The following is a 204,384-nucleotide window of genomic DNA, read 5'->3' on the forward strand; positions in this document are numbered from 1 at the left end:
ACACACACACACACACAGCGCCATGGATGTCTGTTGGTCCACCGCTGCCTTGCTTAGGGACGAAGGGGCTGGGCGGGAGATTTCCCTCACCCAACCTCCCGCCGCCGCCGCCCCCCAGCTCCGGGATATTGACAAAAAGGCAGCGGGGGAAGGGGGTGTTGGCAATTTATTTCCTCGCACTTGGGAGGATTCCACCAACAGCTGTTGTTTGAAAAAAAAAATCAACTCTTTTTTGAAGTCCGTTTACTTTGAGGTTGTTCTCCCTCCCCCTTCCTACACACTCAAGACGACTTCCAACTCTTTGGGGTAGGTCTTCAGGCAGGGCTGAAGGGAGACTTTGATCACTCAGTCCTAAACCAGTTGCAAATCCGGGGGGATCAGTTACCTACCCAAAAAAGAAAAAAAAATAAGTTTGGAATTATTTTTCACTTCTATCCACTTTAATTTTTTTTTTTTTTTAATCTTCATTTATCAAACAGTGATGTGTTCATTTTATTTCCGAGTCTCTTTCCTGAAAGCACTTTGATCTCTGCCTTGTCCAGCCACTACTGGAACACTTAGAGAAGGGGGTGCGCAAAAATTAAATTAGAATCTGCTATTAGATCTCAACCCTCAGTGCTCACTGGAAGGACAGATCCTGAAGCTGAGGCTCCAATACTTTGGCCATCTGTGAGAAGACTCCCTGGAAAAGACCCTGATGTTGGGAAAGTGTGAAGGCAAGAGGAGAAGGGGACGACAGAGGACGAGATGGTTGGACAGTGTCATCGAAGCGACCAAAATGAATTTGACCCAACTCCTGGAGGCAGTGGAAGACAGGAGGGCCTGGCGTGCTCTGGTCCATGGGGTCATGAAGAGTCGGACATGACTAAACGACAACAATTAGATCTCTGGGTGTTTTGAATAGATTATGACTCTCAATAGTTTCTGGACAAGAACAACAAAATTACTTTTCAAAATGTGGCCACCTATAAGCCCGTGGAATAAGCAGGAATGGATTTCTGTATGAAAACATATGAGTTCAGGTCCATTTGGGAAATAAATTCAGAATATATTTTAAAATGACTACTTTTTCAATGCTAAATATGCTGTTGATACTTAGCTTTTAACTAGTGGAGTTTGGTCCTAAGTAGACTGAACAAGCCTGATGTCTCCTTCTTCAAAAAAAACATTCTGTGTGCTGTCATATCATTTCCAACATATATGGTGATCCTAGAAATTAATGTCCTTTAAATCCTGTCATTACCTGTGGTGCTCAGGTATTACAAACTGATGGCCGTGGCTTCCAATCCATTTCAAGTTTTTATTTTCCTACTGATTTCAGTTTTTCATAGCATTATTGTCTTCACCGACTTTTGTCTTCTCATGATGTGCCCAAAGTATACAAGTAGTAACTTGATTTCTCTTTCTAGTGATCCATGGTATCCATAAAGTTCACCTTTAGCAAGTAAGTTAATTTCCCCCATCAACTTTTTCCTTACCTATATTTCAGATAATAATTAGAATACTATAATATGGATGGTCTTCACCTTGGTCTCCAGAGATAAAAATATGTATACTTTAGGTTCTTTTCTTGTTCCTTTATGTCTGTTTTCAACCATCTGCTTTACTGACTGCAGTTTCCATTTGGGTCGATGACTGAGTTAAGGTTATAGAAAACCTTTGAAATAGTTCATGTCTTCATTGTCAACATTGAAACTTATATAACTTTTCTGTAGGGTTGTTTTTCTTAATATTCAGCTGATTACAGCTGAACATCTGAAAAATGGTCACATGTTTTGGAACAAGTAGTTGCCCCCTTCAGATATGGTTCAAACAAACACCATCTGATCTGCATTATTTTCCCAAAATATTTCAGTTGCTCCCGCATTGAGAGTGGAGATTTTTGGAAATCCTCTTATTCTAGTTCTCCAAGAAAAAGTAGTAAATTTAACCATTCAGGTTGTAAACTGGTCTGTCTTCATGTAGCTGCAACTTATTTGGAAATAAATAAATAAATGATAATACTAGCATGGTTTGGAATTTTGTGGCTTCCCAGCAAGCTTCAGTTGTGCTTTTTAAAAAGCTGCTTTTGAAACTAAACTGTCGTCTTGAGGTAGAGTCCAGTATTACTCAAAACACAGGGAAAAACACACTTTCTGCTGGCTTTGAACTCCTCAGGGAAATAACTAACCAGTTGTCTGTCCTCCACATGGTGGAAAAAAAAACCACTCTCAGATAATATGCTTTCAAACCACAACAGCAGCTGTGGACAATCTCAGTGATTTAAAGGCACAGAGCCCTACTTTTGCCAATACGGGATATGTTTTATTGGGTCAAAGCCATCAAGAAATGCTAGTAAAATACAGACAGGATGCTCAGTTTTCCTATTTTGTTTTATTTGTTACATTTATACCCTGCTTTTTCTCTATAGAGGTCAAGGCAGCATATATGGCTCTGAATTTTTCCATTTATTTTCACAAAATCTTTCTCCAGTAGGTCAGGTAGAGAGAGGGAGGGAGAAAGTGCTATTTACTAACCTTAATCCCTCCACCATGCTTTCCCTATTTTATTTTAATGTTTTTATGGAAATCATTTTCATTTTGTGTATCCTGTATTGGTTATTTTGTCTTATTGTTTATTTTGGTGTATTGTTTTGCTTTATATTGTATTGTTTCAGTGTATTGTGGCCTGGGTTGCCAGATGGGTGGGAGATAGATAGATAGATAGATAGATAGATAGATAGATAGATAGATAGAGAGAGAGAGAGAGAGAGAGAGAGAGAGAGAGAGAGAGAGAGAGAGAGAGAGAGAGAGTGCAACTGTCTCAGGATCACACTGGGACCTCTCAAAGTTTTGTCAGGATCTGAACCTGCATCTCCCAATCCCCCCAGTCCAGCAGCCCAACCACCGCACCGGCCTGGCTTTCTGCTGTTTGTTGCAAATCAGATTTCGCATTAGAAACCAGCCTTAAAAATGCTTCTCTTGAGCCACAGTTAAAAGATTTCGCTGCTCCGGGCAGGATTGGTTGCACAGCCCTCCCTTCCAACCCCATAGCCCTATTTCCCAGCCACATTTTCTGACTCAACTCACAGGTACTCTCATTCCCTCTTTAACTGTCCTTTGCCAAATACTATCAAGGTGGCCAGATACAAAAGAGGACAGGAGTTTCCCTGCATTTAATCCTATAGTAGAAGAGGGAATTTCAGCAGCTAAAGGATGCAGGTCCCAAAATTCTCTCTGCTGCACAGGTATTAAACTTACAGGAGCCCTGTCCTCCTTTGGCAATCCAAGCAGCTACAGTAAAGAGCCAGAAAGCATCCAATGGGGAAAGGAAGCCAGTACAGTTTATAGATCTCAAGCCATTTTACCCAGACCTGAGGTAAAAAATCCTATGTTTACCTAGAATCACAAAATGTGGAGGAAAGATTGTCAAGCATTGAACATGCCGCAGTATGCAGCTGCCAAATTGTATTTAGTTTGGTCGTTTCTAACTTTGCACAAGACTGGGCCAAGGTTTCAAGCTTGAACATGAAAACCCCCCGTTGAAAATGCCCGCTCGACTGTGCGGGCAGCCTGTGGTCCTCCCAGTGTTACTAGGCTACAGTTCCCAACATCTTCCTAGGGCTGAAGGGATCTGGAGTAAAAAATCACCTGAGAAACGCCAGGCTTCCCAGCCCTATTGTAGTAAACACTCTTTTAAGCTCAAGAGGACTGCCAGCTCTTTCCCTCTGAGTTCTGCACTTACATAAACTATAAAGATGATGGTCCTGTGCTACTGAACTTATAGGCTGGTATGATTTATCAAGCAGAATACAGTACAGCCTCCAATATTGTACTCTGTCTATGCTGGCCTATAGCAGCACTTGATCAGCCACTGTTTCTTTTTGTTTGTTTGCTTGCTCTCAGGAACTACAAAAAACAAGGAGCTTAACAGTACATAGAAGGTTGCGATACATGACTGATAGAATACTTTTGGATTGGTGAGTTCAAGGAATCCTATGCAATCTGCCCTCTAAAGTGTAGCCATCGTTTGCCATTAAGAATAGTGGTATAGGAGCCATTTTGGAAAAGCAGGTAGTCCTCATGACTGTAACAAGAGTCCAAAACTACAGGCAGTTGTGTTGATCCCCATGTCTGGGGATCAACACACATCCCAACAAATGTCAGTATACGTACCCAGTCCTTTGGGACCAGCTGGAGACATAACTGGCAAAAGCCAGTGTACTGGTTAAGATGTTGGACTCTAACCTGAGATTGCATGGGAAGCAGAAAGAAGGGATACACCATGTCTCCGGAGACTGTAAAATCACCAACTCTAGAGATGTCCTCCTACAGGACTAGGAGAAAAACTTGCAGACGGCACTTGTGTCACAGCCGCAGAAAACCCTGATTGCAGGGGAATGTACTGTACTGTACTTTGCTTCCAAATTGCCCCTCTCTTTTGTCTCTTTGCCTCCAGTCTTTTTCTCACCAGATAAAATTTCTGGGGTTGGGGAAGCAGAATAGCTACATGGGTACCTTTTAACTGTGAGCAGCCTGACCGTTGGCGCTCCTTAAGTCATCAAACCTGTTCTAGCAGTTTTCATCTCCACAGGAATAGCTTGTTTTGTTTCACAAAGCCAGTGGGTCTTAATTTCCTAGTCATGGCCAAGGCATCTCCAAGAATTCTACATTACAAGAACAGCTCGTAACGATGGGCTGTTACCAGGAAAATTAATTCTGCCACTCTCCCCAGAGTTAACTTGAAGACTACAGCAAAGCTCAGAGAGAACAGGAAGTCTTGAGGAGGGAGCCCAAGGACATCATCCCTGTGCTTCAACCTACTGAGCTCTGGATCCTCTGTGCCACTGTCTATATAAGAGTCATGTTCTTTCTTTATCTAATGCTGGACCTGATTTGGTAATTTATATTTTTCCTGCATCTTATTCTCAGGTTATGGCTCCCTAGTCATGTAACAGGGAAATATCTATACTTAGAGACTCTCAGGTGAATTGCTTCCATAGTGGGGGTCATACTGTAATTGCAAGCAAGTTAAATCCTGGATAGCAGTCACACACTTCCAGTTCCAGAATCAGAGTAGAAACAGATGACGGGATCCTCCCCTTTCCCAAATTTACTAGATAAAACCTCCCAACCACCACCAATCTCATTTCCAATCTCTCCCTCCTCATTACAACTCTTAATTCATCAGATCACACTTCACTCCCATGAAGGAAATGCAGATAGTAGCATGCTGGGTTTGCATGGATCTTCAAAGGCAACTTTTCCTCATTCTTTTCTTTTCTGGGTCTCTTCTAGGGATCAGGGCTGCTGAATGAAATTCCAGCTGGTGTGTGGAATCCTGGCTATTTCCTGTACCCTCTATACATACTTAAAAACCCTTCTAGATCCTGTGCTTTCTAATGCCTCTGTATACTTTGACAACACAGGAAAGACTAGGAAGCAGAGCTGGTGACAAAACATAGGCCTTTTGGATTACTAGGATTTTCTTGTTCTCTTTTCAAGAAAACATTATTTCATTCCTTTTCTTTCACAAGAGCTGAATGAAAACTTCATCATCCCAATACATCTTCAAGACAACATGCTGGCAAAATGGTAAATTCTATGGTGATAGTGACTACCACGTAGTCATGGTTGATTAGAAGTTTCCCCTGCTGGTTGGAAGAAGCTGGTCTGCTTTTTATAATAAACCTAAGAATTCATAACGGAGCATTTGCTCCCTTATATATATTCCTGATTGTGCACAGATGGTATTGGTATTTTTCCTTGTAATCCAGAACAATACAGAGTTTTTAAAAAGTATCAACAGTAACACAGAAAGATAAAACCTTTGAATTTCCGGATTTCTAAAAACCATCTGTACCTAAGGGATGGTTGTTCCTTCTATACTGGGAAGAGATGCAGAGTTCAAAGACTAAAAAAATTCCCAGCTGGAAAACTTTCCGTTTGGTATTAATATAATCATAATGTGCTATCAAGTCAATTATGACTTATGGTGACCTTTTTCGGGGTCTTCCAGGTAGAGAAGAGGTTTGCCACTCCCTTCTGGAGTCATCTCTGGAACTGTGCAGCTTGCCCAAGGCCACAAAGACTGGCTCTACTCCCAGAAGCACAGCAGGGAATCAAAAGCCTCTGGCTCCCTAAGCCACTTAGCTCTCCAGCCAGCTAGTACTAATATACTGAAACAATCATAACAAAAAGCCACATAGACAATTATTTTAAAAATATGCATCTCCTTTTTGAAATACTTTTGAATCATTTAAAAGAGACTGGTTCCTTTAAGAGAAGTGGGATTTGGGGAATAAATGAGGACAGAGACCTTGGCAAGATTCATGCTGGTACAAAAGAGGGGAGGAACAAACACAGTGTCTGGTCATGCTGCTTTGCCTTTTTTCTTTGCTTTCTTCATGCATTTTTTTAAACCTGATCATCCTGCCACCCTTATTCAGAACAGGTGCAGATTGATGTATGCTTCTTGTACCTTAACTTCTATTTCAAGTTAACACTGGCCCATAATCTTAGTTGTTACCCCATTCTCTACATAGCACATCATTAGTGATGTGGAAGAGATGAAATTAAACACGGGCTTTGGTAATGTCAACATCTACAAACAGCTGATCTGCAGCACACAGTTCTATTCAAGTTACATTATCTTTACTAGTCCACCTCTTTCTGTGTTTAGCAGAAAGAAATATTGTTGTGTTTAATGGGCTTAATCCTAGTTAAGTGGAGCCTTTCTTTCTATCTCTTGTCTTTATACAATCAAAGAGTAGAAATCACCTTGTGTTTGCTTGAGGTAGAAGTTAAGACACAAGAAAGCTGGATCCGTACTCCTGCGTTTGAGTGAAACCAGGGTGCCAGCTTTACAGTACCTCCCTTTTTTATTCAAATGGAAACATTTTCTCCCCCCCCCCAAACATCTTCAAGTAAAGTTCTTCTCCCATCTGTTATTTTCATTCCAGTATAATTTTTGATGTTGTTAAAAAGCACTGAGGGCCGGTTCCACCATTAGGCAAAGTGACGTCGTCGCTTCAAGCAGCAGATTGGGATGTCATAAAAGTTCAGCAAATTACTGGGTATCTTGACATGCTATTTTACAGAGAAGAACTGAAATAAGTGTTTCCTGGATTCTTTGTTTTGTGTGCCAAAATTACTTGGCTGGCTTTGAAAACAATCCACCTTAACTTGGGTGGGTGAAGGGCACCATTTGCTGTCCCAACTCAGACAGCAAAATGTTTTTTGCATAAATCCCGAAGGCAACAGAAATGATTATTACTGTGCTTTGTGACACTGGGCCCATTGGGCAGCTCTGTTTCACCAGCGAGGTGTATTAATAGCATTACAGAAAGAGTAGTCAGATGTGGCTGTCAGAATTGTTCAGCTGGGTTCCTGAAGGCCCTAGATCCCATCATCCTCTCTACATCAGAAACATATGGCTCCTGCCACCTTAGTTGGTGTCTCCTAAAGAGGTGCTATGTGACTTCTCCGATAGTAATCCCAGGCCTTACCTTAATACTGGGGCATGGAAATTTGTAGCCTTCTCAAGTGTTCTTAGACCTCAGTGCTCAACAACCCCAGCCAATCATGGAGACAGTGAGAACTGTGGTCCAGCAAGATCTGGAGAGCCACAGAGTTCCCATCTTTGATACTGTATATACAATCCCTAGTTTTCTCTGGAAGGAGGATTATTACAGTCTGCAGTAGGGGTTCTCTTTGATCTGCTGTGATTTAGAGCAATCTGAAGAAAATGCTAGACTGACAACTACAACTGTCTTGCCTCCATATTATGAGTGCATAATAAAATATATTGGAGTAAACAACTCATGAATTTCCAGTTGTGTCAATACATATTTATTATTTAAAAAGTCCAAGCTTTTGATGGCAATATCCTGTGACATCTTCATCAGGGAAAGCAAGATACCAACTAAAGCAAAGCTAACCTTCAAACTCAGTGTGCTGGAGTTTAGATGCTTTCCTGTTCCTCTTGTTTATGACTTGAGTGAAGCAAACATTTCCAAGGATGCAATATAATCTGCACTGGAGTGCATATTTGTATTTTTGGACTCTTGGGATCTCAAGTCCACAAAGACACATTTTACTAATCTGCATTACCAGATATGGTCCAAGGCACAAATACGTAGGTATTAAGTATCAGGTAATAAATTTGGTTTGGTAGGCATTTCGTGAATTCATAAGAAACAATCACAACAACTCATTGAGAATGGACAACTGCACATGTTTTAAAAAAACAACGGATAACACATTAGACATACTCAGAGAGCCACAGACCAATATTTCCATGTGGACCAGGGTAACCTATATTGCTATTTTCTTTTTGCCTTCCAAATAATGTGCCTTGTTGCTTTAAATATTTAATATGTACTTCTGCATTATGAATGCAAGTTGCTGCTGTTTACTAAATTTGGTTGCAATCCTGCATACAGCTGCAGATTGCAACCAAATATACAGTATATAAATATCATCCTTTATTATACCGTAATTGGATTCATTTGTTTATAAGTGTGGATAGGATTGAAATCTCTAATCTGGCCCAGATCCAGATCCAACAGCACATCATCTATTATTAATAGTATCACCATAACTATTATGTTAATTATTTTACCACCCCACAGTTCTGCAGAATATTCAAAGCTATAACCATTAAAAGGTTTATGTATTCCCTAGAGGTCCTCCACACAGTCATGTGCATTGGAGTTACTTTATTTAGATTGTCTGTAGCTCATCCCTCAGGATAGAATAGAATCTTTACTTTTCACTATGAATAGAAAAATAAATTGTGTAGAAATATGGTAAGTAGCCAGGTCACTCAAGAAGCTTCAGGAATAGGCAGACATTTTAAAACAGGTTTCCGGCGTGGATGCCAGCATGAATCAGTCCCCTCAGATAGCAGCAAGGGGTGGGAGGAGAGAGCTGTATGCCATACGGCTTACTCTGTGCCCCATTACTAACCTGCTGGCTTTTCATGATTGAGGACCCTTTTCTGCTGTCAGTATTGAGGGTAAATCCATCCGCAAATTCAGTTTTGTGTGTTGAATGGGAAGGGTGCAATTTTCTTCTTCTGCTCAAGCAGCAAAATGTCTGGGCCCAGCCATGCAAGTCTCTTCGGTCCAAGTACTGTATAACTTAATGAACTTGAAAAGAATTTAACATATAGTTATTTCGTTTGTTACCTTTTACTCTTCTCAACCACTTTTTCAGTAAAAGTACATGGAAAAAGTAGCATTCCACATGATTGTAAAACTATAAAGTGATCTAGTATTCTAAATTAAATATGTATTCAATTATCCGTTTGAGCTGAAGTGGCCATCTCAAACTCCATTTCTAGTCTAATACTCAAGAAACACAATACAGTATATACCCATGCAAACATTCCCCAAATAAAAATACCTAGCATAATACCCATATACATTGTCCTAACATATATAAACCTTAGAACTGCAAACCTGGAAGGGACCCTATGGATCATCCAGTCCCTGTCAAGGAGGTCCCACAGGGAACTGAACTGCCAAACTCTAGCTCTGCCGTCAGAGTCCTAAATCACTGAGTTATCCAGCAGGTTTGATATAAACATTGACAACTCACCACCCTTTAACAAACAAACAAACACACACATAGAGTTGATATCCTGTTGCTTAGCATAGTAAGATGCACTAGAGTAGGCCCACTGAAGCAGTGGAGATTTGGTAAGTCAACCTCTGTAAGGTTACAACGAAGGAGATATTTCTAATCTACCAGCAGCTCCTGGTCTGACTGCCAGCAGGGGTTTATCCTGGCCTACCACTATGAAACACTGGTGCTATTGACTTTATCACAGATAGGAGCAGCTCAAAACCTTCTGGGGTCTGAAGCACAATAAGAATAAACGTGGCTTCCTTCTCCAATCATTAAGAAACGCAATATGCCAGGAAGGTCTACTGTACATGCCTCACTGAACTGCTCTGTTCTTGTGCTGCTTCTGCTAATTCCAAAAGGACTTACTCAGGCTAAAGGCCAATTGCTTGCCAACAACTGCTGTTCTTCCAGTGGTTGGCTGTTTACACACACACACACACACAGGTTCTGGCAGGGCCGGACCAACATCTGGCAGTGCGAATAAACTGCTTCAATCAGCGCATTTGGGATAGCATGGATATAATTAAATTATTAGCTGTTTACTTTTTAAAAAATGGTTGTATATTACTGTCATGGAGGGGGAGAGGCATTTCTGAAACTCGATGTTTATTTAAGTGACAACAGCAGCTTGGCTGTTCTTTGTTACTACAGTCCTTGACACCAGGGGTATGGGGTCCCATTATCTGCTCTGCCTCAGGTGGCAAAGCTTCTTGGGCTGCCCTGTGCAGAGCCCCACTTTGGAGCAGTGGTTCCCAACCTTGGGTCCCAGATGTTGCTGGCGGTGAAGGCTTCTGGGAGTCCAAGGATGTCTGGGGAACCTAAGGTTGGGAACCACTCTAAGTATAGAATTTTGGTAGGAACTCCATCCCTCTTCCTCAGACTGGCTACTATTCAATTCTTCTGAAGTGTCCAGCAGCTCAAATCTGTTTCTGATCTTGCAGCCCTTAATAACACCCAAATTCTAATACGTACAATCAATGGACCCAAAATCTAGTGCTCTCTAGACAGCATCTGGTCCAGCTTTGCCATCAGGAGAAGTGATGTGGTTCCTCATGTAGCACATATTAAGTGCCATGAAAGAACATAAAATTATTTGCTATTTACTTGGTGGTGGTTGCAATCTTACTACCAGGGGTAGGAAGAAGTGCCTGTGGATTTTCTGTGTAAAGTGCCCAAAATAACTTGATTGACTAAGAGTACTATAAAATTAGATGGCGGGGAGGGGAGCAATGGTCGCTGCACTAGGTCAGGCAGCAAAGTGTTTTGAGCAGGCCCTGCTCACAATAGGGCCCCTTGTGTTTGTGACCTCCTAGTAAACGGGTAACTTGTGATCCGATAGTGCTATTCCTAGGCTGCAGAATCTGACAGGGACAAAGTGGTCATAGTACTGGTGGGAGGGATGTACTAAATTGAGGCCAGGGGCTCCCTCCTGGCATAAACATGACCTGGAGGGGCACTTGGCCAAGGCACACCACAAGAAGATCGCTCAAACCCTGGACTAGGCGGACGGAGAAAACAACCAGATGGCAACCCTAAGTTCATGTGCCAGGAAACATTGGGAGGAATGCTTTCATTCTTTCTGAACCTGCAGGTCTCGGGATGCTAAGGAGGGATTTCATGACAATCTAGACACCATCACCTTAAGGCCTCAGATGAAAGAAGGACGTTACTGCAAACTAAGCAGATGCAGTAAAAATGAGGCTTTAAAAAATACAGAGTGAGTTGTGTGGTGGCTTCTAACCTAAAACAAAATATTTTCAAGTAGCTTTGTAATGATTTGCACTTTTTCCTTAGGATGCTACTCAGTTACATTTAGAAAACAGGAATAAAAAGAAAGGCCTTCACAGATGCTCACTAGAGCTACTCCCACCCCAGAACTTTGACTATTTTTATTTATTTATTGAAAAAACATTCTAATTTTTTTTTTACTCCAAATCCCTCCAAATAACCCTAAATATCTCAAAATGCAACTTCAGTTGCACAAGTAAATATTACTTTCAACGTTTTTCTTCCCTGAAACCTGTGTTACTGTTATTTGTTTATTAAATTTATTAAAATTTACTTTAAAATACAAAAATAATCTAAAAGTGCACAAAACAACAGATAAAGCAACATGTTAGGACTAATGAGATTATATTGCTTATTATACTAAAAAGAGACTGTTGACAGTTTTTACATTCTTTTTAAAAATTACATAATTATTCCCTTTTGCTCATCAAGACCTGAATTAGAGGAGAACTGCTGGATAATTCAGTGGTTTGGGTCTCTGCTGCAGAGCCAAAGGTCAGGAGTCTGATTTCCCCATTATACCTCCCTGACAGCTGCTGGACTCCATGATCTATAAAGGTCCCTTCCAGCACTGCAGTTCTAAGATAAGGCGGAAATACTGTTAGTTCAACATATTACTTCTAAGCACGTTTTCCTCCTCATTGCACAGCCAATACAGTATTTAATAGTTAAAAACAGTAAGTATACAGCTATTAATAAATAATTAAACAAGTATCATACTGTATTAAAACGGTAAATAAATTCAATACCATCCAATTTGAAAAACCCCTCTCAGACTGCCAGTTACTGAGGAAAAGCCTTAGAGAAACCTTAGAGAAAGGTCTTATCCAGTTTATGAAAAGACAGCGAAGATGGGGCCAGCCTGGTTTCCCACGGGAGGGAATTTCAGTGTCTGGGAGCAACAACAGAGAAGGTCCCCTCCCACGTCCCCACCAAGCGCACCTGTGAGGGTGGTGGACCGAGAGAAAGGCCTCCCCTGATGATCTTAATCCCCAGGCAGGCTCATAGACGGAGAGGTGGTCTTTTTAGATAGCTTGGACTCAAGCTGTTTAGGGCTTTATAGGTTAAAACCAGCGCTTCGAATTATACCTGGGAACAGATCAGCAGGCAGTTATATGTACCCTGTAACCAGCCCCTGTCAACAACCTGGCTACAGCATTTTGGAGTCTCTGAAGTTTTCAAATACTTTCCAGAGGCAACCCCACATAGAGCACATTACAGTAATCCAGCCAAGATGTAACTAGGGCATGTGTCACTATGGTCAAATCAAGGCTGCATGAAGAGATGTTCTCTTTGTTCCTGTGTGGCAGTAGATTAAAGTTGCATTTAAGGTTCTGGCCCTATTTCTGTCACCCTTACTTTTGGTTCTCATCTGTTGTTAACGATTTTAAGACTTTCATCAGTCATCCATCTAAAGTTTCCCATTCTTTGACTACAGGAACAGTTTTTTTGCATTTGCTCTGATAATATCTTTGGATTCAGTTAGAGATGGGCACAAGCCACCCTGGTTCCCTTGCCCTGCTCCCTCTGGATGCTGCCTCTGAGTCAGCACCCACCAGAGGAGGCAGGGCCGGGAAGAGCTGAACACCTGTTTGGATGAGAAACAAACTGGCATGGTCCTCCAAACCAGAAGTTTGTGCCCATCTCTAGTTTTAATCCACAGTTCTTCTGGCTTGCAATCAATTGACTTTTTTTTTAGTAATGCAAAACTAATGTTCTTTACACGGGCTTTACTTAATCAGAAATGTTATTTAAATTATATGTTGGCCCTACCAGTCTTTTAGTGTTCTTCAATTTTATTGTAATTTGTGATATTAATAATTCATATCTATACCACCGTTTCCCGGTTTTGTTTTGTTAGATAGAATGCACTTTCTCCATTATTATTATTTTTGTCTGATTTGATCTCACTTATGGCTATCCAGTGATGCCCATTTGTACAGTTGCTGTTCAGTGGTCTGAATGCAATGAACAATGTGCTGGCTTAACAGAATTCTCTGAGTCACTCTCTTGCTTCATCTCTAACCCTGAGGTCAAGCCAGCTAAAGGTGCTTGGTTATGCTACATTTCCTACTGCTGTGTTCCAGGCTCCTATGATTATTAGCACACATTCTCATGTATTATCTGTATTATCCTCTTAGACATGTGTAAAAGCTTTCTGTTTCTTCTTCTTCAGCATTTGTCATTGCAGCATAGACTTGAATAATGGTTATATTGCTAGGTTTTCCAAAATTTCTAATTGATGTTAATTGGCCAGACTTTATTATAGCACCCAACTGCTTGTACTATGACTTTCTTTACTAGTAGAGCCACATCATTTTTTTTCTGAGTTTGTCATTTCCAAAAACTTTGCACTGGTCTGATTTGAAATGTTATTTCAGTCCACTTTTGTTCACTATATATGTCAATATTTTCTCCTTCTTGTTCTTTTTGATTTATACTTCAAGTTGACCTTGAGTCATACTTTAATGTCCCGTTCATCCATTTTATTTTTCATGCAGCATTGTATTTTTCTCTTGTCTCTGTGCACATCAGCAACTAAGCATCCTTTTGGGTGTGATCCTGTTACTTAATTAGGAACAGCACTATTAATTCTCACTATTTATTCTAATCTTCCCAGGAACTGACTGAGTGCTTTGGGATGTGGGAGTATACAGTACTTTTCCAGCACTATCTCTTCTTTCAATTTGGATTGTCTCATCACAGGATTTTTAAAATACTCATAAATGGTTTACCTTTGCCGTCTTCTGTGCAGTACTTTAAGGAGCTAGCTTGAGTGTCACTGCCATTATCTATGAAAGACTTTGCACTAGCTTCATCTTACACTACTGTGGCTACCCAACAGATGCCTTTCAGGAGTTTCTCTGCCCCCATCACCATTGGAACTATAATACTTTTTTCGCTGATGTGATCTTTAATATCTGAAGGATGTGGATACATCTTAGTTTGGCATCTTTGCTTTGACCATTCTGTGTGACCCAAGAAACCAGACTTATAACCAAGTCGACCCTCCTCACAGCACTATTCTGTACTTCACTGACACACTCAAACCTCACCATGTATAGGTGTGTCAAGAGGAGGATCACAGCATTGATCTGCCTCATTCACTTAATTTTATAAGGGCTCCAAATTATAATATCCTGCACTTGCAATCCATCTTGCTTTTCTACAACTTCTACTATCTTCTTTCTTCTTGGCATGAAAAAATCTATCAAGGAAAAACATGGAAGAGCTGCATGATGCCTTTTAATTGCTAACACAAGGAAGCCCTCTTTTTTGAAATAAACAGCTGTGACTCTTGTCCCACCCAATCCTCCATGTAACAGCCCTGAGCCACTGTACCCAATACAGTACTTGTACAAAGCACAACATGAGACCTACAGTATTTCTACTTGGTCAACAGTTACTTCTGTATCTTACCTTTCCAAGGTTAGCTGCTCCAGTCAGTTTGTGCATGCCCTCTACAGGGCAGGAAACTGTACTGCACCACAAGTCCAGCATGGCCACAATCATAATTGATGTGTGCCATCAAGTCAATTCTGACTTATGGTGACCTCTTTCAGGGTTTTCCAGGTAGAGAAGATACAGCAGTAGTTTACCATTCCCTTCTTCTGGGGGCTCCCTGGGATACTGCACCTTGCCCAAAGCTACGCAGGTTTGGCTCTTCTCCCAGGAGACACAGTGGGGAATCAAACTCCCAATCTCTGGCTCCACAACTGGATACCTAACTGACAGAGCTAACAGTTTCTCTGCATGAGTATTCAATAATAATGTCTACCACTGAGCTATGTCTTCTATATGAAATATGAGTCCTCCAGATGTTATTAGACTTCAGTGCCAGCCAGCCATAGCCAGCATCCCCAAAGGGGAAAGAATGATGAGGATTCTAGTAGAGTAACATATGGAAAACCACATGTGCCCCATTCTTGGCCTACATTATATGGACATCTTCCTTAAGAACATGACATAAACTACATCTCCACCAACACATCACACGCCGTCTCAATCATCAAACATCCCCAAAGCATTTCCCCATTTAATGCACTTTCTACTGCAGTCACTCAACTGTTCATTTTGTGTTGCCAGCAATGATTTGCTGTGAAATATTGAGACTTACTGACTTCTAAATAAGAGAATACAAAATCTCTGTTTTCCTGCATTGGAAAAAAAAAAACCTCTCTGAAAGTGGTTATGTAATACCATGTGTAAAATACACTAAATGTAATTTAGTCCTTTTCCTGTTAAAAGTAGTGATTCTGCAGAATATGTTAATTACATTCAACTGCAGTATATGAACTCACAACTTTGATATTTTCTAACCGGCACTGATTAATAAATGCCTGTCTCTGCACACTTCTCTTTCACTCACATACCCTGGGATGCACACGGTAAGTCTCAGCATCTCAGCACAAGGTACCTAAAGAGGCAGCCTCAGACCCTGCAAGAACTGGAATAGGAGTATCTGTGCAATACTGAAAAACAATCCCATAAACTCAGCAACAAAATGGTTAAGCGAGCTCCCAGTCATCCTCCTCCCTTTGGGCATTCTTGGCAGGAGAGACTGAGATCATGCACAAGGCGCCGGCTCCAGCTGCCAGGCTTGTGGCCTGCCCTAATTCAATAGCCACTTGTGTAACTAGCCTCTCACATCCTGCTTGTAGCCGTTGTCCCCGAGCCAGGAACAGTGGTGGCATACATTGCAGAGCTGTCTCTCTCTGCACAGCTGGCCGTGTTTCCCAATGGTCTGTACAGGCAGCTTTGCTGAATGGTTACAGCATTGTGGAGGAGTAGCGGACTTAGGATTCTTGAGCTCTCCTAGTCTTTCAGAAGGAAAATTCAGACCGTTTCTGGGAGCTCAGTCCCCACCTATCACCCATCCAGATACACATGGGTGGGCCTTTTTTGCAAGGATCCACTAGCCAAGTTGGCCAACCGCACTCTGCCTCCCTGTGTGACACCTTTGCATCCTGCTGTTCTTCCCTAGATCACAAATCAATATAAACAAACCCACCCACCACAAGGGATTGTCAAAACCCTGTGGAATAGGTCAGCCTGGAGTGTTGGGCTGACCCAAGGTGAATGCTTCATGGTTAAGGAGCAGTTTGAACCCAGATCCCCCTCAAGGCTCAGACTCTAGCAACAAGACCTGCTCTTAGCTGCTCACTCTTGGAGCATGAGCCATCTTGCAGGTTTGTTGTGACAACAAACGGGGGTTGAGGGAATCCATAGATGAGCCGACTGGAAGGAAGCCAGAATCCAAAATAAACAAACAAGATTCCTGCTTCTTCCTGGGAATATCAGGGCAGAATGTGGGTGTGTGTGTGTGTTAGCATTTGCATGTCTAACCAGCTTTTCTGATTATAAAGGAGAAGCAGGCAGTTTCTACTTTCAGTAAAGTACTTCCCCCCCCCCCTAGTATCTACATGGAGGTATTCTATTTTACTTTTGCAAGGACTGCTGACTGTGCTCTTTTTGACTGAGAAGGTAATCTAGGGTAGGAGGGTTATGTTCATGTCTACGATTAACATACATGCAATATGCAACAGTTTGTTGTTGTTTTTTAAAAAAGGAATCAAAGCTGTTTTGTGCAATTCTTGGAACTGCAATGTTTTGAACACGCTTCCATTTGGGTCAACGAGGCTGTGGTGTGCTGAAATAACATGGGACAGGAGCCATTAAAATGAGCTGCATCTGGCAAGTCTCTCTGTAACTCAGAGCAAAGAAAGCTGTTATGTACCAATTTTGTGGTATTCTAAAGACCCCTTTATTCTCCTCTGAGTTATTCCCATCTATAAGCCTACACATAAATGCACTTCTGGCAGTTAATCTGAGCCTTTCAGTTGGCAGTCGGGTTATTCTTTTGCTTTCTATTTTTTCCTCCAATTATTCTGAGTCATATCCTTACAGAGACAGTTTGGATTCCGAAGGGTAGAACACAAGAGCTCAGCCCCATGCACTGAGCCAGACAACATCCCCGGGATTTCAAATCATGTTGAACAGAACTTTGTTTTATTTCCTGGAGCAACTTTTACACATGGATGCAAGACTCAGAAATCTAGCCCAAAGTCAAATGACAGCTAATCTTTCAGAGTTCAAGGAATATGCCTGATTAACTAATTCCGAAATGCATTCTACATGTAATACGGAGCTAGTTTCAAGATTTTGAGAATTCTTAGATTAACATCTATGAATACTATGCCCCATTTAGAGTTCATCCACGCTCTTCATGTCTCCAGGCTCCCAAATTATCATTCTTGATTTCACAGACCTTATGATGTGCATGATTCCAGATCCTCTTTCTCTCATTGCAGATAATCTGGGAGAAGGGTGGTGTATTTCAAGGAACAACAACAATGACAACAAATAAAAGTTAAACAACTAACAGAAAGGGAATATATCAAAATACCGCAGAAAATCTTAAAATCAGTATTAAATGGTGGAAATACAATTAAAGCCATAAACACATGGGCACTTCCACTAATTAGATAACAATCTGGAATAACAGATTGGACCCAAAATTAGAATTGGATTGAAAAACACAGAAGCTAATGAACATGCATCATGCACTACGTCTAAAAAGTGATGTGGACAGATTATATTTACCATGAAAAAATTAGAGGCCATAGAATACTGCAAATATAGCAGGTAGAAAAGGAGGAAAAAAGAAGTCTAAGTGATTATATAAGTACAAGTAGAGAAAAATTACTTAAAGAAAAGAGAATAGAAAATATTTTGAAAAGAACAGAAACAAAGGCTCAGTATAAGAAACAACAATTTGAAAATGAATTAAGCAGTTGGAAAAATAAACCACTACATGGACAATATTGATGGAAAGCATGATAATTTGAGAAATATTGATGGAAAGCATGATTTGACATGGGAATGGCTAAAACTGGGGACTATTAAGAAATAAACTGAAGGCTTGATTTTTGCTGCACAAGAATAAGCACTCCAAACCATTTCCCTTGGAAGGAGGGATGTTGCTTCTCTATAGATACATAAAATTTAATCACATATCAATGAGATCCTGATAATTAATTAGCACACCTACACTTACTGAGAGTGCCAAGTGGCCATTTACTTATTCTCTATAATAAGTAATCATACATGGTATAACTGAATTATTGACCTCTACCAGGTGTGCAGACAGTCTGCACCCTTTTTTAAAACTAATTTAAATATATCAGCAATGAACTCCACATGAAATCTAAGCAACATTGAAAGAATAAATAAGAAGCAGTCAGAATTGTATGGAGTAAAAAGAATTAAAACTTCAATTCTTCACGGAATGTAGAAGTACAGTAATGAGTACAACTGAAGAACTCCCAGCTAGGTGCCCAAGCTCTGATAACGGCATCAACGTAAACGTGAAGCTAGGGTATTTGGACAAAGGTTGTCATTTCATGGTGAACTGTATTTGTTTTATTTTGATGCCCATTGCCAGTGCAGCGATTCTTTTAGAGCCCATTTGTGACTGCTTTTGGCAACTCCCTGAGTTGCCATCTGCAAAGCTCACCATCTCACCTCCCATGCACAGCTCTAGGTCACTAATGAACACCGCTTGTCCAATACAGGTCTTTATCGTTACTCTGTTTACAAAAACTGACCAGTTGTGCCTGATTTCCACTTCCTGCTCTTTATCCATTTACCAAGTCGACCTATTTGCTTAACCCATAGCTCTTAAGACTACTCAGGAGGTCGGATGAGTGCCTTCGAGAAAAGGTTTCAGAAAGGTCAAGTATATATGTTGGAATGACCCATGTAGATCCCTTAAAAGAACTTTAAAAAAACAGGTGAGACAAAACTTACTATATAAAGGGGCAAGAAGCCTGCCAAAGAGCATGAACAACATAGAATAAACACACTTCGTTCATTAACTGCCCTAACCAATATCAAGCAGCAAGTGTCTGAAGGTAATAGGGAGGAGGGGGCAGTCAGTGAGGAAAAGGGTCTTCCTATTGTGGACTGTTTTCCTTTATTTGGAATGATTCCCTGGTAAACAGGCTGCACAGAGTAGCAGTGAAATCTGCATGGAGTGCCTTTGCCAGGCGGGGAGCAGAAAGAAACCCCTCCTTTGATCCAGGCTGGAGATTCTAGAAGAGGGTGAAACTCTTCATTTCACTTTTCATCTTATGAAAACGAATGTAAAAGATCTGCATCTCTGGAATTCTCAACTGTGCAAGTGTTATTTTAGAACGGAATGCTTCTTCTATGACAAAACCCCCTCACTAAACAGGCCTAGGCTGAAGTGGTATCTGTGTAACCCTCAAAAGTAAATACTGTATAGATCTGAAAGGGCAAGCCCTGGGTTTGGGGGAGGATCAAGTGAGGCAGAGAAACAGAGACTGCTTGGACATCATTAGCTAACCAGTAAAATACCGTCATCGAATGAAGAAGGCCAGCAGTGACTCTAATCATTTTAGTCCCAACATGTTCAGCGTCCTGGAGGGATGATTTGTACCACTGTTCTCCCTCTTCTGTCTCCTATTTCTCCCCTTGCCCTGCCTTCTCAGAACTCCACTATTATCTTTCTTCTTCCCTGCACGATAGTGAAATTCATTTCCTTCAACGATTTTAAACAGTTCTCTTTCTAAAACAAGGACAGGCCCTAGTCGCACACCAGATTCCCCATGTTTTGAGGGTCGATAGGAATACTGTACAGCTTTGCAATTCATGTTTCTTTGCGCAGAATCGGTCAAGTATAATTTCCCTCAAGGCAATTTCACCGCACGTCTTGCCGATTTGCATTCATTTGTGCAGATTTGCTATGTCGGGTCGTTACCACCTTAGAGGGATCCTTTTCTGCATTCCAAATCCCGCCGTGTCTATGAGAGCTACGCGGGTGGGGGGGAGGGAGAAATCTCCCTCGCTTACAATTCTGCAAACGAAATTTGACCCTTTGCAGTCTTTGCAAAGCCAAGCCTGCAGATCTGGAGAACCGCGCGACTACTTCCTCGCGTGCAAATTCCAAAACCTGGACCTTTCTGGTACTGTGCAAGGATACAAGGATGCAAACGTTAGCCCGCCTCTCACATCGCCTGCGCATGCAGATTTTTTGTTTCGTCCTCCCCATTCTTTCCCCAGCCCCCAAGACCCTGGGCTTCGTTGCTGCTCCCCCCAAACCCCAAAGCCTCATTCCTGCAACCTCAGCAAACAAAGGGCGGTATTAAGAGAACAGGGGCGGTCCCTACGTCCCGGAAGATGCCGGCACGCACGGAGGGAGCTCCGCCCCCTTCAGGCACGCGCAGGAAACCATGTGTCCTGCCCAGGAAACCCCATGTGTTTGCAGAGACAGAGACTCACTGTCGACCTGGAAGTGGAACTTCTTAACAGGGTAAGAGGTATCGAAGGGGGTGGGTGGATGAAACGCTCATGAAAAGGATACTTTGCAAGGGAGGGCGTTATACCAGTATCATCTGTGGGATGTCAAGGCTTTTCTCAGTTTTTTTTTGAATGCATTTATACAATCAAGTGATAAAGCTACAGATGATGTGGGACTGTAATTCCCATTTACCAGCACTCTGGGCTAAACCAGCTGGGGCTGGTGTGTGTTATAGTCCCCTTTTGCTTCACATGGAGCTGGAAAGTGTCAGTTTTGAATGCTTCCTTGTGAGAGAAACACAGCGCCCCACAGATACATCAATATGCATTGAATGACTGTAATAAGGGAATCTACACTGATGCTTTCCCCTTTATGTACTGATCATGAGAATGTGTTCAAACAGGGTTACATTGTGTGTGTGTGTGTGTGTGTGATAAATTTCTACTTCATTCTGCAGTTTATATCCCCTGACCCTGAGATCTCCTTCTAGGAGGGGCAGGTTTTAGGGGCTTCCTTTGTGCCATTTTTATACACCTCTGAGCATAAATTCTTACTACACTCTTACAAATGATTGATGATGTAGTTTTGGAAGAGGTAGTCATGTTGGTCTGTGCAAGCATATCAGGCAAAATCCAAAGAAACAAGACAAAAAAACCAAGTGGCACCTTAAAAGACTATTACAGTATATTTGAATGTGAGCCTTCATGGACACGTCCACTTCATCAGACATATGGAAACAAAATGAAATGTTGAATGAAATATCAGTTTCATGTTAAATAATAATTGGCTCCTGGGTGTATGTTACATTTGCATTCAGTAATTTATGTTGTTTTAGGGTTTGGTTGTAAAAATTCCCCAGAAGAAAGAAAACGGACACCAGGCCTGAGCAAAGACGATGGGGGGGAGAGAAGAGATAGGAGGAGTGGGTGCGGGTTTGAAGATCAAGAGGGAGAGAAAAAGAGAATATTAAATATGAGGCATTTCTGTTTTTCTCTGTGGAGTTTGTATCTGGTCTGTGACTTGTTTTTCATCAAAAAATTGTATTTTATGTTTTTCTGCTGATATACTCTGGTCTTTGGCTTTAATATTATAAGGGTTAGTAATATTAGTCACATTTCAATCCTTTCTTCTTGTGAGTTGAAGGCTGGAAACATGGCTCTCCTGCTCTAGTCCCACAATAACTATATGAAGTCTTATCAGATTTGAATAGGAATTGGCATCAGATCACACATTATGATTATCTAAATGCTAGTCTCTCTAATTGTTATGCTGGTTCTCAGTAGGTATTTCTTTCCTTCTTTTCCAGGCATTCTTAATCTGAAAAGCAAGTCATTCAGATATATTTTAGTGACCACTGAAGCTGACATTGTGTAGAAACACACATACACAGCCTTGCGTCATGACCCGCAGTAAGTCTCTGCTTAGTTCATTTATCAGATGTCGCCAAGTGCTGTTAAAAAACAAGATGTAAAATGGCAATTGCCGTAACTTTGATTTCTCTCCTCTCCTTCCCTCTTTTAGAGCAGAAGAAGTCTGGAAAGAAACACAAACATAGCAAGGTGAGTAGGCAGTGTCAGTACTAGTTGTTTTCCACTGTTTATAAAGGCTGGAGGGGGTGAGGAGATTTATTGAGCAGATGATGTGGACAAGGGTTGTGTACAGAAAGGGTTGGTCAGCTGCACCAAAAGCAGGAGAGAGGTCAGAAAGTCCAAAGGAGTGACCTCTGGATTTGACAATGAGAAGATAGCCTGTACTTTTGGTGAGGTAATTTTTATGGGAGGTCATGGGGCAGAAGGCAGCTGATGGTAGGTCAAAAGAAGAACTGGAGGTGGCAGGAAGGCAATGTCCAGCATTCTTTTGCAGGGAGTTTGAAAAAAAGCGACTCTTTTGGGCTATAAAAGAGCCCTTTGGCACAGTGGTTAAACTGCAGTACTGCAGCAAGAACTCTGTTCACAACCTGGGTTCAATCTCAGGTTGCTGCCTGAAAGTTCACTCAGCCTTCCATCCTTCCAAGATTGGTAAATTGAGGCTACACACTCAGCTTGCGGTGTGTGTGTGTGTAGCCTGCATAATTAAACTGCAAGCTGCCCACAGAGCGTTTTAAGTGTTATGGGGTGGTATATAAGCAGCACACTTTTGCTTTGGTTTTTTTTTTAAACACTCTCCAGAGTTCCCAGGCAACTTGAGCAGTGGTCATACTGGTGTTAGGAATGCTAATCCCAAAAAGAAACTTCTCAAGCACTTCATGTAAGCATAAGAGGATCAGCTCATCAGGAGAAGGTTGAGAGGTGTCCGTGTTAGTAGATCTGAGAAAGAACAAGGGTCTGTTCCTAGTTGTAAAGAGTAAGGAACTGGGGCAGCTAACTGAAGCTTAGCTTTTTCAGCCAAGTATCTTTTTATTTATGTTGTCTATGAAACTGAGATGAATTTCTGTCATGTGGCTGTACCAATATTTTTCTGTCCCTGAGACAAACACTGTGATTTTAAGACTTAAGAAGGAACCATGTCCTTCCCATGATTTGCATTAGGGGTGAGCAGTGTGTGGCCTTCCAGATGTTGCTGAACTCCAGTTCCTACCTTCCCCAGCTTTAGTAACCAGTGTTGGGAATTGCAGTCTATCATCTGGAAGGCCGCAGGTCCCCCACCCTCAAGACACCCTAGCATCCTGCAAGCCCTTGCAGTGGACATGCTCAGGCCATTCCCTGCCCTGGAAATAACCACTGTGCCAGTGGAGAGGAAACAGCACAAGAAGAGTCATCTCTAGGTCTTTACCTCTTCCTGAGGATCTCACTTCTCTTAGTGAGAACAACTCTGTGACGGACAGATAAAATGTCACTCCTGTCAGTCATGGTAGAGCTCTGGTGTGGGAGCCTATGAGAGGACTGGAGGGGCGGAACCAACGGTACTGAGGGAAGACAGTGGAGACAGTTAAGTTAGTTGGGCAATTGGAGAGTTAGAGAGAAGAAGAGACAGAGATATATAGAGAGATTGAAAGAGTTAAGAGGGATAGTTAGGGAAGGATTGAAAACAAGAACTTGGAAAGTTGGTGTGTTTGATAACTGAAGAAGTAAAAGTAATAAGAATTAAATAAACAGTTTGAATGTTGTAACACCGTGATTAAAGTGAATCCTACATAAGTAAGCATATCTGAAATCCAAAGCGTGTTTAATGAATCAATACTACAAGAACGTCCATGATTTTCTTTATATGTTTCACCTTCGAATCCTTAAATAAATATTGTTATAATTGACAGCATTGATTCAGTATTCATCATTGGTACAGTGAGGAGAATATCCTCTGTTGGCAGCTTAATTAGAAAGAAAAAGAAAAAGTCGTGCCAAAAGGCGAACCTGGGTGTTAGGGAAAGCAAACAGGGGAGCTGGTGTGTGTGTGACCAACTCCTCCGGCAGGGCAGAGGGATCACCAGCATCGTCCTTGCTTTTAAAGGAACCTGGGTGGAGGTGTGGCATGAGAAGAACAAGGAAAGGTGTTATGTATGCAGAAGGTGAACTCCATAATGGTTAAGAGATTCTAGGAGCTGTGGTTGAAAAAATTAACTTCTTCAAGCTCAGCGTGTCTGTCTGTTTGGCAGAGAGCGTTTCTCAGGGCGGGAGAGGGAGAGTACGGCAGTGGAGATGTGTAGCTATCAATCCAACCCTTCCCTCCTGTTACCTTTGGAGAGCATGCGGGCTGGCCAACCCTCTTCTATAGTTTCATATCTGGTGTTAGGCCCAATGCTGTGCCTGTCCTTTCTGCAGAAAAGAGATGCAAAAAGACGGGGAAAGAAGGATCCAGGAGTGCCCCAGTTATCACACTTCAAAGAACATGTGAAAAAGAGGGAGCATGTTAAAAAGGAAGCAGCACTAAAGCAGAAGAAGGTGAGGTGAAGAATTCTAGGAGATGCTTCTGGGGAAATGGTGCTGGGCTTGGCTCTTTGAGATACATTCCCTAGCTACAAATCGGGGGGGGGGGGGGGGTTGGATGCCTAAAGTGGGTTCCAGATCCCATCGCTCAATTCCTGTTGCTTTTTTCCACAAAAGGCACAACATTCAGTTATTCCTGGTTAGCTATTAATGGGTCCTGGCTGGGATTCTTGAGGGATGGGGTTCTGGATTGGCGAGCACTCAAGAATCCAAGCAGGGATTATTGATTTTGAGCCAGGAACGATGGAATGGAATGTCTTGTGTGTAACAAAGCAATAGGATTTCAGCCTATGTTTGGGATAGCCTGAAAAAATATTTTTTGCAAAGGCCTGGAGATGCCCTGGTGGGTTAAGGCTGTGCACCTCTCAACCAGGTTGCAGAACTGAAGGAACGGCAGCGCATGGCCCGGCAACAGGAAGTCAGCAGGTTCCGGAGTCTAGAGGGTCTGCAGAAGGATGCCCTGATGAGGCAAAAGCAATTTGAACAAAAGGTAATTATACTGAGGCTGAGAGATCATTCTCAGCGCTAATGTGCCCCGTCTCCCCCTCCCCAATGGTCTCTCCCTCTGTGCTGGGGGCCCCTTTTTTTTTCTCCTCTCTGCATGTTCATTCCTTCTGCCCCTTCCTCAAGTACCTGCTGGCTACATCATCCCGTATGTCTTCATAGTGTCGCTGTTCTTGCTTCCTCTTCTACACCAAAATGTTTATCCAAGAGGTGGCATATTTGAATGAGGTCCAAATGCAGGCTCAACTCCCATGCAGAAGTGTTTCCTCCCTGAAAAATCTTTTCAGAAGAAGGAGGACATGTTGAATTGGGTGGGCAAAAGTTCAGAGCAGGAGCTGGTGAGGAGAGGGGATATTCTACCCCATTTCACACCAACTTCCAGCCAGTGTAGGAAAGAGGTTTGGGCCCTTCTGAGCTTGTGTACTCTCAGCTACAGCCCCACTCTGCTGACTTCTAAAGCTTTGTCTTTCAAATGTGTATTCCTGAGATGATTGCCTCAAAACAGTTGTGATCATCTTGAAGTTGAATACAGTAGGACCCCACTATCTGCAGGATCAGTATCTACTGATACGCAGATTCACTTATCTACTGTCTGAAAATATTAAATAAAAAACTCAGAAATACATATTTATTTCTATGGCATATTTACTAGACCTGGCCATTAGAGGGAGCCAGAGACCACACTATGTATAGCCTTAGCTATTTCAGCATTTTTCTTCATCGTGAGTGGGTAGTGGGCTTGGAACCAATCCCCACGGATACTATGGTCCCCCTGTACTCCTCTGTATCCTCCTCTGGGCAAGCAACCATGTGTTTCTAGCAGGGAAACAACAAACAAATATTTATTCATTCATTCATATATGTTGCCTTTCTCACCAAAAGGATCCAGGGCAGCTTCCAGTATTAAAAGAAACAATATTAAAGCTAACACAATCAATTGTTACAATATTTTAAAAGAACTAGATAAATAGATTAAAACCAGTAGATAAAAACGGTAATAAAAATGCATTAAAAACACAACCGTCCCATTAAAATTTTTTCTTTCTTCCTCAGTCACGAAGGGAAAGTTGGCTTGAAGAGAAAGGTCTTTGCGTGTTTGTGGAAGGACAGCAAAGATGGGGCCAGTCTGGTGCTAATGCTTTCTAGCTATAACGGGCTTGTCCTGTAATCTACCATGGAGACCCACCCTATCCGTTCTATCTAAGTGCAACTTTCTTTAATTATATGCATATTTAAATGACGTTAAGTTTATATTGCAAATTCGGTTCCAACTTAGGGCAACCCTTTCCAGGTGTTTTTTTTTTAAAGTAAGGTAGTTTTCCCAAGGACATACGTAGGGACACTTCTCCTACAAGGCATAGTGGGGAATCGAACCTCTGGCCCCTGACTCTGCAGCCTGATTCTCCAGCTCACTGAGTGATCCAGCCAGCTCGAAAGGTGTTACATATATACACCTACACTTGTTTTCCCGCAGGAGGTGGATCTGAAGCAACTGGCCAAACATGCCCTGCTGGAGAAAGACAGCTCCTGCAAAGCCTATTATAAGGAGTTCAGGAAGGTTAGTGGGGCTGAAGGGATCTCGCCCTTAGCATGGCTGGGGGGGGGGGACTCTAGGAATTGCATCCTGAAATAACTTCCCCAAGTTCTGGGGGGAAAAGAGGCCTCGGCTGTTAAGGTGATGCTTTGTTGGGTTTCCAATGTGCAAGAGCTCTTCCTTCTGCTGGGCAAGGGCAGGGATCAGATGTACTACCCCTCCCTCCTCCTTAGCCTTCTCTCTCTCTCTCTCTCTCTCTCTTTCCTTAGGTAGTGGAAGCTGCTGATGTGATCCTAGAAGTCCTTGATGCCCGGGATCCTCAAGGTTGCCGCTGCCCCCAAGTTGAACAGGCAGTGGTGCAAGCAGGAGCCAACAAGAGGCTAGTACTGGTGCTGAACAAAATAGGTGAGCATGAAGGGCCGGGCTGCTGGACTCTCTGGAAAAGGAGAGAGGTCTGGCGCAGATAGGCCTGGGCTGTAATCCTCTCTCATGTTATGACTCAGGTGTATGACCCTCTTGTAGCCAAGAATCTTCAGCAAAGATTCACAATATCCTGGGCGGTTCCGTTCCAGATGGGGGCTTCTCTCCCTGAATCCAGATACTCCACCAGACAAGTCTGGAGAATGTTCTCAGAGAAGAAAGCCAAATGACAGTAGGACCCCCTCTATCTGCAGGAGATCAGTTCCAAGCGGAAAAATGCAGATGATAGCAAACTTATAGATAGCATGGTCTCTGACTCCCTCTAGTGGGCAGTTCTAGTAACTTCATCTTTAGAAATCTATGTTTCTTGGATTTTTCTTTTAATATTTTCAAACCATGGATAAGCAAATCAGCGGATACGGAGGTCCTACTGTCCATTTGTTTGGTTTATCTTGCATGAGAAAGTAAAGTAGTTATTTTTAAAGCTTTTTATCAAAGCTTTTCAGGGGCATTTTGACTATAGAACAACTTACTGTTTTAGGGTTCATCTTGTTCATGGCAGCTGCGGGGTATGGCATTGCTGCCTCACCTGCAGAGTATGTGGGAGGTTATAGTTTTTAGCAGAATCCCACAGTTGTAGAGTACTACATGCCTGACAGGCCCTTGGGCCCAAAGAAAACAGGTGGGCCTGATCCATTTCTGGGCCATCTGTGTCCTTCAGGTGTTAGACGACATCTCCCACAATCCCTCACCACTGGCTAAAGTGCCCAGGGCTGGTGAGCATTGCCATCCAATGCCATCCCAAAAGCCATAGGTTTTATGTACATGTGGTATACGAGTTCTGTCTTCCAGCTTAATTCTCCTGTTCTGTTTCTGGACCAGATCTGGTGTCTAAGGATATTGTAGCAAAGTGGCTGAAGTACCTGAGGAATGAATTTCCTACGGTAGCGTTTAAAGCCTCCACTCAGCAGCAGAGCAAAAACCTGGTACGTGGGACCCACAAGGGCTGTGGTGGGGCAAAGAAGCTGCAGGTCTGGTTTCAACAGTTCCCTTTTCCTTGAAGGCCATTTTGAGACAAAGTGTGGGGAGCCCCCAGTCCCCCATCATCTCAGAGCACGCGCTGTTTCTAGAAAACATCACTTTCTTCTCAAACCTTGGAAGGGCCAGATAGTGTTTTTCAGGAGGCCAGATTTACTGAGGAAATCCAGTCACTGATGTCCAAGTGATGAGATCCGGGCTGTCCATTGAGAAGGATGGAAAGCTTCAGCAGAGTTCCCCCTCAGCAGTCGGCGTGTTCTGCCATGTGATCAGACTGCAGTTGCTATTATTTCTTGACAGTCTCTCTTTTTTTTCCCCAGCAACAAAGCCGAGTGCCAGTAACCCAGGCTTCGGGTGACCTGCTCAGCAGTGGCGCCTGTGTCGGGGCAGACTGCCTCATGAAGGTGCTGGCAAACTACTGCCGGAACCAGAATGTCCGGACAACCATCACTGTCGGAGTTGTGGGTGAGTTGAAAAGCCCAGGAAGCTACCTTACACAGAGTCAGACTGCTGATCCACCTGAGCCAGAGTTATTAGCAGTAGCTTTCAGGTGTGGCTAAGGAACAACCTGAGATGATTTCTTTCGTAGCCTACCTAAAGATCCTTGGCCATATGTGGTATATCCCATCCAGTCACTCCTGGGGCTTACTTAGCTAACCTTACTTAGCTTCCAAAATCAGACCTGATCAGTTTGGTCAAGGTAGTAATCGTTTTCCTGAGGGTTTTTCAAGAATCCCGGGATATGTGAATGGCTTCATCTTCTCACTAAACTAGCAGGCAAATGTTTTCAAATATCTTTCATGTCCTTGTTTGCAAATATTGCTTCTGTGCCTCGGAAGTCAAGGGGAGCTTAAAAAGCACGCTTGCTTCTCCTGCCTCCGTTGTTTGGGGTGGGTGGGTCTAAACGTAGCCGCCATCTGCCGAGCACAGGAAGATCTTCCTTTCCTTCTGCCAGTTTTGGGCCTTTGGCCAAATCCTCTGTTCCTTCCAGAGGGGCGTTCAGCCAGAGACAGCTGGTGAACGGAGACTCAGACAAGCCAGGAAGCCCTAGCAGAGGTAGAGGTATTGCTGTAGATAGGAAGTGGGAGAAGAGGCAAGGGAGAGAAGGAGCCATGTATCTCAAGCCCCGCTGGAACCTTCTGACAACTGGGTGGGAAGCTGCAAGCTCAAAAGTAGGCAACGCTGTGCCCAACCCACTGAGACCATGCGTGGGCCTGGGTCAAAGCGGGGCCAGCCTATTGAGTGGCAGGCCTGGTCCAAGACCCTGTGTGTTGCCTGAGGCAAAGGACAGTATGGCACCATTTCACATCCTATACATTCTGTGTATAGGAGCTGGTCGAAATGGCAACGGCCCTTTTGTTTTCAGTCCTGCTGAAGGAAGAGCAGCCTCCCCTATCCCTGAGGAAGCAGGGGTTAGTTTGGAGAGAGACCAGGGCAGGTTGTGGGGGGTGCCACTTGTCCAAATCAGGTTTAAGAGCAGCAGCTGGGAGTCCCTTGCCTTCTGTTCTCCTGCTGCTGGGAGCAGTCGCCTCACTCTACCTCATGACAGGGCCGGCCTTTCTGAGCCTGCCTGGAGGCTGTAGTAGCCTCTCTAGCCACCTTTGTTCTGCTGCCTGTCTGTCTGTCCGTCTGTTAAAAGAGGGAAGGATGCTTAGGCTTCTCTTCTCCTGTGGTGGGCCGGTGATGGCTAACGAGTGTGGAGAGCAGAACCCTGCATGAGGTGCTGAAAAGAGGCTGGATGACTCTCACGGGAGAGCCTTTGCCAAAGGGTGAGGGGGCCATCGGCTGACAGAGGTGCCTTTTTCCTCATTCCCGACTACAGGCTTCCCAAATGTCGGGAAGAGCAGCTTGATCAACAGCTTGAAGAGGAGCCGGGCCTGCAGCGTTGGTGCCACACCTGGCGTCACTAAGTAGGTTGCAGTTTTTCTCTCTCTCTCTTGGTGTGTGTATTGATACATATATATAGCAAACAGGCAAATAGCCTTGGCTGGGGTAAGAGTGGTGAGATTTGGCACCTCAGCACAGGATCTCTTCCCCGTTCCTTCCTGTCTAAAAGGGAAATGGATGCTCTCTGGCTCCCTCTTGCACCAGAGAGAAGAACTACAATGGATGTCGGGTTTCATTAGCAGTTGCGGTAGAGCAGCCACTGCTAAAATTCAGTGGCCCTGTCATCCCTGGTGAATTGGGGTGAGTCCAGTGCAACCCCTTGAATCAGAGGTAGGTCAGCTTAAGCCTTGGTGCTGATTTCTCCCTCCTGTGAGAGGGGGGAAAAAAGGATTGGATGAAGGAGTGCTTGCCCAAGTAGGCCTGGTTGAAATCCACCTGTGGATTCCCTGAACAGTCAGGTGTGGGCCAAGGGGATCAGAACTGTGGACCTTCATGGAACAGAAAGCCTAGGAATGGTGAATAACAATGGGATGAGGTTTTGCAAGGAGGGATGGTCCTTGCCTTTAGGCTTTGACAGAATGTTTTGGATGCCATTGATCAGTAGCAAATTGATGTGCATTTATGTTGTTCATCCACCCCGAAGGAGGAAAAGCATTTCTGAGATTGGGTGCCTCAGATGTCAAAATAAGTAGCCGTATTTTGGATACTCTTCCTCTTAATGAGTGGATGGGTGGCAGTGCCTTTTATTCCTCTCCCTTAGGCAACAAAAATGCCTGCAGTTGTCACTTATTGTCATGTCGGAAGGCGGTCATTGCTCATGCCCTAGCCTTCAAGCCTCGGACTAGGACTCTTCCTTCCTCTGCCCCTAGGAATAGTAAGAACAGAGCTTGCCGTTGGACTGCATCTCCTTGCTTTTTCCACCTCTGGCAGCACTGAGCAGGGCTAATAGGAGTGGCCATCCAGCAACCTCTGGAAGGCTGGAATTTGACTGTCCCTTGGACATAACAGCTTGAGACACAAGATGGTTGTGTCGGCCTTTCAATAGAGACCCGGCTGTAAATCTTAAAGCAGTCACAAGATTGTGGGTGAAGCACTGCTGCTCAGGCTTGTACCTAGAGCTGAAGGAGGTAACTTCAAGGGGAAGGAGAGCAGCCTTATCCCCATCCCCACAATCACAGACAGAAGGTGTGTACCTGGTTTCTGCAAGTGGTAGGAGGGGACAGTGCAGTTCTTTCTTACTTGAAAAGTGTCCACTCCCTATGTGTCAGTGCTCCTAACCTTGAGTCCTACACCTCCCAGAAATCCTGGCCAGGATAGCTAACAGAGAAGGCTTCTGGGAATTGTAGTCCAAGAACATCTGGAGACCTAAAGGTGGGAGCTACTGCTCTGTGTCATGGAATTATGCTGCCAGAAAAACAGCAGGTCTTACTTTACCACTGCCACGATAGTAGCTTATCTGGCAGGAGTGAGATGGGGTGCAAAAGTGTCCCCAGGAGCACATTGCTGCCACCCCTGGAGTTCAGAACATCACCCAGAGAAGTGGAGGGGGGTTTTAGTGGAAGAAGCAACTCTTTCCCTTTGATTGCAAATCCTTTTTCTCACATTCTTAACCCCAATCTTCTAGGTGCCTGCAAGAGGTGCATCTGGACAAACACATCAAACTCCTGGACTGTCCGGGGATTGTCATGGCTTCTCCCACCTCTGATGCTGTCATGATCCTACGAAACTGTGTTAAGATAGAGCGACTGGTCGACCCAGTTAGTCCAGTGGAGGCCATTTTGAAACGGTGCAACAAGCAGCAGGTAGCTCTAGCAGAAATGGGAATGTTGCCTTTTGGTGTTGTTTGTGTGTGTGTTTTTAACTAAAACTCCCAGAATGGGAGTCTGAAGAAAACAGCGTTTCCCATCCATAGTCATGGAATGGTGTCTTGGGCTTTAGCTGTACACAGTTGTGATGGTGATCTAGATAATTATGTCGATGGAGATCAGGAATTCAGGGCTTCTTTCAAAGGCTTATTGTGGGCTTTAGTAGAATTGATCGATCTAAATTAAGTGAGATAGTTGATCTGTTGTTATAAGAAACCCAAGAGAGAAATCCGGATTCCCTCCTTTGTTTCTCTGATTAAATATACTGGTTAATTGTCGAGTCAGTTTTGGACAGTCTTCTTAATTTGGACGGCTTATAAACCTTTTAGTCTTTAAACCGGCACAGGATTATTTGTTGGTTCAGATCCAACCAAGTCCTGTAGTTATACTTTGGGGACCTAAAAATGAATAATAACAGGTGGCCATTGGATCACTCAGCAGCTGCCCCTCATTAATTTCGGACAACAGTCCAAAAAGTGTAGGTGTGTATGACATGCTTTATTTTCATTTGATCTGCATTTATAGTCTACTTTCCCCCAATGAACTTCCTGCCCACTCTGTGTGCACAACAGTCCTGTGAGGTGGGTCAGGTAGGAAGAATGACTGGCCTAGGATGATAACCCACTGAGATGTCTGACTGGCTTGGGTTTTGAATCTGGGTCTTCCAGAGCCCAGTCCAGTGCACCACAGCTCACCACACCATGCCAGATGGCTGAGTCAAGCGTCAGCAGGAGCAGTGTCAGAAGAGGCATTCCTGCTTCTGTCTCGGAGAATAAAGGATGCCTCTTCTTCCAGCAAGATGTGTTTTTTGACAACAGAAAATGTAAATGTGAGATAGTTTCGGCTATCCCAATGCGCTTCTTTTCTTCAAGTACTTTCTTTTTTTTTGGGGGGGGGGACAGTTTAAAAAGTAGAGGAAGAAAAATCTGCTAACGAATTGGCCGAAATATTTTTGAACCAATTCTCAGTATCTGAAACCAAGTCTTAGTTAGTCTAGCGATTCATCAGTAAAACCTATTGAAGTCAAAAGGACTCACTTGCAGGCAAGCGAGAGTTCGAGTGCCGTCTGCCTCAATTAATCAAAGGGGTGCATTTTATTAGTTGATGGTTCAACCTGACTGCACACTAACCACCCTGCTTCAAAAGCTATTAAGTGGTAACTGGTTAGCCTGGAGCGATCGCCCCCCCCCCCCCCCCCGGCTGCATATATTAATAGAGCTGACTGGCTGACAAAACCAATAAAGCAGGATGGGTGATGGACCCACTGAAAGAAAAAAAAAATGTGAGCCAGTTGCTGCCAAGAATGAGAAAGTGGTGTGTGTGTGTGAACTCCCCCAGGAGATGCCATTTAGAATCTCTTTGGGCTCCTCCCTTCCCCAGAACTCAAAACTGGGATTTCTCTTACCAGGTACCCTGCATCTTTCTGTGTAGTCAGAAACACTGTGAATGGCAGTTCTTCAGAAGACATGGTGAAAGTGAACGAAAGACAATACAGTGGTGCCCTGCTTTAATCCATTCCATTAAAATCGCTGTTAAGCAATATTGTCATCAAGAAAAAGAAAAAAACCATTGAAATGCATTGAAAACCGATTCAATGCGTTCCAATGGGCAAAATACCTCATTGTTCAGCGAAGATCCTCCATAGGGGAAGCCATTTTCGGTCGCTGTCTTCTGGAAATAGGTCCAGGAAACAGCGGGCGGCCATTTTGAAAACCCGACAATCAGCTGTTTTTGATTGACGCGAAGTGAAAAATCAGTTCCCGAAACAGGGAACTGATTGTCATGAAGCGAATTTTCCCCATTGAAACATCGTTTTGCGATTGCAAAAACGTCATCGTTAAGCAATTTCGTCATCTACCGGGGTAATCGTCAAGTGGGGCACCACTGTACTTTGTACCGAGTGCAATCCCCCCCATGGCCTTTGGTCCCATTGGTTAGAGATCACTTGGATGCAGATACAAGTTACTAAGCGGTAGTCAAGTGGGTTAAAGATGGTAATCAGCCTCTCTCTCTTCTTCCTTCCACCTCTCTTTTTTAAAAAAAAGATTATGCAGCACTATGGTGTGCCAGATTTCCAAGACACGATGGAGTTCCTGGCTCATTTAGCCAGGCGCCAAGGCAAGCTGAAGAGAGGAGGGATGCCGGACCATGAGAAGGCAGCCAAAGCAGTGCTAAGTGACTGGACAAGGTGAGTGCAGGTTTGCATGTCAAAATCCTCAGAAGGACAAGGGGATCGGAAATGTGTCTCCCTTGCAGAGGCTGATTTTGATGGAGGCCTCCTAACCCTTGTCATTTCTAATCCAGTCAGTCTCAAAAGGGCAGAGAGACACCCGGAAGGATAAAACAGGATCTGAGAGACTCAGATACTTTTAGCTCTGTCTTTGCATAATCTCTGGTTAATTTCAAAGTTTCACTCTCTTTCTGTCTCTGATAGTGGGAAGATCAGCTACTTCACACATCCCCCCGAAACCCACACGCTCCCCACTCACATCAGTGCAGAGATTATGGCAGAGATGGGCAAGGCCTTTGATTTTGAAGCCCTGGAACAGGAGAACGAGAAAGCTTTGGCAAGTAAGTGGCTCAGGAAAGGTGGCAGTGGTGTATCCAAGGTTTTGCTTCTTGGGGGTTGCCAAATGATTCTCTTCACTGCACGCTTATCCCTACATCTCTTCCCTGCAGTGCTTCTTTTATTTTTTTAGCATATATTCATCCTTCCCTTCTTCTCAAAAAGCTGCTGGGGAAGGCAGAGCAGAAGAACAGCTTCCCATGGTAGGGCAGGCAGGTGGCTGGCCATAAGTATTCAGGAAGCTGCAGTCCTCAGGCTTTGCTCCCTGGAAATATTTAGGAAATGCTGGGCAATGTTTCATCTTTTGCAGATTTGCCCTTGGGTCCTGTTGGCATCACCTTGGAGAGCTGTGGCCTCACCAGTGGGACAGAAGCTGAAATGGAGGAGGGAGGAGGACTGTGCAGTCAAGAAGACGAAGAGACCAAGATGGAGGAAGACGGAGGTCAAGAGGTAAGCGAGGACAAACTCTAGGTGGTGTAAATTTGGAACCAACCAGGATGTCAGATAATTCCTCAAGGGACTGCTAGGTATTGCAGAGACGGGCTTGTGAAGCAAGGTTCATGGGCGGGATGGTGGTGGTGGTGGTAACGATCATCAAGACTTGGAACAAACAGGTCTTGAAGAGAACGGCTGGCCTCTGCTGCTTGAAGTCCTGGAGTCCCAGAATTTGTTCAAAGGACGGTTTCTGCAGCCAGGCTTGGCCCCTAGTCTTGTGACTGTCAATTAACCAAATCTGCAAGCCTCTGGATTTACCTTATTGAGAAGTTCTAGGCCGCAAAACAGTCGACTTCTGTTTCGTTTTAGCTACAGAGGGGAGGGCAAACTTGGCAGGCTTGAGCTCTGCCTGGAATGAAAGAAAGAGAGGGACTTCTCCCCCTCATATAAATTAGGGAGGACTTTGGCAGTGGAACACCAGGGACAGGACGAGCACTCTCTGCTGCTAAGAAAAAGCAGGATGTGCCCCTTCTTCCATCTCTCCTTCTGCCTCAGTGTTCTTCTGCAGGCCAGGTGAAGGAGGAAATCCACACCACTACAACAGAATTAGCTCCTTCCAACCCCAAGGATTAAACTAGAGAGGCCATGTCATATAATTGTTAAAGGGCTGGGTTTATAGCAGGAAAAGGGAGTTGGGGGGGCTACGATTAAAGCTCATATACAAGTAATACTGACCAGCTTGCCCTTAGGGTATCGGATAGCAATTCCCATCATGTGGCCACTGTTTTCAGTGGTGGGATGTGATGGGAAGCTGGGGCCCAGCAGGTCCCTTTTGCTGCCTAATCCATGCTTGGAACCTTGGATGCAGGGCAGAGGATGAAAGCTAGCTGCCAAGCCCCATGGCTCCCGACGGCTGGAGGCCAGCATTCAGGTTTTCTTCCTTTAACGGCGAACCGGCTCTAATTTTGGGGCCGAATTAGAGAGGCTGCTCAGCAAAACCATGAACATCTTTCCCAGATAAACTGAGGCCCAGTATGGTAGAGTGGATTGGGTGCCAGACAAGGACAGAGTTCAAATTTCCCCTTGGTGTTGGCGACCAAGCTTTCTTAAGTGATCTCCAGAGAGTTGCTATATGCTATATCTCTGCCTACCACGATCTTGCAGGGTTGTTGCGAGGTTTAAAGGGAAAGAGCAAGGCATGTCAGTGCCTCTGTGAGTTAGGTGTGAATAAAAGGCAGGATGGAAATGTAATAATAAATGCTCCTTGCCAGGGGTGTGAGTGGTGAAAACCTGTGCCAGGGAAATGTGGCATCAGCCTAATTGTATTACGTTTTGCTTAAGTTTCCATCCCTGGTCAGAGAACAGGAGGCACAGTGGGAAATTTGGTCGTGCAGGTGCTCATCATCATCAGCCCTGAAATGCCAGCAGTTGGTTTGGTCCTCACAGGCAAAGGAGGGGCAGATTTTTGATAATACTGCTGGTTCTTCATTGCCTTTTCAAAACCAAGTCCCCTGCAAGCACTTTCCATTACCACAGGGATTGCTGCTGCAATATACCTTTTCTGAGAAAATCGGTTTCTCCCGTACCTGTTGTGAAGATAGTGGGTAAACTCAGAGGGAAACGTGACGCCTGAAGGGTGCGGTGCTTGATGTTATAGTTCCTGCTGCTCAGAAATTCCTGAGGGGCTTTGAGCCTGTCAGCCATGAATGATCTCCACACTAGGCCTTGATGTCCTCACTGCTGGAAATCTCATTTTATAAGCCCAGAAGGAAGTAGCACTTCCTTCCAAGCATTTCTCCACAGCCTTGAGGATTAGAAACTTGCATTTATTTTCCTTATACTATAAAAGCTAGCAGGCAAAAAGATAACTTCACCCAACCTCATGCTCTGTTCTTTCAGATTATAGCATAGGTAACCTTAGGCATGGTGCCGAGGAAAATTTTATTCACTGTTCAGTGTGAAAGGATGCACTGCAGCTACATCCAACATTGTGCTGGAGCTTTGGCCAGCTTGGCTGATTCTTTTGGTCAGGATTCTACTGGAAGGACCTGCTATTCTACCATCCTCCTTCCTGTTCCACCTTTTACCTCTAAAACCCTACAAGGCAGGTTTCTCTTGCTCTCTCCTTAGTTTGGCCCCATGACGATAGAGCTGAAAGCCAAAAACAAGGCCCTCGTGGAAGCAGAGGAGGCTGTGCCTAGGGCTCCTGATCTGGGGGAGATCTCCGCTTTGGACCCTCTGCAGCAGGGCCAGGGTCTGCGGGCAGCAAGCAAGAAGCGCAAGAAACGGCGGAAACGAGCAGGTAATGGTTGACGGAGGGCTACAGATTTTTTTATAGTTTGCAGGCAGAAGTTCTAAACATTCAATTTTGGGCATCTGTAGGGAGGCCAGGAAATGGCTTTTGCTGGGAACACTATGTGGGCAGCTGTCCATTAATGGAAACCACGCTGGGCGAGATGGATGAATGTCTTGCTCAGTCAAAGGCACTTTCCTGTGTCCTTCAATTTACTTCTTCAGCATTGTTTTCCAAGTGACTAAGGGCACACAGCTGGCTTGGGTGATGCTGTGCCCCATGGAGAGGTTTGGGAACAATTCTTAGGTCATGATTCCAGCCACAATCTGCATGCGCTTTCCTCCTCAAGTCAAAAAGCTGGGGGAAATAGCCCAGGGGACCCTGTGATACTTCACTGTAGCTTTTTCTGTTTCATTCATTCACATCTCCCATGGTGAGTGGGAGAACAGTATGCGAGTCTTGTCCTCTCTTGCATCCCAGGGCAGAGCTTAACTCTCCACAACACATTTTTACAGCATCAGCTTCACTTTCTACCACTGCTGTGTCTCCTTTCTTCCATACTTGCCCTCCAGCCTCTGAACTCTTGAGTCGGTAAAGAATTGTAACGGAGAGTTGTAACCCAGCAACATTTGGAGGGCCACACATGGTCTTCCCTTATTGTATAAGTTTTTACCATCCTTTCCCCTCCTACCACCATGTGGTTAAAGGGAACAGGATGACAAAATGGTTGCGTACAGTTCATTTTCCTTTCCACTGTTGGCCCCTTTTTAAAGGGAAGAGGAACTACCTGCAACTCAGAAAGAGGTCCTCCTTTCCACACCATAATATTTCCCACTAGTAGGGTTTGCTTTCCTCATGGCAGCTGCCAAGATCTGCCCAAAATACTCCTCACAGGCCTCTAGTGGCCATGCAAGACCACCTGGTATTCCTTCTCGTACTTTCAGGAGCACGTTTTTTAGAACTGGGACTGAGGTTCTGGCAGATTGTTGTTGTTTAGTCATTAAGTCATGACTGATTCTTCCGTGACCCCATGGACCAGAGCACGCCAGGCCCTCCTGTCTTCCACCGCCTCCTGGAGTTTGGTCAAATTCATGTTAGTAGCTTTGATGAAACTATTTCTCCCCATCTTTCTCACATTTAACAATTCATCTCATGTGAAGACAGTGTACTCTTTTGAATTGGCCCACAAAGATCAGAGTGGAAGAGATATTTTTTCTACCTAATTCCCCATTTGTCTTCTTTTTATCTGCAGAGAAAATCGCCACCAAACTCTCAGCAAGTCTAACAGCAGCCATGAATTTCAGCCTGTCAGATGACTGAGTTCAGGAGAGAAGATGGGCAGTGGGGGCTCCGTTTTACCTACCTCAGAAAGGCCACACCCCACATGGTCATGAGCAGCAGGAGGGGACTCTATGCATCCTACAATCTTCCCACATGTTGGTGGGAACTGGCGACTACATGCCTAGGCAAAAACTAAGAGCTGGTTTGCTGAGAAACGTTTTATTTAATAGGTTAAAAATCAGGAGTGCTTTAAAAATAAAACTGTCATTGCTTTAGCATTGTCTCAGGTTTGACTTCTATTCATTGCCATGGATGGGTTCAAGACAGACAAAACCTCATGTCGGCTTTCACAGCTGTGGCTCCTGGAATGGAGATGCCACATTAAGTTCTGTCCTGAAGGAGAGAGTAAGATCTGGAAAAGGCCTGAGGATCCCTGGGCCGAAATGGTGGCTTATGGAGAAACACCCATGACCTCTAATTTAAAAAGTGTCCAAACTCCACCGAGAAGGGCAGTGACAGAGAAAAACACAGAGATGGGAAACCGAATGCTTATTCCTCTTGCAATTAGACTGCAAACAGCTGAAGATTACTCGTTGCCACCAGGTCTTGCTGTGGAAGAAATTCTTGCTAAGCAGGGAGATGAAAAGGAAGATTAGCTGTGTTTAAAAAGTGTGTGTGTGTCTGAATCACACAGCATATTAAAAGTTGGGCACGACTCTCCCTCCTTCAGGGGATTCAGTGTCTTGAAATCATACCCCTAAGCTCATCTCTTTAGTCCAGCATGTAAAACAAGGTGTTCCACCAAAGCATGTGCTCTCTCCAAAGGAACAACCCCTTCTGAATGGTGGAGAACTGAAAGCAGGAATCCTAGCTCCCCATTTTTGCTCAGTTCCTTCAGTAGAGCTAATTTTTTTTCTACCTTGCTTGCGATGGAGGACTCCTGGATTGCTCAGCCAGAAGCAACTTCCCCTTCCGGCTGTTCGTGCGCACATTGAGAGGAGGGCTCTGGAGTCTTCTCTGCTGCCCTTGGGATTCAGCGAGTTGACCTTTAAGGACTGCCTGGGGAGGAAGGGGCTCCAAGGGATCGCCGCTCGGAAGGTTGTCGCACAGCCTCTGGAACAGGCGAGTGGAGAGTTAGCGTAAAGCAATGGTATGTTTTCAAGCCTCTAATTCTTTGGACGTAAAGGTCTCACTTTGGGACTACGGATCTAAATCTCAAAAATTTCATTACTCTTAGACTCCCCTTCCCACAACAAGCATGACTGGGGGTGGGGGGAGCTGTATGGAAAGTTCAGGCCAAGAAAAAGCCACTTTTCCAAGCACTAACTACTGATTGACTCAAGGAACATCGCTGCAAACATATTGGGAGCAGCAGGGCGCACTGCTTGTCACTCAAAGATCGGCAACCGGCAGCTATTCAGACAACATAGCTCTGGTTTAGGCATCTGGGTGCAGAGCCAGGGGTCCCCACTGTGCCTCCCTCAGAGTGGCTATAAGTTCTGACTTGACAGCGTGCTGTTGGCAATCACAACAAACTCAAATAGTGTAGATAAGCTAAAACCAGACTATCCCAGTTTGTTCCTACTGCAAATATGTTTGTTATTACTGTAGAGTAATAATGTGGAACAAGGGGAGGAAGATGCATGAGGTTTCAGCACCACTTTTTGTACTGGTACCTGTGATGAAGCAGTGGAAGGATTTGTACTGAAAAGAAGCCTGAGCATTCACCAACCTTCAGCTGTTTACACATGATACAGAAGAACTTGCTTTCTTAAAAATGGACTGGATTTCAAACCAGAAGCCAGACACCGTGGTGGGGACTGCAGCAATGCAGTAAATTATCATCCTTTTCCAGCAGTACAGCTGCTTGTACTCTCTCTCTCTCTCTCTCTCTCTCTCTCTCTCTCTCTCTCTTTCTCTCTGTGTGTGTGTGTGTGTGTTGGTTTATTTTCAGAAGTGCTCTTGTACTAATTTACATGCACTGTACTAAACACAAAAGATGAAGGGTGAGAAGCTGAGAAAGATCTGTTTGTTCTCTCCTGAATTCTGCAGTGTGGTAGGCATTATGCAGACAATGACGACAGCAGGGCATGACTCCACAGAACAGTGAAATTACAGTTTTTCATTTCAAGTTTCTAGGTCCTATACGTTTGAGTTCTAGAGCTAATGCATACTGATGTAACAAAAAGATCTGGAGTAAGGGGAGGTGATATTACTGCCTTGCATACCAGAAATTTCTAAGCAAATGATGCTTAGGTGTAACTTGTAAGATTTATATCGGGGTTGTAGCCGTGCTCTTGGTTTAAGACCTAGTGCAGTATTAAATGGAGAGAACTTAAAACTCCAATGGTGAAGGCAGAAATTGGGGTCAGGAGAAGCATGTCCTCAGAGATAAAATGCGCACACACCCCTTGCAAAAGAGTAATGCTTACAATTTCCATTTGTCATGCACCCTTCAAAGCCGGTTCCCTGCCCCTATAAAGGGAGTGAGTGTGTCCTACTTCTGAGCGCCAGGAAGGAAAATGAAGGATTGTTCCAGACCTCAATATTTTCCTTTAAGGATGGAGACTGTCTAGAGCTGTGGTAAAGCACAGCAGGTGTGGCACTACAGATGTTAACCCCCCCTCACATCATTCCTCACAGTTACCTCAGTTGGCTTAGGTAGATGGGGACGGCAGTCCCAACAACAGCTGAAGGGCCACACACTTCCTCAGCCTTGTTTTAGACTTGGGAGGGGGGGAAGGCAACTTCATTGGGTTCATGCAACCGTTCCAACCTGCTGGGACCCACCAAGCACTGCACTACCACTCAAATGCAGGTGCATATGACCAGAGGTTCACTTCCAGTTTTGAATTCCTTTCTTCCCACCCACCAAATACTAAAGGAAAGGGTGGTGCCTTCCTTTACAGGAGAACCAGCACCTCTGAAGGCTTTCATGGGTATCCAGTCAGTGCAAAAACATGCATCTACTGCATGTGGCCCATAGGCCTTGTGTTGCCAAACCCTCAGCCCGTGTACCTTCTTTCCCCCTCTTATTCCTCCCCTCCATATTCTCATCTGAAAACATCCTTGTGTGGCTGTTCTGAGGGTGGTTGGGTGGGTGAGTGGGCTCCCACCAAGAGCAAGTTTATGATTCTACTATGCACAGATGCATATAGCAGTACATGCGGTGCACTGGAATTCTGCCAAGATACCACTGCACAAGCCCCGTTTCCCTGAGGGGGAAAAAATCCTGCATATATTCTTGCATTAACAGGTGGGAGAATTACTTGACTAAAATAATCACTGGTGGAAGGAAAGAGTAATTGCAGGTCCTGGTGCTGAGTTAAGAGCATGAGAGCAAAGGGAAGAGGGGAGCCTTACTGTTACTTTCACCACGTAAGTAACGTGTTGTGATATGTCCTACTGTCGCTGGCAGGCCAGAACAATCCATACTCTCTAGTTCCCTCTAGCAGCCAGTTTCAATAACAAACTTGGTTAATATTTACAAGAATAATATAATATACGCTTTCAAGTCGATTCTGACCTTCAACAGCCCTTTTTCAGGGATTCCAGGTAGAGAGTACTGTACAGAAGTGCTTTACCATTCCTTTCTTCTGGGGATGCCATGGGACTGTGCAGGTTGCCCAAAGGCCACACAGGCTGGCTCTACTTTACAGGAGGCCCAGCGGGGCGTCGAACTCCCAATCTCTGGCTCCACAGCCAGATAACTAAACCAGTGAGCTATCCCGCCAGCCTCTTTTACAAGACTACCAAAGGCAAAACCAAATATAGTAATATTTCTTTCACCACCTAGGACTGATAAAGGATTGATTCAAAGCCTGCAAAATTGCTGCTCAAATGCTTGTAAAACGCTTTGGGTGTTTAGAAAGTACTGTAACTTTGAAAGTGACTACACAATGTGATTCATTGCGCCTTAAAATAAGTTTGTAACTTTACTTGTTACATTGCTTTTACTGTGACTTTATAACTCTTTGTTACATAAATCATTTCCCAAGAAGTAATTAAGTACAAGTTAATCATGTTACATGTAACTAGTTGCTTCCAAGCTGTGAGAGAGAGTTTAGGAGAAACATCTTCTGAAGCTCCTTCCTACTGCAGTTTTTAGAAACATTTCTCAAACCCTCTCCCTTGTCCCACAGATGATCGGGCATGTTTTTCACTTCATGAATCTAAGCACTCCCCTTATCACAAGCCATAGACTTACATCCTCTAGAAATACAGGGATTTCCAGTGGCTGGACAGCAATCCTCTGGGTCTTACTGCGCTTGCGGGACGGTGAGCGGTGGACGCGGGAACGTGAGCGCCCTTGGGACCGTGAGCGCCTTCGGGATGGTGAGCGCCCTCTCTGCTTTGGGCTACTAGTCCAGATTTCCTCCTCTAAAGGAAAAAAATGTGCTGGATTGTTGGTTGCTTTAGAAGATGGCCACAATACCAGCATTTCCATTCAAGCAAATTTTAACCCAGGCTGCCCCTCACCTCCCCAAGCATGGATCCTGGACTGTTTCATAGAAGCCGCATTGAAAGCCCCCCCCCCCAGCACAACGATCAAACTACTAAGAACAATGACAACACACTGAGGCAGATAATTAACTGAACCGTTGTAGTCACCCAACAAAGGAAACCTTTCTAAATTTTCCAGTTTTTGCCAGCTACATAGAATTCCATGAGTCTGACCAAATAAGCCACCCACCCTGGAGCAGAGAGAGTGTTTTTTGTATCTGCTTTTCCCTGCATTAAAATATCAATTTCAATATTTCTCAGTGAACTGTTAATTAACAGTTTGCTGCCGCATTTCACAGCTATCTTTCTTGTGTCTGCTCTTTCGCTTTCCACTTTTCCCCTCAAAATCCCAGGGAGTCTCTCTCTTAGGCCGGCCTTCTAAAGGAAAGGAAAATTCATCACAAACAAGGGACAAGAGGAGTCAAAACCGGGCTTCTCTCTCTCTGCCACCGACAGTGCTTTGGACAGCAGGTCGAACGGGGCAATACAGGGGAACCTATGCGGGTAAACGGAGTCTGAAAACAGACTGGGAACCATAGCCCCCACTTCCAAAAAGGACTGGGACCCTCTTTTTCCAAACCCCTCTTGTAAATGAGGTCTTCCCAAAGATTGTTTGTGGCACCCAGAGAGAGAGAGAGAGGGGTTGTTTTTTTTTGACAGCATCACCAACAACACTGAAAGGTCTACACAGACAAACACATCAATTTCCACTCCTCAGTGGTTTGGTCACTTCTCTACTCACAACAAAGCCACTGCATTCCCACAAATCAGTCTGGGGGCGAGATTAAAATGGATCTCCGAGAGAGCCTTTGCTGTAGCGCAGGGGTGGCTGCGAAAAACACAGCAAGAGGCAGCCTCCCGAGTTGTCGCATTTGCGGTTTGCTGTTGTCCCGGAAGAGTTCAGAACGGATTTTTAAGCATCACACACCAATCCTGCTCATGAGGTTAGCCTGGCATGGATTTGCCCAGGTGGGAGTTTAGAACAGGATTTTAACAAAGCCTATCTGCTCCAAAACCGGGGTTCTGACAGCTATGAACCACAACCGCTCTCTGTCATCATAGCACTCACGCTTCTGTTTGTTAGTTCTGTACTCTGAACAGGACGGCGGCTCCGGGAATCCTGAGTCAGTGAATTCTTCATTTTCTGCATTCAGTAGAGTTTCTTGAAGAAAGAGCTCTGGTTTATTAGGCAATAGCATTTCTAGTGTGTGGGGGGGGAAGAGACAAAGACTGCACACCTCCCACAGATACAAACTCCAAGGTCTAGCAAGCAATAAGGCAGGCTTTGCATTAAGACTGCACTCGCTCTGGGAAATGATAGCACAGCCCAGGGATCAAGGGCTTATCACAGGACCCATCTTACTTCCTGCAACCCTCTTCCTCAACTGGCACATCACCACCATTACCAGGTACCAGTTTCTGCACCCATCCTGTGCCCTTCCCTATTTCTCAGCTCCCCTCAAAGAAGGAAAGGATGTTGTTAATAATCCCTTCATTGTCTTTTCTACAAGGCAATAACTTGTGATCCCTGCGCTTCGCACTATGAAAATCCAGGGTGTGGTTGTTGTGGATTTTTCGGGCTCCTTTGTTTCTTTATCTTATTTATAGGCCACCTGTCTCCCAATAAGGGGACTCAAGGCAGCTCACAGCATTAAAAAAGTAGAATTAAAAACACAATGAATTCTACATTTAAAAACATTCATTAAACTAAGTACTTGAAATACTCTGAATACAATTCAAATGCATTGAATGAGTAAAAACATATAAAACTTTCAAAAGTCAAGTAAAAATGGCATTCAGGGACTTGGTTATGACCATTAAAAGCCTGCCTGAAGAGATGGGTTGTCAGTTGTCAGAGGAAGGGTAAAAGGGAGGAGGCCAAGCTGATCTCCTGAGGGAAAGCCTTCCACAACCTGGGAGCTGCCTCCCAGAGAAGGCCCTCTTGGGCTTCCCCATCAGGCATGCCTAGGATGGCGACAGGACCGAGAGGAAGGCCTCCTGTGCGGATCTTAAGAGCCGTGAAGGCTCAGATGAGGAGATACTTTCATCAAGTCTGTCCCATCCCTCTTACCTGTTTCTTGAAGAAGTCTCCTAATCTCCGTCCGGGTCTCCTGTAGGCTTTGCAGCACCTGCTGGCTCTGCTTGGTTGGGTCTTTGTAGGTCCAGATAAAATAAGTGGTTATCGCAAGGCCCAGACCTGCGAAACCACGGCGGGACAGGCCTACCCAGAAGGAGATGTTCTCCTAAGGTGAGCAGAGACAAATCAAGGCAAGCAAGACAAGACCTGTATCAACATGGAGGATCTTGAGGCTAACAAGAGCTGAGCTTCAAGCATAGAAACAGTGCCTTTAAGAAGACTTCCTGTTCAGATCTCAGGGTGGCCCCTACCCAGAGCCTAGAAGGCTTACATTTAGACTAGAAATCACTTTCCTTTACCTCAGGCTGAGAAATGTCTTGGCCTGGCCCAGCAATTCAACTTCAAGATCCGAAACATTAAACATGTTTGCTCTACATAGTAACTCAGTCTTACAGAAGGTGTTTCTGCACAGCCAGAATGTTCATTTTCTCCCCTCTGTTGAAATTACATACTGGAAAGAAGCTGATTCATTGTCTGCAGAACTCTGCCTGCAGCAATTCCTTGTAAAAACAGAATTTGGTAAGAGATGCAGGATCTCAATACAGATAAAGCCCCCACAAGATAACAACTGTATTATTGTTTCCTCACCTGCCACTCCATTTCACTAGCAGATGTGCTGCTGACATAAAAACAAGCTTCTAGCCCATATGACACCAAAGGTATACCTGGAAATGCCAAAGTAACACTTGGCAAAGACTCAGAAGCCAGACAGTGCCTCAAACAGGGCCTTAAAGCATATGCAGAAGCAAAATCAGGATTAAACTGTCAGTTGGAAGCCCTCTTTATTACCCCTTAATTCTTATCTAGGTATTCAGCTGCTTGTCTCTTGCAGAAGTGTTGCTCCTTCACATTCCCCTCTCTGCAAACCTCCAGGAGAAACTTGCTGCAGTGCAGACACCTTCCCTTTGGAAAGGCAAGCATGACACGAAAGTGCTGTGGGGAAAGGGGTGGGGGAATGAGCCGAATCTCACATCTATCCCTACCTACATGTGAAAAGCGAGACAGCACCTCGGCAGAGATCAGCATCACTCTCCAGACACAGCTGATTTGGGGTCAAAGCTTGAAAAAAATAATTTTTTAGACCACCAATCCCAAAATTCCTGACCATGGTGGTGAGTGAACCTCCAAGCTGTAGTCCAAGTCAGTTTTAAAGATCTGTTTTATTGCAGGACAAAAGACCTTACCATCAGGTCATCGCCATCGTCCTGGTGATCCATGAGAAAGCTGCAGATGACACGTTCTAGGTAAATATTAATGCCCACTAAGGTGAGCAAAATAAACCTGGAGATAAGAAAGGGGAGGAGAACATTACCAGTAGGAAGTACTCTAGGAAGCCAATATTTTATTTTCTACAGGTTTACTGTTTGTGGCCTACAGAAAGATGGAAGAATCTCTGCTGCATGGACTTCTGAGAATCTGTCCTTTGTATTGCTTTTTAAAGACAGCTGGTCTTTAGCTCTTGTGATTGTAAGGAAAATGAATTCTGAAATGGGAAGAGTCAATATATGAACCTCCACCAGCCCCAAGGGCGGTTGCCGAGGGCTGCCAGAGTCATGAGGGAATAGGGAAGACAGTCACGACTCATGAGGGAATTTTAGGCAACATTCAGGATGAGACACTCTTTGGGACATGTATGTAGACTTATAGAACATGTATTTAGATTTATATATACTGACATCACTATACAAATACACATCCCTTCTGTTTCTTCCCATGGTTTTATTCTCATCTGCACATGATGCCCTTTCTCCACGCAACAAGATGCTGTGAAAAGCCTGAATTTCAGAAACATACAGTGTCAGTGCAGATCTAGGAAAGTTTCTTGGACTAGCATCAAATCACATCTCGGGTAGTTATTTAGAATCATGGGATTTCAGTAAAACTGAACCGCTCATCTACAGCCCCTCTGTTTTCTCACCGTGCTCCTGCAGTCCGTTGGCAAGAGGTCAACACCAGGCTGACGGCCCCACTCAGGAGATGGAAAAAGACAGAGTACAGAGCACTCGATTCCCCCACTATGAAGTTGTGCAGGAAAGCCACCCGGTTGAAGATCTCTGCAAAGGCCACTCGCTGCTCGCTGGCGGAGTACTGCAGTTCTTGGAAGGCTTGGCGCACCCCTGCAGAGAGGAGAGGTGAACAAAAAGGCATGTCATGCGGTGGAATCAGCCAGGTTCTAGACTGGGCCTTTAGAAGAAAAGCAAAACGAATCACCCTTATTGCCCCTTCCTGTCTCCGGGAGGAAGTTTTCCATTTGACTTTTATTCTTTTAAAAAGGGCCCTGCCCTAATATAATCCACTTAAAATAATTCCACCCCCTGCCCCCCCATTCTTGGCCCCTCCATGGAGCTAAGGAAGGATTTACTTTGCAAATATATTGAAGTGCAGTGTCTTCTTAAGCCACTTCACCATACTGGCAAATCAAGAGTGGGCTGGTGAGGACCAACTAGGTTTGTTTGAGATCCAAGTCCCATTTGGATGCAAGGATGGCACCCAATGGCATTCTGGACCTCCTAGTGACCATCTAGCCCAGTGGTGTCGAACTGTGGCCCTCCAGATGTTCTTGGCCTTCAACTCCCAGAAATCCTGGCCAGCAGAGGTGGTGATGAAGGCTTCTGGGAGTTGAAGTCCAAGAACATCTGGAGGGCCACAGTTCGACACCACTGATCTAGCCCATACCATCCTGCTCCAGCCAAGCCATATAGCCAAGCCGTAACACTGTCATGTTGCGCCTACCAGTAAATTGGATTCCACACCTACGTGTGCTCACATATGGGGATGTTTTCTCAGCTAATGTAACAAATAGCCCTACCTGTACCTCTTGCCTCCGAATTAATTTTTCTAAGGTAAAATGTCTCAACCTATAATGATTTACATTTTATCAAAAACTACTGAGAAAGGAACACTGCAATATACCAGATACAGGGTTGCTTTTGGATCAGAGGATGTGGGGCTCAAATCTCCAAGCAGCAATGAAATTTCCTGAGTGACTCTCTGGACTGGTCACTTATTTTTCAAACTCATGGGTCTCCAGTGTGGACGGAATCACCGCTCTGAACAGCGATGGAGGAAGATCTGGATGGAAATGTTATCCATATGTATGAATGTGAGTTAGTATCTACCCTGTTTCCCCTGAAAATAAGACCTAACCTGAAAATAAGTCCTGGTATGATTTTTCAGGATGCTCGTAATATAAGCCCTACCCCCAAAATAAGCCCCATTTAACTGAAACCCTGCCCTCCACCATTGTGCAGCAACCAGAAGAAGGTGACAAGACTGTACTGTATTTGAATGGATGTAGATTGTTATACAAGAAAAAAATAAAACATCCCCTAAAAATAAGCCTTAATGCATTTTGGAGCAAAAAAATAATATAAGACCCTGTCTTCTTTTCAGGGAAACAGAGTATTTCTGTGGCATCAATACCATTGTATATCATGGATGTTCTTTTAACTACTAACCCAATTTATTTATGTTCTTATTTCACTATTTTTACTAGCTTTTTAAAATTTCAGTTGTACTGCATCCATGGGAGGGGCTGAGTTAGGAAGGCTTACAGCAGATCAAGAGTGGTGCTTATGGCTGGCCAGGGGGCAGGATATGTATCTGTTATGCTAGCTTTGACTGTTACTGGATTTTTAGATGGCTGCAATTAGTATGAGAGGCCTAGATCTGGCAAAATTACTTTTTTTGGGCTATAACTCCCAGTATCCCTAAGCCAGCATGGCCAGCACAGCACCTGACCACACTCGCTAAGGATTCTGGGAAATGTAGTACAAAACTGACTTTTTCCAAACTCTGGGCAGACCCTAACTCCCAAGAATACAGCATAAACTGTGTTTCACATTCATAATTATTATATTATTTATTACTTTATTTATTCAGTTTGTATCCCGCTCCCATTGGTGTCACAGCACTACTCTGGGCAGGTTACAACTCATTAAATAGAAAACAAAAAATAGAAATATTACAACCAATAGCAATATTTGGGACTGCAGTTTTCTTTTGATTCACAATATCCCCAAATCATCATCTCAGGCATCTCCAGTTGAACTAGATCCCTCAAGATTATGTTGGACTCTGACCCACAGCAATCCTATCAGTCAACCACTGAGGATGCTGGGGGTTGTAATGCAACATCTGGAGAACCACAGATACAGTATGTGGAGTCACACAGTGCCTGAGACCTTTAAGACTTCTGCATGATCGATCATGCTAGAATAGGGTTTTTTCTTTTCTTAAAGGTCTACAGCCAGGATGAGTAATGTGTGATCTTCCCAATGAAGGACTTCAGCTCCCAGAAGCCCCTGTCAACATAGCCAAGGGAGAGGAATTATGGGAGAGGAAGTCCAAAACATCAGGGAGGGCCAATTCTTTTCCACTCTGGGCTAGATGGACCCATAGTCTGGGTCCATATAATTGACTTTCCTAGCTCCCTATAGGTACCTGCTAGAATATTGTTTTACTGGTTGGACCATACTATTATGTACTGGGAATAATGGCTAGCAGGCAGCCAAGCCTATCAAACCCCAGCCAAGCACAACAGTATTCAGCCCAGCCCCAAGTTGGTGATGTACAAACAGGCATTGGAAGCTTTAGCCCAGTCATCTGGTGAATCTGAGAAATCAGGTATGCATAGAGGCATACACATTATCTTGTGAACATTAACATTTCAGGATAATATTTGGTTGGGGAAGAGAAGCACCGCAGCTACACTTTCCTATAACAGCAACAAATGATACCATCCACATTCCTGTTCATGCATAGTCTCTTTCAAATCACTGCCTGTGTGGAATGAGGCAAGACAAGACACCACCATTCAAACGTCCAAAAACTACCTATGTATTTGGGACTGCAGGTTTTGTTTTGATTTTTTTTAACACATAACAGAGTATGGGGGAGGAATATTATGGGTTGGGGTATCTGCAAAGGTGTCTCTTTTAATGCCTGGCACACCACTGAACACTGGGGTGAACAATGTGTGATCCTCTAGATGCTGTTGGACTGCAGCAACTCTGAGCCGTAACCAGCATGGCCAAGGGCAAAGGACCATGGACTGGAAGTCCAGCAACACCCAGATACCTGTTTTGCACACCCTTAACAAGGGCACAACACCTGCATGCTTGCTCATTCATGATCCGTGCTCAAGACCCGATGCTACCTCGGGAGGAGTCATGGAGTGTCTGCCGTAGCAGCTCTCCATCTTGCAGGATCTGCTCCTGAGAGCGCAAGGTAGCGTTCTGTGCCAGGGCGATCTTTTCGGCAAGCCGATTGGTGGATTCCAGTTGGCGGGCTACAGTCTCAGAAGACGATGTCAGCCTGGAATGTAGAGCGGAAGCAAGAACCAATTTTAATTACTGATTCAGGAAGGAAGCAATTGGAGGGAATGACTTGGTTTCACTTGTCTTTATTCTAATGCACAGAACAGGGGAAGCAAATGCGATAAACTTGAAATATTAACATTGGGGCAAATACCATTTTGTTGGCATTACTGAAATTTGGTGGGATGAGAGTCATGATTGAAATTAAGGGTATATTTAAAAAAAAAAATAACAAGTAGGAAAGGTGTTGGCGGAATAGCATTATATGTAAAGAATATGGATATATATAAGGAGAACCATGACTTGGAGCATGGAAGGCTGGTGGAAAGCCTTTGTGTAAAATAAAAACAACAGTGAGCCTGTAACAGATCTCCAAGTTAGGCTGACCACTTACACAGTGTCTTCTTTAATCAGATTATTAAGCACAAGCTGAAATCCTGTTGCACTGTTACACAATAGATGTAACTTATGGCGAGGAATAGCCTCAAATTCAGAAATCTCTATAGACATTATCTGTCTATAAAGAGTTCTCTCTATAGAAAGTCATGATGGCAGCAGCCCAAATAATCGGATCTCCCTTATTTGCATGCTCTTTTCTCAGTTATGTAAGCCTCAAAGTGTAAAGAGTGCTCGGGGCCTTCTGAGCAAACCCAGGGGACTGGGAAGCCACTTCCTTGGCAGATCGGCATTGTGGGGAAAGCCAACAACAAGGCAGGGCCTCTCAAGTGGAGAACATCCACCACATCCTCCTCATGATGGTAAGCGCTAGTTAAGCTCCAAACTGCAGCACAGTAGCTTGGCTATCCCCCCCCCCCTTGTTCTACTTTTCCACTCAGTGTCAGCCAGACAAACATTGATGTTAAGCAAAGCTGAAGGGCCACGCTTCCCAAATTAGACTTCGCTGTCACAATTAAGCTAGCCTGCTCCAGGAAATGCTGGAATTAGGGTGTCACTCTAAGTCAGTACCCCTCCTCCTGATACAGAAGAAGCGCCCTACTTTGGGTGCTGTCAGTTCCACGTGCACAGGCAAAAATCTCTGGTTTCACTCAGCGGAAGGCAAAAGGGAGAACTGGATCTACTGGGAGATCTCTGGGAGAGCCACAGTAAATCATCAAAGATTTCTGCCTGCCAATTGTTTACCGATAGCACCAAATACAACAGCAACATGAAATCCCATTTGCCAACATTATACTGTTGAACTTAAGAAAGCTTGAAGTGACAAAGGACTGTGAGCTATGGTCAGTTCTGGCATTTCACATACATTCTGGGTTTCAGAATTTGTTAATCCTCAACACATGCCTAATTAATTAGGCTCAAATTAGATCTTGGGGCTAAAAGCAACGAACAAATAAGGCCTTACCACCTGAGATCTGGACACCCCCAGTTCATCTTCTGTCTTGGGTAGAAAAAAGGTAGCCAATGACCTACACGGAAGAGACTCCTGGCCTTTTGTGCAACTCTGCCTGGGGTTTATTCATCTGTTTAAAATATATTTACACTGCCTTTCTCCTTAAACAGACTCAAGACGGTTGTTGTGGGTTTTTCATGCTCTTTGGCCATGTTCTGAAGGTTGTTCTTCCTGACATTTCGCCAGTTACACAACCTACAAACAGTATTCAGACCCACCACAAAAATACAACAAATGTTACGGTCAACAAAGGACTGACCCCCTCACCACTGCAGGAGTATACCAGATACCTTGCAGTTGTGGACAGGTATATATTGGAACCATAAAACACAGCATTACATCAGAATCAAAAAACATGAGAGAGACTGCAGACTAAAACAACCAGAAAAATCTGCAGTAGCTGAACATGCCCTAAAACAAAATGGACATGAAATTCTATTTCTAAATACTGAAGTACTGGACAACACAAGCAAACATTATGTTAGACTGCACAGGGAAGCCGTTGAAATCCATAAACACCAACAGAGCTTCAACAAAAAAGAGGAAAGTCTAAAACTCAACAAAGCCTGGCTCCCAGCACTGGAAAATACAGTCTGCAAAAGGTCAACGAACTCTACCCAGCCACAAAGACCAGGGATCATTGCACAAAAAAGACCAGCTAAAAACACCCATCAATCACAGTGACAGATAATCTCTCCCTCTTATTACAACAATACATCCACAACAAAAACACGCTGATCACCATCATCACCCTATCTCCTGAATAGGACAAAAGCTGTTCCCACAGCTATAAATACCCAACTATCCAACAAACAGCAACAGAGCATGGACTGTGTTCCTACTCCAGTCCTCTGAAGATGCCGGCCACAGAGACTGGTGAAATGTCAGGAAGAACAACCTTCAGAACATGGTGAAAGAGCCCGAAAAACCCACAACAACCATCAGATCCCAGCCGTGAAAGCCTTTGAGAATACATTAGGCTCAAGATGGCTTACATCATTAAAAGACAACATTATTTTATTTTTTATTTATTTATTCAATTTATATGCCGCCCACACTACCCAGAGGTCTCTGGGCGGCTAAAACTAAAAGCAGTAAGCCTACAAATATTATAAAGGATCCAACAAATACCATACTAAAAAAGACAAACAATAGCCACACCAAAAAGACATTCCAAGTAGTAATGCACAACCGACCATTAAAAAACCCCATTCAGGCAGCCAGTCACTAAGGGAAAGCTTGCCGAAGAAAAAGGTCTTTGTCTGCTTGCAGGAGGACAGTAAAGATGGGGCAAGCCAAACCTCCTGTGGGAGGGAGTTAGAGTCTGGGAACAGCAACAGAGAAGGCCTTCTCCCGTTTTCCCCACCAAATGCACCTGTGAAGGTGTTAAGACTGAGATAAAGGCCTTGTCTGATGACCATAACACCCAGGCAGGCTCATAAAGGGAGACATGGTCCTTGAGATAGCTTGGGCCCAAGCCATTTAGGGCTTTATAAGTTAAAACCAGCAGTTTGAGAATTTTGCCCAGAAATGGATGGGCAGCCAGTGGAGCTGCCATAACGCAGAAGAGGTGGAAGGAATATGTGATCTACAGCTCCAGTTAATATGGCTGCAGCATTTTGGACTCTACTGTCTGGAAGTATCCTGCTAGTGTGTTCTGCTGGAAACTAAATGCACACTTCGCTTGCAACCTGCTTTCCAGCAGAATGCTTGGGATTTCAGCAGTAGTAGTGCTTCTTTTCAGCAATGACGTATCTGCAATAGCAACAAGGAAAGGACATGGCCTGAAAGGTTCCAAAGCAGATAAATCTAACCCTTGGAATATTGTCCTTTATGCTGTTCTGCTTACCTGCTATGGCATTCTTAATAAAAGGGACTACACTAGGAGCCAAACTCAACAAAGACTGGCTCCCAGCACTGAAAAATACAGCCTGCAAAAGGTCAACAAACTCTACCTAGCCACAAGGACTGGTGATCACTGCACACAAGACCAGCTAAGGACACCCATCAATCAAAGTGACAGATCATCTCTCCCCTTTATCACTACAATACACCCACAACAACAAACACACTAATCACCATAATCATCCAATCTCCTGAAAAGGACAAAAGCTGATCCCACAGCTATAAATACTCAATTATCCCACAAAACTGCACCAGAACACAGACAAAGTTCTGACTCTTGTCCTCTGAAGATGCCGGCCACAGAGACTGGTGACACGTTAGGAAGAACAACCTTCAGAACACAGCCAAACAGCCCAAAAAACCTACTACAACAATAAGAAGCACAGTTAGAAGTTCTTTTTAACCATGACATTCCTATATGGAGTAACTGCAGTCGGAGAGCAACTATGGAGAGCATCCTGCAGAGGATCCTTTGAGACTGTGGAACTATCACTATGTCAGGATGTTAATTTGTAAAATAATTTGACGGCAATTTCCATGCAGTCAATAAATGAACTACACAACATTGGCCAAGGCAAGCATCCTGGCTCCTGCAACTCTAGCCAGAGAAGGACTAGAAGTTTTCTTCTTCCTCCAATGCCATGAAAAAGAATTCTGTCCTAACCTTTACTTGCCTTTGGTGGCAGGTAAAATGCTCAGGTCTTGATCAGATGAAGAAGGGGCAATGATCATGTACCTTTTGTCTTTTATACGAACACCATGGTGTAGCAAAGAGAAGCTTAGTCCCAAACAGATGATGATGCTTTCTTACAGATTAGTACTTCTGTGATTATTAAACTGATTTCCAACTTCCACCTTTTTCTTCAACCCTCTTCCCTTATCTGTTTTGTTATTTTAATATGTCAGACTCAAGTTAGGCCCCCGCCTCTCTCTCTCTCCTCCCCTCTTCCTTGTATCAGTGGGAATTACTTTGAGAATACTGATCTGAAACACCCAGTAGAAATAAATGATAAACAAAGAAAACTACTTTGATAGCACACTATGCACATCTGTACTGGAAAAGGATCTCTGTGCCCTAAAATGGGAGTACTATCAATCTTTTATTTTCATATCCCCGCCCTTTTCCCTTAGATTAGAATTGTAAGTAGCAACAGAGAAAAAGGAGAAATAGGAAGCTATTTGCAAAACAAGCAAATAAATTAGTCATTTGCAGAAAAATACAAATGTTCCCAATGGTTGTTTGAAAAGAAGCTTATAGAAAGATGGAGCTCTTTGTTCTTTCTTGGAATGACAGAATTGGTATTTCCTCTTTATTTCATTTGATCTGACTATGGATGTTAGTATGTTAATCTTTTTATTACTTAAATTGAAGGGGGAAACAGTTTGGTTTCCAATTTTCCACCAGTTTTCATCTCTGGTCGCACTTACTACTGGTTTATTCCCTGCCCATGACCAGCATGCAGCTACTCAACAGATTACATCTAAAAGAAGGCAGCCCTCCACAAAATAGAAATATACATATACCTACATAATATATTTTTTTCCTCCTGCTTCTCTAAAGGAAGAAAAGATACTTATCCTGACCTGTGCACAGTATCTTGAGCTCGCTGTTGCCAGGCCTCATTGTGCAGGAAATAGCAGATACTGTGAGCATGGGTGAAAAACTCTGTGTACACCCCAAATGCCACAGGGTCCATGTGTTGTGTGCAGTCACGGATGGAGCTGTGAGGCTCGCATGGTGGAAAACTCCTCCCAGACCTGACAGAAGACCAAATATATGAACTAAGCTGTAGCAAGCAGAATCTCACTGGTAAAAAGAGAAGGAATGGGAGCATGAGCACAGAAATAAATGGGGGCCCAAAACTTTATCCTCCATGTGCGTACACACACATATGGGGGGCAGTTCCTATTTGCTGAAGGGATAGGAGGAGCAATGTGTCACTGTCCCTCTCATTGCTGAAATGTAGATTGCCATCTCTCTGGACCAAAGCATAAGAGTTTGTAGTTCTGGAATGGTTTATTATTTTTATTTATTATTAGACTTTTACCCCACTTTTACCCCGCCCCCTAGTCAATGTCTACTATTATTATATACCAAATATTAGCTCTATCCAAAGGATGTGAAAACACACCCAACCAACAGGTAAAACAATTCCTCCAACATAATCCCATTAGTTAGCTTCTCTCTTCTAGGGTTTCTGACTTGCTCCTTATCTTATTAGGAAGCCCCATTTGCAATTCCCATGGAGTTCCACTGTTCACTTATCACACCAACAACTGTCTCTGTGCAGTTGATTTCTCCCATTCCTGTTTCAGTCCCTTGCACCCTGCAATCAATTCTATAGGCATCATGCTACAACTTACCCTTTTGTCCTACATCTTATTTCACACTCAGACAAATAAGTGATCTGAAAACAATAGCAAATAAGGTTTTTCCTGTTTCTCCCCTCACTCCCACCTGGAATTTCCCAAAGTAAGGTTAGTTGGTAAGTGAAGTCACAGGCGAAAACATCCCATTGGATGCCTTCTTATCACACTGCTGTTAATGTGACAATGCTCAAACACTGTGACATCCCATTTCCCCTTTTTGATTTGAGAAAACTTCCACCGTCACCCACCATGCTTTGATCCAAAATTAAAATCATTATTTAGAATTGCAAATAAACAGAACCATTTTTAAAAGAAAATAACATTAAAAAGCACAAACTTTTTCTGGATAAACCTTGAGATCTAATAACAGTACCTGTTCCAGAAATGTGTTTAAGCTAGTAAAAACTTATTGCTTCATAAAATTTTCAGTCTCATTCCCTCCTCCACCCCATATTCCTTTGTGCGCGTGCACACACAGAGTAGAATCTCCCCTTAGTTTGGGAACCAGAGTGCTACAGCATTTGGAACCTCCACCAAAACAAATTATAAGAAGCTACCTTATTCTTCCCCTAGGTTTCAGCCCCTGGCTACACTTTTTTGGGACTCAACCCAGAGCTCTTGCCTCTTTCTGTTCCCCCGGCTTCTCCACCACACTCTCCCCTCCCACCCAAGAGACTTAACCCACCTTTGAAGATGGCAATGGGCAAAGGCAAGTGCAATGCGGCTTTGCTGCTCTTCATCCAACTCCCTACACCCAATGTCCAACAGGCTCAAGGCCCTTGTCCAACAGGCACCATAGCGAGGGTGCCGAGCCAACTCACGGGCTTGTTGCCACTGAGCCTTTCCTTGAGAGAGAAGTCCCGGATCTGGAGAAACCAAAGACCAGACCCTGGAGCAGAAAGAACACATCAGAAGAGCAGTTGGGTAACCCAGGAGGATCATCTTTGGCACAGGAATGGCTGAGGCAAGACAAAACAGCTGGAGGCAGAGCCAGCTGATAAAAGGTTTGGGTGATAAGGCTAACTTTGTAGGTGGAGCCATAGGTAATAGGAAAGGCAGGGCTTATTCTGACTGTTTAATTTAATTGGGTACACTGTTTGCAAAGTGGAATTTCATTTATTAAACAATAGTTTCACCCTTGAACCCAACTGTTGCCAAATGGAAGTCCAATAGCATTTTGCTAATAATGCTTTCAAGCAGCAAGACTCCTGAGCATATTTACATGCTCTACAGCAGAGTTTCTGGGGGAAGTGGGAGCCCTCTAGATCTTGTTGGGGTTCATTTTCCACCCTCCTCAGCCAGTATGGCTAGTAGTGAGGATGGATGGTACTACCAGTTCAGCAACAACCAGAGGGCTTGTTCCTTGCTAAAGAGTGGCTGTTACTTTTTTGGTTGTAGTCAGAAAAGATGTTTGGGATTGCATACCCGTGTGGTGTAGTGAATAGAGTGGTGGACTAGAACTCTGGAGAACAGGGTTCAAATCCCCATTTGGCCATGGAAATCACTGGTAAAGCCACTTCTTTAATATCTCACCTTGAAAGCCCTATTAGGGTTGTTACATGTCGGTTCTGACTTGATGGCACAAACCACACACACATTGCATCTTACCCTTCATCTCTTTTTTTGAGGATGTCAAAGTGGAATCCTACATATGTCTTCTTTGTCTACATATAATGATGTGTGTCTCTGCTGATGATGGATTTCAGACTAATATCAGATTTAAACAGGCACATAGAATTTTGTGTTATCTTGAAGATAAATGTTATTTTATGCGCATAATTGGGAGTAGCTCCCACTGAACTCAATGACTTTTATTTCCAAATAACAACAGATAGGTTTGGACTGTGGAGCTAGAATCTGAAACCTATCTACTGAACCCCATTTAGAAAGAGTGGTTGTTTCTTTTGTTTATAGAAATGTTGATTCCTTAGGGCATTCACATAATCATCAGCCCACTTTTTTTTTTTTTTTTTTTTTTTTTGCTGCAAATAAGTAATACTTATAACTAAGTCACAAAGACTTGTTGTATGTTGTTGTACTTGGCCTCACAGGTTAAAATGGTTCCACCTCTGGAAGTGGTCACTTTAAAAACAAAGGCTTTGCAGAGTTTTGGTGGCCTGACCTAAAGGGTGAAATTCTGTTGCTTAGTGTAGTAAGTTGCACTAGAGTTGGTGAGTCACTTTCTCCATAGGTGCCACAAGTAATATACAAGTCTTCTGAAAGTTCAGCTTATTCAAATAGACCTACTCTAGCTGCAGCTTAGCCTGCTACAGTTAGCCACAACTAGAGTAGGCCAATTTGAATCAGGGAGACCTACAGAGGAGTTGATTCACCAAATTCCCATTAATTAAATGAACCTCCTCTAGCACAACTTACTATACTAAGAAACCGCATTTCAGCCATCAAGTCCCTGTTCTACCTTATACAAAACTCCTTGCTGTCCTGCAAACCACTCAAGGTTACAGATGAATCTACCAGATTTCTTTTTTTGGCAGTCTCTCTGCTTTTATTCCAATCAGTAACCTGATATAACAAACCCACATAGGTAATATTTTCTCTAGCATGGAAATCAAGGCACAGGAGGAAAGGGGGTGGGGGGGACTCATTGTTAACTTTCTGTGTGAATAAATGGGCATTGAAAATATTTCTAAGCTGCCAGGATCCAAGACTTCCTGAAGTTATCTTTGTGCCAGAGGTTTAGAATGCTAGGGCCAAATATGATGGTGAAAAGGCTGTGGCCAACCGGGGAATCCCAGGGTGCCAAAGTCAGCCCCAGAAGGGCAGGGTGCAACCCCAGCACATGATGTTTCAGTTACGTCTCTGCTGCATTAGGTCTTTCTCCTCTGCATGAACTCCTATTTCACCTTGTGTCACCCAAGGCAGGAATCTGCTGGCACATCAGTTCACTGAAGCCAACTTTCTATTGTGCATAATGATAATGAGGAAGAATGGCTATACAGTAACTCAGAAGAGGTGCCAGCTAGTGTTTTGTTGGTTATAGTTCTTGTCCTTTTCTTGATCAAACAGCAACATCAAGTTAAACTCTTTTTTTAAAAAAAATCCATATCCCACCTTAGCAAAAACACTTAAATCAGCTTCTAAATCAGGAAAGCCACAGGTAAAACTGGCCTTCGACATCAATGTTGATCAATGTACAGGCAGGATGGGGTATTCTGTGTATCTGAATTAACACATTAAAAATCACAGGCAAAATTGCAATTTAAATATACTGCTGGAAATAATTTGGGGCATTAATATTTATTCAAAACAAAGATGGACAAGTCTTGGCTGTTGGGTCTGTGCCTCCTATGATAACTCATCATTAGCTCTGTTGGCTTCTGTTGATGGAACCTACAATCCAACAATATATTTATTGATTTAGAAGCTCCTTTAAGCTTTTTGGATAAGGTGCTAACCCCATTACAGCTCAAGCAAAGGCCTCCGCTTGGTCCCATCAAGTTCAAAAGCATGTACAGTGAGGACTTGAGAGAGGGCCCAAGGGTAGGAAACTCCTTCTCAGGAGGTGTGTCTGTGCCTTTCCCTCCTTTCCTTATACTAGCAGCTGAAAACATACCTTTTTAGAGAATGTCTTAGGAAGTCAGCTGGCACCTGACATACTAAGGTCTTTTGAAATCTAATGTAAAGTTTTCAACCCATGTTTTAAAATAATTGTATATTCTAGTTTTAAATTTCATTTGGTTTGCTTTAATTAATTGTTGGTTTTAATTTTTAAATATTCTGTGTAACCAAATTAATACACTAAAATACCACCGTACGTTCCAACTAGGAGAGAACGCTTGATAAAAATCAGATAGGATAGGCTGCTATGGTTCTTCAGAAACTGTTGGACTGCAACTCTCATAATCCTTAACCTTATACTAGTAAAAACTAGAAGACAGTTGCAATGCCAGAATGTCTGGAAGACTACAGCTGCATGATTACCTCAATTTATAACATCCAATACAAACCTAGACTTTATTGAATAGAAAGCTCCAAGACTGGTAAGAAAGTAATTCACACTCCGGATTCCTTAATTTGTGTCATTTACACCAAGTCCCTCTTCAAAAGGCTGATTCACCGGTGAGCTACTTTACTTTTCCAACTAATAGTATGCATACAGATTCACAAGCTCTTGCTCACTTGACACTATAGTTTTTGCATACAGGTGCTTGACAGCAGGCAAAAATTGTGGGCTGCTGGCTGACATAACAGTACTAATTCAAATGCATTTTGTTTGCGATTGGTTGCCTGTTTCAAGTGGTGTCTGTCGCCTTCTGCTGGCTGAAGCTGAGAAGCCAGGTCTTCTTCTCCCTTGACAACAGAGAGCCAAAGAGGACCGGCTTTCACCAGCAACAAAAGCAACTGGTAGCTTGTACGTAATTAGAGTGGGAAGCATATAAATGTTGCAGAGAGGGGATCTCAACACAGTTTCAATTTTGTGAGACCAGATTTCAAAGGGTTGGGAAAATTTTGGTGCTTTTAGAACATCAACACCCAGAAGCAACTGCTGACATAGCCAACAGTACATTTGCGAGAGTGCTAGTCCAGAGTTTCTGGAGGGTCTAAGGTTTTCCATCTGTGACACACACAAGTAGGAGAACATGGGAGCTGTAATGCAATTTCTACTGCGTTGATTCTAGCCTGCATATCAGGAAAGGCTGTGAAAGTAAGCCTGTCCTTTCCAGCATCATGGCATGTTCTCTCTTTTGTTTTAGATCAGATATCTCACAATTTTTTTTTACATGGGATGAGTACTGTCCTAAAACAATCAAGGCAGAACTCTCTGCACATTTCTTTGAGGGAAAAGGCTATTCAGCATAGAATTTATTCCAAATAAATATTTCATTTATTGACTAGATATATTTATATTCTTCCTCTCCTCCAGTGAGGCCAAGGCAACATATATTGCTTGCTCCTCTAAATTTGATCTTCAGAACAGCAACCTTGTGAGGCCGAAAGAGAATAAGAAGTCTGAAGAGAGCCAGTGAACTTCATGACCCAGTTGAGGGTTGAGCCTGAATCTCTTAGTCCAAAATATGCAGAAGGTCAGGCTACTCATACCTCTGTATAGTGATACTATGGCTGAAATTCTGTTGGAATCACCAAATGTTAAACTAAATAAATCTGTTAATATTTCAAAAGAGGCTCAGTCATCATTTCCTGCCAAAAGAGAAGAACTGAGCTTGGCGGTGGACAACAATGGCAATTACAGTGGTGCCTCGACTTATGAACTTAATTGGCTCAGGAAGATGGCTGTAAGTCGAAATGGTCGTAAGTTGGAATGCATTGAAATGCTATTAATCCGTTCCGGCCGAGGGAAAAAAATCACAAAAAAATCACTGAAAGACCGATCAGAAATGCGATTAATCCCTCCCAGCCAAAGGGGGGAAAAAGAAAACCAATCAACCGTGCAAGACCCATTGGAAATGCAAACAAGAGAAGGCAAAAAGCAATCAAACATGGAAAACCTAATACAAAGAAAAAAACACAAAAAAACAACAATCAACCGTGCAAGACCCACTGCGAATGCAAACAAGAGAAAGCAAAAAGTAAGCAAGCATGGAAGATCTAAAGCAAAAAAACACATCCCAAACCAAAAACCAATCAACCGTGCAAGACCCATTGCAAATGCAAAAAAGAGAAAGCAAAAAGCAATCAAGCAGATCGTGCAAAATTGGAAATGGGGGGGAACTAAAAAGCAAACAACCAAGACCCATCGGAAATGGGGGGGAAAATCCAAAAAGCAACCAAACTCCCCAAGATCGATCAGAAATGGGGAAAAACAAAAAACAAACAGCTGCCCAAATAGTCGTAGGTAAGGGCGTTCATAAGTCGAGGCACCACTGTATAGGTCACTCGCCAGTGTTTCTTTCCTTGGCAAGGTAGTTGAGAGGGTGGTGGCCAATCAGCTCTAGGCCCTCTTGGATGAAACCGACACCCTGCATCCATTTCGGTTGGGCTTCAGGCCACACCACGGCATGGAAACGGCATTGGTTGCCCTGCTCGATGACCTACTTAGGGAGGCTGGCAGGTGCAAAATGTCCTTGCTCGTCCTCCTTGATATCTCAGCCGCCTTTGGTATTGTAGACCACAATATCCTCCTGGGGAGGTTCTACAAGTTGGGGATTGGTGGCCTTGCCCTCACTTGGCTCTGGTCCTTCTTGGATAGGGTTGCCAGATACATGGGTACCAAAAGTAGGACATCGAAAGACAAAAAAGAGGACAGAGAAGGATGTATTGAATGTTTTATTTAACAAACAGGAAGGGGGCCTACCAAGAAACACGAGCTTCCAATTGGGAGCAAAGCAAATAAACCTGAATCTACCCTGGCCCAGCTACGGGATCCCCCAGCCACTCACACTCTGCACAGGCTCAGAGGCAACCTTGCTAATCTGAACACCCAAAGAAGGCTCTGGCACAGGCTGGGGGAAAGCAGCTCCGGGAAAGCCAAACAAGGCAGCCTCCCCTCCCCCGAGGGTCATACGGTACGTTCAAGGCTGGAGAGTGTGGGAGTTGGAGTCCCCAAAAGGGACTCTGAACACAAACAGTCCGGGTGCTCGCCTTCCCATCGATGCGCTCAGGCACTGCTTGCTCCTGCCTGGCTTGGCGGTCGTGCTGCCTTTCTGGGCTCCATGTGGGCTGGGCGGGCATGGCGGATCGCCGTGCAGCTGTGGCAGGAGGAGGTGAGGTCTGTTTTCTGGCGGCAGGTAACGGTGGGCGGGCGGGCGGGGAAAGACGGGGGGAGGGGGTCTTTCAACCTCTCCCCCTCCCATCCAAAATTATAATATAAAATATACAAAAGCTGGACACTTTAAAGGTTTTTATCTTTGCCTGCCAGACAGAGAACATTAGGCTAAAAAGGGGAACATGTCCTCCTTTTGCTGGACGTCTGGCAACCCTATTCTTGGAGAACCTTCTTCAGAGAGTCCAGCTTGGGGAGAATGCTTCAGCCCCGTGGTCCCTCAATGGTGGGGTCCCGCAGGGTTCGATCATCTCCCCAATGCTGTTTAACATCTATATGAGGCTGCTGGGGGTGGGGGTCATCCGGGGATGTGGAGCTTTGTGTCACCAATATGCGAATGATACCCAGCTCTACATCTCCTTTTTGCCATCTGCAGTGTAAGCTGTTCCGTCCCTTGGGCCCTGCCTGGAGACCATCCTACATTGGATGCAGTTGCATGGACTGAGGTTGAACCCGGACAAGACAGAGGTCTTGCGGGTGGGCAGCCCCGATGTCAGTGGTTTGGGAAACTCCCTCTCTTTTGGGAGGTTCACTCTCACCACGAATAATTTGGTTTACAGTCTGGGAGTCCATCTTGACCCTTACCATGGAGACCCAGGTAGCGTCTGGCTGAGTCCCTATCTAGACGCGGGGGGCTCTCACCACGCCGGTCCATGCGCTCGTAGTATCAAGAATGGACTACTATAATGCTCTCTATGTGGGGCTTCCTTTGAGACTGATGTGGAAGCTTCAGATGGTCCAGAACACGACAGCCAGGTTATTAACAGGGATGAAAAGACTTCATATTTTCCCCACCCTGGCTGCCTTACACTGCTTACCTATCCGAGTCTGCATCGATTTCAAGGTGTTAACTATTAGATATAAAGTCCTAAGTGGTTTAGGCCCTTGATACCCAGCAGAGCACCTTCTTCTGCCTAGTTCTACCCCATCACCCATTCCAGTCAGGCTGGGCGGCTGAGGGGCCGAACACCAAGAGAGGTCCGAAGGGAAAAAACTTAAAATCGGGCCTTCTCGGCAGTGGTTCCTGTCTCTGGAATAACTTACTTACCTGCAGAAATCCACCTGGCCCCCTTCCTAAGGGCCTTCAAGACCAACCTGAAGACATGGCTATACAGGCAAGCCTTCCCTACAGCCATCACCTAGCCTATTTATTTCCTTTTACCTCTTTTTCTTTTTCCATCTTGGACTCTGTGATTAATTCGGATTTTACCTTTAGTTTATTTTTTATGTTTTATGTAATCCGCCCAGAGTAGACACGTTCTAGATGGGCAGTATATAAGTTTAATAAATAAATAAATAAATAAATAAATAAATAAATAAGCAAGCAAGCAAGCAAGCAAGCAAGCAAGCAAGCAAGCAAGCAAGCAAGCAAGCAAGCGGAACCTCCTTAAAAAACGTGCAGAAAACCATGCATAGGACTGAGGAGTTTCAGAGGATGTATTCAGTCGCCTTTTGACCAGAGTTACAGTATGCTCTGATAGGTGGTTTATCAGTGTAGTTTTCCCTGGGTGAAATTCTCAGGGTGGTCAGGGCTAAAATTGTTTAAAAGATTAAGGATTACAAACGACAACATAGTGGTGAGAACATTTCATCAAGATTTGAGGAATCTAGGACCTGGTCCATTGAGCAGCATGAAATCATGGTGTAACAAAAAAATGGACAGAGAGCCTTAAACCATCTTGAAATGCCTGGGGGGAAAAAGGTAACAAATAAATGTAAACAACAAATGAATTAAACAACACCTAGCCTCTTTTAAAAAGAATATATGGTTCTCCCCATTCCAGATTTTTACCAACTAGCTCGATGAAGAATTTTAAATAACTAATATATATTTTGGGAAATTACGGAGGATCCTAATAAAATGCATGTGCGGGTTTTGAACATTGCGCTATCCCTATGGCTAAGCCCAGCATCATATTCTTTTTAGTTAATAAAGGCTGAACAAAGGGGGAGACAGGATGTCGCACTTTATTAAGATTCTGTGGTTAGTAAGTGTGCAGTTTGTGTACTCAAAGGACGGTACAACGATGGGGCCTAAGAGACGAGACGCCTCCTCCACCACCATCGGGCGAGAGGCGATGACAAGCTGCGACACCCTTCCCCGAGAGTTCAGCCTACTTCCCGCGAGACTGCACGACCCAACGCCTCACCCAACCCAGAAAGCAGCCTTTCTACAGGGCGCGTGCGTTCATTCCCCTCCCCTCGTGCCCAAAATGGCTGAATAGTCGAGCCTGTTCCCCCACTCAGCAACGCCGGGCTGCCCAGGGCGCGCGAGACTTTGCAAGCGCCGCCTTTTCTTTTCGCAGCTTGTCGCTGCCCGAAGAGAACCGCGTGACGTCAGCCTCAGTTCCCGCGAAATTTCGTGGCCCCGTTGCTCCCTTTAGGGTTAAAGCAGCCACTTCTCGCCATTTCGCGCCTAGGCCTACGGATTCTCGCGAGAGTTTGTCCTACGTATTATTACTAGCGTTACCTTCCGTCTGATCCTATATTACACTTGCAGACATTTTTAATAGGAGTTCAGCAGTTACAGGTAATGGAAGACTCCTCATATTATTCACCCCTTTAAATCTCATGAAAGGGATAATATAAATCCCAATTAGTCCAAAGAACCGTGACTTAAGTTTTCGCGTTTCTTTGTTTTTGTTCCTCGCAATTACCGCGATACACTGTCTTATTAACTAGACACTTTATGGATATAATAGGGTTGCGTTTCCGGATGACTACGGCGAACCGCCTTTCCTTCCCACTGCCCCATTTCGAGGGGTGGAGGGGAAAAAAAAAATCACCGCCGCGGTGACGTCACCTAAATCTCGCGCGACTCCCCCTAATTTCCATCTTTCATGTCTCGCGGGACGTTCTTTCCTCCGCCGATATCTCGCGAGATTTCTCTCTCGACCTCACTCGTTTCGCCCTCCCTCTTGAATTCTCGTCGGGTCTTTCCACAGTTATCGCGTCGCTTCTTCATCCCCTACCCGGTGGTAAGGTCTCGCGCGATTTGACTAGGGCTGAGGCTCAGGGCTGCTATTAAGATGGCGGTGGCGGGAGGCAACGGGGTACGGCACTGACACCCCCTCCATTTCTTTCCCGAAGCAGGTACTTGTGCGGTGGGGAGCGAGGGCCCCCCCACGCCGGTAGAGAAAGGGACCCGCCGGGGCGAAGACCGGCAGCGGGTGGGTGTATGGAAGCTTCGGTGGTATGGGCCGAGGGGTGGGTGTTGGGGCGGGACAATGGGGCCTCACTTTTCCCCCATGGGCGAAGGGTAGCGTTCGTTGAAGTGACGGAGCGGTTTTACCTCGGCCTTCCCGTTTAAAGGGCCCTCGAAATCGAGGGGGGCTTCTTCCGCTTTCGTACTTGGAAGCACTTCTCAAATCTCTGTCTTCCAACCCCAGCGTAAAGAGGCACGTGAGCCCAAGGCAGTGGAAGGATCTCTTTTTCCCTGTCGCCCTTTTCCCCATTCTGGTCGGTGCTCCCAAACAGGGTTTCGTTTCCTTTCCTTTTGGTAGACATCTTTGTCCTGTTTCCGCCCCTAAAGCAGCTCTTTTCAAGGCGGAGAGAGTTGTTTTCTGGTGTGTGGGACCTCTAAGCCAGGAGACCAGTTGCCATGTTTGCTTCATATTACAGTGGGTTTATAGGGAGCTGCTTCTAAGTGAGTTTACCTAAGGTAGCAGATTTTAGCTTTCAGACTATTAGTTCATGCCTGTTTTCATATTCTCATAGAAAAGTAGCTTTTATTGTTCTTGTGTCTCCCCCAAAGGTATAACTGTTTAATTTTCCTTCTTGGAATAAAGAAGCTTCTAGTATAAATCTTAACTGCTTTTGTAACAACATTATGCAAAAACTGTTTCTGTACTCTGCAGATCTCCATTTATATTGGATGTTTTTTTTTCAGGAGAGATTATGCAGAGTGCTAGTCTTCTCCCAAAAACGATTTATTTTTTATCCCATTATCTGGAATGTCAAGATCCTGAATGCTTTGTGTTTTATCCATGTATAGTTTCTGCAACCCTTGAGGAAAAACAAGGATTTGAGCATAGGTTCTATAGAAGCAAGGGAAGCAATTGACATATCAGTATTGAAATAAAAAGAACAAGCATGGTAATATGCTTTCTGTATAGATCTTTCCACATCTGTCTGTATAGATCTTTCTTATTAAAGATCTAAATCCTTTTCAAAACTATACAGTAGTTGATTTTTTCCCTTTGATTTTGGAGGTGAAAAATGTTTTCACAGAAAGCAGTAAACAATGAACAGGTTACATTTTGTCCCAAATTGAAGTACTTTAACAAAATTGTAGCTAATGTGGAAAGGAAATGTAGCAGCATTGCACTTTTTGCTTTTTTAGTAATACAGTATTGGCTATTGGTATTATTCCAAGGCTCCTTAAGCATTTAAGTATCTATAACTGTAAGCATATCATTAGTTCATAGAGCATTGTTGCCAGTAGAATTTCACAATTGGAGTATCTTGGTCTTCAATAATAAAGGGTATTGGGAGCAAGCAAGATAAATCAGTGATGAGAACTATAATAAATTGCTTAATTAGTGTTTTTGTAGATGTAGAAGACATGACTATATGTCTCAAAACTTTTCCTCAAGACGTACAAGCCGACCTAATCTAGAAAAGAGGTGTTTGGGGGAATCACGTTTAATGTAAAGCAACAGCTCATCAATTTAATATTTTTGGAAGTAATATGTTACAAAGTGTGAAACTGCAAAGTTAGCTTCTGGAATTTTGTCAAGTCTTTGGTGTATAAAAAGAGTTTCCTAGATGCTGAAAATGACAATGCAATTTGTTGAGTGTGCACTGTTCATGAGTTCTGCCCTTCTTGTGTCTGACTAGAGAAATCTTCACTCATTCCTTTTTGCATCTGATTATGGAAATGAAGACACTATATTTTGGTGTGTCTAGAACAACAAAATGGGCTACCTGCTAGTGAATTGGATAGTCCCTTACATGCATTCTGATACCTCTTTACATTGTTTAGACAGGAGGAGCTGTTAACAAAGTACAGAGTCAGCAAAGTCCTCAGCTGAATGGCTTGTTCAGAAAACGCCACTCACATTTTTGAGTAGCCCATGCTTGAAGTCCAGTATTAACATGTATGTTTTTGTTGCAGGCCCTAAAATAGTCTGGCATAAGTGGATTAGAGTGACTGAGAGACTAGAAGGCGTTACCTTTGGCTGGCTAGAGTGAGGCAAAGGTGCCAGAAAAGTGACTTGGATAGCCAGGCCAAGCATGGATTGGCTGTGATTCCAGGTTTGTACTAATTCCTTTTTGTTAAATCCTATTTTCTGTACAAACATGCACTTGTCACAATAGACATCATGTGACTTCAAAACTATGTTGCTTGCTTAGGTGCCTCAAAGCTTCTATCTGCTTTGAATAGAGATGTGGCTGTTCTGTGTAGGGTGGATGGTCTCTTGTAGCATAATCTTTTGATTATATATAAACATGATGAATAGGTATGATGAGTGTGTGTCTCCTTATGTGTTACTGGACCAAGCCTTCTATAATCTCTGACAGTTGGTCATGTTGACTGGGATAGGTGTCCAACATCTTGAAGGCTATAGACTCCTTGCTTCTGTGTGGATAGGCTAGCTCTGCTTGTCATGTGAGGACTACTGCCGCTGTATTAGTCCATACTCGCATCTCTGCATTATGTTGGAGAGAGACCTGGTCACCTTGTGAACATTGTATGATAGTTCTAGCTCAGCAGTGGCTATTTGAGTCTCAGATAGTGCCAGAAAGAGATGTTGTCTAGTGCAGTGGTTCTTAACCTTTGTTACTCGGATGCTTTTGAACTGCAACTCCCAGAAACCCCAGTCAGGACAGCTGGTGGTGAAGGCTTCTGGGAGTTGCAGTCCAAAACTCCTGAGTAACCCAAGGTTAAGAACCAGTGGTCTAGAGCAAAAACAAATTTCAGTTTCTGCATTCCAAAATCCTGAAAGCAGGCCTCTGTTTCTTGACTGAAAGGTTTGAGTACAAAAGGTTAGCATTTGAGGATAGTATGTTGGCTTATGCTCTATTTCCACAGGGATCATTGGAATGGAAGTGCAAAAAAGTCACTTTTCTTGAAAGAGTTTAGTTAACTCTTGATATCTCGTTTAGTTTACCCTTGCTATCTCTGTGAAATGATTTTGTTTTCTGCTAATGTGTAGATATATAGAGAATATTGGGCACCATAATGCAATGGTAACAGCTTTTCTTTTGTCCTCTACCCCTGCTTTTCACTAACTTTCCCACAATCTGTGTTATCTCAGTGTATAGATATGCGACTGAAGGCTAGTGAAGAGCAGAAGTGTTAATAGGTTAAGAATATAATTGCTTTCTGAGCAGAGACCAGGGCCCATTGTTTAGTGTTATTTTGAATGGAGCTTGGCTAGGTGCCTATGAAAGCTTGCAAGCATCATATGAGAGCAGTGGCCTCTTGTTTATCCTAACATCTGTTACTCAATTGTGTATTGCCTTTCTAGGTGGAAGTTCAATTAATTGTCACAATTAATATTTCTACCAATAGGTATCTTCCATGAAGTATTCCTAGTTGACATTTTAGAAGGATGAATTCTGTTTTTATTTTGCATCACTACCTTATTTTGCAATAAGGTGTCTTAGTTACTATTCAGCAATGGCACAGATAATAGTGCTTGTGTGGCACTATTGATTGTTCATAGCGCTCTGTGTATGAAATTGTTGCAGCAGGCAGATGAAGAACTTTTCCAGTGCTGTTAAGAATGAGAACATACTGTATAGCTTTCTGTCAGCCTTCTTGTGAATCCATAGCAGAAGCAAGATTCAGACTAAGGTATTTCTAACTCATAGGTCACTCTCTTTCCCACTGCATTGTTTTGATAAAGAATGTTTTCAGTAAAAGGAGATTTTGTCTCCCCATTGTTCTTAAAATGAGCAAGATCAACTAGTATGATTCTAAAGAGCTTGGCAGTTCACACAATTCGTTATCTCCAGTGGTATTTATAACATCTCACAGCCCAAAATCTGCAATGAAATTATAGTTAAAGCGGCACATGTTAGAGTCATTGAGTTAAGACATCTTTGTGCAGGAAAAGATCTTCAATCCATCTAATATAAAATTGGAACATGTACAATAGGATAAAGTTTAAGGTATTCTGTCAGTGTGTTACAAATATACTGAAGCAATTGAGTCCTTGTTGCTTTTGTAGGCAAAAAACGGACTAGATAGCATTTAATTTTATAACAATCCATGGTGTGTTCTCTGCTTCATATATTGGAATAGGCACTTTTGGTAAAAAGCTTTCTCTAGTTTTGAGAAGGGAAGAAGCGTTTGGAATCCAGACTCCTGAATGCTCATGTTCAATATATCTTACATTGCTCATCAAATTGCCGTGTTTATCAAATTCAACTTGGAATAATGCCACCTCAGTATAGCATGTCTGAAGAGCACTTAGAGTTTGTATATTGCTCATTCATAAGCATGAAGGCAAACCTGTTTGTTCTCAAGAGTCCAACCGTCCTGCATCTATCACCGTGTGTGGACAGACTGGATATGTGACCTGAAGGCATTTACATGGTGCAGGAATGTTTAAGTAGCAGGATGTTTACCTTCTTTATGGGGTGCATTCCATGTGCAATTTGAAGATACTAAAAATATGTGCTATCCTGTATTTTTAATTGATGCTGTTTAGGGATTTTGGCACAAGTTAGTTGTTTTTCTTATTTATAGGCTGCCTTTCTTCTGATGAGGGAACTCAAGGTGGCTCGCAGTGTTTAAAAATAGAATTAAAACATTCTGTTATACATTGAAAACAAACTATAATAGTAATTAGAAATATATGGAATTTTAAAACCATTTATAACTTTAAAACTTGCTCAGCTAAAAACCAGCATTCAGATTTAGTTATGGTTAAGTCTCTTCAATTATAAAATGGTTTCTATATGGATGATTAACCTGCAGACCTACTTGTTAATTTTGGTACTCAGATGAGTAAATACTCCAGCCTTTCAAGTTTGTCTGCAAGTATCAGCCACCTTAATTTAGTCTTGCATTGATAAACTGAGAATTTGTTATGGAGGTGAGAGGGTGTGGTCAGCAGCTTTCGGAAATATCCTGTGATCCCCCTAAGATGGTGTCTTGACTTGCTTGTGTCTGCAAAAATATATGCTGAAACATAGTAAGCACTCTTCTCCCACTTGGTGCATGCCTCTCAGTGTTGCCTTGTGAGGAGGAGCCAAAGTGGCTGGGCAGCATTTCATGCTGGAAAGTCTACACAAATGTAAACATTGGCCCTAGCGGAATAAAACAACTTTGTGTTCTCTGTGAGTGCATTGGATAGCTACTTTTACCCCAAGTTCTTACTGATTATAAATAGCTGCCTGATTTAGTAGTTACAGTATCACTGTCAGAGCCCGGTTTGTCCTTTGATTGTGAGACTCCTTAATTTGATGTGTCATTAAAGCAGTGTTGCTAAAACCTGATATACTTGTTGACCAGCTTGGCACATCTGGCTGCTAGGGTGATTTGCAAACCCATAAACAAATGTTCAAAGTGAGGAGATTATCTCAGTCTTCTCTTTGTAGTTATTATTCTTGCACATAAGTTTCCATTGTTACATTATTTTAGAATTACCTGAGTTTACTGCCCATATTTTAAAAAATCAGATGAACTTCTGAACATACCTTGGAGTTCCTGTGCTAATCTATACAGCCAAAGGAGGTCAGTATAAATCTTTATTTCAGACTTCATTTTTTGGAAGTCTAGGTGAGTACAGGACTGTTGAGAAGAGGTAGAAATTTGTAATACATTCGTGTATGTATTGAAGTACTCCATGATTATATGTGTGTGGCATAGTGGCTCCCCTACCTTAAGCGAGGAAAGATCACTTTCATTTTTGTTCAGAAACAGAAAAGTAGTGGGGATAGTTTCCTGCATGTTTTTAAATTAATTAATTAAGCTAGCTTCTGGACCACCTGACTTAGTGAGAACACTACTTGGAACAGTTTACATAATTAAGCAAAGCATGCAACCGACTAAATAAAAAAGAAATCAGAAAAATAACATCACAAACTAAAACAGAAAAGGCTACCTAAGATTGACACCTGATAATTAAATCAAACCAAATTACATGAGCCATAACATAATAAATTGAATATACACTAGGATAATAAAAGTAATCAATAGCTATAATTATAAATATAGCATATGGGTCTCATATAGTAGCCTAAGATTTTGCCAAAGGCCTCCTTAAGCAGTTCAGTCTTCAATAATCTTCTAAAGATCTGTCGGGAGGCAGCCTGTCTAATTTTTGATGGATGTTTGTTCCACAGTGAGGGTACCACTGCTGAAAAAGTCTGATTCCTAGTAGTATTTTTCTTTATTTGCCTCTGGGTATGCAACCTCAGTAATGCAGCCTGAGAGGAGTGGCTTGAGCATGTAGATGTTCTTGGAGAGAGTTTCTCTGTTAGGAAACAAGGTCCAAAATGTTTAGGGCTTTATAGGTTATAACTAACACCTTAAATCTGACACAGAAACCAACAGGAAGCCAGTGCAGTTGAGCTAGGATTGGGGAAATATATCAAACCTCCTAGCTTCTGAAATTAACCTGGCTGCTGCATTCTAGATTCTTTAAGGTAAGGCTCATATAGAGAGGATTATAGTAGTTAGTTCTCAAGATTACCAATGCACGGATCAAGATCTTCAGGCATCTCTTACCCAGATTGAGGTGCAACTGGACAATCTGCCTAACATGAAAAAGGGTGGTCTTGGTCATGGCTGAGATTTGGTGTTCCAGAAATACAGTAATGCCAGATCCAGAATAATGCCCAGATTGCAAACCTGGTCTTTTAGGGGGTGAGTAACCCCACTCCATACTAAATTATTCCCTAATCTGGTAAAATGACCCCCCCCCCAAGCAACAAGATTATCTCATCAGGATTCATTTTCAGCTCATTTGTTCTCATCCTGTCCATTATCGAGGACAGGCCGCATTCCAGGAGCTGAATGGCATTTATTGCAGATGTGGTGAATGAGAGATGGATGTCATCAGCATATTGATGACAGGGCACCTCAGATCTCTGAATGACTTCTCCCAGTGGCTTTATATAGATGTTAAACAGCATAGGAGAAACGATCAAGCCCCGGGGGACTCTAGAACATAGAGTCCAAGTGGTCAATAGAACCTCTCCGAGCTGAATTTTCTGGACCTAGCCATCAAGAAAGCATTGCAACCGCTGATGAACCAGGCCTCTGATCTCTAGCCCCAGTAGCCAGTCCAGTAGGTCATCAGTATCAAAAGCAACTGAGGGATCTAGGAGAACCAACAGGGTTACACTCCCCCTGTCAGATTCCTTCAAGAAATCATCTTCAATAGTGACTAGTGCCCCAGTTCAGTCCATTGGCACCTGAACATGTTTTTCATTTAGTCTGTGCTTATAGTTTAATTGTGTATACTAGCAGACTTGAAATGGGAAGATTGGGATTCAGATCTCTAGTGTAAAGCTGAGTGATATTTTAAAAACGAAATTATCTCAGACTTTTAGTTTCTTTATAATTAATTGGGCTAACTCTTAATGTGTCCTGTAGCCTTTAATGCAGTGGTCCCCAACCTTGGGCCTCCAGATGTTCTTGGACTTCAACTCCCAGAAATCCTGACCAGTAGAGGTAATGGTGAAGCCTTCTGGGAGTTGTAGTCAAAGAACATCTGGAGGCCCAAGGTTGGGGACTACTGCTTTAATGTAAGGGTGTGATTTTGATAGTTCTTGCTGCAGCATAGGCTTTCATCAGATAGTGCTTCATGGACATGTGGAAGATGAATAACCATCTGAGAACCATGTATCGAAGAACTTGGCACTGTCTGTCATACTGTAAAGTGCTTAGCTCCCGAGTGTATGCCAGCTGAAATGTTGAATGCTAGTTGTAGTACAGTACTATAATTCTTTTCTAGGATGCTCATATTTTGTTAATGGTGTGCCTGTTAAATACTTTGAGATACTGTATGTCATATTAGCTATAAGCTATTAAAGTACTTTCTTAGAGGGATGCAGGAAGTCAATGATTAGTTTTCACATCCTCACCTTCTCCATCTGTGTCTTATGTCTTTGCTGTCCTCTTCTAAATTTTTCTGAGCCCAAATGTGCTGCCAAAAACCCCTACAGCAGTGTTTTACCAGATGAATAGCTCGGCCATACAGTATTTGTGTTCTAGTAAACTCTTGTTCTGTGTGTGGGCTGCTTTTGAACACTGGTCAAATTGCAGTTAATCCAGAATGCAGCTGTTAGGTAACTAACCAAGAACAGTTACTAGGAGGCCATCTCATTATACCTAAAAGAGCTGCAGTAGCTCCTGGGCTACTTTTTAGTGCATCTGAAAGGAATTAACTCTTAGGTAGGTATGGGTTCAAATTTCCACTCAGCCATGGAAGCTTGCTGGGATGTGTGGAATTGGCAAAATCACTCCTTAAATATCAAACTTATCTTAAAAGGCAGCCTTCTTAGGGTCACTGTAAGTTGGTTACAACTTGATGGCACATAAATGAGTACAGGACTGCAGCTAGAGATGGGGGTATTCGTATACGAATATCCCCACACAGGTGGAAATAACGAGGGTCTGGCCCCATGGACTGTCCACTCATGATTTCACTGCTGGGTTGCCTTTTAAGATATCTAATCTTAATTGCAACCCACATCGATTACCTGGTCCTGGCAGGAGGCGGGATGACAAGTCTCTCTGCTAGGTTGAACAGTGGCTAATCCATTGCAGAGAACAGCGTGATAGGAAGCCGCTGCAGAGCCGGCGGCAGTGGCAAAATCGTGAGTGGATAGTCCTGCCCCATGGGGCCAGACCCTCGTTATTTCCACCTGTGTGTGGGATATTCGTATACGAATACCCCCATCTCTGATTGCAACCCGCTAGCCAAAAATGAATTTCTAGGTGTGTTAACCTGATGGTTGTGGAAACATTGAACCCTGCCACTCTTTGTTCTGGTATTGTCTTTAGTTTATTAACTCTAGCAGTCATGGATAGAACATGCACATCTAAATTCATTTAGATTTCTCACATAACATATTGGGCAATTCATTGTGTCACACCTGCATTAAACACTTAACTACAGGTTGCATTAGATAAATGAATTATAGAAAAATGCGAATATATTCAAGAGTGTTTAGATAGAAATTTTAACTGTTAAACTTTCAAATAAGAAAAGACCATCGATCACTTCCAGGAGGATTACTAAATTAAGTACTTTAAGTCTGGGGTTTTTCCCCTTCCAAGGAACCCCAGGTTCAAAGAGAAGGCAGTAAAATTGGGCAGACTTCCTGAAGGACAGCTTGTCTTTCTGCTGTTGCTCTTACCTTTTATTGCAGAACTACGGCTGTTGTGTGTTCTGCTTTGCTTATTAACATGGGACAGTAGTGATGTTCAACAAGTCTGGCAAGTGCGTCACGTGATGAAAATGTACACTCTGGAATATGTTACAAAATTTTCCAGAAAATTTAAGCTGTTTATTCTATTTATTGCTTGGGAGATAACCAAATGTAGTCTAGTTTCCCTAGAAAAAGAAACACTTGAAAACAACAGCTATTCAGTACTTCCAATGGTCTGTTTAGAACTTGTGACTCACTGTTATAATACTGAACCTTTCTTATTCTTTGAATAAGGGGACACCTCCATGGACTACGAAAAGATTGAATTAGAATTTTAAAAATCTTGAGTCTAAATCAAAATTAACTGTTGACATGGAGAAGTATCTAGTTGTGTTGAATGTGCTAACTGCACAATGAGGAATTAACATGAAAGGTTATGTTTTAAAAGAAATTCAGCTTTCATACAGTCCAATTTTGAGATGTGCATGGGTTTTTGTTACCCTTGGAAACCTTAAAAGACTAATAATTTCTGTACTAATCATATTTTGCTTATGAACTGTTACATTAGCTGGTGAGCTGTTAGTGTTGGGATCTTACAGATTTTCATAGCTTGTTGGTGAAGTTTTTTAAGGAAGAGGTTGCTTCTTGGATTAATGGTTGCTATAGTTTATATAGAGTTGGATTGTACGAGCTTTCTTTTTGAAGCATAATGCTTCCAGATCTCTATAGATATTGCTGCTCTTGCTTCTGTGTCTAAGCATAATGAGTCACAGTAGACAAGATGCAAAGAAGGAGAGTACTGAAGTTCTGTCACTCTGGAACACTCTCTGTCTTGCAGTTCTGGCTTTGATGCCTATCATACAGTTATTTATAGGGGGATTCGGTGTGTTCCAGAAATGAAATTTAAAGTCTAAATTAAATTGTTACAGTGACTAAGCAGGTGTGTTATAGGCCTCACGGGAGTCTAAGAGGAAATCTGGCAAGACACACTGATCTTCTGGGATTTCCAGCATGTGTGCTGTGGTTGGCCTCTTGGGTTTCTGATCATTCTTATCTGGCTAACTTTGACTCTTCAAACGCAAATGATGGACTTGCTTCTGTTTCATTTAGACTGCCTTTTTTTTTTTAAAGCTCTGCTTAATTGCTTCAAACATGAAGGAAAAATTGTACTGTATTTCTCTTAGGAGCGTATCATGTAAAAGGCCCAGGGGCAGGGGAACACTCTACTGTATCTCTGAATGTTTCTCCATTCTCCTTGTTCATGTAGCGTATACCAGGAATAATGTCTTTGCTTAGTTTTCTCTCATCTTGAAGTTTCTTTACTTTGAGGGAGCATTTAAGTGTGATTTACAATGCATGCGTGTGAATACACACCCTCTTCACATTTCAAGTGGCACAGTCCTAGCAATAATTTGTCACCTGCTTTTCTTCACACTTTGAAATAGCTCTTAGATTTAATCTTCAAATGAGATTGGAATCTTATAGGTGGAATATGGTTACACTGGGCAGAATCCAAAATACAACTGCTTGGGAAAGGGGGACCTGGTTCAATATAGGACTTATGTTTTACACGCAGTAGATGATGTATTCATTTCTCAGAACTGAAAATGAACTGGGAACTGGACTGTGAGGTGCTGTCTGAGGTCTTGGAGTACCACTGCCAGTTGGAGGAACCATATTATTCTACTAGTAATATAATGACCTGACTTGTCACAACAGTTTTATATGCATCTTGCTAAGAATTTGAAGGCTGGCTGGATAGCTCAGTGACTCAGGTATCTGGCTGTAGAGTTGGAGGTTGGAAGTTCAATTTCCCACTGTACATCCCAAAAAAGCCGGCCTGTATGCTCTTTGGCATGCCGCACAGTTTCAAGATGACTCCAGAAGAAGGGAATGTCAAACCAGTTCTGAATACTTTCTAACTAGCAAATCCTGGAAAGAGTCTCCATAAGGTAGCTTACAACATTAAAAGACAATATTTAAAATGAGTATTAGACTTTAGACCTGGAAGCTTGGATGGACACTGGCTCCTCTGAGTAAGTTATTAAGTGGGAACTATTTAGATATTTTTTGCTCTCAGCGAAGAATATGGTCTTAGCAAAGACCAAAGTCCAACTGAAATGCATGGGGGACTTCCTATTCGCTGATGATGCAGCCATTGTTCCCCACTCTGCTGAAGACCTCCAACAACACATGAATCATTTTAGCAAGGCCTGCCAAGCTTTTGGACTAACAATCAGCCTGAAGAAAACACATGTCATGGGCCAGGGTGTGGACTCACCTCCCTCTATTACTATCACCACACAAGAATTGGAGGTTGTTCATGACTTTGTGTACCTTGACTCAACGATCTCTGACACTCTCTCCCTAGATGTTGAGCTGGATAAACACATTGGGAAAACAGCTACCATGTTCTCTAGATTCACAAAGAGAGTATGGCTTAATAAGAAGCTGATGGCATACACCAAAATCCAGGTCTATAGAGCCTGTGTCCTGAGTACGCTCCTGTACTGCAGCGAGTCCTGGACCCTTTGTGCACGGCAGGAGAGGAAGCTGAACACCTTCCTCATGCGTTGTCTCCGATGCATTTTCGGTATCACTTGGCAGGACAAAGTTCCAAATAGAGTAGTCCTAGAATGAGCTGGAATTTTTAGCATGTATACATTACTGAAACAGCACAGTCTGCATTGGCTTGGGCATGTCATGAGAATGGCTGATGGTCAGATTTCAAAAGATCTCCTGTATGGAGAATTAGTGCAGGTAAATCGCCCCAGAGGGAGACCACAGCTGCGATACAAGGACATCTGCAAGCGGGATCTGAAGGCCTTAGGAATAGACCTCAACTGATGGGAAACTTTGACGTCTGAGTGTTCAGCCTGGAGGCAGGCAGTGCATCACGGCCTCTCCCAATTTGAAAAGACACTTGTAGAGCAGGCCAAGGCAAAGAGGCAGTCCCGAAACAAGCGAAACCAGGGAGCTGGACAGGGGACAAGATTGTATTTGTCTCCAGGGTGGAAAGGACTCTCGAATTGGCCTTCTCAGCCACACCAGACATTGTTCCAAGTCCTCCGTACAGAGCACGATACCATAGTCTCTCGAGACTGAAGGATGCCTACAACAACTTAGATATTCTGATTTAGGAATGGGGAGTGTGTAACTTTTCAGATGTTTTGGTCTGCCACTCTCAGGAGGCCTCTTCAGCATGGCCAATGCAAAGGAGTTGAGAGAGTTCTGCTCCAGAATAAGCTACAGATTTCTCACCCCCAATTGCAGGATGACTTACAGACTTGTGGAAAAATTAATAATCTTCATGATAATGATTTCCCTCATTGCAGGAGTATTATTTCAAAAATAAACACCTATATATAAGGAATAGTTTGTGTCTATAAGTGGTGAAGTTTTCTGTGAAACAATTTCCTCCCTTGTAGCATTCCCGTGTTGTCTGTTCGTAAGAAATCTACTCATGCGCAAATAGGTTCTAGGGCAGTTTTAATAAATTGGTTATGAGCCTGCCTGTGGACACATGCTCAAGTAGTCATAATGTAAGATTCTCTGGAAAGACAAGACTTAAGTGTTTGGCTTGTGCAGTCAGGATTTTTTATTTCAGAGTTTTATCGTTAACCAGTGATGTGACTAGATCAGATCCACCCATTCAAGTTCTAGCAAGACTTTTTGTTTTGTCTGTCCCATTCTTGTTTCACACAGGTGTAGTTATATTTGATGACTAGCATTGTTGGCACACTGGCCCTATGCAGCCATAATGTTTTACTCTGCTGGTTCATAGTCAGGAGTAATGATCAGTTTAAACCATGGTGAGAGATTTGCTGCAAATCTAGATATGATGCTGTAGTTTTGCATTAACTATTGGTAAATGATGTCTGCATGTGTCAGCCCATGGTTAAAATGTTTTAGCCATCTCTTGCCTGAAAATGATTAAAAAATCTGAGTATGTATCTATTGAATGTCTTAAGAATATGGAGAGAAGGCCCGGCTTAGTATTTACTCACACAGTCTAGAAATAGTTGGTACATTTGGATCTTAACCAGAGTAAGAAATCACAGTCTTGACCAAACTTGATTAAGCATTTTTATTGCAGTTTGGTATTGAATGCTTTGATAACAAAAACCTTTTATTTGTAAATTGAAGTATTTACAACTTCTTATATTTGTAGTTGTTATGCTCCACTAAATTCACAGTATTTGTAGTAAAAATTGGAGGGCACACCTTTTCCATGTCATTATTTATCTGTTAATCTCTTCCCAACAATTAGTATTCAGGACATATAGTGATGGATTATCAGTATAGGAAATATCATGGGTATTTCTGAGATGCTTTTCTCCTATGTTTCTGATGGGGTTCTTGCTTTTCTTTTCTAGCCAAATCTTTTAGAAATATTTGCCTTTCAAAGTGATGATGAAAGAAAGAAATCAGGACAGTGCAGCAATATGTTTCAATTTTCACAGCTTGATAACTTCTTGTTGGGGATTTTTGTGTGTGTGTGTGTGTGTGTGTGTGTGTGTGTGTGTATATATATATACTTAAAATGTAAAGGTTCCCCTTGACATTTAGTCCAGTCGGGTCCGACTCTAGGGCACAGTGTTCATCCCTGTTTCCAAGCCATAGAGCCAATGTTTGTCCGAAGACAGTTTCCATGGTCACGTGGCCAGCGTGACTGGACATGGAACGCCGTTACCTTCCCACTATGGTGGTACCTATTTATCTATTCACATTTTTACATGCTTTCAAAGTGCTAGGTTGGCAGGAGTTGGAACAAGTGACGGGAGCTCACTCCTTCGCGTGGATTAGATCTTACGACTGTTGGTCTTCTGACCTTGCAGCACAGAGGCTTCTGCGGTTTAACCCGCAGTGCCTTCACGTCCCCTGTGTGTGTACTTAGTACATACATAATACACACATTATACATATGGGCCATTTCAAAGGAGAAAAATGGGATAAAATGTTTTAAATAATAAAATAATTAGGTGAAAGTGCAGGGAATGTATTTTAGTTTTTTTAAAAATTGATTTTCCAATAATAATACATACTGACCCCTTTTATTCAGGTACCACCTCAACACTGGCTTCTCAGTATTGACCCATGTATGTTTTGCATGGCTTCCAGATGATATTTTATCTAAAGTAAACCTCTTGTAACTGGGACTGTCATGTAGCAAAGCTTTTTGCTCTTGCTTATTGTGGAGATTAATGTGAAGAAGGAGGCATTTACCTAGTTAGTACAGTGGTGCCTTGCTTAGCGAGGTTAATCCGTTCTGGATTAACCCTCGCTCAGCGAATCCATCGTTAAGTGAAATAAAAAAGCCCATAGGAATGTATTAAAACTGATTTAATACGTTCCTATGGGCTTAAAACTCACCGTTCTGCGAGTTTCCTCCATTGCAGCGGCCATTTTGGATGCCTCGTTAGCGAGGTAAAACAGCGGTCGCCGTTTTGTTTTAGCGGCGGCCATTTTGGAACCGCCGATCAGCTGTTCGCTATGCTTTGATCGCGTCTGCACAATCATCGCATAGCGAAAAAAGCCCATAGGGGCCATCGCTGAGCGAACGCTCCAGCGATGGCCCGGGACCCCTCGTTGTGCAGTTTCATCGCATAGCGAAGCGCTCGCTATGTGAGGCACCACTGTATTTGCAGTACAACGTGAAGTGTTAGTGGAGGTTATGATTTGAGAGTTTGTAAACTCATTTATGCCATTGTAGGGACCAAGACCACCTTTTTACATTGTGTTCAGCCAGTGGCAGAAAGCTGGTATAGATGAGCAGTGGAATTAGAGTCATTAGGTGTATTGCTTTAGGAATGAGGTGTATCTCCATATTTTGTATAGTCTGCATGGTCTCCAGCCTCTGAATAGTTAAGCAGGCCTGTTTTCCGACTGGCTGCCCCAAGGCTACTATTGTGCAGGTTATAAATCCCTCCAGTTAAATGAGTATTGTGTATGTTACAGCAGTCTAGCTGTGTGTTCAGGGGGCATGGATTTGATAAAGCAGTGTGTATTTTCTCTCCTAATAATAACAATTTTGTGCCGTCAATTCTGACTTATAGCAACCCTTTTCAGGGTTTTATAGCTAAAGAATACTCAGATGTGGTTTACCATTCCTTACTTCTGGGGGCATCCTGGGATTTTTGCTACCACTGCCATAATCTGAATGTCCTCGATTGTACCTGAGCGGACTGGGGAGGCAAAAAGTAGTGTATGAGAAGTGTCCTTTTATTATTGTTTAGATTTACCTTCAAGGAGTTTGTTCACTTTGCCCACTAGTCTAGCTTCCAGTATCTCACAGTGCCCCACAAGATGCCTCTGGGAGCACACAAGACAACAAGATACCTGTCACCTGTTACCACTCCACTGCATCTGGCATTTTGAAGTACCTTTTAAGCCTGGAGATTATACATCCCCATCATGGCTTGTAACTTGTGATGGACCTTTCTTCCAGAAATCTGTCCAGTCCGCTTTTAAAGGCCAGATGCCATCACCACATTCTGTGGCAATGAGTTCCACAGACTGAACACCCTGGGTATGGAAATATTTTCTTTTGTCTGTTCTCACTCTCCCAACACTCGATTTGCATGAGAGGAAAAAGAGCTTCCCTCTGTCCACTTTATCAAGTCCCTGCATAATTTTACCCATAGATCTGCTGCTGTGGAGTAGAAGAATAAGGATAGGATGTTGATAGCAAGCACATGCATTCTCTTTTTAGTCTTTTTGTTGTTAAGTTGTGTCCGACTCTTCGTGACCCCCTAGGCCAGAGCATGCCAGGCCCTCTTGTCTTCCACTGCCTCCCGGAGTTTCGTCAAATTCATGTAGGTAGCTGCAATGACATTGTCCATCCATCTCGTCCTCTGTCATCTCCTTCTCTTGCCTTCACATTTCTGCAACATCAGGGTCTTTTCCAGGGAGTCTTCTCATGAGATGGCCAAAGTAGGGGAGCCTCCGCTTCAGGATCTGTCCTTCCAGTGGGCACTGAGGGTTGATTTCCTTCAGAATGGATAGGTTTGATCTCTTTGCAGTCCAGGATTCTCAAGAGTCTCCTCCAGCACCACAATTCAAAAGCATCAATTCTTTGGCTGTCAGCCTTCTTTATTGTCCAACTCTCACTTCCATATATCGCTACTGGAAAAAACATAGCTTGGACTATGTGGACCTTTGTCGGCAAGATGATGTCTCTGCTTTTTAAGATGCTGTCTAGGTTTGTCATCGCTTTCCTACCAAGAAGCAGGGGTCTTTTAATTTTGTGGCTGCTGTCACCATCTGCAGTGATCATGGAGCCTAGGAAAATAAAATCTGTCACTGCCTCGATATCTTCCCCTTCTATTTCCCAGGAGGTGATGGGACCAGTGGCCATGATCTTAGTTTTTTTGATGTTGAGCTTCAGACTATTTTTTGCACTGTCCTCTTTCACCCTCATTAAGAGGTTCTTTAATTCCTTCTCACTTTCTGCCATCGGAGTGGTATCATCTGCATATCTGAGGTTATTGATATTTCTTCCAGCAATCTTAATTCCAGTTTGGGATTCCTCCAGTCCGGCCCTTCGCATGATGTATTCTGCATGTAAGTTAAATAAGCAGGGAGACAATATATACAGCCTTCTCGTACTGCTTTCCCAATTTTGAACCAATCATTTCTTCCATATCCAGTTCTAACTGTTGCTTCCTGTCCCACATAGAGATTTCTCAGGAGATCAAGCACTCCCATTTCTTTAAGAACTTGCCATAGTTTCCTGTGGTCCACACAGTCAAAGGCTTTTGCGTAGTCAGTGAAGCAGAAGTAGATGTTTTTCTGGAACTCTCTGCCTTTCTCCATAATCCAGCGCATTTAGCAATTTGGTCTCTAGTTCCTCTGCCCCTTCGGAATCCAGCTTGTACTTCTGGGAGTTCTCAGTCCACATACTGCTGAAGCCTACCTTGTAGGACTTTGAGCGTAACCTTGCTAGCATGTGAAATGAGTGCAATTGTACAGTAGTTGGAGCATTCTTTGGCACTGCCCTTCCTTTGGATTGGGATGTAGACTGATCTTTTCCAATCCTCTGGCCACTTTTGACATATTGAGTGGCACATTGAATGTAGCACCTTAACAGCATCATCTTTTAAGATTTTAAATAGTTCAACTGGAATGCCATCGCCTTGTTGTTAGCCAAGCTTTCTAAGGCCCACTTGACTTCACTCTCCATGATGTCTGGCTCAAGGTCAGAAACCATACTACAGTATCTGGGTTGTCTGGGACATCCAGATCTTTCTGATATAATTCCTCTGTGTATTCTTGCCACCTCTTCTTGATGTGTTCTGCTTCTGTGAGGTCCCTACCATTTTTGTCCTTTATCATGTCCATCTTTGCATGAAATGTCCCTTCAATATCTCCAGTTTTCTTGAATATATCTCTGGTTTTTCCCTTTCTATTATTTTCCTCTATTTCTTTGCACTGTTCATTTAAGAAGGCCCTCTTGTCTCTCTGCTATTCTTTGGAACTCTGTGTTCAATTTTCTGTAACTTTCCCTATCTCCCTTGCATTTTGTTTCCCTTTTCTTCTCTGCTATTTGTAAGGCCTCGTTGGACAGCCACTTTGCTTTCTCGCATTTCCTTTCCTTTGGGAAGGTTTTTGTTGCTGCCTCCTGTACAATGTTATGGGCCTCCATCCATAGTTCTTCAGGCACTCTGTCCACCAAATCTAGTTACTTAAATCTGTTCTTCACTTCCACTGTGTATTCGTAAGGGATTTGGTTTAGATTATACATGACTAACCCAGTGGTTTTTCCTACTTTCTTCAGTTTAAGCTTGAGTTTTGCTATAAGAATTTGATGATCAGAGCCACAATCAGCTCCAGGTCTTGTTTTTGCTGACTGTATAGAGCTTCTCCATCTTTGGCTGCGGAGAACATAACCAATTTGAATTTGGTATTGCCCATCTGGTGATGTCCATGTGTAGAGTCGCTTCTTGTGTTGTTGGGACTTTTTAGTCTTGGCCTCTGGTCTTTTAGGAGACATCTGTGTGATGTTCAGTATGATATTCTGCTTAAGCTGAAGAAGATTTTAAGGAGGCAAATGGAATTTATTTACCATCTCTTTGTTAGGGGTGTATGTGTGTGCATGCGTGCAGTCTCCTTTTTTTGAACAGGAAATGCCAGAGCTAGGCCTCTGTCCAGGTGTATGCAATAGAAATGTCTGTAGGTGTGTTTGTGGTCTGGAACTCCCATAATTCTTCTTGGGGAGAATTCTGGGAGTTAGAGTCCTTCCCCCAAAAACCAAGCAAACAAATAGATGGCATAGCCCTAAGAAGTAATGTAAGTTTTGCTGCTATCGGAAGCTAGCTGGCTTTTCCAGCTGTCTTTGGTGCAGCCTACCCATCTTTGTGCCCTTTGTTCAGGATGGAAGTATTCGTGATCCTCTAGTGCAGTGGTCCCCAACCTTGGGCCTCCAGATGTTCTTGGACTTCAGCTCCCAGAAATCCCGGCCTGTATAGGTGGCGGTGAAGGCTTCTGGGAGCTGTAGTCCAAGAACATCTGGAGGCCCAAGCTTGGGGACCACTGCTCTAGTGCACTGGTTCTTAACCTTGGGTTACTGAGGAGTTTTGGACTCCAACTCCCAGAAGCCTTCACCACCAGCTGTCCTGACTGGGGTTTCTGGGAGTTGCAGTTCAAAAGCATCTGAGTAACAAAGGTTAAGAACCACTGCTCTAGTGCAGTTAAACCACCGTGTCACCTCTCAAATGTCATAATAACCATCTAAATCCACTTTTTTTCTAAACAGTGCTTCTGTTCATAGTACATATCCAGTGTGTGAACATCGCTGAGGCGTGTATCTGTTCAAAGGTCTGTATGTGTTGGAGGACGAGTACTACAAACTATTTGTCACAGTTTTCTGTTAAATTTCCTAGATATTAACTCTCAAGGTGCTATATTCTAGAATGTTTATTGGTATCTGCACAGAGTCATCCTTGAGCTCTGGCCTGGAAGAATTTCTAGTTGGCACGGCCAACAGGAAATGTGTGCTGTGGACCCAAACATATTTTTCCTACAGTATTTCTGTAGTCCCTCCTAATAAAATTCTTCAACAGGAAGACACTGTTGAATCTGTTTTCTTTGCAGGTAGATTGTAAGTTTGGTAGCCACTCGTATTGTCTTGTGTAACGTGTACTTGAGGGATGGGTGAAGGTTAGAAGAGGGAAGTAGTAATCTTTTATAGGTTCCTTTTGCGGGGCATCAGTTCAACCCTATGATGGGTTTTGACATGGAATTCTAGGGAGGACATTTTGTCAAAAAATAAGTACAGAAGCTCTAGTTGTAGCCAGATTAATGCCAAGCTGTGATACTGTTCAGGAAGAAACATCAGGATGAATAAAAGGTGCTATTTCAGATTTAATTGATTGAATTACAGCTCTGTTTTGAATTGATTTTTAAAATCATGTCAGGTAATGAGAGACTGTTAAGAAAAAAATAGGTACATGGAATAACATGTATACGTTAGGACCGCTCACTCTGTTCCTTGTCTCTTTTTCCTATCTCTCCTTCACATTCAGTTTCTTTCTAATGGGCCTAATGAGCGTTTTCTTAAGGGCAAGGGAACTTTACCCTCAAGAAGAGACCCATTATAGTAAATATGCATTAGACCAGAGATCCCCAACCCCCAGTCCGCAACCCGGCAGCGGCTTGCCGCCTATCCAGGACCGGGCCACAGACACAGATCTCATATTCCATGTGGGTGCTGTCACACGTATGCACACAAGCATGTTCTGCCCCTTGCAAGTGCACCATGCGCATGTGTGAGAGCAACCCCTTTGAGCATGATGTGCACATGCGTGCAAATGAGCTCCGCCCCCTGCGGGCGCACCACATACCCCCAACCAGTCTGTGGTTGGGAAAAGGTTGGGGACCACTGCATTAGACTACAGGTTTTTAAAGGCTGTGTGATTTTTTATTTTAATTTAATATGAAATCTTTTAAGATAAGATGCGTTTGTTTTGATAAGAAATATTTTTGACCAAATATATTTTGCAGGTTTTTGAAGGTGCAAAAACCTATTGAACTGGACTACAGTATTCAGTAAAGGTCTGTTTCTCAGCCCCATTCCAATGGGGGGTTTCTAGTTTGTAAATATTTTAATCAAACTAGCACTTTTCCAAGCACGATATTCCTCAAAGTAGCTAAGACTCTTGAATTTGCCCTCAGATACATAGCTAAAACAACGAACTGTTGAGATCTGTAGTAAAATCCTCTCTCTGACATGTTAGGAGGAAACTCCCCATTGATGCCACTGTGATTTTCGGGGGGGCATATTAGTTTTAGAAGTGCTTAGGAAGAGAGGGGAAGCTTTAATTCCTTCTATTCCTCTGCTCTAATTTCCCACTTTTGGCTTTCTAGGGTGTGTTGGTAGGACTGTTAGTTTGTTGCACGAAAAACAATCTTGTTTCATTTTTTTAAATTTGTACTGTAATCCATTTAATTGCATCTGATGAAGTGGATTACGATTGACCCAAACTTCACCAGTTTCCATATGCAAATACTTTCTGGGTTTTTTAGCATTTTTTAATCTGCAAAGAGGCATTTAACATCAGGTGTTAATTGACTTTAAGTCACACTGCAGTGTTTCCAGCTCAGGCCAAATGCAAACAAAATGCAGTTTCAGAGCTGGGACGGTGGTTAATGGTATCAGGAACCCTTCTGTCCATGACCTCTTAATATCCCAAATGGATGTTAAGAAAGTCTGTGGTATGGATTTGGATATCTGGACAAGAGAACCCTTGCAACATTCCTAATGTCACACACAGGCAATGGGATCCACAGTTAATTACATTAGTGTCAGTGACTCGTACGTGTGGCTACATCTAGAACTAACCCATTACAGTGGTGCCTCACTTAACGATGTTAATTGGTTCCAAAAAAATCGCTGCTAAGTGATTTCATCGCTAAGCAAAACGTGGTTTCCCATTGAAATGCATTGAAAACCGGATAATTCGTTGCAATAGGAACGAATTGCCGTCCTTAAGCGAAAATCGCCATAGGAAATATTGCTAAGCGAAACGCAGTTTCCCAATTGAAATGCATTGAAACCTATTCAATGCATCTCAATGGGGGAAAAATACAACAACAAATTTAAAAAGAGTCAGAACAAAGTCAAATTTGGTTAACAAAAGGTTTATTAAGTGCACTTTATGATTTCAAACATTTTAAACTGTTAATTTTAGCTTTATAAATAGCAGAAAAACATTTAAAAAACAGCAGACATGAGGCATGAACTTTAAGTTTATAAACTTTAACTTTATAAATAACATAGAAAAACATTTTAAAAACAGCAAACGTGAGGCAGGAACATTGGATTGTACAAAACTCTTTAGAAAGTGCATCAACATACAGAAAGTCTTCATAAAGTGCACAAACATAAAGAAACATTACATAAATTTTTAAGGACATTACAGAAACATTTAACATTTTAACATTGTACTGTACAGTACAGTAAACATTACATTACAGAAACTTTTAACATTTTTAAACTTAACAAATGAGGCTGAAGTCTGTAAACCACCCGGACCAGTGTTCAATGCAGGGACCTAGAGGCACACAGAACTGTCCCCACATCACAGCAGCAGTCTTCTAGGAGGATGAGGGGGAGGAAGAAGGCAACTGGGCACCTCTGGTGGAAGGAGCAGGTTCCTCTTCCAGTCTTGGCCTCTTTGTGAGGAACCTCTCCATAGTCAGCTGCTTCTGCCGCCTTTTCAGCATTCCTCTGAAAGGGGACACGATCCTTTCATCATAGGAGTTTGAAAAGTTATGTGCCAGAGCCGTGTCCGGGTGGTGCCGCTACGCTACAGTCTGCACAAACTGCCAGCAGTGCAAGAACTTCTTCAGGTCCCTGGTGGACAGCTGATCCTCCTCTGGCTCTTCTTCCTGCTCCTTCATAGCCTGTGCCTGCATCTCGACCAGCTCCTGGGTGGACAGTTCCTGGTCGTGGCCCTCCACCAGTTCAGAAATGTCCTCCTCTGTGACCTCGAGGCCCATGTTCCTCCCCAAGGCCACAATGTCCTGCATCATTGTGGACTCTGGTGCAGGTGCAGAAACACCAGTAGCCACACAGTCTGGCCAGAGCGGGCGCCACACAGAGTTCAAGTTCCTCTGGCTGATGCCTTCCCAGGCAATCATCTTGAGGCAGCCGATGATATCAAAGTGCTCCTTCCAAAAATCACAGAGGGTGAGGTTGGTGGCCTCGATCACCTTGAAGCACTCCCGGAAAAGCTCCTTCGTGTAACTCTTCTTAAAGTTGGCGATGACCTGCTGATCCATTGGCTGGAGTACTGGGGTGGTGTTAGGCGGCAGGAACATTATCTTGATAAAGCTGAACTCCTGCAACAAACAAGTCATCCTCAAGGCCTGGAGGATGGACAGGAGCATTGTCCATGAGGAGCAAGGCCTTCAGTAGCAGGTCCTTCTCCACAAGGTAACGCTTCACAGCTGGGCCAAAAGCGTGATTGACCCAGTCCACAAACAGGGTGCGTTTGACCCCGAGCCTTGGCATTGGATCGCCACATTCACCCTATATGGGTGAATATTGTTCCCCTTAACAGAAAGCCAGACTTTTGCTAGTTCTTCTTGAAGAAGATGGATTTTGGCCTTAAAGGCTACAGATGCATGTGGATGTTCTATGATATGGTACATGTAACTGACAAATGCAGTTAATCCAGATGGAAAAAACACAATTTTAAAGACTCAAATCACTACTGTATTATGGGCAGGGTTTATTGTGTTATTAATTTAGTTTTATTGGAATAGGGAATTACAGTGATGCCTCACTTGACGACGATAATCCATTCCAGCAAAATAGCTGTACAACGAAATCATCATCAAGCAAAAGTTAAAAACCCATTAGAATGCATTAAAAACTGGTTAATGCGTTCTAATGGGTGAAATAACTCATCATCCAGCGAAGATCCTCCATAACGCGGACATTTTCCAGTGCCTGTTAAGCGAGGAATCTGTCCTAAACACAGCAGGGAGCCATTTTGCACAGCAGGCGGCCAGTTTGAAACTCGGCGATCAGCTGTTTTTAGATCATCGTAATGTGAAGAATTGGATCCCGAAGCAGGGAACCGATCGTCGTGAAGCAAAAATCACCCTTTGAAATATCATTTTGCGATCGCAAAAGCGATCACAAAAACTCCATTGTAAAGCAGATTCGTCATGGAGCAGGGTAATTGTCAAGCGGGGCACCACTGTACTTTGTTTTTGGGAGGTGGTATCTTCCATTATTTAAAAATGTGGGTGAGATACAAGAATGCGTTGAGAAATGTTTGTAAATGACCAGTTCCCCATTTCTTTCAGATGATTTGGCTCTTTTCGTGCTTAATTCTTCTAGGTAGTTACTTTTTAATTGTTCTCCATTTAGAAAATGTTTTTTGGCAACTTTATTATTTAGGAAAGTAGTTAGCATATTATGGTCAGATAGTTTCAGAACTGAGGGTTACTTGCAGCTATTTTGTATCTTGGGATTTGTGACTAATTCTCCACCTATAGCAGATTGAATATACTGGCAGTCTGCAGGCAGGCATTTGACAATGCTGAGTTAGATTTTGATTTCAGAATTAAAAACTAGAAACATCAAAGAAACTGAAGTGTCATTAGATTAGTTGGTTTGTGATCAAGTTGTGATTTATGCACAAATACAAGCAAATTAAATTCTCTGGCAATTAAATGCATAACTCATTTTTCTGTAGCACTTGACTTGGCATGTAGATAAAATGTTTTTCATCCATCTGGTGCATTAGATTTGCAACTGGCTATGTGGGGGCAATGCATTGTGAGAATTTGTTTAGTCAGTGGCAAGGGGAAAACATATTTTATTTAACATTTTTTTACCCTGCCTTTATCCTTAAGAAGACCAAAGGTGGCTTACATAATTAAAATACAATATTTGAAGCTAAAAACAGTAGGTATACAAATACTTTAAAGGATCAGACAGATACCACAACAAACAAAAAGATGATAAAAGCAGTAAGGCATAGTCATTCATTTGGATGCACTTCTCAGCCAACCAGTTACTGATGGAACGCCTGCCCGAAGAGAAAGGTCTTCACTTGCTTGCAAAAGGACAGCAAAGATGGGGCCAGCCTATCCTTCTGTGGGAGAGAGTTCCAAAATCTGGAAGCAGCAACAGGATAGACCCTCTCCCATGTTCCCACCAACACAACTCTGAAGGTGGTAGGACCAAGAGAAAGGACTGTCCTGATGATCTTAATACTGAAGCAGGCTCATAAAGAGCGACAAAGTCCTTGAGATAGCTTGGATTTTAGCCATTTAGGGCTTTATAAGTTAGAACTTTGATTTGTGTCTCTGAATCGATCAGCAGCCAATGGAGCTGCTGTAATGTGGATTATGCAGTCACAGTGAGCAGCCCCAGTTAGCAATCGGGCTGCCGTGTTTTGGACACTTCCCTGGAGGCAGCCCCACATAGAGTTCATTACAGTAATCCAGCCAGGATGTAACTGAGGCATGTGTTTCTGTGGCCAGATCTCACCTCTCCAGGAATGGGCACATTGACATTAATGATATATTGATAGCCAGTAGTTAGATCTGGCAAATGGGCTTTGCACATCATCTGCTGCTGTGGGCTGGATTTAGACCTTTGATTAATGGAACACCTTGAAGTAGAATCTTTAAGTACTGTAGTAATGGACTACTTCATCTCTGCTTGTCTGTCTTGCAAGCTGTTCAATTCAGTATCGCAGAGCTGATCTCTTAAGTTTGTATCCCCAAGTTCCAGGCACATTTTCTGACTGGAAAGTGACAGTAAGTCTAAATAGAAACTAATATATGTTTACAGTTAAACAATCAGTGGCTGAAATACAGTAGTAACATGTGACTGGACTAGGCAGATAGACTCATTGGAATTTATGGAGGGGTGGACTCACCAAATCCCCATTGATTCAGGGGACCTACTCTAGTTGTGACTTACTGTTGGACTTCAGCTTGTCTTAGATGTTTGACTAAAACCTTAGTCTGTACAGTGGTGCCTTGTTTTATGATTGCTCCGCATTATGACGAAACCGCATTACGACGATCTTTTTGTGATCGCAATTGCGATCACAAAACAATGGTCTGAATGGGGTTTTTCGCTTTGCGATGATCAGTTCCTGGCTTCGGGAACCGATTCTTCGCAAAACGATGATTTTCCTCCAGCTGATCAACGGTTTCAAAATGGCCGCCGAGTAAATAAAATGGCTCCCTGTGTTTTCTGGGACGGATTCCTCACAAGACAGCCACCAAAAATGGCCGCCTTATGGAGGATCTTTGCTGGACTGTGAGTTTCAATGCGTTTCAATGGGCTTTTTATTTTTGCATTACGTTTTCGTTCTACAGCGATTTTGCTGGAACGAATTAACGTCGTAATGCGAGGCACCGCTGTACTTTACATTACATGGTTGAGCAGCATTGTTTTAACATGCATTCATTATTCAGAGTGGTTACAGTGAGTGATAGCTGCAGGGTGAATTTGATTTTAACCAAATTGATTTAAATAACAGTTTGAATGAAAATAAATTGATTTTTGATTATTTAAGTAAAATTTTGTTTTAATTCAAATAATGATTTGATTTTTAAAAATCATTGATTTTTATCCTAGATAGCTGAAATAATATTGTGCCTGAAGATGTTAGAAAGTTATAATCTTGACTGTACTAAAACATTTTAATCTATCAATATATTTGCTGAGAAAACATGTGCTGCTGGGATAATGAATGCTTTTTGTGTGGTGTTATCAAAGATACGACCTTGTTTTTTCCTTGGACACTCTGGATCTCAGTTGGTAGTGGGCAGATGATATAACACAGTGGGTTGGAGTGCATGGTTGCAGAGTTGAGGGCTGGGAGTTCAAATTGCCACTCTGCTTTCTACAAGAGAGGCCAGCTAAGATCACTCACAGTATGTGTGGCTCATAGGTTACATGGCCTGTTTCCTCTGTGGCCTTCAGCAAATTGCATAGAATACCACGAGAAGGAGGAACTGGTTAACTACCTTTGAATACTTTATGACTAGAATATTGTAGGAGAGTCAGTTTAAGTCAGAATCAACTTGACAGCACATTATTATTGGACAGAGCAAAAGACATCCTAACCTTCTTAGCAACATCTTTTGAATAGTTAGAAAAAAGGTTTTGTTGCAAGGTGAGAGCTATTATATAAGCATAATAATTATAACTGTATGCCATTAAGTTGATTCTGACTTACAGCAACCCTTTCCAGGTTCTTCTAGATAGTGAATACATATATCATTCTCTTCTTCTGTTGGGTGCCCTGGGACTGTACAGCTTGTCCATGTTTACACAGGTTGCTTCTTACCTTGTGAGGAATTGAACTTTCAACCTCTGGTTCCACAATCAATTACCTAAACTACTGAGCTATCCAGCCAGCTATATAATAAAAATAGGTACTGGTATTACACCATTGAAATTATGTTATATTACATCCCATCAAATTAGAACTGACTTATAGTGACTCAAATAGGGCTTTCAAGATAATTGAGATATTTAAGGAGGGATTTTACCAGTTCCACATACCCATTGAACTTCCATGGTAAAGTGGGGATTCAAACCTAGGCCTCCTGAGTTCTGGAACTACCTGCTAAGAAATATATGCATACCTGCTCTGTTAAAATCCCGTGTGTTCAATAGGCACCAAATTTCATCTATTTTCCTCTTATTTCTAGGGTTAGTACAGTGGTGCCTTGCTTAACGGGCGCCCCGTTTAACGATGAAATCGCATAGCGATTAACTTTTTGCGATCGCTTTGCGATGTTCCCTTTGGGGAAAAATAACTTTGCAATGATTGGTACCCTGTTTCACTTACCGATCATCGCAAAGTTATGATTTTTTAACAGCTGATCGGCGGTTCCAAAATGGCCGCCGGATAAAAAAAAATGGCCACCCGCTATTTTCTGGGATGGATTCCTGGTTTACCGGGCAGCGAAAATGGCCGCTGTATGGAGGATTTTCGCTTAAAGGTGAGTCTGAAGCCCATAGGAACGCATTGAAGGGGTTTCAGTGCATTCCTATGGGCTTTTTAATATCGCATAGCGACGAAATCGCTTTGCAGCGATTTTTGCTGCAACGATTATTGTTGCTATGCGAGGCACCTCTGTATATAGGGTTGGTTTGGTAAATGACAAATGTTTTTGCTGGTTAGAGGGAAGGGAAGAAGTCTTCATGTTAGAGATGTGTAGTATATACTTTTACCACAGGATGGTGCCAGAACCTTGGCTGTTGCTGTGCAAGTCATGGAATGGAACAAGTGTGTAAATTTATTGTGGGTGTCTCATGATGATTATGATAATATATTGTGCAGTGATTAGTAGTGATTCTATTCCTCTGCTACTCCCATTTTCCAAGACTGATTGCTAATTTTTCCTGTCTGACCAAACAAAAAACAAAACATTAACATTGTAGCACCTTAAAAACTTACATTTCAGTGATTGAAATCTTGTTGTCAGCATCATAAGTTACAGTAGAGTAGGCTCACAATTTCAGTGGGGATTTGGTGAGTCAACTCTGCTGTAAGTATCATTGATTTAAATAGACTTACTCTAGTTGTAACTTACCTTAGCATAGTAAGTTGCAGTAGAGTAGGTTCATTTGAATCTGTGGAACCTATGATAGAATTGATCATAAATCCCTCTGATTCAGTGGGCCTACTGCATTGTGACTTACAATGCTAATCAAGATAATTTCAGCTAATATGAGCTTTTGTGCATTGGGTCTCCAACCTCAGACAGAACTAGCTTTACCCAATTAATTTTACCTATGATACAAAATGTGATACATATCTCTTATTCCCACTTGGCAGATTGCTGGTATAAAACAACTTAAGCTTTGGACTTCCTGTGGTGAATTTGGGAAAATATTATCTTTTCTCTTACCAATTTACTGTTGACATGCTGACCAACCGAAATAGAATTACATTGGTTTGATTTGGCACCATGGCTCAAACAAACAAACCATGAAGCTTTTTCTAAGACCAAGAAAAGAAACAATCCTGTTATTCCCACCCTTCTTAGTTCTCTTCCTCTTTCCAGAGGAAGGTGCTCCAAAGAGTGCAACTGAATTCCCATCCCAATTGCTCCCCCTCACCCACATATGGGAATGGCATCTCCTGCTTGCTGGTATCTGGGGCTTTTCCTCAGTTTTTTTGGAATTAAAAATCTCAATTCAACAGGGAATTATAAAAGTGTCTCAAGGCAAATTCCTGGTCTCTCCTTAAGTTACTCTCAGAAATGGGTATACAGTGGTGCCCCGCAAGATGGGTGCTCCGTTTGACGATGAAATCGCATCACAACGAACTTTTTGCGATTGCAGAAGCTATCGCAAAAAGATGTTCCCTATGGGGGCATTTCGCTTTGCGATGATCGGTTCCCTGCTTCGGGAACCGATCATCGCAAAGCGATGATTTTTTAACAGTTGATTGGCGGTTTCAAAATGGCCGCCGGGTAAACAATATGACCGCCCACTGTATATTCGCACGGATTCCTCACTGCACAGGCAGCGAAAATGGGCGCGCTATGGAGGATCTTCGCTGGACGGTGAGTTTGAAGCCCCTAGGAACGCATTAATCTGGTTTTAATGCGTTTCTATGGCCTTTTAAAAATCGCATCACGACGTTTTCGTTCTACAGCGATTTCACTGGAACGAATTAACGTCGTTATGCAAGACACCACTGTACATTGTTGGGCACTTCAAGTAGAACTTCTATATGTGTCAGAAATGAAACGAGGTCCCTATTCATACCATTTTCTAATTTCCAAGCTGTATACGGTAAGTCTATCATGTAGCATAGACTGTATTGCTGGCAGTCTTTGTCAGCAATACAGACACTTTGTGACCAATTCTGGTCACTTTGTTAGGAGTGGTTCAGAATTTGATGTTCTCTATGACAACCAAGCCGTTCCCAGTGATATCTGAATCAGCTCATGCTGCACTGTGACTTAGATGCTGTAATAGTTACAAGTCCAGTACGTGTGACATTGACTCCTGCTTTGCCAGAGATAATAGATACAGTGGTGCCCCGCATAGCGAGGTTAATCCGTTCCGGATTAACCTTCGCTATGGGAAAACATCGTAAAATGGATCAAAAACCCCAAATGGGCCCAAAACTCACTGTTCTCCGATGTTTTCCCTTGTTCCGGCGGCCATCTTGGGTGTTCCAGCGGCCATTTTGAGCGTCCCGGTGGCCATCTTGGGTGTACCGGTGCCCATTTTTTGTGTTCTGGCGGCTATCTTGGGTGTACCAGTGGCCATTTTTTTTGTTCCGGCGGCCATCTTGGGTGTTCCAGCGGCCATTTTTTTTGTTCCGGCGGCCATCTTGGGTGTACTGGCACCCTTTTTTTGTGTTCCTGTGGCCATTTTGGAGCTGCAGAACAGCTGTTCCCCCATCGTAATGCGAGCGTGCCCTTGCATTAGCGATGGGGAAATCCGCATCGCAATGCAGATTCATCGTTCAACGGTGCACTCGTTATACGAGGCACCACTGTACTTTTCAATCTTTAGGATGTGGACAGGATCTTTGGAGAGATTAAAGCTGCCACATATATGCTGTATTCTTCCTGAAAGTGGCTGGTTTGTGACCAACTGAGTGGAAGTAGTCAATGCCTTCTTGCCTCATGGCAGCATTCCAGCATGCTTGAAGGAGGTAGAAACAGAATGTTCCTAAAAGAGCCCTCCACAAATCCTCCTTGCTGGTTAATTTCCAGACAATCTTTTTATTCCATTTCTGAGTGTGGCACTGAAGTGTGTCATGTCTTCTTGCAAGGACTCCTGGATGAGACAGATACTTCAGTCTGGTTTTACGGTAGTATAGACACAGATTTGGTTGTCTTGGTCGGTGACCTGTGCTGGAATTGGATAGAGGCTATGTGTGTCCCTATTGGTTCTGTTCAATCTCTTGGTATTTTTTGATACCAACACTTGTCATGTCCTTCTGGGCTGCCTCACTGTAGAACCATGTTTCCAGTCCTTCTTGTAGGGTAGATCTCAAAAGGCAATGTGCATGACTCCTGTTCAATGCTCTGGCCGTTGGTCTGTTTTGTCTCCCATAATGTTGACAGATTTATGGCATAGCTGGAAAGGTCATCTGCCATTCTGTATTTGTTCTGGGCTGATAATTCATTTAATACGATTTCAGTATTGTAATTTAATATGTCTTTTAATTACATTTTATGTATATATATTGTAAGCCTTCTGGATCTGAACAAAGGAGGAATGTAAACAAATAAGTGGGGAAACTTGTCTAATTCTAAACCTCTAGAACAGTGGTCCCCAACCCTTTTCGGTCTGTGGACAGGCTGCGGAAGGCGGGGCACCCCCCATGCTCGTGCGCGTGCACGAACAAGGATGTGCACTCTCTTGCATGGGCGCGGTTGTGCATCCGCAAACGGCAGCATGGCACTTGTCTGGGCGCACGCACGCTCGTGCGAGTGCGCAAATGGCGACATGGTGCTCGTATGGGCGTGCTGGAGTGCGCATGCAGCCGCAAACGGGCTGTGTGGGGGTGAGTGTGTGGGGGGACGGGAGGTCTGTCTTGGTGGCCCAGTCTGGTTTAGGCTGTGGACCGGCACCATGCCGCGGACCAGGGGTTGGGGACCTCTGTTCTAGAACAGTCATTCTCACTGAGGACATTGGCACATTTGAAGGGAGCATAGACTGGAAACAATCCTTCACACACCACCTTATTTATATTTATATTTATATTTATATTTATATTTCTTTCATATTGTATTTATGGCCATAGTTTTAAAAAAAGGTGGGAAATGGTTTCTCTAGAAGCTAAATGGATTTCATAGTCTGCTACTTAAAGAGAGAGGTTGTGAGGTCCATTCTTTACAGATTTCACAAATGAGTTTCATAGGTGGATCTTTCAGATGCTTGTCTTTAAGCTTCCTTTCTAACCAGCTCATTTCAGCTTTTTGCAGTTTAACTATCGCATTGTCACTCAGTAGTGTTCTCTTCTGTTTCAACTAGTTGTAACTTCAGTCCCAGAGAAACCATACCTGTGGTTAAGAAGTATACAGTATATGCTTACATTTACTTTGATAATTTCTTGTCCATCCACTTCTGAAGAAGTGGACAGAAGGATGCTGTTGTCAACAGTATCTTTGTAAAGCAGAGCTTTGCTAGCAATTGTAACTACTGTAATTCATTTTCAACCCACATGCTGCCAATATTGTCATGAATTATTATTAATTGTTGTTCTGTGCTGTCACGTTGCCTCCAACTTATGGCAACCCCATGAATGAGTGATCTTCAAATGTCCTCTCCTCAACACCCCTGTTCATCTCTTGTAAATAAGGCAATGGTTGCCTTTAGGGAGTCAATCCATCTCATATTTGGTCCTCCTCTTTTCCTGTTGCCTTCAATTTTTCCTAGCACTATTGCCTTCTCATGATGTGCCCAAAGTAGGACAGCATAGTTTTGTCATGTTTGTTTCCAGAGAAAGTTCAGGCTTGATTTGTTCTAGGACCCACTTGTTTGGCTTTCTGGCATTCTAGGGTATCTACAAATCTCTCCCCCAGCACCGTATTTCAGATGAATCAATTTGGCTACCCTTTTCTCTCAGAACAATCCATAGCTTCTCATGATCCATGTAATCAAATGCTTTCCTGTAGTCTGTACAGCATAGATTGATAATCTTTTGAAATTCTTTGATGCACTCCAGTGGCCAGTGGATATTTGTGATATGATCTCTTGTGCCTCTTTTTAGTATGCAGCTTGAACATCAGGCATTTTTCTCTCCATATAAGGTAAAAGCCTTTGTTGTAACACCTTGAACATAATTTTACTTGCATGGGAAATCAAAGAGCTGGTCCTATAGTTACTGCACTCCTTGGCATCTCTTTTCTTGTGAATTGGAATATTGAGTCTTGCCAGTCTGTGGGCGATTGTTTTGTTTTCTGTATTTGTTGACAAATTCTTGTTAGGATTTTGACAGATTTAGTCTCTGTGAGTTGAAATAGTTCTCATGGTATCCCATCTACCTCTGGTGATTTGTTTCTTCCCAGTGCTTTTGGAGTTCCTTTCACTTCATTTTCTAGAACTTCAAGTTCTTCATCATGGGATTCTTTTTCAAGGGAGTCATTCTTTTATTTCTTATGGTCTTCAGGGTAATGTTTCCACCTTCTCTTTATTTTCATCTGGTCTGGTAGTGTGTTTCCCTGCTGGTTTTACAGCATTCCTAATCTAGGCTTAAAATTCCCTTCAAATTCTGGAATCAAGTGGAAGATTTCTCTTGTTTTTCCCTCTTTTGTTCTCCTCTTATTTCTTTGCATTGGTTATTGTCATAGGTCTCTACATGACAGTAAATGAAAAGCCACATTCAGTTCTGACCCTATTTTTGCCACCTTTTGCTTCTTGCCTATCCTTGACAATTTTAACTGTGTCTTTCATCATTCAGCTAGATTTTCCTTTTCTTTTTACTACAGGAATTGTCTTTTTGCATTCTTTCCTAATATCTCTGGTTTCAAGCCACAGTTCTTCTGGTTTACAGTTAATTGAGTTTAGTAATGCAAATCTGTTCTTTATGTGGACTTTAAATTAATTAGGAATATTGTTTGTTTTGGCACTCTGATTCTTTTAATATTCTTTTTCAGCTTTACTCAAATGTTGGATATTAACAATTCATAATCAGTACAACAATCTGCTCTTGGTCTTGTTCTGGCAGAGAGAATGCAGCTTCTCCATCTCTTGCTTCCAGTTTTGTAATCAATTTGATTTCTGTATTAGTCTTGTTGATGTCCACATGTACATCCATCTTTTTGGTTGCTTAAACCAGATGTCCCCAACCCCCAGTCCGCGGCCCGGTGCCGGTCCGTGGCCTGAGCTGGATCGGGCCACGGAAACATACCTCACCCCCACCTCCGCACACACTCCCCCCGCACAGCCCCTTTGTGCCTGCACCCACGTGAGCACTCCCCGCCCCTTGAGTGCTGTGTATGCCCTTTGCGCATGTGCATGAGTGCACCTGCACCAGCATGAGCACTGCACCACCAGCCTGAGCATGTGCATGCGCAAGAGCATGCACCCCCTCGCAAGAGTGCCCCCCACTCCTTTGTGCATGCACACAGCTTCCCCAGCCGGTCCATAGGGCTAAAAAGATTGGGGACCGCTGGCTTAAACCATGTATTTTCAATAAACAGATTTGTTGCTTCACAGAAATCTACAAGTCATTCTACTGCTTCATTTCTTACCTCTAGACCAAATTTTCTAGCAACATTTGATTCTGCTTTGTTTCCTACTTTTGCATTCCACTCACCATGTCTTATTTTGGTGTGTGATCAATTGCCTTCTTCCTGGATGCTCACATAAAAACTTTTAGTTATCAGTATCAATAGCTGGAGCAAATAATGATGATTATGTTAATAGGTTTTCTATGGAGTCTAATGGATATTATTTGGGCAGACCTTGCATTATAGCCTCAAACTGCTTGTGGTATATCTTGCCTCAGTATTAGAACCACTCCATGTCTTACGTATTTGTCATCTCCAGAATAAAGCACTTTCCCAGTCCAGTCCACTGACATCAATCACTACAATATTTAAAAAATACTCAATTTCTTGCTTTTACAGTTTCCAGTTTACCATGACTCGTACTTCTTACATTCCGTGTTTGAGTTGTATGTGTTGTGCAGCATCAGACTTTCTTTTCACCTTTGTTCACATCAGCCACTAGATGCTCTTTTGGCTTTAATGTAGTTGCACCATTACTAAAGCGTACTTGTTCTTTGCTCTTCCCCAGCAGCTGATTCAGTACTTTGTGAGTCTCATCTTCCAGCACCATCTCTTGTTTCATTTTAGACTGTTTCATGATAAAGAAAGTACAGTAGCGGCTTACCATTGCTACCTTCTTTCTCCTTGGCAATAGCAAAGGTTACTTTGAATGTGACTGTCATTGGTTCTTCCACCAATGCCATCTTCAGCTACTGCTGCTGCCCAGTAGCTGCCACCCTCATCACCATTGGAATATGTGGCCAATTCCCTGGAAGAAGGTGGATACATCTTAGTCTGTCGCCTCAGCTGTGAAAATTCCACCTTGGGTGACCATGCTAGGGGTCCAGGCTTGTAATGTCTGAGACAGCATTGCACTCAGACCCACTTACCAGGTTAGTGTGTATATCCAAGAAGGGGAATATGTTTGTCTCTGGACCAGATTAGGATCTAGGTTACTAAACTTTGGTGATGATAGCTCTCTTGGATCACCCATTTTCTATCTCAGCTCTTCTGGGAATCCATGTCTCTTACAGATGTCTAGTAGAACGGGGCAGACACTGATTAATTTCTGCAGGTGGCTGTTCACCCTCGCCACCTCATAGTGGGCCAGGAGGGAAGGCTTAGTTATCATATCATTATTGTCCAGAGCCTTTCTTTTGTGGTGGATGTTATCTGGTTGCTTTGATCATAGGATTCCATCATTAGAACCTCCTGCTGCAGGTGAAGAGAATGGTTGGCAGTGCAGTGGCTCATTCACTCCCCTCCGAGATGCACCTTTGCATTTTGAAAAAAAAAAAGAGTTGTCTGTCTGACGGACATTCATTTCTAGATTTGCTTAAAAAGAATGGTATCATGATTCATGGCAATATTATCTCATCCCCCTTTTGCATTAGTAGTTAGGATGGTGCCAAGTCACAAGCACTTTACAAACAAGCCACACAGATCTTCAGGTGGGTGTTGCAGTAAATCCAGTCCGCTGCATTCAAGAGAGACAACAGCTTCAAAGGCGACTGGTTTTGTGGATACTCTTTTAATCCAGAGAATATTATTGTGCTCAGATCATCTGAGAAACCAGGATAGTGGGGTAGAATATTTCAGCTTTTCAGTACATAGACAACAGCTTTTTTTCTAGGTCTGAGAGTCTTTTGATTGAGTACTAGGGTGCTCTCATTCAATCCTTCGGTGTGTCTTTTCTTGCCTGTCTACAGTCTTAGCATTTGAGCAGAATGTGCAGGCATGCTAATGGCTTTGTTACCCAAACATAAGTTGTTGCCAGTTTTAAGACCTCTTCATTGGTAAATTGTACAGACCCTCTTAACCTCTTCAGTTAGCTATTAGCAACACTGGAAACTGCCTTATACCAAGTCAGGCATGTGTTTTACGTGACCTGGTGTTGGCTCTACAGGGCTTCAGGCAGGAGTCTTTCCTAGCTCTACTTGGATATGCCAGGAAGTAAAATGTCAGTCCTTGGATGCAAAGCAGAAACTCTACAAGTGAGTTGTGTTCTTTTTGCTTCCTCTACTCCAAATGAGATCTGCGCTAATTTTCACGTGGCGGTTGATAGAACAGAGGTTCTTGGGATATTCTTTACACTCTTCAGGTGTCAGGTATACATCAGAAGTCTTGAACTCATTTCATCTTGTGGTGCAGTGGTTAAACTGCAGTACTGCAGGCAAGGCTCTGCTTGTGACCTGAATTTGATCCTGATGGGCTCAAGTAGCCAGTTCAAAGTTGATTTAGCCTTCCATCTTTCCAGAGTTGGTAATTGGAGTACCCAGTGTGGGGGGCAATATGTAGTCTGCATAACTTTTAAAAAGTATAAACCACAGAGAGTGGTTTAAGTGCTGTGGGGCAGTATATAAGCAACACACTTTGCTTTTGCTTTGTATTGCCTTGGAAAGGTATCTCCCTGTTTGGAATTTCTCCAGTATAATCTTCATTGGTTTACAGTCCAAATCCTCCCGAAGGCAGGTAGGGGCTCAAAGCGGCGATGTATCAGTCTTGCATGGAATCCTGTTAGGGCTTTACAGTAGTGCCTCGCTAGACAGTTACCCCGCATGACAGTTTTTTCGCTAGACATTGACTTTTTGCAATCGCTATAGCGATTCGCAAAACAGTGATTCCTATGGGGGAATTTCACTGGACAATGTTTGGTCCCTGCTTCGCAAAATGATTTTCGCTAGGTGATGATTTTGACAGCTCCTTCTGTGCTTGCAAAACAGGTGTTTCGGGACCTAAGCTTCGCAAGACAGCGATTTAAACAGCTGATTGGCGGTTCGCAGAGCGGCTTTCCTATGGCCCATCTTTGCTAGACAACGATGATTTTTCCCCATTGGAATGCATTAAACAGGTTTCAATGCATTCCAATGGGGAAATGCTTTTTGCTCGACAATGATTTCGCTAAACAGCGATTTCAGTGGAATGGATTATCATTGTCTAGCGAGGCACCACTATATTTGTATTTTAGACATACTTGAAGGGAGTTAACCTTCAGAATACATAGGTTCCTGCTGTTAGATTTTCAGTGGCCTGCATTTTCCACTGGTAGCTTTATTCCTTTGTTCTGCAGATTTATTCTCCCAATTTTTGTCCAGTCTTTTGACATCCGAAAGAGAAGTAGTGATGTTTCTAGAATGTATGACTCAGTGAGATATTGTTGGACTGCAGCTCTCATTCAACCCTAGCCAATATGGGATGATGCAATTATAGTCCAATAATGTCTGGGCTGGAAGAAGGCTCTACCTTGTTTGGCTGCAGCATGAGCTCAGACCATCTGCCTCCTTCTTCAGTAATATGTTTTGTTGCACCTTAATGTTTCAACCATTGGATGATGCCAGGCATAAAAAACAAATCATTTTTCTTGCCCTAAATTCTCCTATTTGTTCACCAGGCAGTGGTCTAGCTACTACTTTATAGGACAAATTTTCAGAATTTATTATTCTGATTAAATATTCTTTACCTGACTATTACCATAGTCAGGTAAAGAATATTTTTAGTTTCTGGGGTTATGGAGGAAGTAGAAGCTGTCTGCTGGTCCAGTTATTTCGTCTTCTCTGCTTAAAACATTCTAGTCAGAATCCTATTGGTTATGCATGTTCAAGTGAAATTATTTAAGCTGTGGAAGTGAATTGCCACTAACTAATGTGCTGCTGACTGCATTCCTCGTTATGTTCCTATTGTACAAATGGGAACGTTTGTACAAATGGGAATGTGAGCAGTACCTCATCAGTTAGTGGCAATTGGACATTACAACCTACATTATCTCACCTAGCAGTATAAATCACCAGAAGGATTCTGCCCCCTGAGCACAGTGGAGAATACTCCACTGTCTTTATCAGTCTTGTTAGATAGAAGGAGAATTCACAGATGAAGAAATTTTTCCATTCCCTTCTAGAGACCTACAGGGATAGTAGGAAAACCCTCTGATAAGCAAAGCTGATAGCGGAGCACTTTTCTTTTTTAGATAGGCGATAAAGTGGGAACATTGACTTCATACCTCCCCCACCACCCCAAGTATGTAAAGGAGCGTTTAAACTGGCCAGCATGGTCAGAGACATGAATCTTCATCTGCCATAAAAATTGCTGCATTGCTGCAACATATTGCCACTTTTCCCAGCAGGCGGAACTCTGTGAGTTGGAGGTGCTGTGTGGGACAGGGAGGAGAGCAGAATGGAAGTCCTTTTGTGCTAGTAAAACTCTAGTTCCATAGTATTGGATACTGCCTAAGCTTTGGTCTTGACGGACACTTCCAATCATGTTAATCTGAGGCTCTAATTTGTGCCATAAAATAGCAAATCTTCTAATATTTTAATCAGTTTATCATTCTCAGATCAGTAGACTGTTTTTGGTGTAACCAGTATTTTTGGGATTTAGATATGGATATTCACTTGCTTAGATGAGATGCGAGTGTAGGGTATGTACAGGTACATTCTGATTTTAGATAAATTTTTCGTGGACCATTGTGCATGGAAACTGAAGTGATCAGGCTTTGCACAGTTTCTTCTCTGTAAAAAGTTCCTTAATATGATCTGGTTTGTTAGAGATGTGGGAATGCTTGTTCACATTTCAGGTACGGTTTCTCTACATGGTATGAATTTCCAATGGCAATGACATGTTTTCTAGCATGGTCTCTTCCTTATTTTATTTTATTTTAGTGTTTTTTAAAAAAAGATATTAGCATTAACACAAAGGGATAAAAATCCTAGCAGATTAAAGGTCTGCAGGTTCTAAGCAGTCTCTGTTTGACTTGTCACATGCTCTAAACAATGTGTTATTTTTCTCTAGTGGGAGTTAATTTCCTTTGCCATAGCCTCCTATTTCTTTATTTAATTTGTGACTTTTCTGGTTTTCCTTAGTTTTTGCCTTCTATTGCTGTCCCTTAGCTTAGCTGATGTGCAACTTTCTATGGTAGTTTGGATCAGCCTAATGTTTAAAGCAGTGGTTGCCAACCTTAGGTAACTTGTTCTTGCACTGCAACTCCCAGAAATCTTGGCCAGCACAGCTAGTGTTGAAGGCTTCTGGGAGTTGCAGTCCAGAACACCTGGCTTACCCAAGGTTGGGAGCCACTGATGCAAAGAGTGCTAAAGTATTGCTGTTAAGCTCAGTCATAATCCTTCTTTGAAAATAAGTGCCAGGAGCCTACAGCTCTTTGCTCATAAAATCCAGAATTTGGCTTGCAATTTGTTTGTGGGGTTCCAAGATGCTGAATGTTGAAGATGCGTAGCAAAGATAGGGGACTGAAAGGGAACCAGGATAGTGCAGAAAACCCAAATGCTCCTGACAGCTTCATGGACTAATTACCTACTTTACTTAGGAGACTGACTTGGCACAGGCATCTTCAGTGTGTGCGATTTCCTCACCTGGTTCTGCTCCTTGCTGTGCTTGCCTCTAGTCTACCATAAGTCTGTTAGTTTGAATGTACCTAGTCATTTTTGTTGTGTTGCTTGCACCTGTTGCTTGACTGTTTCAGATATTCACACTGAGATTAACCTCTTATCTTTTGTTTCACCAAGTAAGATCAGAAAGTGGAAAATCCATAAAAATGAAAGTGGACCGAACTAAACTGAAGAAAACGCCTACTGAGGCTGTAAGTATTACCTCTTGTCACCTTGAGTTCTCTGTAGGAATACTAGGAGACTTGAATGTCCATAGTGTTGTGTAACAGAGTGGAGGAGATTCAGTCACTCATTTCTGAATATATTTTTGGTTCCATGGCACTTTACTGATTTCAAGCTCCTTAGCAGGAAACTCAACATAAATGGAAGACCAGTGAATACAGGGTTGACGGAAAAGGCTGATTTCCACAAGGAGGGATAAACTTGCCTTTAATTGAACTTGTAATTACAAAAATTGATTTCTAGCATTGTTAATTACTTTTAACAAAGAGGAAATCTGAAAGAAATGAAATGAAAGCTGACTGCCTTTGATTACCGTATTTTTCAGTGTAGAAAATGAAACCTTTTCCTTAAATATAGACAAAAAATTGAGGGTCGTTTTATACACGGAAGGAAGCCACTTTTCCCTGCCTTTTGCAAAGCCACGGGGCTTAGTAAAAATGAAGGGAAGACTTCTTTTAGGTAAAGCAGCGATGAAAGGGCAGCAAGATTGCAGCTCTTGGATTCTAAAGCCTTTTCAGGGCTGCTTTACCCAGTTAACAGCCACTTTTCCTTGCCTTCTGCGAAGCCACTGGGCTTAGCAAAAAGGAAGGGAAGACTCGCTTCCTTTTTGCTAAGCTCCGTGGCTTCGCAAAAGGCAAGGAAAAGTGGTGGTCAAAGAGAGCCTTTTGATCCCTGCTTTTCCCTTCCTTTTGCTAAGCTCCATGGCTTAGCAAAAGGAAGGGAAAAGCAGGAATCAAATTTTCTAATTTGGGGTTAGAAAAGGGGGGGGTCATCTTATACATTGGGTCATCTTATAAATGGAAAAATATGTTAGTTTCCTGCAAAAAATTGCACCTTTGGTGTATTCCTTAACTGAGTTGAACAATTTTGAGAACAGCTGTCAGGAATATATGTTGAGAACTTAAGAAGTGTCTTCCTGAGAATACTGCATACAGTGGTGCCTCGCTTAACAATTTTAATTGGTTCCAAAAAAAAAACATTGCTATGTGAAAACATTGTTAAGCGAAACACCATTTCCCATAGAGATGTATTGAAAACCGGATAATCCGTTCCAATTGGAACGGATTACCATCCTTAAGCGAAAATCCCCATAGGAAAAAACGTTAAGCGAAGCCCATTGAAATGCACTGAAGCCTATTTCAATGGGGGAAAAAAATTCACAAAAAATTCAAAAAGACTCAGAACAAAGCCAAATTAAGTTAACGAAGGTTTTATTAGGTGCACTAACGATTCCAAGCATTTTAAACATTTTAAAACATTTTAGAATATTTTAAAAATAGCAAAAACGGGGCTGTAAAAAAAAAAACGTTAAGCGAAACAAGGGGACCTAAAACTGTCATCGTTAAGTGAAGCATGGTCCCAAAATAGTTAAGTGAAAATCGCCTATAGGGAAAATCGTTAAGTGAAGCACAAGATCACTCTGAAAAAGCCATCGTTAAGTGAATTTTTCGTTATACGAAGCAATCGTTAAGCGAGGCACCACTGTATTTGGCTTTTCAAAAGCCACGAAACAGAATGGCTTAGGCAGAGGGTCATTGAGGATACAAAAAATTTAGGAGAAATTTGTTTTGTACAACAAAGTTAAAGATAGCCAAAACAGTTACTTAGTTTGTACTTAGGAATACTCGTCATATTGTAACACTGAGTGCATTTCCTATTTGATGTTTTCTCTTCCCAGCCTGCAGATTGCAGAGCCTTGATAGACAAACTCAAGGTTTGCAATGATGAGCAACTGCTGCTGGAACTTCAACAGATCAAAACATGGAATATTGGGAAGGTGTGTGGTGGTAGCAGGCTCTGCAGATTCCTTTTTGTTGGGGTTGGTGGTGCAATTTATTTGGTGGTTTCATGTGAATGTGAAAGATGGCATATGGAATTCATTCCTTTACATAGGAATGACTGGTCCCAGAGGATTGTGGTTTGCAGCTTTTGTTAGATTAATCCATCTTTAGTTTTGCAAATCAGTTTTTCAGCTTGCTGTTTTCCATGCTAAAATGGAATGGGACTTTCAAACAAGTGTGCATGTACTATAAGAGCTTTCTTGAACCTTATGATCTAATTTTGAGCTATCATAGTAGGTCCCAAGTACACTGATAATTACAGGGAGTGGAAGATGTGGTGGATCATTTTTTTATTTTGCCCCCTTTACAAGGCATGGCCAGCCCTTATCCTAGAAGACTGTGATACCTATCCCTGCCACTGACACAACCTGTCTCCTATGTGTTTTTCCTTCCTTTCTTTAGTGCGAACTTTACCACTGGGTAGACCTGCTAGACAGATTTGATGGCATCCTATCAGATGCTGGACAGACTGTGGAAAACATGTCATGGATGCTGGTGTGCGACAGGCCAGAGAAAGAACAGCTGAAATCCCTGTTGTTGTCAGTACTAAACTTCACTGCCCTGCTCATAGAATACAGTTTTTCTCGTCATCTTTACAGCTCAATTGAGGTAATTTAAATCAATTGTGATATATACATATACTGTATACAATTTTGGATGGGCAGAAAAGCCTCTCATCTGAGAAACTGTCTTAATGAATTGTGCTTGTTTCATCTAATCTGTTGGGGATGAAAGGCAGAACATGGAAAGGTTTTTCTTGTAGTCTACATGTGTCCAAATCTCACAGCCAGATTGGCCATTGGGATTCTGGCAGTTGTAGTTCAAAATGTAATTTTTCTAAGCTCTGAAGAATGATAATTCTAATATATTGTTGTTGGTGGTGAAGATACATACTGCATAAAAACTTAGCATTTATATACCATATTATTCTGTGTATAAGACTATACTTTTATCTAAAATTTTAAGACTAAAATTGAGGGTCATCTTATACACAGAAGTAAGCTGAGGAGAGTACAAAAACAAGTGGAGGGGAAAGAAGGGATCAAATTGTTCTTGCAGAGCTTTGATCCCTGTTTTCCCTCCACTTGCTTATCCTTAGCAAAAGGAAAGCAGGGATCAAAGTGCTGCAGGATCACTTTGATCCCTGCTTTCCCCTCTGCTTGCTAAGTCCCACGGGGCTTAACAAAAGGAGAGGGGAAAGAATCAAAGCAATCCCATGGCTGTAGAAGGGGGAAACGGATTAAAATGACCGTGCAGTTGTGGGACTGCTTTGATCCCTTTCCCCCTCCTTCGAAGGGAGAAAGCAGGGATCAAAGTGATCCTGCAGCGCTTTGATCCCTTTCCCCCTACACTTACTAAGCCCCACTTAGATTTCTTAATTTTGGATTAGAAAAGGGGAGGGCGTCTTATACATGGGAGTGTCTTATGCATGGTGGCGTCTTATACACGGAAAAATACAGTAGTTTTGTACATTAATCAAAGTATTATTTGTAGCACACTCTTAATCTTCCATGTATGTTTGACCAGTATTGCTATCTTAGTGTTTTAAGTTAAGAGCAGGGGCATTGAAGACTAATAGCTTAGCCACAGGTATATCCTGAGTCTATAGCAGCGGTGTGATTTGAATTGTGCTATCTCATGACTAGCACAATGCGGTGGTGCTACAACAGTGTTTCCCAATCTTGTGTTTCCCAACACAGAGTGTTGACTGGGAGATTGTGGGCTGCCTTATGTGTTCTGACCCTTGTTAAATAATTTCTTGCTTGAACGTTCAGAGCAGGATATTAAAGTTAGCACACATGTTTATGTATAAGAAGCAGGTCCTTTTGGGTAGAAAGAAACCTCTACTTTCTGAAAAGGAGTGACTACCCTATTAAAAGTGCCTTTTTATTCAAGTGTGACCTTTTATGCAAATGTGGCCTTTTTATGCAAATGTGAGATTTTTTGGTAATTATAAAAGGGGGCTGTGACTTTAAAAACATTGGAACTCCCATGCTGCAAACTAATGAGGGCCAAGTGATATGTGTTCCATTTCAGTTCTTCCATTCAAATGGAAGAACTGAAATCTATATTTGGAAATGAGGGTAACAATGGCTTTAGGCATGTGTTAAATGCACCCTGTCCTCTGTCTTCACCTAGCATTTGACAACACTGTTGGCATCCTCTGATATGCAAGTAGTGCTTGCAGTGCTAAACCTCCTGTATGTGTTCAGCAAACGCTCCAATTACATCACACGCCTGGGTTCTGACAAGAGGATGCCTCTTCTGTCTCGGCTGCAGCATTTGGCAGAGGTAAGTAACTGAAAAATAAACAACCAATGAAGTCATAGTTTATAATCTTATACCTTCTGTACCTCATCCCCCTCCTGAAGTTCTTAATGATGACTCAGAATGTCACATATGTAGCTAGAATTAATTTAAAACAGTTTTGTTCATCTGGCGCACATTTGGACACGCAAGCATTGTATGTCTTCCATTCAGATCCATTCTGAACAGCTGGCACATTTCTCCACTTTTGTTTCTCACCTTCACAACCAAAGGCCTTGCCCCTTGTGTTTGGCTTCCCCTTTTGCCTTTTGGGGTGTCTGCATGAGCCCATCTTACTCAGTGCTTCCTTGAGTACAGTGTCCCAGATAAATATCTCCATTATTCCTACTGCCAAGGCGTCAAGGCATATATAGTGGAGAATAGGAAGCTTAAATATCCTGCTTTGGTGTGTTTTAAGATTCTTCTAACGTAGCTACCAATTTTTTGTGTGGCATTGAATACAAATTAGCTGTTAAGGACAAAGCTGAGCACCCTCAAGTTTGCTCAGCTGCCATTGATCCTGTTTCTGTGGCCCCTGTCCAACCCCAGGTGACTTACAGAGATTGCTTGTTGTTCAACAGAGTGAGACAGTAGGAACCTGATGCCTGTTCCATTTAGCATTGCTCTTTTCTTTGCCATGTGGTGAGTCAGCATGTAGCTCTGCCATGTGAAGGGAATCCAATCTGGATAGCTTCAGGGTTGCTTTATTTTTGGCAGACTCGACTTTTACGCTTGCTGATTGTGTGAGGGTTACTTTCCTATGACAGTTCCCCTGTTGATCCCACTGTACAGTGAGAAATGGGAGCCAGGGCATGAAAGCACGTGAAGCAAAATGAGAGATAGAATTTTTTTAAAAAAGAAGCATGGATCAAACAAATCAAAGTTGCTATATCTTGGGTAGGGGGAAGAAGGAACCAAAGTTCTTTTTGAGCAATCAGCCTGAGGAATAACTTAGGATATAATGGACACTGACTTGTGAAGAAAAAGAATTGTGAACATTTCCACTTATGTGTGGCAGCTTATTCATAGTCCTGTATAGACCCAAGATGGATTTCTCAGTAACCAAATAAAATTCAAAGATAGGGTACTGGAAAGACAATCCAGTTCAAGCTTTTCATGCTTACCTGCTCCATACATATCTCAACAGGTCTTCTTAATTGTATGAAGTGTATGAATTTTCCTTCATTAGTACCTTATATCTATATACTTACCTATAATATTTATTTGTTGTTGTTGTTGCCTACATGTTATCATTTGGACGATGCAGATGGGACGGCCCTTTCTCTTTTGAGCAAATTAGATTTGCTATTAAGTATAATCTGTAACGGCGTCTGTTTCAGGGAGCCATGATATACTGACCCTGGACTATGGTGTTAGTTACCTTTAATGAAGGCCATTTTTGGTATACATTTGACAGTGATAGAGTGCTCTCAGCACAGGCACAAACAGTGATTCAGCAAGCTATTTCAAATAGCTCTGGATGCAACTGAGCATCACCACTAGCTGTGCTGACTAGCTTTCTGGGAGTTGTAGTACAACAACATCTGGGGATTCAATGTTGGAAACAACTATAGACAAAGCCCTTTATTACCTTCTTCTCAATTAAAAAAATCCCTAATTTTCAAAGCAAATTGTAACTTCATATCATAATAAATAAACATAGAACCTATATACAGTGGTGCCTCGCATAACGATGTTAATTGGTTCCAGAAAAAAAAACGTTATGTGAAAACATCGTTATGTGAAGCACCATTTCCCATAGAGATGCATTGAAAACCGGATAATCCGTTCCAATTGGAACGGATTATCCGGTTTTCTCTCTCCCCCCGCGGCTTGGATCTGACCCACGGCGGCTACCTCAGCCATGGCTGGACTCCCTAGAGTCCGGCCATGGCTGGGGTAGCCACCTCGGCTCGGATCCAAGCCCCGCTGCTCAGCTGGGGGAAAATGTCGGCAGTGGGCTGCGGCCTCGGAAGGACCCCGAAGCCACCGTCCCCTGCCGACAATTCCCTTCCGAGCTCCGGGGACAGGCTGGGGGATGAATCGGGAAGCTTGAAGCCTCTCCGCGCTGCTTACCCAGGCCGTTCCCGGACTTCCAGAAGTCTGGGAACGGCCGGGGTAGGCGGCGCGGAGAGGCTTCAAGCTCCCCGATTCACCCCCCAGCCTGTCCCCGATGCTTGAAGCCTCCGGGAACAGCCTGGGTAGGCGGCGCGGAGAGGCTTCAAGCATCGGGGACAGGCTGGGGGGTGGACCGGGGAGCTTGAAGCCTCTCCGCGCTGCTTACACAGGCTGTTCCCGGACTTCCAGAAGTCTGGGAACGGCCGGGGTAGGCGGCGCGGAGAGGCTTCAAGCAGCGGGGACAGGCTGGGGGGTGGACCGGGGGCTTGAAGCCTCTCCGCGCTGCTTACACAGGCTGTTCCCGGACTTCCAGAAGTCTGGGAACGGCCGGGGTAGGCGGCGCGGAGAGGCTTCAAGCAGCGGGGACAGGCTGGGGGGTGGACCGGGGGCTTGAAGCCTCTCCGCGCTGCTTACACAGGCTGTTCCCGGACTTCCAGAAGTCTGGGAACGGCCGGGGTAGGCGGCGCGGAGAGGCTTCAAGCTCCCCAGTCCACCCCCCAGCCTGTCCCCGATGCTTGAAGCCTCCTTGCGCCGCCTACCCAGGCTGTTCTCCGGATTGCCAGGGCTGGAGATCGGAGCGGACAGAGAGGCAGCCCGAAGCTCGAAGGGGTTTGCGAAGCTGGCTTTCTAGCCAGCTTCGCAAACACCCTCCCCGCCGCCCGTCAGCTGTTCTTCGGGCTGCCTCTCTGTCCGCTCCGATGTCCAGCCCGGGTTGCCAGGGCTGGAGATCGGAGCGGACAGAGAGGCAGCCCGAAGCTCGAAGGGGTTTGCGAAGCTGTCTTTCTAGCCAGCTTCGCAAACACCCTCCCCGCCGCCCGTCAGCTGTTCTTCGGGCTGCCTCTCTGTCCGCTCGGATCTCCAGCCCGGGTTGCCAGGGCTGGAGATCGGAGCGGACAGAGAGGCAGCCCGAAGCTCGAAGGGGTTTGCGAAGCTGTCTTTCTAGCCAGCTTCGCAAACACCCTCCCCGCCGCCCGTCAGCTGTTCTTCGGGCTGCCTCTCTGTCCGCTCGGATCTCCAGCCCGGGTTGCCAGGGCTGGAGATCGGAGCGGACAGAGAGGCAGCCCGAAGCTCGAAGGGGTTTGCGAAGCTGGCTTTCTAGCCAGCTTCGCAAACACCCTCCCCGCCGCCCGTCAGCTGTTCTTCGGGCTGCCTCTCTGTCCGCTCGGATCTCCAGCCCGGGTTGTCAGGGCTGGAGATCGGAGCGCACAGAGAGGCAGCCCGAAGAACAGCTGATGGGCGGCGGGGAGGGGTTTGCGAAACTGGCTCGAAAGCCAGCTTCGCAAAAAAAACCCACCCATCAGCTGTTCTTCGGGGCTCGCTCTCTCCACCCCCTGAAACACAGCTGATCAGTGGGGGCTTTGTGATGATCGTGGGGAAGCGCTTCCCCACAATCATCGCAAAGCGATTTTCCCCCATTTAAAACATCGTAATGCGATCGCTTTTGCGATCGCAAAAGATGAATCGTTATACGGATTCATCGTTAAACGGGGCATTCGTTAAACGAGGCACCACTGTATTCTGATTGCCAGCCTGGCAGGTCTTTACACAAACTTCAGTGAAAAAGATGAGGAAAAACTGAAATATTATTCCTATTGATATAGATGAAACCAAGTGTCATAAAATGTATTTTTCTGTGACCAGGACCAGTTGAAGAATAGTGCTGAACTGTCCCTTTATGATTATATCATGCGTTTGTATGGCTTGGGGGTTTCACTCATTCCTTGTGTTGCTCCTTCTTTCTTGTGCAGAGTTGGGGTGGCAAGGAGAATGGTTTTGGCCTTGCGGAATGTTGTAGAGATTTGCACATGTTGGTAAGTATTCTCTTTTGAGTTTTCCCCTTTTCTTCTCTTCCTGAAGTTGGTAGTTTGGTTCACAGCATGTGAAAATAATACCTAGTTGGTTTCTCATGTATATTCAAGACAGTCTTGTGCCAAGGCTCTCATGCTATTGTGTCACACTCTGTTGGTGTTAATGGCAGCTCTGACAAGCAGTTGGTTATCTGCTCTTGTAAAAAACAGATTTATCTTTTTGAATGAACAACAGTCCTCTAAAATACAGTATGTTTCTGCAGTGTTTTTAATATCTAGCAAAACGACAACATATTACCTGGAGTGGGATTTGTAAATGTTATGTCTTGAAACAATACATCATAGAGTTAGGAGCTCAAGACTCCAGTGTTCAGATTTGGGAGCTGTCATTCTCTTTTGCTAGTCTAGAGATCCTCTCTTTTTTGGAATGTGCAGTACCTGATAGTAGGAAGAATATTTTATAAGCTTTGGAACTTCTTGGTTCGGTATTTTGAGATGCCTCTCCCCTGCTCACACTGCACAGTTCTTATCTTCTTCCCTGGTGATGGCTTGAATTGTTAGAGATACCGGCTCATGATACTTCTGTTGACAGTCTTGTTTGGAACAGCTCTGTTCCTTTAAAATTGTCTATACTTACTTCACTGATGAGAAAGCAGTATACACTGGTTGTGAACTGGTTGCACTCTGAAATAAAACAGCATTAGTCTGGGCAGAATCATACATTTCCACGAGCAGTAATTTTTCGGAGAATGAGAGTTTCAGTCGGTTACAGCATACCCACTGAGATGTTGATTCTTGTAGAGATAATTTCTAGGAACACTGTGGTATCAACATGGATGATGTTGTAGGTGCTATCACACCAAAACAGTGACAGTTACTCTAAACCTCTGGAATAGGAAGTAAATAGTCTTTTAAGGTGCTTCCTGGCTTGCTGGTAGAGTCACTGTTGAGAGCAATGTCAGGAAGTGTCCCAAATACCTTTTTTTGTACCTCCTGCCAAGGCTTACATAATTCATAGGGCTCACAAGATCTGAGGGCATCTTTTGAAAACCCACTTTGACCTGGGGTTAGAAATTTTCCATTATGTGCTTCAGCTCTTGCAGTAAGCTTACATGACCCGGAAAATGCACGGATGAGTTGTTTTGGATGCTAGATAAGCACACTGGGTGGGAATACTAAAAACAGAAATAGAGAACACTGCTTAGTTATGGCAGGGTGGATAAAAATCAGTGTGTGTGTTTTTAAATCAAGTTGGTTTAAATCACAATTTAAATTTTAAAAATTGATTTTTTTAATTTAAATTGTAAAACAAATTCATTTTTTAATTTAAATCAATTTGATTTAAATCAAATCCACCCTGACTTATTGTGCCTAATTGGGATATTCCTGTGGTGTTCTTGATATCAACAGACTTTGCTCAGCATCACAGTATCTTCATACATAAACCTAGTTTCTTAAATAATTTCCCCCCTCCTGCTTGTACATAGTGACATAAGGAAATTGGGGGTGGTGAAAGTCAGATTACTGGAAACAGGTGATCTCAGTGCCAGGATGCAATGTTCTTTGAGCTAGTGTTGTTTTCTTGCCTTCCCCCAGTGCAGAGAGAGTGGTTTGAGGGTTTTTTGTTTTTGTTTTTGTTTTTTTTGGAGAGAGTGTTTGCCATCTGGTTTGTTCTGATTCCCTACTGTGATCTGTACACAGAAATACCCTCCCAGTGCAACTACACTACACTTTGAATTCTATGCAGAGCCAGGGGCCGAGGTCAAAGTGGACAAAAGGGTGAGTCTCCTACAGACTTGTTCTTGTAGGGTTCTGTGGGAAGCGGGTGGGAGCCAGATTTGGTGAGTGGACTCACATGACTTGGAAAAGAAACTTTGCAAGTTGCTTCTTGTTCAGTCTGTAAGAGAAGCATGGAGCCCTGTTGCCAGAGAGTGAGTGCTAAAGTAGTGGAAGTTACTTTAGGTAAGAGAAAGTACTGGCAGCCACTCTTCCTATTCTCAGATGCTTTTAGTAACTTGATCAATTCAATTTGGAAGTTAATGCAGCCTATCCAACGTAGTGTCATTGCTTTAACTGCTGTGCCCTGGAATTCGATATCTCGTTTTTTTTCCTTCTTAAACACAGTAGTGACAGGGTAGGGGTTCAGAAGGGCTGAAGCCAGTTTATTGCCTTTTGCGTCTGGAAGAGCTTGCTGTCTTTTGTTTTGAGAATCTTTCTGGTAAGGCTCTTGTCTGTTGGAGACCCTTCTAAAGCTATCTTCTTTTCCCAAGTTCTATACTGGGCCCTGTTACATTTCCATAGTGACTTAGGTGCCATTACTGTTTAGGCTAAGACTTGAGCAAAAGACATACTTTGATCAGCATTCCCAGAAGGCAGCACTTCAGAGCAGGATGTGGATTTATTCTGACACTTCCAAGGTCAATCTCCTCTTTCTGGCTATGAAGAGACTATCCTCCGTTTTGCTTCTCTAAATGCTTGTTTTATCCCCCTATAGGTGTGGATTTATGGGGAAGCAGTTTTTTTTTTAAAAAATCAAATAGATTTTGCTTATACAGTAATTCCTGTTGAGATGCATTTGAATAACCCACAAAGCCAGCTCTGTTTTTTAGGCAGAGCCACAATTCGGTACTGAGCTATAGCTCCTGTGGCTCTTTCTGAAGCAGATCTGTGCTACAGCTGCCCCTGTGCCCTGGCTTGCAAACGAGAGATTGAAACTGACTGCCCAAAATCTGTTTTTGCTTTTTTCTTCTCAGACTACCAGCAACACACTACATTATATCCATATAGAACAACTTGACAAGGTAAACTAGTCCCTGCCCCTTTAATCCACTCAATATGGTCTTACTTTTTGTGTTCATTGGCTTCTAAGTGGCTGTTGTTTCCCCAATACAGATTTCAGAAAGCCCCTCTGAAATTATGGAGTCCCTCACCAAAATGTACAGCATCCCGAAAGATAAACAGGTATGTTGAAGACTGATGTGGTATTAAGGGTACACTGCAGGACATCTGATTTTATTTAGAAAAAAAATTAACATTGCTTGAAAACTTTGAGAATTTAGAGTTCCTTTAGCAGGAGAACGGTCTCAGGATTGATGAGGCCATCAGTTGAAGTTCCTAAGTTACTTTCCTATTACCTGTTGCAAGTCCAGGCAAGGTTTCACTACTGTGCTCTCAGTATGATCTAAGGGCCTCTTGAGTTATGCTGTGGATGACGGGAGACAGTTTCCCCGATTGCTTCTATTCCAGCTTTCTAGGACTAAATCGATACTTGAAATGAGAGGTTTATTGCATTTATATCATGCTTGTGTGCTTCTCATAGACATCTGGCAGGCTGTGGGGAGAACAAAATGTTGAGTTAGAATTCAGTGACAGCTAACCTTTTAGGGCCCGAGTGCCCAAACTGAAAAAAGGGGGGGGGGAACCACCCCAGTGGGCGGCGGGCCGTGGCAGAACCAAAAGTGGTGGTGGAAGGCAGAATCCCAGGCACGGAGGTGCCTCAAGACCTCACTCCGCATTTGCCGCCTGTGCCAGCTGCTCTGGATCCTGGCCTGCTGCCTGTCAAAGCGCCAGCAACACGGCTGCAGCCGCTTCTGCAGGTTTTGCTGAGGGGGAGGGGAGTAGTGATCCGGCGACTTATGGCTTGTGTGCCCGCAGACAGGGCTCTGCGTGCCAGCGGTTCGCCATCACTGGCTTAGATAGACCTTTGGCTTGATTCAATTCAGCTCTTACATTCTTAAGGGGTAAGAAGAATTGTGTCATCTGAGACTTCAGGGTGAAAATGATGTTTTGAAGATGTTTTCATGTATTTTTTTTTTTAGCAACTAAAAAATTAGCACACTAAGAGGCAGGTTCCTGCCTCCTTGATGTTGTGCTAGTTTTCTACCTGCAGAGGAATATGGGAAGCATTTCCAAATGGGACAGCTCCCCTCCAGATGAGGTGATGGAGCTCCTGCATCTTCATTCTACTGCCAGTAGATCCTGGCTAGTTGACTGTTGATCAGCAATTATTGTTCCAGAGTTACTTGGTTATGGTTTGCTGCTTGGAGCATTATGTTAATCCTCTTAATTATTTTCTTCCAGATGCTGCTTTTTACACATATTCGCCTGGCTCATGGCTTCTCTAATCATAAAAAGCGATTGCAGGCTGTTCAGGCCAGACTGCATGCCATTTCCATATTAGGTGAGGATGGTTGCAAACGAATCTTTACCTGTGGCACTGTCCTGTTTAAAAGAAAGCTGAAGATGTATACAAGTAAACTCTGGGGTAGTGATCAATCCACTTATTTTGTGGAGGATGGGTTTGAAATGCAAAAATACCCACAATGATCTGAAGATGAAGTTTTGCTAATTATGATTCGCGCCTCAGATTCCTTTGTCAATTCTTCCTGTTTCAGCTAGACCAAAGATGGGCACAAATTGTTGTTTGGCACTTCAGCAAATCGGGACCACAGGTGTTGCGCAGGCACCCCAGAATCCCTGCCCCGCCTCCTTCTGTGGGTGCCCACTCAGAGGAGGGGTCATGGTAGGGAAGCCTGGGGCACTGTTTCTGGGCAGGTGCTTGGGGGAGGAGGTGGGTCAGGGAATACGAGGCACCCTCCCAACACCTATGGGTCTAATCTGCCAAACTGTGGTTTGTGCCCATCTCTAATATAGACATTAAAGAGTCCGGAAGAGGAGATAGTGACAAAATAGCTTTACATAGCATAACTTGAATGGGTTCTTGTTTCAAATTTAATCCTCGACCAACCAGTTTTTTTGCAGTCCATATACCAAAGATTATAGTGGTTTTTTTGCGACATTGTTTGAAGGGCATGTATTTTTAGTCATATTCACAGCCACTTTGGGAAAATATGGATGTTTCCATGAGATTAAGAGTTTTGGTTTTAGGACTAAGAAATGCAGATACTAGCAGGGAGCCGATGGTAGCAGTATCATGCGGCTTTGCTTCCTCTCTTGTGGAGGCTTCTAGTATAAACACCATTGATATACGACATCGTCAGGTGACACCTGAAATAATAGGTGGGTTTGTCCCCACTACCAACACACTTCAACTGCAGCAAATTTTAACAGAACTCATTTTCTTTCCACAGTGTATTCAAATGCCTTGCAGGAATCCGCTAACAGCATACTGTACAATGGGTTGATAGAAGAACTAGTGGACGTACTGCAAATTACAGATAAACAATTAATGGTAGGTTGCCTATAGACCTTTCTCTCCAGCCTCAGTTTGGTAAATAAATAAATAAACATAGTCCATTTTTCCCACAAAATTCCGGTATTGGGCCAGATTGACAAGACTGAGATTTTGGAGTTGTTTGTACTTTGCTGTGTGTTTCTTGGGGCTTGCTGTGAGACTGTTTAAGCTTCCTGGGCTTCTGATATGCCTCACTTGGAAATGTGAAGCTTATTTTGGTATTCAAAATTGGCACAGGGTTATCATAGGCATGAGCTTCCCAAAATGTGCGCTGTGGTGCCTCTCACGGTGCCCTGCACCCCCCCTAGTGTGCCAACAAACCAGCCAGGAGCAACACAGAAGCTTTTCTTTGTTGTTGTTGTTGTTGTTGTTTTTTTTCACCAAGACAATGGTGATGACACTGCTTCTGCTCTTCCAGCTCCTTCATGCTTCTTTGTTTCTTGCTCCACCAGCAACTGCTCAGGGGAGCCACAAGTGGGAAAAGTTTGGGAACTGCCGTCATAGCCTGTATGCTTAGTTTCTCCAATTCTCCTTGACAGGACATCAAAGCTGCCTCACTGAGGACACTGACTTCCATTGTGCACTTGGAGCGGACTCCAAAGCTCAGCAGTATTATTGACTGCACTGGAACTGCCTCCTATCATGGATTTCTGCCAGTCCTGGTCAGGAACTGTATACAGGCCATGATTGGTGAGTGTCTGAATTTTGAGTCTATAACGAGTAATGTGGTTTGGCTATCTTTCCCTTGCTGCCAGTGTACTTCAGTGTTGCTCTTTTGCCTCTTTTTCAGATCCTTCCATGGAGCCATATCCTCACCAGTTTGCCACAGCACTTTTCTCCTTCCTGTATCATTTGGCAAGCTATGATGCAGGAGGTGAAGCTTTAGTCTCCTGTGGCATGATGGAAGCCTTACTCAAGGTAATACGGTCTGCTGAGGAGGTTTGGGTAAGACTGGACGTTCAGAAGAAGTGAAGGAGCTCCTTTCTAGCCTCCTATTAGATATAAAAGTTGATTGTGTGATTTTTACCTTGCTCAGAAGAATGCAGAAGGCTGTGGCATTGTTAAATATGAAAATTTCTCCCCCCCCTTTCCCCTCTTTCTTTCCTCGTGCCCCTGCTGTTCTATCTAAAATAACAGTGTTTTGTTCAGTGGAATTAAAAGTGGTAACTCTTGAACAGTAGCTATGTGAAAAAAGTTTTACAGTGCCATGTAACATTCTGCTCTATGGAGCACTGGGCTGCTGAGGCTGAGAAACTAATTCAGGTTAACAAGATGGACTCAGACTTGTCAGTACTAAAGTCCAAATCATACACCTTTTTGTATCTCTGGTTTACCTCAACCAAAGTCTGTTTTGTCAAATTAATCTCTTCTTGAAATAATATGTGTGGGCAATTTGGGATGGAACTTGACTTGATGTCTTTCATTCCTTGACTGTAGAATAATATCCCCAACACTGGCCTTTTAGAAATTAAAATATTTGATAGTCTACCAAGCAGTCCAGTACATACAACCCATGCCTAATTGGTGCTGTTATGGCTTGCATTGAAACAGCAAACTTTAGCATAACTTTAACTATGGGTCAATGCAGACTATGTTGTGCATAGAATATCTCTGAAGGTGCATATGGACATGATCAGACTAATTAAATGCTCTCTATAAATCAGGTTGACAATCATTCATTCACTTGTTGGTTTAAATGAGTCTTCTCTAAGGTTTTTTTTGGAGCGCTGGATGCTTCGCATTGCCATTTTGAGAACTGGGGGTATTCAAATGTTGATCAGTATAATGGTTTTTGCATTCACACATTCTCAACAGCTTCTATATTTCCCCACTCCCAGGTGATCAAGTTCTTGGGAGATGAACAGGACCAGATCACTTTTGTGACCAGAGCAGTCCGTGTGGTGGACTTGATCACAAACCTAGACATGGCAGCCTTCCAGTCCCACAGCGGCCTCTCTATCTTTATCTACAGACTAGAGGTTGGTTAAGTAGTTAGTTCTTCAATATTTTAGCAGTGGGATGAGAATTCCCATCAGTAAGAAGTTACTTTTCTGAGGAAGGCCAGTGATGTTTTCCTATAGGAACTGCATTTGCTACCTGGATTTGCCACATGGTTCGTGTATAAATCTGACTACAGCTAAAAAAAATTAAATTGTTGACAACTTCAATTCTGTAATCTTTTGCAAATGTCTGAAGTCTTGATGTTTATTGTAAGTGCCTTAAGGCTTCTTTTTGTAACTTGTGTTTTAGCATGAAGCAGACCTATGCCGGAGGGAATGTCCCTTTGTAATAAAGCCAAAGATCCAGAGACCTGCAGCTACTACTATGCAAGAAGGTGAAGAGATGGAAACAGACATAGAAGGTGATTTTTTGAAAATTGTGTGGCTTAGTCACACAATTTTATGGAATTATTAATAAACAATTGAACAACATTCAAATGATGAAGACTGTTGTGGTTACAGAGGCTGCTGTGGTTACACTGTGAAAGTAAAACAGGATATTTTTTTAAAAATTGTAACAGTACATATTTCTGGGCTGTCAGAAGGTAATATACATTGTATCAATGTATTAATGTGTTTCATTAGGCTGTCTAGAATTATTTGGAGATGAAATGATTGAAAAAGCATTGCAGGAGTGAAGAGAAACTTTATGCCTCCTCTGCATACGCAAGTAGTGATAGATTAAAAGTGATGTTAGTTTCCTGTTTCAGGGAAGGGAGGATAATAATTGACAATATGAGCTCTGAAGAGCAGCAACATTAATGTAATCATGCCAGCTTTTAGGTAGAATATATGGCTGATAACAATAGCTCTGTAGATATAAGGGTGGAATTAAGGCATACTGTCCCTTCCCATGTTTGAGACGTCCTCTTTTTTTAATGGGAAAGTTGGCTAGGAACCTCTTTCCCTTCCCACTCCCCACCCCCAGTTGCCTAATATCTTTCTCTAACTAGCTTTGTATTGAGTAGTTCTTTTTCACAAATGGAGTCCGCTTCTTCCCTTTTAAAAGATCCTTCTATGTCTTTAGTTTCTGATGTAGCCATGGAGAGCAGCCCTGGGCCTTCCACCTCTGGAGAGCATCGGCAAGAAGTTGTAGTCGAGACAAGGGCCCCAAGTGCCACCACCTCAAGTAGCAGCATCAGCAGTAGCAACAACAGCAACACAAACACAGTAGTATCACCCCGAAGTGGTATGTCCTGACTTGTACACAGGTGCTCTTGTTGTGTTGCCCAAACATTTGACTGACTTGAGTTTTTGGATTCCTTCCCTCTTTCCAGGAGTTCAGTGCATCCCTCAGCGAGCAGCACTTCTTAAGTCCATGTTGAACTTTCTTAAAAAGGCCATCCAGGACCCAGCTTTCTCAGATGGCATACGCCACGGTGAGGCTTTTGTTCTGTCCGGGATGTTAAGCCAGTGGTTTTTGGAATAAATTTCCTTTGAATAAAAATGTGCTGCTCTTATTCAAGAGGTCAACATATGATGTTTTAGGCATGGCTTTGTGTTATATGTCATCAAATTGCATTTGACTTGTGGCAGCCCTGATATGGTTTTCAGAGTATGTGAGATATGGCCAGGGATTTGAACCCGAGTCTTCCAAGTACTGGCTCTGAAAAAAACATCTTCAACAAAGAGAGTTAGCAACCATCCCATTCTAAGATTTAAAACTAAGATTTAAAGGAGGCAAATGGAAGCATAGGGATGTCCAGCTTCTGATAAATGCTTGTATTTGCTCAGTAAAGGTTTCCTCTTTAGTCTGGGTGTTTTAGTCTTCTTATAATGGTCTTATTCAAATCATGTGTAGAACATCTGCAAATTTATCAGTTTTCCTGTGTTGCTTTAGCAGAAGTCTGCCATCACAGAAAGGTGTGAAATCTCACATTGAGCTTTTTGGTGGAATTTGCCCCTGTATTTGGAAATGAACTTCCAGCAATATTAATCATTGCCTGGTCCTTCTGTGAGAGTGTTGCAAAAACTTTCACAGCCTTTTCATTCTGAAACCTCTTCCATAGATTCTTCTCCCCCAATGCTCAGCCAAATCCCTCCCATTATTGTCAAATTCTGTTGCAATGTGATGTGGGTTGCTTTGGTCTGGAAATGGGAAGTAGTGTTTAATCAAAGTTGTATATGTACCATGATGGTGTAGGAGCACAAAGCACCTTTAGAATGTAATATTGAGTGTAAAACCTTGCCTCCGTTTAACCTAGGATTCATTCTTACAATGGGAAATTTACTGACCATTTTTGAATAGATGCTTGAAAATGTACAGACATTATTTACTAATACCTTGAAAGCTAGGTGAATTTACTGAGTATTTTATCCAGTACCTGAGGGTGGAGTTTTATTGCTCTCTGTAGTTCCTTGACTCCTGTCATGGGTAACCAGAACAAATTGTAGAAAGTAGCATGATCAGGTATGGTTGTTTGCTAATGTGCAGATCATAGAACTGAGCTTTTCTCAATGCAGATTTCTTTGGTGAAAAACATACATGTCTGGGTCTAAGTACATAACAATTATTAAAATACTCTGACACTACTTTCTCCTGCCTCACAGTGATGGATGGCTCTTTGCCTACCTCTCTGAAACACATCATCAGCAATGCAGAATATTATGGGCCATCACTCTTTTTGCTTGGTAAGTATGTTTGTATGCAGAGCATTGAGAACAGTCCTTGCCTGTTTTCTCTGGGCTTCAAAGCATCCCTTTTTGATCCATGTCCTTGGGCTTATGCCCTCCTTTACTGAGATGATATTTCTTTCAGCCAGGCTGCCAAAATTCCTTGCTGAAAAATTACACAATTGCATAAATGACTTGCCTCATTTGGTGCTTTTTCTTAACAGCTACTGAAGTGGTAACGGTCTTTGTATTCCAAGAACCTTCACTGCTGTCTTCGCTACAGGATAATGGCCTGACTGATGTCATGTTGCATGCACTTCTTATTAAAGATGTAAGTATCTTTTCGATTATACTTTCTTGGAAAATCTCCAGTTGCTTGCTTTGTATTTGGGAGAGTGGATGATTCTGAGTAACTTTTCATCCCTCATTGCAATGGTTGCCAATTCCCAAAGGTGCAAGTATTTCATGCAAGTGTTTTTGTTAAGAGGGTTTTATACGGAGTCAGTGGGTTAATTGGGCTGTGCCATCTTTAGTATATTCACACCACTGATACTTACATCATAGTTAAATTTATTCTTTTTGCTTTGGTCAATATTAGGATGAAAGGTTTGGAGTCAGGAAAGTACAGTAGTGGTGTTCGCTTCTCTTTATACTTACTCATAGTATTCACTTGTCTTTCTGTTTTCAGTTTCCACTTTTGGATCGTGTCCATATATTTGCATGTATTATTTATTATCCTTCTAAAATCTTGTGAACCTTTTGCTACTCTCTCAAGTTTTTCAAAACTGTAAGGAGGTCATACTGTAGCTCCTGTATGTAAGAATAAGTTATCCCCCCTGAACTGCTTAATGTCTCATTGATTTAGGCATCTGGATGTGGAGCCAGAAGAGGCTGATTCTTCACTGTGCCTCCCTGACAGGGGGCTGGACCTGATGATCATAGAAGAGTGAAGTTGGAAGGGGCCTACAAGGCCATCAAGTCTATAGCAAGGGTCTCAAACTTTTCACCGAGACGGCCACATCATATATTTTCCACACTTTTGAGGGCTGAAGGAATGCATATGCCTGCCTGCTCCCCGCATGCATGCTAGGCCGGATAAAAAGGCAAGGCGAGCTGGATGTGGCCCATGGGCTGTAGTTTGGAGACCCTTGATCTATAGAGTCCCTTCCAGCTCCACAGTTCTAAGATTATTAAAACATTGCCCTTCCTAAGTCATTTGTTGGTGTACTTTGTAATGTTTGCCTAGAATGGGCAGGCATCTTGCCTTAACTGTTGATATTCTTGACAACCTTAGGTACCTTAAAACTGAATTGTTACTTTGGATAATTCAGAAGTAATACAATAATCCTGGGCTTTTGATATATTATCATCTCTGTGTTGTGATAGGTCCCTGCCACAAGAGAAGTTCTGGGCTCTCTCCCCAATGTTTTCAGTGCCCTGTGCCTCAATGCACGGGGCCTCCAGTCCTTTGTCCAGTGTCAGCCTTTTGAACGCCTCTTCAAAGTATTGCTGTCCCCTGACTATCTCCCTGCAATGAGGAGACGTCGTAGTTCAGATCCACTTGGTGAGTATCTTCTTGGGACAAAATCCTCCATACTGCCCATCATGCCATGTTCCAGACAGTTCTGTTTACTGAGGTGTGTTTGTTTATTCATTATTTCAACTTGTATGACACCCCATACTGCGAACACTCTCTCGGCACTTCATAACACAACAAATCACATGAAAATCAACAGTACAAAGTACACAAACACCATAAAACAAATAAAACAGTATCATTAGCTAAAAGCCTGCATTTAAATAGAATTAAACAATTTAAAACAAATTTGGAAAGTATGTTCTTTACAGATGAAAGAATTGGCAGGATGCTGGGTGAGACAATGTCTGCCTCTCAAAAGCCATTAAGAGATCTAAAATTTCTGTGTCGTTTTTGTTTATTTCTTTTCCTTCCGGAAAATATTATGGATTCAGCTGTGATTTGTAGCTTGCTTTTATGTACAGTATCATCTTGGCCTAAATGAAATTTACATAGGGTTTTTATCCATGTAAGCCTCCCCGAGTAGACATTGTCTAGAGGGGCGGGGTAAAAAGTAAATAAATAAATAAATAGGGTAGAATTTAACTACTTGTAACAATGACAAGAGTTGTGATTTCTGTTATGATCAAGACTGTCCAAATGCATTGCTGGTGTTGCTACCATTGCTAATGTTTCTCTGAACATGCAGATTTCTGCTTAAGTTTAGTTATACATTTCTTCTCTGTTGTAATAAATCTCATAATATTGCTGACTGTGCAGTTTTTGTTTACTGGCACCTTACATTTACCAGTGAGTGACTCTGGACTTAAAATCACATTCAAAACTTTATTAGCAGAGAAAGTGAGACAGGTGTGAATCTGAAAGGATGCCTTTTCAGCAGTGGAGGAAAACATTATGTATCAACTTATAAAATAACCCTTGTGCCATGCTTTTTATTGGCTACCCCCCCTTTTTGTCATATGGATGAAATCATCTGGAAAACTCCTAGTTGTGGTATGTGTTTCAAGGAATGAGATAAAATCTTGGTGATAAACAAAACACGAAAAAACGTGAATGAAGCTTGAGTTATAGATCACTATGTCCTGTAAAAGTTGCATTTGTCTATCAATCAACAACAAATTGCAGTCTTTCCATATAACTTTTTTTTTGCATGCTGTGCTAGTTGCTTGATCCCTCTTGTTGCTTTGTATCCTCTTCATTTTAGTGCTAAGGTTTGTTTTGTTTTATTTTTTGTTTCTGTTGATCGCTAAAACTTCAAAACTTAAGGTAGAGGGAATGAACTTTCTAGGAGGGGCATCTTGCTCTTTGGTATCACAGTCGAAGAACCACTGGCTTAAATTCATATCTATCATACTTTCAGTTGATAATGGTGAAATCAACAGCATCAAAGAGTGGAATGTCTGTGTAAATTTAATGGGAAACTGTTAGCCCTTGAGAGAGGGTAGCTTTTGACCATAGGAAAACAATGGTAGAGGGCTTGGTGGCCATTTTATTACACCCACACTCTGCTGGAGACCACATTTGTCTGGAAATGCCATGAAGAAAACAAACAAATGGGAAAAGTCTGAACAGCCACTTCTGGGTTTTGTTTTATTTTTGGCAAGGATGTTGTGGGGATCCTCCCAAGATCCTTAATGTGAAAAGTGTGACCCCACCAGAGCAAAAAAACAGCTGTTCCTTCGTATTGTTCATGGAGGTCTTGGGGACCACAAAAACACCTCAAATCAGTTCATGCCTGAAGCTTACAGCAAACGCTTTAGACGTGTTCCTGGAAGCAGTTTAACAACTGTGGCCGCTGAAATGGCACTGCGGGGATATGATCAGAACTCTTCTGAGTCAAAAGCTAGGCCACTGTGATTTGAATTGGTTGAAGCCTCTGATCAGGGTAACTTATATGCTCCTCACTCATAGATGTAGATATTATTTTTAGAAAAAATATTTCAAGCAGTAACTGCAAGTGATTTATGCCTACAGCTCACTTGTTACTCCCATATGGCTCTCTATTACACATATCTTTACTTCTTCTTTCCTCTTTATTTACCTTGTCCTGTTTCCAGCAGCATTAAAAAAAGACCCATTAGACATTGAGTTACACAGATTGAATGTGCAAAAAGAACAGCTGACTTATGAAATTTCATTGCTTCATGCTGAGTATAACATTTAATCTTTTGCATTTCTATAGAAATGTTTATCGCTTCAATCTCGTTTCCCCCGCTCTTCCTCTGTGTTTGTTCCAGGGGACACTGCTTCCAATCTTGGAAGTGCTGTGGATGAGCTCATGAGGCACCAGCCCACACTCAAGACGGATGCTACCACAGCCATCATTAAGGTAGGAGGGCATGGCAGAATGGCAATGCAGTTCTGTGTTTTTGGCTTCTCGGTTGTGCCAACTTCTGAAGCTCCATGCTCCACTGTTCCTCCTCCTCCTCCTCTATATTTTTTTGGAAGGTGGCTTTCTAACATGAGATGCTGCAAGTTTTGGTAAAATCTGCTGTATGCCAACAAGTCTCGTGGCGCAGTGGTTAAACTGCTGTACTGCAGCCAAAACTGTGCTCACGACCTGGGGTTCAATCCCAGGTAGCGGCTCAAGGTTGACTCAGCCTTCTATCCTTTCGAGGTCGGTAAAATGAGTACCCAGCTTGCTGGGGGGGCAATGTGTAGCCTGCATAATTAACTTATAAACCACCCAGAGAGTGCTTGAAGCGCTATGGGGCGGTATATAAGCAGCACGCTTTTGCTTTATATTGTTTGGCAGCTCCTGGAAGAGATCTGCAACCTTGGCCGAGACCCCAAGTACATCTGCCAGAAGCCCTCTATTCAGAAGGCGGATGGAACTGCCACTGCTCCTCCACCTCGTTCCACCCATGCGGCGGAGGAGGCTTCTAGTGAGGATGAAGAAGAGGAAGAGGTGCAAGCCATGCAGAGCTTCAATGCCACTCAGCAGAGTGAGGCCGAATCCAGCCAGCAGTGAGTAACGGGGCTGAGAGTAAGAGACATGCAGCAGCTTTGTATGGCAGGTGGTTGTGTGCAATATATAAGTGGCAAGATGTAGCCAGCTCTTCCTTCTTTATAAGTCAGGTTATAAAAGCTAGTGAAGCCCAATAACCTGGAAGAAGGTGGAATGGCTCTTGACAGAGAATTTGCTTTGCCATGAAAGCCATGGTAGCATCCACAGGAATCTGTGAAGTTAGTTCTGTGAATCCAAGAGGGCTTCAAATTGTCCGTTTCTGAAACAGCAACACATTGTGGCATGTGGAGATTGATCCTGGTACTGAGGGGTCGCAGAGCTTTTGGTGATACAGCACAGCTATGGGGGTTGGGGAGCATGCATAAGGTACTCGGAAGTCAAATTCCACTGGACCTTATATACATTCTTTTGAAGGAGCCTGACATCATTGTTGGATTCTAGTCTGCATGCCTCTCATTATTGCGGAGATTGTTGCATATGGCACAAAATATAATGTCTCATGAAATACACAAGTGTTTCATTTATTCACTAGCCAGTTTGTTGTACAAAGTAAACAAGGAATTCATGTGTTTTTTGTGTTTCTTCTAAAGAGCTCAAGATGGCTAATTGTCTACATAAACGCTCATTGTTAAAATCATAGATAACAAGTATTTAAAGTTTAAATTCAAAATGTTTACTAAACTATACCAGAAATAGCACAGACAAGCAGCAGTAGGAGAAAAATGCAACACTTGCTTATTTCCACAAAGCTTGTACAAACAAGTGTTTTTAACTGGCACCTGAAAAAGCATCGAGGACAACCAGATCTCTAACAAAACAGAGTTTTATAACTCAGCTTCACCTCAGAGGAAGCTCTGCCATAGGTGGCAGTCCAGGAGATCACACCGCTAGGCATAGCTGTGCTGGTGTTCTATCCCTGTGTAGGAAATATGGTTCTCTAAGTACATAGGTCCTGAATTATTTAGGGCTTCATATACTAATACTGGCACATTAAATTGGACTATGTGACACCCTGGTAGTCAATGCAAAGATTTCAGAACAGGTAGAGCACATTTACTTTTCACTGCCCCTGTCAACACCTAGGAAGCAGCTTTCTGCACTGGCTATAGTCTTGGGACCTGGTCTTCAAGGTAAAACCCATGTAGAATATGTTGCAGAAGCCCAGATAAGACAACACACAAAGTTAAGCATTCATGTTTTAGCAATACATATATATTTCTATATATGATCTTTCCATAAGAGCAAACAATGCATTTGAAGCATCTCATTGATCTCTTTTTGCAAGGGAAAAAAGCAAAACATTTTTCTGTATGTATGAGAGAGTGAACTTTGGCTCTCTTGAGTGTCATTGTTGAAGAGGTTATTACTATATTTTATTCCACTGAGTGGAATATCATGTTTGTGTGATTACTTGTTAACCAAATGGCTTTTCTATATGAGCCCTTAGATAATGGGGAAAGATTACAGTGAACACTTGGCAAAATTTAACTGACTCCTATGACATTTCTTTTTATACTAAAAAGTTAACTGTATAGTACTCTGTCCCCTGAAGCAGTGGTCCCCAACCTTTTTGACACCGTGCACCGGTTGGGGGAGGACAGGGTCCATGTGTGGGGAAGACAGGGAATCCCCCTGCGCTTGCACATATGTGTGAAGGAGTTGGGTGCTGCACTCACACTCACGTGCATGTGTGAACGGGCGCTTGCGTGCATGTGTGAAGGGCGGGTGCACTCACACTCGTGTGCATGCGCGATTGGGCTATGCAGGGGGAATGCATGCGAGGGGTGGGAGATTTGTCTCTGTGGCCTAGTCGGGCCCAGGCCATGATCTGCACACCGGGGGTTGGGGACCCCTGCCCTAGAGAATCCATACAACTTGATTTTTATGGACAACTAATAAAATTGTGTCTTTCCTGAGTTGTTCTGTTCATGTCTGCTTTTGAAGTTTCCATCCAAGACAGGATCAAATTAGGACAGCTTCATAGTTTAGGAGTACTGTGAAATTCTTATGTAGCTGATCCTTGAAATAACATCAATGTGACATTGGGAAAATATTTAAATTGCCAAGAGCATCTCTGCGTAGGGTTATAGGTGGGTAGCTTGTGACCTTCTAGCAGTCGTTGCTTTGTAATTCCCACCAGCCTCAGACTGCATGGCCAAGAATTGAGGATTATCTATTCTAGTAACATCTGGAGAGAGACACAAATTGCTCAGCCTTTGTTTGAGGGATGAATTAAAACAATTAACCTTCTGAAATGTAGCACTGATCTGATCCATTGCTTAACTGCTTGTTTTCACCTAGCCTATGGAACGGAAGCAGTTGCTGGTTTCTGTTTTCCCCACATGTGTTTAGCAATTGACTTGCAAGGACCGAGGAGATTGACATGTAGCATGCTATGAAAAAGGTAGAACTGTGAGAAATTGTGTCTCTTCTCTCCTGATAACTAGCTAATGTCTCTGGTCTTACAACCTACTCTTTTAAGTGAGTGCAGAGCTAGCAATGATGCCTTTGACACATTGGCTGAAATGCAGTAGTAAGTCGCAACTAGAGAAGGCCCATTGAATCAATGAGGATTTGGTGAGTCAAGCTCTCCATAAGTTCCATTGATTCAGTGGGGCTACTCTTGTTGTTGTTGTTTAGTCATTAAGTTGTGTCCAACTCTTTGTTACCCCATAGACGAGAGCACACCAGGCCCTCCTATCTTTCACTGCCTCCCAGAGTTGGGTGAAATTCATGCTGGTTGCTTCGATGACACTGTCCAACCAGTCCGTCCTCTGTCATCCCCTTCTACTCTATATTTTCCCAACACCAGGGTCTTTTCCAGGGGCTACTCTACTTGCATCTTATTACTGGATTTCAGCTATCTTGTTTTTCTGTAGAGATGGGGATTCATATTCATCTTCCAGGGGAAAAATATATGAAGGCACCTATCACAGCTGGCTGGCCTGATTAAAGCCTCCCTCCACTGCGAACAAGGCGTCCATTTTCAGCTTACCATGTGGCTCACGCTGCCATCATTCGTCTCTCCGCGCCAGTTGTGGAAGTAGCATGGCTGTGGCTTTTCTGCCTCCCTGTGCTGCTGGCCAATCAGCAGCTGTGTGGAGAGGGTTGTCATCCTGCCCTCTTGCTGGACTGGCCTACAGCGCAGGGAGGCATGGAAGTCCCAGCCAGGCTACTTCTGCGAATGACGGCAGCGCATGCCACTCTGTAAGCGATGCCTGGTTGTGGGGAGTGGGGTGGAGTTAATCAGGCCAGCCAGATGTGATTCATCTCCCCCATCTCTAGTTGCCTGCATTATTGGTTTTAAAATAGTCAGGTGGCTATAAACAACATTACTTTATGAACACAAAAAGTTCATACTGGTGCAAATCTGTTATTCTTAAAGATGCCACAGTACTTGTTGATGGCTTTGACATCTGAGAAATTTCTAGTAAATAAGCTGGTCTTATAGCACATTTTATTGGGACATTGAGCTACTTGCTTTTTGACATTCTTTTGCACGAATCATCTTGTTTTGGATCAAACTACATAGCCAAAGGTGCATTGCTTTTGCTGTCCCCACTTAAACCAGGAGTGTTGAACAATGACTTTCACCAGTCCCTGCTGGCACAACCAATGGGAAAGCCTTGTGGGAGTTGTAATCAAAAAAGTCCCTTTGCCACAGCAGTATTTGATGCTGTGGAAACAGTATGAAAAGATAATTTAAGAAAAGGAGCTTGACTATACTACATGGCAGTGGCCTCAATTGGCACCTGCTGTTGAAAGCAACCACAGGTCAAAATGCTGGCATCTTATTGCAGCCAGAAGGCATGCCAACAAACCCTGTACTGACCTAACTATATTCACACATGAGTGGGAACTCCACTATTGTTCCTTATTTTTTGATGATAAAATCTGTACAGCTGGATACAAAGCACTACCTTACTGGTCCCCTGTTATCTGTGAGGAGGTAGTGATGCTGCTTAAAAAATTAGAGAGCAACAAGGGCCCAGGCGGGAATGGTATCCCGCTTGATTTCTTAATTCACACTGGTGGATCCTAGTATTGGGATCTTCTATAATTACTTCTGTAGGTAGATCTGGGAAATTCCCTGAGCTGAAGCCATTGTAGTGCCTGTCTACATGAAAGGTGCTTGATTGGACCCCAGGAATTAATGTCCTATATAGGCCTCCTAGATGGTAGCCAGCAAATTGTATGCAAGATGCCTTTTGGGCAGACTAGAAAACTGCGTATCCTCAGAGAACCTCTTGGCAGAAGAGCAAACAGGATTCCACTGTGGCAGGTCCACAAGTGAGCACTGCTATTTATTGCAGCATCTAGTAGGGAAATATACTGTACATCTCCCACCACCACCACCACTCACTTTTGTGGCTTTTGTAGACTTTAAAGCAGCCTTTGACTCTGTTTCCCAACTTTGTCTTTGAAGCAAATTAGAATCCTTGAATATCGATTGTAGGTTGCTTAGAAGAATCTAAGGACCATATGAGAACACCACCCTATGAATATATTGTAAAACAAAGGGGGAAAAGATACCTGTGAAGCTGCATACTCTCTTCCCCCCTTGTTTTGTCCTCTTCCCTATTTGTAGATTTGAGGAATGTAAAGGACATATGGGCAATGTACTCTCTAATTTCCAGCTCTGCTGGACAGGGCTCTGCCTCTTCTCTCATGCGACTTTGTCCCTGCATTCACGCAAGACTCCTCCCCCCCTCCCCCACAGGGTTCCATTGTGACCGGAACATAAGGCAATTGCTGCGCAGAGGAGGAAGGGAGCTGCGCGCGGGGAGGCAGAAACACACATGCATCTAGCTTAGAGGGAATCTTGCATATGGGTAATTTTGTGGTGAGCAATGGATTTCAGAATGGCAATATTCTTAGCCCAGGGATCCCCAACCCCTGGTCCATGGCCCGGTGCTGGTCCATGGCCATGGCAGGACTGGGCCTCAGAGACAGAATCTCTATCTATATTTTAGTTGGCCAAATTCCCAGTATTAGCTCCAGGACATTTTTAAATAACCCTTAGAAAGGGTAGGGTATGATGCCACTCCCCACGGTGGTGAAACTTCCCAGGTGGCAGATATACCAAAGACCACCTATTGGGCTGAGCCTTCCTTCATAACTTGATTAACCAGATTACTAGCTGCAGTAACCTGGTATGATACTTAAGTTGAGCTTTTTCTTGAAAATGTCAGGACATGAAATTGGTGATACTCCCCAGAAGTGGGGAAAAACTGCTATTTCATGGCCTCCGTGAATCACACATATGAGTTTGTAGCATGCATGCGCGGAAAATCAGAACATTCTACAGCTTACTAGAATAGATCATTAGTCTCCTCTCCCTCTCAGTGTGCATTTATTGGCACACAAATAACCAGTCCTCTCAGTTCCTTTTAACCACTGCTGTGGAAGCTTTTAGGAACACTAGAGCTACCGTTGGTCTCCATTCATACTTAAAGCTTTTCAGCTCCTCTTTCACTTTATTAATTTTCTAAACTCTTTCTTCCTTTAGTATTCTTTCTTCCTCTGATATTTTGTTTGTTTTATTTCTTATTTTGGATTTCCCCTCCTTTTCTTTTCCTGCCTTGTATAGCCCTGGGGGGACCATTTAAAAAGTCAGCAGTCAGTAGCAGGAAAGTCCCTTTGTTGAACAGATGCTCCAAGTGCCTTTACAGTTTGGGTGAATCCCACCAGCCCCATTTCTGTCCACGCTGCCACAAATTTGGCCCCTAGGCAATTACTGTATTTTTCTGTGTATAAGATGCCCCATGTATGCTCCCCCCCACTTTTCTAACAACAAATTAAGAAATCTAAGTGGGGCTTAGCAAGTGTAGGGGGGAAGGGATCAAAGCACTGCACGATCATTTTGATCCCTTTTCCCTTTATACACCCACGGAATTGCATTGATCCTTTCCCCTTCCTTTTGCTAAGTCCCATGGGAGTAAGCAGAGGGGAAAGCTGAGATCAAAGCCATCCTGCAGTGCTTTGATCCCTGCTTTCCTTTTGCTAAGGCTTAGCAAGTGGAGAGGAAAGCAGGGATCAAAGCACTGCAGGATCACTTTGATTCATGCTTTCCCCTCCACTTGTGTTTGTTCTCTCCTCAGCTTACTTCCATGTATAAGACGACCCTCAATTTTTAGTCTAACGATTTTAGACAAAAGTATAGTCTTATACATGGAAAATATGGAATAACTGTCGGTTTCATCTTAACACGTACCTGTGTGAGAAATCTTCTGCTAAAATGGAAGATCCAAACCAGTCCCCCTCCCATATTAAGCAGGAGAAAAGAACCCGGGTTATGCAATTGGTGATATTTCCCAGAGGTGGGGAAAACTATTACATTTGCTAAGGCCTATGTTTAAGTAAACACCCTTAGGATCAGGTTGTTATCCTCTCTTCCTCTGTTCCCTGTTTATGCAGGAGCTCAGACTGGTATTTTTCTCACACGTGTGTTTCTGAAGACTGGTGTCATGTATTTGATGTGCTATATTGTAACCATGAACTAGATGGAAATATGAGTTGGAGCTGGTTGGTTACATAGGAGAAGCTAGTGAAAAACTGAGGAGATGGTTTGGACGCGGTTAGGGTAGAGAGAATGCCCCAGGTTTCTGTGTTCATGTATACATTTTATGGGACAAACTTGAGCACTGAACCCTTTAGTTGTCAGGATAACAAGCCCTCCCCCTTCTGGGCTAACAGAGGACAGGATTACATGTGGGATGGAGGGTCGCTTCAAGCATTTTTGGCATAGATTTGCATACTTCCTGGCACCCTGATCCCAGCTGCTTCGAAGGCCTTGCTCAGAGGCTCTCTTGGCGCACTGTTTTTTCCTTGGCAAGCTCTGCTCCAGCTTCTGAGTGCCTGCCAGCTGTTTCTTTGTAAACTTCTGAACTCTGAAGTTTCCTGCCTATGGGGTTTCTTAACCCCATCCGCTCCCAATTTGAAGGTACTTTCTATAGTGTGCAGTTTTGCCATGTATTTGGTGGTGCTGCCAAGGAAGAAATGGCAGAGAGTGGGCCAGTGTCCTGCATTTAGAGCCAGCTGGACCTGGGGTGGCACAGTGCTTCTGTGGGGTGGGGTGTGGGGAGTGCTTTCAGCAGTGGGGAACAGTTTGTTCTGGCAGTTCCAGTTTGCAGGCAAGTCTCCCAGCTGAAGGAGCTCAGAGCCCATCCATTTGTTGACTGCAGGATTTCTGTTTGCAGAGGCTGCTGTTTTGAATTAATATTTTGCTTTCATATTGCCTTGCTTTAGAAGAGAAGCCAGGCCTTTGTGCGGGGAGACTAGAAACAGTTAAACTTCCTCCTAGCTCCAGGGAGGTGGCCATGTTTCTTCTGGCCCAACTTGCAGGGCCGGATTTCCGTTTGGCTTGCCTTCTGCCATGTGGCAGGTGCCTGGTGGGACTGGAGAAGGCCCAATATACTCCACTCCCCCCCCCGCCATCCGCATTCTGCTTGGCCCCTCCTTGCTGGTGTCAGACTTTTCTCCTCCTTCCCCAACCAGACCCTGCACTGAGCATGCTCTTTACGTCATCACTCAGTACTTCGCCCTACCCTCCTCCTCTTCAGCTCCATTTTGCTGCAGAATTCCATGGTGCCTGGCAGGCGACCGTTCATGGCCCTTGCCACATTCCCATTTTTAATCCAGTTCGAGGCCGGCGGCCAAAATGGGCAGCACTGTTTCTTTGCTCTTCTGGCCTTTTTCTGGTGGTTTCCACCCCCTCCTTCTTCCTCTAAAGCTAGTACCTTTTGTTACCCCGAGGCATTCTGGACTGCTTTAGGCACGGTTTGCTGCAGCCTTGGGGCAGAGCAGGATGTCCTCTGGATTTTTGTTATTGTTAAGAGTCAAGATCAACCATGATGCACCTATTCTCTCAGTTTACTGCTTTGGGAAACCTAAATAGGCTATGGCTTTGCATTAAACCTCTGGAGCCGGATATCACATATGTAAGCCTTCAGACTAAGAAAGGTGAGCAGAAATGTTGTCTCCCATTTAACACTGAAAAATGGGTGGCCTGACTTTTGTAAACATTCGAAGTGCCAAACTGAAAAATCTAGAGTGCTTCAGCTAATAGACTTTTTCTCTTTCTTTCTAGGGTGGTCGGGACGGAAGAACGGATACCAATTCCGCTCATGGACTACATCCTTAACGTGGTAGGTTCTCTTAACACAAGGGGGCTGGCGCTTGCAGCATAGCTTGGCAGAATTGATGCCGTTATGTCTAGGGATGATATCTGGTGCCTATAACCCTGTTGGCTAGCACTATCAGTCCCCAGCCTCTCATCCCATGTTGACTGTGATGATCTGAATGATTTTTGTGGCCAGACTTTTTCACCCATTTTTGTAGCTTTCATGAGCCATTTGGTATCTGTTATTCTTCTGGCTATAAATGCATCTTCAAGACAATGAACAACAGTGTTTCCAAGTGTAGTACTTTTTAAAGGTGGGAATTTTAAAATATAGAATTATTAATAATGCTTCCTAAAACAGTGCTTCCTATCAGATATATGGTACTGCAACATTGATTTTGATTCTGTGTGTATGGAACCACACACAGAATGACATCTGATGACATCTTAATATTGGCTTTTTAAGTTGCCTTTTGTCCTTGATTCCTATGTTGTCAGTTTAATTATGGAAAAGTGACAGACTAAAGAGAGGGAAGCTGTTCTGTCACTGTAACCTATGTGAATGGTGGAGAATAAGAACAATAAATCAGAATTCTGCCTGATATGGGAACCTAGGTGGATATAACAACATCCCTTTCTTCAAACTGTCACTTTCAAGTGATTAAAACAATAACAGACAAGTCATTTGAGCATGACTGGCAAGGGGTTTCCTTTGCCCCCGGAGTAGCTGTTCTCTGAAGGAGGGTTTGGAGGTCTGTCATAGAATCCGCTAAGAAACTTCAATTTGCTTGAATATAGATCATTCTATGCATTTCTGTGTCTCTTGTTTTTGGGGTACCATATGACCTTCTGTGCTGAAGCACATATTAATTACTTTTCTTCCCTTGTTCTTTTGTCTCCTCCAGATGAAATTTGTGGAATCGATCCTCAGCAACAATACCACAGATGACCACTGTCAGGAGTTTGTGAATCAGAAGGGCCTGCTGCCGCTGGTTACCATCTTGGGCCTGCCCAACTTGCCTATAGATTTCCCCACGTCAGCAGCCTGCCAAGCTGTGGCTGGAGTCTGCAAATCCATATTGGTAAGGAGGAGAATACAACATTTCCCTTTTCAGAAGGTAATTATCACTGCTGTTAAGTTGGAAGTACACACGCACTTCTGGAAATCCTACTCTTAACTACTCCCCCAATACATATACTAGAAGTTTATATTTGTATCATTTGAGATAACAAGGTGTCCCCTTTACTTGTTTATAACTAAGAAACCCTTTAATGTGACTTGCTTAGTTTTGGCAGAGAACCTTTGTTGTATCTTTTCTCACGTTCTTTGCCTCTACATACGGTAGACATTTTGCATCTGTTTTTGTAGAAGAGTAAGCAACAAGGCTTTTCATTAGAATAGAGTTGTAGAGCTGTCAGATTTTGAGGAATTCAAATGAGAAAGAAGCAAAAAGAGGGAGTAAATGACAAGATACATACCTTATATCAGGGAAATCATGCCATAACAAAGCTGCATGTTCAGGTATTTTGTGGCAGGAGAGCAAGCCTACTAAATAATATATGTAGTATTTGATTATTAATCTCGGCCTTTTATGGTGTTGAAAAGAAACAGCCAACTTCGCAGGTCAGTGATTGCAAATTTATATGTGACTCCTATTCAGTTTATAGGAGTGGAGTCTTAGTGTTTATAACAGCCTTTAGCCATTCCATCTGACTTTTTGAAGCAGAAGCAGCTGTATGCAACAATACGGACTTGAGGTTTTCCAAAATAAGTGATACAAAATTTGCTTTACTTGCATTATTATTTATAGCAGCTATTACATTAAGCTTTTGACGTGATGGAACATGGAATACTTTGGTCCAGATTTCATAATTTATAATAGGGATTAGAGATGGGCACAAACCATGGTTCGGCTGCATAGCTGTTCCACAGGTGCCCTGGCTTCCCTTGCCCCACCTCCTCCAGCGGGTGCCCACTCAGAGGCAACAGCGTGACTTCCCAGGCCTGCATCCTCCAGATTCTGCCTCTGATTGGCTGTTGCCAGAGGAGGCAGGGCAAGATAAACCAGGGCACTCACAGAACAGCTGTGCAGCTGAACTGTACCCAGCTGCACTTCATGTCCATCTGTAATACATACATACTTAAACTTTATTGTTTCTGGCCAGAGGCCTTTACATTGTACAGACTACTGTAATATATAAAATCCAGTTAAAACAGGTAATTACTGTAAAACCAATAAAACCCAGTCTAAAATATTGTCATGACATATGATGTCAGTCCACTGTATTAAGCATTTATGTGGCATTATGATCCTTGACCAATCGAAATCTCAGCTTCTTAGCTGCCAGCGCAAATTGTGCTACAGCATATGTAATGTACAACTGTGTATCGGCGAGCAATCCGACTACTGTTTCAGTGGTGGTACAGTTAGGATACATCCAAATGATAGGTGACAGAAATCTTTCTCTGGGATTTTTATAGAGAGGACGAAATAGTAAGTGGTGGGTTAAATCCTCAATCTGGTTACAGCCAAAAACACATTTTCGTTCCTGAACTGGAATTCCTTTATATCTCCCTTCAAGGTATGCTGAGGCCATCTGTCCAAATCTAAGTTCTGTAAAAGCTTTGTGAATCTGGGGAAAAGTCAGCGACTCAAAATATTTTGGTTTTGCGTGGTTCACCTGAAGTTGGGGGTACCAGGTAGAAAAACGGGACCCAACAATAGCTGCCCTATCCTGACTGGCATCAAAGTCAAAGATCCAGTTCCCAAGATCATGGGAGCTTAAATTAAGGAACTTTTCTATCAGAAGATTGTAAACCTTTAATTTTTGGTGACATTGTTGTACCCATCCACCAGACTTTAGTTGTTCTAGCCAGCAGCACTTTGTCAGGGAGGAGTCCTCCAAACTGTTCAGTCTATGCCAATACCTAAAATAAGCCAAATCGATTGTAGCGGCAATTGAGGATAGACCTAACTCAGCTCTGAGATGAGCTGGGGGAGTTCCTAGGGGGAGCCCCAGCATCAGCCTCATGAATTTGTTCTGAAAGATTTCCAGTTTGGGCTTGTCTCTCCCCATAGTTTTGTTCCATAGAGCACTTGTGCTAGAAATTTGGCAACAAACACCTTGAGAACAGGATTTATCAGCTGGCCTCCTCTGCCATAATTTTTTTTAAAAATTGTGTTATTGATCTGGTGCTCAATAAGATGGTGGCATTTAAATGTTGTGTCCAGGAGAGGTTCTCACAAAATTGCAGGCCCAAATATTTAAATGAGTGTACCTGCTCAATAGCATGCTTATTCAGTGACCAATTTTGCTTAGGTCTCTTTCCAAAGACCATAATCTTTGTTTTGTTGCAGTTGATTATTAGCCGTTCCTCTTTCCAGAGCTGCCCAAATCTGGACAGCATTCTTGTAAGACCAGTTTTGTTCAGAGATAGCAAAACCAGGTCATCAGCGTAAAGCAGTATTGAGATCTTCCTACAGCCAATGGTTGGAGGGAAGAATGAGGGGGGTCCCATTTGAAGGATCAAGCTATTTATATAAAAGTTAAAGAGAAAAAGTGCTAAAATGCAGCCTTGTTTCACCCCTCTACTAATGTAGACCTGTTGTGATAGAGCCCCCTATAAGCCTATACACACTTGCATCATGTTTTCTTTATGTAGTTGCTGTATAAGCCACAGGAATCTCTTATCAATGTTTGTTTTTCCCAGTTTACACCATAGGCATGTTCTATCTATCAGATCAAAGGCTGATGAAAAATCCACAAAGGCAGCGTAAAGATATTTGTTTGGAGGTTTAGTAAATTTACTGATTACATGATGTAAAACAGAGGCTTGATCAATCGCTAATACAGATCATATTTAGTTCTGATAAAAGCTTTTGTAAGGGATCTTTATGGGACGTGGTAGCACTGCGGGTTAAACCGCAGAAGCCTCTGTGCTGAAAGGTCGGAAGACCAGCCGTTGTAAGTTTGAATCCACGCGATGGAGTGAGCTCCCATCGCTTGTCCCAGCTCCTGCCAACCTAGCAGTTCAAAAGCATGTAAAAATGCAAGTTAGATAAATAGGTACCACCTCGGTGGGAAGGTAACGGTGTTCTGTGTCTAGTCGCACTGGCCACGTGACCACGGAAACTGTCTGCGGACAAACACTGGCTCTATACCTTGGAGAAGGGATGAGCACTGCGCCCTAGTCGGACATGACTGGACTAAATGTCAAGGGGAACCTTTACTAAGAGATCTTTAGTGTACTTGGAAGAAGATTCCAGTTTCTAGAAGAAATGTATCTTCTAGAAAATAAATTCAGTTTGAAATATTTCAGCTCCTGAATTGGTGGCCCATGCTTCCATATGGTACCACTTTTACACGTGGATGTGTATATATTGTACTTATGGACTCATAATTCCTCATAGAATCTATGAGACTTTGGCCCCATCGTTCATTTCCAGTGTTAAGGCTTGACCTTGGAGTCCCTGAAGGAAGAACAAATGAATATTTCTTCTCAGTCAGCTTGGAGTTCACTTCCATTAGCATTTGGACTCCCTATGCAACTGGAACATTGCCCACCTCAGAGGTTGCTATTTCTTAACTAATCTGAGCCCTATCGTTGTCTTACCTCTGAGAGTAAGCATTAGTTTTCATGCTGCTGCTGTTGATCTTCTGGGGAACTGGAAGTACCTTTAATAATGTTTACAAAACAACAACATTAAATGCTGTGAACACTCCTGCTCATTCAGAGGCACTTTTGTAGCTCCTCTGCCAGTCATAATATTGTTGCTCAGGCATATCTGCTAGCACCTGAGTTAATGTTGTGTTGCTTACGAGAGAGACACATTGAATAAGACAAAACAGTTAACAGCAATTTTAGCAGTAATGCCAAGGATATTGTTCCTTGTCAAAACAGCACAGGAGACCAAGATGGTTTCATTGAGAATAGGCACTGTACAATTGCGAAGCAACCAACATGAACCTGACACAACTCCGGGAAGCAGTAGAAGACAGGACGGCCTGGCGTGCTCTGGTCCATGGGGTCACGAAGAGTCGGACACGACTAAACGACTAAACACACACTGTACAATTGGTTTCTTAGATATATTTTTAACAAAATGGACAGCACCTTTGCTTCTCACTTGGGCTTATGGTGTTCAGTAACAAAAGTCAATCAGGTCTGGTTGGTGACATGGGGCTTGTGTCTTGGCTCTGTGTCCAGGTTTCCCTTTCAAAAGAAACAGGGTGGTTGCCTGGTCAGTAGTAGAGCATACATCCCACTGCATGTAGCCAAGGTACATGCACTCAGGGAGGAGGTTTTGTGAGTTGGCAGCTAGAAACAGAGCTGAATTGAACAAAGCTGAACTGCTGGGTAGCTCAGTGGTTTAGGTGCTTGGCTGTGGAACTAGAGGTTGGGAGTTCAAATCCCCACAGTGCCTCCTTCATAGAGGCTGGACTTGATGATCCATAGGCTCCTTTCCAGCTCTTAAATTCAAAGATAATTATAATTGGTCCTTGGAGTGGTTTTATCCCAATCTCACAGAGATTTATGGTGCTTGTTCTGCTGCTTTTGCAGCCAGTTCTCTGTTTATGGTGGTACAAAATTTCTCTTAGCTGGAGCTGAAAGGCCAGTGTGACACTTGTTTAGGAATGATAAATTTGGCAGGTTGACATAACTATCTTGAAGCAGACAACTTGAAAGGGATTCTTTTCTTTATTTAATGTACATTGTTCACTACTGATTCTTGCTTTGTTGGGTACATCATGCAATCCAGATTGAACTTTCTAGGATGTCCTAATCTGTGAGGACTACATATCACTATATTCTTTAGTTGGGTCTGTTCTCTGGAAATACCATCAGTGCTTAAATGCAGTCTTATAATTTGGATAATTTTAGAAGAGATAGCGGTGTTAGTCTGTGCCTAGCATATGAGGCCAGAAACAAAAGAATAATAAAAAGCATAGAAGATGAAAACATTGTGGCGCCTTAAAGACTACTGTATTTTAATGTGAGTTTTTGTCGTATTTATTTTTAAATTTTTTTTAATTTTTATTTATTTTTTGCCTGATAATTTGGAAACAAATGGATAACGTATCAAGAGTCCTCCAGTGGGAGGGTATATCGGCTCACCGGCATTCAGGCCAGTGTCATTCAGGGCTACTGTGTTCTACGCCACAGTAGTTCCACCTCTCTGTTAGCCTGAGCAAACAACTGGAACATTTAACTAAGTTGTCTTCTTTTGATCTTGGGGAGGACTGAGACTGAGTCAGACCTCCAGTAGGATCAGCCACAGTTATTTTTATGCTGACATTGTAACTCAGACGGTAGATTTGGAGTGTTTGTGTGCGCATGTGCATGTGTGCTTACTGTATTCTGGTGGGTGAATGAAGGTATACAAAGGTAGCAGAAGAAACTTGATCCTTGCTAATTCCACATCTGGAGTGACGAAGCCACAACACCTAGAAAGACTTTCCATCAAGGTTCCTTCTAAGCTAGGGGTGCACGCACACATGCACGGCTCCGCTTCCCTCTGCGCAACTGTCTTCCTTCACTGCGCAGCATTAGATTCTGGTCGCAGCAGAACCCAGCGTGTGGGGGAGCGGAGTTGCACATGCACACAGGGGCGAAGCTGCGCTTGCAAGAGGTGGAGCCCCGCCCAGCGGGGCTGAAAATTAGAGGGTACGTTGCTTTCAATATACTGTATTCCCCAGGAGTGGTGATTAATACCTTCAGAGTCCTGTTATATGTCCAGTAAGCCATCTGGTCAACATGAGGAGCCAGAGTTTGATGTGGTTTGGGGGCACCTGTTAAGCATGATTTGGTCAATGACACTGTCTCTTCTCTATCCTAGACACTCTCTCATGAGCCAAAGGTCCTGCAGGAGGGGCTGCTCCAGTTGGACTCCATCCTGTCTTCCCTGGAGCCTCTGCACCGGCCTATCGAGGCCCCTGGTGGATCAGTTCTGCTGCGGGAACTGGCATGTGCTGGCAATGTGGCCGATGCTACCCTTTCAGCCCAGGCCACGCCCTTGCTCCATGCCCTGACAGCTGCACATGCTTACATCATGATGTTTGTGCACACTTGCCGGGTAGGACAGGTAAGCACTCTTTTCTTACCGTGTTGACATCCCATGGGATCTGCCTCCTCCTTTTCTCCTTTTCAATAATACCACTCTGCAATGTGCTTTCTCTTTCCTTACAGAGTGAGATCAGAGCCATCTCAGTAAACCAGTGGGGTTCACAGTTGGGTCTAAGCGTGCTGAGCAAGTTGAGCCAGCTTTACTGCTCACTAGTGTGGGAAAGCACTGTCCTGCTGTCACTATGCACACCAAACAGGTACGGGGCATCTGGGGAGCTGAGAAATATACATAAGCATATGTGAGAGAATGTGGCAAAGTAGTGGCCCATGATTTATCTCTTCTGCGCATACCAAAGGCTACATGAAAAGCAAGAAGGAGCTTCTTCCTTCCTCTTGTCATATTTCCAAGAGCAGTTGCTTAGGGACAAATTCAGATGTTGAAAAAATGTATCCATCAAGCAACTCTGGAGCATACCCGGCAGATCTGCTTCTGCCTCTCTGTCCCATAAAGCCAAAAGCTGCGTGAAGTTAAACTGATGAGAAACACAGAAGAGGATAGCAAGAGGCTGCAAGTGAATGTGCCAACTCCTCATCTGTCCTGTGGGCCAGAGGCCTCTTGGCAGGGACTGAGATAATACTTAACATTGTTGCTTCTGTGGGCCATGTAATGGGAGGCTTAATGAATGGAGTCATTCCCTTGCTTCAGATTACTTGGTATGTGTGTTTCTGTGATTATGAAAGCCAATGTGCCTTATCACATGAGGGCCTGTTGTATTAGTGTTTTATCTTTCCATGTTTCCAGTTTGCCTTCAGGCTGTGAATTTGGCCAGGCTGATATGCAGAAACTGGTGCCAAAGGAGGAGAAAGCAGGCCCCAATGCTACCCAAGGAGCCAAAAAAGCAGGTATGGGTGGGAGGCTTCGTCTTCCAGCTTTATCCCCATAATGAGTGTGTTGCTACAATATCACAGGGGTGAGGAGGGAAATTTCTCCAAGAGGAGATTTGATTTCATGGTTCCTAGATAACAAAACATGAACATGGTTGCAGTTGGCAAAGAAGGTCTTCATTACATTCTGGTTTCATATCCTAATTGTGAGACGTTAAAAGATGATGGCCTTATTGTCCCTGTTAAACATGTTTTGTGTTGCTGTGAATCTCTTAAATGTGTTTCCTGGTAACTGTTCCAGGAACAGTTACCAGGAAATGAAGCTGTCTTATATGCTGCTGCATTCCCAACTTTACTGTCTGGGCTATATTTATTTATCTAATTTCCAAATACAGACAGCACGAATGGCTTTGGATGGAAAACCATAAGGTAATGTGGCCGCTTTGGAGAATATGACCTTTGAAATCTACTTGAGAGTAAGACTCCTTCATGGTCCAGTTCCTGCTTCTCTTAGCTCTAACTTGCTTCCTGCAGGCTGCTGGTATTGTAAGGTGCTGCCACTTCCTGGCTTCTAAATAAAACTGAAGGAACTTGTCCAATGATGTTTTCATTCAGGAGGGACCTTTTAGCATGTGAATGTATGAACTTGAGACACTTGAGTAGAATTGAGAGAAGTAACCTGGCAGAGCCAATTTTTAAAGGAGGTCTTGAACTATAGCTGCCAAAGTCCAAGGCTATTAATACAACACCACTTCTTATTGCAGATGGTGAACCAGAAGCAGTGGTAGCTGGGAGCATGGAGTCCTCTGCCCAAGGCCTGCTGGAAGGAATTGGCTTAGATGGTGACACATTAGCACCCATGGAGACAGATGAACCTAGTTCTTCTGACCCCAAGGGGAAATCAAAGATCACGCCAGCCATGGCTGCCAGGATTAAGCAAATAAAACCCCTCCTGTCAGGTAAGAGCAGGAGAATATCATAAGTAGTTAAGGAGAAAAATGCAGTTTTCTTCCATGGAAGTCTTCAGGGCTACTGGTGCCTATCAGTGACCTGATCTGCATCTGTTGTTCTCCCCCCGCCAGTGGCTGTTTGCTGTAAGTAAGGGATCTCTAACCATGCTCTATTTGTTTAATGGTGACCTGACTGTTGTGATTAGGATTGCCAGTGGAGATTTTGTGATTTGAGAGTTAGACCTGTGATCTCTTGGGTCTAAAGTGGGGGTGGCAATGGGGATGAAGGAGCAGCCAGCTAATCAGTCATGTTGTGGGAAGGAGTCCCAAAAGTCAGAAAACAACACTGTTGGCTGGCTGCAATAGAGGGTTCGCAGAGAGCTGGTTTGCAACAGGGTTGAGAACATGAGCAGAGATTTTGTAGCCCAGACAGAGCAGAACCTCTTTTCACTTGTAAGAGCTTGTAAGTGTCCTCAGAAATAATTTTTTATGTTCCATGAAATCATTTCTGATTTGCGGCAACCTTACTAGGGTCACATGTGAGATGTATCCCATAGTAAATTTATGTGGTCAGTCAGAGAGTTGAACTCAGGTCTCCTAAGTTCTTCTCCAGTGCTCTATCCACCACATTATACTGAGTTTCTCAGTGGTTGTGTCCGGAGCAAAAGTGGTTCCTACTTGAAAAATTATGAAGATTGCTAGGCTAAAAGTTTAAGTGGAATGTTGCAGCTGGTAATCAAGCTGTAGTTCTAGGACTGCCTAAGCAGCTTTACAAAGTTCCAGAATGTGACACTTCCCTTAGTGTAGCTACACTGTTCAGGGGAACCTCTGGTGTTCAGGTCTTTTGAAATCTTCTAAAGGAGTGTAGGAGAGGTAGTCTAGTCAATATTTATAACCGAATGGATTTCTGCAAATAAGGAGGAGACTGTTCTTCATGCCCTATGTTTCTGTTTCTCTCAGCTTCCTCTAGATTAGGCCGTGCCTTGGCTGAACTGTTTGGGTTGTTGGTCAAGCTGTGTGTGGGTTCCCCAGTACGGCAACGTCGGAGCCACCATGCGGCCAGCACGACTACAGCTCCTACACCTGCTGCTCGCTCAACAGCATCCGCACTGACCAAACTGCTCACAAAGGGACTTTCCTGGCAGCCCCCACCTTACACACCTACACCCCGCTTTCGGTGAGATTTGTCTTCTTTGGTTTTGTCTCTGTCCTTACAGTGGTTGCAAAAAAAGGAAAGCTAACTAATTATGTCTTCCTTCTAGGCTGACTTTTTTCATCTGTTCTGTGGGCTTCACCTCACCCATGCTGTTTGATGAGAGAAAATATCCCTACCATCTTATGTTGCAGAAATTCTTGTGCTCTGGTGGCCACAATGCACTCTTTGAGTAAGTTGCTCACTCTGCCTGTTCTGACCTTAGAGACTGGGAAGCCTCCCTGCAAACACACACGCACACTCTCTCAGAAGCAGAAGGAGGCAGCCTCTGAGGATGCACACACTCTAACTGCTGTGGTGAAAGAGCTACAAAGGAGCAGCCTCGTTGCCACCTACAGTTAGAAATGTGAATTTCCCGCCTTTTCCTGTTCGTAAGTGGAAGCTCCAGTCGCAAGTAGAAACAAAATTTTGGAGCCTGAGCTGGTCGTAACTCAAAATGGTTGTAAGTAGGGGCGTTTGTAAGTCGAGGCACCACTGTAGCAAGGACGTTTATTTCAAGCCAGTGGTGGGATCCAACTGCATGTAATGCAGTCTTGTCATTTTAAAAAAAACACCCCCTTTTTTTGCTAACGGATGGCTTAGGTGCTGGAGCTTCATTTATTCCATGTTTACATGTATATTATGTGTTTTCTCTAGGACTTTCAACTGGGCCCTCTCCATGGGTGGCAAGGTTCCTGTAGCTGAAGGACTGGAGCACCCAGATCTTCCTGATGGCACAGGAGAATTTCTGGATGCCTGGCTTATGCTGGTGGAGAAAATGGTGAATCCCACCACAGTGCTGGAGTCACCCCATTCCTTGCCTGCCAAGCTGCCCGGTGGGCAGAACTATTTACAGTTCAGTGCCCTGCGCTTCCTTGTGGTGACGCAGAAGGTGAGCAGCCACAATTTCTCTCTGTTTTTGGCTCAGCAGGGAAAGAAAAAAGAAAAGTTGTTCCATGGACATCAGGGAGAGCAGTATTGTGTTGTAATAATAGGAGTCTGCCTTTGATAGTTCCCTGTAAGAGTTCTGGTGTGGTGAGGATAAAGATGCTGACTGGCCTTGCATTTTTGGTGTTCTGAAAAGTCAACATCCAGAACGAGAGGGTTATTCCATTTTGCTGCCCAAGCAAAAGCAGTAGTATTTACCGCTTTTATGAAGTCCTTTAGAGCAACATTACCCTGCAGCAACACTACCCTGTTTTGGCCTGCAGCTGCCATTTGGATAAGCCCCTCAGCAATGGATAAGGGGTAGAGATGGGCACGAACTGTAAACTGGTGGTTCATGATGGTTCGTGATTTATGGCTAACCATGAACCATCATGAATTCCTTGCAGTTTTGGAATTTGCTGTTTGGTGCAGAATGCCGCATTCTAGGAATTGGCAACGCTGACTCCCCATTCACCTTACCCTGTTATTCTAACGGATCAAACCCAAGTACTAGAGCTAATCATCCTATCCCTTGTGTGGTGCAGGCAGCCTTTACTTGCATCAAGAATTTATGGAACCGCAAGCCACTGAAAGTATATGGGGGGCGCATGGCAGAGTCCATGTTGGCCATCCTGTGCCACATCCTGCGAGGAGAGCCAGTAATTCGCGAACGCCTTGGCAAAGAAAAAGAAGGAGCACGCAGTGAGGAAGAAGCAGGGCAGGAGGAAGGTGGTGCCCGAAGGGAACCCCAGGTGAACCAGCAGCAGCTCCAGCAGGTAAGAATCAACTTCTTGCTCCATTTTGCCCCCCTAGGCTGTCTAGGTCTGTGTTGTCATCCTGCATTTCTGATGTCTCTTTATGGCTATTCTCTGCCTCTCCCTGTTCAGCTGATGGATATGGGCTTTACACGGGAACATGCCATGGAAGCTTTGCTGAACACTAGTACCATGGAGCAAGCCACGGAATACCTGCTGACCCATCCTCCACCACTCATGGGTGGGGTTGTGCGGGTGAGTCCACTTGCAGTTCAGACTACTAGATTCTAGATTACTTTCTCAGCTGAGTTTGTTCTAACCTACATCTGGAGGAATGTATTCCTGGACTAGCATTTCTTCTCACACAATGTGGGAGGATCCCCTGACAGAAATAACAAGCTGCAAGCACTAGCTAATTAATTTGTCTGGTTTTGAAGTACTTGGCTTCTGATGAGTGTACCCAGAGAAATTAACTCAATTCCCACTTGAAATCTTTGGCTGTAATTCCATATCAAATGATCTTGAGTTGAAGGCTGTAGTCACTAATCTAAAAGGGTTGTTTCTGTGCTCTGTGGCAGGATCTGAGCATGTCTGAAGAAGACCAGATGATGAGAGCCATTGCTATGTCATTGGGACAAGACATTCCTATGGACCAAAGGGCTGAATCCCCAGAGGTAAAATAATGGCAGCAACATGGACATTCGGAATGTGACTCCATAATGTGCTGGGTTGAGTTATGGCTGATCCTTGTGGGAAGAGGGGCAGATTAGACTCTGGTACCATGAAAGCCATGTGATTTCTTTTCCTTAGGAGGCTGCTTGCCGAAAGGAAGAAGAAGAACGCAAAGCTCGAGAGAAGCAAGAAGAAGAGGAAGCGAAGTGTCTGGAGAAGTTCCAGGATGCAGAACCCCTGGAGCAAGAAGAGCTGCACAGCTTTACTGACACTATGCTTCCTGGCTGTTTTCACCTACTCGATGAGCTGCCAGATACCGTGTACCGTGTCTGTGACCTCATCATGACTGCCATCAAGCGTAATGGGGCAGACTACAGAGACATGATCCTCAAGCAAGTGGTGAATCAGGTGAGGTTCTCTGACAAGCCCACCTAGTCTTTTTCTTGCAGATATCGGCCTGGGCAATTCAATCAGTTCCTATACTGACTTTGCCGAAAAGAAAATAGCTTGGTCTCATTATCTATAAGCCCAGCTGATCATCCTTGATAATCTAGAACTGGGAACAGATTGCTGTAGCTCAGGCTTCCTGCTGCCTGAATCTTTCCAGGTGTCTTGGACCAAAACTCACTCATCATTTCTGCTTACTGGCTTTGTTGGCTAAGGCTGATGCATGTCGTGGAGGGTCCCGAGTTGAGGAAGGCTCCATAGTTGTTTTTAACTTCCTGCTGCCCCTGCTGATCAAGAACAAGCTGGTTAATGATGGCATCCTGCACATATCACTTTGAGTTAAAGCTTAGATTTGATATTTAGTAAGGGAAATTGTGTTTGCAGTTGTGTGTAGGCTGTGTGCCAGGACTTCTGAAGAGTGCTTGGCACATGAAACATAATTCTGTAGGGGAAAAAAGGAGTAACTTTGTTAGCATGTCTTTCACCTTGTGTGTGTATTGGGAAGTTTACCTGGATGCAGATGTTTCATGGAAAAAATCAATGTCTAAAATGGTCAGTGTGTGAAAATAAGAACCCTGGGAGCATCAGTATGTAAAAATGAGCAAGTATATTAAGTTACCCTCGCAATGTCTGAGGGTGTTTTTAAATGGGTTAGTTGTTTTGGCAGTCATTTCATTAATGAAGCATGAGCATAGCTTATATGAGGGTTCATAGTGGTTAAGGCATAGCTCTTCATATGTGCTCCATAGCTGTCTGTACTCTCTGCTGTAGAACCTAGCACTTCCTGTTTGTTGTGATGAGACATTCAGCAATAAGCAAATGTATGTCCACCATCCAGAAAAGACAAAAGTAGTGTCAGTGAGCCCAGGCTACTCTAGCAGTTTGTCCCTGCAATTCATGCAGGACAGAATTGTTCTGAATTCTGCTGGGGTTCCGCTTTTGCAGTTCAGTTTGATATATTTTAGTATTAGATGTCTGAGAAAGGCCTAGTACTCTAAGTTTCTGAGTATTATTAGAATGAACATCTTCAAACCATTGTATACATATAATAAGTGTGGGCCGATTTTGTGGGTCCAGGAGCCAATCCCCTTTATGAACCCCTTGAGCCTCTCTATCCCCAACATTCAAAGGTGGTTAGAAGGTTATTGCATTTTCATAATTACTATCTTCATAATTACTATTTTCTACAAGCTGAAGTTCTTTAAAACAAGGTCAACTCTCTAAACATGTTCATGACCCGAAAACTGGGCTTTCTCAGCGGTTACTCCCCACGTGTGGAATAATCATCTGCCTGAAATATGCCTGGCCCCTTCCCTGGGAGTTTTCAAGAGATCTTTGAAACCTTGACTGTTTAGAAAGGATTTCCCAAATATTACATCATCAGAGCGCAGAGGTGGAGTTAGCATTTAAGTTATCTGTTCCACCACCTTGTCTTTCTTGTTTTCATCTTGCCTTTTTCTTAGTTTAAGTAGATTGATACATTTAAATTGATTTTGTATTAGAATGTTGTGAATTTCTTTAAAGAGTTTTCTGTTGTTTTATCATATTCTGAACCACCCAGAGTGGCCTTAAATAAATGAATGAAAAGTTAGTTAGTTAGTTAGTTAGTTAGTTAGTTAGTTAGTTAGTTAGTTAGTTAGTTAGTTAAGCCTGCTGACCAGAAAATTTGGATTGATTGGCATCTGTTTGTCCACTGATGACGAGTCCTTTATTTGACAGGTATGGGAAGCTGCTGATGTCCTCATTAAAGCTGCTCTGCCCCTCACCACAAGCGACACGAAGACAGTTTCAGAGTGGATCAGCCAGATGGCTACCCTGCCACAGGCCTCCAACCTTGCCACACGCATCCTTCTATTAACTTTACTCTTTGAGGTGAGATTGGGGATGGGAAAGGTCTTCTTTGCCCCAGTCATGTCTCCTTGCCATAGCTATCTGGAATGATCCAGAGAGAAAGGGACTGATGAAGCACTTGGACTATTAGTTAACGTGGTGGGTGGCTGATCATGTGCTAGGCATTTCTGTCTTATAGTTGTTCTTCTCTCGCTGTTTTATTGTTCAGTTCATTGTTTTAAACCAGGGGTGTCCAACCTTTCACCTTCCCTGGGCCACATTAAAAGATGAAAATTTGGTTTGGGCCACATGGGGGGGCAGCCCTAGCCGTCCTCCGCAGCCCCGCTCCAAGCGCGCTTGCCAGCAGCTGCGATCTCAGACAGCAGAGGCTGCCAGCTTCGACTCCGGCGGCTTTATGGGGCCGGGAGGGGGTCCACCTATTGACGGGGACGGCACAATGCAGACACGCAGGCCCCCTCTCCCCTCCCTTCCCGCTCCTTCCTCTCCCCCCCCCCCCCCACTGTTGTGACGTGCCCCAGCCGCATTCCAGCCGCAAGTACCGGTAGTGTAACTTGAAACTTTGAAATTTCTTTAAAAATAAAAAATTGCACTGGGCCACATTACGAGCCAACCTGGGCCACATGCGGCCCTCGGGCCGCAGGTTGGACAAGCCTGTTTTAAACTTTCAGAAAATGTGGCATGCAAAACATTTATACAAAGAAATTGAAATTAGACAGTGGTTCCCAACCTTGGGTCCCCAGATGTTCTTGGACTAAAACCCCCAGAAGCCTTCCAACATTAGCTGTGATGGCCAGGATTTCTGGAAGTTGTAGTCTAAGAACATCTGGGGACCCAAGGTTGGGAACTACTGCTCTAAGTGTTGTACTACCATGTCTGTCATCCCGGATCATTGGTCATGCTAACTGGGGCTGAGGGAAGTTTGAATCCTGCTCTACAAATTCCTCTCATTTGGGCTATGATCACTGATCTTTCTCAAGGCTCCATGACCAAGGCTGCTATCTTAATACACTCTTACCTGAGGGTGAGTGCTACTGAAACCACTGGGATTTACTTCAGAATTAATGTCTGCAGAATTGCACTGCAAATCAGAGTATAGAGTGCACCCACCCACCCAAAGTTAGTAGCCATTTGATCACACAAAACAAGAAAATGAACATTGGCTATACTATTCTGTGAGATGGAATGGAGGGTTTCTACATGACAAGATAGCATTTCAGTGTAAACTGAGATATGAATGATAGTCAAGTAGTTGATTTTTTTTAATGTGAAGAGTTTTGAGGACATGTGCAGAAAGGCACTGAAAAAAGTTGAAATAAAATGCCTTGAACTTGCCTCCATATACTTGTGCAGTAACCATAATGTTTTGACTGTACCGTTGAGCTTGACTATTTGTTCTCTAACTAGTACCCTTCTTAACTGTAAGTGCCAAACCTCCTTGCTTTTCTCTCACTGCAGGAGCTGAAGTTGCCATGTGCTCGTATTGTGGAGTCAAGTGGCATTCTCAATGTTTTGATCAAACTGCTGGAAGTGGTACAGCCTTGCTTGCAAGCTGCCAAGGAACAGAAGGAAGTGCAGACACCAAAGTAAGCCATAAAATGGGTGTGAAGTGGAGCTGGGGATCCCTAAACCAGTTACTGCCTTTCCCTAAGCATGCTGCGCAGATATTTCTTTTTACGGTTCGCCTACACCATGGATTGCTTCTGAATAGCTTCCAGATCTGTAACTGTATGCAGCAAAATTTATAATAGCTAACTAGTAGAAGATGCAGACTAGTAGAAGATGCAGTTCCTGACCTGGAACAGCACTGATTTTTGCCTCTGTTCAATTCCATGGGCCCTGAACCCAATTTGCAATGTAGAGCTTCCACGTAGTTCAGCCTTTTGTTTGTATGGAGAGCAGAGAAGCCTGACCATCTTACTACTGTCCTCTTGGTTGTTGTTCTAAGTGTGGCTGCACAGTATCCTGCTCTGAGCCAAGTCCACCCAATGCATCCTGTTTCCTATCTTTTCTGACCTCGTTAACTTGCCTTCCACAGGTGGATCACCCCAGTCTTGTTGCTGATTGATTTCTATGAGAAGACTGCTATCTCCTCCAAGAGGAGGGCCCAGATGAACAAGGTATGGGCTCAGGTGATGGTCTTAGTGGTGCAAGCTTTATTTAGGGGGAATGGAAAGGGTCCTGCCATCTAAGAAGTGGGGCATATGGAAAGTAAATGGACACTGATGCCAGTCTCACACCAAAATAAAGTGTTCTCATAATGCCGATCCAAAATATATGGCGTAAAATATAGATTGTGCCATTATCTCTCACCAAATGTTGCATATAGATCTATTATAAATATTTATATAAAAGCATCCTCTGTCACTACCATATTGCATAAGGCATTAAAACTGAAACAGCTCTCTTATCTGCTGATGGTCCAAGTACCTCCAAACATTTTCAAGTGGTGGTCATCACAGCAGAAGAACTTGCAGTTCTTTTTTTCACTGTAGTAAGTGGAGAATCCAACTGCTCAGCAAACATTAAAAAAAAAAAGAAATTTGACAAGTCCCTGAGTCATTTTGTAAACTATTTGAAGCAGCAAAGAGTCTGTAGTATTCTACAGATTAACATGGTTTCTGTTTGTTTTACAGTGGGGGCTTGACTTGCGAACTTAATCCGTATTGGAAGGCGGTTAGCAAGTCAAAAAGTTTGCAGGTCAAAATCTGCATTCCCATAGGAATGCATTGAAAACCATTGTAATCCGTATCTGCTCTGTACCGTCTATAGAAAGTAATGGGAAGCTGCTATTCCGCCTTCTGCCACTAGAGGGGGATATTTTGTGACCCCAGGAAGGCGAAACAGGCAGCCCAGCCATTTCCTCCAAGCTCCGGGGGAATGGGCCGGGTGGAGATGGGAGCAGCAGCAGCACACGGTGCCCGGCCATCAAGGCTCCCCGCGGCCCCCGTGGCGCTCCCTCCCTCCCCGCCCGGCCCCCGTTTCCAGCCCCAGCCAGATCCCGGCCCTCCTCACTCTTCTTCCTGTTCCCATCACCCGCCGCCCGCCTAGTTCCCCAGCATGGAGCCCTCCCAGCGCCAGTGCCACCCTGCGAACTCGCTCCTGCGCGGGCTCACCGGGGCACTCGGAGGCTCCTCCGCTGTCCTCGCCGCTGCCTTTTGCCACTACCGCCAGAGCTCGGCTTAGCGGGGCCCACCCAGGACAGGCGGAGGCCCCGGCCAGGCTGGAATTCTGGCGGCCGGAACACCCCGAGGCGCCCCAATCCCGGAGCAGGAGCAGCGCCGCCGCGTCGCCATCACCCGGCTCCAGGTGCTTTCCCGCCTTTAAAAAAAACTTTTTGGTACGTACCTCAATTCTCTGTCCGCAAGTCAAAATGGATTTTTGCGGACGGAGAAGTACGCAACTCAAAAAGTTCGTACCTCGGGCCGTTCGCAAGTCAAGACCGCACTGTATTACAGGACTTAACATTCATTTCTAAATTTCATCCTTTTATTTATCTCTCTGTATAAATGACAAGTGGGCCCAAGTCGATTTATGCTTTGCATTACAGCTCTCCACACTGCTAGAAAAGTTGAGGAACATGTTTTGAGTCCCTTTTCTTTCCAACCTAATCAAGGCTGATCACATTCATAGTATCCTCATATAAGTAGTCTGTATTCATGAAAGGAGCACAGCCGTTCCACTCAGAGCAGCAAAACATTTCAACCGAGCGAGAAAGAAGTCCAGTTCTCCACTCACTAGGTCCTCAGTAAAAAAATTATTGAAGAGAAGAAAGTGGTTGTGTAAAGCAGTGGTTCTTAACCTTTGTTACTCGGATGTTTTTGAACTGCAACTCCCAGAAACCCCAGCCAGCACAGTTAGTGGTGAAGGATTCTGGGAGTTGCAGTCCAAAACTCCTGAGTAACCCAAGGTTAAGAACCAGTGGTGTAAAGCATGATATACACCCATAGCAGGAAATGTACAATGTTTTCAAAAAATAGTATAATTGGAAGAATAATTGGAAGGATAAAAGGGTTATCAGGGCTTAACTGGAAAGATGACATAAATCGAATTAATTGGAAGGATAGTGGGTGACTAGGGCTTAACTGGCCACTCTAAAATCTATGCTTAATAAAATGAAATGTGTGATAGTAACATGAAAATAGTAGTATGTAAAAATATAACTGAGTGGTCTTAAATACATCAGTTAATTTAATCTTTTGAAGGAAGTGTTCCTTATTACCTGTACCCACTGCCAGTCCAGAATAATTAAAAATGTAAGCTTTGAGAAAATGAGCCTCAGATGGCTACTTTACCAGGATTCATGGCAGGCTTTCTTCAATCTGACTTTGGTACACTGAGTATCCATTCACTCCTTCTGACCTCAGCAGGGCTTGCATAGAGTTCATCACAGATGGTATTGCACTGTAGACCAGCAGCTGCTGAGAGTCTTCTGTGTTCTCCCCTCTCCCCCCAGTACCTCCAGGCTAATGGCAACAACTGGCGTTGGTTTGATGATCGCTCAGGACGTTGGTGTAGCTACAGTGCAAGCAACAACAGCACGATTGACACAGCATGGAAAGCAGGGGAGACTAGTGTGCGCTTCACTGCTGGCCGACGGCGCTATACTGTGCAGTTCACAACAATGGTGCAGGTAGACGCTTTGCGGGGAAAGTCATATTGGATCTTCACTGAAGTCGTCAGATTCCGTGAAGTGCTTAGCATGCAGTGCTCCTAATTCCTTCTCTTTCCTGAATATCCAGGTGAATGAAGAAACTGGGAACAGGCGCCCAGTAATGCTCACCTTACTCAGGGTACCTCGTCTTAACAAGAGTGTGAAGGAAGGCAACGGGCAGGAGTTGGAGAGAACCTTGGAGGAAGGAAAGGAGGCAGAAAGCAAGCCCAAAGAGGATAAAGCAAATGGTATTGAACATGTGCTCTTAAGTCCCGGTTTCCAATATTAAGCATCCATTTGGGACTTTCGATCTTAGGTCTTTTCTTTCTTGTCGCCCATCAGATAGCCCTGCGCCCGCTGACAGCCTAAGCGCAGAGAAGGAAGCACCCTTGGAAGAGGCCAAGCCCTCTGAGATCCTCATCCAGGGCCTGACGGAAGAGATGGTGACGGTGTTGATCCGGGCCTGTGTCAGCATGTTGGGGGTGCCTGTGGAGCCAGACACTCTGCATGCCACGCTACGCCTTTGCCTGCGCCTTACCCGCCACCACAAATACGCCATGATGTTTGCTGAGCTAAAGAGTACCCGTATGATCCTGGGCCTCACGCAGAGCTCCGGCTTCAATGGCTTCACACCTCTTGTGACTCTTCTTTTCCGGCATATCATTGAGGACCCCTGCACGTTGCATCATACCATGGAGAAGGTAGAGCTTGCCTCATACAAACTGTCCAGGATGAAAAGTGGACTTTTTATGGCTTCCTGCCCATAATCAGGAGTGGAGGAAGTGTAGTCCTCCAGATATAATTGAATAATGGCTCCCATCAGTACGACCAGTATGGTCAAGAACACTGGGAACTGGAAGTTCAATGACATCTGGATGGTCAGACCTTACATTTCCACCCTGACTTAAAACCTTGGCTGTGTCTGGCAAAGTATACATAAAGTATGCCTGTTGTTTATGATTTGGAGAATGGTAAGATTTGGAAGATCCCGTGGGGACCATCTTATCCATTCTTTTCCTTAACATAAGGACTACAGTGCATTAATGTAACTTTCCTGACAGGTGACTGTATAGCCTCTCTTCAAAACCATGGCTGTACTATTTTATCATTTGTTCCACTGTTCCACAATCCAGTGGCATTTACTTTTTCCATTGCCAGTCTGTTCCACAATACTGTGTTAAAACAGACATAGTACCAGCTCCTACCTTAAAAGAGTTTCTTCTAGTATTTAGCCCAAATCTGTAATTTTCATCCACTGGTTCTAGCCCTGTCTTTTGGAACACATATCACATCTAACTCATCTCTTGCACTGAAGCCATTTATATTTTGGAAGATGGCTGTCAGAGGCTGCCCTTGATCTATCCTATTCCAAGCTAAATATGCCGGGGATTTTAAACTCTTCCTCACCATATTTGGTTTCCAGACCTTTCACTTTTCTCTGGACTTGCTCCAAGTCTAAGATAACGGTGCTCAGAACAGGGCACAATAAATAATTTCTTACCAGTGCATAATAATGGAAGTGTATCTTCTCATGTGGACTCCTAGCTTCTTTTAAAGGAGTCTAACGTTGCATTAGGTTTATAAGTACTGTAGAGGCTTCTTGTAACTGGTTCACACATTACCTGATCACAAGTTGAGTACCTAGAGATTTGTCAGATGTACTGCTGCTAAGCTTAGTTTTCTCCATCCTCTACTTGTGAAGTTTTTTAAATTGCAAGACTTACATTTATTTATAAATGTCATTCTTAAATTTATCTCTAAATTTCCTGCCCATTGTTCCAGTCTGTTTCCTGCTATTTATCTGCTCAGGTTTTCTTGTAGTCTGTGTCAGAAATCCCAGTTGTGTTGCCCAATGATGGGTTTTGGGGATGCCTGTTCCATTAACACATGCCTCTGTTGTTCTTGTCTTTTTCAGGTTGTGCGCTCAGCGGCCACCAGTGGAGCAGGCAGCACCACTTCAGGTGTGGTGTCAGGCAGTTTGGGCTCTCGAGAGATCAACTACATCCTACGAGTGCTGGGCCCAGCTGCTTGCCGCAATCCAGAGATCTTCACTGAAGTGGCTAATAGCTGTATTCGCATCGCCCTGCCTGCTCCCCGTGGCTCTGGTACTGGTAAGTAACTCAGACCCCTGCTGGTTCTCCTTTAGGGACCATATTAATGCTGTGTCTGAGTGGGTGTCTCTATATAGGTGATAAGCAACTTGATCACCTATTTTCTGAAGTAGAAGGCGCTTTGAACTAGAGATTAAGGGGGGGATGGATCCACTAGTAAAAGTTGTATTCCCCACCCACCCAAAGCCCACATTACAGTTATAAAGAACCAAGGTTTGCTTGCATCCTGTTTCCTAGGCCTTGCTCTTTCAGGGTTGGCTGCTCTAGTTCTTTTTATTTTTTCTCCTTTTGCTCCCCAAGCCTCTGATGACGAATTCGAGAACCTGCGGATCAAGGGGCCCAATGCGGTGCAGCTTGTGAAAACTACTCCGGTGAAACCTTCACCACTGCCTGTCATTCCTGATACTATCAAGGAGGTGATCTATGACATGCTGAATGCTCTGGCTGCCTACCATGCCCCTGATGAAGGTACATGGGAGCCTGGGACCAGATTGAAGGAAACCCTACATTCATGGCCCCCCCAAAACTTTTTACTGCTGAAGTTATTGTGTCTTTTACTAGGAGTTCCCTCACATCCTTCCCCTTTACCCATAGCATGTTGGAAATATTCCTCAAGCTGGTACTATCCCTGAAAGATTGGTAATAAAAGTGCCATCTCAATTTTGCTTTTGGTAGTCATAGCTTTGTGGACAAGCATGTAGAGAAAATAGCACTCTGTTTTCCTGTTTTCCATGACTTAGAAGTCATGATACATGTAAATGTAGTAGCTCCCCTCCCTCCAAGTGATAGTGTGAGCAATGGACTAACTCTTACTTTTTCTCTCTAGCAGACAAGTCTGAGCCCAAGGCAGGCACTATAAATCAGGAGGTGAGCCAGATCCTGCAAGATGTGGGAGACGATATTTACCAGCAGTACCGCTCTTTGACCCGCCAGGGTAGTGACTTTGACTCACAGACAGGCTTTGGCATCAATGTGAGTTCTGTTCACGTTGGGGGTACCAACTTTTAAAAACAGGATTCTCAACTTTACAAAAATCTCATTTAGCCCTTAATTTATCAGGCGTTTTCTCTGATGGATCAATTTGCATTTCTGCAGTGGTATCATAGATCATAGGTACAATATCTCTTTTTACTGAATTTAAAGAAAGGATTTCGCGATCTGATCTTGCGGATGATATCCAAGATGTTGTTCAGAGGTCAAGCTGTCTTTGGAATTGTTATATCTTGAGAGGTCTCTGTTTTCACAGTACTTCCATAGCTGTAAAATCGTAGCGTTAAACCTTAGTCGTTCAGATACCAAATGTTATAAGAATCCATTCCCCCTTCCACCCCATCCTGGTTCCTCATCTCCATCTTGTTCATTCGCTTCTCATTCTTTCTGTTACCAGGCTCAAGTCTTTGCTGCTGATAGTGCAGCTGCTGACACACCCCAGTCTGGGACTCCTCAAGGAGATGGTAAGTGTCTTTATTAATCTGATACAATACCAAGCCAAAGCATTAGTGGCCAGTGTCTTCCTAGGTGTCCTTGGAAGATACCACATATTCAGAAAGAGTTCTTTGATTCAAAGCAGCCTGCAGATGGTATCTCTGAGCCTCAGTCACTTCGCCTGGGCCCACGTTCCCATTATTTCAACCATCTTGTTTCATCTTCGGTGTAAAGTTTGGGCATCTTTAATCAGTTCCTTAACATTTCACAATTGGAACACACTGTTGCTTTGGCAAGACCGATCCCATCTACTGGACTGGTTCAATCTTTTCTGAAATTTAGGGTTTTAGAAGTAGTCCCTCCTTGGTTTGACTCTTCAATTTCTGTCCCGTAGCCTCAACTCCTGAAGAAGCAAGAGAAAATAAGAAGGATAAAGAGGGAGATAAATCATCAGAGGAGAGCAAGCAAAAGGCCAAAGGAAGCAAGCCGCTCATGCCCACCTCCACCATCTTGCGGCTGCTGGCAGAACTTGTACGTTCATATGTTGGCATTGCCACTTTAATTGCCAACTACAGCTACACTGTGGGTCAATCTGAGCTCATAAAAGAGGTGAGCAACTCTGGAAATAACTGTCTCTGTAGGACAAGGGAACCGCAGGCTGGAAGCAGGGGGGATACAGAGGAGATGGGAGGGCAGCCCTCCCAGTCCAATAACTGCAGTGGGCAGTGAAAAAAAGGGTGGGGTGCTAGGGGAGGAAGAAGAGTGAGCATTTTGGACTTATTTTTTCTCATGATATTTTCCTGTGGCCTTCTAGGACTGCAGTGTGTTAGCCTTTGTCCTGGACCATCTACTCCCTCATACTCAGAATGCAGAAGACAAGGATACACCAGCCCTGGCTCGCCTCTTCCTAGCAAGTTTGGCTGCAGCGGGCAGTGGCACAGATGCCCAGGTGGCCCTGGTGAATGAAGTGAAGGCAGCCCTTGGTCGAGCACTGGCCATGGCCGAGAGCACTGAGAAACATGCCAGGTAAGAAAGATATAAAGGTGATACTTAGGAATGAATTAGTACTTAAGAAAAGGTATTGTACCACAGCTCTAACTGTATATTTTTGTAGACATGGGATTTAGGTTTTTAGAAAACCACCTCCACAAAACTACTAGATCATGTTTCTTCACAGTAGCAAGATGATACAGGACCAGCGTCTCATGAAATTGAGGCATTTATTTATGAGGGGAGGAATATTTTATCAAAAATGTAGAGTGTTGCAGGATTTTCTGATTGTTATAGTCCTAGTAAATGCAGAAACATGTTTGCTTCTGTAAATAATACCACATTTTCTGACTCCAGACTGCAGGCAGTCATGTGCATTATCAGCACCATCATGGAATCGTGCCCTTCCACCTCCAGCTTCTACAGCAGTGCCACAGCCAAGACACAACATAATGGCATGAACAACATCATCCGTCTTTTTCTCAAGAAGGGGCTAGTCAGTGATTTGGCTAGAGTGCCTCACAGCCTTGATCTGTCCAGGTAGTTGGTTTGCTTTCTAAGGAAATGGACTGGGGATTGCTCCTAAGTCACAAGAGATGTCAGAGAGTTAGTACATGGGACAAAAACCTGTTTTCCACCCCTAGTTTTGTCTATGGAACACGTTTGTTCCCTCTTGTTAGGGAACAGAATTAAGTAGTGATATCAATTGAGAGAGCCATAGTCAAAGTATGCTGCTTATATAGTGCTTAGAGCACTATCTGGGCAGTTTACAATTTAATTATGCTGTCTACACATTCTGCCACCCCAGTGAGCTGGGCACTGCATTTACCAGCCATGGAAACATGGAAGGCTGAGTCAGTTTCAAGCCAACTATCTGAGCCTGTCAGAATTGAAGTCAGGTCGTGTGCTTAACCACTGCACCACAAGGCCTCCCTCATACTCCTCCATTTCATTACAGCTTTCTCTTACCTCTATCCCAGCCAAGGTTTACTCTGGAATAATTATCTGCTCTTAGTGTTAAGGCTCTGAGTCACAGTCTGAGGACTCATCTATGTATTTGTGTTTCCCCCAAAGTCCTAACATGGCCAACACAGTGAATGCAGCCTTGAAACCTCTGGAGACGCTATCACGAATTGTCAATCAGCCTAGCAGCCTTTTTGGTAGCAAGAGTGCCTCCAGCAAGAGCAAAGCCGAGCAAGATGCTCAGGGAGCAGCACGAGATGCCAGCAGTGGTCAGCAAGACACGGGTATGTAGCCTCCTGCATTTGTCAGCTTAGGAGCCGAGTACTGTGCATCTCTTCTTCACAATTTTCCCAGTTACTTGGCATAATGAGACACTCTTATTTCCCATTCCCTTTCCTTTCCAGAAATGCTTTTACCCTCCCATTATATGTTTCCCTTGACTTGTCCTCCAGTGAATCCAGGTCAAGAATGACCCAAATCTAGAGCTTGTTGCTCAGCTTCTGGCATGCTTGTGATTTTTCAGGAGAGAGTGGAGAGGCAGAGGCCCCTGAGGAAGATCATGATGTTGCCCAGACAGAAGTAGCAGATGGTGACATAATGGATGGTGAGGCCGAGAGTGATGCTGTGGTGATTGCTGGGCAGCCTGAAGTGCTGAGCACTCAAGAGATGCAGGTATGTATAAGGCCTTTGAGGAGCACCCTCTGCTATACATTTAAGAGGCATTGACAGGCTTTAGAGGCAAAGAGTCAATGTTGCACTGCAGTTTAGCACTGTTCAAAGGAGGAAGTAGACTTCTGAGGGCCAGAGCTTTATTCTAAAACAACTGAATAAAATCGAACAGATGTATTTAATTTCTGTGTAAGCATTCTTTATTGTATTCATCATATGGCTTGGAGGGGGTGCTGCCTTTTATGGGGCTGGAGCAAGAAGTGATGAAGTATTAGTAGAACCCAGGATCGTGCATGTTGTTCAGAATCTTGAGACTTATTTTGCACGAGAGGATCTGGATCTCACTGTTGTGCCCATGTCTTCCCTTCTAGGTGGAAAATGAGTTGGAGGATCTTATTGATGAGCTGTTGGAGCAGGATGGAGGCTCAGGAAATAGTACCATTATAGGTGAGTGCCAGACCCTCAGGGCTCTGTCCCTTGGAATTTCTGCATTCAGAGCCTGTTTTTCTTGTTCATTGTCTCCTGAAGAAATCACTTTCATTCCTAACAAGAATCTCCCCAGTCCCACCCAGTAGCAGTAAATTTACGCTTTCTCCACATGCATACATCCCGGCACCTCTTCTTTTCCACACATGTGTCGCTGTCATTTAGTCTCTCTTCAGGGATGGAATCTGTTCCTCAAATTCTTGGGTGGGTTGGGAACAAATCGTTTGAGGAACAGACTGCTCACCTCAGTGGCTTTGTAACACTATCACTAGTGTGTGTTTTAAGCAGCACTCATGTTAGGACCATAGTGGGTGTTTACAGATAAAACAACCACTGCCATCACATTTTGGTTCAGGCCACAATTCCGCTAAAGGAGAGGGCTGTTTGCTCATAACGCTATGCCATCTTTGTGTCCCTTCAGTGGGCCGAAGTGGAGAGGATGAGTCTCAGGAGGATGTGCTGATGGATGAGGCACCGTCCAATCTGAGCCAGGCTTCCACACTACAGGCCAACAGGGAAGGTGAGGCATTGCCTAAGATACTACGTAGATTCAGTAGATGTGCCTGGATTAATTTGTAAGGGAGGGAGAGAGTAGAACAAGGGAGGTCTAGCATTCTAGGAAGGTGGCTGTAGTGTTTTTGAACTCTCCTGGAAATGTGGAAAGATGGAGATTTCTCAGACCTAGCGCTGTAAGGCTTTTTCTGCGTGACAAGATGAATTTTGGAAGTCTGGGAGGATATTCAGTGAACTAGCAGCGCCATCTTGCCTTACATACATTGTCCAATCTACTCTAGATTCTATGAATATCCTAGATCCCGAGGATGAGGAAGAACACACCCAGGAGGAAGACAGCAGTGGTAGCAATGAGGATGAGGATGACAGCCAAGATGAAGAGGAAGAAGAGGAAGAGGAAGATGAAGATGATCAGGTAAAGGCACTAGAGGAAAAACAGTGCTGAGGTGTCCCTTGCATGGGTTTTACCGTCTCAGCATGTATGGGGCTTGGTTCTGATGAAAGTGAGAGTTTGTGCAAGGATTATAGTTTTCCTTGACTCAGTTTCTGGTAGGGGCAGGAAGAGTGGAGTTCAGGATTGGAGTGGAGGTCTATCCAGCCTGTACTCAGTCTTGGCTTTGGTGTAAACTGTCCTTCCAGGATGATGAAGAAGGTGAGGAAGGTGAAGAGGAGGAAGATGACGATGATGGCTCGGAGATGGAGTTAGATGAAGACTACCCTGATATGAATGCCTCCCCACTGGTGCGTTTTGAGCGCTTTGACCGTGAAGATGACCTCATCATAGAATTTGACAACATGTTCTCCAGCGCCAGTAAGAACTCTGAAACCTAGAAGCTATAGGACAGGGGTGGTATCAAAATGACTCATTCCTATGGGAGTTGGGAACAAGGATGTTTATATACTAGGAAGTCATGGTTTTTTCTGTCACATGTGGAATGGAATTGTATTATTCCAGCCAACCACTCACTGGGAGTAAATCCTACCTCCAGTTGCTCAGTAATGCACAACGCTTTGTGATTACAACTTCAGAGAGCCTGGATTTTGTCATTAAAAGTTTGTACTCTAGGATAATTTTTTAATGTAAATATATTCACAACCCCATCTTGGCCTGCTAATTTCTCCTGTTTCTCTTCACAGCGGATATTCCCCCCTCGCCTGGCAATATTCCTGCCACTCACCCACTCATGGTACGGCATGCGGACCATAGCTCCTTAACCTTGGGTAGCGGCTCCTCCACAACCCGACTGGCACAAGGCATTGGGCGGAGCCAGAGGACCCTGCGACAGCTGACAGCCAATACGGGCCACACCATCCATGTGCATTACCCTGGCACCCGGCAACCCAACCCGCCTCTCATCTTGCAGAGGTGAGCTCCAGAGAAAGAGTGTGGAAGGTCACATTTTTGTCAAGTCTCATAAATCACAGGCAGTGAATTTACACGTTTACAGGCTTCGATTAAGTTTAGCCTGCTTCTCGGTGCCATAATCATTTTCTGGCAAGGGGGGAGGGAGTCCTTTTTCACCTATTTGCGTGATAACTGATTTATTTTTCTCCCAGAAGCTGCTTCCTCTCTGTGTATTGGGGCAGGGGCATTGTAGATGTGTTGCAGTTCCCCATTGTTTTGTGTCGTCTCTAGGTTGTTGGGCCCTTCCGCAGCTGCAGACATCCTTCAGTTGAGCAGTAGCCTCCCACTGCAGAGCCGAGGTCGAGCTCGCCTCCTAGTAGGCAATGACGACGTCCACATTATTGCCCGCTCAGATGATGAGTTGTTGGATGATTTTTTCCATGACCAGAGCACCGCCACCAGCCAGGCAGGCAAGTCCCCATGAATCCTTTGCTGTGGCAGGGTGGAGCTGAAGCCATTAACTGGATCTTGATGATTGATTGATTAATTGATTGAGAGAGAGAGAGAGAGAGAGAGAGAGAGAGAGAGAGAGACCTTCCCCATTAATGCCATGCAGTATTCTGGGTGGTTTTCAGCAAGTTAAAACATTATAATGATATATTAAATGGAAACAGAACCCACTGTGGTCCCAAACCATGAAGGGTTTTATAGATTAGTATCAAAACCTTAAATCTGATCCGGGATGACATAGGTAACCAGTGAAGGCAAGCCAGTACTTGGGGGGTGTAGGAAATGATCAAACTTGCTCATACCAGTCACTGGTCTGGCTTTCAAATTCTGAACCTATTGCAGTCTCTGGGTCAGTCTCAAGACTAGAAGTCTCGGTAAAATTAAGGGGTCTAATAGACTCAAGATTCCCCTCATGACTTGGTAATTCAACACTTGCAAACTGACAGGCAACAGAAGAAGTTTTTTGGCAGAGTAGCAAGCAAGTCATGCTCCAGCTACTCTTGTATTAGATAAGCCTGGAATCCGCTGCTTTTCTCAGTGGTGTTTTTCTCCTGCCTGGCTCTATTTCCCAATTAAAATGACTGGATTTTGGGGGTGGGAGGGCTGTGCATTTTAAAGAGTGCAACACCAGAGAAGGAAAAAAAGGGTTGTGAGCTACTGCTCAGAGCCATATACAAATTCAGTGCAAGGGGATGAGGGCACTCCCAAGAGGTTGCCCTGATCTGTGGAACAACAGTATTAGAACGTTTGTATCTTTTAACATCCAGTCACTTATAGGAGGTGTACCGTCAGCCTTTCTTTCTGCCTCCTGATGCAGTTAGCTATGAACTTGGCTCCATTGAGATCTTGGTCCTTTTCCAGATGGAGTAACAGTGAAGCTAGTATGTCAAATAAAAATATAGTGATATCATGTATAATTTGGAAGGAAATGTTTTGGCAGCTGATAGCTTTGGGTTCTTTTACAATAAAGAAAAGAATAAAAGTAAAATACATTAAAGGAAAGGATAAAATATATTAAGAAGGATGATACAATATGAAGTCTTTTTTTTCTTAGACACTTTGTTTCTTTCACAGTGTTCAAGGATTTATTGCAAGACTGTAGTTTATCACAAAGTATATCAATGTTTTGTAGTGAAAGCCTAAATTTATACTATTACTTCAGGATGAGGTAACATAGTTTTGGTTCCTAGCCAAGACATAATAGTTAGCATTTTCCCATGTTTTATCTTTGTTTAGTTAGCAGCATCATGATGACGCACTCGACTATTTGCTTTTCAAACATTTTAATGTTATTGGGTTGGCCTGTTCCTTGCTCTTGATTAATTGTATGTTTGAGTGACCAGATACTGCAAAATGTTTTAGTGTGTGTGTGTGTTTAGTCGTTTAGTCGTGTCCGACTCTTCGTGACCCCATGGACTAGAGCACGCCAGGCCCTCCTGTCTTCTACTGCCTCCCGGAGTTGTGTCAGGTTCATGTTGGTTGCTTCGCAGACACTGTCCAGCCATCTCATCCTCGGTCGTCCCCTTCTCCTCTTGCCATCACACCTTCCTAACATCAAGGTTTTTTCCAAGGACTCTTTTCTTCTCATGAGATGGCCAAAGTACTGGAGCCTCAGCTTCAGAATCTGTCCTTCAACTGAGCATTCAGGGTTGATTTCCTTTAGAACTGATAGGTTTGTTCTCCTTGCAGTCCAGGGGATTCTCAAGAGCCTCCTCCAGCACCACAATTCAAAGGCATCAATTCTTCGGCGGTCTGCTTTCTTTATGGTCCAGCTCTCACTTCCATACATCACGACAGGAAAAACCATAGCTTTGACTATTCGGACTTTTGTTGGCAAGGTGATGTCTCTGCTTTTCAAGATGCTGTCAAGATTTGTCATCGCTTTCCTCCCAAGAAGAAGGCGCCTTTTAATTTCAGGGCTGCTGTCTCCATCTGCAGTGATCATGGAGCCCAGGAAGATAAAATTTGACACTGCCTCCATATCTTCCCCTTCTATTTCCCAGGAGGTGATGGGACCAGTGGCCATGATCTTAGTTTTTTTGATGTTGAGTTTCAGACCGTTTTTTGCACTCTCCTCTTTCACTCTCCTTACAAGGTTCTTTAATTCCTCCTCACTTTCTGCCATCAGAGTGGTATCATCTGCGTATCGGAGGTTGTTGATATTTCTTCCGGCAATCTTAATTCCAGCTTGGGTTTCTTCCAGTCCAGCCTTCCGCATGATGTATTCTGCATATAAGTTAAACAAGCTGGGGGACAATATACAGCCTTGCCGTACTCCTTTCCCAATTTTGAACCACTCAGTTGTTCCATGACCAGTTCTAACTGTTGCTTCCTGTCCCACATATAGGTTTCTCAGGAGACAGATAAAGTGGTCAGGCACTCCCATTTCTTTAAGAACTTGCCATAGTTTGCTGTGGTCCACACAGTCAAAGGCTTTCGCATAGTCAATGAAGCAGAAGTAGATATTTTTCTGGAACTCTCTGGCTTTCTCCATAATCCAGCGCAAGTTAGCAATTTGGTCTCGAGTTCCTCTGCCTCTTCGGAATCCAGCTTGTACTTCTGGGAGTTCTCGGTCCACATACTGCTGAAGCCTACCTTGTAGGATTTTGAGCATAACCTTGCTAGCGTGCGAAATGAGTGCAATTGTACGGTAGTTGGAGCATTCTTTGGCACTGCCTTTCTTTGGGATTGGGATGTAGACTGATCTTTTCCAATCCTCTGGCCACTGTTGAGTTTTCCAAACTTGCTGGCATATTGAATGTAGCACCTTAACAGCATCATCTTTCAAGATTTTAAATAGTTCAACTGGAATGCCATCACCTCCACTGGCCTTGTTGTTAGCCAGGCTTTCTAAGGCCCACTTGACTTCGCTCTCCAGGATGTCTGGCTCAAGGTCAGCAACTACATTGTCTGGGTTGTCCGGGATATCCAAATCTTTCTGATATAATTCCTCTGTGTATTCTTGCCACCTCTTCTTGACGTCTTCTGCTTCTGTTAGGTCCCTTCCATTTTTGTCTTTTATCATGTTCATCTTTGCGTAAAATGTTCCTCTAATATGTCCAATTTTCCTGAACAGATCTCTGGTCTTTCCTTTTTTGTTATCTTCCTCTATTTCTTTGCATTGTTCATTTAAGAAGGCCCTCTTGTCTCTCCTTGCTATTCTTTGGAAGTCTGCATTCAAGTTTCTGTAACTTTCCCTATCTCCCTTGCATTTTGCTTCCCTTCTCCTCTCTGCTATTTCTAAGGCCTCGTTGGACAGCCACTTTGCTTTCTTGCATTTCCTTTTCTTTGGGATGGTTTTCGTTGCTGCCTCCTGGACAATGTTACGAGCCTCTATCCAAAGTTCTTCAGGCACTCTGTCCACCAAATCTAGTTCCTTAAATCTGTTCTTTACTTCCACTGTGTATTCATAAGGGATTTGGTTTAGATTATACCTGAGTGGCCCAGTGGTTTTTCCTACTCTCTTCAGTCTAAGCTTGAATTTTGCTATGAGAAGCTGATGATCAGAACCGCAGTCAGCTCCAGGTCTTGTTTTTGCTGACTGTATAGAGCTTCTCCATCTTTGGCTGCAGAGAATATAATCAATCTGATTTCGATATTGCCCATCTGGTGATTTCCATGTATAGAGTCGCCTCTTGTGTTGTTGGAAAAGAGTGTTTGTGATGACCAGCTTATTCTCTTGACAAAACTCTATTAGCCTTTGTCCTGCTTCGTTCTGAACTCCAAGGCCAAACTTCCCTGTTGTTCCTTTTATCTCTTGGCTCCCTACTTTAGCATTCCAGTCCCCTAGAATGAGAAGAACATCTTTCTTTGGTGTCAGTTCTAGAAGGTGTTGTAAATCTTCATAGAATTGTTCAGTTTCAGTCTCCTCAGCAATGCTGGTTGGTGCATAAACTTGGATTATTGTGATGTTGAATGGTCTGTTGTGATGTTGAATGGTTTTAGTGTACATCACTTCAAATTCTGTCAGTGGAGTCGAATCACTGCTTCAGCTGGCAGTCAGGTGTATAGAAATTGAAAAGTATATGCAAGTGATTCCTGTTTTATTTAGTTCTGTGAATTGCCAGAACTGGACCAAGGCAAATTTCATGTCTCGGTGATGAGCAGTGTGCATTTTTGCCATTGTATGAGGTTGTCCTTAAATGCCATTATTTCCACTCTTCTCCTTCCTCAGGAACCCTGTCAAGCATACCCACTGCCTTGACACGGTGGACGGAAGAATGCAAAGTACTAGATGCAGAAAGCATGCATGACTGTGTTTCAGGTGAGCTACTAAGGTGTCCGTCAGCTTGCCTGCCTTCCAGCTGTTAAGGGCTTCTTCTGAATTACTCTGCTTAATCTAATTCCTTTTCTTTGGCTAGTGGTCAAGGTTCCCATCATCAACCACCTGGAGGCACTGAGGGATGAGGAGCTGGAAGAGCGCAGAGAGAAAAGACGCAAGCAGCTGGCTGAGGAGGAGGCCAAAGCAGCAGATAAGGCGAAAGATGCAGAAGACAAGGAGCAGAATGCCCAGGTTGGGTAGCCAGCTCCTTGGCTGGGTCTTTTCACGCTGCTGGCACCTGAAAAAAGCCAGCTTCCATAAGGGGCAAGGCTGACATTCACTGGCTTGTTTGGTGGAGGGGTCATTAGCTGAGTTGTGAACAGATGATATGCAAGTGATAGTAAAATCCTCAGTATGGCTACAGGTGTACTTAGGTGGTAGGTCGTTTGCTGTTTCCATATAGCAGGAGTAGGAAATTATTTTTTTCTCAGTGGCCACATGGATAATTTTATTCAGTCAGCCACCTTAAAAATTGAACAGAGATGGAGAGAACACATCACCTCACTCAAGGGGAACACATACCAGAGAGTCTAAAAGAGAAGCACTCTTTTGTCTGTGTTCAGGGAGAGTATGTCCTCCTTCGCAGCCTCTTGCATAGAAGAATCTTGACCACCTTGACCTTTCCTACGGTCTTACTCTCCTTGACCATAGACTCTGCAGCTGAGTTGGGGGGACCTAAGATCCTTGTGTTGAATCCAGCCCCTCATAGTATTCCATTCCAGCCCTTCTCATTTCTCTGAATGATTACTACTTCTTCCATGTGCTCCATTGTATGGTGGTTCCACAGCTTTTTTCCTTTTCTAAAAAGCTTCAACTAAGAAGCTATTTAGAAAAGCTTAGCAGCTAATGGTAATGGCTGTAAGCCAAATATGTGATTCCTGTCCTTTCTGCTTTGGGTCCTGCACACTACTGGAATGTGACTCCTGATTATTTATTTGAAGCTGAGTTTGAGCCTTGAACTGAAAGTAAGAGTATCCCCTTGCTTTTGAGCCACTCTGTGCATTCTTCAATATACAATGGTGCCTCGCTTAGTGATTGCCTCGTTTAACGATGTATTCGCTTAGCGATGAAGTTTTTGTAGCGATCTTGCGCTCCGTTTAGTGATGTTTCCAATGGGAAAATTTCGCATAGCGATTTTCGGGACCTTGCTTCGCTTAGCGATGACAGTTTAGGTCCCCTGTTTCGCTTAGCGATGTCCGTTTTCGCTATTTTAAGTGTTTCTTAAAATGTTCAAAAACTGTTTAAAGTGCTTGGAATTGTTAGTGCACCCTGTAAAACCTTTGCAAACTTAATTCGGCTTTGTTCTGACTCTTCGTTAATTTTTGGTGTATCCCCCCCCCCATTGGAATGCATTGAACTGTAGGTTTGACACCTACAGTTCAATGCATTCCAATGGGGGGGGGAATCACCAAAAATTAACGAAGAGTCAGAACAAAGCCAAATTAAGTTTGCAAAGGTTTTACAGGGTGCACTAACGATTCCAAGCATTTTAAACAGTTTTTGAACAGTTTAAGACACTTTAAAAATAGCGAAAACGGACCTGTCAAAACCATTGAAATGCATTGAAACCTATTCAATGCATTCCAATGAGGGAACCGCATTTCGCTTAGCGATGTTTCCTATGGCGATTTTCGCTTAAGGACGGTAATCCGTTCCCATTGGAACGGATTATCCGGTTTTCAATGCATTCCAATGGGAAATTGTGTTTCGCTTAGCGATGTTTTCCTATAGCGATTTTTTTTAGCCAATTAACATCATTAAGCGAGGCACCACTGTGTATATATTTGAATCACAGTATTAGCCGTGCAAAGTATGCTGCTCTAGTAAGAATGGAAACAATAACAATACAGTAGGACACTCCTCCTATCCTCTGGGATCTGTATCTATGGTTTTAGTTACGTGCTGCCTGAAAATATTAAATAGTCCCCTCCCCCAAAATACATATTTATGTTTCCAAGTTGAATTGCCAGGACTGGTCACTAGAGGGAGCCAGAGGCTGCTATATACCATATTTTTTGCTCAGAAAAGGTCCTAGAAGCTGGCGATTTCGCCCCCGCTGTCCCCATGGGGGGTGGGGGGAGCCTCGCAAGGGTCCTGGAAGGCTCCCTCGGACCCTTGCGAGGCTCCCCCCACGGGGCCAGTGGGGGCAAAATCGCCAGCTTCTTCCCACTTTTTTGGGGGGGGAGTGTGTCTTATGGAGCAAAAAATATGGTATAGGGTTTTTTGTTATATGCAGTTTCCGGCATGGGGGGGTGGCGGTGTGTAACTGATCCTGCATGGAAACGCTAGTTCTGATGTATCCAGTTGCTACAAGTGGCATATAGGACCTGCTTTGTGCCTGCAAGTGGCATATAGGGCCTTTTGTGCACACAACTGGTAGAGGTAGTAGTGAGCAGAAGAGTGATGGGTGTACTTTAATGAAACAAAACAAGGAAAGATATTCAGTGTCCTAATAAAAAAGTATAGGGGAGAATGGAATCATATGGATAATGTTTCTCGGATAACTGTGGTGATATAAAAGGGCTTGATACAGTTTCCAACTAGCTTGATATCTTTGTTCTTTGTTAGGATGCCCCAGACTTTTGCATTCCATCTTATTATTATTATTGAGAGAGAGGAGTGATACTTTCTTTCTTGAGCATGTTCACTGGGTCAGAGGGGTTAAGATACTAATACTTCTTAATATGACCTGTTATAATCCATTATTCTGGGTCACATGTAGCAAATGTGAAAACAGAAGGCTATTGTACTATATCATTTTCAGAAAAAAATATTTTAGAAGATTTGCTTTACGTGGGCACCTTCTGACAGATGGGCTTCACAGGCCTCTTGTCAAAAGCCTTTGGGCCTACTGCAGTGGCTTGAGGGGAAGGCCAGCCTGAGGTCTTTCCAAAGGGAGTCTTTGTTTGAACTGGGTTCATCATGAATCAGTTTGATTTTTTTTTTAATTGTGTTGGTTGCAGGGGTCAGTACCACAATCAAACAGTTCTACTGAGCAGAACCTCCCAGGTAACTTACTCTTTGGTGGGTACTTGTCTAGTGTCTTTTCTCCCCCTCAGTCTAGATGAAATGGATGCTCTTCCTGAGCCACCTGGGATGAGGTAGTAGATTGTATAGTTTTAGGGTCATACCCGGTCTTGGAGATAACTATACAATCTACTGTCTTTCCTATGAGGACTCCCAATTCATCATGCCAGCATCACTACCTTGAAGATGAGGAAAGAAGCCACTTGGGAGACTACGCTTAGCTCTTGGGAGGAAAGATCATGGGCTCATGAGGGGAGTTGGGGAATCAGGATGTGAGGATGTAAGGGTTCCTTGACTCCATCTTCAAATGGGAGGGGCTATAGCAGTGGGGTGGGCTGTCGTAAGATGAAGCAGGCAGGATTTATAGGTTCTCTTTGCAGTTTGGTGAGGAGAAGCCTGCCAGCACAGTTGTTCTCTTCGGATCTAATGGAGGTCAAGGGAAGGGTCTCCAGGTTGTGGTTCTGAAATGGGAAAGGACTTTTTTGCTAGGTGTGTCAAGGCTTTGTGCTGTTCAACTCCTGCTGGGGTGAGGTAGTAAGTTGTATTGTTGTGGGGTAGGGATTTGTGCCCCAAATCAGAGATAACTATACAACTTACTACTTTCCCTGGTTGGGGTGATGTGCCCAGGATTGCCATGTGTTTTTCATGTATCTGTCTTGGAGCTATCCTTGGGAATGTAGCTTCCTTTTGCTGAAAGGGTGAGGCCAAGGCCCTCTCTGAAGCTCTTCTGCTACTTAAGAGGCATAGGTTGTAAACCAGCCTCCCTCCCCTCCCTCTCTTGGCTCCCAGATGGTGCCGCCCATCCTGATGGCTATCCCGCAGTTTCGACTGCCGCTGAAGACACCTCTGCTGGCCCCAAACAGACTCTGGTCACACTGGAGAGCCCCCAGCAGCAGCAGCAGCAGCAACAAGCGACAGGGGCAGGCGAGCTCCCTTCAGAGCTGGTGGGGCAGTCCAGTGCCCAGGCTTCTGGGCAGCTGCTGATGCCAGTGGAGCAGGAGGACTCAGGCCCTGGGAGGCCAAGCACAGACGCTGAGGCCACGCAGATGGAGCTTTCACCCGCCCCCACCATCAGTAAGTGGCCTCAGGCTTCACCCTGCAGCAGGTGTTACCCCACATCTGGCTGTGTGTCTCTAATTGGATGTCCTTTTCTCCCAAGTGGTCAGGAGAAAACAGAACTTTCTTCAAGGTGTATGAAATATATGTTAACAAAAACATGCAAAGTGAATAGAAAGTCAGTCTTCATATTATCGAAGTGACATAATTTTAGTTATCAGAATTAGTCCATATTTCTTAAAATGGGCAATCCCCTTCTGGGCATTTATGCTCAGTTTTTGAGTTTTAGGAAAGGTAACAAAATGGAAAGTTTGCTTGTTGAACTAGAATAAGAAGCCAAATGGTCTGATCTGTGGACCCTGATAGATGGTGTACTTTCGTTCTAGCATTTTAGATTCTCAGGCAAGCTTTCCAATCAGTGTTTTTGGGCAGAGGTGGGAACCGGCTGGAAATTGAAAGTAAGAGAAAGTAGTCTGGGTTTGGGCTTTGTTCTTGCCACAATTTGTGCTGAATTGGTGTCCTCCCCTTTCTCTAAGTCCTTTCTCTGTTGCCCCACTAGCTTCGCTCTCTCCAGAGAGGGCTGAAGACTCGGATGCCTTGACAGCAGTCAGCAGCCAACTGGAGGGTTCCCCTATGGACACCAGTAGCCTGGCCTCGTGCAACCTTGAAGAAGGGGTTGGCGAGGGTGGTGGGGCCAGCAGTGTGGAGCAGACGGGCTCCAGCTCTGTCGCAGCAACACCTGATGCAGCCCAACAAGGAGCCAATGCGCAGACCCTGAGGGAAGGTCAGCCTGATACCAGCCAACAAGTGGATGATAGGTAAGCATCTGATGTGGGGCACAAAGGAAAGGTGCTGCTTATCTACCACCCCAGAGCACTTAGAGCACACTCTGGGTGGCTTACAATTTAACTATGCAGGGTACACATTGCCTCCCACACACACACACACACCCAGGAGCTGGGTACTCAATTTACTGACCTTGGAAGGATGGAAGGCTGAATCAGGCTGCTTACCCAATTCCATTGTGGTCAAACTCGGGTCATGCACAGAATCTTTGACTGCAGTAGTGCAGCTTAACCCCTGCGACATGAGGTATTAGTATTAATATTGCATGAGTTAAACACTGCCACTCATTTCTCCCCAGCTCCCCACCTGCTTCATCTTCTGAGAGCTCATCCACAAGGGATTCTGCGGTGGCCATTTCTGGAGCTGACTCCCGTGGCATCTTGGAAGAGCCACTTCCTTCCACCAGCAGTGAAGAGGAAGACCCCCTGGCAGGTAAATGCTGGCGAGCCTTTTAAAACAGACGATTACAGTAGTTCAGGTCTCCTGGAGAGACAGCAGTTTTACTTAATGCTTCTTGTCACAGGGATAAACCTTCCTGAAGGTGTTGATCCATCTTTTCTGGCTGCTCTGCCTGATGACATTCGGCGTGAAGTGCTGCAGAACCAGTTGGGCATCCGGCCTCCGGCTCGTGCTGCTCCTACCACAGCTGCGACTCCTCCAGCTCCTCCAGTGGTGGGCAACCCTGGCGTGACAGAAGTCAGCCCAGAGTTTCTGGCTGCACTGCCTCCAGCAATCCAAGAGGAGGTATAGTTGCCCTTCTAGTGATTAAAGGTTGTAAATGGAAGGAGGTGGCAAGGCAAGCTTTTATAAGTAGAACTCCCTTGCATGACTATTTAGCCACATAATATGTTTTCTTCTTTAGCCTTGTACATAAAACACAAGGTACAAGACTCAGTCATTTGGCATGTTAATGTATGTAAAAGCCAGGCTAAATCACCCAAATGGAAAGTAATTCTTTATCTCTGCATTCATATTAGCATACAGCCTTGCCTCTGGTATTGCTCTTGTTCTGCCCTAAGCAGAAGGCTTTATGACAGTCCTGTTCCTTTCATCCACTGCTACACAGCATTGTTTGTGTGCTACACTTGTGCCCTGGTTGTACCTAACAAGAACATTTATGTTTTCAACAACAACAACAACAAAAAGTCCATCATTTGCTTCCTCTTCTCAGGTGCTGGCCCAGCAGCGGGCAGAACAGCAGCGGCGTGAGCTGGCTCAGAGCACAAGCTCTGACACGCCGATGGACCCAGTGACTTTCATCCAGACGTTACCATCAGACTTGCGGCGCAGTGTATTGGAAGACATGGAGGACAGTGTCTTGGCAGTCATGCCCCCTGACATCGCAGCCGAGGCACAGGCGCTGCGGCGAGAACAAGAAGCTCGGCAGCGGCAGCTGATGCATGAGCGCCTCTTCGGCCATTCCAGCACTTCTGCCTTGTCAGCTATTTTGCGTAGCCCAGGTAAAGGGGTGGGGGTGGTGTGTCTCTCATTCATGGCCATCTTTACTGTACCTTGGTTGCATCCCTCTAGCCTGTTTATTTGACGTGCCTCACATTTCTCTCCTCTGTGCCGGCTGCAGCCTTCACAAGCCGACTGAGTGGAAACCGAGGTGTCCAGTATACACGCCTAGCTGTGCAAAGAGGAGGAACCTTCCAGATGGGCGGTAGCAGCAGCCACAGCAGGTATTGTATACTTCTATGGTAGGGACAGGAAAGGGGCTTCACGTCCACTTAGGACGAATAATCTGAGGTTTAGGGAGAGACCAATTATTTTTTAGGTTGAATTTTAATACTTGGGGAAAGGAAAGCCAGATCCAAAATAGCTATGCCACAAACACTGATGTTCATGTTTTGAAGCCGAGGAATCAAAGCTGTCCTTTCTAACATCCTAATTTTTGCAAATTCTGTCACTACTTGGCCGTTGAAAATGGAGCTCCATTTTCTTCTCCACTGCATAACCTGAAAAGGTGAGCTGGGTATTATTGTTGTTATTCAAAAACACCAGGCATGGTCAATTAACATTTTTAAAAAACTTATTATTATTATTATTATTATTATTATTATTATTATTATTATTATTATTATTATTATTATTATTATTATTATTATTATTATTATTATTATTATTATTATTATTATTATTATTATTATTATTATTATTATTAATAATAATAATAATAATAATAATAATAATAATAATAATAATAATAATAAAATTAATTAATTAATTAATTATTAGTTATTAATTATTAATTATTATTGCCACATGACATAACAATGCAAAGAAAATACACCCCCAACACACACAATAAGAACGATAAAGCTTGTCTTTTAAACATACAGATCTCTTGTTTCTACTGCTGATTAATACCATCTTTATAGTAGATCATAGCATGCTGAGTTGCCCAAAGAGATTGTTTGAAATTCCTCTGTGTGAGTCAGAGGCTTTTCTTTTCTTGATCTTCAGTATGCAGGACATCCATCAAGAAGGGACTCCCTACAGTCTCTGAGGTCTTTCTGTTCCCTTGCTTTTTTTTTTTTAACTATCCTCTTGAATCAGTTCAGGGGCCAACTTGAAAACAGAGAGGGGGTTGCTAGTTTGGAAAACAAGCAGGGCAAGTAGGTCTTGTTGCTAGTTCTTTCTGTCCACTTTGGGGCCATTCACTATCCAAACTCAGGAGTGTTGATACTGTTGCTTGACTAACTGGTAGGAGAATTTGTAAGTAAGGAGAATCGTCTAGCTTGTCATTCCAGTCCTGACATGACGAAAACAAATGATGAATAGATAGAGGACTTATGGCTTGGACAGAGGTGTTCCCTTGAAATCCCATAGATAGTTCTGCTCCAGTTTTGGAGCCCAGTGTAGGCTGTACATTGATACTCCTCTTGTTTCTTAGGCCATCAGGCAGCAACGTGGACAGTCTGCTGCGTCTCCGTGGACGCCTTCTGCTGGACCATGAGGCCTTGTCTTGCCTGCTTGTCTTGCTCTTTGTGGATGAGCCAAAGCTGAACACGAGCCGGTTGCATCGGGTGCTGCGGAACCTCTGCTACCACGCACAGACGCGCAGCTGGGTGATTCGGAGCCTTCTGTCCATCCTGCAGCGCAGCAGCGAGAGTGAACTTTGCGTAGAGACTCCTAAGGGAACTGCGGCCCCAGATGACAAAGGCAAAAGAGCAGCCAAGGCCTGTGCGCCAGATAGCCGGCCCCTTGACCTTCTGCACAAGATGGAATCTAAGAGCTCGGGGCAGCTTTCTTGGCTCTCTGTTTCTATGGATGCTGCTCTGGGTTGTAGAACCAACATCTTCCAGATCCAGCGAGCAGGAGGACGTAAACACACGGAGAAACATGCTGCTGCCGGTTCCACTGTTCATATACACCCACAGGCTGCTCCTGTTGTCTGCCGCCATGTACTTGACACTCTCATCCAACTTGCCAAGGTGAAAATCAGGTTACCTGGAGTGATGCTCTTTATTCAGTGAGGCTGAGTCCTGTTTTGTCACTCTTGAGGAAAGCCCGAAGGAACTAGGCCTGCTGATCTTTCAGAGGGCGTTAAGGCATTTTGAACATTAACTCAAGGGAATGAAAATAGGAGAAACCAAATTCTTAGTCTGGGGCATTGAAGAATCCACAATGAATAGATCAAATAGCTGCAGTAACAGAGTTTTACTTTAGTGTTTCTGGGCTGCCTTTCCATCCTTGAGCTTTCAAAGCACAAGGCAAAGTTAAATCGCAATGGAAACTGGCTTCCGCTACAGCTGCTCCCAGCTATTAGCTAGAATGGCAAATTTCCATCCCTAGAGTCTTGAAGCAGAGATTGATCAGCCTTTGGTAAGGGGTTGTTTAATCGTTTCTTGAAGACTCTGCAAGGGTAGGGAATGTGTTGCCCTTCAGATGTTGGACTGCAGCTCCTATGATTCCTCACCATCGTTTGTATTAGCTGGAGCCAATGCTCTCCCACAGAAACATTGGGAGGGCTACAGATTTCCTACACCTCTAAAAGATCTTGTCTTGGGAAGAAGGACCAGGCTAGTGGCCATTGGCTCCTTTTTTTAAAAGTCTGGGCTCAGTGTTTATCTTTCAGCACTTTCTTTTAGTATAAGCAAGTAGTAGTTAAGGACACTTCTTACTGTGTTTGTTAGGTTCAAATTCAGTGTTCAGCTTGCTGCATAATCTGCTTTGCTCAAATTCACACAGTGAACTAAAAATGCAGGATGGTTTGTCCTCTGTTGGTGGTACTTTCCTTAGCAATATGCATTCTGCCTAACATAAAATAGAAAATCTGAACTTGAGCAGATAATGCATTTTTAAATTCATGTGACTCTTACTGGAAAAAAAATGCATAGAGACCGTCATTTAAAATTTATTTCAGAGGGGTTTATAAAAGTCAGCCTTCCCTGTCCTTCAGCTGTGTTGTTAGGTTTCAACCTGTGTTGGTGGCAGGAGCATGCAGATGACTTGGTGCCTGTGTACTTTTCAGTTTTCCAGTCCTGCCGGCCGCAGGGTGGCAGGGCTTTTTCAGAACTCCAGCTCCGTTAATCTCTTTTAGTAATGTGGGCAGCCAACTTCAATAGTTTGTTCCTTGGGCAGTTTAGCTGACCTTGGAGGAGAAAGGCATCTACTATAGGTCTGTTTTATGTCCCACAGAGCTAAAAACACAAATTGACCCCAAGGAGGAATATAATTCCCAGGCTGCTTTTTAGGGAGGAGCCACAGCTGATCTGCTGGGCAAGCACTAACCTCCTCTTGGTTTGCATCAGTGCTTTCCTGTATGATGGATATTGTGGTACTATTTTATCTTGCGCTCCATAGACAGCCTCTTTTAGAGTCTTGGTTTCAAATCCTTAGGCTAATCTGTAGAATAGGTCCTTATTCTGGACCTTGAGGTTACATGTGTGTCTCCATGCAGTTGTGGACTCGGATGATTTGGGGCAAGGCATGAACCCAAGTCCAAGCATGAAGGCAGCCTTACTAGACCTGGAGGGTAAGGACAAATGCAAGGAGTCTGTATGATGCCATATATGTTATGGTCTCTATTTTCTGCATAATTGCCCCATCAGAATTTGGCTGAGAAGTCGTGGGCAAATGGCATCATATGATCTCCCCTTGCTCGTTGTATCTTAATCTGATCAAAGGTGCAACTGCAAGTCTGGGGCAATGCGACCTCAAAGCAGGAGTTTGTGTAGTCTGTAGGGAATAGCCAAGATGTTGTAGGCATGAAGTTTCTTGTTCAGAGGGACATTCCTATCCTGAAGTGAGGCTGGGTGTGGGAGGTGTTCTCCTTTGTGCCTTTCATTCCAGATGAGATAGGCTGCTTGCAATTGATGCTGAGCTGCTCGTTAGCTGCCATTGGTGTTAAGGTGTCTGCATGTATTGCTGGAGGAATATCATCTACTGGGAATGATGTTGTAACTGTCCCTTCGCATTTGTTCGGTGTGTGTTTTGTCCTAGAATGTGTGATCAGTGTGGAATTTGGGGAGAGGGTAGAAATATTGAAGTAGTCTTAGCACTGGATTTTGATGCAGTGGGGAGAAGCTAGTCAATAACCCTGTGGAAGTGAGGCTTGAATTCACCCACAGATTCAGGAAGTGGTCCCAGAGCATGACTTGAGCCTTCTTTTCTTCCTCCCTGACCACCCGCCTTTCCAGGTGTTCCCCAGCCACTTCACACAGCAGCGGACCAAAGAGACCAACTGTGACAGTGAACGGGAGCGAGGCACCAAGCAGTCAGGCAGCCCCTGCCCGGGTCAAACAGGATCTAGCGGCATCTCCACTGACTTCTGGGACTTGTTAGTCAAACTGGATAACATGAACGTAAGCCGTAAGGGCAAGAACTCTATCAAATCTGTGCCTGTGAGCGCTGGCTCTGAGGGAGAAAGCTCCCCCTACAGCCTTGAAGCATCTCCTCTGGGCCAGTTGATGAACATGCTCTCCCACCCAGTGATCAGGCGGAGCTCCTTGCTGACAGAGAAGCTGTTGCGCCTTCTGTCGCTCATCTCCATTGCTCTGCCGGAGAACAAGACTGCAGCGGAGGGGGCAGCCAATCATGCTGCTGCTGCTGCCACTACTGCTGCTGCTGCCGCCGCGGCTGCCGCTGCTGCAACCACCACCCCGGCACCTGCACCTGCCCTGGCTGCTGCTGCAGCTGTTGCTGCTGCAACCGCAGCTGCAACAGCAGCGTCTATTGCCACTTCTGGCACTGCCACAGTAACAGCGACGTCTACGGTCCCCACCGCTGTGTCCAGTAAGTCTTCTGTTAATTGGGGGGGGGGGAGAAGGAGGGAAGCCTAATGTTTTTCTTTCCAGTGTTGAGCAAGGAACCCTGAAAGACACTGCACTCTTGATTCCAGCTATTCTACCAATCACAGACTTTTAATGCTTCCATCGGTATCATTGCACATACATATTCAGTGTATTACATACATATTCCGTATATTACAGCCACAAGAGCTAGCTTGTGCTAGGTCCATGCTCCCATAGAATTGCTACAACCTGAGATCTCTTGACTTGATAATGAGAAATGATTTGGGAGAGGTTATAGACAATATTTCTACCTTAAAGGGCTTTTCCAATAAAGCCACCAAGGCTGCTAGGTAGGAGTGGGGGGGGATGCACAGTAGAGGCTTGGACTTGCAAAGGTAGGTTGCCTTTTCTCAGCCATGCCCCTTCTGATTGATCTTCGCATCCTAAGAAGGTACTAACTTGTACCTTGTTTTCCTTATAGCTGTCACAAAAAACAGCAAATCACCAGCCAAGGGGAGTGAAGGAGGAGGAGGAGGAGGTGGTGGTGGTGGGACTGACAGCAAAATGGCAGCTTCGGGCCTTACAGAGAACCAGCTACAGCTATCTGTGGAGGTGAGTTATTTGCGGAGTTCTGGGAAAGGCCACAATGTTCAAACCTTCCATCTCTCAAAAGTAGTAAGCACACTTTTTCATTTCCATTCCAGGTGCTGACATCTCACTCTTGCTCTGAAGAAGGCCTGGAAGATGCTGCCAATGTTCTTTTGCAGCTCTCACGAGGTGACCCAGCCACACGGGACACTGTCCTCAAGCTCCTGCTGAATGGGGCCCGCCAGCTGGGCTACACTCTGTGCAAACAGATAGGTAAGGAGAGGAGAGGACTAGGGAGAGGCCATATATAGGGTGCGGACTGTGGTTTGTTTGTTTTTTAATAGCCATGGCTGCCTGTTTCATGCAGTAGGGAGTTACAGATTGAAGACAGAAGCAGTGGCATTCAGCTAAAGCAGTGGTTTCCAATCTTGGGTCCCCAGATGTCCCTGGAATAAAACTCTGTTCACCACTCAGTGTGCTGGCCAGGAGTTCTGGGAGTTGTTATCCAAAGAGATCTGGGACCCAAGGTTGGGAAGCCCTGTGCTGTCTCTAGACTTTTCAGCGCTTGGCTTAACAGTAGAGGTGGAGTAATGGAATACCTTGAGAAGTGGACTGGAGGGATACATGCTGTGAGTAATGTTTAAAAGGGCCTAGCTTCTTCTTTGTGGCCCTGGGTGATCCGCGTCCGCGCAGAGCCTCACTGGAAAGTTCTAGAGCTTCTGTGGTAGCAAAAAACACATTAGAATAAGGCCCCTCCCCCTTGTATAAGTACCTTGGGCCAAGGCTCCCCTTTCAGTTTCTTTCAACCACCATTTTGAGAGCCTCATAGTTCTCCTTCTGTGAGTAAAACAGAGAGTTTATTCTTGATTCCTTTCTGTTATCAATCTTTTTTCCTTTAAACTTTTAGATCAAATTCATTATCAGAGATCCTTTCTTTTCTACTTCGCTTGGCCCCTGGCCACAGCACCCGCCATCATCATTTTTTTCTCCTTAAATTATTTTCTCCTAATCGTGGCCCTTTTGTGCCCATTTAAACACTTGCGTGGTCTGTGATAACAAAATACCTCTCTCCGACGGCCACGCCAAATGTCTTTTTTTGCTTGGAAGAGGCACACCAGACGTCCTCCTGCCAACATTGTAAGAACTTCAAGCATGGAGTCCTCTGTTCTCGCTTATTCATATTAAAACTCCGTCTTTGGGAGCAATCCCTTCAACCAACCAAAATGGTCCAACCTCTTGTAAGGCTACCTCACAAACCAAAGCAATGGAGAAGGCTCTTTCTGATGCCTCAAAACAACATCCATCGACCACACCATCCCACTCCGACGCTTCATTCAGTTCATCTAAAACTTCAAAAACCATAAATTCAAGCACTCAATACCAAAATCCTCGATATCGAATCTCTCCACTAAACGTCAAATGTCCACCGAAGCCTCTTTGGTTATGGAGCCTCCTCCACTTAAAAGACCTAAACAGCATAAATCTAAAGCTGCAGTCATTTCTCAGCAGCCTCAACAGACTGCCGAATCAATCTATTGGTTCACCTCCTGACGATGACAGAATCCCTTCTCATCAACCCTTCTCCCAGTCACCGGAATCAGATGACAGTTCATCGATTAACAACTTCTCCCGGTCTTCAACACTCTGTTCTTTCCAGCAACCCTTCCGTAGTTGCTTCACCTGACAGGGTCAACTCCGAACAACAACTGAGACCATACCTTATATGGTAACATCTGATTATCCACCACAACTGCCTCTGAGACAGTCCCTGGAGCCATCTATTTCATCACGCATGGCTCAGATCTGCGTTCAGCACTCTCACCGGGTTGCCATTTGCCCCGACCAGTTCTCGACCGGACAAACCGCAACCACCAGTCAGCCAGTTGCTCTATCCAGCTCGGCCATACCTTCTCATGGCGGGCCTCGATCTCGACAGCCATTGGTGTCAAAACGGCCATATCACTGTGACCTACATCAACTCCAACCTGCTCCCTACCTGGCACTTAAAAGACCCAGGACGGTCGAGCAGTTTTCTTCTACATGCGAGGCTGTATTTTCCCACTAATCCAGACAAGGGAAATCATTTCTATTGCTTGGCATCTCCAGTGTTTATACACTCCACTGCTTTACCAGCTCATCAACAGCCTCCATTTCAACATCACCGAGACACAGGCTCTGATATTGATGATCCTCGATATCCATCCTGGTCCATGGACACTCGTTCTGTCCCTCTGTCGACGCACGATTTCCGTCGCCTGATAGAACCAAGCCATTGAACTTGACATCACTATTACCCCGAGTTCGACACTAACGTTCAACCATATCAAATGACATCCATGGACACTCAGATAACATCTCTCGATATCAAAAATCCTCAACACCGACAAATGTCCGTGGACATGCTGCCTCCATTGACATTGAGCCGCAAACATCAATACTATGACACTCAACCTATTGACACCAAAGTCAATTGACAATCCATCAACTCCCAACGCGATCCCAATCATTCCGATAACGGATCCAGACCTCAGACGCTGTCAGTATTACTTACCTCACCGGAATACGACCTTGTTGATGCCGACCCACCATCACTGGCAGAAGACTTCCAAACGTATGGGCAACTTATGATCCGTATGGCTGCCTCTCATTCTCCAAATCCACCGTTCTTCGACAGATGGCCAATCATCTATACCAGCAGTCCCCAACCTTTTTTGGAACACAGACCAGTTGGGGGGTGCGGGCTCCATGCATGAGAGTGGGGACACCCCCGTGCTCGGAGGTGGGCGTGTTGCACTTGCAGAGGGGTGTGTCATGCTTGCACGCATGCGCACGAGCACAACATCCCCACCTGTGAGCGCAACACACCCACCTTGTGTGCTTGTAGGAGGCTGGAGATCCATGTCTGCAGCCCAGTTCAAGGAAGCCCACAGACCAGCACCGGGCCATAGACCAGGGGTTGGGGACCCCGATCTATATGACCCAATCTCTAAAGATACAACTACTCCAGTACACATCTCGATGCTTCCGTCTCTACTGAGCACCACTCAACGATCCTGGACAAAACCAGCCTCTTCCCATACCATGTCTAAACGAATCGATAATCTCTACAGAGTCCATCATCCTGGAGCTCTATTTCTTCAAAAACAACCAGCTCAAAACTATTTTTGTTGAAGCCCCACAATTCAGATCTCAACATCAACAAACCCTCATACCACCAAATAAAAGACAGTGGAAGGATTGACTCAATGGGAAGATGGCTTTATTCATCAGCAGCGTTCACCATGCATGTCACTAACTACCGGGGAGCCATGGGGGCATATCAGCATTTCCTTAAGGATAATATGTCACCCTTTGTCGAAGATAAAAAAGTAGTCACCCAAACCTTTCAGCAAGAAGGTCTTTCCGTTGTCAAACAACAGATGCTTTCTGCTAGGCACACGGTAGACGCCACAGCAAAGTCAGTGGCCACTTCAGTAGCCTTATGACGTTTCTTTTGGCTAAGGACAGCTGGCCTGGCTGAGCATGGCTGCACACATATTGAAGACCTTACATTCGATGAGGCAGGCCTCTTTAATGCTGAAACTGATGATATTTTGGAAAACATGCAAAAGAAAATATCAGCATCTAGACGTTGGGGAGTTTATCCATCTTACCAACAATGCCCCCAAGAAAATCAATGGAGACAACCATACAATTCATATCAAAAATTCCAACGTGAACCTCCAGAACAAACATCTTATACACCCTATTTCAGAAATCAAAGAAATAAACCCCGCCAACTAGGTTCAACGACCGCAAGCCCAAACATCACACTTGATGCTCCCATGACCAAGATCACATACCACTCCACCTATCCTGCCCTCTGGAAACACCTACGTGTCTGGGAATCCATCACTACAGATGCCTGGGTACTGTCCATCATCCGGGACGGCTACCGCATCCATTTCTTCCAACTTCATCTGGTAACACACATAATCACTCCACCATCTCCAACCCTACAAGAGGAAATAAGAAATTTACTCCTCAAAGACGCCACACAACCTGTCTCACAACACAACAAAGGGTTTTTCTCTTGCTATTTCACCGTACCCAAAAAGGATGGAGGTCTTCGTCCTATCTTAGACCTGTGAGAGTTAAACAAATACATCATTACCACAAAATTCCATATGGTTACCCTCAAATCAGTTCTCCGTTTACTCTGCAAAAACGACTGGTTCACTGTCATAGATCTCAAACACGCATACTTCCATACATCCTTCATACAGAAAATTCCTTGAATTTCAGCTAGGATCACAAGCCTACCAATTCAAAAGGCTTCCTTTTGGCCTTGCAACAGCTCCAAGAGTATTCACCAAGTGCATGGGACCAGTAGCTGCTTATCTCAGGTTGCAAAAAATTCTCATATTTCAATATATCAGCGATTGGCTCCTTGTAGCTCATTCCCATCACAAGGCCCAACAAGACACTCACTTCACCCTTACCCTGCTTCACGATCTCAGTCTCGCTGTCAATGAACAAAAATCAAATTTTAAACCTACAAAGATTATTATATAGGTGCATGCATAGATTCCACACAAGCTCGCACCTTTCTTCCTCCAGACAAGAGAGAAAATCTCATTGTATTACTTCAAGTTTTCATTCTTCATTCTATGGTACCTGCCTTGACTGCGCAACGTGTACTAGCCACCATAGACTCATGACTTCAGTAGTGCAGCACGTACGTCTCAAGATGAGATCTCTTCAGTCGTGGTTTCTTGCCCTCTCATAGACCCTCATCACACTCTTTTAAGGGTCACCCCAGAACTCACCTCTGAACTTCAGTGGTGGCGTTTTCCTCCTAACCTATCCATTGGGCGGCCGTTCCGACAACCACGACCACAAATACAGGTCACCTGTATACACAAATACAGGTCACCTCACAGGCTGGGGAGCTCATTGCAAATCTCTCAAAATCCACGCCAAGTGGTTTTCCAAAGAGAAATTGCTTCACATCAACTAATTAGAGCTGTTGGCAGATATAAAAGCTTACAAAGCTTTCGGAAATCTCCTTGCTGGCAAGATGGTACAAATTGCCACCAAGAACACCACGGTGATGTACTATATTCTGAAACAAGGTGGCGCCCACTCTCCAAGTCTCCTCTATTTAGTAGTTGACCTCTGGGAGTGGTGCCTGGCACATTATACCTACCTCACGGCTTTACACATTGCCAGCCACAACAACGACTTGGCCAATCTAATCAGCCGCACAAACTCTCAAGCTCACGAATGGGAGTTATACCAATCAGTTTTTCTTTGCCTATGCGAACGATGAGGCTAACCAACTCTCGACCTCTTCGCCTCCCGTGTGAATCGAAAGCGCAAACAATACTGCTCCCAAGCCGGCATTCGTAAACACTCCCAAGGAAATGCGTTCGTCGGCCGATGGCCCAAGACCCTCACTTACTTTTTTCCGCCATTGCCGCTTCTCCACAAGGTTGTGGTTCGCCTACAAGACAAACCCGATGCCATCGTTATAGCCCCTTGGTGGCCAAGACAACCCTGGTTTCTCTTCGCAATCTCTCATCAGACATTCACCACCTCCCTCGCCTGCCCCACCTCCTCACGCAGAACAACGGCCAAGTACTCCACCCAGACTTACCTGTTCTGCACTGGCAGCGTGGACAATTCCACCTCGCTAATGAACATCCTCCGTCAATCAAAGAAGCCCTCCACTAGAAAGGCTTACCTGTATAAATGGAACAGATTCAAATCTTTCGTTGAAGTTTCTTCATTGCCTTCTATCAGCCCATCACTTGCTACTGTTCTACGTTTTTTGCTTCATCTCAAGTCTGGCAGTCTTTCCCTCTCTTCTTTGAGAGTTTACCTCTCCACCATAGTTTCTTATCAGCCCCCTAAGTCTCCGGCAGCTGATTTCTTCAAGCATCCAACATTGAAACGTTTTCTTAAAGGTCTATCTCATATCTACCCAGATACCTGCCCACTTTCCCCGCAATGGTCACTAACATTAGTACTACAACAACTTACTAAAGCTCCTTTCCAACCTTTAGCTTCAACTGATTTATGGTTACTTACCTTTAAAACAGTTTTCCTCGTCGCCATCACCTCAGCTCAATGAGCTAGTGATTTAGCTGCCTTAGATCATGACTATCCTTATTTACAGTTTTTTCTGGACAAAGTCAAACTATCCATGAATATTTCTTTCCTCCTCAAAGTCATATCTCAGTTCCATCTCTCTCAGCCGTTTATCTTTCATTCCTTCTTCCCATCACAAGAAAGAATCCTCCATACTTTAGACGTTAGGCGAGCCCTTGCCTTTTATGTCCCATGCACCTTGACTTTTCATAAGTCACCAATCACCTACTAAAGGTCGCCAGGTGACGTCTCAAACTATATCTAGATGGGTCACTTCAACCATTCACTTTGCGTATCAGCTGGCACGCAAACCAATCCCGAAGTGATTTGCCCTCACTCCACCAGAGCAGTGGCGACCTTTACGGCATTCCTATGCGGCGTACCTCTTCCAGACGTCTGCATCTCTGCCACCTGGGCACAGCCGTCCACTTTCACCGAGCATTATAGACTTGATCTCCGGCAGAAGTCTGATGCGGTCTTTGGACATGCTATTCTAGCCTCTACCTTGGCGTGACACCCTGCCTCTGGGTAAGACAGCTTTTTAGTCACCCAGGGTGTGATTCACAGAGGCCACGAAGAAGAACTACAGGTTACCCACCTGTAATTGTAGTTCTTCGAGTAGACCTCTGTGGTTCACACATCCTGCCTGTCCTCCCCACTATCACGCCATTCTGCTTAATGTAGCGGCGGTTGACACAACTGAAAAGGGAGTCTTGGCACCAAGGTACTTATACGAGAGGGGAGGGGCCTTGTTCCAATGTGTTTTTTGCTACCGTAGAAGCTCTAGAACTTTCTGATGAAGCTCTGCACAGGCGCGGATCACCCAGGGTGTGAACCACAGAGTTCCACTCGAAGAACTACAATTACAGGTGGGTAACCTGTCATTCTCATGAACAGGAAGGCCACCTTCCAGGCTGTCAAGAGCTTCAGCTGTTCTTGGAACTCCTCTTCTACCTTCTCCAAGTTGAAGAAGGTGGGGAGGGATAACTTTTCCTGATGCAGGACCTCAGCCATTTCTGGAGGGGCTAGCTGTCATTTTGAAAGATAGAATCTGTGGCTTGGAGATTCCCTTAGTCCCATCCTTGTCTTGGGATAGAGTGGATAGCCAACCTTAGACCAGTGTGTCAGCTTTGCCTGTTTATGGAGAGATCATACCAAGCTACCGTAAAGTAAAATGTTATACCAGAATTGAACTGCCACAGTATACTCTACATGGGGCTATCTCTGCAGAGCGTTTGGAAGCTTTTAATTATCCAGACATCTGCCACTGATGTGCTCACAGGAAGGAAACCAGCTCTGTGAGCACATCATATGCTGCACTGGTTGGTTACCTGTATGTTTCTCGATGCAGTTTTTTTTAAAGAGTTCTGGTTGCTGCCTATTAAAACCCTACAGTGGCTTTCAGCACAAGATCACCTTTTCTGTCCCCCCAGAATCGGATGGGGGAAACTGCCCTCTCTTCCCCAGTGCTGATTCATGTTTGTTTGATTGGGACACATGAGAGGATCTTTTCTATGTCCATTCCCTAGTTGTGGGAGTTTTCTCCCACAAGCCATTCTTTGTTTACACCCCCAGTGAAAGCAGTTTTAGCTTAGGTAGGCATTTTATTGTTTTGTTTTCTGTGCTGCTTTTAACTGTCTGCCGCACTATCTTTCCGCATTTAGAGGGTCAGCTTTACCTTCCTTAATACATTGTTAGCTCTCTTGGGTCCATTAAACAGCAGAAGGGCGGAGCACAGGTTCTCTTGAATAGAACATGGAAGGGCATGTTTATTTCCCTCCAGCACCATAGGGTCGGTCTCAGCCTTAACACCCCTTTGCAGGTACACTCTTGGCTGAGCTGCGAGAGTACAACTTAGAGCAGCAGCGCCGAGCCCAGTGTGAGATCTTGTCGCCGGACGGGCTCCCCGAGGAGCAGCCCCAGACCACCAAGTTGAAAGGCAAGATGCAGAGCAGGTGAGCCTCCTTCGAACTTCCCACCCTTCTCGCTCCTCCTTGTGAGTGGCCTCCACTGACCTCCATTCCTTCCTTTTTCTTCCTCCCTCTTTCGCAGATTTGACATTGCCGAGAACGTGGTGATTGTGGCCTCACAAAAGCGCCCACTGGGTGGTCGGGAACTGCAACTCCCCTCCATGTCCATGCTGACCTCTAAGACCTCCACACAAAAGTTTTTCTTAAGGGTGCTGCAGGTCATCATTCAGCTGCGGGATGACACACGCCGTGCCAACAAGAAGGCCAAACAGACAGGCAGGCTAGGTAGGTGAGGGGCAGGCCAGAAGTGTCTGACGAAGCCGTGTTGAGCTGCCAGCGTGTCGGGGGGGGGGGGGGAGTCCAGGGATGGGGCCAAGCAGTTGAGTGCTTCCCGATTCTCACAGGCTTATCGTACACTGGAGTCTGGAGCTCAAATGAGGATGAAGTCTGTGAAAGTCTTGGCTGCAGAACGCAACCTTCACTCTCCTTTTCTCCCTGGCACTCTTTCTGCAGGTACTTCCGGTCTGGGCTCAGTTAGCAGCATCCAGGCCGCTGTTCGGCAGCTGGAGGCTGAGGCTGACGCCATTATACAAATGGTACGTGAGGGTCAGAGGGCCCGGAGGCAGCAGCAAGCAACAACGGTTAGCATGATGCCTGTGGCGCTTGTAGGCCACTCATTTTGTTTATTTCAATTGCCCTTTTTTTATTCTTTTACATTTCTTTTTTCCATCACTTCTCCTCTCTCTCTCTCTCTCTCTCTCCCTCTTTCTCTTTCTTTCTTTTTTTAATGCCTATCTGGTTTGTCATCAGAGCCTCTCAGCCTGGGGTGGGTTCTTTGCTGCCTTGGACTCCTAATCATAGAGGTCAGAATCCTGCTGGGAGAAACTACTGGGGTCTCTACTTAAGAACTTAATCCGTATTGGAAGGTGGTTCTCAAGTTGAAAAGTTCTTATGTTGAATCTGCATTTCCCATAGGAATGCATTGAAAACCATTTAATCCGTATCTGCTCTTTTCTGTCCATAGAAACTACAGTGGAACCTCTACTTAAGAACTTAATCCATTTTGGAATGGTGTTCTTAAGTTGAAACGTTCTTAAGTTGAAGCAAAATTTCCCATAGGAATGGACTGAAAACCAATTAATCCGTTCTGGCTGTTTTTTGTTATGTAGAGGTGCGTTCGTACATTGAAGCATTAGTTCCCATAGGAACTAATGCAAAGCTGGTTACTACGTACTCTACCACTAGGGGGAGAATTTTTTTTTTTAACCTAAGATGACCTAAGGTTAAAAAAAGAGCAGGAAAGGTTTTTTTTCCTGTTCTTATCTTGGATTTCTGTTCTCAAGTATAAGCAAAATTTAGCAAATGGAGCTGTTCTTAAGTTGGATTGTTCTTAAGTAGGGACGTTCTTAAGTAGAGACCCCACTGTATGTGGAAAGGAATCATGGAAGCAGTTGCCTCCTTCGATGGGGTGTCCATTGTGCACAGTTTGAAAAATCTGTTGCATGACCAGTTGCACAACAGAAACCTGCCAGTGAAGCGACCCACTTTGTGCAGTTAGCCTTACCTGCACAGTTTCTCCCTACAGGAGTTGTCCTCCAAAGGGGGTGGGCTGGCCTCTGTTCCAGACTCTGTGTATATATGTGGAGGGATTGAAAAGGGCTGGTTGTAGAGAGAAACCCTCTTCCTCTTTGTACCTGGCTTATGTGTACTCTTTGGCTGCTCTCTTATCCCTCCTTAATTCCCTTCCACTGGATTTCTGTAGTTTTTGCCTTCTGCAGAGTGACAACAGATTTGAAGGATCTTAATTGAATATTTGCACAGCAGCTTTTAACAAATTGTGATCTCTGAGCTTTTCACTCATAGAAGCACATTTTTGCTCAGTGTTCTGTATTACCACTGTCCTAGCATTTCCTTAATTTCCTTCCCTGTTTTCCTTCCCCCCTTTTTTATTATTTTGTGGATGTGCTTAGCCTTCATACCAATTAATACTTATTTCCCTGCCTTAGGTTTTAAAATAGTTTTGTGGGGTGAGTGGGTGGCATGGGGGAATGACAAGGAGGTGTTTCTTTCTGTGGCATGTTTTTTTTTCTGCTTGATCTGGGACAGTTGGGTGAAAAGCTTGGTGTAATTTGGGAAATCTTGGTGTGTTGAGAGCATACTTGTTAGGCCGAAGTGGAGTAAAAATAAAAGGAGCAGCCGTGGCCAACGTGTCACAATGGAAACAGCTATTTAGATGGGGAGGAGGGTGACAAATCTATCAATATAAAGCAAAGTGTGCTCTGTGAAAGAGATGCTTGTTGACCAAATAAAATGTTGGAGGTTTGCAAAGTTTTTCTTTCTAGTGCTACTCTTTGTTCTTTAAAAAATAAATGTTTAATTATTGCATTGCTGCAAATGTGATTGGTCAAGAAACCTGCTCTGTAGTCTTAGTTATTGACACTGTCTGGGTTTTAGTGTTTCAGGCAGACTGTGGTTAATGGTAAATTCATGTGACCTCTGTTGGAAGTCTTAAACCAGGAACTGACAACAGTACCTACTGCCACGTCAGAAAGTTCTGAGTTGAGCCTTTCAGTCTCTGTCTATAATCAGAACTGTGGGCCTGCCTCCATCTCCCCTTCTCTTTTCCCAGCCTGAAGCCCTTCAGATTGGAGGGGCTTCCCTCTGACTGAGCTGACGTTCATGTATACCCAGTATAGATCCAACATGTACCTCCATTCCTCCTCTCCACTTTAGGCCCTGGGGCAGAATCTAAGACACTTCTACCCACACTGCACGGCTTGGAGCCCGCTTTCACGAACCTCTGATTCTGAAGGCTTGGGCACATACCATATTACTTTTTATTACCCAACTACTATATTTACTTACGGGTTGGAGGAATTGACAGTATATCCTATACTAATGTACCTTGTGAATGCCAAGTACCAGTAATGTGTGTACAATCCTTGGGCCCATCTCTCTGGAGATAATGTGCTGATGGCCAGAAACCTGAGTCTTTGCGGCCTCCATCCAATTAAGTTTTATTATGGGTTTTCAGTCTGGCTACATTGTAAATGCTGTTCTCAAGAGAGAGGTGAGCTGCCCCTTATTCCCGGTGTGTGTGTGGGCCTTGCTGAGTATGAGTTATCCCCTGCAGGAAGGTGCCTGATGACAACTTCCCTCTGTCTACCTCTGTTCTTTGCTTTCTAAGAATTTTTCCCACCCTGGTGCATGTATTTCACATCGCTCCTGGCTGTAAGTGCTCTGCCTTTGCAGATTCACGCATGCCATGCTTTCTGTTAGCTTATATATATTTTTAATCCTGCCGCTTATCTTCTCGTAGCTGTGCTGTTTAGTTCACCCCCCTCTCAGCAAATGTTAGTGTGTGTGTGTAGCGGCATGTTTAACCTCTTTTGGTCTTTGCAGAAGGGTAGATGAAGTAGCAGGGCTACTATGTACAGTTCTGTTGGGTCCATTTTCTACCCTTCCTGGTGGGGGCTCTTGGGCTGATCTCTCAGCATTTGTTCCAAAGTGGTCCCTGGGATGTTGGAGCTCTCACTCAAATGTGTCTCTTTCCCATTTAGTCGGAATCAAACCAGGCAGAGGGCTCTGTGCGGAGAGATGAATCACCTATGGATGTGGATCAGCCATCGCCCACCACACAAGACACCCAATCAGTTGGTTAGTACCAACCACTTGAGGTGAAAGGGTGACTGTCTTCAAAGTGGAGCTGCCGTTCTGTTTGCAGAGGGCCCTACTTCTGAACACTGAAGCCCATGTTGCCTCTCATGAAGCTGGACTGCTGGGTTGAATGCATTTTGGAATGGGTTATGATGGACTGAAGCATTTTTCCCCTCTCTACAGTGTCTGAAGGGTCCCAACAGAGTGAGAAGGAGAAAGAGGAGCGCCCTCCAGATTTGCCTTTGCTCAGTGAACAACTCAGCCTGGATGAACTGTGGGACATGCTGGGCGAATGTCTGAAGGAGCTCGAAGAGTCCCATGACCAGCATGCAGTGCTTGGTAAGATTCTGGGCTGCTAGGGAATGCCAGGCTGCTTCCCTTCTCCCTGCCTCTTGGAACTTACCTCCTGTTCTCCCCAATAGTGCTGCAGCCTGCAGTGGAGGCCTTCTTTCTGGTGCATGCGACCGAGCGGGAAAGCAAGCCGCCTGTGCGAGACACCCGGGAGAGCCAACTGGCTCACATCAAGGATGAACCCCCACCCCTTTCACCTGCACCACTGACACCTGCAACCCCCTCTTCCCTTGATCCCTTCTTCTCTCGTGAGCCCTCCTCCATGCACATCTCCTCTAGCCTTCCACCGGACACACAGAAGTTCCTTCGCTTTGCAGGTAAGTTCAACGTAGATTGTACTGAGTTAGCTCTGTGCAACTGAGACAGATTGTTTTGTAACAACACAGGTTCTTATGTGCCATCTGTCTCAAAAGGGAACTGGACACTTGCTTGGGGAAGGGAATGGAAAACATCAAATATACAATGAGAAGAATACTGATCATGAGCTGGTAGGGCATGGGATTAATAGCATTAGCTGCAGAGTCTGTTTGGGAGAAGAAATTCTGGTAGCTGGGGAAGCTGCAGCACACTAGGAAGAGAGGGCAGCTTAGTTACAGCAGTAAAATCCCTTGTGTTTCTGTCCTATAGAGACACACCGCACTGTGCTCAACCAGATCCTGCGCCAGTCGACTACCCACTTGGCTGATGGTCCCTTTGCCGTCCTCGTTGATTACATACGTGTGTTGGACTTCGATGTCAAACGGAAGTACGTTTCAGGATGGGGTGTTGATCATTCTTTTCCCACTCCCTTCACTTCCCACTTGTAAAGGGAAAGAGGCAGGAGATCCTGGAGTTTTGAAGCATTCCTTACCACAGAGTGTAAAGTCCCAGCTTAGAAAATGATATTGCTCCCATGCCATCTCTAATTAGCATGGTGGGTTTATGTCGTGAATGGGAAATCCATTGTATAAATCTGTTTGTAAACTATTTCATTTTTATACCACCTTTTCTCCCAGTTAAGGGAATCAAGGCAGCTCACAAACTGATTAAAACAATAAATTATTACATTGAAACATAATAATACAGTAATATTAAAACTGTTAATTAAAATAGTTAAAAACACAGTAAAGACATACACAGAATACTAACAATGCCCAGTGCCCAAGATAAAAACTGCTTCATGCCCCAGTTAATAGTTAAAAGCTGGTCTAAAGAGGATGATCTTCACTGGTTGCTGAAAGTACAAGAGCGAAGGGGCCAACCTAACCTCTGGAGGAAGGGATTCTGCAACCTGGAAGCAGCCGCAAAGAAGACCACCTATCACATTCCTACTAGAAATAAATGTCATGTTTCCAGTTTACTATGAACCAAGAGCTAAGAAAGAAACTGCATATCATATTCTGTAGTGACCAACCCCTTGACTAAGATTAGCTCATTGAGGTAGTAAAATTCCAATCCAGTCAGAGAAGGAGGTTATGCCGTTCAGCATGTAATAGTTTTCCTTTCCTGGTGAATACTGTCTTCCATCTCTCCCTTCCAGTTTCAGTGTAGAGAAGCTAATATATAAAAACTCTTTGGGGAGCCCAAAGTCTCCATAGTCCCTCTTCTGTAAGAGGGAGGGTCATCTGTGTGGTGACATCCTTCAGTAGGGACCACAGCCAGTGGGATCCAGTGGGAACTTAGCAGCATGTGAGTCCATCTCCATGTTTCCTTTTGCTAGGTTGAGGCATACTGCATCCCTTTCAACCAGCTGTACGGTAAAATGTGCTAAGGCAACAATGGCTTTCTGTGTTCATCTGTGCTCAAAGAACACAAGATCATTGGTGTTCTGGCTAATCCAGAACTGCTGATGCGCACTGTGAGGCCTTATAGGGAAAAGGTGTGATCTAGCCAAATCGCTCTCCTGGGTTTAGGGTTTTTACACCTGGGAACAGTGTCTCTTGATACCTTCTCTTTGGACCAGCTTGGGTTGACATGCCTTCGGTCGGATATGGTGGCTGCATGCTTACTCTTCTTCTGTAGGTATTTCCGTCAAGAGTTGGAAAGACTGGACGAGGGGCTGAGGAAAGAAGACATGGCTGTCCATGTGCGACGAGATCATGTCTTTGAAGACTCTTACCGGGAATTGCATCGCAAATCGCCTGAGGAAATGAAAAACAGATTGTAAGCAGTTTCTTTGTTCCCATTTGTTAAACTTCTTATAGTGGCATGTTGCGGAAACCAGTGTCTTTTCACGTGTACCAGTTTATTGTGTAGAAGGATGCATTGTTGTCCATCTCCCCCTTATTTTATACCTAAAAACATCCTCAGGCACTAGGTTTCTGCTAGTTTTAATTTCCAGGCCCATTATTTGACTGGCATTTTATAATTCTTGTCCCCTTTCTTTTTTATCAGGTACATTGTGTTTGAAGGGGAAGAGGGCCAGGATGCTGGTGGTCTGCTACGAGAGTGGTACATGATAATCTCACGGGAGATGTTTAACCCTATGTATGCACTTTTCCGCACATCGCCTGGTGACCGGGTCACCTACACCATCAATCCTTCCTCTCACTGTAATCCAAATCACCTGAGCTACTTCAAATTTGTTGGGCGCATTGTGGCCAAAGCTGTATATGACAACCGGTTACTAGAATGCTACTTCACTCGCTCCTTCTACAAACATATCCTTGGCAAATCAGTCAGGTAAGTCATGCATTTCTTTTAGGTTCCAAATGCCCACCTTGCCCATCTCTCTTTCCCAAAGAAACTGCTCCTAACCTTGCCGGTGTCCTTCCATCCCACAGGTACACGGACATGGAGAGTGAGGATTACCATTTCTACCAGGGTCTGGTGTATCTCCTGGAGAATGATGTCTCCACACTGGGCTATGACCTCACTTTCAGCACAGAGGTAAGTAACCTGCTGTCTTGGAGGACATCAGAGCATGCTCTGAAGAACTGGGTGTTAGAGCTATAGGAAGGAGAGGTGAAGGGTTGTGCTTCAGAATAAGAATATACAGTATTCTGGCATTCCTTATGCTTGAAAGTAAGCAGTTTTTTTCTCACAGTAAATAGAATGCTTTCCTTTTCAACCCAGTTTCATTTTATTCTTGCAAATTAGGATGCTGCTTGTAAATACTGTGGCAGCAGGGGGTTCTAGAAGCTGGTTATCTTTATGTTATATGGGGTGAGGGTCCTGTGACATAAAAAGCCATTGGGTCCTTTTGGGGAGAAATGTGATATAGAAATATTTTAAATAAATAAATAATTTGGAGTTGGTATCCCAAAATCTCTTATCCAGCGTGATGGTGCCAGAAAATCATCATCATCAGGTGCCATTAAGTCAATTCTGACTTATTTTGAACTCTTTCAGGGTTTTCCAGGTGGAGAACACTTGGAAGTGGTTTACCATTCCCTTCTTTTGGGGGCTCCCGAGGACTGTGCGGCTTGCCCAAGGCCACATAGGCTGGCTCAACTTCTTGTGGAGTCACAGTGAAGAATCAAACTGCCAACCTCTTGCTCCTCAGCCAGACATCTAAACCACTGAGCTATCCAGCCAGCTAAAAAATCTTCAAGATCAGCAACAATCCTTTGGGTACCACTATAGAAAATCTAATCTACAGTGATACCCAAATGATTGTTGCTGATCTTATCTTATTAGGCAAAGGGGTGTGATTTGCTTTTGCAATGGTATTGTAATTCACAGTAACAACTGTCCAATGGTAAACTGAGGGAGAAATTTTGGAGTTGAATATGGTTTGAAGCAGCACCCAGTTCTGAGCCCCAAAGTCTTGGCTTTAAGACTTTGTGAAGAAGGGCAAAAGCAGGTCTTCTTCCAGAAAGAGAATATTATAGTGCCTGCTTTCTGATTGCTCAGTGTTGTTCCCTCCTTCCCATCCAATCAGGTTCAGGAGTTCGGTGTATGTGAGGTACGTGACCTGAAGCCCAACGGAGCCAACATCCTTGTGACTGAGGAGAACAAGAAAGAATATGTGCACCTGGTGTGTCAGATGAGAATGACAGGTACACCTTCATCTTCAGTATGCTACTCTGTGGAAGAGATCTGAGGATCTAGTCTCATCTCAGCTTCGCTTGTGATCCTGCTATATACTAACTTGGCAACTATTAGAATAATATTCCTGCCTTTGCAAATTGTCCCACACTCTTTACTAAGTTGTAAATAGGGAGCAAACACCCCAGAGCTGCTGATGCTGATGTTTTGCCTAGTCAGTTTACATGATCCAAACAAATAAGCCAAGCTGTATGTTTCAGGGGAGGATGTTAAGAAAAATAATCTCTTGGGAATTTGGCGTGAGGTGATGTAAGAATTGACCTTTTTCTACTCAATATTTGAGGCAAACTCACCCAATCAGTTGTAAAGAAATTGTAAATGTTACACAGATGCAAACATTAAACAAACAGGGAATGTAGAATTACCATCTAAGCGCTATTCTTTCCTGTGCTGTGTGTTGTTTAGATCTCTCTCTCTCTCTCTCTCTCTCTCTCTCTCTCTCTCTTCCCCATACCTCCTGGTAGTAATCAGCCATTTCTTTCTGACAGGAGCAATCCGCAAGCAGCTGGCTGCCTTCTTGGAGGGCTTCTATGAGATCATCCCCAAGCGCCTCATCTCCATTTTCACAGAGCAAGAGTTGGAGCTACTGATCTCGGGGCTACCAACCATTGACATAGATGACCTGAAATCCAATACAGAGTACCACAAATACCAGGCAAACTCTATCCAGGTTAGTTGTTTTGGTTCCATCAGGTTATGTTTCTCCAGCAGTTTTTTCTCCAGAGTAGCCTATTGAGGACCATCCTCTCCTTTTTCTTAATTTTCTGGAAAATCAGTATGTTTTCTTGGATCATTAAATGTCAGACTTGGAGGTTAAACTCATTCAAATTACTGAACGTGTATTCTTAATCTCAGGACATCTGACAGGATGGCTCCTTTCTCAGACAAGATCCTTTCTTGGGGTAGCCTTTTTAGGCTGGGGGAGGGAGGATATCTATATCTTCTGGAGACCCCCCCCCACTACTTTATGCCACCTTGTAAGATGCCCATTGTTTTGACGCCACACTCTGCTTCTTTCATTCTTGTCCCCAGATCCAGTGGTTCTGGCGAGCGCTGCGCTCCTTTGATCAGGCAGACAGAGCAAAGTTTCTGCAGTTTGTCACGGGCACGTCCAAGGTGCCTTTGCAAGGCTTTGCTGCCTTGGAAGGCATGAATGGTATCCAGAAGTTCCAAATCCACAGAGATGACCGTTCGACGGACAGACTGCCTTCTGCTCACACGTGGTAAGGGGGCGAAAGCTGGTGTTTGATACTGCCCATCAGTGTTGTTTCTCTAAAACATGCCCTCAGATTCCCTCAAATGGCCTCATCATTAATCAATGTTTACTTTAAATAGAGCAACATTCCACTGTACATTCCACAGTGCGGAATGTAAGTCTTTGTAAGATCTGCCCAAACCTTTGCAAGATGTGGAATTCATTGGCTGTCCTCTAGGGTTTTGAGCCATAATATTTAGCTGTATCTTTAGGGATCTGATTCTTTTGCAGGAGCTTCTCTTCCCCCCCCCCCGAACCTCAGTATCTAGTGGTGGCTCCTTACCTGGAGACATAGTTTGCAGGCATGTGTTGAGCAGGTGAAGGAGAAAAGAAACAAAGGTTGCTCCAATAGAAGAAAGTGCCACTAATTAAAGTGGTGGAGACAGATAGATGGGTAGATATCTTAAAAGTCCCTCTACTAGATTAGGACTGCACTCTGGGGTTGTGCAGATAAACTTCCATCTCAAATGGTTGGGCCATGTTGTTCATCATAAATTCTAGATCGGTTTCAAACTAAAGGCACCACCAAGTATCAAATGTGGGAGGGACTGCAGATCTCTGAAATACTTGTAGCTCTGCCAGCAGAGCTGGAACATCTATGATTTTCTAAAATTCCTGGAAAGCTTGAGGGGCCCAGGAAAGGGGGCCATTGCAGAGAGACACTGCAGCCGACAACAGTATCCATTGCAGTTTAGCTGGTTAATCTGTCCCCCTTCCTCTGTTTGTTCCTTTCTTTTTCTAGTTTCAACCAGCTGGACCTCCCTGCCTATGAGAGCTATGAGAAATTGCGTCACATGCTGCTACTGGCCATCCAGGAGTGCTCGGAGGGCTTTGGCCTGGCGTAAGGGCAGCTCCAGCTGCCATATTTTTCTACTGTCAGACTTGGGGAGCAACGGGCGGGAGTGGAACCGAGCGATGCTCCTCCTCCTTTTCCAACCACCTGTGTGTGTGTGCGTGCCCTGCAGCCCCCTTACTGAAGAGAGCCAGAGACCCCCCAGCCAATCAGCCGTCTTTGGAGGCGGGGCCAGGGTGCAACCCAGAGAGAAAAAGACAAATTATATATATAAATATATATATATTTTTTGGTTTAGTTTGCATTTCTTAATTTGTGCTTGGAATGTGTTGATGAGGCGGCGGGAGGGAGCGTTTGGATTCTTTTGTTGGTCTCTTCCCTTGGCACTCATTTGCTGTGGGAAGGGAACCTGAGGTTTAAAAAAATTCCAAAAAAGGTAAAAAAAAATAAAAAATAAAAGCGCACTCTTGATAAGAATGTACTGTGCCTGTATTCATTTTTGTATGTGTGGGAATGGGGCAGGGTTGCTTGAAAAATTCTTCTCTCGAGGTAAAATTTCTGGGGAGAGAATAAAGCATTCAGGAGGTGTTCTGATTTGTTTCCAAGATTGCTCACTAGCTTCAGTGTGTTGCAATACACAATGTGCAAAGCAGGGGAAGGACATGCGTTCAAGCTGGAACAGTATTTAGGTTTCTTGATTCAGCTGCGGGGGGTTCTGTTCTGTGTGTATTCTATGACATCACTAGATTTGCATGCCACTTGGCGTCCAGAGCAATTCAGTGTCATTTTAACTGAATTTGTAGCACACAGAATTGGGAAAGAATAGCTTGGGGCTGTGTCTGGAAAGTTCAGACAGTAAGAGGCTGGCCAGACTTCTTGTCTGATGGATTTTGGGCCGCAGTGCCCACCCAGGCTCCCTCTCCTCATTTAAGGTTACAATATCCTTTCTGCCATACCACTGCACTCCCCCCCCCCACACACACACACACACACACACACACGCGGAAGCTAGTGATCAATCTTGGGGATAGGGAAATTAGGATACCTTCTAAATCCCTTATTCTAGGTATTCAATTGGGAGAGGTTTTTTTACCCAAGATACGTAGGGTTTTAAATACCCTAGTTAATTTTTGCTGCCTTTTGGAGGAGTGTAACCACCAGATGGAGACAAAAGTAATGTGCTGAGTGAACATACCATTTCGAAAATCAATCCCTGGGGCAGTTTCTTGTATTCATTCACAATTGCAGGTTACTGTGGCAGAATTAAGACACGCACAGTTTGAAAATAGGTGTTGTGCTATTGGACACCTTGAAGTGTTTAGAAGGCTTTGGCCTGACATAAGGGCACCTCCCAACTGCCAGACCTGGGAAAGGACTCTTTTGTTTGATTCTCAAGGGTGGGGTGGGAGGATTTTCATGGTTTTGCTTGAGATAAACCAGCCTGATGCATAGCTCTTCAGACAGAAGATCAGTGCCAATAATTTAAGGAAGAATGCTCTGCGTGTACACACAGTCCAGGAATCAATTATTGATACAAGAACAAAGTTCTCAGGTCCTCTCTCACAAAACTTGGGTCTTTGTTCTTCTCCAAACATTATCCTAGGTATAATCTGGGACAGACAAACTTGAGAGTTTTTTTGTCCTCTCTTAGCAATATATGACAATATTCTTCCTTGTATACTGTATGTTTACTGCCAAGAAAACTTGCCCTTTTTACCTCTGAACAACTTCGATCCTGCATTTTGAAGCACTCTGCATATGCTTCCCAGCTTTCATTCCCTTCTCCTCTTTCCCTTGCAGTTTTTGACAACTTGTTTATCCAACTCTTGCATGGAAAAGTTTTGCCCTGGTCTCTTCTACAACATCTCTTCCAAGGTCCTTTCCTATCTTGTGTACTTTTAGCTAAAACTGCCACAGATCGTTCTTGGAACCTCTATTTCAAGCATGTGCTCTGACCAACAATCCACTTCCAAATCCTGCACAAGATTTCTAAATTTTATTGCCCTCCTGTTGCACATGTTTCCTTTCATTTATTGCCTTCAGAGTGCCTGCCCTCCTTCCTTAGATCTTTCTGCCTCCTCTGACCCTCTCTGACAGAGTTGCACTGACTTGATTGAGCAATCTTCCCTCTTATTTAAGAATCTAGATGCCTTGCTCAATCAGGTCAACATCTGGCAATTTCAGTACTGTTTGAGAGAATCCTACCCATCAGCTGGCCTGAGGTGCCTGAAACTGACCAGTACATTAGTGTACTCCGGTCTAGTGGTCCCCAACCTTTTCCGAACTGCAGACCGGGGGGGGGGCAGGGTCCGTGCGCGAGACACACTTGCGGGGGGGGGCGCTCATGCCCATGTGTGGATGGGCGGGGCATGTATGCACGGATGGGACGGGCGCACTCGCAGGTGAGAGGGGTGTGCTTGCGGGTTGGGTGGGAAATCTGTCTCTGCGGCCCGGTCCTGCCAAGGCTACAGACTGGCCTCAGGCCACAGACTGGGGGTTGGGGACCCCTGCTCCAATCCACTCCCATTCCAATGATTTAAGCCAGAGGCTCTCCTGTCTATCCTGTGATGTAACATTACAAGAATGCAGCTAATCAATGTTTATGATTACTTTACCACTACACAATTTCTGCGCATTACAATATAGCTGGGGGTGGAGGACATGTAACTTCAGTGCCCATCAGTCCTAGGGGACCACTGCCAACAATACTTGGACGATCATACATTCCCATAAATAAAGATGAGGGGGAGGAAGTACCTAAAATAAATAAATATTGTTTTTAAATTTATATTGGCAGAAGATGGGATATGCTGTGTAGTAACATTCTTTTGTATAAAGTGAAATAACCAGGAATGCCCTCAGAGGTACTTTTTGTGTTGGATACTGGAATGACCCAATTCAATGAACAATTGGAAAATATTATACTCTAATTCAGACCTGGGCAAAGTGCGGCCCGAGGGCCACAAATGGCCTGCGGGCCGCTCATGTCCAGCCCGCCGGTCGTCGCTCCAGTCTGGTGTTCAAGCACTTGTTCAAGCTCAAGACAGACTGGATTTCTCTCACTGAACAAGCTGAACATCAAAACCATTTATAGCTTTTTGTCTAAAGTTGATCAGTTGCTTATCTTTAACATACCGCAAAAACAACTCTAGTATTTGTGAAGATTAACAAGTTTAAAATAAAAACAAGCATAACATCACTGTTTCATTTTATTTTTAACTAAAGTTGGTTTGGCCCCCGAACACAGTTCAAATTTTTCATGTGTCCCCCTAGAGAAATTAATTGCTCAGCTCTGCTCTAATTTGACAACGTCCCAGTATGGTGGGGAAACATAAAGAGAACATACCTAGTTTACTTCCTTAATTGCTGCATTTTATCTTCATGCCAACCCTACAAGGTAGGTTAGGTTAAATGTTGGTGAAAGTCATCCTATGAGTTTGTGGGCGACTGGGGATCTGAATCCAGTTCAGCCCTGCCATTCTCTTATATGAACCATTATGTTACAACTGCATAGCTTTGGAGCAGAGATCAAGAGAACTAAAGTTTGCTCCAAACTTTTACCAGCTTGCAAAGAGAAGCAAGAATGACTTGGGAGGGAGCCAAGGAGAGGCTGGCAGAACAAAGCAGTCACAGTACACTACTGTTTTTTTGTTGGAATATGCGCATAACTGCAAAGTCAAAAAAAATACTGATATTTATACAATATAGCATATTTCAAATGCTTGACATTTCATTCTCGATAATTCTTTCACCAGCAATAACCATGTATTATCCACATATTGCAAATCAGGATGCATACAGCTAGCCTAAGGCCGTTTCATAAGATTCCTGCCAAGGAGACACTGCAAGTGGGGCCACTCGGGCTTCCACACTTGAACAGCAGCGTAATTGCTGGCAACTGGGCCTCTTTGTCCCTCCAGGTTAGTGATACATGTGTCCTGACTTGTGGCAAGCCTTTCCAGGATTCCTCAGCAATAGAATTCTCATCCTCTTTTTTTTCTGGGGGTGCACTGGGACTGTGAAACTTACCCAAGGCTACACAGGTTGGCTCTTCTCCCAGAAGGCACAGTGGGGAATCAAATCCCCAATCTCCACCAAACTCACTGAGCCATCCAGTGAGCCAAACAGAAAAATACTCCTGTCTTAAATCTGAAACTTAGTAATGTTTTAACTACAATACCCAGCTTCCCCTAGCCAGCTTTGGAGTAAAACTCCCAGTCAAACCGTACAGGCTAAAAAATTCTAGGAGTTGCATTCCAAAATGTTAACATCAACTGCTGTTCAAAGGTCCCCACAAATATGGCCGATGTTTTCTCATACTGTAGTTGACTATCCCGGTTTTGCTGTCTTATCTCTTCAATCTGAATTCATTCCTGTTTTATCTGCCTGCTTCTGCTCTTTATTAAATTTCTGATCTCTTAACATTTCGAAGGGTATATCTGTTCCAGAGCTGGAATGTTGTTACATGCCATCAAATTGCCTCTAACTTACAGCAATGCTACAGTATGACTGTGCTATCTCCAAAATGTCTGGACCTCAACAGACCTGCTCAGCTCTTTTAGCTGCAACTTTATGCAGTCAGTCCATCTGGTATCTGGTCTTCCTCTTTTCCTGCTGACTTTTACATTTCCCCAGCATTATTGTCTTTTCAAACACTCCTGCCTTTTCATGGTGGGTGCAAAGGAGGACAGCTTCAGTTTCATTTTTGCCTCCAGAGATAGTTCAGGCATGATTTGTTCTTGTTTCATTTTCTGACAGTCCAGTGTATCTGCAAAACTCTTTTTCAGCACTGTATTTCAAACAAATCATTTTTTTTCCTGTTGGCTTTCTTTACTGTTTAGCTTTCACACCCATACATGATCAGGAATATTAGAGTGTGGATGATCTTGGTCTTAATCTCCAAGGACACATCCTTATACAGTATTTGATGATTTTTCCCCCCTAATTCCTTCTCTGCTGCCCTTCTGAGTCTCAGTCTCCTTCTGACTTCTTCGACTGATTATTGAACCAAGATTTACAAAATATTTGACAATTTCACTTTCTTCATTGTCAACATTAAAGTTACGTAGTTTTTCTGTGGTCATGGTTTTTGTCACTTTAATGTTCAACTGCAATCCTGCTTTGGCACTTCTTTGTTTCACTAAAAGTCATTTCAAGTCATTCCTGCTTTCTGTCAGCATGGCAAAACTGGAATAGGTATACCTAAATCTCTATAACCAAAATCATGTTGCGTAAATGATAAAAGAAATCATTTATCTGGCCGGGGGCAATTGCTGTTAATTAAACTCCCCTGCCAATTGATGTCATCTCTTAATTTACACAGCAGCTTGTGGCACATGTTGTACTTCAGTTGCTGCTTGAGTATTACTTTTTATATCATTATTTTGATGGTCACTACGAAAATGAACATGCAATAGAAAAAGTTATACAATATTATTATAAAATACAAATAAGACAAGCTTTTCAGTTCTTCAGAACTCAAGCAAAGGTAGTGTAAAATGTAGGTTCCACATGAGACAGCGGTGACGAAGCTATTGACTGGCCATTCTCTTTCCCTCTGAAAACAAAAAGCTGCCTCCACACCTCTGCAGATCTTCCCATTGTGTTAGGGGAATCCACAGAGGCCTCTTTGTAGACTTGCGGACCAAAATATTAATCAAGATCTCTGTTTATACATCCACAAAACTGGATAATACATTTTGGTATCAAACTAGGTTTAAAAATCCATTATAGTCACATGGGTAATCACACCTGAAGGGAGACAGAATCCTCACTGAAATTCAGTCTCAGCAGATTCTTTGCAAGTGCTGATTGTGGTAGTTTCTCTGAGAAATACAAAAAAACCGCAGTGTGTTCCATTTGTAGCAATAAGGTCTACTGTGGGGTTTTTGGATGAATAAAAAAATCCTAATAAGAGAGTTTGCTGGTAAAAGTACCAGGTTTGGCCACCTCGAAGTTGGCAGCTGGACAACTTGTTTTACAGCTACATCGTTAATTCTGGGGTGAATTGGCGGGGGTCTTGAATGTCTACGTGTTGGTATTATTACCTGTTATTACTCCACCCTTCCTCATAGGGGTTGAAGGCAGCTAACGGACTACTTAAAATACACACACTTCACTAAGACAAAATCTGTAGTAGGAGGGAATGCCACATGGCTAAGTGCAG

General features: G+C 43.7%; 3 protein-coding genes across 39 annotated transcripts; 2 read left to right on the plus strand and 1 right to left on the minus strand.

The window, feature by feature from the left end:
* Window positions 1-20,630: 20,630 nt before the first annotated feature.
* GNL3L (G protein nucleolar 3 like) lies at window positions 20,631-38,742 on the plus strand. Its single transcript, XM_020793027.3, has 16 exons — window positions 20,631-20,733; window positions 22,028-22,130; window positions 22,243-22,280; window positions 24,480-24,599; window positions 25,018-25,134; window positions 26,623-26,706; window positions 26,952-27,087; window positions 27,985-28,088; window positions 28,461-28,605; window positions 29,963-30,050; window positions 31,652-31,829; window positions 33,938-34,080; window positions 34,327-34,463; window positions 34,769-34,908; window positions 37,024-37,195; window positions 38,439-38,742. The coding sequence occupies exons 2-16, from the start codon at window positions 22,121-22,123 to the stop codon at window positions 38,504-38,506; spliced, it is 1,680 nt and encodes a 559-aa protein (XP_020648686.3). The 5' UTR covers window positions 20,631-20,733; window positions 22,028-22,120; the 3' UTR covers window positions 38,507-38,742.
* On the minus strand, window positions 38,671-57,395 carry LOC110078646 (uncharacterized). Of its 4 annotated transcripts, none has more exons than XM_072991391.2 (9): window positions 56,794-57,204; window positions 55,323-55,496; window positions 50,266-50,423; window positions 47,026-47,224; window positions 46,292-46,388; window positions 45,042-45,213; window positions 44,040-44,114; window positions 42,675-42,847; window positions 38,671-39,580 (listed from the first exon to the last, which is right to left on the minus strand). In XM_072991391.2, the coding sequence occupies exons 1-9, from the start codon at window positions 57,147-57,149 to the stop codon at window positions 39,383-39,385; spliced, it is 1,602 nt and encodes a 533-aa protein (XP_072847492.2). In that variant the 5' UTR covers window positions 57,150-57,204; the 3' UTR covers window positions 38,671-39,382. The 4 variants fall into 4 exon arrangements, with proteins under 4 accessions (XP_072847492.2, XP_020648687.3, XP_020648688.3 ...); XM_020793028.3 differs by having other exon boundaries at window positions 44,040-44,147; window positions 56,794-57,202; XM_020793029.3 differs by having other exon boundaries at window positions 44,040-44,132; window positions 56,794-57,191.
* Window positions 57,396-65,294: 7,899 nt separating this feature from the next.
* HUWE1 (HECT, UBA and WWE domain containing E3 ubiquitin protein ligase 1) lies at window positions 65,295-198,695 on the plus strand. Of its 34 annotated transcripts, none has more exons than XM_078386518.1 (84): window positions 65,321-65,380; window positions 67,967-68,106; window positions 104,934-105,007; window positions 106,717-106,815; window positions 107,282-107,488; window positions 109,019-109,171; window positions 113,053-113,115; window positions 114,814-114,891; window positions 115,866-115,913; window positions 116,005-116,073; window positions 117,193-117,292; window positions 118,203-118,303; window positions 118,846-118,996; window positions 119,097-119,224; window positions 120,145-120,285; window positions 120,557-120,668; window positions 121,334-121,495; window positions 121,584-121,685; window positions 122,857-122,937; window positions 123,144-123,250; window positions 124,306-124,483; window positions 126,694-126,785; window positions 127,212-127,423; window positions 135,514-135,571; window positions 136,452-136,664; window positions 142,386-142,631; window positions 142,736-142,869; window positions 143,415-143,515; window positions 144,262-144,456; window positions 145,408-145,624; window positions 145,710-145,832; window positions 146,297-146,531; window positions 147,112-147,342; window positions 147,454-147,576; window positions 147,900-147,995; window positions 148,132-148,401; window positions 150,160-150,312; window positions 151,747-151,874; window positions 152,327-152,408; window positions 154,745-154,921; window positions 155,031-155,190; window positions 155,285-155,643; window positions 156,858-157,051; window positions 157,343-157,521; window positions 157,880-158,025; window positions 158,441-158,507; window positions 158,873-159,087; window positions 159,293-159,504; window positions 159,826-160,008; window positions 160,543-160,715; window positions 160,955-161,103; window positions 161,472-161,547; window positions 162,008-162,106; window positions 162,381-162,514; window positions 162,739-162,910; window positions 163,237-163,465; window positions 163,736-163,914; window positions 168,129-168,218; window positions 168,316-168,467; window positions 171,239-171,284; window positions 172,092-172,376; window positions 172,918-173,176; window positions 173,503-173,636; window positions 173,728-173,948; window positions 174,376-174,664; window positions 174,784-174,886; window positions 176,101-176,641; window positions 178,850-179,444; window positions 179,925-180,055; window positions 180,148-180,304; window positions 187,986-188,118; window positions 188,216-188,418; window positions 188,647-188,774; window positions 191,694-191,790; window positions 191,974-192,129; window positions 192,213-192,458; window positions 192,769-192,886; window positions 194,143-194,283; window positions 194,515-194,802; window positions 194,904-195,009; window positions 196,004-196,121; window positions 196,659-196,840; window positions 197,203-197,393; window positions 198,168-198,695. In XM_078386518.1, exons 3-84 carry the CDS (start codon window positions 104,963-104,965, stop codon window positions 198,268-198,270), a joined length of 13,350 nt encoding a protein of 4,449 aa, XP_078242644.1. In that variant the 5' UTR covers window positions 65,321-65,380; window positions 67,967-68,106; window positions 104,934-104,962; the 3' UTR covers window positions 198,271-198,695. The 34 variants fall into 34 exon arrangements, with proteins under 34 accessions (XP_078242655.1, XP_078242644.1, XP_078242649.1 ...); XM_078386523.1 differs by having other exon boundaries at window positions 65,328-65,380; window positions 104,938-105,007; XM_078386521.1 differs by lacking the exon at window positions 65,321-65,380 and adding an exon at window positions 65,729-65,828 and having other exon boundaries at window positions 104,938-105,007.
* Window positions 198,696-204,384: the final 5,689 nt, after the last annotated feature.

Source organism: Pogona vitticeps, chromosome 2 (assembly GCF_051106095.1).
Source record: "Pogona vitticeps strain Pit_001003342236 chromosome 2, PviZW2.1, whole genome shotgun sequence".
NCBI lineage: Eukaryota > Metazoa > Chordata > Lepidosauria > Squamata > Agamidae > Pogona > Pogona vitticeps.

Bases quoted from the DNA above. Each gene is read 5' to 3' on its own strand.
- HUWE1 (XM_078386518.1), top strand. From the start codon at position 104,963: ATGAAAGTGGACCGAACTAAACTGAAGAAAACGCCTACTGAGGCT. The intron at 152,409-154,744 runs GTATGGGCTCAG...CTCTCCCCCCAG, and splicing joins GGAGGGCCCAGATGAACAAG to TACCTCCAGGCTAATGGCAA. The intron at 172,377-172,917 runs GTAAGTGGCCTC...TTGCCCCACTAG, and splicing joins TTCACCCGCCCCCACCATCA to CTTCGCTCTCTCCAGAGAGG.
- GNL3L (XM_020793027.3), top strand. The intron at 28,089-28,460 runs GTACGTGGGACC...TTTTTTCCCCAG, and splicing joins AGCAGCAGAGCAAAAACCTG to CAACAAAGCCGAGTGCCAGT. The intron at 37,196-38,438 runs GTAATGGTTGAC...TTTTATCTGCAG, and splicing joins GAAACGGCGGAAACGAGCAG to AGAAAATCGCCACCAAACTC.
- LOC110078646 (XM_020793028.3), bottom strand. From the start codon at position 57,149: ATGGCTCCACCTACAAAGTTAGCCTTATCACCCAAACCTTTTATCAGC. The intron at 50,424-55,322 runs GTCAGGATAAGT...TCTACATTCCAG, and splicing joins GCTCAAGATACTGTGCACAG to GCTGACATCGTCTTCTGAGA. The intron at 47,225-50,265 runs GTAGCATCGGGT...TCCTCTCTGCAG, and splicing joins ACTCCATGACTCCTCCCGAG to GGGTGCGCCAAGCCTTCCAA.